The sequence below is a fragment of the Acomys russatus genome, chromosome 2 (genome assembly GCF_903995435.1).
Source record: "Acomys russatus chromosome 2, mAcoRus1.1, whole genome shotgun sequence".
NCBI lineage: Eukaryota > Metazoa > Chordata > Mammalia > Rodentia > Muridae > Acomys > Acomys russatus.
In genome coordinates this window covers 1,608,538-1,852,697 of record NC_067138.1, presented here as the reverse complement: position 1 = coordinate 1,852,697, position 244,160 = coordinate 1,608,538, and the positions used below count along the sequence as shown (strand labels likewise).

Sequence of the window (244,160 nt, the reverse complement as noted above, 5' to 3'; positions counted from 1 at the left end):
CCTCCAAGTGCCCCCCAACCCCATCTCTTTGCTTGGTGTAGCATTAAAAACACAAAATATGTTGAGGTTAATGTGTTGTTGCGGCAACGTGGCTAGAAAAAAATTTTTGCCTTATTCTGTCCTCGGAACATTTCTGGTCACTACGGTTTGGTTTCCCCGCCAGACGATGCCAGCGCTGGTTCTACCTTGGAGGCCGCTGCTTCGGAGCCCACTGGCTTGCCTTTTCCAGCCGTGTACGCACGTGTTCAGTTGTGGATACACTGACCTATGGTTGCAAACAGGGCAGGCGCTCCGAGCCGAAGCTGAACACGGGTTTCTAGAGTTTTAGGCCAGGAAGCAGTGTGCTTTCAGGGATCCCGACACTTCTCTGCGCCTAGACTCCAGGTTTCCTGGCCCTTTGCTCCGTATTTCTGGGGCCGCAGGATCAATTCCGTACCCTCCGAAGCGGTTTAGTTTGTCACCTGCTCCGCAGCGGGGAGCCGCCTCTACGTTCAATGCTGCCGGCAGGGGGTTTAGAGAAGTTGAAAGCAAGCTGACCGGTCGTAAGGAGATATCAAGCCACAGCCGGCCGAGTGGGCAAAGGAACCGCAGCTAGGCCTGGGTACCGCGGAAGGGCATTTTGAATTGCGGTCCCAGCACTAGGACTGCAAGACCCAGCGAGGTTGTGGCTTCCAACGGGCGCCCCCTCAGGAACGCACGTTTGTTCCACGCTGGTCTGAGACTCACAGAGCGCAAGCCGCGTCTGTCCCCGGGTCTGGTATTTTTTGGAGTCTGGCAAATCCGCCATTCGGTGGTGTTTGGCCTAATCCAGGTTCCTAGCTAGACGTAGGCAGGAACGAAATATAGTGGTTGGTGTGTCCTCTCTTAATCCCAAAGCCCCCACAAAATCAAAATATACACACAAAACTCACCAAATCGTCTCAAAATACAAAACTAAAGCCAACACAGGAAAACAAACCCTAACCCCCATCCAAAAGCATATTAAGAAAAATCAAAATAGAAGGAAACAAAATAAACGCATTTACCAATGCAACGTACACAAGACAATCACTGATACAGAATCAGAGCACATCAAAGCAAAGAAGAAAAAGTCTGGCATAGGACACACAAGGAGACAATCTACATGGGCAGAGAACAAAACCCACCCAAAATCAAAACACGCAATACAGTCACAGTCAACAAAACCTACCCAGAGCTAAACTTGCAAAAATAGTTAGTTCTACCGGGGGGGGGGGGGGGCAAAACGAAAGAAACAAAGCAAAAGATTCATAGATAAAGGAAACTCACTGGAAACAAACGGCAAAACAAAACCCTAAATAGGAAGAAAAGCCAGCAACTCCCGACCTAGGCCAGGGTGAACTGTCAATTCCGAAAGGGCTTTTGATCTCCTGGCTTAGGCAGGCCGCTGCTCCTCAGCGCTGCTTCCCGGCGCCCGCAAGGCGGAAGGGCGGGAGGCGGGAGCAGAGGCCCGGGCGCAGACAGGAGTCTAAAGGTCCAGGACCGCCAAAAATCAAACCGCAGATGGGAACTCGGACCCATAAGCTCCATGAAAGAGGTGGCACTGGGGACTGCGCAGACAGACTACTTGGTGGTAGGGGGCCGCCCGAGAAGCCGCAGCCACGTTTCCGATTGTGGCGAAATCTACTCAGTGGATTCGCGATGTCCGGTTCCCATTACCCCCTCCCCCCATCCTCGAACTCTAGGCTCTTCCCCCAGCCTCGTGACCACCCCCTCCAAAAAAAGAAAAAAAATCAAACAAACACTCTCTGAGGACGATTCACTTTCTGAAACTGCCATTGTCCTGCGGGTCAGGAGCGCTCCCCCGCCCTGGAGAACCTTCTACTGCGACCACCCCGCAGCGGGACTCCATAGGCTTCCAGTGGCTAAAGCAAGCAGTTTGGACTCCAGACTTGGGAGGGGGTAGAGTGGAGGAGGCTTAAGCTTGGGCCGCTGCGAGCGAGGTTGGATGCGCCACAACCTTTGCCTAGTCTCTCTCCATCCACTTTTCCCTCTGGAATCAAGTCTGGGGACTGGCAGATGCCACAAAGTCTCCTGGCCCGAGGGCATTGGGATTCCATTTAGGGGCCTGGGTAAGGCGTCGAAAATTTCCGCTCGTTTCCCGACCTATTGAGATGGTTCTGCTTGGCCCGGGTGCTCCAAAGCAGAAGTCCGGGTTTCATCAGTAGCCTTTCTGAGGATACCTCTACACTCTGGGGTAGAAAGGGTCGTACTCCGAAGAGATCTGGGACCTGGAGGCCGAGGGGGACGTGGGGACTGTGGTGATCTGAAGCTGCCCTAGAGGAAGAGCCCAGCAGACCCATGGAGGTTGCAATTGGGTTGGGGGTGGGGTAGTTGGGAAACCCCAAGGGCTGGCGCCGCCCTAGGGGTGAATCCGAGGATATTGGACTGTCCCCCTGTGGCTGACAATTGTGCTAGCACAGGGTTCAAAACCATCTACTTGGCAGAATTATTCTTTCTTAAAAAGAAAATCGGGCCCACTGGCACCCATTAAGTACGGTTTGCATGTAGAGCAAAAGCGCACGGGGCCGGGACTCCCAAACGCTGGCTTGGAAGCAGGTGCGACCAGGTAGCTCAGGTTCAGCTTTGGTCTAGTCCTTCCTCTAGGCGCGCGACCAACTCCGGGGGCAGTCTGAATCCTTCCTTCCCTCCCCCCATCCCCTATAAAAGTCCAAGGCGGCACTTAGGCAGCATTGCTGCTCTCTGGGCCTCTCACAAGCCTTCGTCCCGGCCCAGTCCGCCCCGTCTGGCACTCTGGGCAGGCCGCAGAGCCGACCCCCTTTCCCGGCTCTTGGCCCGTAGCGCAAGGCGGTGCGCCGGGGGGAGCGGCGTGTCTGGGGACATCTTGTGATGTTGGCGAGAACAGGACATGATCTCACATGGCGAGAAGCTCTTTAGTTCCTTAATCATTTCACGGTGCCCTCGGACGCTTTTTTTCCACCTAAAACGTTTAGTTTCAGCTCAGTGATCAGCTACCCCAGCTCGGCGGGGGAGCGGAAGGCTTCAATTATTCCGACTTGTGAGCAGCCCCGGCAAAAAAAAAAAAAAAAAAAAAAAAAAGAAAGAAAGAAAGAAAAGAAAAGAAAAGAAAAAAGAAAAAAGAAAGAAAGAAAAAGAAAAAGAAAAGAAAGAAAGAAAAAGGAAAGAAAGAAAAGGGCACACACAAAAAAGTGGAAACTTTTTTCCCCTGTCCATTTCATCAAGTCCTGAAATATCAAAATGGATTTAGAGAAAAATTACCCAACGCCTCGGAACATCAGGACAGGTAGGACCACTGCGAAAAAACGAGTCATCTATGGGAACTCTGGGACACTACCCAGAGATAATATCCTAGTAAGGAGAAAGGTTGGGGTGTGTGAATCAAGTTTTCTCAGGGAAAGGCCTTTCCTACAGTGCTTTTCTGGGGTTCACTAGTCTGTCCAGGTTTCATCAAGGAGGTCTGTTTTCTTTGGGTTTTGTTTGTTTGTTTCTGATGCTTGTGTTGTGTTAATCTGGAAGTGTGCAAGTTTGGGTCTGTGTGTTTACCTAATGTGTGATGATGAGTTTCTGTGTCCCCAAGTAAGTGTTTTGTTTGAGTTTGGGTACTTGCTTGTATCTTTACAAGCTTGTATCTTGCTTGAGTGTATTAGCATGTGTTTATGAGTTAGTGTTTGTGTGTGTGTCCGTTTCAAGCCTCCAAAACGTATGTCTGTGTAAATGCTGTGTTCTAATTTTGATAACCGTCTTACTCACTGCACATCAACTACTGCTCTGAGAGTCTGTTCATCTCTCATACCCCAAGTGATTTTGGAAGAAAGAAAGAAGTGGTTCTTTAACCCCTCCATATTTGGATGCCAACAGCTGCCCAATAATGTACATACCAATACACACAAAAGTGCTTGTCTCTAGCACAGCCATGGCTCTGGGGCCTACTAGGGGTATAGTGTACAAAACATGTGCTGCCAGGCCTAGATCTTATAATATCTGAGAGACAGAATCAAAAGTGATGTGAATTCAGGGCAACTTAGCTCTCACTGTATACTTTTTCATTATTGGTGTACTATTGAATTTGGCATTTGTGATCAAGGCACAACTTTGGTGGATAAGAATATTCTATGGGCTACTGATGACATTTTGACATTTCAACTCCCCCCCAACACTTGCCTTTAAGCTTTTGCTTAGACTAGCCTCTGACTATGTATGTGTGTGTGTGTGTGTGTGTGTGTGTGTGAGAGAGAGAGAGAGAGAGAGAGAGAGAGAGAGAGAGAGAGAGAGAGAGAGACTGTATGCTCAGGCTTTGTCCTGTGGGTGCTGCTTCGATGGAGGAGAGCACAAGTGGGTGGATATATGTGCCTAGCCTAGTCATTTAGCTGGGGTGCCTGCACATACACAAGCCTTCTTGGCACAGTGCTCCTATGTCTCCCAGAGGCCCAGGCATTGGGTAGCAGGGCGTGTTTATGTCTGAGAAGATGTGGGAGGGCAATAGGCCTCTGCCTACCCTACAGCACAACATAATATTCCACCCTCTTTTGCTCATTAGGCCCTTGTGTCAGTCCACATACAAATACTATGGGCTATGGCAATAAACCCACTTTTCTTATTCTTGGGTCATCTATGAGACCCCAGATCTACTCAAGCCTTTGATAAAAGTCAAAGAGAGGAGAAAACTTAGACCCCAACCCAGAACAACTTCCTGGCTTAGTTATGGGTTCAGAAAAACCACAATAGAAGAGAGCGAGGACAGGAGCCAGAAAAGCATTGCTGCGATCAGAGTGCAGATGCAGAAACCTGGAACTCCATTTCCTTTCCATTCTTAACTCCCTCCTCCAAGTGGTGGGATGACCAAAGGTACCTGTGCCTGGGTTGATTCTTCCCCCCCCCCCGGGTTGATTCTTCTTGGAACTGGGTTGGGTGCACATGTGAATCAAGAGAGGGGGGTCTGAGTGGCTTCCTCTCCCGACAAGCTGTCTACTAGGAAGAATGTAATTCATGGCGGTCGATGGGCTCTTTGATTAGTTCAATCGCCTGAATAATCATTTAATCAATAAAGCATTTCACTCTTCTGTTGCTGTTAGACTGGGTGGGGTTTGTGTAGGGGGAATCCTAAGGGGGTTTGGAGCTTCAAATCCTAAGAGCCACACCCCTCACAAATGGGTTAGGGTAAAAGCCACCTGCTGGGGAAGCAGCAGCAGGAACAGCAGCAGCAGCAGCAGCAGCAGCAGCAGCAGCAGCAGCAGCACAGGCAGTTAGTTGTACCCTTCTGCCTGTCTTCCAAGTCCTGAGGCTCAGTCTAGGGAAGAGGAGGGAAGGGACTGTGGGGCTCTCCAGACACTCAAAAGCCATCTAGGTCTACTTTCTGCTCTCAACTTTTAGGCCTTTCATGGATCCCCAGACTGTTCCTTCCTTCCTTCCTCCAGAATCATATAGCATTCCTTCTTCAAAACACAACTTTCCCATCTCTTAGTGTCTTTATAGCTCAAAGCCTAATCTTAAGCAAGGCCAGCACACAGCAGGTGTGTCTTCTTCATTCTTTGGAAAAGAGGAGATCCAGGGACTCATCACACAGGGCTAGGTCTAGAAGAGGGAGAATAATACTCCCCACAGATGGGGCAACATCTCACAAGATCTGGGAAAGATGTCAGAAGTCATCCCAGACATGAGAAGTTGAGGCCTTAGGAGAAAGGACTGTGCTGTCTCAAGTCTTGGGAGACAGATCGTCCTGGTGCTCCTGTCCTGCAAGGGCAGGCTGGGAGGGATAACTGGCCCTAACACAGGAGGTTTGCAGTCCTTGAAAGACTTGGTTTAATATTCTCCTCCTCCATTCAGTCCTTCAACAGACCCAGGCCAACTAGGGCAGATTCTTGCTCCACTTTCAGGAATCAGACAGGTATTTCTGCCCCATTTGCTGTGCAATCACAGGCCAGTTGCTTTTCCTCTTTGATACTTTTTTTTAAATTAAAGGTTAAAAAGAACCCATCAGGTTAGAACGTTTGTCAGTGCCCAGGCGTGTCTTGGATCCTTCTCGACTGAGCAACCAGTCTGAGTCTTGAAAGGTCTTGTTTTATTGGAAGAAAGAGCAGGTGAATAGGATGGAATTGGACTTTAAGAGTTGGTCTCGGGCCAGAACTCCATGGCAGCACCAGCATTTGGGCTCTTCTATAAGCTGGAGGGATTGTTAGAGAGCTGGTGGGAGTGAGAGAGGAGGAAGCAGAAGTGGGGATAGGGTAGGGGTGATGTGTGACTTCCATCAAGTAAAACCTCCAAGTGCAGAGAGATGCTCTCTCTCCTAAAGGTGTTTCAGCTCCTGAAACAGTCTCGAAATGGTCATTCAACAAGCAAAACTTTCCAAAGCAATTGAATTTAAATACGTTGTAAGTTTTTGTTTGTCTGTTTGTTTTCCCCCTGTAGTTGTTTTGTTTCATTGGTCTATGTCCTCTTTGTAGCTCTCTGCTAGAGCCCTTCCTGGACCCAGGCTGCAGATGAAGGCAGGAGTGAGGCATGGAAGCCTATCTCTGTTGGGGAACAGCTGTGCAATCTTAGATGGTCATCTAACCTCTCTGTTTGGCAGTCTGTCAGGCTGGACTAGGTAGTAATATTAAGGTTGTTCACTTCTTTGGGGATCTGAAGTTCTCAGAGCTCAGGAACTCCTGGGAATGGTAAACAAAACTAACTATTCAGAAGGAAATTTCCTCTGACCCAGGATCATTAAGTAAAGGGAGGGGGCTTCTTCCCTTCCTTGGTTAGGCTGGGTGGCTCAGAAGAGAACACATCCAAAGCTGAAAGACACCTACTGTGTGAAAGGGGGAATCTAGGATGCACCTCTTGAAACAGTATCTGCAGTTTCCCCCTTCCCTCAGAGTGTCCAAGGGATTTTGTGCAAACAATACAGGACAACTGGCCCCTTCAAACATTGCCCAGATGAATTATTTGGTTTGACAGCAGCTCTCCTTCCAGCCTCCAACCTTCCTTTTATCCTATATTTGTTCTAGAATGACCTCACACAAGTTGCATCCAGTCTCCTAACCTCAGGTTCCACACCTATAAATTGGGGGAAACATTGCCTCAGAATCCTTTTAGTTTTAAGATTCTAGATCAGGGATCGTAAGCTCAAGGAGCAGGATTAGGAGCATGAGGCAGCTGATTATCTGGAGCAGCCCCAACTCTTGACCCCCCTAGTGGGAACTAAGATCCCCTACTGGCTTGGGACTGAATTCTTGTGCTCTCTGATCCATTGGGAACTCTATGCCAACCACAGTCCTTTGCCAGTTGTAACTTCCTTGCCTTATGGCAGAGGTGGTTGTGGGACAGCAAAGATCAAGACCAGAAGGGGTTTCAGACAATGGCGAGAGAAAGCTACCATCCCATACCACAGCCTTCTGAGTCCCCAGAGACTGGCCTTGGTGGTTTTCCTGCAGCTGTGGCCCGGTGTGGGTGGGGATGGTGTCAGCCCGGGGAAACTTGCCCACTTGTCAGGGGCAGCTGTGAGGAGACAGCTATAGAGGGAGGATCTAAGCATGACCTAATATAGAGATGTTAGAAATAGAGCAAGGTGGAGAAGAGTAGAAGATGAGGAAAAGTCAGGCAGAAAGCAAATAGAGAAAATGATTGGAGAAAAAGATCCACAGATCATCCTGAGCTCTGTCCTCTCCTTCTCTCTTTCCTGTGCCTGAAGCAGATATCTGAGAGTTCTTGTTTTGGTGTGTTTATGTTCAAAAGCTGAAGATCATCACTTATGATCAAAGGGGTGAGTGTTTTCAGTTTGCTCCCACAACTGCTGGGCCAGGGGAGTGCTCGGTGTATGTGTTAGGCTGGGTCTTAGCACACTAGAGGGCTCAGAACTATAGTTACCTGGGTGAAGGTAATTTTTTCTTTTCTTTCTTTCTTTCTTTTTCCTTCCTTCCTTCTTTCTTTCTTTTTTCTTTTCCAACAGCTTTGATTATGGTCCAAGAGCTTTACACTCCCAAGAAACTGAGACAGGTGTAGGTTAAAGAGCTCCCCTGGATCAGGACAATTCCTCTAGGAGCCTGTGTATTTTTGTCCTAAAATCTACAGGAACTCTGGTGGGGGAAAGTTGGCTTTTTCTGGTAGCTGGGAACTGCAGCGTTTGTAGCCATCCTGATTTCACAGTGCCAGGCTCTTACAAATAGAGGCAACCACACAGCCACTGGCTTCAGGTGCTCTCGTTAGCTCTGGATGCCGATTGCCTTCCGTTTTTTAAGAGGAGGCTCTGCACCAGATGCGGAAATCCTCTTGTTGACAGAGGCTTTGAGTTAAGAGCATCACCGGCTCCCAAGGGACCTATCAGCTCCTAGGCTGAGACAAGGAGCTATGTGCTTGAGCTATGTGCTTGATCTATGTGCTTGAGGCAACCAGGTCCAAATTTTAGAGACTCAATTTCTGGTAACCTTAAACTAATATTCCCCTAACTCTGCCTTTAGTTAATGCAGCACTGGGGCCTCTGTGGATAGAGGAATGAGAAGGGAGGATACAGAGGTGACGAATTCTTGATAAAATTAGGAAATGTTTCCATTGGAAGGAGCCAGCATCAAAGACTCGTCACTAAACTCTGGCCCATTTTACAGAGGAGCAAAGTGAGATCTGAAGGGGCAGATGTACACACAGATATCCGCCACCTAGACTGTGCGGCACGTCTTCCTCCCAACATTTGTTGTTGTTGTTTGTTTGTTTGTTTTTTCTATTTCTTTTTTCCTTCTGGAGACTTCTTTCCCATCCTCGCCCTTCATCCCTGTCTTGGTTGCTCTCAATTTCTAAGCGCATCCCAGAATCTCAACGGCTCGCAGAAAGGTCAGCTCTGTGGGACCAAGAGCCTGGTTCTCCAGACACTGCGTGGGCCTTTTTCTCCCTCCCACCCCCTCCGTTTCCATCCGCGAACCACTAGGCCTTCTCTCCACGCGTTTGTCAATGAACGTGGCGCCGTCGCTTGGGCCCCGCCCCCCATTCTCTCCCATTGCCCAGGTACCGGCTAATCAGGCGGAGCCCGTGGGTTGCTTAGCCAATAGAGCACTATTTCGGGGTAGGGCTGGATGCCCCCGTTCTGATTGGCTTGATGAGATATGATTGGCAAGTGAGCTACCGCCCCGCCCCCGCCCGGAGGGAGGCTGAGCCCCGGGCGGCGCTGTCCACACGCAGCGGGTCCTGAAAGCGGCTTCGGGGCGGCGTGGTGGCGCACTGTGCGCGCCAAGCAGGCGGAGGGCTAGTGCCGGCGGCGGCGGCGGCAGCGCGGGCATTAGAGCCGGCAGGGGCTTCCTCTTCTTAGCATCGACAGCCCCAGCGGCCCCGGCAGTGCCGGCGGCAGGGACCCACATCTTCTCCTGAGCCCCTTCGCTCTACACTAGGCAGACGCGGCGGCTGTCCTGGAAGAGGCAAGCCGGGGACAGTCCATCCAGAGCCCCGAGAGCGGGCAGCGGGGCTCCAAGAGTTGGTAGTGGGAGGCATAGCCAAGCGCCGAGGAGCCGGGAGCCGCGGGGCCCACGGGAACTTTGAAGGCGACGGGTCCCGGGCTTCGAGGGCTGCAGCTCCGGGGCGCTACGGGCTCCCAGCCTCAGCAGCTGCACCGTCTCAGAATCCGCCGCGGCTTCTGCGCGACCAGAGAGGGAGTTCTCTGTAACTTCGTCGGAGACGTCGGAGAGCCCGCAGGAGAGAGGTGGAGGGGCAGGTCCAGCTCCAGAGACACAGAGCAGCGGGAGGCAGAAAGGACCTGGCGGAGGCCGAGGGGTGAACAGACCCTCGAGGCAGCGAAACCAAAGCAGCCTGGCAGCTCCGGAGTGAGACGAAGGGCCGTGTGCTTGCGGCCTCCTGCAGGCTACTGCTCCGGCGCCCCTAGCCGTCCTGGAAGTGGGCCCCTGCGCTATGCCCTCGACGCCGTGGGGGCCTGGGCCGCAGCTTCTAGGGTGCAGGCCTGGAGCCGCTGCTTGAGCCCACCGAAGAGTGAAGCCGGCCGGAGTTGGGCACCCGCTCCCAGACCGACTGGCTGAACACCGTTTCCCGCCTCTCGGCTCAGCTCTCCTGGATCTTCCGCAGGCGGCTCCGAGAGGGACCCCACGGCTGCAAAGGTGTTTTCTGAGCCCAGCACACACGGTGCCTGGCCTGGTGGCGCGGCTCCCTAGGCGCCCTGGGTAGCCCTTTGGCGCCGAGAGGCAGCGGCGTGGGCCGGCCTGCAGCCTGGAGCGCCCCGATGGAAATACACTGTAAGCACGACCCGTTTGCATCCATGCATAGTAAGTAGGCGGCGAGCTCGCTTCTCTCACTCTCCGTCCGCGATCGGGTTGGGGGTGCCGGACTGCGGGGGCAGGTACTAAGTCCTGGAGGACTCGGGACTCTGTAGCAGCGTAGACAACTTTGTAAAGTGCAAGGCTTTCAGGTAGCAGGCGCGGAACGCTTTGGGCCGCCGAGGCCGAAGCGCCGGGTGGGTGAATCCCGCCTCCAGCAACGAGGTAGTGTAGGCAGCGAGCTGCCGCCTTTCGGAAGCTCCAGCAGCTAATTCTCAGAACCCTGGTTCATACTCATAGAAAGCTCAGAACTGGGACAGTTGGAGGGCAAGAAGTTTTAATAGAGGTCAGTGAAAGTCTCAGCGTTCAACGCCCCCGCTCTGTTGGCGCCTTTTTCAGCCACGGGACTAAGACTGATGATTAGAAGGAAAAGTGTCCCCCTCCCCAGTCCCTGAATGCGAAGAAAGAAGTGGGAGTTAAGAAGGAGCACCAGGTCCAGGGTTCCAAATGGGTCCTAGGTCGAGGAGAAGGGATTAAAACAAAAAACAAAACAAAACAAAACAAAAAACCAAAAACAACAACAAGAAACTCAACGAAGTCTGGGTCCCTAAGCAACATTTCAGTTTAAGCGTCGGCCAGTACATACAGAGACCTTTAAAGTCATCTTTGGGTCGTTCTCTGTAGGGTGTCTGCCTTGAGATGGCTTCTCTCCTACTAAGAAAGAAGGAAAGAAAAAGAAATGAATGAATGAATGAATGAATGAATGAAAAAGAAAGAAAGCTAATTAGTCACAGGTAGGCGCCCCCCCGCCTTCTGAAAGCCTGGGAGACCGGCAGGGTCATTTCGGGCACAGGCAGGACCCTGCTGCCTGACCCGCAGGGATTCTGCCAGTTCACCCATTAACACAGCCTCCTGTGAGATGAGTGCTCTTCTCACGGTGAGTTAACGCTGGATTAGATTCGGAGATTTCAAGGAAATTCCAAGTGGAACGAATCGCGTTTCCCTTCTGTTGGCTGTAGAACCGGCCAGGGGAAGGCGCCAGGCTCTGGCAGACTGTACTCGGGTGCCCAGCTCGGGTCTCTGTGGACTACAGATCTCAGAGTAACTCTGTGGGTAGCAGGGGGCTCCAAGCTCGCTTAACCTCAAGCCGCTACTCTAGCCATGGGTCCCCTATTTAACAAAGGCAGTAGAGACCCGGCTAGAGAGAAGGCAAGCTGGGGCAATAATCTTCGTGTCTTCCACTAAGGGCGAAGTGGCCTGGCAGCAAGGGAACGTTTGTTTAGGCAGCCGAAGCAGGCTTCGGGTAGGTCAGCTTCTCTTTGTGTCAATATCCCAGCCGGAGGTAATCCTCCCGAGCGGCTACAAGATGCGGGCAGAGAAGCGCTTGCTCTGGTCCCAGTCTCAACGATTCCTCCCCATTTGGGGACTGGGTTCAAACGGTTTCCAGTCCACCATGGCTCCAGCGTCTTCCACAGCATTTTTCTGCACAGACTGGCTCTGGAGCCGCTCTGCTCTTATTCAGAGAGAATCTTAAAACAAACGAGTTTGGGGGCAACACTTTGAGAGGTGGGCAAGCTTGGGCTCAGCCAAGAAGCAACTGGAAGGCAAGAGGAGTAGGGCTGGCTCCCCTGCTTCTGGCGGAAATCCAAAGGCCCGCACTGACTCTCTCTGTCCAGAGTTCTGTTGCCCAGAAATCATGCCCAAGCCCGTGGGGAGATACCATCAGACTTGGTGGTCTTCTGGTGTGCATCCTTGTAGAGAGGCAGCTCCTTCCAGGCGCAGGTTAACCAACTGCTAACATCGCAGCTTTCCTGCGGGGCCTTCCTCAATCTGCCCCCTCCTCGGGAGATGCTCCCTCCTCCCATTCTCAGTCTCCCTGGCAGCACAGTGGGGGCTGGGCCAGCTTAGCTTCCAGAGCTAGTGGAAGCAGCCCGTGGCTTCTTTGGGAAGACCCTTAGTTCTTGTGCCTAAAGCGACTTACTTGCACAATGTAGTGTGTTTCTAGGTCCTAATTTGCGGGAGATGGGGGCAGAGAAAATAGGCTCTGCAAGGTGTCTTCATTTCATCTTTATTTCTGGCGCTGGTCTGGTTTTCCTTGTCACCTCCCTTCTCCCATCCCCCACAATCAGTTCTACACAGGACAGCTTCTGTTGGGAGGGACGGACATGGCTGCACAGCGGGCTTCTGCGTTCAGAGGTGCCCCATACTCTGCTCTACTTCCATCAAGCACACAGGCCCAATGACCCTCCCTCAGATGTTTCCTTCCCTCAAGCATTTTGCCAGTTAGTTATAAAGTACTTTTGTGGCTGGTTTCACACCCGAGTGTGGCCCAAACCTTTAGTTACCTCTGTTTTATAACACATGATACCTAGGCTAATGGAATAAAATGACTGACAGGAATGTAGCTGGTTCTTGGGGCATACCATTAGGCTTTGGAGGATCCATGGAAGAGAGAAGGACTTGATCCCAGAGAGGGCAGTGGACTATTGGAGGGTACACGCAGGCACAAGGCGCTCTCTCTCTCTCTCTCTCTCTCTCTCTCTCTCTCTCTCTCTCTCTCTCTCTCTCTCTCTCTCTCTCTCTCTGTGTGTGTGTGTCTGTATTCACAACATGACTCTTAATGTGTGTCAGCACCTGGCTGTCCACTCTCTGTGATTCTGTTTGCACACCTCTGTGTGCCCCTTTCTTCTCCTGCTCTGGTGCATTTAGAAAGAATTTCTATGATCCACAGTCTTGTAGTTCAGTCTTCAGCTGAGCAGTGGATATCTTTTCTAATAATCTGTGCCCAACCATAGTTCTGGGGGTGTGGGTAGTGCCCTTTGTGAGCAATATATTCTTAACAAGGTCTAAGGAGCATCTATAGGAGCCAGCTCCTTCCAGTCAGAGACACAAAGGTCCCAGGGGTCATCCACAATTCCATCATTCTGCTCCCCCTTCAAACCCTGTCCACCCATGTGGAGGCTGCTCCTTACTTCTGTCCTATCTGTGTGCTTGTTTCCCAGTTTTTTTTTTTAATCTAATTTGTTTGCGTTGTTTCTGTGCCAGTCTCTGCAAATTCTAGGAATGATAGCTGAGTTCATGTCTTATCCCAGTGCCTTCCTGGCAGATGAGCCCTCACCTAGCTGAAATACACAGTAGAAGTTATGATTTGAGTCTTAAGGAGATGCAAGGCTGGAGCAAGGCCTGGGAGGAGGCAGGGGAATGAAACAGAAGCCCAGTCCTTAGAGACCCTGTCTTCCATTTGTTAGTGTAATTTGACTTTTCCATTCCCTAAAAGCTCCCATGTCCTGTGTCCTATCTCACCCTCCTTCTTTGCCTTCTGCCTTGTTCAGCCCTTTGCACATAACCTTTCTTTCCCTGTCCCACCTTCACTCTCCCTCAGATTCGGCCTTCCCTTCTTACCAATCTCAGATTAGTACCTTTCTTGAGGCCTTAATAATAAAATGCTCTGTTGGGTGGATTTATGAATGAGGCAAGAGGACCAAGAGGAGTTGGGGGCCTGTCCAAAAAGTTAAAAAAAAAAAAATTAGAGTCACCTAGGCTAAGTCTGTGTCAGATGTGGATACTTGCCTTAGATTCTGCAAATTCGTTAGTATTGTAGGCTTGTGGTCACAGGAAGGTAGTTTGGGGGATCTGCTGTGATTTAGAGAGACCCAACTCTAGGAGATTTTTGGTATTGTTTGCGATGATACAAACCCACAAATTCCCTACTGAACTGCTCTTGGCATTGAGGCTCTCTGAAGGTTGCCACTGTGTTTTGGACAGAAGTCTTAATTGTCAATGGTATAGCAAACAATTGCAGGTTGGCTGCAATGCCTGGACTTCTAGATCATATAAAAATGTGCTGGGTCTTTTAGCCACCTTTTCCTGACCTCTGTCCTCCCAATGAGCACACACCAGTTTTGGATGTAGTTTGTTTTATTTATACCTAGTCTGTTCTGAAAAGATCAGTTCAACTCTTACTTTTTTCACTTAGATAATCTCTGCTCCAGAACAAAGCTGTTGATCAAGGTTGCTGTGATCTTTCTGTTTTAGGGAAGCTATTCACTTATGTCCCTAGATTTAAGATCCTGTTCAAGACAAAATTTTCTGTTTTTTTTTTCTTCTCCTGTGTGGAATGTTTTAGAACAACCAAAATTCCTTAAAGGTGCATTTTAAAAATAAGAGGAAAATTCAGCATAGTTTGGAACTAAGTAATATAATTTCCTAAAAAAAAAAAAAAAAAAAAAGTGGTTTTCTTGGACGTATACCTGAACCTGGACATTTTGGGAAATACTTTATGTATTTTTTTAAAAGACTCCTTTTAAGGAAATAGGCTGTGTTATAAGTATTTTATTCCTCGGTTTCAGATGTTTGTGGACCTGGCTAAGTCCTAGACTAGGATGGGTGCTGGCTGCTGAGCTGTGATGGTTATTTTCCGCTTTAAAGTTGGCGTGTGGCTACATGCGTGACCTTGGAGGTGCCTCAACTTCCCTTCTGGTGGAGTCCAGGGTCGGAGGAGGTGACCCCTCATCAGCTTCTGAGCTGCCAGCAGCAGCAGTACATTCTCGTAGGAGGCTCTGGCTCCAACCTCTAGCAATGCCAGTCAGTGGCTGATTCACAACCGTAGGGCCAATGATGTTGCTACACTGGACCAGTCTGTGCTTACTAACTTGGCTCTTCAGTTTGCTCAGGTTCCTGTTTCCCTTCAGAGTGGCCCTGACAGACCAGTGTGTGAGACAGGAGCAGAACAGGCACTTCTTCTGACTCCTCTCCCTTAAAACACATCCCACGGCACATGTGCAATCTGGGATTCGGGAGCTTTCTTCTTTCTTCCTAGCCAACTTAAACCTATTTGTAGATTGTAAAACACGCCCAAAATTCCAGGGGTACACCTTTCTAACAAATGCTGATTCAGTGGAGTGTGCTGTGAGCAGAAGACCCTGTGACCCATTTCTTTTGTGTGCTCTGAGAGGGTACAATGGCCAGGCCTGCATGTCAACATCACAGTCTTAAATAAAAGCTTTACTTCCCCCCCCCCTATTTTTAAATTAAGGCAGCAGTTAGTGTTTGTCTCTGTGATCTGAAAATGCTGGTCATTAAAAAGAAAAGTCTTTAGTTCTTGAATTAGATTGTTGATTTAAAAACACTTTTCCCCCTTGAGAGGTACATATGAGAATAGCCTGTCTTACTTTTGAAGACATTTGTTAAGGGACAATGAGTTCCACTGTTTTTCTTCCTCTTTAAATTTGATTATCTCAAGACATAATTTTCTCCTCAGGCTCTTCCTCAGATTCAGCACTGTGTAGTAAATTGTGCCCCTTTCACATAGATTTTTTTTACACATTCCTTACCCTCTTTCCCCAAATGAAGAGGAAAATGCTAGTAACTAAAAGAAACACAATATGGGGTTGGCGCGGGCTATCAGTGGCTAGCTGACTGCCTGCAGATGGCCAAGAGCTAAGACTGGTGTTAAAAGGCAATCTAGGGTCCTTATGTCATCTGTGTGATTGGACTCCAGGTGCAAGACACCTAGCCTGCCAGCCGTTTGTGACCAGAGAAGGGGCTCTCGGTGCTCACAAGGGCACTTGTGCTGTCTGACGGTTCTAACCACCCTTCCCCTTTGCCTTTTGTTTCTGATCTGTTTCAGGACATGGAGGAGTGAATCAGCTTGGGGGGGTTTTTGTGAATGGACGGCCACTCCCAGATGTAGTCCGCCAAAGGATAGTGGAACTTGCCCATCAAGGTGTCAGGCCCTGCGACATCTCCAGGCAGCTTCGGGTCAGCCATGGTTGTGTCAGCAAAATTCTTGGCAGGTAAAGGCACGGGCTCCAGGCTTCCCTCAAGGTTTTAAAGAAAGATCTAAAAGACAGCCCACAGCTGTCCAAGGTGCCAGTGTCCTCGTGAGACCACGGCAGCACTTTGCGCCAACGGTCAGCACTTGAGAGTTTGTGAAGTCTTTTGAGACCATCCTATTCACAGCAGCCGTGGAAACCTCTCTTTTCAGTGCCTTGTGGAATAGGGGGACTTTGTTAGGAGGGACAACATGTTTCTCAAAAGGCTGGCGAATTATTTTACAGAAGCCAAGAGTGAGAGGTTCTTCGGAATTTCCCCAAGCCTCTTAGATGAGCTTGGAGTCAAGGGACCGGCTGGGAGGAGGAGGGAACCATAGATTCACAGAATTCAACCAGAGTGGAATGTTTCTTTTTCTTCTTATTTTTCATTTTCTCTTTTGGTGCAGGGTTGTGTAACGTGTTAAGTGAATTATTCCACCAGTCCTCTGAGTTTTCTTTTAAGTGTTTTCAAATAGCAAATTCTGAATTTAAAAGCCAGCCATCATCTTCAGTTTTATCACCAGCCTTATCATGTTGGCTACAGTGTTTTCCTTCTGTGTCTTTGTTGCTTTTGTAGTGACAGGCATCCTAAGTACACATTAAGTTAGAAGGAGGGTAACGGAACAGCAACCAACACTAACTCTCAAATCTGACATTTGAAAGCTGCCTCTTGACCTGGCAATTTGCTGCAAGCAAAATACTAACAATGACATCCTCTCAGAGGGCTGTGCAGTCTTTTAGCCTCACATTTATTTTTCCACCAGTCCCATCATGATCCAGCGAAGGTTTTAAGATGAAGAAACAAACCTTTCCTAGGCAAACTGACTGGCCTGGTTATGTCTGGCTAAGTCAGTGCTTGGGCTAGCCTGAGGCCAAATCACTCTGGGACCTGCCTCTCTCCATAACTCCAAAACACACCCACAGGTTGGTTGGTTTGTCTGATGTCCTCTGCGTGTGATTTGTTTTAGGTCTGCTCTGGCAGACAGGAGCACTCTCAGGTAGCTGCTCAGGGCTTTCTCACTATTTCTCTCCCTGGAGCCAGTGGTCCTCTTCTATCCCATAGCTTGTATTATGGGTTAACAACTGATGCCTGAAAGAAAGCCATGCACATTTGGAAGCATTTTCAGAGTTTTCTCAGTGACATCATGACTCTCTGCTCTTCTTGTTCCATCTGCTGGAATTTAAGAATTCTCCCAACAGTGTTGAATAACCGTATAGAAAATCTTGATTAGGACCAAACGAATCTGGCCGTTCCTTTAGGGCCAACATCCCAGATCTGTGTGTTTATTCTCCGTTTTCCTGTCCAGTATGGGTCACATCAGCTGTGGAGGCTGAGGGCTCAACCCACTTCTACTTAACACTCAGCCAGCCAATTGGTCCAGCCTGAGTTCAGGAAGGAGCGGAGGAAATTAGCCTGGTGGCCCTGGTAGATGGTGGTTTAGGGAGAAAGATGAGAGTGAGTGCAACAAAGGGAAGCAGTAGTTAGGGAGACAGAAAGATGAGAGAAAACAAAGGGAAGATTTTTTTTTTTAAGACACAATAGAAAAATGTAGAAGAAAAGAGAGAAGGGAGCTATGTCAGAGGTTATCAGTCTCACTTGTGGAGCTGCATGGTCTCCAATATCTTCTTGTGATGCTTCTTTGTAGCCAGAGTGGAAGGTGAGGGGCGGGGGGGGGGGGCAGCTTCCTTTGTTTTTACTGAGACATCTTTGCTGAGCTGACATTTGGTTCACTGTTTGAAAATTTCAGGATACTGAGAGCCTTTCTCAGACATCCATTCTCATGTTTCAGAGCCCTTATATCTCCGATGAAGACTGAGGTGGACAGGGTTCCTTGTAAAGTCGGGCCAGAAGCCTCCCACGGACCAGAATAGATTTGTCACTGGGCAGAGTGGCACTCGGAAGTTATGCGCCGCTCCGGTGCCTGGCCGTTTAGGTTGTCAACAATAAATTGGAATTTCATAGCTCATTATTTTCATAACTAAGAACCACAGTGGACAAAATGTCACTCTAATTAGAACTGCCTTTTAAGAAACAAGTTCAGCCCTAAAACAGTGTGTCTGGGAATTTCTGAACTTGGCCAGTTTGATTCACAGATTCCTCCCCCACCCCAAGAAGAATTTCATGGGTGCTCACTGGGTGATAGGTCATAGAGTGCTTGGTGTGGTGTGGTAGATGTGGGTTTCAAAGGCTGTGTAGCAAGCCAGGCAGGGGCCTTGGGAGCAGGCAGGGATCCCTGTCCACCCAGGAAGGTGTATGGCCTGTCTGGAGTGTAGACATCCAGTCTAGAACTCCAGGCTGTAGTCAGATTGGGCATCATATGAAGGCCAACACAGATCACCAGAGCAGGGATGTTGTCCCCGTTTGTTGGGAATGCCAGGCCATTTGAAATTTGGTGTCACATCACACAATAAAAATGAAACAGTGGGCATTTAAATTCCCAACTGCTCACACTACTTTATGTAAATTCTCATTTATTTAGCGAAGTCTTTTCGCAGCCACTCTGTGTTCCTGCTATCATAATAGCTTTGCAAAGGAGTTAGAGTAAATATCCACCCCTTACAGAAGCAGAGGAACTGAGGCCTAGGAAGGCTGAGTGAGTTGGTCAAGATCACACAGCCAGTGGGTGTCGGAGCCACTACAGGCATGGCACCTATTGACGCCCAACCTAATGCTCTTTGTCCTCTTTGCACTGAGGGACACTGTGTTGGTGGCTGCCGTTCGTCTTTTGTCTGTAAGCCAAAGGGCTGCACGGCTGTTTTGCTGGGATGAAAGGGTGATTATTAAGTCCGAATCCTCACTTGACACAGTCTGAAGTTGGGGTTTCGGGGGGTGTCTGCGTTGCTTTTTAAGGGTCTGACCCACACGTCAGTCAAATGGAAGACAAGTGTCAAGACTGCAGAGTCCCACAGTTGGCAACGATCAAGTAGGCTGGGCAAAGAGCCCTGGGCTGCCACATACCAGCCACATAAGCATGGGCCTTTATTCTGCTGCCCTGGGAGTCACTATCATCCCATTAGATTCATGTATTTGGAGAACACAGTGTGGTCTGGGTATCTGTAAGTGCTGAGACCGTCCATGCCCTAAGACGGAACAGTGACTGTTGGTTTCTGGAGTGAATGAAGGCTGCTTGAGAGGCAGCAAAGGGTGTAAACAGTAAAGCTCTCTACAATTGTGAGAATCGCAGCTACTAACTCAAAGATGTTATAATCAAAGCAGACACTGACAGTAGTGGAAAGAGCCCTGGCTCCAAAGGCTGTCTCTGTAGCCAGAAGGAGTTGGGCAAGTCCCTTAGTCTTTGGGTCATTTGTTTTCTCTTCTATAAAACCCCATTGGCTTTAAAAGATGAGTGAGGACCAAGGTGGTTTGAAGAACTCCGTAAGCTCCAGAGTGTTGCGCTGAAATAATGAGTTGTTCTGTGATATCAAAAAACTGACTCTCTCTTGAGAAGCTGACAGGACTGTGGAGTCTTCAGGAGTTGCTATGTGCCAGAATTTAGGAGCCTTTCTACTTTCTATTTAAAAAAAAATGTATTTTTGTGGCCTCTACCAAGCCCTTTTGTGATAAAAACTCTCTCTCTCTCTCTCTCTCTCTCTCTCTCTCTCTCTCTCTCTCTCTCTCTCTCTCTCTCTCTCTCTCTCACAAACACACACACACACAAATTGCTTTGATAGGTTGAGCTTTGTTTTATGGTTAAAATTTGTAAATGACTCACTCTTCTCAATGGAAAATAGGACTATTTCTTAATTTCTATAATACTCACTTACTTGGCTTTAAACAGACTTATTCACACTAAGAGTTTTAGCAACCCTATAAATGTTGCACCATTGCTTCTGGCTCACATTTCCACCCATCAGAATCACCTCATTCCCTTCCTTCTCTTCCTCCTCCTCCTCTTCCCTCTCCTCTCTCTATGTATATAGCCAAGTCTCCTGAAAACTTCTGATTCTCCTACCTCTATTTCCCAATTACTGGGATTACAGATGTGTTTTTTATATATATTCTAGGTTTAAAAATTATAATTTCCAAAATGTCTTTTGGTTTAAAAAATTTCAAGCTCAGGATAATCTTCTTTGGAAGGGGAACTCAGAAATTCCTTTGTAAATACTGAGAGAGACATCCAGTGACGGCTGGAATTCAGAAAGAGAACCAAGCCATTTTTCTCCTCCCCTGAAATGATTCTTCATGCCACTGTTCTCTCTGGTCTCGGTTTTGCTGTAAAACCCTGACATCCTATTTGCGTTAACGAGGAAAAGCTGATAGCATGGAAATGTCCTTAGAAACAGCCATTTACCTCAGGGGAGACCTCTGGAAGAGCTGGCGAGAATTGTGGTTGGCTTTTCTGATTGCTCAGGATTTGATTTCTAATACATATTTCCCATTAATGCTGGAGTCCAGCACTCTCTTTAATTTTACATCAGGGTTATTGTTTTTCTCTTTTGGAAAAAAATGTAGTACGTGGGACAGCTTGAGAGAATGCTGGAGACTCTGCTGGGGATGGGCGAGCTGGCAAACTGAAAGTCTACAGTGCCTTTCTGGGGAAATTTTAGTTCAAGAGGCTTGGACAGAGTCTTTGCTGGGTCCCTTAATCCTTTGTGACCCCAAGGAAGACATTTAACCTGTGTAAAGCTGTTTTATATCACAGAAGGGTACAGCAACTAATGGCTCAGCCACTTATTCATTCATGTAAAGCAATTTATGGGCTTTAGAGCTGCTAGCGGACCAAGAGGAAAAACTAAGTTGCATTTTAAAAAATAATCTGTAAAATGGTGAATAAATGAATGTGAAGGCATCTAGCTAATATGTAGCTTGCTGCTAGCATTATCCAATATAATAAACATTTTATGATTATATTATAAAATATAATACAAGCCATGTGAACAATTTGAAATATTTTCCATAGCACATTAAGAAAAGTAAAAAGAAACTAGTATAATTAATTTTAATCATGAATTTTATTTAACCCAATGCATATAGATTATCATTTCAACATATAACAAATATAAAAATTATTAGCAGGCTGGCCAGATGGCTCAGCCGGTGAAGGCACTTGCTGCTAAGGCTGATGACCAGGGTTCAATTCCTGGGACTCCATGGTGGAAGGAGAGAACAGACTCTGAGCTTGACACACACATATATACATGGAGACATGCATGTACACAAAATATATACTTTTAAGAAATAAAAAAATTTAAAATTATTAAGCTATTTAATAGCTTTTCTGTACTATGTGTAAAGATCTGATTTGCCATTTGCATTATCAGTGCATCTTGAGTCACACTTTCCACAGTTTGCAGTCTCCCATGACTAACTAAGGTCCTTTCTTCTCCGGTCCAGGTATTATGAGACAGGAAGCATCAAGCCGGGGGTGATTGGTGGATCCAAACCAAAGGTTGCCACTCCCAAAGTGGTGGAAAAAATCGCTGAGTACAAACGCCAAAATCCTACCATGTTTGCCTGGGAGATCAGGGACCGGCTGCTGGCAGAGCGAGTGTGTGACAACGACACAGTGCCCAGTGTCAGCTCCATCAACAGGTGAGGCTGGGGGTTTGGGTGGGGCTGGTGCACTGAAGGCTCTGTGCGTGCCTTCTGAAGGTCTGATTGCTCTCTTTCAACCCTTGGATGAGCAAAGGAGAGCCTTAATGGCGCCTGCTGGACCGAGCTACCTCTCTCCTCTTTACAAGGGACGGGGTTCTCATCCTGGGGAGAGGACACCAAGCCAAGACCCAGGCCGCTTGAGTTTTCTGAGTCAGGAGTGAATGACATCACTGAGTTCACTATCTACCTGTGTGAGGCGCTTTGTAGAAATCGTCCTGATTTTGCCTTCACAAACACCCCTGCTCCTGCCAGGGGCTCAAGGTCTAAGGTCTGACTCATCTCAGAGGTTCCCTGGCAACAGTCCATCCTCCAGTGTGGACAGAGGTTGGACCACTGTGTGTGGGAAACAAAGTCCCTTTGAGCTGGGGACATGTAACTCTTTGTTCTAGCCCTATAACTATTGAAGCGAGATCTCAGCAGATTTTTTTAAAATTTTATTTTAAATTCTGAGAGCCCAGGGCACTGACATGAGTTTTCTAATGATTCTAATGTGGATCTTCAGGGGACTAAGGAGCTCCAGAGACAGGGAGATGCCTTCTCCCTTGCACCCTCAGATCTCACCCGTGGAGAGAAAAAGCAAAACCAGAAATACACTGTAGTGCTAGGCATAGCCTTTTCCAGGCTTCACAACAGCTTCCGTGCTTTTCTTTCTTAGGCTGGTCCAAAGCATATTGACTGATACTGTCTGAGCCTTAAAAATACATTTCTGACTAGGCATAAATGTGGTAACACAAATATAGAATTCTATCATCCTGGAGGCTGGGAGAACAGGAATTCTGAGACTAGCCTAGGGTACATAGCAAGAGCCCACCTCAAAAATAAATAAAGAAAAATAAAATACTACATAAGATGAAAATTATATTGTGGAAAAATTTTCTTTTCTTCATTTTTTTAAAAAATGAGACAGAGTCTCACTATGTATCTGTAGTTGGCCTGGAACTTGCTATGTGCTTGAAACGCTCCCCCTGTCTCAGCTTCCTGAGTGCAGGGGCTACAGATGTGTACCACTACACATAAAAAGGTATTTTTCTATTATAGATAGTGCAGTCTGTGACCCACTTAAGCCTATGGTCAGGAGCTGGGTGTGTGGGTAGCTCAGTTGTTACAGTGCTTGCCTTGTGTACATGAAGCCGTGAGCTATATCACTAGTACCAACTTGACCTGGTGTAGTAGTACATGCTTGTAATCCCAGTGGGATTACAGTAGAGGCAGAAGGATTGGGAGTTCAAGGTCATCCTTGGGTGACACAGAGAGTTCTCAATGAGAGGCATGAGAACCTTGTTAAGTAAACAAACCCACAGTCAGGGATGAAACGATGAGATGAAAACACACAATTATTCGCTTAGGAAACAATGGGTTCCCATAAGGAAAGAAGCCGGAAGTCTGGGAATTGAACCATTCCGGCTTCTTTAAAGTCACACCCTACTGTGGCTAGCAAGAAAGAGGTGGTCAGACTGGAATGTGTCTGAGATCCCCTCATCCAGATAACAGCACCTTTGGTGATGACTCAGCTGCACAGCATCACCATGTGATGGGTACACATATTTTCTTAAAGTCCCACTAATTCATCAATCCTTGGCCCGTTAGCTTCTCTTGCGAATCCCTGCTGAGGCTCCGCCATCTTGCAAGGTGCTGAAGAAAAGGGAAACTGGGCACACGTTTTTCAGACCTGTCCTAAAACTGAGGAGGGGTGACAATGCCATGGTATGGGGGTGTATGAGGGTGAGGGAAGGGGTGTAGTTTTGAAAGGTTCCAGTAGTGAGTTTCCCATGCCTGAGTCTCCAGGACACAAAACAAACTTGATTTTTATTTTGGGTGTCAAGGTTATTATTTATTTATTTATTGTGGAATGATAGAAATTCTGGCAGGGGAGGAGAGAGTTGGCAGGTCAGAGATCCAAGCCACTTTTCCAATGAAATTTTAGTGAAAGCATGTGAATTTTGCTAACACACAACACTCTCCTATTGTTAGATACAATGTGTGTGCAAGTTGAATTTTTCTAATAAACATTAAGAAAAGTGAAAAGAAATATACATATAATTATTTGTGGTTATATTTACTTAACCCAATTCAGAAAAAAAGTATTTCCATGAACAATCAGTATGAAAATTATCAATGAGCTGTTTAACATTCTCTTTTTGGCATTAATGTTTAATAATGTGATTTACGGCACAATGAGACTCATGCTAGATGCATGCCCATGTCCATCCATGCTGTCATTCCCATGGTAAAGCACCATACTGCTTAGACGGTTTGAGAGGGGTAGCACCCAGTTCGGGGGATCACTGGAGAATGTAGAGGCAGGAACGAAGGCAATATTGGAGAAATTGGTCTGTTCTGTGGGGTAACCTTGGGCAAACACCTGCTTGAGATTTGGGGAGTTCTCAGTTTTTCTTATGTAAGGTACACACATGATGACATGGGCCATAGAATAATCTATGGCAATCACAAACTCTATTGCCTATGTGGGTGGGGCCGAGGAGATGGTTTACTGAGGGAAACAGGCCAGGTGTGAGACTAGAGGCTGTGGGGGCTAAGGGAGACAGCACAGCCCCGGGAGCTGAGTGCTGCTGGAAGTGTGGGCCCAAGTCTTTCCACTCCTCAAGAGAATCTAGACACCAGGACCACCCTGTGGATGTGGATGCACGTGCGTGAAAAGCATCTAGACTTTTAAATGGGGGCATTTAACTTCCAGAATAAGCTCCTGTCTTCGCTCTTCGTGTTTCCTTGAATTAACTTACTTTCAGCTTAAATGTAGCTTTAAATTACATTTGTTTATTTATTCATCACATTTCGTCCTTGCAAAGATAGAAGTGGTTAGAGGCGTAGCAAACGCTGTGGACGGTGACCGTGAAGGAGTGGCCCCGGGACCCTAGGCATGGCTGATTCTGTGTCTAACTAGGGCTGTGCCGCTGGAGGCTCTGGTGATGGTGACTGCAGCCATGGCTAGACTCTGGGGCCTCCTGGCTGTCTTAGTCCGTAGTTGTGGCTGGCTCATTGAAGCTCCACGTGGCCTTTCTGTCCCGCAGGTCTGGCAGGTGTAGAGAAAGGTGATTGTGATGGAGATGAGCATACAGTCGATGGTTAAGTTGAGACCTGGTGTCCCTCCACTAGTGTCCTGTAGGCCTCTGCAAGCAGTCTCTTGTTAAGACGCCAGGAGGAGACCATTCTTTCCCTGTTTCAGAGCATCATGGCTGGCATGCTTTGCTGTTTGCTGATCCCAGGAATCCGGAGCTCTTTCCAGGACTTCTATCCAGGGCTCCTCTTGGGGACTCCTCACTGCACATTCAGTGAGAGCCTCCAAATGTGAAGAATCTCTTCCTATGCACCCCACCCCAATCTCACTGGAAAGCCCATGCCATTATATATTTATTATTTTTGGTTTTTTTTTCCCAGACAGGGTTTCTCTGTGTAGCCTTGGGTGTCTTAGACTCACTTTGTGGACCAGGCTGGCTTTGAACTTATAGCCATCGGCCTGCCTCTGCCTCCCTGAATGCTGGGTGGGAATAAAGATATGCACCACCACGCCCGGCTTGCTTTTATTTTTTTATAGGAAGGCAGAGCCGGTTGCATTGAGAATGCTGCACCTTCAAATAACCAGCCTGCAAGTGTCAAAAGAGAGTTCATCGCTCCTGCCTAGCCAGGCTCCCACCAAGGCAATTTCTCAGTATTCTTCCACTCCGCACAGCTAGTGAGAAGGCGATGTTTGCATGTATACTTACCCTGGTGGCCGCAGGCTTCTCTCTACTGCTCACCCCTAGAGGCATATGCCATCCTGCTGTCCTCAGGAACCAGCTCTGGAGACAATGGTGACGTGGAGCGAAATATCACCGAAGCAATGCTATCACGCTGGTGGGAGACATTTTGGGACTGAAGCCACCTTGCTCATGTTGGACGCTATACTGGAGAGTCCTGGATGCTGGGCAGGGCCTCAGAGCTGACAGAAATGGTGGGTGGAGTGAGGGGAGGGGTCCTTTCTCTTCTCTTCCAGTTCTGTGCCTCTAAATTAGTGGCCATATACTGGGACAAATGGAACTCCCAGGCTAGGGGAGCCAGTTCTACTTACCACCAATTGGTTGGTGTGCATATGAGAATATGGGGCCAACATTATTGGTTCAGGTCAGGTTTCTATGGAAAAGCTCAAGGCTTCCATATACTTGCTATTTATTCAATGAACAGAAAAAAAAAAATCTGTGCCTGGGCTGGAGGCAGCTGGGTGAATGATGGATCGTTAACTACTTTATTTACTTATTTTTGTTTTGTTTTGTTGGAATCTGGCTCACCCTGTGGTCCAGACAGGTCTCCAGCTGCCCGCACACCCACCTCAGTCTCTTGAGCGCTGGATTTGCAGGCGTGCAGCAGTATGCCAGCCTTACGTCTGCTTTTTAGCCTTATCTTTGGCAGCAAGTCTTCTGAGAAGCTTCTCCATTCCTGCTTTCTTCTTCACACAGGCAGCAGGCCCCTATGCGACTATGGGGCCACCCAGCTTAGTGCCAGATTTATGGCTTCTCGGTGTAAATGACAGCTTGCACATCTCTCCGTGCCCATGGCAGCTTCAACAGTGTGGTTATTTCTTGCTCTCCTTTTTTAGTCTTTTTAGTAGTGTATGTGTGTGTGTGTGTGTGTGTGTGTGTGTGTGTGTAGAAGTTGGAACTTAAGGTCAAGTGTCATCCTCAGTCAGTATTCTGTCTAATTGTTGAAGTAGAATCTCCCAGTGAAACCCAAAGCTTGCTGATAATTAGTCTAGACCTCTTACAATGGACATCCTCTTTTTGAGACCGAGTTCCATGTAGCTCAGGCTAGCCTTGAACTTGCTGCATAGTCTAAGATGATCTTAAATTTCTGACCCTCCTCCTACCTTTACCCTGGAGTGCTGGGATCACACTCAATTCAGGTGGTCCTGGAGCCTGATCACAGCACCTTGCGGATGTGTATGCTGGGCGAGCACGATACCAAACAGCTACATTCCCAGCCCCCACCTCTCCTTTCCCAAGGCATCACAGTCAGTGATCCCTTTCAGTATTTAAGGAGGGAATGATGCTGGAATGGAATCCTTAAATGCTTATAGTAGAAGCTCCCTTGGATTTTGAGTCCAAATAGCTTCCATGTCTCATACAGAGGGGACAATTTCTTTTAAATGTAGCTCAAAGCAAAGTGCTCAGGCCTGTGAACTAGGAATCTGACCTAACCTGTGCTGTGTGACCCTGGCTGATGCCCACAGCATGCTTGGCTGCAGTCTCTTCATCCGTATTAAAGCAGAACATGATAACATGCTACCCTGGGCCATGCTTATGCTCAGCAATATAGGATGGGTCTTATTTTTTACTTTAGGTGTGTTCTCACTATGAACCCCAGGCTGACCTTGAACTCAGGATCCCTCTGCCTCAGCCTCCTGAGTGCTGGGATCACAGTTGTTCCAGGCACCTTAAGCAAATGTGAGGTGTCTGAATGCTTTGAAGTTGAAGTTGATCTTTTATCTTTATGGAGACAGCAGTGGGGATGACGGCATGTGACATTTATTGGGCATTTGATATGGATCATCCGCGTCTAAATAGTTTATTAATTCAGCCCTAGTAATAATAATTCTATGAGGGTAGGAATGATTTTTAGTCTCATTTTTCAGATGAGGTAAGGAATCTCCTCCTGTCATGGGACTGGCCAACTGAAGGCTGGCTTTGAACTCTAGTATGTTCTGTGGTCTGTGCATTTACTTCTTGCACTACAGCGGCCCATTAATGATTTATGGCTTTTCATAATGCTTTGTCAATGATATACAGGTATTTGAAAAGAAATGTAAAAAAATACTTTGTTTTGCCTCTAGACAATTTTACTAAAGTTAGGGTTTTGTGTTGGACTTCGGTAGGAAATAGGATATATCTCTAGCTCATCTGTACATCGACTTATCTGTTACATCTTTGTAGAGACATACACAAAAATTAGATGAAGCCTGCCAAGATGGCTCGGCAGCCTCAGCAAGATGCCACTGAGTCTCACAAACTGAGTTTACCCCTTTCATCCACATGGGGGGCGGGGGGAGAAGAAAATCAACTCCGGCAAGCTGTCCTCTGACTCCAGCATGAGTGGGGTGGTGTGTGTATGTCAGGTAGGGCAGAGATGACGCCCCAGTGAGCTTAACAGGAGGGACCCACTGCTTTTGTCTTTCCTGTGCAGAAGCTGGAACAGCCCAAATGGACACTCAGACACAGTGTGTGACATGTGAGGAGTTCCTGGTAGAATGCCATGTGACAAATGCAGGATGTGAAAACTGAGTGCACAGTTTAGTTCTGATTTGTGGGTGGGAAATGGTGTTTTTGAAACAGCAGCAGGAATGTGGGTATAGTATGCGTCCTGAGTGCAGTTTTTTTGTGTTTTGTTTTTTTTGAGATGTGGTCTTGATATACAGTTCAGACTGGCCTCAGAGTTGCCATCCTTGTGTCTCCGCGTCCCAAGTGCTAGGATTACAGGCAAGCAGCACCACACCTGAAAGATACCTTCTTCACACTTACCCATGGCATTCACACAGTCTGTTGTGGACCTGGGGGCATGGCCCAGGGCACAAATGGTGTGCCTTGTGAGATCAGACACCTGCTTTTGATTCCTAAGAATCCACATTCACAAAAGCTGGGTAGAGTTTTGGGAGCCAAGTGATGCTGCTTGCCACCAGCCTGAGGATTTGCACGCACGCGTGCTCGTGCTCACTCACATACGCACGCATGCACATACACGTGAACCAGCTATGGTGGCACACACTTATAAGTCTAGCTCCATTGTAAGATCCGAGCAGATCTCCAGGTTGCTGGCTTGCCAACCTACCCTGAGTTACAAGATTTATTTTTTTATGAACAGTATGGTCTCTACACATATACAATGGCCACGGCCATTCACAGCACTATACAGACACACTCGCATACACAGAAAGGTAAAAAGTAGTCTATGATGAGCCAGGAGCACTCTAATAACGAAGTAAAACTCTACCAAGTGTCCTGTGAAAGAGTAACAGTTTGAGCTGGGAGCCAAACTATGTCTAGAGAAAGCCAACATTTTATTACATTGTGTCTCAGCTATTTCCGAAAAGCGGGGGAGGGAGCTTCCTTGCAGCTCCCACAGGGGCTTTTGGTTTTCTTTGTTCCGTGTTCAAAGATGTGCCATGCCAACGGTGCCCTGGAGGCCTCTGTTTATCCTGAGGGAAGTTTACCATCAAGGCTCATCCTAAAATCCTGCAGGGCATCAGAAGTTGCCAAGCTTTGGGGAAAGGGAAGCAAGTGTGGTCTTATCTCTTAAAAATGCTAGCCTTCCCACAAAACCTTTATGAAAAGTAGTTGATTACCTAAATCAAGGGAGGATCCATGGGAGCTCCCTGCTTGTGCTGAGGCTACAGCAGAACAGTCTGACTCAAAGTTATAATCAGGTTTGTGTTAGACTGCAGCAAAGATTCTGGAAAGGCATGCTGGGACACTCCTGGCTGCCTGGGTCCTTTCTATGAAGTTTGTCGCTTTTAACTTAGTAAAGCTTTAATTTTACAAATGTATAGTCTGTTGAACCTGCTCCCACATCCTTTGTGGGTTTTGATGTAGATAACCTGGCTCCCTGCTTTGAAGTCAGGTTGATGTGTCCTTTGCTAAGGTCTGGTCAGGGAACTGGAAATCTTCAGTTTCTTAGAGGCCACACCGGGAGTGATCAGTTTATAATTGAGAACTGTCTACTGAGTTTGTTAAGCAGGACCAAGTGGCTGAGTTTGGCCTGGAGTTTGCTTTGGATCATCTGCGTTAGCCTTTCTCTGCATTTATTTACTGGTTTTTTTGGCCAACTTTCTGGTGTTTTTTTTTTTTTTAACTTTATGTGCATTGGTGCTTAACCTGTATGTATGTTGTGTGAGGGTGTCAGATCTTGGAGTTACAGACAGTTGCGAGCTGCTGTGTGGATGCTGGGAATTGAACCTGGGTCCTCTGGAAGAGCAGACAGTGCTCTCTTAACTACTGAGCCATCTCTCCAACACAGAGTTTTTCCTTCTTGTCATCCTTGAGCAATATGGTGAAACTTGGGGAGTAGCACTGTGGCTAAGTTCCTTCCCATGGGATGTGTCGAGCTGGCTGCTTAGGGAAGCCACACCAAGCACTTTCTTTGGGCAGCACTTCAACCTTTCCCAGCTTCGGTGGCACACATCCTCTTCCTTGTTCATTTCCATGGTGGGTGCATTAATCTTATTTGTGAAGTCTTTAGGGCAAAGAAACCAACGTGAGAGTGCTGCCAGAGGGCAGACAGGTTGCCTGCTCTTCCATCCCAGAGGTGGGGCTGAGCTCTAGGGAGGGGAAGCAACTCTGAGAAACAGGCCAACCTGGACTAGCTAGCATCACATCAGCTTATTTTTACAGAAAAAGAGGAGCTCAGCCAGGTGTGGTGGTGCACACTTGTAATCCCATCACCTAGTAGAAGAGGCAGGGAGATCAGGAATCTAAGGGATAGCCTTGGGAACATAGGGAGTCTTGGGGGGTGTGACGGAGAGAACACACACACACACACACACACACACACACACACACACACACACACACACACTGAGGTCAGGGACTGTGGGTGAAAGCCACCCAAAGACAATCAGGGAGAAAACTCCTCAGAACTCCTAAGTCCCAGCCTGGGCTCCTGCTCTCCCACCTGACTCTGCCCCTTTCTCTCTTGTCTCTGCATACCTAGCTAAGGTCTCTTCTCCCCCATACCCCATGTTTGTTGCCCTAGGCTTGGACTGGCTAGGGGACACACACACACACACACACACACACACACACACACACACACACACACCACAAAACTTTGAACTTGTGTTGTTTTTTCTTCCTCCTCTCAGATGCTGGGACTATGGGTGTGTACTACCACATGCAGCTTAGTACTTGCTGGGGATGGAACCCAAGGCGTTGCTCATGCTAGGCAAGCTCTCTCTCAAGGGAGGGACACTGCAGCCTCAGCGTCTCTTTCCTTCTCAATGGTAAATAGCCATTTGTTGTTTTTTTTCCCCCCCAACTGCCTACAGGATCATTCGGACAAAAGTACAGCAGCCTCCCAATCAGCCGGTCCCAGCTTCCAGTCACAGCATAGGTAAGAACTTTTAAAAAAAATTTGAAAATCTAATGGGCTCCAAATATTCTAAAGAACTTTTAATCATTCTTATGGACAGATAATTCTGCATAAAACACTTCGCACGCGTCCTAATGCTCCTTCTTTGTCATTCTCCAAGGGCTGAACCTGGCAAATGAATTTTATAAATACTGCTAAAAGGTTTTGAATTTTACTGATTATTATGATAAATAGCTTTCACCATGAGACAGAAAATTGAAATCTAAGCCAAAAAAAAATCCACTAATGGGGGTCTATAGAATGTCAGATAATTAAAGTAATAAATCAAGAAAGGGGTACTTATTCATAACATTTTCTGCATCATTAGTCAGTAAGTAGTTTTGAATGTGTTTTTTTTCTTCTATAACCAGCCGTCTGCAATTCTTTGTGCACTTGCAGTCTTGAGTGAAGATGTAGCAAAACTTCCCAAACTTTTTTTCTCTCTTGCTCTCGCTTCGCTCTCTTGTAGTCTGCGAACTCTTGAGGGCTTCCTGTGGGGTTTCCCAGGTCCACAGGGAAAGTCGAAGCACGACTGTGACTCACTAGGGTGGGGTCCTAATCCACCACACTCAAAAGTTTAGACTTTTTTCTTGCTTCTTCTCCAAAGAGGAGTTGGAGATGACATTTATAATCAAGCCATGTTCCTTTTCCCCCCGAGACAGGGTTTCTCTATGTAGCCTTGGCTGTCCTAGACTCCATTTGTAGACCAGGCTGGCCTTGAACTCACAGCGGTCTGCCTGCCTCTGCCTCCCATGTGCTGGGATTAAAGGGCATGTGCTACCACACCCAGCTCAAGTCATTTCTCCACTTGGGACAAAGGAATACCTCTAGGTTGCTGGGAGAAAGCAGGTGACTATTTATCAAGTTTGGGTGCCATGGACCCCAAGAATTCCCCAAAACTGCATCTCAGATCCTGCCTTATTCTAGTACATTTATCACTGCCAGTTAAATCTCTCTCTCTCTCTCTCTCTCTCTCTCTCTCTCTCTCTCTCTCTCTCTCTGTATGTGTGTGTGCGTGTGCGTGCGCACGCAATGTGTGTGTGCTTACTTGGGTAGGCCAGAAGAGGGCAGTGGATCCCTTGGAGCTGGAGTTATAGGTAATTATGAGCTATTTGATATGGGAACTGAACCCAGGTCCTCTGGAAGATTAGCAAGTGTTCTTAACCAATGAGCCATCTCTCCAACTTCCACTGCCACTCTTTCTTTAAATAAAAACCTGGACTTCTCATGTGATGAGAAAATTGCCAGAGGCCTGGCTTAAAGTTCCAATTCTGTCATCAGCTCACCCAGTCAAGCAGATGACTCTCTCAGCTCTGAGCACCAGTTTCCTTATTGTACGGGGTGGGGGTGTCACACAGGTGTTCCTTGGGGTTTCTGGTCCTCTAAGGATGGCTCTTTGAATGATGGTAAAACAGAGTCCTCCATGCCTAAAGACCATTCTTCATTCAGTACTGCAGTTAGAAATGCTTTGCTACATCCTTGTTCTGCAGGCCCTGGGGTGTAAGACCAATGCCAGACAAAAAGTCCTTTTCTTAAGGGTTTCTAGTCCCATAGGAAAACGTGGAGAGAGAGAGACAGAGAGACAGAGAGAGGGAGAGAGGCAGAGGCAGAGAAACAGAGAGACACATACACAGAGAGAACCAACAACAAAGCAAAACAAAAAACAAAGCAAAACAAAAACCCAACCCCAGGAAACAGGTCTGGGTGAATAGCAGGAGAGTGGTGGACTGAAGAGGTTTTCCTTGATGGGGTGAGGGGGTGTTTGTGGCTGAGATTTCACTTATGGCGTTAACTGTTTCAGTGCACGTAGCATGAAGAAAGTAAAACTGTCTTTCAGCAGTGTTAGAGGAATAACACCCAGGGGAGTGACATGTTTTGCCCTAGCAATGTCTACTAACACTGTATCTCATGTGCGTACAGCTCCATATAGATGGATTCTAGACTCATTGAGCACGGAGGACACTAGAGCCCAGAGGCTGAGTGACTAGTTTAAAGTCATGTGTGAAGTCAGAACCGGAACCTGGGTCCCCTGTGCCCAGTGTGACTGCAGAAGGCAAGTGTCATTGGCTCTGCCAGTGACACGGCCATAACCGTCTTCCATGTGTCTGTTGTTTAAAGTGCCAAATGATCTCTTTATTCCTTTGTACTTTTCACCTCAATACAGAAGAGGGTGTGGGATTTGCATAAATCTATTTTGAGGAACTTTTTCTGGTGAAGGGAAAGAGAAGTTAGCAATTTCTGCTTTGGTGTCTCTTAAGGAAGATCTAAAACCAAGTTCAAGTGTGAGCAGGAAGGCACTGTTCCCTCTAGAGCTGCTAAGTGGGGTGCTGTCTCTGCCCCAAAGAAAGTGACTTATCACTCTCAGCCACGTCCTGCTCTGCACAGTTAAAGGCTCTACTTGCCTCCAGCTACTTGCTCATGGAGAGGTGTGCAGGAGTGGCCTGCTGGCCTTCATGAATGGGGGAAGAACCCCCACATCCCACAAGTGGAAATCCAGCCATCCAGGGTCCCCTGGATTCTAAACTATGAGTCACTGTGAAACTTGCTGAAGTCCCCGCCCATCCTGACTCTTAGGGATTTAGGGGTCCTGACCACAAGAAGTCACTACCTCTGTTTTCACTGCTAGGAAGGGAAAATTTAGACCTGAGGCTAAGTGTGGTGCTGCTTAGCCAGATCACTTTGAAACCTTGTGTGCACCTTGTGTAACTAACTTTCCTCGTTTGACAAACAGAAGCAATCAGTAGTACCCTGGGCTGTTGCAAGGATCAGGGGAGAAACACAGTACCAGTAGGAGACACATTATCGTTCTCCAGTATTCATCAATACTTTTTAATCACACTTTATTTAGTGTGTGTGTGTGTGTGTGTGTGTGTGTGTGTGTGTGTGTGTGTGTGTCTGAGTCTGAATGTATATGTGGCTGAATATAAACAGAGATTGAACATGACTCAGGAATGCATCTAGGTCTCTTCCCCACCCTGTCCTCTGTCTCCTGCACCCTTGGACTAGCTGAGATCTTAGCAAATTCCCTTCATCGTCTGTGCTTGTATCTCTTTCTGATCGGTCAGGGCAGGTAGCCTTGACCTGGCTCTTTCCCTTCTGTGGCAGTTGTACCCAGCCCAGTGTATCTAGTGAGCATCTTTGTGACAGGCTGGCTCCCCTCTCCTTCTACAGTGTCTACAGGCTCCGTGACACAGGTGTCGTCGGTGAGCACAGACTCTGCGGGCTCCTCGTACTCCATCAGTGGCATCCTGGGCATCACGTCCCCCAGTGCCGACACCAACAAGCGCAAGAGGGATGAAGGTAAGAGACAGCTGTGTATCCTTGTTATGGATGGACCAAATAGGGTCTGCGAAGGGCACTCATGGAGGGTACAAACCAAAGTGCCAGGTCAACACCCTGACCTGCAGAGGACCAGAGTTCCCAAGGCCCTGTCCTTTCCTCTCAGATAAGGAAGATGGAGAGCCACCTGACTAGGACTCTTTTGTTGCTGGTCTCTTCCCATCTTCACTCCTTGGGTGAGAAAAGCCATCGTGGCCTTGTGCTTTGCAGCCTATAAGAGAATCCTGAGACCGATGTGGTACCCAGGGCTGCTGTGTGTAGCAGGTCCAAGCTCAGCACCAGTGTCTCCTTTGTGTGTTTTGGAGGCAGGAGAGTGGTTGGGCAGGGCAACTGTTGCTTTGTTCTGCAGTGAGGGGGACACATTGGGAAGACAGGGCAGGCACTGGAAATACTCCTCTGTGGAGAAAGAGATGATGGAGTGTGGAGGGAAAGAAGGGACCATCTCATTTTTGCCCTTGGAACTAAAAGGAAGGAGCACTGGGGCCTCCTGGGGTTACAAAAATGACAACTTTCTCCTGTGCTACCTGAACACTTGGATTGTACTACCTCTGTGTGGGACACATGCTATAGTAACTGCCTGCTCTCCCTGCACTTGGTGAGCACCTGGCACTGGCTGGCATTAGCCAGTGTGAGAGGAGAAATGACCCCCTGGGAGTCTGTAAAACCTTAGTCCAAAAATGTGCATGCATGCATGCATGCATGCATTTGTGGGTTTGTGTGTGCATGTGTGCGAGGGTGTCTGTGTCTGTGTGTAAGCCGTGGAGCTGTGGTTCAGGGCTGGAGAGCAGAGTGATAGAAATTTTAATTTAATTATCTATTTGTTGTCACAGTTCTTCCTCAGCATCATATCAAGGATGTATGTTCTCATGGATACATGCCTAACTACCCAAGATCTATAACCAAAAAATTTACTCAGCCCAGTGGTTGATTGACCTGGAGTCTATGTGCCCTGGGCACCGGAGATGGGCCTGTAGCCTCCCTGTGTGGTGGTAGGCCAAGTTGGCGTGATTCACGGCTCTCAGAGTGTGCCTTGCCTCCTTCCCTGTTCCCATACTTTGGAACAGATGTCAGAAGTCTTTAACTCAGTGGGTTGCTGGGCCATCTTGCTGCAGGAGGCGGTGGGCTCACCATCTCTGTTGGTTTATGGGGTGGGTGGTGTCATCTTTTCTCTCCGTGTCACCTGGACTCTAAGCAGATGTGCTTAAGCTGGTGTCTGGCTGTGTTTGATCACAATGAAGGGATGGGTTATGGATTGTTCCTTTGCAATTAAAAGCTCAGGCAGAGATTTTTGGAGAAAGAAGAAAAAAAAATCTAGTTTAATGTTTATTAACACGGATTCTGGTGAGGGGGGGGCATGGTGCTAGGGAGGCCAGTTGGTTCACTGTCTTGGATCAGAAGAGGCAGTTTGGACACAGTAGATCAGACGGTGCCTGGTGATCCTGAAGGCTCTGTTGATGAGCTCATTTACTGAGCATGGTGGCTGCTCAGTAGTTAATTTAATTTAAAGATATTTATTTATTTATTTATTTATTTATTTATTATTTATGGGTAGAGGTGCACAGATGCCATCATGTACATGCAGAGATCAGAGAACAACTTTCAGGAGTTGGGATGTGGTAGCACACGCCTATAATCCTAGTGCTTGGGAGGCTGAGACAGGAGCACCATGAGCCCAGAGTCAGCCTGGGTTATACGGTGAGGGCCTGTCTCAAAGACAACAAAAACAAAACAAGAATGTTCAGAAGTGGATGCAGGGCTGGATACTCTGCAGTCCTCCTGGCACTGAAACCTTTGGTAGAGTCTTGAACCCTAAGAAGACTTGGGGTGAAATTTCAGTCCATGGTACGGAGGCTAAGATAGAAAGATTAGATCGTCTTGGAGGTTTGATAGGGCTGGGCAGAGTGGGCGGGGAGGGCCTGTGCAGCTGAATGAAGCCGCTCACAGCTGCCCTGCTCATCCTTTCTTCTCCTCCTTCTGTATTCCTATGAATCCTTGCACTGGCCCAAAAGAGAGGCGAAAGGGCAGAGTCAGCACCCTCACTTTATCTGGGAAGGTAACCAAGGTTCCAGAATGCTCTGTGACATGGACAGTCACAAGGGAAGTAAAGGACCTGAAGAGCCCTGAGGTCTCACCCCCTGGCATTATCTGGAGGCTTGTCACTGGCCTAATTCTCCAGAGAGGAGCTGTGTGTGGGGGTGGGGGAGTGGGGAAAGGGGAATCAGCCTGTGGAAGGGTAGAGCCTTTGGTGGGTATGAAAAAGAGTGGCAGGTGACAGAGCATGGCCAGTAGGTTGGATGCTGTTAAGGGTGTGGTGAGGTCAGGCGTGTGAGTGCAGGGAGGGCGGGGGTAGGGAGAGAGAATATGACCCGGTAACCCGGGCAACACAGAGAATGCCTGGGCATGGCAGGACATCACACTGTGGGTATGGAAGGTGCTGGTCTCTAGAATGGTAAGCAGGAAGTCTCAGCAGGAAAAGAGTGTTCAAGGGTCAGGAGGAAGACAACCGTGTTATCTTGCTCCACATCTTCATGATGTAACTGAGGCTTCCCTGTAGGGTCCCTCACCCAGCTCCCGGGTACACCAGCATCTCCAGCTTGGACTTGGGATTTGCTCTGTGGGCATTTCCTGCTCAGACCTCAGGGTCGAGGAGGCAGTGATGGCATACAACCTCATGCAGAGGGCAGGGTAGGAGGTCAAGACTAACAGCCTCGCATCCCTCCAAAGGGTAGTGTGTGAGGTGACACTCTCCCTGGGGGGTAGGGTGAGCAAGGCAGAGAGGGGCCTGTTTTGATCCAAAGGGTTTAGGTATGCTCTTCTCGGGAGATGCATCAGAGGGCTAAGGAGAGAGAACACGCCAGTCAAAGATAAGAGTGTGCCCAGTGTGGGACGCCAGTGAGCACACGCAGAGATGGGGTCAGCCTCAGGACTTGGACAGCAGAGAGGTGGCAAACATGTTGTGGTGGCTCAGTACTGACTGTAGCCCCTGATAGTTTAGTTCGAAAACAGAATGGCTAATTTAGAGACTCAGGAACCGCTTTGCTGAATGTGGATGTGGAAATAATGTGCCCACCAGCTATGCTCAGAAGCAGAACAAAAGCCACGTGTGTGCTTGACCACTTTCTGGAGACCAAAGAGTAGCAAGAAGGACAACAGGGGCTGAGGTCTCCTCTTCTCCTAGCCCTGGAAGGTGGGGCTGAATTCAAGGCCAGACTGGTTACACAGCAAGACTGTCTCAAAAGAGTAAGACCAAAGCTGCAGGGTGGAAACACAGAGGGAGGTCAGCCTCAGACTACATAGTCAACCAACACCACCCCCAAACCAATAATGAGTAAAAAGAGAAAGAAATGAAATTAGGGGCTGAGGAGATAGCTTGCTTGGTAAAGGAGTTGATAGACAAGCGCACATGAGAACACGGGTTCGGACCCCTTGCACCTTAGAGAGCTGTTGAAATATGGTGTATGGTGTGCATTCAACATGCACAACACATCTCAGTTTGGATGCCAAGTATCTGAAGCCTCACATCAAATGCTGTCAATCCTCTTAAAATAATGAAGTTTTGCTAGGAGGGCGATTATTTTGTGTGGCTTCTCTTTTTTAAACAAAATTTTTGCTGTTTATTTTAGGTGGATTAATTATTGCTACTGTTGTTATTTGTGTTCTCTGTGCTAGGTCATGCACATGTCACAGGGTCACATGGTGTTTAAAGGACAACTTTGTGGAGCTTGTTTTCCTCTCCTACTTTTATGTGGGTTTTTGGTAGAATTTATGTCATCAAGCTTGAGCCACAGGTACTTTGTCCCTTTGAGTTGCCTCACCAACCTGGTTGCTTTTTTTTACATTGTGAGTGAATTGAAATGAAATGAAATTTGAAAATTTAGACAAATATGGTTGGTGGGACATGCCTCCAGTCTCAGCACTTGGCGGATTGATGTGGGAGTCTGGAGGCAACCTGGGTTGTACAGTGAGTTCGAGGCCAGCCTAAGATACGCAGTAACACTGTTTCTCAGTTGCACTAGCCATATCTCCAGTGCTTATTCATTGTAGTAGGCTAATGGCTACTGCATTGACCAATATGGAGCACATAGTAAGTGCTTAATAAATGCTTACTGGTAGAATGGGTCACTCACGTGCCTTTAGAGAACGCCTAACTAATGAGGAAAGCAAACGGTGTCTCTGGTATCCTTAGCCATGGGGCTGATGTTTAGCAGGTCGGGGCCTCCACAGAAAACCCTAATTGAGTAAAGAGTCCTGGAGCTACAACAAACAACTTAGCCCAAAGCTCAGGTGAACAGTTCTAGGGCCAAGGCAGCAGCATCGGGTCCTGTGGATTCTGAACACAGAACTGAGGCTGGACCAGATAGCAGGTAGCCTATCATGCAGTTTCCACACACAAGCCAGACTGGACCGTGGATTGGAGTATCGTCTTGGAATGTAGTGAGTTCCCCATCACTAGAGGTATGAGCAAGCTTGGACAAAAGGGTGAGAGAAGGCATCTGTTTTGGTCACTGTGGCATTTGGAGGCTGTGACAGCTGAGGCAGCTGGTGCTTCTGTGACATGCAGAGTGTGAAGCAGTCTTCTATTCATTCCCCCTTTGCTGCCTTGCCTGGCTCTGAATCTGCCTTTCATGTGATGGAACCCCTTGCTCACAGAGATGCCCCAGAGTCCTAGGGAAAGGCCTGGACTGTCAGGTTGGGAGTTGGACCTTGTGGAGAGGCAGCCTGGTCCCTTGGTCTCACCTGTGACCTTTCATGGAGAAAGCTGTGGTCCTGAGACCCTGCTGGGCCTAAGGTTCAGTGCCCCAGGTGTAGCCTCCATCTCCAGAAGCTCAAAGGCTGGCAGGCTGGACTTGGGAGGACCAGGCAGGGCTGTGAATAGCAGCTGCGGGTGAAAGGACAGCCCCTGTGCTGCTTCCTGGAACTTTGATCTCCAGCGAGGCCTTCTGCCTTCTTCCGCTGGTCTCAAGGGCCCCCATTCAGATCCCCCAACCTTCCCTCCCCGCCTCCCCTGAGTTTGAAAGGCCTTGAATATTGGAGGTCAGTCGAGTGAGAACCTTTTCACCAGCTCAGAAAGGCAAACTCCAGCACCTGCGTTGATGCTGGACCAGAAGCTGCTGACAGGCAGCCGGGGCACACTGCAAACAGGCCGCTGCCCAGGAAGGACAGACAGGACCTTGAGGTGCCAGTCTGTTAGAATAATGCCAGGTTCAGTGTGACCCTGTTGTGAGGTCAGGACAGTTGGCTTCGGGCTTCTCTCAGAACTGTCTCTTCCCATTGCTAGGGTGTTTTGCATCTCTGGTGGTGCCTTTTGTTTGGGAGTGCCTTTCATGTTGGCTTCTCCTAGTTCTGTGTGTTTCCTGCTTCCTATTAGTTACCCACCCCACGCACTTTCTTTTCCATTCTGTTTCTCTTTCACACTCTCTTTATTACCAACCCTGACTTCTGTCATTTGGCCAGAGGCCCCCCAGCTCAGCCCTGCCTAGCAAATCCCTATAGGACTGTGCTGTTATACAGAGAACTGGGCTCAGTACTGTAGCCATGGGTTGGTGGGCTCTGGTTTCTCTGTCTTTCTGGACATGTTTCCTGCACTCTGGGCAGAGAATGGAACAGAGTAGGGGAACTAATTGTCAGATTTCCCAGAAGAAATGGGCATGGGCGTAGCTAGGGCTGTTTAATCAGGAGTTAGTGGCAGACCTTGCCCATAAATCTTGCACCAAGCTTTCACAAACCTATGATCTCAGGGGAGCCCTGTCTCCCAGAGATGCTGAGGCTGTGACATGGGTTCTGGCGGCATTCTAGGCCAGGGTTGGAATGGTCTGAGGACTTCGTGTGGTGAGATCTTGGGCAAGTAACCTGGTCTCTGAACCTGTATTTTGTCATTTGGAAAGGACAGGTGGCAAGAGCCTTGTGGATTATCATGAGGTTAAAAGGAAGTGGCTCCCAGAGGGATTTAAATACAAGCTAAATAAATGGCCACTGGGGACTGGGAGGTGAGGCCAGGCTCAGGGTATGGTAGCAGGCTCAGCCACAGCTCAAGCTGTTTGGCAGCTGAAACTCACAGGCCCGCCTGCCACCGATTTCCTGTTTATAACAGTCAGGGCTTGGGGGTTGGGGGGCTACTGAAGGAATGGGAGGAGGACCAGAGGACAAGCTGGGGGAGCCCATGGACATCTGGGCAGAACAACAGTGCCCCCAGGTGTCGGTTGCAAAACCAGAGGCCACTCCATGTCCTTTTTCTTTTCCTTCAGGACCCCAAGTTTCTTACTCTCCATCAGAGGAGGGAAAAAAAAGGTCCCAGCAAGCCTCAGTTTTCCATGGAGAGAGGTGCGGAGTACATACCAGATGGTGTCCCTCCGGCGTAGGGGACAAAAACAGAGTGCCTGGGGCTGGAGGGCTGGGTGTCTTCAGGGGTCTCCAGCTCATGTCATGGAGAGCAGCTAGGAGGTTATGGTATGTCCCCGACCTCCACCCCCACCCCACCCCTAAAGTCATCATGCAGACAAGAAATGAGGCTGGGATGGAAGAAGAGTCCAAGTAGGTCAGATGGGAAAACCTAGAAGATCTGATCCTCAGAAAACTCTTGATATCTATCCTCTGTGGTCCTCACTGTTAAGAGTCATTGTGACCTTACCCATAAGGTACCGGATTGTGGCATTAAGAGCTCCTCCACTGAGTTTCAGGGACACTTCACCATGAGCTCTGACCTCCCAACTGTGGCTTCCTTCCTATTTCCCCTCTCACTGCTTGGCACTTCCAGGCCACTAGTGTTCTCTGCCATCACGCAGCAGCACCCTCCATCTGGCAGGGGCTGCTCAAGAAGTTGCTTAGCCAGCCTGTCCGGATTGTCTATAGCCATCTCACTCCCTTATGTGGCTCAGTGCTGGCCCCTCTGACCTTCACAACTCCCTATGCCCATGGGTGCTTCCAGGGTCAGCATGGAGCCCTGGAAAGCAACAAACTTGGCCTGTAAGGAGGCACCCACCCTCACAGTAGGGGCACGCAGGTTGTTGCTGCCATTTTGTTGTGGTGCCTGTAGAGACTTTCCTGACTCTGTGGGGAGTATCCTGTACCCTCATCTAGATGGCCTCTTCTCTGAATTCTCTTGTTGTCCAGGCAAGAACCATGACAAAAGTCCTCACTTGCTGCTAGGTGGCAGTGGGCTGGTTGGAGGTCATGATTTCATCCAGGGAGAAGTCAGATCTGGGATTCTGGGTGGTAGCTACCCTTTGAGTTTCGGGGTGGCTCCTCCCAGCCTGCTCTAGCACCTCAGTTGTGCTAGTTACTAAACCCCAAGAATCTAGAATCTGAGCCTGGGCCCTAGATATAGGAGTTCTGTCTAGTCCAAGGCCATGGCTGGCAGGTCCCAGGGGCAGCAATGTATGCCTGTATGCAAGCATGTGCACCCTTGTGTTCAGGGGTGTGGACAGTCCAGCACAGGCCAGAAGGGGGTGGTTTGGGAAATCTGAGGGCCAAGGAAGCACGGTGCAGATGCCCAGAACAGTGTGGCCGATGTCACGTGAGTTATACTCCCCAGGGCATGAAGCTCTGGCATCACCCAAGGACATGTAGGAGCCACAGAGATGCTAAGGACCGAATGTCTAGTTCCAAGTCTGTTTGGCTGCTCTTCCTTGTCCAGCTGTTGAAGCCACAAGCACATCAGCTGAGACCTACGCAGCCAACTGCAAGGGGCTCCTGAGTGAGGCGTCCCAGGTGGTCTCCTGTGGGCCTTCATGGGCCTTTCCCCTCAGGCTTGGGTCCTGTCCCATGGGTTGAGGCGGGCAAGTTTCAGTTCCTCCCAGCTTGGGTCCCTTGGTTTCAGTTTGATTCAATGAAGGGGAGCCTGCGTGGGAGCCAGAGCCACCAACCACCCCCAATCCCTCACTGTTTACATGCCTGCTTAGCCGAAGCCTGCTATATTCCCCCAGACTCTAGCTCCCATTCACTGAATTTGTGTTAAGGGGAGCCTAGGGATATGACAAGAAGCTCTCAAATTTTGGGTATTGGGACCGCTTTAGATTTAAAAATTAAGAACTAATTAACTTATTGGGCTAATTAAAGTGGGTAAAATTAAATTATTTATTAATTTATTAAAACAGTAACAAACGAGTAACACATTATTTTGAAATAAGTGCTGTTTTCTAAACTGAAAATTTGGTAGGAGTGGTACTGTTTACACCTGTGCAAGTTTCTCCAGTGTATGGTTTGACAGGCAATCGCTAGAGTCACAAGGATGCCTCTGTACTCACTGTCATAGTGTCACACACCCTAGCCTCTGGAAAACTCCACTGTTTGAGTGAAGGCAAATGGCACTGTGACATTGTAGTGGAAATAGTTCTAACCTCACAGCACCCTGAAGGTCTTGGGAACCCTCTGGGCCTCCAGACTACACCTTGGGGGTTCGTGCACAAGGCTGCTCCCCACTCTGGCTGTGCCTGCTCGTCTCTCATACAGACAGGAAGAGCAGCGATGTGGCTTTATTTAGTGTCTCTCGTTCGTGACTGGGAGTGAGTGGCCGGACACCCGAGGCTTTGGCAATCCTCTCACACAGTGGATGTGTAGTTTTGGACTCTTCTCTCAGGCATTGGCTTCCACAGAGATGTATGGCCACTAAGCTCTTCCAGCAGAATGTTCACAGGGTTTGAGGTCTAACTGCCCTCCAGCTTGCTTCCTTCCGGGCTCCCTCAGAGCTGGGGACCCACCCATTCCCTCTCCCGGTTCAGTTCTGTACTAGCTTGCAGGCTCTACCTTGGGTATATTTTTGGTGGGAGAAAATTCAGCCATGATATTGATTGGGAGTGCACTATAATAAAATAAGAAAGTGCCTTTAGTATTTATCTTGACACCCGGTACTAGACGAAAAGCAGATCTGAAAGGAGATTTTTTTGTTCTGATTACATACGGGCTTCTGGGTATTTCTAGAACGCCGGGGGAGGGGGGGAGTGACTCACGGGCATGTGTGTGCACAACGTGTGCTTGGGCATACGTCTAATTTCACTTAGACACTCCAGTCTTCACTTCGACTGGCATACATATCATTCTCTGGAGAGAAAGGCCTCGTCCTGTGGGAAGCTGAGGTGTGCCATGGAAGGAAGATGCACTAAAAGAAGTTATAAAAGAGATAATGGTGTGAGAGACATTGCTTGTAGTAGAGATCAGGTGAGCTGTGAGCAAACATAGAGAGGTGTGGCCCCTTGGGGAAAGGGATTGAGGAGGGATTGGGAGTTCCCAGCACCAACCACCAGGTGGCACCATTGACCCAGGACAGCTTAGTTGCTGTCTAGGGTACCAAGGCAGTAGGTACTGGCCATTTATGAATTAATAGGCTTGTTCCTGGGCCAGAGTGTCATACTGGGGTAGGCTGGCCACTTATCTGAGGAGTCTCACTTCTCTGCTGGAGGGGCAGCTGTTGGAATAACTCCCATCTTTTTTCTTACCTTGTGGCCCAAATGACATGACACAAACTTAAGAATTCCCAGGTCTACCCTGAGCCTTTACTTGATGCGTGATCTTGGGCAAGTCACTGCTTTCTGAGTCTTAATTCCCTCACATTAAATGAACATCTGGACCTTAAGGCCTGCATATTTGGTGGTGTGTCAGGGACAACACTGGTGTTGGAGTTCTATTCTGGCTCCTTTTTTTTTTTTTTTTTTTTTTTTTTTTTAAGCTGTATGACTGTGGGCATGTCACTTCTCATAGGAAACGTATTTCAGCAAATCTTGTGCTGGTTTTAAAATAAAATGTCTGATTGAAAAAATGCTTTGGGTTGCAGGGGAGAGAGAGGGTATGTCCTTGGGGACTGTCAGGCAGGGGTCTTGCTGTCCTCTCTCCTTAGGCTTGTAAACACAGAAGGCAGCTTTTGGTAGATGTCTGCTTGGAGACACGGTGTCTCTGTCTTAACTTTTCCTCAGCCTCCTTATTTCTCTCCATCGCCACTGCTACTGCACTAGTCCAAACATTCTCTTCCCTCCTTTTGGACTGTTGCTATGGCTCCTCGCTGGTCTCTGCCTCCTGATTTCTCCAAAGGGTCACAGACACGGCATGCCTAGGGTCTCCTCTGCAATGCCGTTCTGATTCCCGGTCCACAGAAGAGTTTTTAACGGTTCACGTTAAAGGGCCCTCCACAGCCCTTGGAACGTCTTAGCAAAGCTGGCTGCCTCCTGAGACTCTTAAGGTCTCCTTGCTCCTCGCTGTCTTTTCGCGCCTGTAGCAGTTCCTCAGAATCACCTGCATTTTTCCGCTGACATTGCTCAGCTGGGTCAGAGTCAGGCAACCTGGTGTTTACTGCTGACTCCGCCCATCACTACTCCTGTGACTTTGGGAGACTTTGGGAGAGCCTCAGTTTCCCCACAAGTAAACAAATGTACCAGCTGTGCCTGCAAGCTGAGCCCAGGGATGGACTGCAGCACGTGAGGTGCTGGGGAGATTCCCAAGGCCCTTTATTACAGTGCTGCGTCCCGTCCCTGCCCCAACATAGGCCAGGTGACATTCCATGACTTCAGGGTCCAGCTTGATTATCACTTGCACAAAGAGGGGTCCCCTCCTACCTGTTCCTTCTAGCTGTGTTAATAAAAAACGAAACATCTGTCACTTGCCCATCCTCCCTCAGTTCCCAAAGCCTGTGCTCTCCATGGGGGTGGGAAGCACGTCTGCAGCCATCACCATGTCCCCTTAGTGCCCGGCTCAGGGCCTGGTGCATGGTAGCAAACACATCCTGATGTCTGAGGAGCCGTGGGTTTGGCTGGTTAGTAAGGGCAGGCTGTTGAATGGAGCCCAGAGCCTCACCCATTAGACTCCTGTCTCCTGTCCAACCCAAAGCCTCCAGCAAGGCTGCCAAGCCCCATAGAAAGGAGCTGGAAAAACCATTCTTCAGGGGATGAGCGCCCTCTGTCCTAAGGCACATGTACACACGTGTGTGCCCAATGCATAGGCATGTGCTCCTAGTGTGGATGGATTGTCGCCCTGACCAGGAGCTGCAATAAGAACAGTACAGTCACCAGCACTGACAAGTTTTGATGACAGGCATTTAAATGACTAATGCAGTTAATACAATCAGTTTACCAAGCGGGTACTCTCATCACAGTCTATTTTACAGAGATTCAGAGAGGTCAAGGAAGTTGTCCAAGGTCACACAGCTCAGCCCAGAGTGTGGCAATGTAACTTTGGGGCTCATGCCTGGGCAGTTAGCTCCAGTGTACCCTTGCCTGCCCCTCTGGTCTGCCTCTCAGTGTCACAATACGATAGTGCCAGTATAGGGCTGAGTGTCCCCATAGGCATGTCTTCAGCTATCTCCAGTATGGGCCTTCAAGGCCACTTTTGTGTTGTCAGTTCTACTCTGAGGCTGCAGTTAGGCTCCATCCTGTTTTACCTCTGAGGTCTCCATTTCTGAGATTTCTCTGGCAACCTCTGCACACCTCCCTGTCAGCATTGGCTGGTCACATACATGGGTAACGCCATGGATGGATGGGGTCCCTACCCGGCCTTTTTAACTGCTGGCTGCGTATGCTTTCAGCTGAGTATTTTCCTTGATCACTTTTAAAAATAAACCTATTGAAAGGAAGCTTTTCATGTCTTTCTTGGTAACTCAAAATGTTACCTATGATATGTGATTAGCACTGGCCGGAGGAAATGATTTTTATTGTTTTTCTAATATCAGAGCAGAGCAGTTTTATTCTGAGTCTAAGATTCCCTGACAACATCTTGAGGAAACATTTCTATATCTCCTGTTCTCTTGCCCAGTCCTCTGTTATTTTTCTCTCAAGGTCTCACTATATAGCCATGCTGGCCTCCAACTCACAGTGATCCTCCAGACTCAGTCTTCCAAGTGCTAGGACTGCAAGCATGTACCACCATGTCTGGCTTTTTCTCTTGTTTAAAAATGGTATATCAGCTTAATAGGATTATTCTGGCTAGGTTCAGAAGAAAATGCTAGAAGGACCAATCAGAAATTATTCACTGATTGAGATAGACAGGGTCTGGTGTAGCTCATGCTGACCTTGATCTTGCTTTGTAGCCCCAGGGTCATCTTGAGCTTTAGATTTTCCTACCAGGGTTACCTGGATTACAGGTGTGCCACACACCCAGTTTATATAATGCACCTAGACCTTTCCCAGTGCTAGGGAAAGTTCATGCTTGGCAAGCACTGTGCCAGTTGAGCCATACCTCCAGCCCCAATTTTAGCCCCATGCTTTAGAAACCCAACTGATCAGGCTGTGCGGGGGAGAGGGGGCTTTTGTAGGTTGTGCACTCACACACGGGTGGAGAAGCCGGGTTTCCTGGTTTGGTTTCAGCACCACCTTGCTGTGTGATTTAGTTGTGGTCCTGCCCTAAATGACTCCCCCCCCACCCCCCCCACCCCCGTTTGGATGCAGGAAGCCTGACACGCCTTCTAGCTCCTGGTCCCCTCTTCTCTCTCCCACATGCCCTCCCTCCCTCTCCATCTTCTCTTTTCATTTCCTTTCTCTCTGAGACACAGACTCTATCCAGCACTTCTGAATGGCACTTTTGTTCAGTGAACATCTCTCCTCTTCAAAGGACGACTGGTCAGGGTTGTATCTTTTAAATGCTGGACATTCGATCAGTTAAGAACCCTTGTAGCGCTCTCTCAAGAGGCAACCTTAGGGAGGCAGACAGAAGAGGTCGAGGGGGAGGTGTGTTGGACAGGCAAACAGCAAAACTTCTCTTCTCGGGCCTAAGGCATCACCCCTCTAGCAAATGGCTCTTTTCTGGACATCCTTTCCAGTTCTTCCCTGTGGCCCAGAGAATCTTCCAGATCGACTTTACATGTCTTCCTCTTGGCTCCCTCAGGAAGGGAGAGGGGTGAGAGCCAAGCCCACGCCTGAGTTGTCCTTGTGCAGGGCCTCTTTGAGGTAGAGCTGGGGGTACCGGACTCCAGGGGGCCCTTTTGCCTCGGCACCCCCTTGCTGCTGAGTTTGAGCAACCCTTTCTTCTCCCTCCTTTGGGTGTGTCACTGAGGCGTGTATATGGCATATGTGTCTGTATGTGGTACAAGTATGTGAGTGCCCAGGTGCCCACACCCACACATACTCACTGGGAGGCCCTGGGAGGACATTAGGAGTTTTCCTCTATTGCTCTCCATATTATTGCCTCGAGACTGTCCTTTCACCAAACAGGAAGCTCACTGTTTTTGCCTAGACTTACAGGTAATTGAGCTCTGAGGGTCACATGTCTCCACTACCTGATGCTAAGGTTAAGTCACACATAGCCATGTTCTAGTTTTTTCCGCAAAGGTGCTGGGGAATTCAAATTCAGAACCTTTTATTTGAAGAACAAGCAATCTTACCCACCGAGCCATCTCCACAGTCCCTCCCCCAAGGCCTTGTCATGTAGACTAGGCTGGCCTTGAACTCCCAATCCTCCCACCTGGACCTCTCAAGGGCTGAGATTTCAGGCATGTGCTACCACACCCAGCTCCATTTTCTTACCAACAAAGAGAGAGTGATTGCCCCAAAGCCTTGGCAAGTTTCGCGTGCCCCAGTGCACAAGACAGCGCTCTGCAAAAGATAGTGCTCTATGCACCCACGCTACTGTAACGCGGCTTGCTTAGGTTTCTGCTTTGTGATCTTGCCCACGGATGAGTTTTGCCATTTGTCAAGTGGGAGCAAACAACAGTGAAGCCAAGTTTTTGGAAGAGCTCAGGCCTGACTGGTCACTTGTCCTCTGGGAACTCTGGGACAATGTTCTTGCCTTGTGCTCCGGAGGTCACTCTCTTGGAGATGGGAGTGGTGATGCCAGATGTGTCGTTTTCAGGAGTGGTCCTTTTTTCAGAGGTGGTGTTCAATTCCAGTAGGGGAAGGGTGGAGGCAGGGGGACCACCAACTCCAGGCCTGCATAGAGCACGCCTGTCACCAAACAAAACAGACCCGAACGACAACAAAAATAGTGCCTCCTTTGTCTTAGGTCCACGGAGCCCCTTTCACCCCCAGAACCACACAAAAAAGGTAGATGTGGCGCACATCTGTAATCCCTGCTCTCAGAGGGTGGAGGTAGGAAAATCAGAAGTTCCAGATTACATATGTGGTCCAGGCCAGCTGGCACAAAGCAAGCAAGCAAGCAAGCAAACAAACAAACAGAATCTGCTTCAGAAGGTCGTGGGTGTGGGGGCGTGGAGGGGGTGGGGGTGGAGGAGACGGGGGCGTGCTTTACAGGACTTGGCACACTAAAACCCCGGGTTTAGGCTGCAGGATTCCAAGCTTTCAGGTCTTCCTGGGCTTTGGTGGGTGCGGAAAACAAGGCAAAAGGAGCAAGAAGGGTTTTGGGTTTTTTTGTTTTTGTTTTTTTTTTAAAGGCCACGCCAAAAGTTCCACCCCAAGACCCAGCCCTGTCACCTAGCAAAGATCTGTACCGGCAAGCTTGTTTGGCGACCCGCGGTCCTGCCTCCATCTCCTAGGCCTGGCCGGTGGGTTCCTGGGCCCGGATGGCTCGGCCTTGCGGCGCGCAGTGTGGAAAGAGAAATCAGACCCACTGCGGCAGCACCGGGAGCCCTCGGGAAGGGGCAGCTCTCCATCGCGCCCGGCGCTGGGCCTCCGCTGAACATTTGCAATTTAATTGACATTTGGCGGCAGGAAGCCAATCAGGACAAGTCAATTGACGTTCCGAGATAAAACTAATCGGTGTTCGGGAGCTGTTCCCGCCGGCGCCGCTGCTGCTGGGCCTCGGGGCGCAGCGTGGCGGCCGCTGCGCCGCGGGCTGGCCCCGGCAGGTAACGGCGCTGGCGCGTGTCTCGGCCCGCGAGGGGGCAGCCCGCGGCCCGCTGATTGCGGCACAGCCCACTGTGGCCGGGAGAAGCCGGTAATGAATGACTTTATTTGCCGGGGCCCTGCTGAGAACAATTGAGTTTGTTATGGTAACAACGGATGCCAGCTTTCCGCCGCCCCGGGGGGCGCGGGCGCTGGCGCGGTGGCCGCAGGAGCTGGGCAGCGGAGCAGATGATGTGCGAACTGAGCAGAGGGGCGCCAGGGACAGAGCAAGTGTTACCTCGGAGCCTGGCTGATCAGGAGAGCAGCTCCGAGGCGCCTTGGACCAAGATGCCGGGATGGATAAGGGGAACACAGTGCAGAACCGGATAGGAATCTATCGAGTTACCTTCTTTGTTGGACGGCCAGTCTTCCTGGTTATATCTGTGCCGGTTCCCCCATGACCCCGAGTTCCAGTCTCTTTTTGTGGTGGCGGTTGTTGTTTCAAAAGAGACAAAAGGCATCCCTTCCTCAGTACTGTGGCTTGGGGAGTTGAGGGACCTTATTTTTAGACCCAGTGAGCTCTGTGCGAGGAGATGGGTTGCCTCCCACGGGGTTCCCTGTCTGCATCCCTGTGCTTTCTGACGTGACACCTGCCACAGAAAGCTTTCTTTGCCCCCACACAGAAGGGTGCCTTTGAGCGAGCTCTTTCAGCCTTCTGCGGCCTCCTCTGTCAGACTGTGAGTTCTGAGGACAGAGGGTTGGAGGTGCATCTCAGAAGCCTTCCAAGCTTGGCTTGGAGCTGTGAGCTAGTCGGCTTCTGTTCTGGTAATCTTAGTTTCTCTGTGGTTCTAGACACCAGGCTGTTTCCTTCTCCCCCCTCCCTCTCTCCGTCCTTCACCCCGCCTCCTCTTTTACATGTGCAGAGAGAGTCTGAGAAAAGCAGGGTAAACTCCAGAAGGAGTCTGGACTGAGAAAGGAGCACAGGTTTGCTGTGTGAACCTTGATCTCATTCTGTTTTCTTCCCAGGCTTCAGTTTCACTATATATAAAAAAAAAAAAAAAAAAAAAAAAAAAACGAGGGAGTTGACCCAGACTCTCAGAGCCTGCTGAACGAGAGAGGTATCATCAGGGAATTTGGGGCTACGATCAGGTCTCTGTTTCTACTTCAGAGCCCTCTGGTGTTGCACTGTGACCACTAGAAACAAACCGTTTGCCTTCTTCGGCTTTCTGAGGCGGACAGTGAGATTGACATGCTCTCTCTATGACAGATGTGCTTACAGCAGCTCCCAGAAGTGTAAGGACTGTTACCATCTTCGTTCCTGTAGATGGGAACTTGGAGCAGCTAAATCAACAGTCTAAGGCCACAGTAAAGTGAAGGCTGGACACAAACCAAGCAGTTGGCATAGATAGCACACAGCCCCTTCAACCCCTTGGTTGCTCTTTCTCTCCTTAGTTCTCCCCCTGTTGCTCTTGTAACCCCACAATCACTGTTCACGATTGCAGGACAGTGGGTGAGCTGATGTTTCCAGTCATCGGTTCTGTTCTAGAGACAGGGTCTCATGGAAGTCTGTGCTGTCTTGAACTCACTCCTGATCCTCCTGCCTCAGCCCTCTCAGCAGGGATTACAGGGATGTGTCACCATGCTCCGTTATTCAGTGTCATTTTCTCCTCTGGCTTTGCCCTCTGAACTTGGCTCTGGAAAGCTGACAGGGAGGAACAGCTCAGGGAGAACCCAAGGCCTTCTTAGCTTAGTCTAACAGGATTTTTGGATTTAAGAAATCATTTTCTTTTCTTCCTTTCTTTTTTTTTTCTTTTCACCAGATCTCATGTAGTTGAGGATGACCTTGAACTCTTACCCTTCCTGTCTCTCTCCCTCCTGCGTGCTGGGGTTACAGGCATGTACCACCAAACCAGCTTTGGAAATGGCGTTCTGAAAAGGAAAGCGGAGGATCCGCGCCTTCCCTGCCTTTTAGGAGCAGGCAGGCTCCCATTCTTCCTTATCCTACTGTTTGCTGTTTTAGAACTGTTTCTGGCACCTGTCTTTTTCTTCTTCTTCTTTTTTTTATCTTTGTATCTTTTTTATTTTTTTAAATTTTGTATTAATTTATTCTTGTTACATCTCAATGGTTATCCCATCCCTTGTACCCTCCCATTCTTCCCTCCCTCCCATTTTCCCCTTATGCCGCTTCCCTATGACTGATCCTGAGGAGGATTTCCTCCCCCTGTATATGCTCATAGAGTATCAAGTCTCTTCTTGGTAACCTGCTATCCTTCCTCTGAGTGCCACCAGGTCTCCCCCTCCAGGGGGCATGGTCAAATATGAGGCACCAGAGTTCGTGTGAAAGTCATATCCCACTCTCCACTCAACTGTGGAGAATGTTCTGTCCATTGGCTAGATCTGGGTAGGGGTTTAAAGTTTACCGCCTGTATTGTCCTTGGTTGGCTGGCACCTGTCTTTTGTCCCTAAAACAGCTTCTGGAGAATTTGTGTCCCTGAGATAGCCCTTTCTCTGTTGGATAGATGGCGAAAATTGCCCACAGTAGGGGATAGTTCCAAACGGCAAGACCGGAAAGGACTGGGAAATCATTCATCCCAATCCACATTACATCCCCTCAGCCCAGCACCTCCTCGTGGTGCTGAAAGTGGTGCAGTGCTTTCTTTCTTTTTCCTTTTAAAAGATTTATTTATCTATGAATACAGTGTTCTGTCTGCAAGTATACCTGCAGGCCAGAAGAGGACACCAGATCTTATGATAGATGGTTGTGAGCCACCATGTGGTTGCTGGGAATTGAACTCAGGACCTCTGGAAGAGCAGCCAGTGCTCTTAATCTCTGAGCCATCTCTCCAGCCTGCAATGCAGTACTTTCTTTGCTGCCCTAAAGTGAAATTCAGATGAAAGAGAACCTACCAACACACATCATCTTAAAAAGTAATACAGTGTCCCCACTGTAACAAGAAGGGGTGTAAATCGTGAATTGTGTACTTCATTAAGTAAGTTCTCAGGTATGGCTGCGCCAGGAGACAGGAGGAGGTGGTGAGCACTACTCTTAGTGTGAATCCAGCAGCCTCAAGGGCAGACAGCTGGGGTTTTGGCAATATCATTGCCTCTGGCAGTGCCACCATCACTAAACTGATTTTCTGAAACTGTGAACATGTCCTGATAAAACTCTAGCCAGTGCAAGGCACCATCTTTTCTCTATTTATATGGTGGTTGTATTCTTGGGAGTCAGTAGATATTAAAACACCACGGTTTTGTGGGTCTGAGTAAAACAGAGGTAGGCTCTTGGCCAGATATTTACACACACTTTCCATCAACCCAACGGCTTAATATGTCATTTTAAAGATACACGAGGTTCAGGACAAATTTTTTTGAGACATGTAGGCTACCCCAGCTTCTAGCTTAATGCACAGCTGTGGGTGACCTTGACCTTCCTCCCTCCCTCATCCCATCCTAGTGCTGGGTTGCAAGACTCATCAAGCCTGGCAGTACAGGGCAGGCATTCCTGAATCACACTGCTTTGTGGCACCTCTGGTCCCTGTCACTCACTGTCTTAACGTCTTCTCCAAAGTGACAGTGATCCACAGACCTCCCAAACCTTTCATTTCGTTACTCTTATTAAAAAGCCACTTGCACAGGGCTGGAGAGACAGCTGTCACTAAAGCACTTGCCATGTAAGCACAAAGACTTGAATTCACATCCCCAGCACCGACCTAAGAACCCACAGGAAGCCTGTCATTTCAGTGTGGGGAGGTGGAGACAGGAGGACCCCTAGAGCTTGCTGGCCAGTAACTCAGCTAAATCCCTGAACTCCAGGTTTAGTGAGAGGTCAAGGTCGTCTCAAATGGTAAGGTAGAGGACAATAGGAGACAGTCAACATTTTCCTTTGACCGCCGCCATATGTGAGCATATACATGCAAATACCAGACACCATACATAAACACCGAAGACCATTGCAACAAAAGGTCTCTCTTTGATATTTTCCTATGGGAAATCCTGCAAGTTCTTTTCTTTACTTTTTAAAAGCAAAATAGAACAGTTGGGGATGTATCTTAGTTTGTAGGTACTGCTTAGCATGCAGTAGGGTTTAGTTCAATTCCCGGAACCACCTAACCCAGATGTGGTGGCACGCACCTGGAGTCTCAGCACTCGTGGGTCAGAAGTTCAAGGTTATCCTTGGCTAAGCAAGACTGTGTCTCCCCCCCCCCCAGCCCCCCACCCCTCACGCATACACAAAAACTTCATATACTGGGTACATACTGTGTCAGGTCTGTACTGTGGAGACAAAAAAGCATGTCACTTGAGTTATATATGGGTGGTGAAAGTTCTGGACTCCCAGGGCATCTCAGTCAGTGAGCATCGCCCTGCTCATGTCTATTCTACACACATCTAATCTCCAGGATCCCCTCAGCCTCCTTGCTCATGCTTCCAAATCCAACGCTGGTTGGAGTATTATCACCTTCCTTCAAGAAGCCTTCCCTGACTCCAGAAGCCAACAAAGGCTTGAACCACAGGATTCAGTCTAGCCTCCTCTGTGTATCTTGTCATTTTATTTGTTCATTTATTTAGAGACAGAGTCTCATGTAGCCCCCAAGTTGGTTTTGAACTTACTAGATAGCCCAGGAGGATGACCTTGAACCCTTGGCCCTCTTGCCTCTACTTCCTAAGGGCTAACATTACGGGCATGGCCCACCACACCCAACTTTCTAATTTTAATTAATTAAAGTAATTAATTACTTTTTGAGACAGGGTGTCACTTGGTAGCCCAGGTTCACCTTAACTTTCAGTCCTTCATCATCCTTCAGAGTGGGGGATTATAGGTGGAGGGCACCAGGCTCATCCCCCTCTCCCATGGTCTGGACATCAGTTTTCTTTTTCCTGTTCTCACTGAATGACCCCAGAGTCCTTGCTGTGCTTCCTTGTTTAGGGTCTGCTTGTGCTTTATTGGCCCCAGCGCACAGATGAGGCAAGGCACATAAAAGGTCACACAGCGAGAGCTTGCACCCAAAAGCTAGATCTTTGTCAGTTTAACATTTGCAAGGCCAAGCCTCCTAAGGAGAGAGCCACGCATTGGCAGGCTCCTTGTGTAGTGCTGGTGTTGTGGTCTCAGCAGTGGGCAAGGCCTGGCAATCCTCTTCCCTTTAGAAGTTCCACCAGTGGAACCTTGAGCTGGGTATGAAAGCCTGAGGCCTCTAGGAAGGGAGTGGCCATATCCCAGCAGGAGGCCACCAGGAAGCAGCTGTGTTGTTTGGTTCCACGTTTGTTTATTCACTGTACAAGTGTGTATTGTGTGCCTGCTCTGAACTGGCCTTGTCCTAGGTCTAAGTGACAGGGACACAGTAAAGGGTGAGGCAGGCAGAAGTACTTGCACACAAGAGTGGCAATCTACTGAACAGGACAGCAAAACTAGGAAGGAGTTAATGAGTGCATTGTGGGTGGGGACTTGCTGTCTTTTTTGTTAGGGAGAGGTTGAGACAGGGTTTCTCTGTGTAGCCTTGTTCTGTAGACCACACTTGCCTCTGTCTCCAGAGTGCTGGGATTAAAGGTGTGCATGCCTCGTGGGGACTTGCTGTCTTATGGGAGCTGATCTGAATACAGAGATGACATTTGAGCAGAAGCTAAAAAACAAAAACAAAAACAAGAATGAGCCAAACAGGTATGTGAGAAAGTTCTAGGACAGTAAGTACAAAGGCAGGGTATACTTGACATAGCTGAGGAGCACTGAGGAGGCCAACGTGACTGAAACAGAAGAGTGAGGGGAGAGTGCTGGGCAGAGGAGATGGTGCAATGGTTAAAGCACTTGCTGTGCAAGCCAATGGACAGGAATTTGGACTCACAGAACCCATGTAAATAGTGAATGGCTGTGGCGGTTCGCTGGCCATTCCAACCACAGTAGACAGAGAGACAGAGCAAGCTATTAGCCAGACAGGCAAACTCTAGGTGTGATTGAGGGACCCCACCTCAAAGAATAAAAGTATTAGACCAATCAAGGAAAATTCCCCATATCAACCTTGGGCATGCATGTGCTTTACCACATACTTGCAAACATGCATACATATGTTTACATATAACACACACACACACACACACACACACACACACACACACACATGAAAATAAGGATTCAAGAAAAAGTAAAGAAATGCAGAGCTGAAGTTGGAGCAGTCAGGCCCAGGAAGGGCACATCAGTTGTGAGCAATTGTGGATCTTGCTGAGAGAGCCAGGGTCTCTGACAGGGACCACTGGAGGCCTTCCTGTTGCCTCCTCCTCGACAGCCACCACTTCTAGAGGAGGACAGTCCTTCCTAACACTGGTACCTGCCACTTCTGTGGGTAGCCATCCTTCTGTCTCCCCCGCCCCCCTCTGAATATGATGTTCCTGCTTGCCTGGGCAGATGTCTTGGCTCCAGCCTCCAGCAGGGTCTCCACACTGTGGCCATATCAGACCATAAAGGACCAGGCATCTGAGACAAGCTGTGAATGTATTGATAAGATCAGATAAGGGATTGGCTTCCCTGGGACAGAGACTGGGGAGTCAGGATGTGATGACTTCGGTGGCTGGAAGATGGGCTGTCATTTTTGTGTGGTGTAGAGTCCTGAAGCTCTTTGTCCCACCTCCAAGCCTCAGCCCTGGGCCAGCTACAGCAATGGCTTCCCTCAGAGATGCCAGCTTTATTTATGCTTCTTCCCCCATTCCCCCTGAGTGCGGACAGTGCCTCTGACCAGACCCCAGCCCTATTGGCAAACTGGCATTGCCCTGGCCTCTTTGGAGCCCCCTTTGCTGCTGCAAGAGCCTTGTCTCCAGGCAGCTAGCCCACCAGTGGCATTCCCCTGAGTTCCCAAAACGTAGCCTTGGCTTGTGTTAGGAAAGTAAAATTAAACGCCACAGGGAAACTGTAACAACGTATTGGGCCTTGTTGGAAATGGACAGTGAAGTTCTTGCTGTGGATGAGACAGGCACTTTGGCATAAGTTAGGTAACATTCTAGAGAAAGAAAGGAAGTCCCATGTGGAGGGCGCAGGGTGGTGGCCTTAGTTCCTGTGAGGCCACTGGGTATCTATCTGGGTGGCTCTGGGTGACTCTGAGCTTGACTTGTCCACCAAGTTTATGGGTTGCAGACAGACTTAAAATCCGCTCTAGGTTCAAAAGTTATCAGAATGAAAGTGCAAGGATCCAGGTAGTCAGGAACAAAGTGGCTTGCCTGAAATGGCTTGGCAATGTTGAAATTGCCTATAAGGTGGTTTCTGTGGGTCAGAGGCACCAAAGAATGGGTATACTGGGGCTCTTGTCTCGTCTGGCCTGCTAACACTGTGATCTTAGGCAAGCTACCTCTGCCTCGAGGAGCCTGCTTCCTCTTCATCTGCACACTGGGAGCCATGATCTGCTGCTGGTATGTGAGGTCGTGGTTAGAACCAGCTAAACAGGTAAACGTCACACTCAGCACAAACATGACTCCGGTGTGGAGACTTATTTTTATCACGTTCTGATGGTCCTTTCCTCTAGGCATACCGCCTGGCTGGCTGATACAGAAATATGTTCCCTCTCAGTATGGAGCCCAAACAAGTCAACTTGCTCCCGTAGTGAGGGAAGACTAGGGCTTCCTCGCAGAGAGAAGAGCCCTCTCGGCACCAGGGATTGCCATCCTCCATAAACCCATCCTGGTTATGCGTGTGCTTGGTGGGAAAACTCGTTTCAGATGCACACAAAACCCTCTGGAGCTCTCTTCAGCTAGGACAGGAGATGACACACGTTGGCAGGCAGGGGCTGATCTCTGTGTATCCAAGAGAAGTCGCGCCAGTCTGAGTGTATCTAACAGGTCAAGCTCTGAAATGAAGAAGCAATAAGCCAGTGAAATGGTACTATCACCGAAACATGATTGATCAATTGAATTCTATCAGAGACAGTGGACAGTGAGATTAACTCAGGCCTGATAGGTTCAATGAGTTAAAGCATGATGTTCATTTCAGCTTCATTTCACCAGTCTTTGCTTGTGAAATTGGTCAATCAATAGAGGTTGAAGATCATATATATATAGATATATATAGATATATCTCGGGACCATCTTATGGAGAATATCATCTTGGCTGTTGGCTCCTGGCTGGGGCTGCCCAGGCAGGTAATGGAGACAGAACAAGGATTCCATCAGCCCCATCAAAATGGCCTGGTATATTCTCCAAATGAAAAGTATTTTTGGATCTCTGATGACTTATCTTTTTTTCCCCCTCTCACTTTGATCTATGACTAAACCCATACCTATCTTGGAGGAATATAGTGATTTCTCTTGAAAACATTTGTGCAGTGACAGACAGATACACTCCAACATATGAACCTTCTCTCTCGTTATAGCATCCTCGGAGGGGAAAAAATAAAGACAGTAATTTAAAAACTCAAATAGGGGTAATGCGAAGATTGCAGAGTGTATATGATTTTAAACTATTTCTTTCCAGCAGGGGGACGGGAGGCAGACTGCTGTGTGCTGGGGTCTGGAGTGGGATGGGTCTGAAAAGGGAGGGACACAGGAGTCCTTGCAGATATAATGAAAACAAAGCCTTCACCATCTTTTGCTCTCTCGAAGCAAACTACCCTTCACACCCAGTGATGTTCACCCACTCTGGAACATTTTCACTGGCATGGTTACCATCCCACTAATTAGTCTGCATAGCTCTCTGCGAGGTGGAGTGATTTGGTACTACGCGGGTAGGTAATGAACTCAGACAGCGGACTAGAGAGAACAGACTGTTCCCTTCCTTCTGTTCTCTGAGGTCATCGTGACGTTTTGATGCACAGAAGTGGCATCCGTCTCTTCACACCAGCACCGTGACAGTTTTAAACTTGCACTGTTCAGATGTCAAGAGTGGGTTAGGTTCTGGATAAGGAGCCTTGAAGCTGAGGCTTGTGGACTTTGTATAGCAACTCCCGGTCTGCAGATAAGTACCAGGCTGTCCTGCATCCTGCTGGGAAGGCGCTTTCTCTTCCCCACCTCTTTCTTTGGCTAACCTGTCCATCTTACCTTAAGACTCAAGCTGAATTGTTTCCAAGGAGCCCTTCTGGACTATTATGTCCCAGTCTGGATAATGTGGAGTGGGTCAGACTGGGTTCAGAACACACACTGGAACATCCTACTTGCACTTGGTTCCCTAGGTTTTCTACATTTTAGCTGTGGATCTCGAGCAAGGGATTTAGCTTGCCTGTGCCTCGTTCTCCACATCTGTGAAGCAAAAGCAGTCTTGGGGGTTTGTGAGGGCCTAGCGAGTCAGGTGCAGGCTCCCAGTGCTGCTCTCAGCACAGCCTGGAGTGCCCATTGTCTGTACTCTCCACCCCAGGGTGGGAGTTAAGACTCAAACCCTCTAAGCTCTGCAGCAAGGGCTTTGCCAGACACCTACCTGGTGCTCTTGCGTGATGAATTGAGAGGCTGGGTGAAGCATCAGGGGCCACGTAACCTGGGCTGGCAGCTCGATCTTGGCCTGCTATCTGGCTCTAGATAGCCCTTTGCCTTCTGGCCTCACTGTTGCCACGCCAAGGGATTGATCTCTGGTCACTGGGGTCCTTTCTGTCACGGACGCCTCTGACTCATTGGCTAACGCACAGTGCACTCAGATTCCTAAGAGTCAAGCCTGAACGCGTTTGCCAATTTTACAATTTCGTGTTTTCCTTCCCAGAGAAGAAAGATTGAGTGAAACTAATGGCTGAATTGTGGCCGTTCCAATGTTGTTTTCCCCTGTGCCACTTCAGATTTTCTCAGTCTGTGGCCCTAGTTTAGGGAGACCTGTATAAATGTAAAATCAGCTGGGACCTTGGTTAGGTTCTGGGCTGCCACGGGACATTTCTTGCCCTGTCATGCTTGTCCTAGGAAGAAGCCTGGTTCTCCCATAGATGCCCTAAAAATGGTAGCCAACTGGCTCTGGTTGTTCCTGCCTGGATTCCCTTGGCCTTGCTTAGCTTGGCACCTTGTACCTGTTCGCGCATCCTGACCTCATGTAGCCCCTCCTTAGAACCCCTTTAGGCTGTTAGGTTGTCTCTGAGCCACCCCAAGATACTCCAACAGGACTAGACACAGAATGGAACCCTGAATTAGTGGAAGTAGAAAAAAAACCCCACATTTGTTGTTAAACAGAGCAATAGGCAACCGGCTTCCTTTGCCTTTTGGTGTGAACTCTAGGAAGCCAGGGGCTCAGTTCAGTCTGTGTAGTTTGTCTTCATCTCTGGGTCAACATTTTATGAACTGCTTCAAATCTTAAGTAGAAACAAGCCTGCAGCCGCTGCTCTCCCTCCTTCCAGAATCACCGATACCATGGACACTTTTCTGACCTTGTAGTGGAGGCTAGCCATTGTGGCGTTTCCCTGATATGTGCAGCCCTGTGGCCTTTTACGTCTCCCTAGGTCACTCATCCAGTCAGCAAGCACGGCCAGAAGACCAGCGTCTCCTGTGTTTGAGATAACCACATGGTGCCTCTGCCTCAGGCAGCTCATATGTTAGCAAGGAAAACAAACTGGTGATATCTTCAAAACAGCACCTACTACGCATAGATGCTGTGCTCAGTGCTTTACAAGGACTCTTATTCAGGCCTTTGAGCACCCCTAAGTGTCATGAGCACCCCATTTTACAGATGAGAAAATTAAGAATTAGGTTAAAAACCATGCCCAGGAAGGACCTCGTGGCACAGGTCTGGCAGCTCAGCTACCCTGGAGGCTGAGGCAGAAGGATGGTAAGTTCAAAGCCTGCCTGCAGAGAGAGCTCAAGGCCGTCCTTGTGACTTAGTGAGACCCTGTCTTAAAATAGCAGGTTAAAAAGGTTCAATGGGCTCTCTCATACCTCTCTCTCCCTTTCACCTCTCTAGCCTCTCCCTCCTCCCCTCTCTTCCCCTCTGTCTCTGTCTCTCTGTTTCTCTCTGGGGTGCCCCTCCCCCCTTTCCTTCTCTCCCCATGGTCATTTAATAATGTTCTCCATCAAAGAAAAACAAGTTTCAATGGTAGAGGACTTAGAAAGCACGCTCTAGGCTCTCACCTCGATTTGAGTAACACACACACTCTCATAAGCATGTTTTCTCTCTCTCTCTGTCTCTGTTTCTGTCTCTCTGTGTCCCTGTCTCTCTCTCTGACTCTCTCTCTGATTCTCGGTCTGTCTGTCTGTCTGTCTGTCTGTCTGTCTCTCTCTCTCTCTCTCTCTCTCTCACACACACACACACACACACACACACACACACACACACACACACACACACTTTCACACTGGGAAAGGTTGCTTAGGTATCATGGATTTTAAGCGTGCAGTGGCCAGGCTTCCCTGGTATCCTGAAACACCTCCTACATAGTAAGGGGCCTGGAAGTGCTCTGCTGTGTATTTACTGTGCGATCTACAGCAGCCCACTTAATCTCTCAAGCTCCCTTGACTGTAAATGAAGATCCCCTCCCTGAGACCAGGATCACAGCGGGGATAGTAAGAAGTCAACTGCAGGCCTGTAACCTGTGAAAAACCCTCAAACGGAGACCCAGAAGACAGGGTGGCTAGTTCCGCCTTTGGGCTTTCAGGCAGGCTTTGAAAGGAGGTGGCTCTCAAGCTGAGCTGGGCTGGGCAGGATGAAGGGTTTGCCGATCTGGGGGTCAGAGGGAATGAATGGAGCGTTCGGGAGTGGTAGGGAAGAGGTATCAGAGAGGAAGCCTGATGGTGACAGCATTTCCTTGATAAGCATGTCCTGATTGTTATCTCATTTGGTCATTACAAAGGCCCCAGGGATAGCTGGGTATGGTGGCGCACACCTGTGATCCCAGCACTCTGGAAAGCAGAGCCAGACAGATCGCTGTGAGTTCGAGGCCAGCCTGGTCTACAAAGCGAGTCCAGGACGGCCAAGGCTACACAGAGAAACTATTGTCTTGAAAAGCCAAAAACCAACCAACCAACCAACCAACCAAAGAAACGCCCCAGAGTTTGTCCCACCTGCAACTGCTCCCAGTTAGCAGGTAAGGAAACCAAGGGCTTTAGTTGTGTGGCTTGCAGAGGATAGGAAAGTGGAGCGGCCACTGCAGGAGAAGACCTAGGGACTAAATCTGTTTCTGATCTGAGCAACCACAGCCAGGCACACACCCTCGAGTACTGTTCTGTTCTCATCTACAGAGAGAGATGAGGAGACATCAGTGGCCTTGAGCCCTTCCTAATGAAATTCCATGGTTGATTCTGCCAATGAAAGGGTCTTATGAATTCCGCCCAGAATACTCTAAGATACAGACTAACATGATTGTTCTGTTTTATATATATATTGCTTTTATTTATTTGTTTATTTTTGAGACAGGGTCTCATGTATCCCAGGCTGGCTTCAAAGCTGCCAAGTAGCAGAGTCTGGCCTTGAACGCCTGATCCTCCTGTCTCCACCTCCCAAGTACTGAGAATGTGGGTATGGGCCACCATGGCAGATCATTACCTGTTGACTTGGAAAGGTCAACTCCAAATTCCTTGAGCTCACTTGACACAAGTGGAAATGCCCCAGGTGATATTCAGGGTCCGTCAGGCTGGCTTAAGACTCCAGGGCAAATGACTGGTCTGGACTTGGCTTTCTCTATTCTTTTCACTGTGTGTTGATATGGGGACAATCCAGGAGCACAGTGGGACCACAGCTGTAGAAGGAAATGACAACCCAGCTGACCTGGGGAAGTTCAAGGCCAGAGTAAGGACAGGGAGCCTATACTCACAGTGGTGGGGCCTGGGCAATATTGCCAGATTGCAAGAGGCTTCAGTGAATGTGTTCCAGGCCAGAGTGGCTCGTGGATAGAGCATACATTAGTCTTCCTAAGGTCTTGGGTTCCATTCGTTGACAAAGACAATTAAATATTGGTTGGCTTAAGCAATCACTTAGGGGCACAGTGGGCATTAGTAGTGGCAAGGGCAAGATTGTCTACAAATACACTACAGAGAGGACAGTGATCATTTGATATTACTTAGCAGACAAAATCTAAGTCAGTTTTGAAGGAGAAAGAGGTTAGAAGTGACTTTATACTTTATTTTTTTTAAAGATAGGATCTCATGTTGTCACTCGGGCTGGACTTAGACTCACTATGGAGCCCAAGCTGGACTCAAACCCCTGATCCTCCTGCCTCAGCTGCCCAGGAGCTGGGGTTACAGGTGTGTACCTCCATAATCTATTAATAGAACTCACTCAGCCTTCTTAGTTTACTAATTGGAACTCTGGACCCAGAGACAGAGAGACACTTACCCAAGCACACACAGCTAGACCCCAGGTAGGCTACCTCTTAATGCTTTTCCCACTGGGCCTGGCTCCTCTGCTGGGGAGAAGCTGGGAAGATGAAGGAGGCTTGTGTGGGGCTGGGGCTGGTCCCAGCTCTGTGGAGGAGCAGAACTCTGAGAAAGGCTGGAGGCTGATCCCAAGGCTCCAGCCTGGTTCCTCAGGGCTCCTCAGAGCCCAGCTGAGGCTGACTCCCAGAGGCCAGGAAGGATTTTGCCGGTTCCTGTTTCTTTTTATCTTTTTCTTCCCAGCAAGCATCTTCAGACATAAAATGTGTGATGATTTTCAAAGAAACAAATCAGAACCCTGCAAGAAAAATGCAAACTCCCAGAATCTGCTGTGCTTTGAAGAGAATGCAACGGCTTTACCATCTCTTAAGACACACAAGAGATAGCATCCCCCTCCCCGCCACAGATGGGGATGGCAGGCCACCTTGCTTCTTCCTGCTTTGCGTGACCAGACCCGATAGTATAAAGCTTTTAGCTTCAAAGCCGGGTTCTGAATAACATTGGCTTAACCTGAAATTTGAAGCCAGTATTTCTTTGCTTCCCAAGAAGGGGTTTCCTGCCCCTTGCTCCCCTGAAGCTAGCTTCCAGAGCTTCCAGAATGTTAATTCTACGAGCCATGGTTGACTAAACCCAGCACTGTGTCTATTACATATTATTTGATTTGGAGAAGAAAAAAAAAAAGATATAAAGATACCGCGCCCCTCTGTACCTTTGCACTTTTGCCTGTGTCTGTCCATATATTTAAGCATACTATTCACAGTGTGAGTTTGGAGTTTCTTCCTGAATAAAATGGGTTTGAGGTTTTTCTGTAACCTGCCTCCAAGACCACAGCCTCCAATTAAGTCAGCGCCTCTGAAGCGCCACAGACAGTCACATTGCCTGCTGGAGCTTATGTCGTGCCCTCGTGCTGGGGATGGTTTTTTTTTTTTTTTTTCATTTCTGTAGCCATCTTCAAGCACATAATCTCTTTGTGTGGCTCATACCCACAGCGCACCCACTGTGTGCAGCACCCAGAGGCAGGCTGGCACACCCTTTACCTTCTTGGAACCAGGTGTCTTTTGACTTGAGCACTTATCTTGGTTGATACTTGCACCTGGCCTGGCCTGATCAGTTTTTAGTTAGCGTTTGTCTCTTCCACCGATGGGACTCTGGGAAGAAAGGACTGTGTTAGCTTTTTGTCTACGGCTGCATTGCCTGCATCAACACTTGCTGGGCTTCGGTGAGGGAGGAGTGAATGGGTGAAGGAGGACAGGTGGAGGGATCCTGGCGTGTACAGTCCAGACTTGCAGACAGAGATGTTGGCCGTAAATTCCTTGTGTAGGTACTTCCTCTGACAGCAACAGGGATGAAGAGTGGATAGTCCAGTGTGAGCAGGGACGGGAGCTTGCTGCACAGCTGAGGAGTGGGTAGGGCCCTAAGAACAGGCCCTGAAGCCCTGGCGCAGCATGGAAGGCATCCTGCAGAGGAAGGTGTGGCACCAGCCAATGAGAAGCGTGATCTGTTAGTTGCTCCCGGCCCCTGCCCCCCCCCCCCCCCCCCCCGCTGATTGGATGATCTATGGCTAATAGGCTGATGGCTTATGCATGCCCTGTCTTGAAGACAGAAGGCCAAAGATGAGGTTAGAAGCAGAGTTTAGGAAACAGGGCCCAGGACTGAGAAATGAAGAGTGTGATTGTTTCCCCAGCTGCTGAAGTTGGCCCAGGGGCTCCTTCAGCAACACTCAAATTTTCTGTGGCTCTCTAAAGTCTCCAGGGGTTCCCCCCAACCCCTGTTCCTTGGGCCTATCCTCTACTTGTGATCCAAATACAGCTTCTCCTTGGACGCTCTCCCCAACTCCCGCCAGGGCCAGTGCATCCCCTCCAGCTTTCCATAGCTACAGGGCATGTTTCTGTGCGTTGTTTTATACATTTTGTCAGTTTGTAATCACACATTTACCTGATTACCTCGCTGAAGTGGGCATGTCCTATTTAAAGTACATCCCTTGCCACTGTGTCCTCTCTTCTTGTTTGCTTTTTAGAAATTTACTTTAGATGGCTCAGTGGTTAAGAGTATGTATTGTTCTTGTGGAGGACCCAGGCTCAGTTCCCAACACCCGTATCCACTGGCTTACCACCACCTGTAAATGCAGCCCCAGGGAATCCAAGGCCTGAGGCCTCTGTGGGCACCCATATTTATGTGCACATACCCCCCCCCCACAGACAGACACACAGAGTTAAACCATCTTACTTTTTAAATATCATCTAGTACAGAGTAACACTTTAAATATTTATTCAATTGAATATATACTTCTGTGTTTAGAATTGTTCTAAGTCTCTTTGTTATTGTTTGCTAGGTTTTTGATAGAGGATCTTGCAGGGCACCCCAGGCTGGCATGGAACTCTTGATCCTGCTGCCTCCGCCTCCCACGTTCTAGAATTACAGGCATGTGCCACCACACCTAGAGATCTCGGGACTTCTCAAGGAATTTCCACTTAACTTCTTTCCCCAACTCAAGCTTGTACGTGGATGGGGGTGATTGCTGGGGATGAGAACAGAGAAAGAGTGATTTGTATCATGGCTGATGCACACATGGGCCAGTTCTTAGCAGTTCACAGGCCCAGCTGAAAGCATCAGCGTCACCGTGGCAGCCTGAGTTCCCTTGAGTTCAGCCCATTGGGGCCAATACTGACTTAGAGAAAGTCACAGCTCCCTGAGAGGCCAGTCCTTTTCCTAAAAGACTCTGCAGAGGTACCTTCAGGTCCCAGCCTGTTTGCGCCTGCAGTGTCCATTATACATAACTTGAGTTGGCTCGGTGCCCTGAGGCCTCACCTCACTCTGTGCTGGGTCCTTCTAGGTGGCCAATGGCCTTGCCTACCTGCAGGGATGCAGACTCAGGCCACCCTCTCTGGGCTTCCTCCGTGGAGATGAAGCTCTACCTTTCCAGGGCTCTCAGCTGAGAGGGGCTGGTGGGCTGGGAAGCCTCCTGGCAGGGCAGAGTTGGTCTGTCTCTAAAGGAAGAGCGGAGACCTTGGTGGGAGTTGGGAAGCTGGTTTCGTTGGAGTTTGCTGGCTGGCTGGGAGGCAGGGCGCAAGCTGGGGAGTTTAGCTGAAGTAGGTAGGCAGAAAGCAACCTCTTAAAAACTCGATATGCTCTCCGTTGCGACAAGAAGCTTGCTGGTGCTCTGGAGTGCAAGGTCACTGTGGCAGAAGTGGCTGGGACAGGATGATTGGGCAGAGCGGGCACTGAGTAGGAGCAAGCTGAACATTTACGTTGGACCACTGATAGATAATCAGGTCCTCTGGTGAATATTGACCAGCACAAGTATAATATTGGGCAATAAGCTGGGCGGTGGTGGCGCATGCCTTTAATCCCAGCACTTGGGAGGCAGAGGCTGGTGGATCACTGTGAGTTCGAGACCAGCCTGGTCTAAAAAGCAAGTCCAGGACAGCTAAGGCTACACAGAGAAACCCTGTCTCAAAAAAAAGGGGGGGGGCAATAAACTCCTACATCTGCTATTTGGGGGACCTTATAGAAATGATTACCCAGGGGTGGGCTGTGATGAAAGAAGGGACACTAGGGATGACATCTGATGGGCAAGAGCAGGGACCCGGCTTGTGGAGGGCCAGTGTCTCTGCCAAAAGAGGGACACAGGCTTTATGCTGGGGACATTGTTCAGAGAGACCAACTTCCCCTTTCGGCCACACTTCTCAGGCCATTCAGGCTGTGGCCCAGCTTGCTTTGAAGCGGATGCAGGACCTGTTTTCTCAGGCAGCTAGTAAGCCACCCCTAAAGGCCCTTCCTGTAGAACATGTGGGTGCTCTGCGCCTGCCAGCCTCCTTGCAGACCCTGAGAGGCCAGCACTCAGGTGAACCCCCAAAGCTGGCTCTGCAGACAGAGCGGCTGGAGTGCTATCTTTTGCCTGAGGCCCAGGGATACAATATCTCACCCCTTGGGGCTCTTTGGTTTGGCCACATTCCTCACATGGGTGGAGCTTTGATGTGACAGTGAAATCTAGGGCAGTGTGTGCCTCTTGGGGTAGAGACTGGGTAAGGCCTGGGGTGTGTGGCTCCTCTCAGTAAGAGATGACCCTTCATGGTGCTCTCATGGATTCCAACGGTACAAGCAGAAGCCCTGCTGGGCCTGGTTCCCACAGCCTCTCATCAACCTGCAGGGACAACTGTCCCAGAGAGCCCTGGGCAGCAATGAGCCTCTGAGGCCATTTCCTCACAGGAGCCCTCTGCTCTCCTGCTTGCTTTCATCTTGAACAGGGCAAACCCTGGACCCACAAAAGACTGGTCACCCCACTTTTCAAATTAATAATTCATTGTGTTTTCTTTGAAATGTAAACACCATGCCCAGAGACAGACATGATGAGTAGGTGACTCTGCAGAATGCTTTCTTAACTTACACTTCTGAATAGGCCTTCAAGTTCTGAAACAGAACACAGGGGTTTCACCCGTACCGTCCACACCGTGTTTATTATGTGCAGCATTCCTACTATATTTTATGTGATAGGAAATAAGATGTCGCACGATATAAATATACCTGGACATCTGTAAGAACACATCAAGCCATCTTTTCTTCTCTTACACGCAACACCATGAACTATTGTCAGTTTCCGGCGCCTCGCTTACTCTTCACAGCGGATGGTGATGGTCTTTGCGTCTTGGTTCACTTCCTTTTCCCTGCCGCATGGTTTCCCCACTGCTCAAGAAATGCCACCGTCTGTTTAGCCAGTTCTCTATGGATGAACTTGAGTGGTTTCCAATCTTTTGTTCCAAGAGCCTTCTGCACCTATAACTTTCCATATACACAAGCCAGCTATAAAATATTCTCTCAGAAATGCTGTCACTCAGGGACCATGCACTGGCGATTTTGATAGGTCTTTGTCAAGTCATCCGGCACAGGTGTGTGACTACCTTCCTGGAACACCGTGTTACAGACTGGACATGGCGGTGGTGACAAATGTGTATGGTGAGGACATCAACAAGGGAGGTACAGGAGGGGGCGATAGCACCCTGACTGAGCCCCCGAGTCATCCCGAGCACAAATCCTCGGGCAAAGAAAGGGTTTCACTTCTCCAGGGCTGGAATTCTCACCTGTGAGATAAGGAAAATTGTAATATCCAGAGTTAGTTCTTAGTTCCTTTTTTGGTTTTGGTAACTTTATAAAGAAGCGTATCCACCTCATGATCCTGGAAGCTCAAACATGTGGTGCTGGCTCAGCCGTGGGGGAGACTTGTGTAAGTGTGCACACGCTTGTGTGAAAGAAAGAAAGGAACAGAGAGGAGGAGGAAACAGGAGGAATAGGCACCACCCGACAGGAAGCCAGAGAGAAGGAAGAAATAGTCTTGTGGCCTCCTCCATTAAGTCTGCTTTTAAAGGTCTTACCACCTTTAAACAATCATTGACTATCAAACTCTAGCACGTAAACACTAGGGGCACAAATACAACCCACAGCACATATATGAAAAGTAAACGAGATAACCAAAAGGCTGTGCGCAGTGCCTGGTGTACGGTTGTGGGAGGCTGGCTCCTCAGTTACCAGCAGGCGACCCCATCCAGGAAGCCCCTTATCCAAATCCTTGTGAGGGGCAGGGAGCCTCGCTGGAGAGTCTGTCATGTCCCCCTTCTCAGTCTTGGCCTTTCCTCCTTTCGTGGCTGCCTCCACTTACCCTTTCTCTCTCATCAAAGGTATCCAGGAGTCTCCAGTGCCAAACGGCCACTCACTTCCAGGCAGAGACTTCCTCCGGAAGCAGATGCGGGGAGATCTGTTTACACAGCAGCAGCTGGAGGTGCTGGACCGCGTGTTTGAGAGACAGCACTACTCAGACATCTTCACCACCACGGAGCCCATCAAACCAGAGCAGGTATGCTGCCCATGAGTCCCGTCCACCACACCCGCTGCCACAGTGCAGGCCTGGGTTCCTGTAAGCAGAGGCATACGGCATGGGGAGGGCGAGGTCCTTTGCAGAGTGGATTTTTCATTGTTTTTGGCCAAGCTTGTCTGGTTAGTTACAACTTCCCACAAGGCTAGGAGGACTAGCTAGGGGACTCTGAGGCTTCTTGCCCTGGGAGCTCTGCCTCTGGCCAGCCACAGGGCCGTGTGACTCCTCTGGTTGCTCTGCCACTAATGAATGGTGTGCTTTCCAAGGACTTTTTCGTTAGGGGTGTATGTGATGACCTTATGGGTCACTTCGGGTGGTTTTGTCATCGATGTCACTCAGGAACATGGTCTAAATATATAGAACCCCTCCGTGGTCTGTGGCACAGTGCTATGGAGTATAGGACAGTATCTCATTATGTGTGGCCTATGCTTGGCATCATGGGATTGCTTCAGGTGTGGCTAGCCCAGGCATGGGGCCAGCTGTCAGAGGGCCCTGCTCTGATAGGTAAGACTGACAATAGCTGGCCCCAGCATCTGAGGGCCTAGAGGCTCTTGATACCTGGAGTGTGACCCCAAGGAGCCTTTCTGTCACAGTTCTCTCTGAGCTGATCCTGTGGGAACTTTTACAGATCATTTGGCCAGATCGGTTTTAGATAGGGAAACTGAGGCCTGTAGAGACAAAGCAACTTGCCCAAGGCTGTTGAACAAGTACTCACTTAATAGGACTTCATCGGCCGTTGTCTACTATGGGCAAGGCACAGAACCAGACAAACTTGGCCTTGCTCTGGAAGCCTATAGGTTTGTAGCAGAATCACAGCTGGATGCTGGAGAGGTGTCAAGGAGGGCCTCTGGGAACCTGAGAAACAGAGGCTGAGCCAGTTTGGAAGGGATGTGAGTGTGGAGGAATATGCCTGACAGAGTGATCAGCAAGCGCAAAGGCCTTGAGGGGGGGGGGAGGGAGAGAGAGAGAGAGAGAGAGAGAGAGAGAGAGAGAGAGAGAGAGAGAGAGAGAGAGAGAGCGCGGGGGGGGGGGGGGGGCGCAGGAGAGCGCACACAGGAGTGGAACACGCCAGTGTGGCTGGGATCCAGGGCGCTGGGTGGGAGGTGATGTTGGAGAGATGAGCCTGGTCTCAGGGACTGGGGGAAGGATGTTGCTTACTCTCCTACAAGTTAAGTGACATCTCTTCTGCAAGTGACATGGCACAGACACTGGGCACTGGTTGTGTTCCAGAGCCTGGGTTTTGAGGAGAAGAGTTGACTTCCATCACAAGCAGCTGAGTCTTTCTGAGAAATGGTAAAAGTCACATTTCATCTGAGATGTGTGAGGTGGTCCAGAAAATGAGTGACCAAGGAAAGGTGAGGGTGCAGGGGCTCTGTGCATGGCCTGGCTTTCCCACACAAGGTTGTCAGCATCTTCATTAAGCCAGTATGAATGAAACATAGACACAGGGTGTCAGCAAGTCCCTCTGTGCTTCATGGGAGTCTCTCAAGCTGTGTGCCACTTTATCCACTTAAATGCCTGGGAAGATGGCCCAAGGCCCGGTGTTCACTGAGAGGCACCCCAGAGCTGTCCAAGTACCTCCTCACTTACTCAGTTGCTCGCTTGTCCAATGCATCTTCTGCACATGGGCAGTGTGTCCAGCACAGAGGCACGAACCAGGTAACACCTCTGTCAGTACTTTCACAAAATGGTGTGACGTGAACTCAGGAGCCACGGACAAATGAGAAAGTTCTCTGGGTGATGTGGAGTGCTGAACAGGAGAGGGAGGCATTGAGAGCAGCGATGTTGAGGAGGGACAGTTGCAAGGGTTCCCAAGGACAAGGCCATATGAGCTCAGGTGGGGATGAGGCCTAACAAGGGGAAAGCTTTGGCTGCAGGCTCTGGGAACATATGTTTCTATGGTGTCCTTCAGGCCTGTCTGTGAGTCCTGAGGCAGGTCCAGCAAGGCAGGATAATGACCGAGTCAGTGTTTTCTGGTTAATCAGCTTCGCCTCTCTGTGGCATTCTGTAATGAGGAGAGATGGAAGGTGAGGCTATGAGGCCGCCCTGCACACATGCAGGCACTGGACTATGAATGACATACCCTCGTGCCCTGTTCCCAATCACTAGGGACAAATGATGGCTTGAGCAAGAGGGCTGCTCCTGGGGAAAGCATGTGCATCAAGGGTGTGCTCACTGTCCCCTCCTGAGTCCCCTCCTGCTCACTGTCTCCTGACTGACTGCCCATGGGTCTTGCCTGTGATTCCCCAGAGTCCTATGATAGTGATGCTAAGAAGTGGGCCTCTGGCTGCTGTAGAGACTGGCCACCTCATCCATTCGTCAGCAAGTCAAGCTGCTCAGGGCTTGCTGTCACTTTCACTGAATGAGCTCATGGGGGAAATAAAGAGCATCTACTGACGGAGAAGCTGGGGACCCCTGATTTGAGCCCTGCCTCTGCTCTGGTGAACACCTCACTTTTTTCTGGACCTCATTTCCTCATTTGTGTAATCATGATGGACAGTGGCAGCAACTGCAACCATCTAACAACAACAGCAGAGGTGTCCTCACCTACACATGACAGCGTTCAGTTCTCCAAGGACTTAATGTAGTCTACATTGGACCTTCCCTTTAAATGTGCTCTAAGCAGGCTGGGTCATACATGTGAGCCCATGTAGGCAAATCTGAGCTTTAAAACAGACTATATACCCATTTTCAGGCTCAGGATTGTTGAGGCCACAGAAGTGGAGTCTGACCCCAGGCTCTCCTCTGTCCTCGTATTGTGCGAGATGGTGTCATAAGGCTTTGTGTTTCTGGCTTCTGAGGTCAGACTTTGGGCTGGCTAGTGTTCTGCCTGCCCTTCCTCAGACAGTCCCCAGGCGTACATGGGCTTGGACAGGTCACCCACCCGATTCCTAGGAAAAACACAGCCAACGTAGAGTCAGGCTGGTCCTGAGGTCACGTCTGTGAGCCTGTCCTGCTAAGCTCTGCTCTGAGGGTGGCTGGCTCTGACTCAGGCTTTCATGGAGAAACACAGAAAAACCCCTTTGCCATGGTGGAGGGGGTTATCAAGAGCCTCTCTGGGGTCACAAAACACTTCCTTCTTAAAATGATTATTGAAAAAGCAATTCTGTTTTCCATGCATGGGGAGTGAGTAAAAATCACCTCGGAGGAGCAGAAGAGGGAGAAAAAAGAAATCACTGACATGAGTGTGTGCATGTGTCTGTGTCCGTGTGTATACATACATGTGCACATGTGCGCATTTGCACATGCACGTGCGTGTCCAGCAGTGGAATCTGTTTCAGTAAAGCTAAAGTTGATGCTGGCTGTCGCCGCGGTGGGCCCCAGCTCTGGCAGAGTGGGTCCCTCCTCCAGCCACAGAGAGGACGCAGCCTATTGCAGCCTGCCGTATTTACCCTCAGAAGACTATTAACCAACACCAGGCTATTAATCTGGCTTTTGAGCCTTCACTAAAGCCCATAAAAGCTCACAGTTGTCAAATGGAGTTCATTTTAATTTCCTTTCAATCACAGTAAATTATTCAGGTGATAAATCAGCTGGAGCAGCCTCCTGGCTGTAATAGAAACCCTAATTCCTGGCTAATTATCCAGCCCACTGCTGCCAACAGATCAATACGGGTGCAAAATGGACCGGGCCCAGGGCCCTCCCTCCCATTGGGCTAGAGACAGAGAGACAGCTGGGGAAGGGAGACGTGCTGCTGACCTCCTGGGAAGTTCAAAGGTCATGGGGGGTTAAATCGGGATATGGCCTGTTCCTTGTCTAACAGAAAGCCACCAGAAGCGCCTCCTGCTCTCAGCAGCTGCTTTGCCCACCGCACAGTGGCTCTTCTCCAGGCCAGCAAGTGGACTAGTTTCTAACTTTGCCTGTGGCTCTTCTCCAGGCCAGCAAGTGGACTAGTTTCTAACTTTGCCTGATCCTGTGAGCATCCTGTCCCTGGGAAGGGGGCTCGTTTGTTGGCATCACCCAATAAGACTGATCTTGTTCTTCAGGGACCAGGTTAAGGTCTGGGTGGGTACTATGGGGGGAAGTGAGGCTGTGGCTTCAGGGCCCTCATTTTCCTCCCTGGTGGATGCGCGGCCTATCACGAGGAGGTAGAGACTGGTGAGGAGGGATAGGAGGACAGGTGTGTCAGGCCAGAAGAGCAGAAAGGTTCCCGGAGGAGATGCCCTCAGGGATATCTGAAGAGCTGGGCAGACCTGGGCCTGTCGTTAGTGTTGGCTGGAGAGGGTCTTCTGGGCAGCTGGCACAGCATGAGTGAAGGTCTAAAGGAATGCCAGCATGGAGCTGGAATATTATCTGTGTGACAGGCAGTCAGGGGCTCAAATCCCAGAAGGATACAGAGGTGAGGACATTCGACGTTGCTTTGGGATCACAAATTTCAAAGAGCCTGGGCGCTGTGGCCTGGGCAATGCTCCTTCCTAGGTATCCATCTTCATTAGGGCATCTTGCGTCTTGCCTCGCGCCTTCTGTGACCATTGGATCTTTCTTCTTGCAGGCCCTCATCCTACCCACCCCATGCAGGAACTGCTTGTGGCTTTTCTCCCTAATCCCTGGTCTTTTACAGGACCTTTCCCTGTCCCATGTCCCTTTGCCTGCTCATAAGAAGCTCTTGCTCTGTCCTGGCCTCACCCCATAGTACTGCAAGGGCGGGACTGCTTCTGTGTCAAGAGGGTTGCTAGCCATGTCTTGTAGGCTGGCATGTGCCTGTGTGTGAGTATACACATGTATGTGGACAACAGGAACAGCTTGGGAAGTGCTTGGTGACAGAAACTATAATTACTGCTACTTTCTTAGTGTTGCTCACACTCTAAGCTGCTGGTTATCAGTTCCCTGCATGGACCATCAGCCTGCACCTGAATACATCCCTGTTCCCCTGGACTAGACCAAGCAAAAGTCCTGCCCACTCTTGTAAGTCAGCAGCTGTGGCCCCATAAACGCACACGCTCTTGTCTCCTGTTTGAACTCAGAGCTCAAAGAGCGGTAACTATTACTGTAGTGTCAAGGCCAGTGTGTGCTCACTCTCACCATGTGCCCTGCCAGGTTTAGCATCGAGCCATACTTGACACATCTTCCTACCAGGCCATGAGAACCCCATCGCCTCTCTCTGTGAAGGCCTGGCGAGACTGGTACAGTGTCTTAGCTAAGGGAGCACAGCAAGCCAGGAGTCAGGATCAGAAGTGAACACTCACTCCTTGCCAGGGAGTGGTAGAGGGAATGCCTATGGCAGGATAGAATTGAGCAGAGGCCTCATTCTCCAGCATGAGGAAATGGGAATACAGGACCTGCCCTCCATCACATACACACCACACCACACACACACACACACACACACACACACCACACACATATACACTCCACACACATACACCCCCACCCCCACACATATACACACACATATGCACCTCACACAACACATACATACATAAACACACTCATACACACTACACACACACACACACACACACACACACACACACACACACACACACACAGAGTTTCATTTGAATGCCTTCTTGTCTTTGGAATGAGATGGTGACAGAGTATTGAGTAACTCTTGCTTTCTAGCTCCCTAGAGGTACCCTAGATCACCCCTTCTCTTACCATTCTAGGAGTCTCATCTCTAAGGGACACAAGTGTGAAAGCAGCCTGGGCTCGGGGACTCAGCTTTCTTGGCACTGATGTCTAGAGACCATCTTGAAAATATCCATTTGTTCCTTGGGAGTGTTGAAAATAGTTTCTAAGCCCCTGGTCATCGTTTATGTTCCTGTGGACCAAAGACAAGGGTGGATTCCCCCAAACCATTGTGTCTGTTTCGTGAAGCAAGGAAATTCTTGGGGGATGACCAAATGAGGTGGTATGGTACAAAAGCATGGGGGTCCCAGCCGCCTCCAGTGATGGGTTTGGGCTGGCCTTTCAGCATTTGTGGTGCTGAATTGGACTAGGTAATCCTCGAGACTTATTTAAGCTCTAGCATCCCATAATCAGAACCCATCTCTTATTTTTATTTTGACATGTTCACATTTCCCCCTCCTGTCTATTCTACTCTTTTTGATGACAGGCAAATTCCGTGTCTTTGGGGTTTAAGATTACAAGCAAATTGTCACAGAGCTGCCTGCACTCTACTGGGTGGTTCTCTCATTCGTTTATTCATTCATTCATCCAGGAAATTTTACAGACATGCCATGTCAGTGACACTGGCCACCTGTGCCGTGGTGTGCGGCATAAAGAAATAATGGCTGACACAGCCTGAGGTACTGTGTGAGACTGACTTGGGTAGACATGTTTCCCCTCAAACTCTGCTGACCAGTATTTGCAATTTAAAAAAGGAGAAAAGGTCTGGGGATGTAGCTCAGCTGGTAGAGTGCTTGCCTGGCATGCACAAAGCCCTTGATTCAGTCCCTGAACCACATGAGCTAGGTGTGGTGGTGCCTAGCATCCTAGCACTCTGGAGGTAAGGTAGGGGGACCAGAAGTTGGGGAACCCTTGGCCCATGGTGAGTCTGAGCCATCCTGGGCCCTGTGTGACCCCAGCTCAAGGAATAAAATACAAATTAAAGAGGACAAAGGAACCAGTTATTCTTGTCCAACAGCTTGCTTAACTTTGAAAGTTTGGCTTAAGACATTTAGGATTCCAAAAGCTCTTCAAAACTATAAAATCAAGCCTTTCCTGGCTTGCAAGTTATTATTATTATTATTATTATTATTATTATTATTATTATTATTATTATTATTATTATTTAATGCAAAGGTCTGATAGTTAAGGAAGTTGGGTCCACTTTGGGTTCCCTCCCCATCTCAAATGACGGGAAAGCTGCACCAAGAGCAACAGTAAAATGCTTTTTGCTGTGAGGTTGGGAGACAGGTAAATCCTCACAGGCTGAAGCTAAGAAGGGCCTCAGAGTCAGAGCTCCTAGAGTGAGTGCTAATGCCCTGATGGCCCAGGGTGCCCATTCTGGGTTATTTCTAGTGGTAAGGAGTTAGAGTTTGCTTCAGATTTTGGCAGGGGCATGGTCTATGTGATGTGGGTATTGGAACCAATAAGCTGGCAAACTGCCCAACAGCTGGAAGGCCCACACTGTCTTCAAAAAGAGCCACGGGCCAGGCTCACACTTATCTTGACAGAAGCTCACTGCATGAGACTCAGAGTAGAATAAAAATTTCCAATAAGAAGTTGAAACCTCAAACCTGTGCTATATCTAGGTGTGGTTCTTGTGCCATAGTTTGCATAAGAAACCCAAATAGAAATTTATACTAACTGAATTATGTCAGCGACGTCCCAGAGCTGCCTCAGAGAAGCATGAAAATACTCCTGTCTTGACCCTTCTACAACCCAGTGTGCACCCCATGCCTACAACCCAGTGTGCACCCCATGCCTACAACCCAGTGTGCACCCCATGCCTACAACCCAGTGTGCAACCCATGCCTCCAGAATAAGCTGCAGCTACTCAAAATGACCTCGCATTTTAAAAGATACAAACCTTGCAAGAAAAGAATAGAGTCAGGGGATAGCCCGAGAATCCAACTCCAAGAACCTAAAATAACAGACACATTGAAAGAAAGTATAAAGTGACTGAGGTGATGACAGAATTGGAGAGCATTATAAAAGACCAGAGCATCAAAATAAATAAATAAATAAATAAATAAGGAAGGAAGGAAGGAAGGAAGGAAGAAGAGTAGAATAACACAACTAGCAATATAAGTGATTGGTACCATTAGAATTAAAAGTTCAGTGACAGGGTATACGCCTGTTAAGAAACACCTGAATAGAAAATTAATGGTCTGGGAGACAAGAGTTGATGAGCTAGAAACCCAGCAGAGAAAGTAAAGAGTGGGGAAATCATATCATAAGTTGCTAAATGTATCCCACGCACCCGCCTACAAGTGTGCAGGGCTGAGGGTGTAGGTCAGTGGTGCAGTGTTTGCCAACGATCTTAGGATTCAGTCATCAGCACAATACGCAAACATGTCTTGAAACGTGCAGTGGTGTGTACATGTAATCCCAGTGCTGGGGAGGGGAAGGCAGACAGACCTCTGGGGCTCACTGGCCATCCAGGTCAGATCAATTTGGGGAGCCCTAAGGACCAGTGAAAGACTCTGTCTCCATAAAGTGTGTGGAGGAATGGCATCTGAAGTTTGTTTCTGGCCTCCACATCCACATGTGCACACATATGTACTTGCACATGTGGCCATGCACACATACCCACACACATGCACACACATGTACCTGCACATGTGGCCATGCACGCATACCCGCACTTACCCCAAGCCCCCGAGAGACAGTCACCCTTGGCTTATAACTGAATAAACTAAATAAACTGTGGCTCTGGTGAGACAGTAGAGACTTCCAATTTCATCTCTTGGAGATGGAGTTCTGGACTTGTTACTCCTATCCTCATAGCAAAAATTAAGTGGACAATGTGGACAGTAAACAGACTTTCTTGACACATCAGAGGGCTGAAGTTATAGGGCAAACGGTTGCAGAAACATCTGAAGAAGCCTGAGAAAGCAGAGCTAGAGCTTGGCCATGTAAACACTGGCCTCACAGTTCAGCGCCATTCCGACCACTTGATGCATCGCATGAACACATCAGGACCTTCTTCTGTGGGACACTGAACCCTAGGACCTTGGGGACAAAACACTGTCCACTGCTCTGAGCAATAACACCAACCCCTCATGTGCACATTTCAACAACAACGACAACAACACATCAGGCAAGAGAAAACAAAGCAAGAGGAGGCAGCAGCCACCACAAGGAGAACTCACACAAAACAGAATGTGGACACATGAGAGAGCTTAAAATAAGTGTAATCAATATGTTAGCTGCACGAGTGGAAAAAGTAGGCAGCATGCAAAAACATGTGGGTAGCAGCAGATGATGGGAAGACTCAAAAGGAAACGCTAGAAATAAAAAGAGGAACAGAAATCAAGAATACCTCTGCTGGGCCCATCAATAGGCTGGATGCAGTTTGGCAAAGAACAATCAAGCTTGAAGATACAGCAACAGGAAGCTCCCAAACAGAAGCACGCGCGCGCATACACACACACACACACACACACACACACACACACACACACACACAGAGAGAGAGAGAGAGAGAGAGAGAGAGAGAGAGAGAGAGAGAGAGAGAGAGAGAAGACAAAAAAATACTCTGAAACTGTGGGGACATTTAAGAAGGAGCCACATTGTGTGATGGGAATGTAAGAAGAGAAAATGAATAAATATTTAAAATAGTTATGGCCACGGCTTTCCAACGTGAGTGACAGGAGACTAACCCACAGATGCAGGAATCTCAGAGAGCCCCAAACCAGGACAAAAACTGAGATAGCTATGTGGATGCGCATCACAGTCAAATATCAGAAGATCAAAGACAAAAAAAAAAAATCACAAAAGAAAACAGAAGCCCACATATCTCCAGGCATGGTGGTGCATGCCTTTAATCACAGCACGCCGATCTGTACGAGTTTGAGGCCAGATCTGAGCTGTACAGTGAGACCCTGTCTCAAACCAACCAACAAACAAAATATAAATGTACCCACCATGTTATTAGAGGAAGAAAGTGAAGAATTACAGTGACTTCTGGCTGGAAACTATTTAAACAGAGGGTGGGGCTTAATACTTAATGTGCTAACAGCTCAAGGCTGTGCCTCCTGATAAGCCAGCCGCACTACAGTGGATGGCGCCACCCAGGAGCGGAACTGCGTAGGCAGCACAGAACAAAACAGAAGGACATGAAGTCGAGTGGGTTGGAAAAAGAGAGTAGACCTGGGAGGAGCTATGGGGAGGAGTGGGGCTTAATATGATCAAAATACATTATATGAAATTCCCAAAGAATTAATAAAAACATTATTGAAGGGGCTGGAGAGATGGCTTGTAGATTAAGATCCCTTGTTATTCTTGTACCCACATGGTGGCTCACAACCATCTGTAACTTTAGTTCCAGGGAGTTCTGGCATCCACTTATGACCTCCATAGGTACTGCCCACACGATGCACATAATGTAGGCAGAACACTCATACACATCAAATAAAGTCAATACATCTAAGACTGTTTGAGTATTTAAGGGAGAGCAGGTAGGTGAAGTAAAGCCTATGGTTTTTATTATTCTTAACTGGTCTAAAACTGCTAGTATAAATGGACAATAGTAACATTAGATGAGGTGACTAGTAGAAATAGATACAGGAAATGAACTGCAACTATGTCCTGGGGCCATGAGGGAGGAAGTGGGAAGTGTACTAACAATGAAGAGGAATGACGTCATTGTGGAGGTAGACTTGGTATTATAAATATGTATTACAGATTCCAAGGAGAGTACTGTCATTTATAAAACTGCATAAAAAGTAGAAATCAAGTGATAACAGAAGAAGCAAAATGGGATCATGGGAAAAAGAATATAGTGAGGGGAGAATGAAGCAAAGAACAATCCACAACACAGAAAGCTATAAAGAATAGATATTAATCTAGTTCTGCTAAGAGAGTGTACGTATCACGGGACAGCATAGGACAGCGTGAGTAAGGAAAGCCAGGGGACTCAACTATACTGCCTACAGGAAGGGCACAAAACACAGAAGGAGAGACTAGGTTTCAAGAAGTCACAGTAACCAGTCCATTGACAATTTAAGGCTAATCTAAAAAGGATCATTCAACAAGTTATATTGACTGCCAAAATCATGGCTAGTTTTTGGGGGAATTTATAAACAAGAGGAAAAGATATAATGGCAGGCAACAATGACAAGAAATGACTTAAGTTACAGTATTCCAAGACCCCAGACTGCCCAAGTAGAGGGAAGACACCTGGGGAGTTGTAGGATGCAATGAGGAGTAAATTCAGGGTTCCCACTAATACACGTTATTAGGTGTGACAGAATGCATGGTTTCCAAATCAGCAGATACAAAGACAGATATAGGGAATTCTCAGTAAGTTCAGTGGAAGGCAGGGGAGGAGAAAGGAAAACGTAGGACAAAATAAAAGTTGGAGATCACAAAAGATAGAACTGTATGGAAATATTCAAAATAAAAACATGTAGATGTGAGAAAAAACCCAAACAGCTCCTAGGAAGACATTAGAGCGATCTTAATTTCTACATTCAGCCTCAGAGTCTCAAATACCAGAAGCAAAGGAGTGAGCAATCCCATGATGTCTTGCGAAACAACCAACTCAAAGAAAAGCTGGTGCTGACAAATGCTGGCAGGGATGTTGCAGTGAACGCTTCGGAGAGCAGCTCCTACCCAGACAAAGTAGCAGAACCACAGGCTCCTGAGACACACGGGGAGGCTGCACAGCAAGACAGAACTTCCAAACGGCACTCCAGGGACAGAACTTCCAGGACTGGGCACTCCAGAGACAGAACTTCCAGGACTGGGCACTCCAGAGACAGAACTTCCAGGACTGGGCACTCCAGGGACAGAACTTCCAAACGGCACTCCAGAGACAGAACTTCCAGGACTGGGCACCTGTGTTCCTGATCACAGTACAGCAAAATTAAAAATTCGCGGTCCAAAGAAAATATATTTGAAGATTCAAAACAAGTTCCAGTGACAGGGCTCAGTGGGTAAAGACGCTTAAAACTTGATGTCCTGAATTTGACCCTGGGTACACATGGTGGAAAAAGAGAACTAATTTCTACAAGTTTCTCTATGATTTCCATCTGTGTGTCATGACACTCAATACTCACACGTGCATGTGCACACACACACTATAATTACCTTTTTGTAATTCCCTCCTTGGAGTCCCTCCTACATATGAGGGTCCTATCTCAGTTTTTAAAAAAATAAATCTACATTTGATTTGCTTAAAACAACAACTAAAACAAACTCAGAAACACCCCAAGATAAACTTCCTGGGGGGACAATAAACAATATTCATGTGACAAAAATTTAAATCCTGGTTTAAAAAAAAAAGCCACAAAATATGAGAGCATCCAGCTGTGTACCTGCTCCACAGCTGAGCTGTGAAACCAAAGAATCTCCTGGAAGGGACTGTGACCTTGAAAACATTTCTAAAATCCACACTGACCTGCATGTATGTGTTTGCACCATGTATGTATATACCCTCAGAGACTAACAGAGGGCGTCATGTCCCCTGGAACTGGGGGTACAGTCTAATGATTAAATACGGAACCCAGAAAATTAGAAAAAGGCAAAGCAGAAGGAACACGATGCATCACAAAAAACAAACAAACAAAAAGTCAATAATAAACAAAACTAAAGGGCTGTCTTCCTCCTCTTCGACTAACCTGCCTCCCCACAATGCCTCCCCACAACTCCATCACTCAACTTCCCTGCCTCCAAACTTGTCTTTCAAGGAACTGGAGCTGTCTGGCTTGGAGAAAGGAAGACCCAGTGGCTTCTAAGGGTGTTGGCTGACTCAGGAGGGGCAGAGCCAAGGCCTCAGGAGAAGTCAGGGAGGAGCAGCTCCTGTCTTGGGGGAAAGATGGATTGGTCAGTCATTCCTGTGTTCTGAGCTGAGGACCATCTCCTGCTGCAGCCTGGTGTTTGTGCATTTGAGATGAACCTGGAAGTCCCGGGGTCAGTGAGGAGACTGGCCAAGCATCATCATTTTAGGCTCACGGGAGGCCAAGGCAGTGGTCTCTGGGCTCCCAGCAGAGAGGGGTCTCAGGATAAGAGTGGGAAAGGAAGGTAAGGAGGCAGGGTGTCCACAAAAGAGCTCCGGATTTGAGAGATTAGAGGTGGGTCAGGTCTGCATGGCAGAATGAAGTCCTGCCTGTGGCTAGGAGGCTGGGGTATGTGGCTCTGGAGTAGTTCCTCAGGGAAGTTAAGGGCAGGGGAAGCTGTAGTGGGAGGTCTGGAGAAAGCTGGGGGCGTCAAGTGTGTGAGCAGTGTGGAAGACTGACATGGCAGGCGAGTGGAGACCTAAGGACATGCTACAGCAGATAGTGACGTGTAGTCGCAACGGCTTGGATGAGGCACTGAAGAGCAGAGAGCCTGCAGACCCCGGCCTTGTTTGGGTAGTCCCAGAGAAGTAGAGGGGACATGCCTCCCATTAGAGAGGGTCTCAGGGGCCCGACAACCAATGCTTTTGCCCCAATTTCCTCATATCTGACACAGGGACGATACTAGCACCTTTGATGCAGCAAGTACCTTTGTCACAGGTGCTGCATTGATTAAGTGAGATGAGCATTAACAAGGCTTAGCAGGGTCACTCTAGGTCCTAGAGTCTGGGAAAGGGCACCAGAAATCCCAGCACGTAGGGCAGGGTGGGGGGCAGGATCAGGAGATCAGAGTGCCTAGGACTGGGGTGGAGTAGAGGGCTGGTCAGAGGTGCTGGCTGTGGCTGTGGCTGGGCTTTGTGCTGTTGAGTCGCTGGAACTTTCCCCTCCCCAGGCTTTCTCTGCTTTTACTGGCTACAGATTACACAGGCAAGTGAGCTCAGGCTTCTAGGAAATCCCGTTAAAGCAATCAAAATAACAATTTGTATCACTTTTAGGACTCCTGCCGGAGGCGCTAAAAAAACCTTTGTAGTAAATTATTAACTCTGGTTGGACACAAGGAGCTCGGCAAACAAGCACATTCCTGCTTTCTTTTTGGAGAAACAGGGGACATGACAGTATTTTCCTCAAAGGGAGGCATTACAAACTCAGACAAGGGATTCTGAGGCAGCAGCCAGCAAGGCTTGGGATATCCCTCCTGGAGCAGGAAGGGAGGGAGCGCGTTCTCTAAGACACTTGTCACTGTCACTCATGCTCAGGGTGTACTGCTTTGCCTACATGGCAGGGCCCTGAGGAAAAGCTCCGGATCAGCCTGCTGTTGGACTCCAACCCTGTACTCAGGAGACACGCCGTGGTACTGATCCGTATTTTGACACCCTCAGAGAATGTCTGAGCGATGCAGACAGAGCTCCTGCCTGCCCCAGCCTACCATCTGGGGGACTGCACTTAAAGTGCTGGGGAGGACACTGAGTCAGGGGACGTCACATGGGAAGGAAAGGGAAAGAGGATGAATGGCAAAAATTGCATAGAAATGCATGTGCCGTGTCTAGAAAAGAGGTGTTCCAGTAAGGGGTGCGGAGGGTGTAGGCAATGGTTCTGGAAAACATAATTTATGTACACATGTTCAATATACTGTATTTGATTTACCCATATGTATACACACGAATACACATAATTAAATGTTGTGTGTGTATGTGTGTGTAATCTGGACAATGCACACAGTTAATTACTTTGCATCATCTAATTTAATTTTGTAACAAGTTCCTTCAGGAAAATAGTCTCATCTCTTAGCTTCAGCACTCTTTGCTTATGGATATTGAGTGTAGCTTGGTGGCTCCTGAGGCCACGTCTGGATCTGCTGTGGCTTCACTATGGGACGTTCTTTTAGGAACAGGCATATTCATTTTTATGGATGCGTTTGTGATGGAATCTGAGTACCAAATTACAGAATATGGGGCGTCTGAAGAAAACCTTGATTGTTATCTGTGTCTTTCGCAGTATGGGCAAATCTCTGGTTAGGATGTGGGGAGGCACTTTTGACTCTTTTAAAGAACTGTGGTGCTTGCCTGTAGCCCCAGCACTCAGGGAGGCAGAGGCAGGAGGAACAAAGTGAGTTGGAGGCCAGACTAGTTACAAAGTAAGTCCAGGACAACCAAGGCCACACAGAGAAATCCCCGTTGGAAAAAAAAAAAAAAACCCAAACAAACAAAAGCAACAGAGAGCAGCTCAGTGATGGGGCATGTGCTTGGTCTGTATAAAGCACCAAAATGAAATAAAATAAACAAAAAAGAAAGACCAGCAGGGATCTTGAGGAGTTGGGGAAAGTGCCTACCTGCCCTGCTTGCCCTGGCTGACCCAGCACTGTATTTTGCTCTGAGGGCTAAATGCAGAAGTGGGCCACCGGCTCTCATGGTCTGCTGCAGACCTTGCTTCAAGTGTCTCCGGGGTGTGTCCCAGCTACCAGAAAATTCCAGATAACCTAATTTAATTTTTAACCCCAAGAGGTCCTTGGGACAGTGCCCAGCTTTCTCTCCTGCCCCCCAACAGTCAGAGCATTGTGCCTGTACTCTGGGGACAAACATGACCTTGGCAGATGATCCCACAATTGTCCTGGGCGGGTTAGCTAGATCATATGGGGGAAGCCAGCATTGCTCCTTAGCTCCTCTGCTGGGGTGGATTTGTGGTGATTATTTGTAGAGGTTTCAACCTAGTGTGTCTGGAACAGGCCCTGGTTTGCTGTGGGGAAGCATGTTTTCCTAGAACTACAGTAGACAGATTTCTCTAGAGTCCTGCGGTGCTCCAGGAACTGTTCCTTGGCTTAAAAAATCCAGATAGCCTATCTGTGCCCCTTGGAAACACATGCAGGAATGCATTAAGAAGTGATGCCTGCCTTATGGTGGAGTTCTTGAAGCTCTTTGCAGCCACACAATGACACCCAGGAGCCTCAGGGCTGGGGGAGTCACTTCCTGGTTCTCTCAGCATCCTCTCTTTGATGGCGTGTATGTGTGCTTTCTCCTGTGGTGCTGTGCGTGCGAACATACCTATCCTGTAGGGTGAGGGGTATGTGTGTATCTCGGCGTGGCATACTCAAAGTTAAATGCTCTCTAGGACCGAACCATGATGCTTTGTAATAACAGCAGTCACAGTGCCAAGCATTGGTCTTAGCACTCCACATACATGAACTTACGTGATACCTTCAACAGTCCTCTGGGGTGGGGAGACGTTTGTCACCTTAATTTTACCAGACAGAAAATATTCTATATCCTGGACGGAATAGCTGAGTAAGTTTCTAGTGGTCAAGAAGCTAGGAGGTCGAGGCGCCAAGATTTGAAAACTAGATGTGTGTGTGTGTTTTTTTTTTATTCCACTGGTGTCTGAGAGTATTGGACCAGTGGATGGAATTCTCTAGAAAGGACAGATGTGACTTTAGTTTCCTAAAATAAAAGTTACTATTTTCTGTTTGAGCTGGCCTATAAATAGAAATTCCCTCTGACCAGCTACTTGATTTGTTTATCTTGACATCAATTCCACATTGGAAAATACTAGAAGCTGTACTGGTCAAAGCCAGCTATCCAATGGGAGTTTTATTTCCTCTGTGTTTTTTTTTTTTTTAAATCTTTATTGTTTTATGGCAGAGACAGAAGCATGGTTACATGTGTCCCAAGTGTCTTCCAGATCACCGTCTTCTGACAGTGCCAAGTGGGAACAGAGCCTAAGGTCTTGTCTGTCGCTCTGTGATGGAGAGGTTCCAGGACACCCTCCTACCCTCTGGTCGTTGTCTGTGTGTGGCTTCAGGCCACTTGGCTTTTCCAAGTCCTCACCTCTCCTAGCCAGGTCTTCATATACCGAGAATTGCTGGGGAGTGCACAACCTCTGTGTCCTCCACTTATTCTAAGATCTTTCAGCTGGGTGATGGGACCTGAGTGGTGCCCTTGGCGCTACCATCATCGAGTTGCACTTTGAGGTGACCCCTGACCCCATCTATATAAGGTTACCTCTGGGAAACACCATGTAGAATGCGCCTAGCAGTGTCTCCGTTGATTCTTAGGAGGCCTGAGAGAAGTAATGGCTGGACTGAGAGTAAGCGAGCGACTGCTATGTGATACACAGGTCGCCTCTCGTGGACTCTGTGAAGCCGCTCGTCGGTTTCTCTTCTCCAGGCGGTAGTGAGGAGGACCAAGTGCGTCTCCTCCTGCAGCAACTTCATAAGCCTTCCATCTTCACCTTGGGGTGTGGGGGGCGGGATCTTTGAGAGTGTGGGCCCTATCCCAGCTCCAACAATCACCAGCTCTGGGACCTTGGACATGTTAGGTACCCTGGCTAAGTCTCAGTGTCTTTGTCTACAAAATGGACAGAGTGGGAGAGCCAGTTTCCTTGAGGTGTGTGAGGTTTATCCAAGGATCTGTATGGAGTAGAGGGATTATGTCCACCACACCGTGTGCATTCATGGCTAGCTACAGTTATTACTGATGTCACTTTAAAATTACACTGCATTTATCTTGTCTGTGTGCACATATGGGGGTTAGAGGACCACTGGCAGGAGCCTGTTCTTTCTTTCTACTGTGTGAGTCCTGGCTGTCAAACTCAGGTCATCAGGCTTGGCGGCAGGTTCCTCGACCTACTGAATCACCTCACTCGCTCCTTAATTCCATTTTAGGCTCTGCGTTGGCCTTTCCTTTGCCCCCTCTGTGCCTCCCTGTATTCTTTTTCATTATGTGAGCCCCTTCAGCCTTTCTTGGAGAGTGGGAAATGAGTGATGGAGGAGACAGAGTTAATGAACTTGACAGTGTCGGATAGACGCTAGGACTTGTTGTCCCCTTCCAAGAGTTCTCTGTCTTTTATGGTACAGCGACTTTTATGATGAAAATCCTCTTCAGATAGTGTCCCTGCCCCCCCCCCCCACTCCTTGGACAGTGATCTTAACTCTTCCCTTTTTTTCTTTCCTATTAAGTCATCTGCGAAGATGTGCCTTGTATGTGTGTGCGTGCGTATGTGTGCGTGCGTGCGTGCATGCGTGTGTGTGCGTGCGTGCGTGCGTGCGTGCGTGCGTGCGTGCGTGTGTGTGTGTGTGTGTGTGTGTGTGTATGCGCTCAGAGCAACTCCCAAACTTTGCTACGTCTCCAGGAACATTGAAGGCAGCAAATGCAATTGCCTCCACTGTCAGGCCAAGTTCTGGCTTTCAAAAGTAGCTCTAGGTGTATAGCCCTCCAGGCTCATACCCTAGAGGCCAGCAGTGGCCATTTGAAGTGAGGAATGGGAGACGGGACTGGAGCCACTGCCTGTGGGTTACCATGAGGCAGTCGGGTGGGCACACCTTTGACCTGCACCCACCTCAAGGCCGCGTCTCTGCGGATGTGTGCTTAGTTGTCCTGTAGAGTCCCTACAAGGCCACATGATCCTGGTCATGTGACAGGGAGTGCAGAGAAGAGCATGAATCCGTGGAGTTGGGGCAGGAAGAACTGAGATAAAGAATAAAGGAACCAGAAGGCCTGGGGCATCCGAACTGGAACAGACCCTGCCCGGGGGAGTCAGAAAGCCCTGAGTGGGACAACAGGAGGCTCAGTGTGTCGGGGGGGGGGGGGGGGGGGGGGGTGGGGAGGGCTCCCATCCAGCTGCTGAGAGCTCTGCCTCCAGCACGGGCATGCATAGCATCACCATCCAGGATGAAACTGCTGTGTGGTCACTGTGCTCTATGCTGTTTCTGCCTCTGGAAGTGAGGGAGAGGGACAATGCCCAAGACAAAAGAGCGGGAGCTGCTGCTCCTATTTGGCTGATGAAGCAAGTGAGAACCAGAGAGGCCCAGAAGCATCTCTGGGTGCCCCTCATTGGCATGTGTTGCTTTTCTTAAAACCGGGGTTCTGATTTGAGACCACCTGTCACCATACAGTGTCCCTGGAAAAAACATTCCTCTTTAGTGTTCACCTGAAACTTAGGGAGGTGAGAGTGACACCCCCAAATCCCTTCCAGCTCAGACACTATCTGGAGCAGCACATCAGATCCATGAGAGAGCCTTGGCTCTTCCCTTGGCCTCCGAGGCACACAGATTCACATACCAGGTGCCCACTGCTGGACACATTGTCCTGTAGACCCATGCCCGCGAGATTAGGTGAATCGGGGCATCAAGACAGAGGGGGCGGTCCTAGGGGACCAGTGGCCACACTTATGGCTCAGTGCTAGTTCAGATGACACTTGCTCATTGCCACTTACCTGTGTAACCCTGTTATTTTTAGTTGGTGTGCTAATGCCCTTCTGAACCCTGGGAGGCAGGAAGATTGCAAGTTCAAGACTTGCTTGGGCTATAGTAAGACCCTGTGCCAATCCCCTCCCCACCCCCAACTATAAAAACAAAACAGGGGACATGTTTTTTGCCAAAAAATGTCAAAAGTTTCAAATAACACAAAATGTATACAACAAAAAATAAGTCTCACCGTGCGGTGATGGTGCTGTGTTTCTTTAATCCCAGCACTCGGGAGGCAGATGTAGAGACGGTTCTCTGTGAGTTCAAGGCCAGCCTGGTCTACAAAGGGAGTCCAGGTCAGCCAAGGCTACACAGAGAAACCCTGTCTCAAAAACAAACAAACAAACAAACAAAGAAAACTAAGTGAAAAGGGGTAGTTATTGATAGACTTAAACACATATTTGCATATATACTTTGCCCTCATTAAAGTATGGGATTTATATACCACTCAACTTTTAATGAGAATGTGTCCCCAAAACTCCATGTGGTAGAAGAAGGTAACTGGCTCTTGCCATGTCCTCTGACCTCCACATATATGCCATGCTGTGGCACTGATACACACCCACACAGACACACACACCCACACAGACACACACGTACACACACTGTTAAAAAATGCTGTTGCTTTTCTATTCCTTGCTTCCTTCCTTTCTTGCTTTCTTTTTAAATTTTGAAACAGGGTCTCATATAGTCCATGCTGGCCTTGAACTCGCTATGTAGACAAACTGGTCTTGAAGTCCTGATCCTCCTGCATTGACTCCCCCTCAGTGTGTACGAAAACATCCATGTTTGTTTTCTTCTCTTTAATGACTGTAGAAACATCCTACTGTGTGAGGTCTCACTGCTCACTTATGGGCTATGCTGTTGGTTGCTTGTAATAGTTTTCTTTTTAAAAAGTCTGTAATGGGCATTCTTTCCCATAGTTATTTATGTCTATGAAAGGCTATCCTGGCAGGTTATGTTCTCAGGGGTGGAAGGGCTATGTGTGTATTTTGAGGTCCCCCCCCCCTTATTTTAATGTTCTTATTTATTTTGGGAGCTGTAATTTACTCACAACAGTTATCTTTTCCCTTTCCTCCCTCCAGGCCCTCCCACACACCCCCCTCCCTGTTCCAAATCCATGACCTCTTTTTTCCACTAATTGTTGTTACACGCATATATGTATATGCTTGTACATATATTTCTAAATATAACTTGTTGAGTCCACATGACGTCACTTGGGTGTGTGGTTTCAGAGCTAACCGTTCGGCACCGCACAACCAGTGACTGTGCTCGCCCCTGGGAGGATCATGGCTCCACTCCCAGTGTTGCGTTTCTTTGTGTAGGGTCTGGGCCTCGGAGCTTTCCCCTACCCAGTTTGCCATGTTTGCTGGTGTTGTCTTTGTTCCTCTCATATTTGGGGGGTCACATCAGTGAAACTTTCTGGGTGTAGCTTTGGATGTTCCTAGGAGACACAGTCTCATAGCAAACTTCCCAATCCCCCTGCTTACAGTCTTTCTGCCCCCTCGTTCGTCCGTGGTGTTCCCCGGATCTTAGGTGCAGGCATGCTTTGCAGATGAACCCTTTGGGACTGGGTTCAACAACCCTGCATTTGAATTGATTGTGGTTTTCTGTTGTGATCTCCTTCTGTTGCAGTGAAGAAGTTACCTTTGATGGGGGGAGAGAACTTCTCTTCTCTGTGGGTATAAGGCAAGTGTTTAATAGGTTGCTGTTAGGGACTGTGCTGGTTTAGTAAGTTGGAGGTTGTAGATCCTTCTCCCATAACCTTGCTCTTATTAGCATTGAGTGGCTAGCCAGGTTTGCAGTCCCAGGCATGGCCTCCCTCTTGTTGAGCAGGTCTTAAGTCCAATTAGAGAGCAGTTAGTTACCACCAAGGTATGAGTGTCACTACTGTGCCCGAGGCTTACCATGCTATGTTGGTTACTGCTGCGATTCACAGGTGTCATAGCTGGTAGGACTGTTGGTTGCCTCCTTCCTTTGGTGTCTTCTGATACCTTACAATCCTCGGGGAGGAGGCTGTCAGGTCAGGTCCAGCTCAGAGGTCCCTGGGCCCTGTGTCTGAAGTGCATGCTGTCTTCGGCAGTAGGGACTTGCCTTCCATCTTTGACAGAGGGCTAACCAAGGGCAACAGCAGTAAGCTCTGTGGTCTGGGACTCTCTTAGAAAGCCCGGCCAATAAATCAAAAGAGGGCTTCTCATGTCTGGGATTGAGGTTTTGTTAGGATTTGTTGGCTCTTAGAGGGAGAGTTATCAGCCCAGATGAGAAAAATTCATTAAAACTGTATATGTATATTCATTAAAACTGAACTGTACGCATTATATATTTTTTAAGGTAAGCAGTTAGGAGTATAATTCCTTGTAGCTCCTTCAGACTTCCATACTGTGATTTTACCCACCTCCATCCTTCTCCTGTATTTACCTCCCTCCCCCTCCCCTAAGGAGCCTCTCTTTTCATTTCCCCTATCAGAACAGTATGAATTTTTAAACATAGAGTCAAATTGCTCTCCTAAGAGGTTCATGCCCCTGTGTGAGAAAGGCCTGACTCTACGCACCACGGTTTCAGCCTTTTGAGTCTGAAAGATGAGAAATGAAACGCTGTAGTTTTAATTCATTCTCTTGCTGTTAGTGAAGTCTGCCTCATCCTGTACACTTTAATTTTTGAAAATGACAGAACGCTTTCAGAAAAGTGGTAAAGGTAGGTCAGCGGGTTCCTATATCCCTCGCACTCAGTTTCCCTTAATGTTAACATCTGACCTAACCACAGCTCAGTTGTCAAAACTAAGAAACCAATGTTGACACAAGCTCCACGCTTTCACTTTTGAGCAAAAGTATGCATAATTCGGTGAAAGCAAGGTTCATATATAAAGCTGAAGATGGGGTTGCACTTACTGCAGCCCCTCTCTTTCCTGAGCTCACAGGAAATCCTCCCCTCCACACCCTCCCGAGCCCTGGCGCACCCAAGCCTCCAAGGCCTGAAAGGGTGGACTCTGCGGAGCAACAGTTACTGTCTCTTTTCCTTATTTGGGGAAACAAGTGCAGCATCTGCTGTTAAGTGTGTGGAGTGTCTTCTAGTTGCTGTTCCCAGGAAGTGCCAAGGCATGGACGTAGGCGGCTTCCTCTGTTAAAGTCTTGATGAAACAAGGAGGGCTATGTAATAGCTCGTCTCTGCTTGTACACCGCACACAGGACAGATGGGGGTGGACGAGCCATTCCATTCTTCTCTGGTCCAGAGACAGCCTGAGGTTTGGTTTGTCACGCATCCCACTAGAACTTTCTCAGGAAAGCATGAGTTTCCCAGGGTGTTGTCAGAGGGTGAGAGTGGCTGGAGAGGACACTGGGGCAGCCCTAGAGAAGCTCCTTTCTCCAAACTGATGCTAACGTTCGCCCTCCCACAGACAGCTTCACCACACAGCTGCGCTTGTCTCTCAGTAGTACCTGGAGGCAGGTGGGGACCTACTCATCATGTCCTTCTCAGGCAAGAGGAAGCTGAGGTGTGCTTGGTCCAAAGCTGAGCTGATGCTTTAACTGGCTTCTGGCCTCCTGATGAGCTCTGGGTGGTCAGTCTGCGCTTTATGGCTCAGGATTGCTTTGCATATGCACTGGGTTAGCTGTGTTCCACAGATGAGGAAGCTGAAGCCTGGAGAGATGAGGCCGTGGGTCTGACAGGAGGGAGTGGAGTTCCCAGGCAGCCTCAGCCTTCAATATCCTCCTGGCCACTGTCTCACTCAGCTGTGTGACCCCCCCCCCCCCTCCCTGCCCCCCCCCCCCACCCCACCCCCCCCCCGCATAGCCACTGCCTCACCCAGCTGTGTGACCCCTCCTGCCCCGCCCCCCCCACTGCCTCACCCAGCTGTGTGCTTTTACTAGGGCATGTCCACTGCCTCACCAGGCTGTATGCTTTTCCCCAGGCACAGTTGCCTGCAGCAGGACAGCATCTCCTGGGCATTTTTGAGTTGCTGCCACCACATTGGGGATTCCAGCTCCTCTGTGTTAGCCCAGTGTTGACTCCTCTTTAGGCATGTGACTCTGCCTTTTTTCTTTTCGTTTTTTTTTTTTTTTTTTTTTTTTTAATTTTTGAGTTTTTTTTTTTTTAGATTTTTATTTATTAATTTATTCATGTTACATCTCAATGGTTATCCCATCCCTTGTATCCTCCCATTCCTCCCTCCCTCCCATTTTCCCCTTACTCCCCTCCCCTATGACTGTGCCTTCATATTTGACCATGTCCCCTGGAGGGGGAGACCTGGTAGCACTCAGAGGAAGGATAGCAGGCTATCAAGCAGACTTGATACCCTATGAGCATATAAAGGGGCAGAGGAAGTCCCCCTCTGCCTGTCTTTTTAGCTTGTTTTCTGGGCTGCTCTCGTCTTCCCGCCACCCAGCCACAAGATCCCCTTCTCTCATTACATATCCTCAGGATATTTCCAGAGCCTGGACTCCAGAAACCGTACCAAGTGCAGAGGAGATGAGAAGGAACATGCCAGACAAAAGTGGCTGCCCTGGGGGAGCTTCCATTCTCCTGGAACAAAGATGGCTTCCGACCCAGAGGCCTTGAAAATCCTGTGGATCGGAGTCCTAGCCTCCCTCATGCCTCTTTCCTGGGGCTGTGGCACGTTCTAGTGCCTGTTCTAGAGGCTCAGGATGTTTCCCCTGGAGGCCTGGTATTCTGCGGTGCCCACTATGTCACTGTGGGCTGAGAGCAGGTCCCCAGGCTGTTCTTGGGGCTCATGTGCGAATGCACGTGATTTACCGTGCCTAGCAGCACCACATGTCTTTAAAATTACAGTGCCCATTTCCTGCTGAAATAATTTCCACAAAGAGTGGCTCCTATTACCACAAGAGGCGTGCAGACGTCATGATTTATTATTATTTATGGTCCCAAGGCCTTGTTTATGCAAGACGGGTTAGGTGCGTGCGATAGAAATGCCATTATGCAAATGACATTGAATGTCCTTACTGCGCCTAAATAATTTTTGTGTTGGACGATTAAACCTCATCTGTTATTGATATGGGCTGCAGTCGGGCTATTACAGAGTCCCAACAGTACTTACTCCCAGTAATGGGAAAATTGAGAGAGAGAGACCGACACAATTGCCTCAAGTGGGCTGTGATGGTCTGGAAGGAGCGAACACCTCTGAGGCCTGAGCAGAGAGAGAGAGAGCCATGGGCTCCTCAGGATAAATAAGGCAGGCAGTGCAGGCAATAAATTAAGTCCGGGTTGGAGTGGGCGTCTTGGAGGATTTGCAGCCCCTCGGTCTTGTGATTTAGCTATTTGATTTAACCAGGGGACCAGAGCTGAGGCTGAGGGAGATGCCAGGGTGGAGGGGAGGGGACCAAGGGTGGCCCCGATGATGCTGGGCACCCAATCTGCCCAATCTGCTTTGCCCACACTGCTTCTGCGCTCTCCTTCACTCACACTCCCACCCCTCCTTTTTTTTTTTTTGACACAGCTGTGAAGTCCCATTTTGATCAGTGTTGATAGCTTATGAATTCCAAAATTGACAAAATTTACAGAAAAATGAGGATAATCCGTCTTCCTTAGCAGCCTGTCAGGAGCTGGCCATAGTTCATAATCTCCAATTACAGATGCTATTTTCCGACATTTACATGCAGATATTAGAACCAAATGAAAATGAGAAACAAAGAGAGAATGGAAATGCAGCTATTTATATGTAAAAAGACAAACAGGTAAATTCAAACCGTTTAGATTGGATTTGGGGGTCCCTCTAGGAGGCTGGAAGGAGACAGCTGGAAGCACGTGCAGTTTGAGAACAAAACCAAAGGACACGTGGCCTGGGTTCTAGCACGTTGGGCTCAAAAACTGAGAACGTTTGTCTGGGAGCAAAGGAGCACACACAGAGTCTCCTTCCAGGGCCTGTTACACAGACTTCCTAAGGGACAAGCTTAAAATAATCCGCATTTATTGGGGGGAGGGGATAGGAACCTGCCATTAGGCTTGGCTTTTTCTCCCAGGTGAATAAAAAAAAAAAAAAAGAAGTCGGTCCTTTCTGATGACAAATGCACTAACTCCCCTTGACAAGGGGACCCAGGAAGTTGCCACTGTCCATTGCCAGAAGGACTCTGGCCAGGTGCGAAGGGGGTTGCCCATAACTTTTTGAACGAGACGTAAATAATAAAATTAATGGGGAGTGCAGGAGTTCTGAAAGCTGGCTCGCCCCTGCTTCCTTCTCGAGGCTAATCTGGCAAAGAGAGGAGGGCATGGGAGGCAGCTCTGTGATGAGAACACGCTCTTCCCACAAAACTGAAGGGGAACAGCCATGTTGCCCTCGCAGCTGCATGTGGCACCGGCTTCTGGAAAGCCGGGATATTAATTAGCACTGCTTTGGATTAAACTCTCCCAACCATGTCGGAGGGTACAATTTCTCTCTCTGTGAGCTTGACACAGGGCGACGAGGAGAAGCTTGCTTGGGTTTCTCAGCCTCCTATTACACCAGACTTGTCTCTCATTTGAGGATCAGATCTCCTCCTAGTCTGGAAATGAAAATGAGCTATGTGTAGGTTTTGCTGGGCAGTTGGGCTCAAAGCCGGTTTTGTTGCATGGATGCCAGGATTGAAGGTGGGTCTCAGTCGCTTTGAGCTTGATAGCTTTTGTTGGTTTGTGCAAAGCTTGTTTCTATCCGGCGTGTTTGTGTTATCTAAGCCTTGATTTGTAGGAAAGAGGCGGATGAAATAAATCAGGGAGCCAAATGAATGTATCACTGGAAAGAGAATGAGACGTGCTTCTAGCCAACTCCAACTGAGCCCGTAGGAGATGTGTGTTTGTTTACATATACGGTCTCAAGGCAAACGGCTTGCTTGTTTAAATAAATTATAGGCATTAGCCCCGAAAATAATTATTATGCTTTGTTTCCTGTTCTGAGGTGCAAGCTTCACGAAATTAACACGTGACTGCAAAGTGCAAACAGTGTGTAATGAAAATCAGAGGCTCTTAAGTAAACTTAACCTTGACAAAAAGGCACGTAAGCAGAAAACACCATTGTCACTGAGGCCACTTTTCTCTACTATTAACTCATCTAAAATGTAGGCTTCTCCAGAATTGCTAAAACCCAAGGCCAGCCAGCCTCTCCTTCCATCAGCTTCTAGTAAAAGTCAGCGTGTCACCTTTAGTGAAAGACACAGCGGCCAGGAGCAGCCTCAGCGACCTAGCAACCTAGAGTTCTCCCCTTCTTTCTCTGTCATTTCCCATGAGTGTTAAGATTAATTGTTAGTGTTGACATCCAATCTGAGTGTGGCCATTCTTTGAATTTATCCCACCGGAGCTTCCTGAGGTCTGGGACTATAGCTCAGTGGCAGAAGGCTTGCCTAGCATACACGCAGCCTTGGGTTCAGCCCTAAGCACTCACTACAAACAAATCATATACAAGCTTTCCATAGTAATAGGGAGCATATGGCGGAACTAAAGAGACAGCTCAGTGGTTCAGAGCGCTTGCTGCTCTAGCAAAGGACCTGGGTTTGGTCCCAACACCCACGCGATAATTTCAGTTCCAGGGGATCTAATGCCCTCTTCTGCCCTCAGAAGGCACTGCATGTACCTGGTGTGCATAAACTTGCATAGGCAAACACACATGCACAGAAGTTAAGGGGGAAAAAAAAAAGGATAAATGGTAAGATTAGCAACATCTTTGCCTGGGCCACTAGGAGAGTATTTTATTGTTAAAATATTTTAAAAGTTTATAATTTGTTATGGGCATGTGTGTGTGTGTGTGTGTGTGTGTGTGTGTGTGTGTGTGTGTGTGTGTGTGTTATGGGTACATGTATGGGTGTGGGGGGCATTTGTATGGAAGCGTGCATTTGACTGCATTGCCCATGGAGGCCAGAAGAGGGCGTCAGAGTTCCAGAAGCTTGGTTTATAGGTGGTTTGCGCCACCTCCCTGCTGTAGTTGTATTTTCCAGAAGAGCTCACGGTTGAGCCAGAATCTGAGGGGCAGAGCGACAAGGCGTGGGCAGAGGAGGGGGTGTGTACCGAGGGTTGAGATTTAGTTAGCAATAAGTTGAAGATGCTGTAGAAACAGTGAGTGGGTCGTGACCCCCATGGGGCTCACATATCAGATATCCTGTACGTCAGATATTTACATTATGACTCATAAGAGTAGCAAAATTACAGTATGGACTAGCAACAAAATAATTCTATGGTTGCAGTCACCATAACATGAGGAATCCGATGAAAGGGTCGCACGCAGCATTGGAAGGTTGAGAACCACTGCTGTAGTCTGTGAAGAGCCATGCCTGGCCTTGCAGCCGGCACTCCTTCCTGCTCTGGGCTGCAGGCCTTTACCATGAGGCCACCGAGAAACAGAGTAGTGAGCACAGACTTGGGAGTGAGAACGCGCATTTGCCCCTGCTCTGCGCGCTCCTCAGCCTCAGCGTTCTCATTCGCGATACAACATGGCTAAGGATGCAGTGGAGCTCATTGTCTTGGACTTTGGAGACGTGCTGCTGTGCTGGAGGCGGTGGCTTCCACAGACTCACGGCACTTGCCACCTGCACCTCATTTTTACCATCTGTAAGGGGGTTAGTAACACCCTGCGGGGTTGTTAGGAGGATTAACTGAATCAATACCTTCTTCTAACCTGCAACAGTCCTCTGTGTGTAGGAAGCAGGCTGAACACACAAGCTGTTTCCGGGTTTTAAGGTGTGTTAGGATTTCTTTGAGATCTAGCAGAGTCCTCTCAACAGTAGACCACGGATCTGTGGTCATGGCTTTCTTAGTCTTTACCTGGAAGTTTCATCACAGTTTCTGTTCGGCCTAGGGGATCTTTGGTGGCAAAAGAAGGCATTCCCTTCAAGGCTCCCCGTGCTTGCCTTTGCAGAGAATCGCCTGACAGGAAACAGAAGGAGCAGAGAAGTAGCCATTTGGCTTAGGGAGGGAGGGAGGGAGGAAGGGAGGGAAGGAAGCAGAAAATAGGCATGGTTCTAGTTTGCTTTGCAGCGGCATGGCTGGTAGAAGGAGTCAGGAGAATGGCCTGGCCCTACTCTGCCACTTCTCTCATAGAAGGAGGTGTTCCATCATTGGTTCCTCATGGCCCCAGGCTAGCCTCCCTCTCCTCCTCACAGATGGAATGTATTGAAGAGGGTGAACTGTAGGCATCTTGGGATGGCTCCTCTCCTCCCATGTCAGGTACCTGAGGATGGGGTCCCTCTTTTTCATCCCCTACTCAGGCCTCTTGGTAGATAAGAGTCCCATGTTTCCTTACTCTCTCTGATTATTGCTGGCCTTTTAGCGGGATGAGATAGCCAGACTTTGCATTGGGGAAAGCTGTGGAATTAGCCTACCTGAAGATGGAGGTTTGTTTCTGGAACTTTCTACACATAAGAGCCTAGAGCAAACCCAAGCCCCCAGGTGCTGACTGAGCACTGTTCCCAAGGCTGGCTCCGTGGCAGTAGATTGCCCCTCAGGAAGTAGCAAACCGCTTTTCACCAGGACACACACTTGAGCTCTGAGCACCAGATAGAGATCAGCACCTTACTTTTGGGCCCTGAGCTTAGGGACCCACCTAAAGCCTATCAGAGGCCAGCAGGAAAGAAGGAAGTCTCCATTACTCTTTCTTGAAAGTTTCCCTGGGACAGAAGGCATGCTGGCTGAGTCCGCTGTCCTCTTTGAGATAACCCCTGCTTTTTCCCATGCCGCCCGGAAGCCTTTTGGGGTGTGCTGGGGTTGCAGGGAGCAGACACAGAGGAGAACTTCATTATCCACCTTGGAAGCCCTTTGCTCTGCTGAGAATCATTTTGACCCACATATGGCCACAGCCCTAGAAGGCCAGGCAGACAGAGTCCCTGCCAGCCCGCCCCTTACTGTGTCCTCCTGTTAGTGAGTTGACAGAACTTTGATGTCACATATGCTCCCTCTGACGCTGATGGCAGAGCTAAGCCATGGCATCTGCCCCAGTCCATTTGGTTCCAGGCTTTTGTGTCGCCTCTGTTTTGAGCTGGGTCAGGAGCTGCTTCCACAAAGATAAGGGGACTCAGGCCCCCCTTTTGAAGCTGATACTCTAGCTGGAAGATGCGGACCCCAAGTAGTTAAAAACATAATGGTGAGTGACGTGGGCTGGTAGAGATCTGCACTATGTTTTAGGAACATAGCAGAGAGAAATCAGGGAGGACTTCCTGGAGGAGGGAGACCTTTCAAGATTCCCGACAATTCCTGCCTCTGGATAACACTAACAGTAGTTCCTTGTAGACGATGGATGCCATTACTAGTGTCATTCATGGTCTACATTTAGCAAACAGCTTATTTCCAAATTCTAACTCATTTTTATTCGGTTAGTAGAGACAGCATACCAAAGCCTGTTGGTTTGGGGTTGTTACCTTTGAAAACAAATTTAACCTTTTATTTTGAGATCATTGTAGATACACATAGACTAATGCAGAGGGATCTCATGCAGCTTTTGTCTGCTTTCCCACAATGACCTCACAGCTGGGCATGGTGGCTGGCAGCTGTAGCCAAGACACTTATGCAATCAACTTGGTGTGTGTGCCTCCACTTCTTTCTTTCTTTCTTCCTTTCTTTCTTTCAGCAGTTTCATTGAAGTATTTTTCACTGTAACATTTTTACTGCTGTCCTGTTCAACAGGTGTGTTTAAAGTTTCTTGCTGCTCTTGTTTGTCTGTTTGTTTGTTTTGTTTTTTGTGTGTGTGGTTGTTGTTGTTTTGTTTTGTTTTGAGACAGGGTTTCTGTATGTAGCCCTGGATGTCCTGGAACTTACTTTGTAGACCAGGCTGGCCGCAAACTCACAGAGATCCTTTTAAAAATGCTTGGCCATGTTGGAGAGAGAGAGAGAAAGAAAGAGAGAGAGAGAGAGAGAGAGAGAGAGAGAGAGAGAGAGAGAGAGAGAGAGAGAGAAGAGAAGAGAATAGATCTGCCCTCCAAAACTTGAGTCCTTATTCCGCCTCCTTTCTACATTTTCATGGCCTTCCAAAATTGGTCATACATTCCCAAATTCCAGATAAGGAAAGGAGCTAAGAACAGGAAGTGTGTGGCCACGACACTCTCACTGACATGAACTTAGTTGATGCTGGGGCAAGATCTGTGTGATGCCTTCTCCTGTTTCAACTCTGCCTCTGACCTAATGTGAGAGCACCTGGGCCCCTTCCTGGCCTTCTTTCCCACATCTGTTCACACCCAGAATCTTAAGGACATGATGGGCCTGTGGGATGTGGCAGGGAGTGTACCAGGCAGGAGAAAGGTCTTCTTTCTCCAGAAGGGTTTGGAGTTCACGGTTCCTGAAGGTGGCAGCTGGGCTCGGGGTGTGGCAGCCTGGAGGAGCAGGACAGACACAGGGGAGAGGAGTCAGAAAACAAATTCCTGGCTGTCCTTGGGCTCTCGGACGCTCTCATAATGCCACAGGTGCTTGGGGACCACTTACTTCTTCCTTGCTGGGACCAGATACCTGTAAGCAGCCAGTTAAGGAGGAATGGGGTTCATTTTGTCTGAGCTGGGAGGGATGCAGTCTGTCCTGGCAGCCAAGGCACTGAGGGTGAGGAGGCTGGCAGCCCAGCATCTCTAGTCAGGATGAGGAGACACAAATGTGGCACTCAGTGACACGGTCTCACTTCACTACTACTAACGTTTGAGACAAAACTTTCAAGGGATTCTTTTAAAGACACTAAGCAGAGTGTAAGCACACCATTTATCACAGCTGAAAAGTGAGCAGATTCCTGAATCAGGGTGCAGAGTGAATTGACTGACATGACTCCAAGTCCCCTCTAGCCTAGTGACCCCTCGCCTCTCTCGTCTCATCTTGGCATTCATCTCATGAAGATGGAAACGGTATTTTTGTCTTGTGGGCCAGTCATAGTTATAAAGAGTTATCAAAATTAGCACGAAATCAGAGATTATGAAAGCACCCAGATGGAGATCTCTGAAAGCCATGGGGTGTTCTTGGGAAAGAACCCTTACTTCCCCGGTCTGTCTTTAGGGCCCCAGGGCTCTCCTCTCCCACCCCAGCCTCCTCTGAGCAGGGGTGGAAGTGAGCAGGCATCTGGTCCTTCAGGATGGGAGTAGGTGTCCTGGCCTGGGCCATCTGAGACCCAGAGGACCCCAGCAGGTAGCAGGGAAGTCCCCTGGCCAGAGCTGGCTGTCACAGCCCCTACCTCTCGTCCTCATGCTGCAGCCCCCCTCCCCACTTCCCAGTGCCCCCCTTCTCACGTGTCTGTTTCTTCTTTCCTCCATGCTATGGCAGTGGTGCCCGGTGCTGATGAGACAATACTTGGTGCAGCCCCAGGCAGCCCTTTTCCAGGTAATTTCATAGGGACCCGAATGACAGCGGTGCACACTTTCTTGGGGCACGAGCCTCAGTCTGTGGCTAGAAACCCCCTAACCTCTCAGTACCTGGTCTCCAAGTTGCTTTCTCTCTCCCACCCACCAGCTTCTTGTGAGCTTCCTACAGGCAGGCAGAAAGGGTTTAGAAGGCAAACACCATTTCACTCCTTCTCACTTGCATGGCCTTTCCCTGTAGAACTAGCCCAGGAGAGACCTCGCTGGGACAAGGGTCCCAGGTGGCCAACCCTAGCTCTGTTTCTACCATTGGGCCAAGACTTCAAATGACAGATAAAAATGAAGCACACTGATCTCTGTCCCTCAGAATTCTCACATCAGACAAGGTGGCTCTTTGTATCTTTGTAACTCTGGCGTTCGAGAAAGCGAGGCCAACCGCGAACTGGAAGGCCACTGTCAAGGAGGGTGCACAGTCCTGAGCTGGTGGTCATGACCTTTGGGGGCTTAGGGGAGTCTGTGGCTGCAGGCAGAGGGAGTTTTGTCCCCAGCTGTTTGTGTGGGACTGGGCAGCCCGTGAACTGCTGGCCTCGGTTACTGTTTCTTTCCGGGTCATGAGCGAGGACAGAAGCAGGGGCTCTCAAGGGAGGAAGCAGGAGCCTGACATGACAGCTTCAGACAGACTCTGAAGGGCTCAGAGAAGGAGAAAATGGGGCACACAGCTGGGGTCCGTGACTGTTGGTGGCTGGGGGTGGCTGACATGGAGGGTAATGTGCCCAGGGCTGTAGGTACATCAACACACACTGTGTGACTGTGCACCATCCACACCCCATTGACTAGCCCTTGGCTTCCCAAGTAACAGTGAGAAATGGAAGAAGGCAGACATTGCTCCAAGGAAGCAAGAGGCCCCAGGAGCGTTCTCTCTTCTCTCACTCATCTTTACTGTCCCATCTTCCTTTTTACAGGAGCCTGTCTCTCTCAGGCCCTTGTTTTTCTGAACAAAGGGCTTGACTGAGGTGGTCTGCAAAGCAAGCGATTGTGCATATCCAATCCAGTCTGCAGTGTAGAGAGAAGGGAAGATGTGTGCCAGGGCCCAGCAGGGTTGTAGCTGTGCTGGGTGAGCCTGAGTTTCACTGAGCTTCCTGGCAGCCAAGGCAAAAAGGGATATACCATAGTTTCTAATGTTCCAGTTGTTCAAACAGAGACAAGCTGACAACTCATCATGGGAAATAACCTTTCTTCCCCAGTGAATTATGAGAGGAATGGGTAAGGAATTTGAATATTCTAATGGACAGTGTCTCTAGGGGTTAAAAAAACTTTTGTATGACTCTTTTCTTTTATCTCTTTTAATAAACGTACTTTCCCAGGGGCTTTAACTAACATTGGTCACGGACCTAGCTTTCTTCTCACCTGGCTCGATGAGGATATAGGTGGTAGGAGGAGGCAGGACCTGTTTCTGTATCACTTGGAACTACTGTTTAAAAACTTTTAGTTAATTCTTTTGTTTTTAATGCTCCTGAGGATAGGATCTCCTTGTGTAGCCCAGGCTGGCCTAGAACTCTGTATGCCCCTGCCTCAGGCCCCTGTGTGCTAGGATTAGAGGCATGGGCTGCTGTTTCTAGCCTCCAGTAAATTCTTGAGATCTGTAGTTCATATCAAGCTGCTGGACCGTTCACTGGTGTATTTATTATTCATTCATTCAATAAACATTTGGGGGTGTGTAGGGAAGCCCTGTGTCCAGAAAGGAGAGAGACAAATAGCTCTTATATATGGAGGTACTGTGACAGAGTCGGCTATAGAAAGCCTCATAGTGAGGAGGCCCAAGAGGAGTAACAGTTTCTTTGGTGGGGTATAGAGCCGAGGATGGCTTCACCAAAGAGCCATTTTTGAGCTGGGTTTCAGGAACAGCGTAGGAGCTCTTTCTGTACTGAGATGGCCAGAGACAGGATGGAGCCTGAAGTATTGAAGGCACAGCCAGCGCAGCCACGTTTGTGGATGCACAGGAGATCAGAGAGAACATGGTAGCCCTTACAACACCGTAGACATCGCAGAGGATAGACTAAAGGAACAACTGAACAACCACATAAAAGCAAGTGGCCCTGTAGGATGGAGTGTGGAGCCCCACCACCAAGAGAGGCCAGGCTTCTGCTGCGTAGTGACAAAGCCTGGGGACCATGGCCAGCAAGCCTGGGCTCTTCTGTGAGGCCTTCCCCAGATGTTGAAAATACCTCATCTTGCAAACCTGACAGTTGAAGTGACTCTACGCACTTTGTCTGACATGGAACAAAAGCAAATATTGGTTGCCACCTGGAAATTTAAATACATGAAGAGGCAGGAAATCCCCCATCAGCCATACTTTCTGAGATTGGCTGTCTCCTAGAGGGGAACTTAAGCTTTTCCTCATGGACTCAGCTGCCAGTCATGTCTGCAAATGGAGTCCCGGAGGCTGGGGCTTTCTGAATCTTGGCTGGAGCTCATTGTTTATCTTTGTATCCATAGAAGAGGTCCATCTGGTCTACCTCCCTGCCTGCTCCCTCAGCCAGCACCCTGCCCTGGTCTGGGCCCCTCCTTCCCTTCATCTCTCAGCTTTCCTCAGCAGTGTCAGCTTGCTCAGCTGACCCTCAGATACTCTTCTTGTTGGATGGGGCTATACATCTCTCTCTGGGAGCTTGGAGAGGGTCTCTTTGGTCTCACACACCTGCATGCATTCAGCAGGGCTAGGCATGGGTAAAATATGTCCATTTACTGTGCTCAGGCTTCCACAAGTGGAACTAGGAACCCCACCCCACCCCACCCATGTCCGGGCACCCAGGAATTCTAGAAGGTACCACTTCAAAAGAGACCCTTCCAGAGCTTGGCAGCGCACTGGAGGAGGTAGCTGCCTCGCATCTGCCTTTGATCTTAGATGCATTCTTAGAAAGCTAGAAGCTTGGGTGTGATCAGCTCTGCTCTACAGGGAGGAAATCTAGACAGTGACCTTTCCCAACAGCTCCCTGCTGCTGTTTCTAACTCCCAGCCAGAAATGTATTTCCTCTCTACCAGCTGATATAAATGTGTGTGAACCCATGACTTAGAAGACAGGGCTTAACTTTTCTAGGTGTGAAAGCCTGGGTCTCTGTTCTGTTCCTTCTAATTCCATTACAGTTGGCTGGGGATGTAGCTCAGCTGGTAGCATGCCTGCCTGGCATGTGTGAAGCTTTGAGTTCAGTCTCCAGCACTGCAGAAAATTATGATCTGTACTTGTTATCTCACCCTGGGGAGGTGAACATAGGAGGAACAGAAGTTCAAGGCCCTTTTCAGCTACATAGTATGGTTTAAGGCTAGCCCAGCTACATAGTAAGTTTAAGGCTAGCCCAGCTACATAGTAAGTTTAAGGCTAGCCCAGGCTATAAAAAACCCTGCCTCAAAACAATCCTAAGATAGCAACAAGAGCCAATTAACAGAAAAAAAAAAAAAAACCCTCAACTTTAAATAGTTGGAACCAAGTGTTTGGTTTCATCTCGTTTATGGGCTGGGCCTCACAGTTGAATGCAGGGGTGAGAGGGACCCATATTTGACTCCTGGCTGAGGTGCTGAGGTGCTGTGTGGCTTTAAGCATATCAGGTTCCTTCCAGGAATGGAAGTTTCAAGCTTTTGTATTGAGAAATGACAATAACTCAGCCCCCATCATGGACAGAGCTTGCTCTCTGAAAACCAGGAAGTACTTCCGAGGCAGTCTCATGGCCAGCTGAGACAGAGGGCAGCAAGGGGAGCCAAGAGGGACTGCAGGCCCAGGTGTCCTGAGGGAGCGCTCACTAAGGACAGCTCCACCAGACTCCCTGGCCTTATCAATCATCTTCCAGAAGAGGTGGATTCCAAAACGTGTATCAGAGAATCCCTGGGGCCATAGCAGGCCAAGGGGATTCCAAGGGAGAAAGAAGGCAGGCTGGGGCCAGGTCTACCTGCACCAGAGACCGCTAGAAGGCTGCAGTAATTAACATGGTGTGCTATTGGCACAGGGACAGATAAATAGACCAATGAAACAGAATCCGGGCTGGAAAGCCATCCCTGCACATATGGAACCTTGATATATGGTTAAGGAGATGCACAAATCAGCAGGGAGAGATGGGCTCTTAATAACCGGCAAGGGGGCAACTGGTTATCCATTCAGAAGTGGGGAGAAGGAAGAAATTAGATCTTTACACCAGACACAAAAATCAATCTCAGGGGCATTAGAGGCCTAAATGCAAAGGCAAAGGCACCTAACACGGTCAGCTCCAGGTCCTGCCCAAACTCCCGGAGCACAAGCGTGGCCTTATGGGAGAGAGAGTGAGGCCTCGGGTTGGCCGACAGCGATGCTTATGCATCACAGCGCACACAGGATCAGGCCTAAGTCATCTTCCCGCTCCACCTCAGTGCCTCCTCCTCCTCCTCCTCTTCCTCCTCCAGAAAGTCTTTCCTGGTGACCATCCCCAGGAGGCAATGTGTTCCGACCCACGTGCTGGCTCTGCCAAGTGGTGCCTCAGAAATAACAACCACCGTTTTCCCAAGTCACAGGCTCTCTGCTGACCCATCTGCCTCCTCATCCTGCCTCTCAAGTATATCATCTTGGACAGACAGGGATGTGACCTCCTTTGCCAGGCTCCTGAGACGCTCCCACCAAAACTTGGCACACATAGATGAATTCTTTAGCTGTAGTGTTTTTTTTTTTTTTTCAGTAGGGGTTGGGAGGGAGACTGAGATATGCTGTTCATGCTGGAAGGTCCAGGCTGGTATCTTCTCTGCCTTCCCTGGAGGCCAGTCTGCAATGGCCTCAAAGTCAAGGAGGAAGTGACTTGTCGAGGGTTTGGGTTTCATGAGTGGCTTAAAGAAAGGGACATGACTCATTGTCCGGCACATGCAGTTGTCGTGGGTTTGATCAGTTTGACATCTGTACCTGGAATATTCAGCACACAGGTGTTCACATGCTTCCAGAATCCAAAAAATCACTCATCACACTGTGACTTACTCTGCTCCACATGCTAAGTCAGGACTGGGGGTCTGTGGTCACCCAGCCCCAGGACTGGGTTTCTGCCTGGTCTACTGTGGGTAGAACCCTCCTCCTCTTGGACCCCAGTTTGTCCCTGTGAAATGAGTCTGGATTGAGTGATCCCCTAAATTCCCTTTTAACACTTGTTTCTGGCCCCCAAGCCAGAAACCATGCTGCCTCTCTCTGCTCTGGGCAAGTAGACTCCCATTTCTGCCTTGCTTGGTTGCTACCCTCCTGGGCCTCTGGGGCTGAGCCCGGGGATCTGCAGGTTATATTTGACCTCTTGTGATGCCGTGTGCACTCCTGCCCATCTTTACCTGGGAGCAGTGGTCGGTTCTGGACACGTGTGCTGCTCCGTTGAGCTGTATCTGCCCTTTCAGCCTGGGTTTCCCAGAATCTCTACAGACAGATCACGGCCTTGCATCTGATCAGGGTGCCTCTGGGCTCCATGCTGAGATGTGTGCTTCCTCTTTCAGACTACAGAGTATTCGGCCATGGCCTCACTGGCTGGAGGTCTGGACGACATGAAAGCCAACTTGACAAGCCCCACCCCTGCTGACATTGGGAGCAGCGTTCCAGGCCCACAGTCCTACCCCATTGTCACAGGTAAGCATACCTGGATGGGGATCTGGGGGAGGGGAGAGAGAGAGATTGAGAGAGAGAGAGAGAGAGAGAGAGAGAGAGAGAGAGAGAGAGAGAGAGAGAGATTGAGAGAGAGAGAGAGAGAGAGATTGAGAGAGAGAGAGAATGGGAAATAGTTCTTGGTGCTTTGGGACACAACCGGCCTCTGGTTTAATGGGAGCTCAGGTCAGGTGGCTGACTGCTGGGGTCACAGGCTGTGGCTAAGGTATGACATGGCTGCATGCCATTCCAATAAAACTAGAGGAGAATAAGTGCTGAGAGAGGGGTGCTAAGCGGTCTGGGATTTTCTGTTTGTCATGAGTCAGGAAAATCTGTTGGTCGGCATCAAGTTCTGGGAGTAGAGGAACTCTTTGTAAGTCAGCCTCGGCATTTCAGATTTCCAAGCAGAGGCCGAGGTCAGAAGGGCTAGGAGGTGCTGGGTGTATGCCAAGCAGCTGTCTTTCCTGGCAGCCTCCATTATAACCATCAGTACGAAGATTAAGAGTACAGGCCCCCAGGCTGGCAGCATAGCTCAGCAGCAGAGTGCTGCCCAGTGCATGCTGGGCCTGACTTCTATCCCAGCAGGCTTCCAACCTGTTGTGTGTCAGCCATCTCGATGAGTTGTATCCGAATTCTAGCTGTGGTACTCTGATCTGCTTGCTGGGGACAGTGATGATGGCTATGGCACAGGGCTCTCGTAAGAATAACCAGGTTCCCACACATGAGGAGCTTGGACTCTTGCCTAGCACAAAGTAAGCACCCAGCAAAGACGTCTGTTGTGACTCTTCGGAGCCCCCTCGCGCTGGTCACTGTAAGACTCGTTGCTGCGGGGGGGGGGGGCAGGGCGGGGGGGAGGATCTCCTTCTTCAACCCAGCACTGTGGCGTCATGGAGCAGGCCCTGCAGCCAGTTCTGGGAAGGTGTCTCACCCAGGAGGCAGGAGGGTGTCCAGAATATGGAATGTACAGGCAGTGGGGGTTCCTGGGCTATCCTCAGCCTGGAGCTTGGGAATCCTGGAGATGACAAGATGTCCCTGTCAGCTGATGGAGATAGCCTGAAAGTAGCCAGGAAATCATCCTGTAGAATTTGAAGATGAGGCAAGATCTGAGGCCCCCAGGGGTCCGTTACTGACTGGACTGGAGGCCTGTTTCTGAGACCTAACAGCTAAGTCAGCACTGGGGCTCGGGCTAAACGCTGCTCAACCCTGTTTGCAGTTCTGGGTAGCACATGAGGACAGACAGAGCAAGAGTGACTTGGTGAATCTAAGATGGGGCAGAGCCAACAGCCCTCTGAGTCTCACGGAGGAGGCGTGAGGAAAGGGTACCAGCCAATGAGCTCCAGCCATCAAGGTGTTTCCTGAGGTGCCCTGCTGGGGTTCACTGGGGACTTTAGTGACAAGCCCAGACGTGCCACTGTGTGGAGCTGAGTTAGAGCCACTGTTAGTCTCCTAGAACCGTTGTCCTTGGTCTCAGGGAACCACAGACACCTAGGGAGGTATAGGGAGGGAAGGGGTTCCAGCCTGGGCCAGCTCAGACTCACAACCTCTGTCCCTTCACTGAGGCTTGAGGCCCTCTGCTGGAGAGCTCAGGGCAACACTGAGAGATGGCTAGAGTTAGTTATTTGTTGCATAAGTGAAGAAACAGCCTTGTGTTACTTAAGCACACATGCCGCCTGAGGTCACAGCCAGTGAGTGGCAGTGCCACACCCAGACAGGGCCTGTGTGCTGTCCTGTACTATGAAGACTGCCAGGGGGCCCAATCAGGATGGACGCGTCCTTGCTGTCCGCTTTTGGGTGTTCTTTTGAGTCCAGTTTTTCATCTATGAAGTGTCCCTGATCTCTCAAGGTCCTTGTGATACTTGAGGATGAGATCTGGAGGGGACTGCACTGTAAAGGGAAGGTTTGAGGCGAGGTTTAGGAAATGGGTTTGGGCACACGCTTATCTAGGTGGCTAATCATCCAGTGGGCACTGAGAGTAAATCTTGTCTGTGGAAATAAGAAGCAGGCTCGCTAGCCAAGGCTAATCCAGCCTTCGGATAAATATAACTGGGTCTCATGAGGCTTTTAGAAAATTTGAGTCAAGACTTAAAACAACAACAGCAAACAACTTAGCTTTCTGACTTCTTATAAAACCTTAGAAGAGCTGGTCCTATTGAACCCTATTCCCACAGGTCATGGCAGATTGGGGCATAGAGGAAGCGGTCCCTCAAAACAGGCTACCATGGTCCCCAGCAAAGGCCACTTCGTTCACGTTAGAAGCCATGCATGGAGAGGAGTGTGCGTTGCACCCGGGTCCACAGAGTTGTAGCTGAAAAGGCCATCTGGGTGCTGGGAGCTCACAGATCTGCAGAAGGCTGTGGGGCATCCAGGAGTGAGATACACAGATTGGTTTTCAGATAGACCCTGGACTAGAGATCCGCTTGTATTTGTCTGGATCTTTCCATTTGAAAATCACACTGTAGCACAGGGAAGAGGCTAAACATCCCTGGCCGAAGTCAGGGCTGTGCTTAGGTCTGAAATGCCAGGGCGTTGTACATGGCAGCGCACATTGTCATCCCAGCACTCAGGAGGCTGAGCTGGAGGGTTGGGAGTTCGAGGGCAGCCTGAGCTACACTGTAAGACCCGGTTTTGAAACACAAATATAAACATACAAAAAGTAAGGCACATTCTAATTGTCAGCCTAATCATTAGCCTTCTTATAAATAAACAGCAATTAGTATAATAGAAGACTGAGACCTTCATCAGCAATATACACGATGCCAGCGAATACATTTAGCTTTAGAGCTACAGTAAGCGACACAGAAGAATAACAAAGAGAAGTGTTTATTTCCAGACTGACTGTCAGAAAGATGTCCACTCCCCAGATAGCCTCTTGCCTTAAACCAATCCCAAGTAAAGCACCAAAGCTTTAAGGGAAATCATCAAAATGGTACTAAATGCTGGGCAAATAAACACTCTATAGGATAGCTAGAGACATTCTGAAGTAACAAAATAAGGAGAGCTTCTAGGACATTCCAAAGTGTATGACAAGGGACCAGCAGATTGCTCAGTGGGTACAGCACTTGCTTGCTGTCAAGCCTGCTGACTACAACACACACACACACACACACACACACACACACACACACACAGTAATAAAATTTTAAATAAAATAAAAGCGTGTGGTAATTCTATAGTAACTAAAACTATTGTAGAAGCTGAGGTTTCAGACACACGGGGCAGGATGCACAGTGTAGAAACAGATGTAAGTGACCATACCCTTGCTTCATTGTTGCTATTGTAACATAGGTTGTGAGGTGACAGATATACCAAACATCCAGATTTAGTCATGACACATTGTAATTTATAGCAAAATATCACAATGTAACCCATAAATATGTATAGTTATATATCATTTAAGACAAACTTACCAAAAAAAGCCATAATAAAGTAGGACAAAAAAAAAAAAAAAAAAAAAAAAACTAGAGAAAATTAAACTTTTAGGTTAGAAAAGGCCTTTAAAATGGTTCAAATACAAAAGGCTGAAAATGTTAAAATGTAAATCTTTTTATATGTAATAACATCCAAAGACAAAAAGCAAAACTAGGGTGGGGGTGTAATACAGATAGTAAACGTTAAATTGTTTAATATATAAAGAGCTTTGGTGTACACACAAAGCATCACTAGGCACTATTTTACATGTATGTGTGTGCCTGCTTATCTGTTTTGCCCCTTATGTGTGCAGGGGCCTGAAGAGGCCAGAAGGGGGCATCAGACCTCCTGGAAACGAAGTTGCAGGTTATTGTGAGCTGCCTGATACAGGTTCCAGGAACCAAGTCTGGGTCCTCTGCAAAAGCAACAATTGCCTTTAACTGTTGAGCCATCTCTCCAGCCTCTATATAATGGGCTTTTAAAAACAAACAACAGGCTGGAGAGATGACTCAGCAGTTAAGAGCATATTCTGGTCCTGCAGAGGAACTGAGTTCGGTTCCCAGCACCTGCTATATAGCAGGTGGCTCACAACCATCTGTGACCCCAACTCCAGATCTGACGCCTCTGACCTCTGCAGGCACTTTACTTATGTACGCATACCCTACAAAAACACACATGCGCGCACACACAAGTAAAGATAATAAAGATATATACTTTTTAAAGTAGTAAGAAAATAATCTGTAGAAAAAGTAGGCAATAAATGAGTAGTTTATTGGCAAAAACGCAGTGCCTCGAGTGTATGGGGGATGTGCCTGGCTTCATTGTCACAAAGCTGCAAGTGAAAGCAGCCATGAGATGCTTGAACCGATACCATCAGATCTGTATTAAGGCTTGGTGTTGGGAAAGGCACAGGAAAACATACTTTCATATATTGCTATTGGAGTATACATTGATGTAATTCCTTTTGGAGGAAAACTTGGCCGTGTCTTTCAAGGTTTTAAATATATTTCAGTGTACCCACTGCTTCAGAGGTTCTATATACACTTTAAGAGGCTTAGCCTACTGCCCTGCAATTATGGTTTTGCCTGTTGTTTGTAATAGCAAACAAACAGAACCAAAGCAGACCCTACAGTGGAAACTGGCTAAGTAAACTATAATCCTTTCACAGAAGACAATATTATGCTACCATGAAAAGTAAGTCAAAAGGCTGGAGAGATGATGGCTCAGTGGTTAAGAGCACTTGCTGCCGCTGCAGAGGGCTCAGGTTTGATTCCCAGCACCCGTATCAGATGGCTCCCAACTGCCTGTATCACCAGTGCCCTCTTCTGGCCTGCGCAGGCAAGACAAGCAGGCACACACGCATGCCCAGGTGATGATTATTTTTTTTAAAAGAACAGCTAGCTGTACTGACATGAATGTCTAAGACATACATTTGATTAAGAAACAAATTGTAGAAGAATAAAGTATGATCTCATTTATAAAATGTAGTACAATAACATTAAAAATATAAAACATAATAGTTAGAAAATTGCTCCGTGTAGTGGCGCACGCCTTTAATCCCAGCACTCGGGAGGCAGAGACAGGAGGATCGCTGTGAGTTTGAGGCCAGCCTGGTCTACAAAACAAGTCTAGGACAACCAAGGCTAACACAGAGAAACCCTGTCTCAAAAAACCAAAAACAACATTAAAAAAAAAAAAAAAGAAAGAAAGAAAAGAAAAAGAAAGAAAGAAAAGAAAATTGTATTGCCATTAGTGGAACCGTTGAATTAGCTCCATAGACAGTCACACCCTGTGTCGCCAATGATTGTGTATGAATGTTCAGTAGGAAGCCTTTGCACCCCTTCCTTGGTCTTACTGGGTGTTGGATCCCTGTGCTATCACAGTGGGGTCTTCGCTTTGTCTCCACCAGAGTCTCTTTGGGTTATCAAATGTTTGCAGACACACCCACCTATGTTCTTGGTATCTAAGTTTACAAAGAACGTAGCCTGTTGCCTTGGTTACCTTTCTATTGCTGTGATAAGGTGCCATAACCAAGGCAACTTATAAAAGAAAGCATTCAGTGGGGCTCATGGTTCCAGAAGGTTCACGTTCATGGCCATCGTGGTGGGTGCCTGGTAGCAGGCAGGCAGGTGTGGCACTGAGGCAGAGAGACAGGCATTGCCGGCTTTTGAAACCTCAGCATCGTCCCCAGTGACACACACCTTCCAACAAGTCCACACCTCCTAATCCTCTCCAAATAGTTCCACCAAGCATTCAAGTATATGAGCCTATGGACCATTATCACGCAAACCACCATACTTGTTTTCACATCTACTTCAAATAAAATCGAAACAATGCCTGGACAGACGCCAAGGAGAAAACAAACAATGCGCACTTGCTAGGTTCATATTTGGGACATCAGTGTCTATGATGCAGGACCTAACGGGGTGGCCCAGGGCTTTCTCCATGCCCAGAACACAAGTACGGAGGGCTGTGGACTGGGGCCTCATGTGGGGTCCTCCTGGCATCATGGTGTACCGGCCGACCGAGGAGCTCTGAGCATAGCTCCGAGTCAAGCATGGTGGCTAGGGTCCTAGGAGATGTGAAATGGGTGACGACTGTGAAGCTCAGATCCAGGTGATTGTAAAAAGGTTTCGCCCACTTGATTGTTTGGTGGGACAGGGCAATAGTGAAAGAAAAAAGAAACTGGGTCTGCTTGTCTGTCAGTCAGCATTGAAAACCCCACAAATGTTCCCAGCCTTTAAGGAGATGCTGGGGAGCTGTTGGGCCCCCAAGTCCCTTCATTTACCTGTATTAGTGGCTGGCTGGAGAAGTTAAGAATGCTTTTGGGGAAGTTGATCCTCCAGCCTACCTTGGTAGGTCCCTCTTTCCTGGCCACAAAGAGAATGGGGGGAGTCCCCCGAACTACCCCATCCTTGCTTTCACATGCTAGGCAGCCCAAGGAAGGTCTCATTAGAGAAGATGTCAGTCTCTGCCATTTATATGCCGCATTAAATATTAAGCTAAACCCTGCTCTGCCAGCCAGGGCCACGCTTCAGAAACTGCTCACCACATGGCCAGCTGGTTCCTGCACTGTCAGCAGTTTGGACCGGTCCTGATTGGGACTAATTATCTGCAGGTGTGTCCTTGGGCCACAGGCCTGCTGATGGGGCAGCTACTGGGTTTACCTACGAGAGAGGATGGCAAGTGGGGCTCCTAGCTTCTGCCTGCTCCCCCACTGGTGAACGAGCTGATGGTCTTGCCCTCAGCTGGGCCCATCTGACCTTTTGCTTTTGAGAACAAAGGAGTTAGGCCAACACATGCCCTGTGCTCTCTTCCCTGGGGACAATATCTTTGCATCAGCAGATTGGAGTGACAGAACACTAAGGAAGGTCTCCTTTGGCCCAGCAAGTATAAGGGACTCTTTCTGGCAGTAGCCTGGTCCCTGGCCTCTGAGGCTTCCCTGGCACTACTCCCTTCAATGCACAGAGACCGTTCTAGAGCACAGTGGGTGAGAGCCACTAAGGCAGCGAGAGTAGCTGCCGCGTCCCTGAGTCTCCGGCTTTGCCTGCTACATTCAGTGTTTGGAGGCTCAGTACATGGCCTCCCAAGAAGCCACACTCCTGCCCTTTTGATCTGAGCATATGCTGAGGGCTACAGGGATGAGTGCTGGAACAGGAGTCAGAGGGGTGGGACTGAATCTGGACTTTGTCACTTAAGCGCTCTTATTTTGGGGGTAAAGTCTGTGTCTTCTCTGAGCCTCAGTTTTTCTAGTTACGAAATGGGGGAATGGTCGTTTCTGCCGCCTGCCTCCCATGGTTGGGAGTTTGTCTGGTTTTGGATTTCTGGTTTTTTAATACTGGTGATCCCAGCAAGTCCCACTGTGCGTTGGGCAAGTGCTCTGGGTTGGGGTGGCATCTGTATTGGTGTTTGGGATTTTGTACGGATCAAGGGAGTGGCCCTTGAATAGTGTAATGCATGTTGCTCACCATGTACCTTAATGTACATCTTGGTTCTTGTATAAATGAGTTATTTACCTCCATCCTTGTTGCATAACACAAAGACCCTCTCCCAGTGCCAGTTTTCTATGGGGGAGGGGAGGGAGGCAAACTCTTGGGGCAGGGGCTCTCAAAGGGTCCTTGTCCTGCCTGTGTAAGTCTACAGGAAGAGGTTCAGGGTATCTGCTATCATCTGACACCTGAGGGGCAGAGAGACAGATGCCTGAGTGCAGTCAGGGATGTCTCCTTATTTTCTTGTATGTGTGTCTTGCAATTCTCTGCGTGTCCTTGAGTGCATATATTCATGTGGGCATGCATGCCTGTGCGTTCTGACATGTGTGTTCACAAATGTGCAGATCGGTATTGGGTGTCTTTCTTGATCCTTTCCAGCCTTACTTTAGAACTAGAACTTTTCAGTGTGCCTGGAGCTCACCCACTCAGCTGTGCTGGGACCGGCCTGGTTCACCTCCCCAGCACAGGGATTACAGAGGAACATTCCCCACCTTCTAAATTAGGGGGGGCGGAGCTTCATGCTTGTGAAGCAAGCAGTGGTCACCTGAGCCACCTCCCAAGTTTCAGAGAAACACTAGAAACCGCTACATTGCTTTTGGGTTGTGAACTGAGGGACTTTGGGCCCGTGGGGGCAGTCTGTCTCCAGGCCCCTGGTGGGGGACCTCCTCATCCTGAGGGGCTCTGTAGCTTTTCTAAGGAGGCTTCCTGCTCAGATGCACTCTACTGGAGCTTCCTCCGGCCAGCCGCCAGGCAGCTCTCAACAGTCAATTGTTCATCTTTCCGTGGGGAACACCTCCTTTGACCCACTTTTTATGAGGCTTTTGGAAGCTCATCAGACACAGCTAAATACCTCTTCCCTCAGAGTGGAATCATAATGGATAATGAAAGCAAGACTCTGAGAAATGTCTGTGTACCCAGGCAGCTAAAAGGCGCTGGGGGGAAATTACAAGAAAAGCTATGATACATTATGAGAGCCGGGGACCAAGAGCTGGCTGGGACACCAGCTTCCTGTGGAAGACGCTGGACTGTGGAAGCTGCTTCATGTATTTGGAAAGAAGGGTAATATCAGTGGAACCCCTGGGGGGCAGTCTCCCTGGGTGGGCCCGCATGCTACCGTGTGTGTGTGTGTGTGTGTGTGTGTGTGTGTGTGTGTGTGTGTGTGTGTGAAGTTTACAGTCCATGCACCATGAGCACACTGTGGTTTTATAATGTCACGCTCTGGAGAAAAATATGAAGGGGAAGAGCACTGAAAAACTGAGTAGGGAGTGAGAGCAAGGGTCGGGTGGGGCAGAGCCTTCCCAGAATGCTAGCATTTGGTCTGAGATTTACATTAGGAGAAGTCTGGGGGATTATCTGGGGAAAAGAGATCTCTAGCAGAAGACACAGCCCCAGAAAGTGTCTTATAAATGTATACATGAGAGAATGAGGTGGTTGTGGGTTGGGGCTATTTCTCAGTTCCCTCTGAGTTGCCAGTTGGGCCTAGGCTATGATTCAGGGTAACTCAACTCTTCACATAGCTCTGGACAATTCCTTACCCAAACTTGGTCACCTCTGCTGCCAGTGATCTTACCTCGCAAAGGCAAAGACTCTTCATGTGGTGTGTGCTGAAAGCTGCCTTCAGTCGCTATGAGCTCACAGACCCAAGCGTTGTCCCACATGCTCCCCAGCTTGGCATGTGCCCTGAAAGTCCATCCCAAAGAGTCTTTTGATCTGCATAACATGCATTGAACATTTTAAAAATATCATTTATCATTTTGAAGGTCAGAGAGGAACCAAATGTCCACAGTGGAGCAGCAGGCAGCTGTGGAGAGAGGGAGGGGGCTCACAGCGGCCTGAGAGGGAGGGGGCTTTGGGGTTATTGGTATTATCTCTTACTTGTGAGGCAGAGCAGGTGTAGCCATGCACTCAGGCACAGTAAATTCATATTTATGCACTTCACAAACACCCTAGAAGGAGCGTTGGGGACGCCTGACCATATTTAAGCACAGGATGGGAGAAGAACATGTTTCATGGAAGCATTTATATCCAGAAAGCTTCTAGTGTGGTGTGTGTGTATGTGCAAGGTGTGTGTGTGCAAGGTTCGTGTGCAAGGTGTGTGTGGGGGAAATGTGTGTGAGCAAGGTGTGTATGTTGTGTTGTGCGTGGTATGTGCATGTTGGTGCATACGTGTGCACACATGTGACACAGCACTCACGTGAAGGTGAGAGGACAATCTGTGGAGTGGGCCCAAAGGCCCCAGGGATTGAATTCAGGTTACCAGGCTCGCATGCCAAGAGCCTTTACCCACGGAAATGTCTCCAAGCCTCCATCTTCGTCTTTAAGCTTTTGAATGCTGGCCTCTTAGCAACTACCAAAACAACTTAAAAGTGGCCTTTAAAAAATCAGAGGGTTGACTTAAAGATTAAAACGCCTCTCTTGAAAGCTTGGTGGACTTGCTCCTCTTGGGTCAACATGGGGACTGGGTAGCACCTGCCTCAGCCTCTAGCTACGGAAGCCTGCTGGCACCCCCGGTCGATTGGCTTTCCAGCCCTGCCTGCTTCCACTACCCCACTCTTCCAATCTCCTTTGCTAACTGTCAAAACACCCTCCAACTGTCATGACAGCAGTGGACTCTTTCTGGAAACCACCAGCCAGAAAAGGCCGAGACAAGGTTGCTGCACACAAAAATTCAACACCCAAGATTGAAAATGCTCCTCTCTCCCTGAGGTACAAGGCAGCTTACCTTCCAGAATGATTTGGGGCAAATTCAATTGGATTTAAAATATGTGTTTCCACCGTAGTAAGGATGTCCATGGTGGTCGATCTTTGAATCTTAGCATCCCAGCATTAGGAAATCTTAGTATTTGTAAAACTGCTCTGAGGTTCAGAGAAGCCAGAGGTCTGATCATTTGAAAGCCCAAGTGAAAAGTACACACATCTCCATAGTTAACATGCGCATTGAAGAAGCGATGCCTTGCTTTCAGGCTAGCCCAGTGTTCCCAAGAACTATTTGTTGAATAAATGAATTAATATTTGCGTAAAGTGTGGTGTCAATTAAAAAAAATAATTTCATCTGAAAGTGCTCTACTTGTTTCTGACCTTGTATTCTGTAGGATAAAAATAAACGAAGCTGGATGGCCCTCCTGGTAATGCACACATAGATTTTTTTTTTACACTTGCAGGCAGCTTGGAAGCCGACCTTTCCAAATAGCCTTCCGTTGGGTCTCTGGGCCTCCAGTTTCCAGGCCACCCTGCTGTGATCCATCCTCCTAAAATAGTGACTTCATTAGCCAGCTCTTCTGGTGAGAGAGCTCCCAGGCCTTCTCATTGTCTGGAGGGGAAAACAAGCTCCTGGCTGATGTGTGGAGGTGCTGCCCTGGGTTGTCCATTCTTGCATGTGTTCATTCCTCTTTTAGTTAAGATGAGGCTCTTCTTGCGTGTGGGCCTGTGTTGGGCCTGAGGGTCCGGGGATTCCTTCTTTGTCAGTAAACTTACTCTGACGAAGGGAAACAAACATGGAAACCTGTACAGGGCAAAACAAAGCAAAGTAAAGTGTCAGAGTCCTGGGAGACAGTAGGCACATATGAGTGAGTGGTGAGGGTGGGGTGGGGGTGCGATGGGGGTGGAGTGGCTTCTCTTCAGCCAGGAATTTGAGGGAAGGCCCTGTGGAGAGGCGATGTGTAAGGGAAGCCATGCCTTTTGCTTTCAAGGGTGGTTTCATCTTTCATTATCTCTGTCTGTCTGTAAGCAGGTTCTTCTCATATAGCCCTGAGTAGTCTAGGGCTTACTATATAGATCAGGATGGCCCTAAATTAGAGAGAGTGGGCAATCCTTCTGCCTCTGCCTCTGAGTGCTGGAATTCCACGCAGTGCCACCACAACCTACTTACCATCCTTCTTTCTTAAAAGTTCAGGGTGTTTGTTTGTTTCTTTGTTTAAGGCAGGTTTTCTCTGTGTAGTCCTGGCTGTCCTGGAACTCCCTCTGTAGAGCAGGCTGGCCTTGAACTCAGGGATCTACCTGCCTCTGCTTACTAAGTGCTAGGATTAAAGATTTGAGCCACCAGAGTCAACTAAAAGTTTGTTTTTTTAAAGCCAGGCGTAGTGGCATAGACCTGCGATCCCAGCACTTAGGAAGCAGAGGCTGGCAGATCTCTGTGAGTCTGAGGCCAGCCTAGTCTACATATCAAGCTCCAGGACAGCCGGAGTAGCATAGAGAGACCCTGTACCAAGAACCAGTTCCTTTTTAACCAAAAATAATACAAGCTCTTTCTAAAGGAATTCCAAGGGCACAGACATGCCTAAGGCAGCCTATGACCACGTTCTGACACATCATTCCTGGCCCATTCTCGAGTGCAGGTGTTAGCAGAGTTTATGGTGTGGCATGTGTCTTTCTGGAGCCTTATCTATGCATAATAAGGTTAAATGTATATGGCTGATTACCTATAATTGCCTTTATAGTCTGTATAATATTAGCTTTAAAAGTTTTCACTTCATATTTTTATGGCTGCCCTAACCCATCAGTGAGTAAAGAACTGTCCTTTCTAATGATATGGACCAAGCACTGTGGATTTTTCTCAGAAAGACCTTGGCTGTGGCCTATATCTTCAGGGACATTGGATAGATGGCTCTCAGTCATTGAGGCAAGAGTGGGGAGTCTTGTTGTCCTCAGCTGGCACAGGGATGTGGCACAGGGACAGCCGCTGGGGTATGGCTCCTGCCTCCCTATGCTCAGTGCCACAGAGTGAGGATGTGAACCTGTCAGAAGCATGGGACGCCACAGTGGAGCCTGCTTTAGATTGGCCCCTAGGAGAACAACCACATGCCAGCCTGGTGCCCACAGAGGCCAGTAGGGGGCACCTGATACTCTGGAACCAGAGTTATAATAGTTGTGAGCCAACATATGGGTGCTGAGAATTGAACCTGCATCCTCTGGGAAAGCAGCCAGTGTTCTTAAGCACTTGGCTATCTATATCTCTAGCCCCCAGGAGCTTAACACTGAGTCCTTTGAAAACTAAACAGGCCGCCTCTGGAGCTCACCACCTTTTACCCTTTGAAGCATAGGCATTATTTTTGCCTGATTAACAGTTCAAGAGTGTGCCTGGATTCCCTCCATCTGCCCCTGGCCCCTGCTGCCCTGCTTTTGATAGCACTGAGTTCTGTTTCATCCGAGGACTCTGAGCAGAGCCGTCTGTGTCCTGAAACACAGCCAGGCTGGCACCCAGGGCCGTGAAACAGAGCCTTGCTTGATGCCCATATAGCCCACCTGGCTTTGACTTGCAGCTCAGTAACTTAGGATTGGGCGACCTTTGCTTCCCAGCTGTTTGTGGGTGAGCATCGCTTCCCCTAGACATGAGGGTAGAGCCTTGCTATGTGACCAGAACACCTGAGAGGACACGGAAGGGAGGAAGAATTGTCTCCACCCATGTTTTCACAGGCGTTGCTCCATCATATGGAGAGGGAAGAACAGGTGATACCATAGCAACCAGGAGGTCAAGGAAAGCAATACAGGGTGAAGAGAGGGCAGGACATGCCAAGGACACGCCATCTGTGAAGAATGGATGCTTTAGGCCTGCTGTGACTCCCGTACCCTCTGAGAATGCCCCTCCCCTCTGAGCACCACTTTTCCACTTCTTTGAGATAAGAGTCACAACCCCAGCACATCCCCTCATCTTAGGACTGTAGTGCGGTGCGGGGGGAGTGAGGGTGGGGAGGTGGGGGGTGTCCTTGGGAGATTAGGCAAATGTCCCATAAGCCGTAAGGACTGTGCATTTTCCTAGGAACCCACAGAGAGCCTGCCACCCCACCAGCACCAGATGCTCCAGGCCTCACCCCTAGAAGGAATGTGAAAGCTGACCCAGAGCTTTGCCTGTAAAATACAGCACAGATCTCCTGGGAGCAGTCCCCATGTGTTACTTTTTTCCAGGAAGCCTCTTCCCCTGAAACTATCCAAATCAGAAGTGATGCCCTTCGTCTGGACCCTGAACCAGGCCACCATTATGATGTTATCCTATTGACCCTCGATTCATAATTCTTCAAGCCTGTTTAACTTTCTGCCTCCTCTAGCCCAGCCTGATGCCGGGCCAGGGATACAGTGGGGACTCAAAGACAAACGGGCAGATGAGCTATTATGATTGGCTGTTCCTAATCACCCCTCTCTCCACCCTTCTAGGTCATTGTCAAGGTTATTGATATGATTCACACACTCACATATCTTCTGTGAGCAAAGAGGCACATTTGATTTTGCGATATTATCATAATTATTAATTCTTCCCAAATCCATTGGCTCCTACTATCTGCCACCTCCAACCCCCACCCTGCTGCCAACGTTCCAAGCCCAGGGAAAGAAAAAAAAGACCTCTCTAATTTATCTCTATTAGCTTTTATTTTCATTATCTGAGGCTGTAGGACTTCTACACTCTGAGAATGTCTATGAATGCCTGGGAAGGCTGCCGTCAGCCTGAGTCCTAGGGGTGCCCTCTGTTTGCTAGATGGGCCTGACCAGGGAATGTCGCTTTTCCCACGAATCTCTTTGTATCCCTCTGTTGTGCCACATCCGGGATGGTGTCACTTGCCCACCTGGAGGACTCTAGAGCAAGGCCCCGCCCCAGAGTTTTGAACAGCCAGAGGCATGCCCAAGCTAGGAGCCAGTCAACCTAAAGTCCCCCGTAGGAGGGAAGACCACGCTTGTCTCCAACCCGTTTTGTGCCAGGCAGTCTTTTGGTTTCTGGTAACTTGTCCAAGTCTGCGTAATGACTCTAGAAGGGAGCTGCTCTCATCGTCTCCGTTTTCACTGTGTGATGACAGGCACAGGGGGAGGTGCAGAGCAACTTGCTGAATGTCATCATTCAGTCCGGAGCCAAACGCAGGCCGTCAGGCTGCAGAGGCCACACACTTGACCATGGGGCCTCTCACCAGGCCTGCTGTGCTTGTGACAGACAGGAAGTGTGGCAGAGGAGAGCTCAGTGGGGCCGACTGTGATCCAGGGGGCACCGAGTACACACAAAGCTGAGGGCAGCTGCCTGGTGTCCCTCCTATCTCATCCTTGTGACATAGTGCCTGAGCAGAGTAACTGAAGGGAGGGTAGGCTTCCATTGGCTCACAATTTCAGGACGGTTGGTTTCAGCCTGTCACCGTGGGGAAAGCATAGCGGGTTGTATGGCTGGTGGGAGGAGGGCATGGTGCGTGGGCGGACCCTCCTGAGATTCACTCCTAGTGAACTATTCCCACCAGCCAAGCCGTACCTCATATGGCCACAAGTTGGACCGGGGTATTCATAGCACAAATTTGTGGGGGAACACTTCACACTCAAGCCATAACAGAAATTTGGGTCCCCTCCATTCTAGTACTTTTTGTTTTGTTTTATTGTTTTTCAATACAGGTTTTTTTTCTGTGTAACCTTGGCTGTTGTGGAAGACCAGGCTGGCCTTGACCTTATAGAGATCTGCCTGCCTCCTGAGTGCTGGGATTAAAGATATGAACCACCCCTGCTCTGGCTTCTAGCACATTCTTACCTAGGCCAGGCCATCTGGAGATGTCCAATAATCTCAGGGTGCTTACGAAGAGTTTCCCCACCCTATAGGCTGCCACCCTGTATGGGGAGCCCAGGCCAACCTGCAACTCCTACCTAAAACAAAACGTCTTTAATTTTTTTTGTTTGTTTGTTTTAGGGGGGTGGAGCAAGAGAGAAATAAGTGTCACTATTTATCTTCTGTCGACTTTCTGGCCAAGCTGGGGAGGGGGCCATGGCTTCAGGTCAGGTTCTCTTCAGCTGAGTCCTCAGCGCTTCACCTCTGAGCTGAGAGAGCTTCCCGCTCTCTTTTCCTGTATTGCCCTGCTGGTTGGGAGGATTAACGAGGAAGTGTGAGAGCAGACTGTGAGGGGTAGAGAACTCCAGCTGGGTACCCTGAGACACATGACAGGAGGATGGGGAGGTGGGATAGGAAGGACGGACAGCCTCCATGTCTTTGCATGATCAAAATGACTGGATTTGGGGGTGGAGTGGGGCCACAAGGCCAAGAGAGGAACAGGAGTAGCTAAGGGTATGCTCAGGCCTCCGGGCAGTGGTTCCACCAGCTGCATGGACTAGAAACACCTTAGCTTTCTTTCCTAGCAGAAAGTCCCACCCTTGGCACTGCTGAGAGGAGCAGCATTGACATAGGTAGTGGATAGCCAGTGTGGGGCTCGGTCATGAAAAGGTTCGGGTGAGTTCATCAGTTCAAAGTCTCTCTGGATAGAGTAAAGAGGTTCCCATAGGAATCATCCCCCCAAGGTTCTGGGTTCCACATGCGTGTCTCTGTTCCCCAGAACTCCCCGTTTTGGTCTTGGGACCCTTTTTCAACTGCTCTCACCCCATGTTCCTCTAAACTGCCCAGGGCACATCCCAGTGACAAGCCTCTCTGTGACTGGAGCTCACCATGGCCAGCCATGGTGCCCTCTCGGGTGAATCCCTCCTTTGACCTTTGTAATTATCCCTGTTCAATCTCCCCTCGTGTTTTCCCCTCCCGGCTTTGAGGTGCTCAACTCCTGCACCCTCTCCAGGGTATTAAGGATGTGAGTGAAATTGATGACCAGGATGTCTCGGGTCTTTATGATGATGAATGACTTTCACTGCCAAAGCTTTTATTGTCTGTGATTTGGGGAGAAGGAGAACTGATATATCAAGGCTGCCTGTCACACCATTTAATACAGTTATAAATCCTGACGTCACTAACTGGTGGCCAGGAACTGGAGAATTCCGCTGGCCTCCACTTTGCAGGGACTTTATAGATCCCCTCCCCTCACCCCCCCCCTCTTTGCTTGACTGTCACAATTGTGTTTGGTGGGGAGGGGGGATGGGCACAGCGAGATGGTGAGTTGAAATATTCCAGGGACACTCTGGTCTAGGGAGGAAATAGGAGTCCTTCGCTCACCTTCCGTCTCAGAGAAGCCAATGAAAAGCCTTCTGTTCTAAGAGCAAGAAAGTCCTCACCGGGACAGTTCCTAAAGTTTACTCCTTTCTCTCACCTATACAGCCCGTCACAGCCCACCTAGTGACACAGTGACTTGCTATCTGCCAGTGCTCCTCCCATCCTAGGGAGGCTAACAAGGAAAGAGCTGACTCTAGCTTTACAGAAGGGGAAACTGAGGCTAAATAAAGTGAAGCGTTGGCTGTGGTGGGCCATGCTGAGTGAATGCCAATGATCTCCTCCAAGGTGGAGGCACAGAGCGTTTCCATCAAGAGGTTGGGTGTCTGCTTACCTGCCAGTCCTGAGGAGAGTCCTGGACCCCTACCATCAAGATCCTGAGAAGGATTTTGAAGTTTTCTGGCTCCCACATCTAGAAACAAGAAGAGCTCTCGTCTCAGAGACAATGAGAAGGGTCAGATGGGGTCATGCACATACCCTTCCTAACAAGGCTCCTGGACAGCAGGAGTTTAAAGTTTAAAGTTATAGTGAGAAAGACACAGGAGCACACGGAGGACCACCGCTACCTCCCTGCGGTTGTGTGGAGAGTGACCAGGGGGAGCTTCCTGTAGAAAGCTACATAGGAACCAGCCAGGGTGAAAGAGAGAAGAGCAAACTTCTGAGCAGAGGGAGTAGTGTGGTAACGAATGGTGAGGGAACATTCCAGAAAAGAGATAAACACATGGAGAACAGGAGGCACAGGCCTCCGGGTCCCCCGAGGAGCTATATCCTAACAGGATCAGAAGCTACGAAGCCTTCAAGGCCTCTAAGGAGTGAGTGGCATCCTATAGGAATCTCTTGGGGTCAGAGGTCTTGGGGTCAGGGGTCTTGGCAGAAGATTATGTAACTAGGATGAGACTCAGCAAGAAGCTCCCCTGAGCTGATGAAGGTTACAAACCCTCAAGAGAGAAAGAGTAAGGACCTGGGCAAGACTGCAGCCATGTGTGTGTGTGTCGGGGGTGGGGGGGGTGGGGTGAGGATAGAGCTGGCTGCAGTTCGATGCAGAGGAAGAAGGGAGGCTGAAGTGAGGATAGCTCCCTGGTTGGAGTCAGGAGACTAGGCGGATAATGAAGCACAAAACAAAAGTCTCCTACCATATGGGCACAAAGTCCTTAGCACTTCACCCAGGCTAGCCCAGTGGAGTGGCTAGGCTAACGGGCATGCAGTCTAAACTTGTGCCTAGCGTGGTGCATGCATTCCCAGGGAGCAGATGAATAGGTTCCAGATGACTGCTGGAGGCAGTCAGGCTTGCATCTTCTGGTAAACAGCTGTCCCATCAGTCTCACAAGTGCTAGGGTGTGGATGTGTGTGCAGGGCTCCCAGTATGCTCAAGAAGGGATGTGGCAGTGTGAGGGGCAGGGCTGTATGGGGAGGGGTCTGTCCAGGTGGAGGTGGTGAGGGCATCGCAGAGTTTCCTGAGGCATGAAGATGAAGTGGGGAAGGGCAGGCTGTCTGTGGCGTGGAGCAAATACACAGCTTCAATCAAAAAAGGCTGGGAAATGGGCAGCAGATGCGTGAAGTAGAGGCAGTGGAGAGCCACAGAGAAGGCTGGAGCCAGGTGGGGGCACTTTTCAGGGTGGGCAGCAACAGGAGCCTATGTTGTGGCTGGAACTGGCTATGAGGACATTCCCTAGTTCCTGCCTGGAGGGTACTGAAAGAGAAATGGGTTGACCTGTGCCAAAGTGCCCAGGCTGCCAAGTACCTTCTTGTCTAGGGATGCCACCAGAGCCTGCTGGGTACCCTCATTACGCCTCTCATGTGTCGGGAGAGGCCGGAACAGCGAGTATTGCCGGCTGCCTCCTGCTGGTGTGTGGAGCGCCCGGCAAACCACATGAGATCCCATCTTGAGCAGAATGTGCAACCGAGGACAAAATTAGATTGAGAAGTAAATGGAGCCGAAAATTTCCAAAGCATTTCCCGTCAAGAAGCTGTGTGATTGCATGTTTTAATTCTCCACATTTTGGTGGGGATGGCTGGAGAGAAAGGGGTTTGGGTGGGCGGCCACTTCTGCGTTCCTGAGGCCTGAAGGCCAGAGGGGAGAAGAATGCCTTTTGTGCCTATGAATTGAGACTCCCGTGTAGTTCCTTTTTGACTCGCAAAAATTTATGAAGTACTGTTTGCTCCATTTTGGAGGGGAAAAAAGAAATCTGGGAGTAGACGCTAAGTTGCCTGGGGCCACATAAACAGTGTGCAGACGTCAGTCAGTCCAGGCGTGGTGAGCTTTCAAACTTAAGGTAAGTGCTGCACTCAATGGCACACACCTATAACCCGAGCCTTTGGGAGACTGAGGAAGACGGATCTTGAGTTTGAGGTCATTGTAGACCACATAGCGAGTTCCAGGGCAGCCTGGACTACATAGCAAGGCTCTGTCTCAAATGCCTAAGCCCTTATCAGAGCAAAACCAACCTCATGCTGACACTCAGCTGGGGAGCCCTCTCCCCCCCTTCCCCCCCCCCACACCTGCTTCTTCCTCCTCTAATTCCATAGCTGAAAAATCCCAGGAGGCAGAGCAAGGACCTCCTTACATTTGTGGGGATACAGCGAGGCTTAGAGGGCTAAGGAAACAGCTTGGTCAGTCAAATGCTTGCCATGCAACTGTGAGGACCTGAGTTCTATGTCTGGAATAGGCATAAAAAGGCAGGTGCTTGTGATCCCAGCGACAGGGAGGAAGAGACAAGTCCACCTCTGATGCTCACGGGCACGTAAGTCCCAGACCCCAGAGAGAGGAAGGTTTTGTTTTAAAAGGAAGAAAAAAAAAGGTGAAGCCAATGAGACAGTGAGAGATGGCTCAGCCAGTAAAGGCGCTTGTCAGCCAACCTGACACCCCGAGTTCAATCTCTGAGCCCCACACGATGGAAATAAAGACCCAGCTCCTGCAAGTTGTCCTCTGACCTCCACAATGCTCCGTAGAGCATAAAAGCATGAATGAAAAAAGGTGGGCAGGATCTCCCGAGGAGAGCACCGCTAGAGCTTGGGCTCTGGCTTACACACATGTGCACACACTAAAGATCACATATACATGCTCTCAGAAATACACAAACACGAAACAAACAAACAAACAAATACTAAAGCATGCGAGGCTCAGTGAAGCACTGTTGTTTGTTGGTAGCACAGAGGCACAGGTCAGTGGCAGATTTTCTGTCATCAGGTTTCTCTGTGTTACCTTATCTCTTCTTGCCTGGCAGCTTCCAGAAGGCTCCAGAGACCCTGCTTACTTGACCATGCCTGCAGAGGCCAAGAAGATACTAATATTCTTAGGGTTGCTACCAAATAACAAACCAAAACAAACAAGCAAAGGCAGACACACCCTTTCTGCTCACCTCACCTGGAACCCCAGGCCCCAGACTAGTGAAAAACTAAAGGTCAGTTTCCCGAGTTTGAGGAATGATTTCTCTGTGAGGAGAAGGAGGAAGCAGGAGCTGAGGAGAGCAAAGGCAGACCATGGGGAGCAGCAGACGGCAGGGTGGGTCCAGGGCCCAGGCCTGCCTGTGCTGGGTCTCTGCACATGGCTGGACCTGCACTGTGTCCTCACTACTTGCAGAACAGGAGGCTTAATCGTTTCCAGTGTTGGCTGAAGCTTTTAAGAATTTTTGTGGGTGGGCTTTGTTTTTGAAACGGGGTCTTTCTGTGTTGTCTAGGTTGGTCTTGGATTCCTGGGCTCAAGAGAGCTCCTTGAGGCCTGTAGGGTCAAAGGCATTTTTTTTTTTTTTTTTACCTTTTCTTTTCTTCCTTCCTTCCTTCATTGCTTTTTTTCTTTTTAAACCAAGAAAACTTGGCTCATCTGGACTCTTCCTAGGGAGTCTTGGAGAATCCATGTGATGCTCACTGGTGGAAAGCAGGTGTCTAAGGCCTTGAGATTCCCTTGGAGGCTCAGAAAAGCAAACTGAACCCTGGCCTTGACTCTCCGTGTCCTTTGGGCTCCAGCACCCCACTGGTTCTGCAAAGGCAGCCCAGGCTATGTGCATGTGTGCTGTGCTCTCAGCCCGTTGCTCTGCTAAGCCTTCACATCTCACACTCAGCTACTTCACCTCCGCTCTGCTGCTGTCCCAGCCTCAGCTATAAGATCGCGGGATCACCCCACAGCGCATGAGATCCCCTCACACCCCGTGGGATCCCCTCACTCTGAATTTACCTCAGCCAGACTCAGTCACTGAACAGTGAAAGGCAGCATATCAGACCTCATAGGAGCCCACCTCCATGCCTCTCTAACCAAGACCCTCTCCTGCCCTTCTGAAGGGGGCTGGCCATCAAGGCTGCCCGGCGTCTCCTTTTCCAGGACTGCTCAAGCTCCCCTCTCCCTCTGTCTCCGTCTGTCTGCCTCTCCTTCTCTGTCTGTCTCTGTCTCGCTGCCCCCACTTTGTTTATATAGACCAGGCTATAAAGCTAAGGTTGGCTTGGAACTCCTAAACTTTCTGATTCTGCATCCCAAGTGCTGGGATTACAAATATGTGCCATTTTGTCCAGCTGCTTCTATTCTTGGTTATATGTGAGACCTGGGGCTTAGCCTTTGCCTCTGCCTCCCTGACTGAGCCTAGTTCTTTGCTGTGGCATTAAGTTAATGAGTAGAAAACAAACTGAATCCAGGCCCTCTGACTCTCATGTTCCTTCCGCCATGATGTTCCCCATATGGTAAGAGTTTTCACCCCTGCACTGCAGCACAAGCCACCATCTCTTCTGTGATCTCATTTGTGCCTCCTGATGACCCATAATGGAGGCAGTGCAGAACAGGGCAGGGCAGAACAGGGCAGGGCAGGGGTGGTTAGCTACATTTCAGAAGAGAAATCAAGACCCGAAATGGCAGGGACTTACAAGCAAGAGTCTGAGCAATATTGGGACTCTGAGAGCAAGCCAAATTGTTGTGACAGTCAACCCCCATGCCTGCTTCTCTGGGAGGGGAGGGGCAGGGCTCCGGCAGCCTGCAGTGCCCACCCAGCAGTACGATTTAATGGGTGCTCTCTGCAGCACATTCATTTGCTGCGCACCCTGGGAGGTGCCTCAGCAGGCCAGGCTTGGTCTTCTTTGGCAAGCAGCACACCTGCCCAGGCCTCCTCTTGCTCTTGGTGATTGGATACCAATATTGATTGGTCTTACTAATTAGATTGGGGAAAGAGTTGAAGGTGAGAGTGGGTATTGCCAGATATCAGCCTTGCCCAGTGTGACCTCCAGGCAGAGCTCTGTGACACTGACAAGGACAGGCTCCAGTGCTGGTTCAGGATGTAATGAGCTCCAGCCCCTTGCAAGAGATCAGTGTATATAAGTGGTGTGGCCATTTACCTACTGGCTTTTTCTTAAGCGTTTCTGTAGCATGGCTTGATCGCCTAGACAAGCCGACCAGGGCTCCAGGTTCCAAGGGAGTATGTTCCAAGAGGGGTGGGAACATGCCTGAAGGATAGTAGGGAAATGATGGGCTTTGCACTTGATCCTCCAGCCCTGACCTCACTCCTTAACTTGAAGGGCAAGTAGACCCTTCCAGCCATGCTTGGGTCTGTGCTAGACTGGAGCAAAGGCCTTGCTGTGCTAGATGGCTAAAAGCATAGGCAGCTGGGGTTCTAAATCCAATCCTCACCACTCCTCACCTGGCCCATTTTCTGCCTATGAAACCTTAGGCAAATAATTCAATCTATCTCAGCATCACTTGGTGCCTTCATTCATACATGATGTATTAAAACCACCTAACTTATAGAGGCTTTATGTGTATGAAGTCTTGGATCCTTTTAGGCAGTCTAAGTTTGTAGATGAGGGAACGGAGACATGCTCAAGGCTTTCAATGGCTGGAGCTTGTTCTCATAACGTCTAGGCTCAGCACGTCAATAAACAACAGCACTGGTTATTCTATTTCATAGGGCTGTGGGGATGGCTGAATGAGTTAGTGCACTTAGTAAGAGTGTCTAGCAGATGTGGGAGCTCCATGTTGCCTCCACTGCGCTCAGTGTGTGCCCAGTAAAGCTTTCCAACCACAGTGCATGCATATCATAGGCTCTCCAGCCACAGTGCATGCTCAGCACAGGCTCTCCAGACACAGTGCATGCACAGCAAGGCTCTCCAGCCACAGTGCATGCTCAGCACAGGCTCTACAGACACAGTGCATGCACATCATAGGCTCTCCAGCCACAGTGCATGCTCAGCACAGGCTCTCCAGACACAGGGCATGCTCAGCACAGGCTCTCCAGACACAGTGTGTGCTCACCAAGGCTCACCAGACACAGTGCATGCACATCACAGGCTCACCAGACACAGTGCATGCACAGCACAGGCTCTCCAGACACAGTGCATGCTCAGCACAGGCTCTCCAGACACAGTGCATGCACAGCACAGGCTCTCCAGACACAGGGCATGCACAGCACAGGCTCTCCAGACACAGTGCATGCACAGCACAGGCTCTCCAGACACAGTGCATGCACAGCACAGGCTCTCCAGACACAGTGCATGCTCAGCACAGGCTCTCCAGACACAGTGCATGCTCAGCACAGGCTCTCCAGACACAGGGCATGCACAGCACAGGCTCTCCAGACACAGGGCATGCACAGCACAGGCTCTCCAGACACAGGGCATGCACAGCACAGGCTCACCAGACACAGTGCATGCACATCACAGGCTCACCAGACACAGTGCATGCACAGCACAGGCTCTCCAGACACAGTGCATGCACAGCACAGGCTCTCCAGACACAGTGCATGCACAGCACAGGCTCTCCAGACACAGTGCATGCACATCACAGGCTCTCCAGACACAGTGTGTGCTCACCAAGGCTCTCCAGACACAGTGCATGCACATCACAAGCTCTCCAGACACAGTGCATGCACAGCACAGGCTCTCCAGACACAGTGCATGCACAGCAAGGCTCTCCAGACACAGTGCATGCACAGCACAGGCTCTCCAGACACAGGCCATGCACATCACAAGCTCTCCAGACACAGTGCATGCACGGCAAGGCTCTCCAGACACAGTGCATGCACAGCAAGGCTCTCCAGACACAGTGCATGCACAGCAAGGCTCTCCAGACACAGTGCATGCACAGCAAGGATCTCCAGACACAGTGCATGCACATCATAGGCTCTCCAGCCACAGTGCATGCACATCACAAGCTCTCCAGACACAGTGCATGCACAGCACAGGCTCTCCAGACACAGTGCATGCTCAGCACAGGCTCTCCAGACACAGTGCATGCACAGCACAGGCTCTCTAGACACAGTGCATGCACAGCACAGGTGGGCGAGTGGCTCCCGAAGGAGGGAATCCCTCTCTGTTCACTGGCCTTCAGTTCTACTATCACCTAATAAACACAGGTCCCAACTTGGTGGAAGCATAGCACAAAGGAGTTATGTGTCAGGAAGGGCTGGGAGTGTGGAAAGTGGGCAGTGAGAGAGGCTCCAGGCCAGGTACTGTCCACATGTGTCCACAGCTGTCTCCATCAGGCCTCTTGTTTAAGCAATGAGGTGCAGTAGTCTCCTTTTCCCCCAACTCCTTGGCAGTAAGGACAAAAGGCAATTACCTTTTCACAGCCTACTAAGTGGCAGAGCTGGCGTTTGGGGCCCAGGAGGTGGAGTCTCTAATTCAGTGGTTCTCAACCTTCCTAATGCTATAACCCTTGACTCCTAACCATATAATTATTTCATGACTACTTAATAACTGTTATTTTGCTATTGTTATGAATCATAATGTAAATATCTGTGCTTTCTGCTGATCTTGAGCAACTTCATATGAAAGGATTGTTTGACCCCTGGAAGGGTTGTGACCCACAGATTGAGAACCGCTGCTATAGACCACTCTTTTAACTAAGCATGCACTTTGCCATGTAAGCAGTTAGGGCGAATGGAAGGTTTCTGAGAGTGACCTGTCATGAACTGAACAGCACTTCTGAGACCAACATGCACAGACTGAGGGTGGCTGTGGGGCCAGGGAGCCACCGGTGACAACAGTGGTATTATGAGTGGACATGCTAAGTTGGGTCCAGTGCTGTATGCACAGGGTTAGATCCATGCAACAATGCTGTGTGGCAGACAAGGTGTTTTTCATTTCATAAATTTGGAGCTGGGGTGTAGAGATGCAGCTTGTTCAGGACCACATGGCTAGCAGACTTGGAGGCAGGAGCCTTTGTCCCACAGTCCCAGGCCTTTGTCCCAAACCACTATGCCAAACCACCTACTTTATAAAGGTAGAATGTCTGCACACCTAGGCTCCTTCAGAAGAGCTCGTGCTCTGGCACATCCATTTTTTTCCATTTAGCAATGAGGTATCAGATATGGACACAATCTCCCAGGAAGGCAGGCTGTCTCACACTTTAGGGCTGGGGAGCATTTTCTGCAGTAGCAGCAGCTACCAGGAGTGGGCAGAGGGATACAGGGGAAACAGGTGACAGCAATACTGGCAGCCCTGGGTAGGAGGCCACTCAGCAACCTTCGTATTTCAGCCTAGGCTAGCCACTGTGTGGTTCTGAAACATCAAAAGATAAAAATGAGTCAAGCACAGTGGCCCACACTGCTATCCCAGCATGGGGCTGGGGATCAGGAGTTCAAGGCTACCCTCAGCAGCAGCATGAGTTTGAGGCCAAACAAAAAGAAGCAAAGATGTACTTTTGTTCTCCAGTGGCTTGGAGATGGCTTGATCTGGACAGGAACATGCAGGGGAAGGGGTGTGGTTGGCACCCACCAACAGTTAAACTTCATAGAGGTTTGTTCTGTTGCCCTATCTGCTAATTACAACTACGGGTCTTGCCGGACACTTCCTTGTCTATACATGTCTTGGTGAGAGGTGCACAGTCAGGCTGGAGGGCAAAACATCCCTCCCTGCTTCTGAAGATATCCTCCAGGCTTCTCCTGTGAATGGGCATAACTGACCCCCCTGGTACAGCAGCGATGCCTCAGGAGTCTGTGGGCAGACACTGGTACTGCCACAAATCATCTGGACCACTGAGGCCTGGGCTCAGTAGCTGCTCATATTGGTTTCCTGTCTCCATACGTGATGGCTAGTACTCATCGCCAACTCAGCTGGCCCCAGAATCACCTAGGAGACAAACCTCTGCACATGCCTATGAGTGATTTCCTCCTTGGTGGGATTACCTGAGGTGGGATGACCCACGGAAGTGTGGCCCAGTGCCATCCCATCTCACACTCTGGAGTCCGAGACTGAATAAAAGCAGAACTGAGCTGAGCATCAGCATTGGTCCATCTCTCTCAGCTTCTTGACTATGGAAGCAATGTGACAGGCAGTTTTATGCTCCTGCCTCAGGGACTCCCCTGACACGATGGACAGTCTCAAACTGTCTTCAGGTTGTTTTTGCCACTCAACACGTCATCATGGCTGTTCACCTGTCACTTTTCCTAATGGTGGTGTGAGCTGGTCAAAGGTCTCCTTCTCCACTTTTTACTGTGCTGTTTTTAAAACACTCATGAGATTTGGGGGAACGAAGCCACCAAGTCTGTTGCAACGATGTGCCTCTGAAGATTAGGTTTTTCAGAGTTGGAGGCAGGAAGGACACGGAGTCTTTGCTTTCTGTTTGGCTGTTCACAGTGTCCTAGAAATAGGCTCACATTGTTGAGCAGGGTTTTTGAGGCAGGAAGGACAGGCCACCACTGAGTGTTGGGTACTGGGGAGGCCTGGTGGATTTTGGATAAGTATTTGCTATTTGTGTAAGTGACATGGCCAAGATATACCTGGCACCATGAGACCTGCCATGATGCCCTGGAAATGAAGGACTTTCACTATGGCAGCTCTGTTCCAGAGCAAGAGTCAGGAGGGGGCCTGGGCAGTCAGGAGGGGGCCTGGGCGGTCAGGAGGGGGCCTGGGCGGTCAGGAGGGGGCCTGGGCAGTCAGGAGGGGGCCTGGGAGGTCAGGAGGGGGCCTGGGAGGTCAGGAGGGGGCCTGGGCGGTCAGGAGGGGGCCTGGGCGGTCAGGAGGGGGCCTGGGCGGTCAGGAGGGGGCCTGGGAGGTCAGGAGGGGGCCTGGGCAGTCAGGAGGGGGCCTGGGAGGTCAGGAGGGGGCCTGGGAGGTCAGGAGGGGGCCTGGGCGGTCAGGAGGGGGCCTGGGAGGTCAGGAGGGGGCCTGGGAGGTCAGGAGGGGGCCTGGGCGGTCAGGAGGGGGCCTGGGCAGTCAGGAGGGGGCCTGGGCAGTCAGGAGGGGGCCTGGGCAGTCAGGAGGGGGCCTGGGAGGTCAGGAGGGGGCCTGGGCAGTCAGGAGGGGGCCTGGGCGGTCAGGAGGGGGCCTGGGCGGTCAGGAGGGGGCCTGGGCGGTCAGGAGGGGGCCTGGGCGGTCAGGAGGGGCCTGGGAGGTCAGGAGGGGGCCTGGGCGGTCAGGAGGGGGCCTGGGAGGTCAGGAGGGGCCTGGGAGGTCAGGAGGGGACCTGGGCAGTCAGGAGGGGGCCTGGGCAGTCAGGAGGGGGCCTGGGTGTCAGGAGGGGGCCTGGGCGGTCAGGAGGGGGCCTGGGCAGTCATCAGGGGGCCTGGGAGGTCAGGAGGGGGCCTGGGCGGTCAGGAGGGGGCCTGGGCGGTCAGGAGGGGGCCTGGGCGGTCAGGAGGGGGCCTGGGCGGTCAGGAGGGGGCCTGGGAGGTCAGGAGGGGGCCTGGGCGGTCAGGAGGGGGCCTGGGCGGTCAGGAGGGGCCTGGGCGGTCAGGAGGGGGCCTGGGCAGTCAGGAGGGGGCCTGGGAGGTCAGGAGGGGGCCTGGGAGGTCAGGAGGGGGCCTGGGCGGTCAGGAGGGGGCCTGGGAGGTCAGGAGGGGGCCTGGGCAGTCAGGAGGGGGCCTGGGCAGTCAGGAGGGGGCCTGGGCGGTCAGGAGGGGGCCTGGGCGGTCAGGAGGGGGCCTGGGCGGTCAGGAGGGGGCCTGGGCGGTCAGGAGGGGGCCTGGGTGTCAGGAGGGGGCCTGGGCGGTCAGGAGGGGGCCTGGGTGTCAGGAGGGGGCCTGGGAGGTCAGGAGGGGGCCTGGGCGGTCAGGAGGGGGCCTGGGCGGTCAGGAGGGGGCCTGGGCGTCAGGAGGGGGCCTGGGAGGTCAGGAGGGGGCCTGGGCGTCATGCATCTTAAATATCATCTTTCCTCCTAGATTGTCGTGAACCCCTTGGGATATAGGCACTGTCTGGCTCTTAAGAAAAAAATTTAATTTTAAATCAAAATGTTAATTTTGAATAGAAGGTAACACATTCATGTGGACAAATATCCAAACTGTACAGAAAAAAAATCTAGAACAAAAAATAAGCCACTTCCCCACCAATCTCTGTTCTCCTGTTCACTTTTGTGTAAACACGTTACTTTCAGTAACATTTATCTCTTAGCACATGGATCTTATCCATTTTTTTACTAGCAGAGACAAAACTATATAATACAGAATTCTCTTCTGCATTTTGTTTCATACATTTAATAATATACGTTGGGGATCTTTTCATAATCCCCACATTCAAGTTCCTCCCTTCCTCTTTTCCTTCTTCCTTCCCTTCCCCCACTCCTTCTAATTAAATGAAAGTCTTGGTGTTTCTCTGTGTATCTCCACAGTAAAATCTTAGAATTAGACTTGCTAGTTAAAGGGACAGTGCATTTTGTATTTTGTGGTTCATCGGTTGAAAAAGAATACATAGGATGCGTGGTGGCACACGCCTTTAATCCCAGCACTCGGGAGGCAGAGGCAGGCGGATCGCTGTGAGTTCGAGGCCAGCCTGGTCTACAAAGAGAGTCCAAGACCGCCAACATAACATAGAGAAACCCTGTCTCCAGAAAACAAAAAACAGAACAAAACAAAAAAGAATACATAGGATGGATAACGTGGATGGGGGAGTTCAGGCTCCGAAGTAGCCTTATTTCAAATTAGGGATCTCAAAGCTTTCCATCTCCCAGAGTGGCTGTGATGCTCAAATGAAGTGTACACACAGAGCCACTGTGCTTGGAACTCAGTAAGAGCTACATACATGATGTTGTGGTTGTTACAAGGACCGTTCTCACGTCGGGGTCCTCTAGAGTGCTCAGGCGCATCGCTTAGTAGATGTCAAATAATGCATGAACAAGCAACTGGACCAATCTACAGTCGCCCTGTTGCACCTCCTGCTGAGAACACAGCTCCCTCCTCACCCTGAACCAGGGCATGGCTTGGCAGAAAGGCCCAGAGTCACTGGTGTGGTGGGGCTGCTAAGTGGGGCTCCGCCTTCTGCCTTTCGTTGTGTTGGGTCAACAGTTGCCAGTGAATCGAGAGTACTTGTTCTAAAACTCCAGGCAGATGAAATTCACGCTCTCAGAACCAAACCCCAAGGGCTCAGTGGTACAGCTTGCCTGGCACATACAAGTTCTGGCTTTACTCCCCAGTACCCGCCATCGCACACACTAACCAACCAGGCGTAGTAGCACCCACCTACAATCCCAGCACTCGAGAAGTAGACGCGGGAAGGACGAGGAGTTCAAGACCAGCTTCAGCCACTTAGTGACTTTAGTCCTGAGCTACAGAAGACTATGTCAAAAACCAAGTCAAAACCAATAAGCAAAACCAAAAAAAAAAAAAAAAAAAATCCCCCAAGACACAGGACGTGGGAGATGGCACAGCTCCCGGAGACTGGAGAGAAGTAGATGGGGTCTGCCCATCTGGGGGCAGACTGGGAGGGGTGGAGATGGAAGAGCAAAGGGCACCCAATCACTTATCGAGTCCAGGTTTCTCTTCCTGGCTCTACTTTTAGCCTGGATAGTAAGTGAGAGACGCTAGTCAGAATTAGTTACATGTGAGGAACCAGCAATTTGGGAAAAAGAAATGCAGGCTTATTGTTTCTAGAGAAACAGCACTCTCTAAACTAAAGGCTGCCATTAGGAGCCTGCCAGGTCTGCTGTGATGGCTGGCTGCCCCTCATCTCAATTAGCTGGCCACTGTCTGTAGGCTGAGGTGGACTGCTACAGCAGGACACCCCCACCCCAACACACACACCACATCAAACAGTGCCTGTGATCCACATACTCTTTGATGGCAGGTGGAAAAGAAGAGGAACTTTGGGCCGATCTGTTGGTACATCCTAGCTGCCAGTGGGGCTGTGAGCCAGTGCTATGTACACTGTGTGTGCACAAGAGAGGCCTCCTCTCCACATCCTTGGCATTGCTCTTTTATGTCCCCCAAAGTGGCAGCTGTCCATCTTATTAAAATCTTCAGCTCATGTCATGGCTTTAGGCATGGGTTCTACAACAGGTGTCAAGCACACTTTTGAACAGTTAAAACCCTAATTGTTCTAGTCATAATAGCAATAATAAGATACTAGGGATAATTGACTTACGGAGAGATGAGTACTCGGTTCACAGTACTGGAGTTTCCAGCCCAGGCTCCAGTGGACCTGCGGCTTTGTGCCTTTGGGGGGGCAGTGCTGAATCATGGTGATCTGGAGTGTATGTGGAGGACACTTTACCTACTGACCAGGAAGTAAAAACTAAAAAGGCCAGGATCCCATAATCCCCTTGTAAGACATGCCCCAAATGGCCTAAGGACTTCCCACGAGGTCCTACTTGCCTATGGTACCACCAGTTCTCCGACAGTGCCATTCTGGGGACAAAGCCTTTTAGCACAGGAAGGAACCTTTGACAGACACTGACCCAAGCCATAGCACAAATATTACACCAGTACAAAACTGACAATGTAGCCAGGTTCAGTGGCACACACCTTTAATCCCAGCACTCAGGAGGCAGAGGCAGGCAGATCGCTGTAAGTTCAAGGCCAGCCTGGTCTACAAAGTGAGTCTAGGACAGCTGAGACTACACAGAGAAACGCTGTCTCGAAAAAACTAAAACCAACCAAACCAAAACCAAAACAAAAAACAACAACAACAAAAAACTGACAATGTATGAAGACTTGAATCTATTTGTAACTAATTGGGAAATTTGTTGGTCCCAAGACTACTTGAGAAGTAGGGGTTTATACTCTCTATGAGGAAAAGCCTTTTAAAATGTTTTTTGTGGGCTGGGGAAATGGCTTAAAGTCTGATGACCCCAAGTCCACATGGTGGAAGAAAAAAAAAATCATTTCCACAAACTGTCCTCTGACTACCACACACATGCTGTGGTATGCATGCACACACAAGCATGCACACACATGTAATTATTTTGGTTTGTATGTGTGTGTGTTGCCTGCATGTTTGTCAGTATACCATGTATGTGCCTGTGCCTAAAGACGCCAAAGGAGGACACTGGATTCCTTGGAACAGAAGTTACAGATTGTTGTCAGCCTCCATAGCTACACAGGCACTGAGAATCAAACCCGGGGCCTCTGGAAGAGTAGCCAGTGCTCTTAACTACTGAGCCATCTCTTCAGCCCTCTAAAAAATAAGTTGAATAAAAAAATATATCCAGACATGGTAGCACATGCTGTTAATCCCAGTACTCTGGAGGCAGAGGCAGGTGAATCTCTGAGTTCTGAAACATCTTGGTCTTTAGAGCAAGTTCCATAACAGCCTGAGTTACACAAAGAGACCCTGATTTTAAAAAACAGACTAAATAAATAATTTTGTGGGTGGGCAGTGCCAGCGGTTGAATCCAGAGACTGTGTGTGCTAGGCAAGCATTCATAAAGGCAGGCAGTGTTCAGGGCCTCTCTGTGTCACTGGGCACTCCTCAGTGGCAGCCCAAGGGCATGTCTCCGAGGCAGAGGACCTAGGTCTGTGGAGTTAGGTGAAGGCTGAGCTCTGACTCAGGGAAGGCACAGGCTAACATGCAGACCTCCGCTGGGTAACAGAGATGACGTCCTAGGTTTGTCAGGTTTCATAAGCCATCAACCAAGGTTTTTTTTAAAAAAAAATCTAGCTCTTATGCTAATGTTTTTAAAGTCCTTTTCCTTTAGGACCTGTTGTTTAAATTGTGAGGGATGGTCCCTGGATCTCTGATGGTTCTCTGGCTGTGAGAAAAGGGCTTCTGGGAGGACACCATGAACAGTCATGAGGGAGGGGGAAGCATGTGCAGCCATGGTGACATGATAAAGCAGGCGTGCTGCCTTTGTGTAGACTCTGGAGTAGGGTGGGGTGGGGAGGCCTTGGAGCAGTAGCAAGAATGGTGGGATGAAAGGAGAAACCATGTCAAGTGGTCCAGGATAAGTCAAGCCATGGGCAGGTGGAGAGAGTCAGCAGGCCTTAGAGACTGACTGGGTGCAAAGAAGGTTCTCATTTTCATAAGAAACTTTCTCACTTGGGAACCAGAGTGACCAGGAAGCTAGGAGCATCATGCACAGGAATGAAGAGACAGGGTAGCCCCGGGGAGCTGACTGAACTCCCATCCCTGTCTTCCTGACTGCTGTCACTCTGTTCTGTGTTTGGGCTCCTCCGCCATCAGCGGCTTTCCTCTCTGGCAGGTACCTGGGCACCAGGTACCTGATTTTAGCCAGGTCTGGCAGTGGGTGGGGCTGCTGCTGGTGAGGCAGGTCAGATGGGACTCCTGTGGGAGGAGGGGGGAAGCGGGGTGGGGGTAGGTGGGGGGTGGGGGGAAGGGGTAGGGTGGATGGGCATGGGACCTTCAGGATTCAGAATAGTGGAAAACTGACAGTCGAGAGGCTAAACATGACCTTTGGACATATTTTCTTTGTTCTTTGGGATATATATTTTATTTTTAAAAATCTGAAATAAATATTACAAAAGCTTGCAAAAATATTTTTGAATTTTTAAAATCACGTTAGTTATTAGCATTAACGTAAGTCAAATGATTCAAATGAAATAAACTAGGTGAAAAATCAGGGCTCCTGCTCCTCTTAGCTAGCCGAACAGGTACTGCACACCCCATGTGTGTATTTATTGAGGAGACCTGCAGCAAAGGCATGCAGGCCAGAACCCCAACTCCTTCAAGAGGTTTATTTCCTGGACACATGGCAATAAGACTGATCTTTAACCTCTTTTCACTGGGTACAGCTCAGCGGATCTTGGGAAGTGGGGGGCAGAGGCTGTGTAAAAGTATCGGGCAGACAGCCATGAGTTTATCTTAGCAGCAGCCAGAACCAGCCTTTCTTTCTGTGCCCAGGTCAGTAATAAGGCCACCAATTCATAGCGTATCAGTGAAGTAGGTTTTCCAACCAGTTCCACCATAGTCCTTTATAGTTGGATAAAGAGAGTCTGCATGCAGAGACCTCCTTTAGGTCTACACAAAGAGTACAAAGTCCACTAGAGACAGTCAGGACCACGGACAGCGGCTTCCTTGTTGGCCAAGGAGCCACCACTGTTTCCTGCCCACCTACCTCACCCCAAAGTCACCTGCAGTTAATGACTGGCCTCTCCAGTAGTGAGAGTGAAGTGGTGTGTCCATTCTTTCTCTCCCTCCCACTCACCATCAGGTAGACGGTGGGGGAGTTGAGTCTGTGCCGCATGGCATCCAAAGTGAAGGCTTTGCACACTGTCAGAGTAATGAATTCTGCAAGGGCTTGAAGCAAGGGCCGGAGGAGGATTTTTGTGTCATGTGTCTAGGAGTGACAACCCCCAGTGGTTAATTACTGCCACGCGATGAGAACCAGGCTGGTAGCAAAATGAGATAAGTTCATTATGAGCTAAATTTGAAGTTAATTGGATTCACACACACACCCCACCCCGCCCCCCATTAGTATACATGCAGACTACCTAGGAAGGGGCTGTGTGGAACAGAAAAAGTTGCAACCAAGCAGAAACTGATCAACTAGGCCTGGTCATTTTGTGGAGGTGGTGAGGAGGAGCTGTGGTAAGAGGGCATAGCTCCTCCAGCCGAGTAGAGCTGTATTGTTGGGTTAAGGTCATCTTGGGAGATGATGTGACCACTTATTGCATACCAGGCCAGGGCAGGGAAGGCAGGGGACAACAGTAGCTATTGCTCTTCAAAGAGCTCCAGCCCAGAGGCAGGAGGAAGACAAGAGTCAGGGGCCAGGGGGACATGAAGGGATCCGGTGTCGGAATGCTGGAGTATGGACACGGCTCCATTTCTTACCAACTGTGAACTTGGGCAAGTGCCTAAACAATCTCTGAATATTTATGTCCACATCTGTAAATGGGCTGGTAATGGGGCTTGTCTTACCAGGTGTCAGGGGTTAAATGAAGGAGTATCTACAAACCACAAATATACTTAGGACATGGTCCATGCTAGAAACATGGCTGGCACTGAAGACTAGGGATGAGAAGTTGGCCCCAAGTGTGGCTCATAGGAACCCCCAAGGAAGCTGTGGCTCTCTTGATGGGCCAGTGTCCAGGGCTGCCCAGCGTTAAGGTGTAGGGAGATAAACACCACCTCTGCATGAGAAGGGTGACAAAGAATGCCCAGATTCACTTGAAAACAGTCATTAAGAGTGCCATTGTGTCTCTCCAAGCACCGTTTGTCCAGTTGGGCGATTTTCCCACCACACAGGTAGGAAGTAGTGGAGGTAAGATTTGCACTTGGGCCCATGTGTCTCCCAGACTTGACCCCTCCCTACCACATTCTGAGGTCTAGATTTGGCTTTAGAGATACCTGGGGAGGCTGTGTGAAAGGGAGAGTGGCTATGGGGGCTCCTGGCTCCTGAGGTCTGACCCTCACAGAGCTAACCCAGCATCTCCTCTCTGGAGGAGGAGGCTGCCCTCTGGTGGCCATGCTTCTCTGGTCAGACGTGGCTTACCTTTGCCCAACCCTACCCACTTCCCTAGATGGACCCCAAAATCTTTGTTTCATCTTCCCTTCATTTGTTCTTCCCAATGCACATACATCCCATTGACCCTCTAAGACTTACTTCATCCATCCGCGGAGCGGTACATGAGTCGTCTGTGCTTTCTGGCTATCCCAAATGGTGCTACTGTGGACGCTCGCTCACGTATAGGTTTTTCCAGGGACAGTTGGACCCATTTCTCTGGGTTGTACAACTCAAAAAAAATGCTGGGTCACATGGGAGCTCTCTGCTCAGCCTTCTGAGGAACCACCAGACTTTCCAAAGTACGAGCACCATTTTACATCCCCTCCAGCAGGAGATGAGAGTTCCGGCGCTCAGTTTACAGAGATGGTTATAATCTGTCTCTTTAATGCAACTGTCCTGGTAGGGGAGAAGCTCTGTGTCACTGCGGCTTTGATTTGCATTTCCCTAATGGCCAATGGCACTGAGCAGCTTAATCTGGGCTTATATTTGCTCCTTTTTATCCATGTGCCTGTGAAAGTCCTTTGCTCATTTTTAATTTGTTTGTTTCTTTTTTTATTAATTTCTGATTTCTTAATATACTATACATGAAGCCTTGAGATCCTGATTTGCAAATTTTTTCTCCCATGCTGTGCCTCATCTTCATTTCTTTTCTTTTTAAATTTTTTAAATTAAAAAAAAAAAAAAAAGGGTTTTTTTTTTTAGACAGGTCTCACTATGTAGACCTGGATGACCTGGATCTCACTATGAAGATTAGGCTGGCTTTGCCTTGCAAGTGCTGGGATTTAAGGCATGTGTCACTGCCTGCTCATCTTCATCTTCATCTTCTTATTGTTGATGTCCTTTAAAACAAAAAAATAATTTTGACCTCATTTTTGTTTGTTTTATTTGCGTGATTTTTAAAGAAATCCTGTCCTAATCCAAGGTCACAGATATTCTTCTTTTTTTTTTTTTTTTTTTTTTTTTTTCCTGTTGAGCATCCCTTAGTTTCAGTGTTCACACTTAGGTCTTTGGTCCATTCTGAGACGTGTTGCGGTGGCATGTATGCACACATCTGGTTTTGAGTCCTTGTTTGTAGCCTTTCTGCACATCAAGCCTGAAGCTGCTTTCCCAGCTCAGGCATAGCTTTTTGTTTGCCTTAGGCCTGTGGAGTCTGTTCTCCTGAGTGCTGTGAAAAGTCTGCTCACTCAGTCTTTCTTTCTGAAATGGTCTGTAGGTTATCCAACACCACATATAAGGTTCCTGTGTGCCCAGTGAGCTGGGGCCCTTTCCTCACCCCAAGTTGGAGCTGTGCGCACACAGTGGTTTATTTCTCATCTTCCTACCCATCCCATTGGTTTCCTAGTCATGAACAGGTGTCATGCATTTAATTATAAAGACTTCCATGAAAGTTTTAAAATCTGGGAGCCAGTTTTCTTGTAGGAGACACTGAATAATCCAGCAAGAGTTGAGTTCCATTAGACATCAGGTCCCTTGAGGTGAAGTCCTCAACTGCCACTACCTCTGAGACTTTGACCAATGAGGCTTCTGGGTTTCAGTCTTCTCAGTGGTGCATTGAGGGGTGAGTGCCAACTCTTCCCCTTCCTCTTAGGATTGAAAAGAGCAAGGTTCTGCCTTGAGTGTCAAAGTCCCTAGAATTCCTTGCTCTTAATAGGCAAGGCTAGGACTTGGTTATTCTCTCTAAGAGAAGGCTACCCAAGTCGGACAAGATGCATTCACCCATAGGAGTTCTGTGTGTCAGAAGCCCAAGCAGCCAATTCTTTCATCTCAGTTATCTGTAAATGTACATCAGTTCTGTAACCACACTGCAAATGATGTGAGTCATCCCCGCCTTGGTGAGAAGGGACATCAACACAAGCTTCTATGCCATGCTGTCTTTGGAGATATTGATTCGATTTGGCCTCCCAGCCCAGAGACCTGAGACGGCTAAGCAAGAGCACCAGCATCTCACTAGGTGCTTTTTAATGACTGAGGCAAGTGATCAAGAGGGGAACCAGCAAGGGAAACACCCCCATTGCTCTCAGGGTCACCAGACCCACAGCTCCAGGCCAAGGAAGTCATCAGAGGCCAATACAGCAAATCTGAGCCTTGAATTTTTACTCTTTCCTACCAAGGATGTATATGGCTTCTTCTTGGATTCAGACTGGTGTCCTTAGAGGCTCCAGGCAGGATGATGATGGTGATGATGATGATGATAAAATATTGATGGTGATGATAATAATATGAATAAAACAGAACAGGTATAAAGTCTTGCATCAATTATCCATGGCTTATAAGATCACACTGTGATGCAGGGCCAGCAATCACTTGTCTAGCTCTTGCCTTTGGGGGTCAGCTGGAAACTGGCTGACCTAGGGGAGGACAAGTCCTTCTCAGCTCCCAACTTCCTGCTTCATGGATGGGAGACCAGGTGGGACATGTTCTCATGGTGACTGCAGATGTGCACAGGGCCACATCCAGATACACCCCCGTGCTGCTCATACCCTGTTGTCCAAGGCGAGGCACATGGCTGTGGCCCCACAAAGGCGGAAAAGCCCTCTCGGTTCACAGAGAGCATTCCTTTCTACTCGTTTAGTTTTTACAAGTGGTTACATCCTTGCCACAGTTTTGGAGCCAGGTCATTGTTTCTTTTACAGGATGGTGGAAGTAAAGGTTAATGGTTGCTTTTTGTAGATGAGGCTCAGAGTGGAGCAGGGTCTCTCACATGGTCATTCAGGGGCTGGTGGTAAGGCAGGGCTAGCAGCCCAGGAGTTGACTCTCTTCGCTCTGCTGTTTTAAACTGGAGCCAGTCCCCTGCCCTGGTGTGTATAGAATTGTGTCAGTGATGAAGATAAAATGGTAAGGTCCATCAACAACCTCCATCCTCACTGGCTCCCAGTGGAAGTGCACAAAGTTGAGATGACAGAAAAAGCTGTCAGCGTGACTTCCTCCACTTGACCAGCAACAGGCTATATGTTCCACAAAGAGTACAGATAGCCACAAAATGAAGCCCTTGTTTCTGGGGTATTCTCTGAGTAAAGGAGCCCCTAGGGACTGAGAGATTCAGTGGCAGGGTTCCATGGGAACACACACCACCATTTGCCAGCTTTTCATAGGGTGCGTTGTTGGGAAGGGAGGGATTGAGCCCTGTACAGTGGCAAAGGCCAGACAAGGCTAGGGCTGGCACTGAGCCCCATGGAGGCTGTACTTGGGAATAAGCTCTTGCCAGCAGCCCAGGGCACACCTATAGCCCTCTAGGCAGTGCCACACACCTGCAGGAGATTAAGGCTTCGTGCGCACTCACAGCTTCGTCACGTGTGCACACACTTGGACCAGTAAGAGCTTCAGGGGCTCTGAGAGGCTGATGAGGAAAGAAGGCATTCTAAAGTTGGGGAAACTGAGCCTGGAGAGGGAGGTAATCTGACTGACTTGACCAGGGTCCCACAGAAGTTCAGAAGCAGAGGTGGGACCGGGACATAGGGTCCTGGATGATCTCCGTGTGTTTTCCTTTCAGAATGTTAATGAGTATTGTATGTTTAGTATCACACAGCCCTGGCCTGGGGATTTCAGTTTCTTCTCTGGGTCTGACAGCTGGCAGTCATCTCGGTTGTGACTTTCCCCGTGCCACCGCCTCCTCCTCTACCCACCTCCTTCCCTCCCTCCCTCCCTCTGTCTCTCTGTCTCTCTCCCTCCCTCTCCCTCTCTCTCTGTCTCTGTCCGTCCATCTCTCTCTCTCTCTCTCTCTCTCTCTCTCTCTCTCTCTCTCTCTCTCTCTCTCTCTCTCTCCCTCTCTCTCTCTCTCCTCTCTCTCTCTCTCTCTCTCTCTCTCTCTCTCTCTCTCTCTCTCTCTCTCGTCTCATGATCATCTGGCCTTGTTGCTCACCTTACCACCCTCCCATTTGCCATTCCCCCCACGCCTCACACACTGCTCCCCACAGTCTCAGCACCTCTCACTATCAGCAGAGGCTCAGGCTGGGACCCAGAGCCCTGGGCTCAATGACCAGCTGTTTCCTGCTGCATGTGCTACTGTGGACAGGGTGCTCATTTGCTCTTTCCTTCTGCTTCCTCCTTCATGGAGCATTAGGACACTATACTGTGAATGTCTCCAGGCAAAGCAAAGACTGTCATTAAATTTTCATCACCTCAGCTTGTCCATTCCCCTCCGGGGTATTTCCGTTGTTGCTCTTGGACAGGGCACAGGGAAACCTTTGGAGAAGCAGACATCAGAAGGACTAGAAAGGCTGTGCAGAGGAGCAGCCTCCTGCAGGTGACATGGGGGTTGTCCTGAGTGTCAAAGGATAGGACAGGAAGAAGGCTGCTTGTGAGGGGAGCAGCCTGAGCAAAGGCTTGAGGGTACAAGCAGTTGGGGACTGAGAGGAGTTAATGAAATTGGGGAAGCACAGATTGGAGAGACCACAGAAAATTAAGCCAAAGACTCTTCTTAACTTACAAGATGGTGGGAGCTACTCAGTCCTTACAAGCGGATACTTAAGGGCATCTATCCATTTCTTGGCTGTCTCACCAATTCTTTCACTGGTTTTAGCAGCTGAGCTGTTTTCCCCGGAATTTCCAGGTCTAAGACAAATTGACTAACTGTAGTTCTGGCTCCTGTTTTCCCACATGCCACATTTACCCTTCTTGTCTTATTGTACTGAACTGAGACTTTCAGAATAATTTTGGTGATAATATTGATAATAAATTTCCTTGTCACATTCTTGTCTTTGATAGAAAAATTTCCAAGAGTTTCCACAATGAAGTATAATGTAATATTGGCTAGAGTGTACTTAGATTCTTATTTACTAATGTGTAAGGAATGAATCTCGAACGGTAGTCAGTGTCTTCTCCGTCTCTCTCACACAGGCAGTTTTTCCTTCCTTGTTATGGTGATGGGAGGTTCTAGAAAAATATTTTGATATTGAACCATCCTTACATGCCTGGAATAAAATTCATTCAGCCATAGCCTATCATTGCCCCCCCAGCATCACTCAATCAGTGTGATAGTGGACATCTGCTACCGTTGTTAATAGTAGCAAGAAGGAAATAACTTGATACCATATGAACAAATCATGACACTAACCCCCTTTAATTCTTAATTTTTTTTAATGTTTTTTTTTTTCTTCTGAAACAGGGTTTCTCTGTCCTGGACTCCCTTTGTAGACCAGGCTAGCCTCAAACTTACAGAGATCTGCCTGCCTCTACCTCCCAAGTTCTGGGATTATAGGTGTGCGCCAGCACTGCCCAACTTAATTCTTAGTTTTTTGGTCTTGTGTCTGTTAGGTGCTTGCATCACAATTATACCTGGTTGGCAGAATGAGTTAGGAAGACCCTCTTGGCTTATAGGCTGGACATTTAATACCAGAAGAATGTATAGTTTGAAGATTTAAAGCAGATTGCTCAAACAAGAACAAATAAAAACTTGCTCATGAAGCTAAGCAGACAAGGCTCTTATTTTTTGAGAAAGACATTTGTTCTACTTCTCCCAAGATTATCAGGCTATGGGTATTTTTCTAGCTGCCCTTGTGTTAGTTCGGGTAATTTATGTTTTCCTGGAAAACTGGGCCTTTTCTTGAGAATTTCCTCTTTATAAGCACGCAGTGTATATTCTTCTTTATAAATATTATTTCTCCTGTGATTTTAGTTATACCTTCCCTCATTCTTTATCTTGATAATTCTGTGGGGTTTGTTTTCAATCCTGACTTAGGTCTGTCTTTCTTATTGGCCTTTTCAAGCGAGACCTGGCAGGTTCAGAGTGGTCTGGCCATAGACTTTCCTGGTCTTTTCAAATAACGAGTCTCGTTTGTACTTACTGTTGAGTCTGCCTTCTTGTTTCCCCTTTCACTTATCAGTTCCTCCTCCCCCTTCCCTTAAGTTGCTTTTATTGCTTTTTCATCTGGCCATTCGAGTTGAGCACCGTGCCAGCATTCTGATTTTCTGAGCCTTTGCTTGAGAGATCAAGGTTTTAAAGTGTGTGCAGCCAGCAGCAAAAACTGTTGACCGAACGTGACCCAAAGGGCAGACACTTGTTGAAGTGGATCCCAGGAGACTTCCGTGGACTTCGCCACAGCACCCTCCATCTTCCAGGAGACAAGTTTGGCACCCCCTCTTTTTTATTAAACCCCAGAAAAACATGTTTGCTCTAAAATCTATGTGGTCAAATTTCCTCTTGAAAGATGGAGCCAATAAGTAACGGTGACAGTGTCCCGGCTGCGAGATAGCACTTCAGAAATCATGGCTGAAAGTACAGTCAGTCCCATAGCAAGGTGGTGGAGTGGACAGATTGGTCACCATGCAAACTTTGATACTGGCTCTCCTGGGACATCTCATTTTCCTGGAAGAAAGGAATCCTATCAGTACCTTACCTCCCAAGGTTGTTGAAGGCTAGAAGAGTTAAGCTTTTCAAAATCCTTGGCAAGAAGCCATGTGTTTGCAAGTGTCCATTGCTTGTAGTCATTATCAATAGGTGGGAAGCTGGGATCAGAGACAGGGTTGGAGATGCTCCCTGGACTGGTGGAAGTGCTTCCTTGGTTGATAGAGACACCCCCTGTTGGGTGGAGAAGCTCCCACGATTTCTGAGAAAGCCCTTCACCAAAGCAGCCCCTGACTTTGGCCATCTCACAGACTGGCTAATCTTACTGACATCTCATCACTGTGCTCAAAAATTGGCACCTGAGATGTCTTCACAGCTCTCCCCAGTTCCCCCTGACTCACTGACTCTGTAAGACTGAGGAAGAGAAGGCACTAGGCTGGTGTAGGCTCTGAGCTGAGGCGTCTGCTCCACCACAGTCCCAGTGGGCCCCAAGCCGGTTGCTCCTTCTCCTCCACCAGATCTGAGCTTTCTATCTGCAGAATGGCAAGAGACTCTGGAGCACCCTCTTGAATCTCATTTTGAACAGTGAAAGGGACTGCACTGGACTCTCAAGACCCTTGCTTCTCCCCCAGAGTGGCTTCTTTCGCTAAAATCGCACCTCCCCCCGCCCCGCTCTCTCTCTTTTATTCTCTGTGCCCTTCTGACCTTACAAAGACTTGACTCAGAGCTTCGACTTTGCCAGGAGACACAAGAAGCCTAACCGGGGCAAACCTTGGGTTTCCTATTTCATCTTGGCCCTCCATGCAATCCATGCAGAGGATGAGGGGCTCCCCGAGTTAGTCCTAGGGTATTTGCTTAACTCTAACACCTCATGTAAAGATACATGAGCCAGGGTGCCCAGCCCAAAGCCAAGGAGGCAGTGAGCAGGGGCAGGGAGGGGGTACTATCTGGGATCCAGGGAAGTTGTCGGGTGGGGTAGCTCCCGTTGGCCGCTGAATGACAGTACTAGAAGAGTTGTAGACTCGCTCAGGACACACTAGTGTTCTCATGCTGGCTCACTATGGCTCAGCTTCTTCTTCGGTGGGACACTGGTCAGTGATGGCCCTTCCTCTGTGGCCACCTGCTAGTAGGGCTGGGCCCAGAGCCTCTATTTGTGTGCTGCTGGGCTGGAGGAGAAACTGACAAGTGCGCTGGAGCTCATCTTGCCTCTTCAGGCTCAGCAGTCACTCATCATGGTACCCACAGACCTCTTCTGGCTCCCCCATGTCCTACATATGCTCAGTGCTCGCTCTCTAGTCCCAAATCTACATTTCCCATCGCTGCCCAATGTAGCAGACAGTGGCCATGCCCCTTCCTTGTAGGACAAGCTGTCAATTCTTTCCCCCAAGGACAGAGTCTTCTCTCAGGGTCCAGTAACCACAGAACATGGTGCTCTCCCAAGATCTGGCTCCTAGGTCTTATCAGTGGCCTCCTTGTCATGCCTAACCTGCAGGAGGGTTTGAAGGACCATGGGCCCTTCTCCTTCCTGAAGGGACACAAAGGTTCTTTCCTTGCTTATGGGGTTCTGCTACCTTGAAATTTCATTCCATGCATCCTGAAAACAAGCCTCTTGGCTGTTTAGTTACCCCGGGGACTTACTCGTAAAATGCCTACTATGAGCCAAAAAAGTACCAGCTCTGCTACGGGTCACCGTGAGACCTGAGCCACTTACTCCCCTTCTTCCAATTAAGGTCTGTTTCGTCATCTCCAAAATGTCAACCTGAGCTGGCCAAGGAGAGTCCTCAGCACTCTTCTTGCATTGATTCTAGAACAGCGTGAAGGACTCTTAATGGATTCCCACTTCTCTAACAATGCCATGGTGAGGGGTATGAGGCCATCCTGCCCGCAGGGAGCCGGGAGCCTGCATTCTCTCCACTTCAAGGTCAGGGCCTTCACCTGCATGTGCAAGCAGCAGGGCAGTGTTGGTGTTGGGGAGCAGCACCCTGCATGTCCATTGAATAAAGGAACATCTCTGGGTCTTGGGAGGCAAAATGCCATCAATACAAGGTCAGATACGGAGCAGGGATGGCGCTCTCATCACAGGCCATTGGGAATAGAGGACGGAGATGTGTAAGCTTGTCTCTAAAAAGCAATGGTAGGAGGCTGTGTTTGACTGGAGGAGGGTGGACTGTATGCTGAGAACCAATCAGAAGCAACAGGGTGAAGAGGGAACAATTGAGGTCACACTTGTGGTGTACACAGCCCTGTATGTGGCACTGCCATTGTCCCACCTCCCTGAGGGGCTGTGATTTCTCAGAGAGAGAGACCTCAGTTCTAGCTTGAACCTTGAGAAGTAGAGCCAGGATGGCTGGTGTGGAGTGTGTGTGTGTGTGTGTGTGTGTGTGTGTGTGTGTGTGTAAATTACATGGGGAATACGGCATGCTGGTGTTCAGTGTCCAGAAGTAACAAATGTGCAGGATGTGCGGGAGCTGTGGCCCAGTGGCAGTCTGCAAAGATGCTCACCCTGTGTTTTGCTGCTTCGGTTTTTCAGGCCGTGACTTGGCGAGCACAACCCTTCCCGGGTACCCTCCACACGTGCCCCCCGCTGGACAGGGCAGCTACTCTGCACCAACGCTGACAGGGATGGTGCCTGGTGAGTTTGCACTGTTGGCATCTCCACAGCAGGAAGCAGATGGGGCTGCTGTGAGAGGGCACATCCCGCCCCCCGCCCCCTCCTCCAGGCCCCCTGCCCCAAAGCAACCCAGGTGACCTCCATGCTTCTGAGAAATTGGCCTGAATAAGTCAGCAGAGGTTGACCCAGCCTCTTCTGCAGCTGGGTCTGCAGTGGGGCCAGGAGAGCAGTGCCTGCACTGGGTAGGCCCATGTCTGACACTTACCAAGTCCCTTGTCAGTCACACTGGGTGCTAGAACCCAAAGGTATGCATGGACACAGGGGTGGGGGCGGGACAGCCAGTGGAGAGTTCCCCTAACCTTCCTTCCCTCCCACAACTTCTCCTTTACTCCCCAATCTGTATACCATGAACCACATAGAAGGCCCCAAGGTCCTCCCGGTGCCCTTATCCCTTGAGCTGGAGCACAGGATGTTTTCAAGACAGATGGACCATTGACTGCTGAGCTTGTCATGTGATGCTAAGGGGAACACAGTTAAAACCTGTGCCCCCACCGGTGATGTGTCAGTTCCAACACCATGAACAGAGAGCACCATCCCTTAAAGGAATCCCCTCCAATTCTCCCTCCTATTCAACCTGTGGACCAGAGTGAGTCTGCAGGACGAAGGGGCTCAGTGCTCCCCCCTGGAGGCCCACCCAGACAGAGCTGAGCTCTTCAGGCTCTTCCTCTGGGCTCTCCTTTTGAAGGTGCCTTAATGCCACTTTATGAACCCTTGAGGGTGAGCTCTTGGTGGGGACTTGAATAGCTTGAGTGTAAGGCATGTGTGGGGGGGGGCCTCACATGGCAACAAGTGGAGCAGGTGAGGGCACAAGTGAGTGGGGTTTCCCACATTGCACACCCTGGCATAGAATGCCAAGGAGCCCCAGAATTCAAAATTCCATCCTGGCCTGGTTGTGTGCACGGTGTATTTAACAAGGTAGGAGGATGGAGCATATTTCATTTAACGGTTTGTTAGCTTGATTTATGCTTTTTAAATATGAGACATATGGGAAATGGCCTTCGTGGACACTCTTGTCCTGGGCCTTGCCAACACCGGGGAGGCCTGCCAGGTTGCCCTGCAAAAGCTTTGCCTTTTCCACAGCAAGGATGGCCCCGTGGCCGATGCCAGAGAACTGCAAGGCACAGGCTGAGGTGGTGGGGCACCACTTCCCCCACACTCTTGGGCTCCTCATTTCCCAGCCTTTAGCATTTGGGGGTCACAGACTGTGGTGTGACCCCATCAAGAATGGCCCCTAACATTCATGTAGCTCTTTGTAACAAGCAAACTCCTTTCTCTGTGCTTAGAGAGAACAACCCCATCAGATGGGCTAGCTTGTGGGTGTAGCCCCCATTTCTCTAAATGGCTGGGACACAGAGAAGTTAGTGAACTGCACAAAGCTGCTAACAAGCTTGGCCCTAGCAAGGGATGCTGTGCGGCCCATGGCCTCTCTAAGTGCTCAACTTTGGCTTTTCAGAAGGGGATTTCTGTAGTAGCTCACCAGTAGAGCTGGTAAAGGTGAGACCACCTTGGTGGCCCTCCCAGAAATCTTCCCCTTACCCCAGAAACCAACTTGAACTTTTTCTAGCTTATCCAAACAGCAGCCCCCGCCCCACACACACACACACAAATGGCTATGAGCCTGTCAGAGGCCCCAGCAGGATGTTGGTAGCTTCTCATCCAGTAGGGATGGCCTCAGGAATCACAGGACCACGCAAGGGCATAGTCCCCCCCAAGCCTCCCACAGTGAGAACAGAGGACTTCCGGGATTCTGTCCTCTGCCACAAGATTGAGGGAAGATGAAGATTGTGGCTGGGGAGCCTGATGACCAAGGGTTCTGAATTCTTCCTTCTCCGAATCTCTCCCCTTTTTCCTGTCCCTTCTCCTCTTCCTCCTCCTCCTCCTCCTCCTCCCTGACTCTGAGCTTTCTCTTTTCCCATACCCACAGCACCTACTATTCCAGGTCAAGACGGTTTAGTTCTTGTTCCTTAGTGTCTTTTCTACTGTCATATCCTTTTTTTAAAACGCTGTCTCCAAACCTGTTTCTTGGATGGCCTGTGTCCTAGGCACAGAGGGTCTTGCTTTTCAGCAGAGCAGTGGTCTGGCCTGCCCCCATGCATTGCCCTAGCTTGCTTTGTGTGTTCCTTTCCCAGCCCTCCCTGTCTGCAATCAGTCTCTCTTACCTACCAGTGATCTTCTTCCTTCTAGACCCTGGACTGGACCTCTTCCCTCCTTGGTCTGTCCAGCATCACTCTTCAGGTGTGAGCACAAACGTCAGTGCCTCGGGAGCCTTCCAGGATGGCCCCACCTGGGGCAAGTGTTTTGTGGCCTATCAGCAGCATGGTGCGCACTGTTCTCAGCGGAACCTTCTCAGCCTTGGGTGCCATCATGGTACCAAGCAGGTTCTAGGTACTCTCTGAGTACTTGTTTTAATTTCCTGAGACAAACAGAAGAAAACTCCAGATGCAGCGCTCAGAGTAAACAGGAGCATTCTCTCCCACTTCCGTGACAAGTCTAAGATCAGTATCCCTGAGCCACAGTGCTAGTGCTGGCCCAGTCACACTCCCAGGGAAGCCCTGGAAAGTGGCTGTCTCTCTCCTCGGCCAGCTTTGTCCTTGCTGGAGCTCCAAGACTACATCACCCTTCTCTCACACAAGGGCCCTCCAGCACTTGGGGCCCGTGTGGGTAACCAAGAGGCCGATTTAATCACATCTGCCAACTTGTCTTAGCATCACAGGTTCTGTCCCCATCAGGAGCCTTGCATGCCAGGTTCCAGGGACCAGGCCGTGACTACCCTGTGGTCAGTGTGAGGGAGAGCTTTGAGCTCACATTTGTTCAGATTTCTGCTGCTTAACCTCTCAGGTTTCTAAGCCCACGAGGTTTTTACTTGACGGAATCAGTTATCTCAGCCATGGAGGGCCTTGTTTGTGTGTTCTGAGAAAGCAGTTGACAAGACTCGGGCAGGGGTGGGGTAGGGTGGGGGGTGGAGGGTGGTAGGGGGAGGCTGGGGGAGGGGCTGTTATCTGCTTTCTGAGCTCTGAGATGGCCACCCTGAGATGGATGGTTTTGCTGTGTGAATCAGTCTCCCGTACTTGCTGGGAGCCTGCAGTGCAATCTGCAGGGAAACCAGAAACCCCATAGCTTTTTGCCTCCACGGGCCTTAGGAAATGCTTGGCTGTCACTGTTTTCCCACATCTAAATGGGAAACATTTGCTTTCAGGGAGCACAGAGGAGGGCCTGCCTCCAGGGTACACTCCAGCTGTTGAACTTTGGGGTGTGGAAAAAATGCCTGATGTGTTCTGTATGGAGTGGCAGCTTGTTGGCATGTCCTGCTTCCTGGCCTTGGTGGTGGTGAGATGCTATCTGCCCTTCCTGCTCCAGGATGTCTGCAGAGCATGGTGCCCAGTTCCTCCAACGTGCTTGCAGATCCCCTTTCTTCATCCCTTTGCAGATCAGTTATATTGGAGAAAGCAAAGCCTGCAGATTATATCAGCCTAGGGTGGAGACAGTTTTCAGTTTTTATTTTCATCAAGTCTCAGCAAATGCCAAAAGTTTTGCACCAAAGATTCCGCGGTACCAGATGCCTGCCTGAAGATATTTGTGCAACCTAACAGATATTGCCGTGGCATTTGGAACTCTTAAACACCCTGGATTGCAGGGAAGGGAGTCCGTTGCCCTTTGGCTTCAGTGAGTGTGGAAACAGGGAAAACATCTTTGATAATCACCTAAGGGATCAAGGACTCCCTCCCCAGCCCCTCACTTAGCTCCTGCTTTGGAGCTTTAGGCAAAAGTACTAGCAGGAGTGACAGTGCCCTCATCTTCCCTGGGCTGCTGCAGATGCAGAAGCTGATAGGAGAGAGGCCAGTCAGAGCAATATGCACAAAGAAGCATGGCCCTTCTCTATGGTTCCAAAAGCCCCTATGGCCCCTAAAGCCCCTGCAGTGCAATCTGCAGGGAAATCAGAAACCCCATGGCTCTTTGCCTCCATGGGCCTTAGGAAATGCTTGGCTGTCATTGTTTTCCCACATCTAAATGGGAAACATTTGCTTTCAGGGAGCCTATGGTCCCAATGGCCCCTATGGTCCCTATGACCCCTATGGTCCCTATAGCCCCCATGGCCCTATTGTCCCTATGACCCCTATGGCTCCTATGGCCCCCGTGGTCTCTCTGGCCCCTATGGTCCTTATGGTCCCTATGGCCCCTATGGTCCTAGGCACTCTAGTAGTCACTAGTAATCAAGGATTGGGAGACTTTACTTCTAAAAGCCTTACAATTAAAGTGCCCAGTGAAATGATAGTTTTCAGTCTCTTGATGAGATGGCAGGTAAGGACGAGGGGCAGAAGAAGCATCTGGAAGCAGAAGGGAAGTCTGAAGCAAGCTGCAAGGGTGGGGCAGGAGCAGATTGTGCTTTGCCCCATTGATGAGGGACCTGCTCCTTAGACTTCAGCCCCCTTCTCAGCTCCTCTCTGCCAGCCTGCCTGGCTCCCTCACATCCTTCTCTTTCCCTACATAGACGTGTCTTCTCAAATAGCCTAAGTGTATTAACTTCCTGTTGCAGCCATAACAAGTTACCATAACATTTTAACTTCCAGTTCTTGATGTCAGAAGCCCAAAACAGTCTACCTGGGCTAAAGTCAGGGTGTTGGCAGTATTGCACTCCTCTGGACACTTGAGGCAGGAGCTTTTTTCTCTCCTTTGCTAGCTTGTGGATGCTGTGAGCATCCCTTGGCATGTGGTCCCACTATTTTGTTTTTAAAGTTGGCAGCATTGCACCAAGTCACATGGTGCTGCCGTCTTTCCCTCCTTGTCTTCCTCTCCTGTTAGAAGGATTCCAGAACTTACCTTGGGCTTATCACTCAACCCAGGCTCTGTCTTCAGGGCAGTTCATGAACAACCTTGATTCTCTGCTTCTTAAGCCTTCATTCCCCTCTGCTGTGGAATCTTACTTATTCACAGGCTTTAGGGATTAGGATGTCGGGAGAGGAAGGATTTTTTTCTCTGTGTACAGTGAGACAATCCCTGACTCTGAGTTCTGCTAGCTAGGCCTAAGGGGTGGGGCTAGAACTGGGCAGGGTGTGGTCAAGTTTAGCCAGGTACTCTTGTGTGGTCTGTTACTTGTGGAGGCAAAATACACTGTGCACAGGTGATACAGGTGGGACGTTTTATTCTCACCCTGTGTGAGACCCTTCCCGCAATTAGACCAGAACCTAGTGAACTGAACAAGCTTGGAAAAGGCCCACAGAAGACATCGAGGACTTGGTGGAGAGGTTGAACCTGCTGGGAGGTTGAACCATGGACCCACAGGGGCGTGCCTCTAGAGAATGAATGGTTTTTGCTCCTCGCTCTGTGTCTCCTGCATGCCATCTGTGTCCCACCCCACCCCCACCACACCTGCTTTCTCTTTGGGCCTTCTAAGGGAACTCTGGCTTGGCCTGGGCCTGGGTCCCAGAACATACACCTGTTGCTGGTTTCTGACTCTTTGCTGCCCTCTTGTGGCCTCCAGCCATTCTGCCATGCTAGGAATGGAGGACGGAACCCAGATTGGAACAGGATGAAGCCACAGGTGGTCCATTCACTTGTTCAATGTCAAGCGTTTCCTAAGAAACACTGAGTGCTGGCTCTGGGTCCAGCATGGCATTTCAGACCCAGTTGTCACCCTCAGGCAGCTCACGGTCTAGTTTGGGAGATAGATTAAAAAATATATATCATCCCATGTTTTGTGTTAAAAGTCATGGCATTGAGATGACTCATCAATAAAATACTGTCGTACAAACATGAGGACCTGAGTCCAAGCCTCTGATCACACTTTTTTTTAAAAAAAAAATCCAGGCATAGTGGCACACATATTTGTCACGCCAGCTCTGGAATGGCAAAGCCAGAGGGTCCCTGGGGCCTGCTGGCCGGCTTGTTTATTTGAGTGAGCTCCAGAGCAGTAAGAGTGTGAAGACGACAAGGCAGACAGTGTCTCCTGGGGAATGACCCCTGAGGCCGTCCTATGTCTTCTGTGTGCACCCACATGAGAGTGCACTCAGATGGCTAGGTAGATGATAGACGGATGAACAGACAGACGGACAGACACAGGATAAGCTCTAAGAATGTATACAGTGCCCAAGAAGTCATGGGAAGGGACTGTTGGGTTGATCGAGGCACTGAAGTGATGTGGAGGCAGTGGGGGAGGTGACTCAGGGGTCGTTTGAGCTGGAGCTTGAAGACTGGATTTGCCAATCAGAAATGTCCTTTACTGGGTAAGGGACCAGTATTGTCATGTATGAGCCCCAGAGGGACCCAAGTGTGAGAGAACCTGGAGGGAGTTGAGTCTGAAGCTTTGAAGGTTAGAAGAGATGAGCAGGACAGGCCGGACAGGCCTGATGGCGATGGCCTCTGCCGGCACCACCCTCACCCCCCTTGAACATTAGGGCATGAGGTAACCTCTTCTGGAGGTGTCTAGAATGATCTCAAGACCTGAGGCTTCCATGTCCTCCCACAGTGGTCCCAAGGGTGCCGAGCAGCTCCATCTTATGTGAGTGAATCCACTGAGGTGTCTCTGGGCAAGGTGCTACAAAAGCAGAGATTCGGAGTCGGAAAGCTGTGTGTGTGTGTGTGTGTGTGTGTGTGTCTGAGGGCCCTGCCTGAGCCGAGGAGCCCTGGGTTCTATACCAGCTCTCCAACCATCAGACACTAACAGGAGGGCAGTGGGTGGAGAGAAAACAGGACTGGATGCACCGTAGGGAGTTTCCTGCCACTCCAAGGCTTGTGTCCACACTGATGTCATCTAGCCAGGCTACGGAGCTCTGGAATCCCACTGTCTCTAAGTGGGCAGTAAATGCTTCCAGGCTCTCTTCATATCTGAGGCTATAAAGCCTCTCTGGGCTGTACATGGGACTTGGTGGAGGACCTCCAGGTGCCACTGAGGATTACAGATCTTACCACACTTTCCCTGGAAAGATCCCCCAAACTTGCAGGCCAGGACTAGCTCTCAGGACCACCACGCCTTAAATGAGCACCCCAGAACTTGAGAATGTGGAAAACTTGGGCACTCTAATAGCCTCTGCTCCATCGCTATAAACTAAGTCCCTTTCCGAAGCATAAAGGCCCCAGCAGATGCTGAGAATCTGCTCACACAGGGCAATCAGAAATCATTCCTAGCTTAGAAAGATTACTCAGCCCAAAGCCAGGAACCCTTGCCCTGCCAGGAGGCTGCCACACTACAGGAACCTGGGGCTGATAGATGAATCCTTCTCTGGGCCATAGCCAGTGCCTCCCAGGTCTCTGGCTCCTCTGATGGTCGTGGTTTGCCCAAGGCTTCAGTCGTGGCATGTGAGGCTGTGTTGGGATCCTGGCCAAATTACACCCAAGGCCCCTGTTTCCTTTACTTTTCTGTTGCCATGACGATACAACATGACCAGCGCAGCTTATAAAAACAAGCATTTCATTGAGAGCTTGCTTACTGTTTCAGTGGGTTATGTTTGTTGTCATCATGGCAGGAAATATGGTGTCAGCAGGGAGAAAAGTAGCTGAGAGCTTACCTCTGATGCACAAGTTTCAGGCAAAGGGGTTGGGGGAGACTGGGCCTGCCATTGGCTTTCAAAACCTTAAAGCCTGCCCACCCCCCCCCACCCCCATGGCATACATCCTCCAACATGTCCACCCCCTCCAGCAAGACCATGCCTTCTGATCCTTCCTGAACAGTTCCACTGAGTTGGGGGACCAAGCAGTCAAATATAAGAGCCTATGGGAGCCATTCTGCTTTAAACCACCATAGACACTCTATTGGTGGTATTCCTTGAAAACAGTAAAGGTTGTAATGGCCTTGTAGATGAAAGGGCTACAGTCAAGATTTGCTTTAGATGGAATGAAAGCCTTTGTAGGAGTCCTGCACACTGGACACATAAGGAGCAGGTTGAGGCTAAGGCCTTTAACGCCCTCTCCTGCTAAGAGGTTGGAGTGCTTGGTTGGTGCAGAGAGAAACATAGGAGGCCTGTGGAGTTCTAAGGAGAATGGATGGTCTTGTTGGGCCTTGGGCCTTCAGGTCCTAGGTCCTGATGATCAAGCCATTTAGACCTGAGTCCAATACTGAGGAAGGGCCACCATTTCTAGCCCTCAGCCCCACAGGCAGTGCCCAAGCAGCTGACTCCAGGCCTAAGACTTAAGTCAGTCCTTTTGTGAATGTCTCCCAGTACCACTGCCAAAAAAAAAAAGCCAGCCAATGGGGCCCATGACAGTTTCCTCTGGTTACTTAACTGAGTCTCGTCTGGGGACAAATGAAGAAGAGCACACACAGGCCTGGCTTCCCAGAGGATGGGGTGGGTGGAAGAGGCTGCAGTCATAGGAGTCAGGCCAGGCAGCACCCCCACCTCCCTCCTGCCCTTGCCCACGGAGGCTGTTAATGCTGGAGAGCCCAGGGCTCACGCCAGCCTTGGTCCACTGGACATCAGTGGTCTGCCCACCTAAAGCTGAGGACCCCACTCCTGTCCAACTTTACTTCTGCCCCTACCCTACTGGAGAGCCTGCAGGCAGCCCGCCCTGGGACGTCTCACAAGACTGTAAACAGGAGTGCAGGATCCCACATAGACCCTGTGCCAAAGGGCCTTTCAGGGCTTTACAACAGTCTGACCCCTGAAGGGATCAGAGTACTTTGCCTCTGAAATTCAAAAAAGAAACTGGCAGGCTAGCACTAATAAACGTTATGTGAAATGTCTGCACATTGCAACATTAACTTTTATTAACTATTACATTTAAAGCTCATAAAAATTTCATCGCACTTGAAAACAATTTTAGGTTAGATTGCCTCTCTTTGTAAAAGTTCCCAGGCCCACACTGAGATTGCTAAGAAATCACAGCTAATCATTGCTCACGTCACTCATGGTCAGGAATCTAGAGAGAGGCTTTTTGTAATATTAGAGCAGAAATTAATAATGTGCTGTGATTATTGCGCTGTAAAGTGGAAGGGGCATGCTGGGACTTGGATGTCCTGGCGGGGGCTGGGAGGCTGGGAAAGACCTGATTTTCTGTTAAACCCCACTGGCCATGATGAATAGGGGTGAGGCTTTCAGAAGACGAGGTGTCAGCAACTCCCAGTCCGCTCCTTCACGTTACTGAAGTCATTAGAGCCTAGAGGGGAACGAGTGTGGTGTCACATAAGCCCAGGGACCCTCAGAACAAAGATTGAGCCTGGCCAGAGGAAGCAAGGCATGAAGGAGGGTGACAGGTGCTTGTACAGAGGGTTGTAAAATGGGTGACGCACCAGTGTCGTGTTCAAAGGTGGGAAAGTGAGAAGCCAGTGAAAGCACTCAGAGGCACCTGCCACTGTCCCTGTGCGTGGGAGGAACCTAGCAAGACATCAGTGAGGAGTGTTGGGGTTAGCAAAAGAGGGGCCAGGACACAGGGTACACAGAAAGGTCGTGAGCCATGCGCTGCCCTGTCTGCACTCAGGCCCTTGAACCAGCTCTGGTCTATGTTTTGCCCCCTTGACTTGCTGGAATCCACAGCCCCCTGTTTCCAAGACCTTGTCAGCTGTTGGCCCTCAGCTGGAGCAGCCATCACCTCTGGCTCACTACACCTGAGACACTTCTCTCCAGAGCCCAGAGCCTATAGGAACAGTGGGAGTCAGTAAGGCTTGGCTCTTGCCCTCCAGGGGAAGTGTCCTCAAATGAAGCCGAACCTCCATGTTTCTACCACCCACCCATTGACCTTCATGGTGTTGACCATCTAGAGAGGTGACACACACTTGGTACCCAAGTTGTCCCTGGAAGCATCTTGTGGGAGTGGAATGTTCACCCTAGTTCAGAAGCAAGTTAGCTGCTCGGGTGGTGGGGGATAGGATTTGTTTGGACCCACTCCACCGGCAATCTGGGAGCATCCAGGCTGAACCAGGTCAGAACTCCTATGTCCCCTGGAGACTAAGAGGGCATGGAGTCTATCTGATAGGCCTATGAGAAGAACAGTGCTTCCCCAGGGCTTCCCTGAGGCTCTAGACAGCCTACCTGACCCACACTTCCTTCCTGACCCAGGGAAAGCCCATCCTCCTGGCATGCTAGGGAACTGCACTTCAGATTTTGGAATAGTCCTCTCTCCCTCCCTATCTGTCTGTCAGTGTTGAGACTGCCTTAAGCTAATGCTTACTCCTTAGGGGGGTTACCTATTTGTCATTAAGGGCCTCAATTCCCCCTGCATGCATCCCAGGGCTTTACCTATAGCCAAGCTCAACCTCAGGCCACCAGCCATGCTCTGCCTGCTTGCAGCTGTTGGACTGTGGTGGACTGTGTCTCCTGATTGCTTCTGGGGTCAGACCCAGCCTGGAGCTCCTCTTGGAAGAGGGACTGTGGCCAGCCCCAACACACGGCAGATGCTTGAGGGATGTAGGCAGACCTTACTTGAATCCTGCACTCACTCTTCCCCATTTATCTAGCCAGAGTGGTGTCCAGGCACAGGGTCCAGGGTGTATTTAAACAGGGTTTTTGCTCCGTTTAATCGCTGCCCTGGCCCTTCTACTGTTCATTCTGGTGGCTCCCTGGAAGATACTGAAACAATACCCTTGTTACCCCCTGTTTGAGCTATTTCTTTTTTTTTTTTTTTTTTTTTTTTTTTCACTTTTCCTTCCTTCCCCTCCCTTGGGACTCGCCTCTCGCCCTCATCCCTCATGTTTTCCCTTTCACTTGACTGTCACTCTCATTGTCCTCCTGGGGCCTGCAAGGCAGGGTGACAGGCAAGAGGAGCCCAGCCAGGCTGGGGAGGCTAGAAATATAGTCATTAATGGGAGCCGGGAAGCCCAGATGTCCTCCCTGAATGCGGGTAATTTGTTTTTAATGAAAAACCACGCGGTGACCCTGAACAAATGAATTTTCTTTATAAGGAGTCTATGTGCAGAGGCACAAATAAAGGGCTTACAGGAAGACTTAAAGCCAGGCGTGAAAAGAAGGAAGAGAGAAGCAAGGAGCCAAAAAAAAAAAAAAAAAAAAAAAAAAAAAAGAGCATGAGAGAGAAATGAAAGATCTTAAAATGACAACTGTCTCCTCATAGTCTTTTGTCTAAAGAATACCCCAGCTCAGAAATGCTTTGGGAACTGTCCTGCCAGACCAGAGTGCAGGGCAGCTGGGACCATCTTGAGACTTGTTTCACCCAAGTGCAAAGAGCACAGCCTCTGATTTGCACAGAGTCTTATAGTTTCCAAACCTCCCAGCGTGGCTGCTGGCCCCCATTTACAGAGATGAAAACTGAGGCCCAGGAGAAAGGGTCACGTCAGAGTCACACAGCAAGTGGGCATTCTAGATGACAAAGAGAGGGCTTTGCCCACGTGGCGTTTGACTCTCAGCCACGCTGTGTGCATGTCTGGAAGGGGCTTTTTCAGTGAGGCAGTGGAAAAAGAGGGTGACCTGAGCTGACCTGGGAGAAGCAAAAATGTTATGTCTGTACTGAGGGCCTGGACCGAGCCAAATATGACGGAACTTGGGGAATGCCCTGCTTTTCCAAAAACACATACAGAGAGAACACCCAGGAATAAGCAATGGGGGGGGGGGTGTCGCAAAACAACAACAAAACCTGCTTAACACAAAGAATCCCCTATTTTCCTTTCACAGCTGAAGAGGCCAGCCACATAGCAAGTCTCTACCTCCCAGGCTCTTTTATGAGGGTCTAGGACAGGTCAGTTTGGGAGAGGCAGCCGCATGGGCACTGTCTCAAGAGAGGCTGCAGCTAGGGCCCCTGCCCCTGGCGGCCAGTTCTCCCTGTTGGAGAAGAATTCCTGGTGGCTGAGGCGGGCCTGGCTTGGGAAGTGTAGGTGGGCTCCATTCTAACACACATCTCAGGTGCCAAAGAGGCCTTCACGCCATCCACAGCAACTTACCCTCCATTGTGGCTAGAGAGGCCTGTGATACCAAGCCAAGGACAAGGCACAGGGCAGGTTAAAGGAACAGCCAGCCTGTTTTCACATCCCCATCACCTCAGTCCTTCCCTGAAGCATCTTGTCCCCCCTCCCCGACACACCTCCCCATACAGACGGCATTTCCAGGATGGTCCCAGGCACCACAGCTCATAACAAGTGTTGAGAAATCCCATCCCTTCCCACTTGTCCTCCACTATGGTCCTACTAGGGCCCACTGGCCTAGCGAGCTCTGAAAGCCCTTCCTGTGGGGCTGAGAGCCCTTCCTGACCCAGTGGAGGTAGAGAGTGACCTCCCCCAGCCAACAGAGTGGAGCCTGGAACTTGAGGCATTGTGGGGTTCCTGCTCCCTTTGGCTCTGCTCTTCACCCTGGGTCAGGTTGCTGAACAAAATGCAATAGTTGTATTCTTTCTCTGGGTCCAGTACCCTCTGGAAACAGTAACCCAACCAGAAAATCAGACAGAGAGAAAACAGACCACAAACTCATGGCCCGAAGTCACTAAGTCTCCAGCCTGGGTTAGGCCTTTGCCTCCCAGGCACTAACTGTGTCCTCTATTCCCCGGTCACCAGAAGCAGACCTCCCTCCCAGCAGCCTTCCTGTCACTGAGGGCTTTATTCTTTGCCAGCGTCCAAGGTGGGTTTGAGCTACCTCAATCAGGCTGGCCTGAAATCCCACCCAGAGAATAGGAGGGCTACCAACATCCCTTGTAATGCTGGACACATGGCCACCCTGCCCTAGTGAGGACCTCGGTGGCCAGCCCTGCTCTTGGAGTGGCCACGCCCCTTCCCCCACTGCAGCTGGGAACTGAGAGCCCGAGGAAAACTGTGCCTCTCTGGATGCATCCCAGAGACACTTCCAACCAAATGGTCACTAGAAACATGAGCAAGTTGCTGTTTCTACAGTGGACAGTCACAAACACCAGGCAAGGCTGCCAGTTGGCAAGTAAACCGGAAATGGCTTGGCTTCATGACACTGCCACTGAGGCAGCCAGCCGGGTGGGGTCCTCATCTGTGAGTAGGCTCTGCTGTCTTCCTTCACGCACATTCTCGTTCATTCGTTCATTCATTCACCAGGTAATCACAGGCTCTTGTGTGTTGCTGAGAATCAGCTCCCAGTGCGGACGCAGGCATGACCAAGTGACTAAAGCTCTAAGACCTTCCATGAGAAGTGTCTGTGTGTCAGAACGGAGGAAAGGCAACTTGAACATGGTGTTTGGTGGTGGTTTTGCTGGCATGATAGGCCCAGGAGGCAAAGAGGACACAAAGAGGGCAAGGTTTGAGGGACACAGCAGCTGGAGGCTTGCGTGCCCACAGGGATATATGCCTAACTGGTCACCAGCTCTGGTCCCATTCATGCCAGACCTCCCTGGAAGGGCTCCCAGAGAAGCCTGGCCCCTGGAAATCTTAGTCCCGAAGCCGGGCTAACCGGTGTGTACAAACAGGGGTTTGATATTTAGGAGCAGGGAGGTACCCTGAATGGCTGCCTGCTTTGGAAATTTCTATGCATTTGTAATAACAAAATTACCATAATTTGCTCGTTAACGCAGCTAGCTCAGTCAAGCATTGTTCCTTCGCGGGCGGGCTGGGAGGTGTGCGCCTCTGTACACTCCACACACCCCAGCCAGCCTGCCAGCCCGTTGGAGCGCTGGAAATTAGCATGCAAATGGTCCTAATTCGGTGGGCGAGCTGTCAGGCAGGCCTCTCCGGCCTCCCTCGTCTCTGTGAAGGCCCTGACAGCCCAGCTCCAGAGCTGGCCCACCCTCCTTGCTCCAGCCAGGAGGAGCTCTAAGGGGCACCTCCAGACTGACAGCTTGGCGGCCTCCCTCCCTCCGTTTGCGCCATCAGGCCTGGCGGCAGACTCCCCAGGGAGCAAGCAGGGCCTGCCACCATGCTTGCCAGGGAGGCAGGCTAGCGGGTGGGCTGCGGGGGTGGGGGGGAGAGGCTGGTCCATGCTCAGGCCCACCAGCCTTGGCTTGGGGATATGGGACAGTGTGAGAATGGGGAGATGTTCCCTGACTCAGGGTCCAGTCCTAGCTGATGAGCTCCAAGGGACCCCATGGGACTTTGGGCTCCCGTCTGTCTCTATCTGCACACCTGCAGGAGGGTAGTTCAGCTCTGGACTCCAGGATTATCAGGTTCTGAAGAGCTCTGCTTCCACCCCGCCTTGCCATTGACATCTCCTCAGTGGTGGCGCCATCTTTTTGTTCTCCTTGCCAGGGAGTTAAGGCCTTGCTTTGTAGAGGCAGTGAAATTGACTGAACCACCCATGCACTGACCCTGTGCTAATTCCTCCTACCCCTAAGCCCCTGGCCGTTCACTGTCCATCTGGAGGTCGGGTGGGAGGCCCTACTCCCTCTCCTGAGCAGACAGAACCTCTTGTCAGGACTGAGTTTGGTGAGTGGAAAGCAGGCTAGATCTTAGTCTCCAGGGACCCTGACAGTTGTCATCTGGCCATCCTTGTCCAGTAAGCAACGCGGGCATCCCTAGGCTAGAAGATGTGTCAGGTCCCCTGGAACTGGAGTTACAAACAGTTGTGAGGGGCCTTGTGGGTACTGGTCACTGAACCTGGTCCTCTGGAAGAGCAGCCAGTGCTCTTAATGACTGAGCCACCTCTCTGGTCCTTACCAGAGCCCGGCTAACCTTTAGATAAATAAGGAGGATAGAGAGACTCTAAGAAACCCAAAGCCTCTCCTGGCTCTCCGTGGGACAGGAGGCAGGACACGAGCCCGAACTCTGGCTGCATCACAAGGCTCCATTCTCAGCATAGAGCCTGGCACAAGTCACATGCTTGTGGAACATTTAGCCCACCTTAAATAACCTGTAGATCTATCCAGGAGGCGTGCAGATAGGGCTTGGCCACCAGTATGCCTCCTTTGGTGCCTAGGGAGCATTTTTGTCTTCACAGTTTTCTTTTCCCACATATTCTGCTTGGGTTTGGAGGGTCATGGGAAGAAAGTAGTCAAACCTTGGGCTCTATAATTCCACCTCTCATATCACACCAACCACAGGACCCCTAGAACTATGACAGCATCTCAGAGATGTATCTGTTTCTACCCTGAGGGCCACTGGAAACTTCTGAAGTTCCTTGCGTGAGTTGGGTCAGAGGCTCACCAACCTAATTTCTGTTGGAGAAAGGATTGCAGGGCTCCCCCTAGTGGACAAGTGAGATGCCTTGCTCCCTACACTAGTGTGGGGTGGGATAACACACACGTACACGCGCACACACATGCACACGTACACGCATGCACACACACACACACACACACACACACACACACCTTGGTTTACTCAGTATCTTCATCTATTCTCTGCCAGAATCCTTACCACAACATTGAAGCCACATCTTGCGCTGCTCCTGTCATAGGCTCAATGAGATGGCAGGAATAGCTTTGCACAGCCAGGACTAGCCGGCAGCCCAGCACCACACACTTGGTCTTAGATTTGGCCAGTGACCATCTGCTTGTATGACACGTACCCTGACTCTTCCCAGCCTTGTGGCATAAGGCCCTAGTAGCCAGAGGTTTCTACCTTATGAAAAGGTCGGTCTTCCAGGGACTGTTTGTGGTGGCTTCCCATGTCTCCTCCCAGCCAACCTTATTCTGCCAGACTTTTATTTTATTTTATTTTATTTTATTTTATTTTATTTTATTTTATTAAGACATGGTGTGGTGGTTTGAATGAAAATGGCCCCCATAGGCTCATGGGGAGTGGTACTATTTGAAAGGATTAGGGTGTGTGTCTTTGTTGGCAGAAGTGTGTCATTGGGAGTGAGTGGGCTTCGAGGTCTCCAGGCGGGCATCTATCATGTTTCCCCAGCACTTTTCGGGGGGGGCTTCTCCACCTGCTTTGCTTTTTCTCCCCTAGGACACATCTTTATTCTTCTCCTCTTGGCCACCAAAAGATCTCTCCTTTCCCTTTTCCCTCCTTGGCTTTCCACCCACAAAACTGCCTCGGGCAAGTCACAGGGTGGTCACAGAGGACACAGAGGAAAATGTCAGTAGCATTTAAGAAAGAAAAGGTTAGAAAGAAAGAAAGAAAGAAAGAAAGAAAGAAAGAAAGAAAGATAGACAGGAAAGGTCTCAACCAAGCAAAATGCCTCAGAGGGTCAAGGCCCTGCTGCCAAGTCTGATGGCTTGAATTTAACCCCTGGAACCCACATGGCAGAAGGAGAAAATCATCTCCCAGAAGTTGTCCTCCGACTTCAACACGTGCACAAATGCTTGCATGCATACATACGCACATACATACATACATACATACATACATACATACGCACATGCATACATACATACATGCGCACATACATACATGCGCACATACATACATGCGCACATACATATATACATACGCACATACATACATACATGCGCACATACATACATACATGCGCACATACATACATACATACGCACATACATATATACACACATGCATACATACATACACACGCACATACACACATACATGCACACATACATACATACATATGCACATACGCACATACGCACATACATACATACACACGCACATACGCACATACGCACATACATACATACATACGCACATACGCACATACAGACATACGCACATGCATACACATACACATACACACATACATGCACACATACACACGCACATACACACATACATGCACACATACACATGCACATACACACATACATGCACACATACACACGCACATACACACATACATGCACACATACATACATACATACGCACATACACATACATAATCAATGCTCTTAAAAGTATTTAAAGGAGCCAGGCGTGGTGGTGCATGCCTTTAATCCCAGCACTCGGGAGGCAGAGGCAGGTGGATGGCTGTGAGTTCGAGGCCAGCCTGGTCTACAAAGTGAGTCTAGGATAGCCAAGGCTACACAGAGAAACCCTGTCTCGAAAGTAAACAAAAACAAAAACCACCACTACCACCACCACCAACAAAAAACAACAAAAGTATTTAAAGGAAGAAACGTTTCCATTGAAACAGCCAACTTCAAGGTGGGCCTTTTCACCGTGTTCCTGGGAAAACTGAGGCACATGCTGGGGAAGGGCTTTGGTTTGATGAGGTTAGGGTAGAGACAGCACCGTGCTAGGTGCCCGCGTATGTTCTAGCCAGGGCTGGTGCAAATCCAGATGCCTTCACTGTGCCTGCACCTCACCAAACACCCTGGAGAACAGTGGCCCCGAAGTCTGACTAGAGGCTTCCTACACAGCAAGCCCACCTTGGTGGTCAGCCTGTAGGCCCTCTTAGCAATTGGCCTCTGAAGAGCCCACTTCCAAGGCCTAGATGCTTAGGTCCCAGAGGATTCTGGGTAACTCTACAGTGAGGACCAGCGTACCTCCAACTCCACTGTACATAGTCAAAGCGACACCTCCTGAGCAGAAGGTGGCCAACTGTGCAGCTTGCTAATACAGGAATGTATGTGTGTCTCTAATTGCTCTCTGCCGGAGGCCAGCCTTGCCCCTCTAAGAACCAGTTCTCACTCACTAGTTCTCAAACTCAATCCAGGCTCTACTCAGGTTCAAATAAGCTAGACTGTTGGGTTGTTGTTGTTTTACTTTTGCTTGGCTGTTGTTGTTTTGAGACAGTGTTTTATTATGTAGCTCTGGCTGGCCTCGAACTCGGAGAGAACCACCTGCCTCTGCCTCCTGAGTGCTGAGATTAAAGACCTCAGATAACCCAGTCTACGGTGTGTACTGTAGTCGGAAGTTTCAGAGCTCTGTGGTTGACTGTGCAGCCTGTGTCTAGCTGCCTCCACCAGCTTCCCATGTCTTATCCCCGGCTCCCCCTCCCCAAACCCCACCTCTGCCCCTGTCCTGTCTCACTGAATGTTGCTCCTGCCCTGGGGCAGCTCTATGCAGAGAGTCTGGGTATCACATTCTGAGAATGGAATTGTTCACACAGAGGAAGGGTAAGCAGCAAGAAGCGTGGGTACCACTCCCTTTGAGAAAGGAAACCCCTAAAAGATTGTGCTGGGATGTGGCCCTGTAAAAGAGGAGGGACTCCAGCAAGGAATGGATGGGGAGTCCTGGGGAGCCCCTTCTTACAAGGAAGGAACCAGGAGACCACAGCAGCCGAGGGGATCTGAAGGGCTCTGATCTCTGGCTTCTTTTTTAATCCTGACTCTGAGGGAGGAAATAAGCCTCCTTTAGACTGCTCCCCCAACATCCCCCCGCCTTCCCCCCGCCCCCCGCCGCCAGCCCTAGCTTGTCTCTAGTACCTGTCTCAGCATGATGGTCCCCAGCCACCTCAGAAGAAGGTAATTTATGTGTGTACATCCCCCTCCCGCAGACTGTGGGCTCTCCGTGGGCAGGAACCATATCTGATTCATCTCTACCTCCTAGTCCTACCCCTGCGTGCTGGGGGCAGGAAAGGCGTGCAAAATCGAGTGTGTTCCTCGGTGGGGCTCTGGGTTTCGGAGTTCCCAGCCCACGGGGAAACCGCACATTGCAGTAGTAATTGCAGAGGTAAATCTTGTCTTGTCTCCTCGCAAACACTTGGGGAGGCATTCCATAAATATGTCAGCAGCAGCATTAAAATTTGATGGCAGGCAGTGCAGGTCGGGACTAGCGCTGTGACTTCCCAGCAAGGTGTGACACCTTCACCTCCATCTCATTAGTCAGCCTAGGATGCTCAAACCTCGGGGAAAGCCACCCTCACCAGCAGAGGGACAGGCCAGGTCAAGGCCACAATAAGGTACATTTGCTTTGGGCTGGAACTGGGCTGGCACCAGGCTGAAAGGAATCCCTCCAGCCCCTGAGAATGAGCTGGGACATTGGAGGGTCTTTATTTTTTTAAAATATTTATTATTTGTGTAGTATTCTGCCCATATATGTGCCTGCACTTCAGAAGAGGACACCAGATCCCATTATAGATGGTTATGAGCCACCATGTGGTTGCTGGGAATTGAACTCAGGACCTTTGGAAGAACAGACAGTGCTCTTAACCTCTGAGCCATCTCTCCAGCCCCCACTGGAGGGTCTTTAACTTGAAGTAGACTGGGACAATTTTTTGAGACTGGGAGCTGGTGATAGGGACCAGGGACAAGGACTTTACAGTTAGCCTGGAGGAAATGGTTTGTTTTCAACAAACCAACAAATTGGAGCAGGGTGAGGGGGTGGCGTGAACACACTGAAGGGCTTGGAATTGGAGTCATCACTCAGCAAGCAAAGAGTCTGGGTCCAGGAACTACTCCAGGGCAGGAAGCCCAGACCCCAGTCTCACCCTGCTGCTACCTTACTGTTTGTTGCCCACTGTGGGAACCTGAAGCTAAGGCCATCTGAAAGGGACAAACTGAGGAAGCCACATCATCAGGAGCCCCACTTCCTAGTTGGAAGCTCTCCTTACAATCAAGGATTTTAGACACTTGTTGAAACGTGAGGAAAAACACCTGAAATAGATTTTAGTATTATATTTTGCTAATTCTTTGAAAATTCCGTACTCATATACAGAGTTTTTTATCCTATTTATCCCTTCCCTCCCAGACCCACCCTTCATGTCTTCTTTTTGTTTTTAATAACCCGCCAAGTCCAATTCGTTTATTCCACGTGCAAGTTAGACACACCAGGGGCCACACCCTGAAGGAAAACCATCTCTCTTTCTCCCAGAAGCCATCAGCTATCTACAGTTCCCTAGTAGGGGTGGGGGCTCCTAAGCTTCTCCCCACTTTATGCTAGACCACTGACTGGCTTAATCTTGTGCAGGTCTGGTGCAGGCAGCCATAGCCACCATGACTTCATGGGTGCCGTGGTCCCGCCCTCCTTGACCTCTGGCTCTCACTGTCTTTCTGCCCCCTCTTCTGAGACGGTCGCGGAGCCTTGGAGGGAGGGAGGATGGCATCGATGTTTCATGTGTGGCTCCACAGACACTCATTTTCCATTCTTTGCTCAGTCAGAAGTGTTTTGTGTTAAACATCTAAAATACAGTTTTAAACACAAAGAATTTTTTTAAATCCCCAACACGTTCATTTTTCAATCAATCATACAAAGCACTGAGTTTAATATCGAATAGCCTCTCACATTTGTGTCACACTTTTTAATTCACAAAGGACCTTCAAGTGTGTCAATATTGTTTGGCCCCATGAGTGCAGGAATAGCAACACTACAGGTGAGCCCTTCAGGTTCCGAGTGACAGTGACTTTTCCAAGGCCGTGCAAGTCCGTGCCAGTGGGCTTCAGCCAGGTCTGGTGGCAGCCTCCCAACTATTAGCTCAGAGAGGCAGCAGCTGTGCTCCGAGACTGTGCAGAAAACTAGACCTGCCTTTCCATCAGCTCTACACCCATGCTGCAGCTCGGAGCCACCCCTGTTCCCAGCTCTGCCAGGCAGGGTCCAGTGCCAGCAGCTGCTGTAGTATATGATGTTGAGAGAAGAGCAAAGGTGCAGCCCACTGTTTGTCATGTGTACACCCCACCCAGAATTCCCTACGGAAAATAAGCAAATGGCTGTGAGCCATTTAGAAAAGAGGGGCTTGTTCAAGTTCACTAGTTATAGAGATTTGGCTTCCAAATCAGACAGGCTCCCTGGTGTGGGCCTGTGGCAAGGATGGCACACATGTTGCATAGTCACATCATGAAGAAAGGAGCAGAAGGAGGGACCAGCCACCCACCTACAGAGAGCTAAAGGCCTCCCACTAGCCCACCCCTGAATGACCCAGAGCCCCTCTCAGGATGAGTACCGCCCTGAGTGCAGAGCCTTTAACACATGGGCCTTTAAGGGGAGGCATCCACCATCCTGCTGAGCTGGCCTCTTGACTGGAGGAGATGGGGCTCTCTGTCCATGCTCTCTGATGGTTCAGAACGTGGCCTGGGCTGGCAGGTGCACAGGGGTGGGTTTTGGAAGCCGTGAATGGTGAAGTACATTCCAGTTCCTCCTGAGGCCCAGACAACAGCCACTCCTTCCTGCCTTTCGGCTTCCACACTGCTTCCGTGCTCTCCGCTGACATCCGTGCACCTTTGATGTAGAAGTTCTCATGGGGCTGGGACTGGAACTCCTTCTCCCGAGGATATTGACCCCTAGGAGAAAGGCCATGATGGCTGCTGAATGGAATGGGTCTGCAGAAATTAAGCCCGTCATCAATCTGTAGGCCTGACAATAAAAGATGCAGCCCCTGAATCTGAGATGCAAGGTGTGTCTTCCTAAGTTCATGTCTGAGGTGTAAGAGGAGTCTTGGGACTTTAAGGGTCAGAAGAATCATTTTAACCATTCTTTCCAACTCCTAATCTGCCCTGAGCATGTCCTCACAGCGAGCACAGATAAGTCCATGTGGACCATGTATGACCTTCACGAATATGCTGGTGGGTTTTCCCAGGAATCACTATAGTTTAGATCAGAAAGGATCCCCAAGGCCATGTATCAAATGCTTAGTCCTCAGTCTGGTGTTATTGGCAGGTGGTAAAACCTTTAGGAGGTAGGGCCTATGGGAGTTCTTTAAGTCACTGGGGGGACTCTAGGCACAGGTGTCCCCTCTTTCTCTTTTTCACTTCCTGGATGTGAGGTAAGCAGCCTCACTCTGCCATGTCTTCCGCCGTGATCTGCTGCCTCAAACTCCAAACCAATGCTTTTGAAACCTTAAAACTCTGAGCCAAACTAAATGTGTCTCCTTTTCGAGTTAGTTCTTTCAGGCCTTTGAGTGACAGGTCACACCTCGGTGTCATTCCATCTAAGAGGTGGGAGCTGGGGCCTGAAAGGATAAAGCCAGGGCATGGGAGGGGCCTCCTGGAAGTATTCTGTGACCACTGCAGGCCACATTTAGTGGCAGACAGTACTGATGATATGGGCAGGGCCCTGTGTTAGGGCTGCAAAGGTCTGTTGGTTGCTTGAGTCAGCAGACTCAGGGGCAGGGAAGACAGTGATGGACCCAGGCCTGGGGACTTGGGAGACAGAGGCAGAGTTCTCTCAATAGGGAGGAGTGTCCAGAAGGGCTTCCTGGAGGAGACGGCATCTGACCTGGATCTTGATGAGTTAGGGATCGGACATAAGGAGGAAGAGGAAGTCAGAGCCTGGGCTGTGGAAAATGGCACATTCAGATGGAGGTGCATGGGAAATAACATGTGGCAAGGGACAGAGAAGGTCCTTCGTAAGCAGACCCTGAAGGGCCTTGACTAGCCTACCTGGGCCAACTTGAGAGTCCATCCACATAAACCGGAAGCCTGTGGACACATCCTGCTGAGGCATTGTGGGACTCCCGGCTCCCTTACCCCACATACATACCCATAAAAACCCATTTAAAAAATTGTCACCATGGGGAGTAGAAGGAAAGCATGTGTATTGTCTTTCCCACTGTTTGCTTACATTGGAGCATAAAGGATCACAATTTTGGAATGAGACCACAACAGGAAAGCAGATTAACACTGACCAGAAGTGTTCAAAATGAGCTACGGCAGCATAGCCAATGATCTCAAACGGAAATGCCTATGGGGACAAGCATGTCAAAGAAAGAGAGAAATCGGCCTTTGGGGAACAAGGCAACAGACCTGCATTGTTTGGTCTATGGCTAACGCACATTTATGGCTTTAATAGAGTCACGCCTCAATCCAGGGCAATGTCAATAGGACTGTGCAGCGCAAGGCTCCATTCTTGCACCTGATGGACCATCACTGGGTGTGCTGTGGCTGAGGGTGGAGGTGCCATAATGCAGTGATGTATCCCTGAAGAATCTGCACTTTTTTTAGGTGTAGACATAAGATGCAGAGCACAAAGCAGGGTCAGGAAGGCTGGCCAATAGCAGAATCAGCGCTCAGGCCAGCCTTAGACTGCCCCATCTCCTCAGCCCTCCAGGCCTGCCATGGGCATCCAGCCACAGAAGAAAGCCACATTCTGCATTCCCTCCTCACAGCCACCCTCTCTCTTGGTTTTTCTCTTCCCTCGGCATTTCTGAAGGAAAGCCAGAGCTGGGAAGGGAAGAGGTTTTTCCCAGCAGTGGATCGATGCGCACCATGCAGGGCTGTCTGGGTTGACAGGCTGACCTTCCCTGAGCTCAGGTTTTTGCCTCCCTATTGGGAGCCCAGGAAGATCTTCCTGTGGAGAGGGAGAGCAAGCATCTCTTGGCCTGTGAGAGGCCAGACTGGAGGCTGGATGCAAGGAAGATGGAAAAGAGAAGCCTCCTGGAGGTCAGTTGCCGCCTTCACGGATGAGAACACTGAGGCTCAGTCAAAAAAAAAAAAGTTGTTCATTTGGTCAGTCAGAGACTTTGGCAGAACCCTGTGAAATATACACACATGCAAACATACTTACCTGAGTATACTGTTTATATTGCTGTGTACTCAGACAGGTGTGTGCATGTGTGTTGACGTCATGCCTATGTGTAATATGTATATTAAATAACATAAAATACATAGGCTGGCCATGTCTGTGCCATGTCCTCACTTAGGTCACTGTGGTCACAGACAGTTCCTTCGGCACAGCAACAGCTCAAGTGCCTGCTGATGCCCGGATCCACCACCTGTCATGTGGCTCTACAAGACCACTGGGAGGTTCCCTTTCAGATCTCTTCTCCGCCACCTCTTCCTCCACAAAGATTTTTCCCTCCCAGCCCAGTTTGACTCCTTCAGAAACAGAAGTTGTCTGTGAAGTCACTTTGAAAGACTTTCCATATGTTAATTGCAGCGGCCAAGGTCTGGAGCAGAGGTGGAGCTCACCATCTGTAGACAGGTCGGCCCCCAGCCAGCTCGCAAATCCCTGTCATCTGGCAGGTGTCGTTTTGGGTTAATTAAGAGCTATGCGGAGCCTGTTTGCCTGTCACTTCTAGAGTTTTAGGAAACTTTGACTTTCTTGCCATCTCTGGGTTTTGAGCGGAGGAGAAAATGCAGACGACACCTATGAGGTTGGAGCCTCAGGTTTCCCAGGTAGCTGCATCAAGAACGCTTTAACCCAGTCCCCTCTATACTTAAGTGTAGTGAGAGTTTCACTGGCGGGTCTTTTGTATTTGATGCGTCTGTATTTGTGACGTCTGAGGGAACCCCACATCTACCTTAAATGTTTGTTTTGTTCCAGTTGTTCTTGAGTTTTTGTTGTTGGAGTTGCTGCTGTTGTTTGCTTGCTTGGCAGTACCAGAATCAAATCTAGCGCTGCACATGCCAGGCAAACACTCCTAGCCCTTCCACCCCAGCCCTGTCCTTACTTTCTGTTTTGAGTCCTGCTCTCCCAGTGACACAGACCCTGTGCTTGCAGTGCTCTTGTTTCTCAGCCTCCTCGGTGCCTGGGCTGACAGGCCCCAACTTCAGCTTTGAAAGGAAGAGCCCTCCCCCCAACTTAGTCTACTGAATGACCTCACAGGGGCTGCTGATAGCCACCAGGAGCCTCCTTTGGTGATCTGAGCCCTGGTCAGTGCTAATGTGGGAGCATGTGATGTTCTATGCGCAGGGCTGGGTTCTCAACATTCTCTGTAGGGTGATGCTGACACTCCAGAACTGGCCAGACATGAGTTTGGGCACATGGTGTCGTGTCTTCGTCAAATGAAAGCATTGGTACACTTATATTTACTGGCTTCGCTACAGGTAAACTTTGTGTCCAAATAGAAAAATGTGTTCGTGAAACCAGTTATGAGCTCTATCTCATGATGTGCACGCTAGTGTACTCAAGAGAAAGTGTACTGATGTTGGCCACTTGCTTAAAAATGCAAAAATGATAAGGTAATGATGGGCTAGAGGGATGGAGAGATGCTGACAGGCAAGCCTGAGACAGCTGGTGATGGAGAAGATGATGGCCAGAGTGGTGTCCTCTGAAGCTCTACAGACTGCTGTGCTAGGGAAGTGGGCCTGCCGCGGGAGCCCCGCTCCCGTCTAGTGTTTTCTCCACCAGTCATGAACAGAAGGCTGAAATCCATCCCCACCCCCTCAAACTCATGTCTGCAAAGGTTGTTTATGATGTCACTTGACCTTCGCCACAAGCTCAGAAGTTGAGAACTCCTTTCCCTCCTAGTTAGAGAGGAAGAAACTGAGCCTCAAGGAAGGTTCCTTATGCCCACGGCCTCACAGCCTGCTAGTGACACACTCTGGTCTGCAGCCTGGGACCATGTCACAGGTCACCTTCAATTTTGGAGACTGGTTTGTTGTTGTTTTAGGTGTGGTTTGGTTTTGTTGTTGTTGTTTTGTTTTGTTTTTCGAGGCAGTTTCTCTGTGTAGCCCTGGCTGTCCTGGAACTCACTGTACAGACCAGGCTGGCCTCGAACTCACAGAGATCTGCCTGCTTCTGCCTCCTCGGTGCTGGAATTAAAGGTGTGCATCACCACACTTTGCTCAAAATTTTTTTAAAAGAAAAAAGGAAAGAAATTTGGCAGTGGTGGCACATGCCTTTAACCCCAGCACTCAGGAGGCAGAGGCAGGCAGAGCTCTGTGAGTTCAAGGCCAGCCTGGTCTATAGAGTGAGTTCCAGGACAATAAGCACTGTTTAGTTTTAATTTATGCGTATGTCTGTATAGCTGCACATGCCGCCTGTGTGTGGTACCCTCAGAGGCTAGAAGAGGGCTCTGACTCCACAGGAGCTGGAGTTAAAGGCAGTTGTGAGCTGCCAGACGTAGGTGCCAGGAACTGAACTCTGGTCCTCTGGAAGACGGACTGAGCTATCTTTTCAGCCCACTAAAGGCTATTTTTCTACCTTCTTCTCCATAGTAGGCAGCTCCAGGCAAGAGCATGCTGGAGCCTGCCCAGGACATGGTCCAGGGTTGTCTGGAGGTATTCAAGCTTTCTGCTCTGTGACCTGTTGAGTCCCACCCTGGGTCACCGCTGACCACTCCTCCCTGCCTTTGCACAGGTGGTGTCTCTTGGGCCAAACCATTCCTTTCTGGCTGCTCTCCCTTAGCAGCACAACTAAAAGCAAGATGGAATCACACACACCCTAGCTTGCCACCTCACAGAAAACTATGGTGTTCTCCTTCGTGGTTTTCCAATGTTTCCAGGCTTCTTTCTCACACTGGCCTGTGACTCTATGATCTACACTGACCTTTGGCCACATGCCTTCATCATAAGTCCACTGGCCACACAGACTGGCACCCAGGCTTCTCTTCTAACATTCATGTCTGGGGAAAACACCAACCCCAATCTTGGGATGTTGTCTTAGTATGTTTTCTGTTGCTGTAACAGATGGGTAATTGGTAAGGCAGAGATGTTCATCCTGACTCACTGTTCTGGAGGATACAGAGCGTAAGGGTGGGTGCAGCAGTGGCATCTAGCCAGAAGAGATAATGTGTGGGCAAGTTCAAGAGTACAAGCACATGTGAGAGACAAGCAAGACAGTTGGGTTTACTTTATTTTTGCTTGTTTGTTTTGTTTTGTTTTGTTTTTCGAGACAGGATTTCTCTGTGTAGCCTTGGGTTTATTTTCTACAGCTTATTCTCCTGGGAACCGGACTTCCTCTTAATGACATCAGCCCCTCCTAAAGGCCACGCTCAAAATAGTCACACAACATTCAAATCTCTCCGTGAATTTTGGAGGGGACATCCATATGCAAGCTACAGCAGTGAATGATACGCTCTATGAATGCATGGGAGATGGACGGGGATGAGTTTCATTTCTTACAAGACACCTTAAAACCGAAGCTGGGATTCCCACTCCCCAAGTGTTCACCGACACACACATCACACATTCCATGTGAGCAGCACATGTGTCTTCAAGTCCCTCCGTTCAGGTCCTTCCATTTTCTTATGCACAGCCCCTCCCTTCACCCAGATCTTTCCTTTGAGTACCTGAGAATTCAGTGAAAGCTGTGAAATCCTCTGAGAGCTGGGTCCCCGTTTGCTGGGGGGGGGGCTCTTTTCCATGTCCCTTTCTCTCCACCTTCTCCAGTTTCTGGCTTTGCCCCCCCAGGAGCGCTGCACTGTGGTGTGGGCTTCTCTCCCGCCCTGTGGTGTGGGCTTGCTCACCTTCGTCCATTTTCTGCTGCTATAACCGAATGCCATAGCCTGTGCTGTGTATAGAGAGCGAGGCTTGACTCCGCTCACAGCTCTGCAGACTGGGGAAGTTCAGTCACACAGCCGCCTCTGGTGCAGCTCTTCTTGCTAGTGAGGACCCTGCTGAGTCCAGAAGGGGCTCAGGACCTCACAGGACCACAGAACACAGTTCAGGTCTCTTTGCTTGTTGTGTTAATGCCCCTCCCCCATGGCCTCTGGTACCTTTAGTTACTTTCCCAAAGCCCCACCTCCAAACATAATAGTCTGATCAAGCTTCCACCCTCTTCTCCCTCTCCCACCCCACCCCCCATTTTTCAAGACAGGGTTTCTCTGTGTAGCCCTGGCTATCCTGGAACTCACTCTGTAGACCAGGCTAGCCTCAAACTCAGAGATCCACCTGCCTCTGCTTCACAAGTGCTGGGATTAGAGGTGTGTGGCACCACTGCTACCTGGTTCTTAATGCTTCTTAACGAAGACGAATGTACATCAACTTAACTTTTTGTGGGGGAACATTCAAACTGTAAACAATGATTTCTTTAGTCCATATTGAAGACGAGGAGACTGCTAAGAGCAGTTCTGTCACTTGTCTAAGGCCACACAGCCTTTGAGGAGAAAGTGCTGATGGTTGAGCCAGCTGTCAGCCATCAGCGGACCTCAGGTACTGCTGCCTGAGTTCTCCCTTGAGCTCCCATGGCACTATGTGGGACCCAGCTCGTATGCTACCTACAGGCCTTCGTCCACACAGTTTCCCTCCTTGGGACCACTCCACTGACCAGAATAAGGAAGACTATCACACTGGCTTGCAGTTGGAGAGTTTTTAGGTGTTTCCATTTGTTCAATTCTAGGCAGCACCCAGACCTGCCCTGAAGGAGAACCAGTGTGCTCTGTGCCTCTTGGACAAAGGTTTTACTGCCTACTGAGGCACAGCTATCTGGACACAAACTGGCCACCCCTGCCCTCACTGGCGTCTTACAGAATGTTTCTTGTTAATAAGAAATAGAAGCTATGATCCAAATGGTTTACAGTTTTGAGAGGTGCCCGAGTACAAATCAGTAGAGAGAGGCAAGGAGCCCCATTGCGGAGTAGAGTCTTTTTTGCTGGGCAAACTCACAAGGGAAGGGGTTTTATTGTGTGACTTTTTATCTTGGGCCTGTTGGCTTCATCTCTGGAAGTCCCCCAAAAAGCTAGAACCATGGCCACTAATCCTAGCATTTGGGAGGCAGAGGCAGGTGGATCATTGTAAGATCGAGGCCAGCCTGGTCTACAAAGTGATTCCAGGACAGCCAAGGCTACACAGAGAAACGCTGTCTTAAAAAAAAAAAAAAAAAGCTAGAACCAAGCACTTTGGTTTCCTGTACCTGTGGATGGCAGCAGCCAACAGTAAGCTCTCCCTGGCCTCACCCCTTCCCTCTACCTGCAGCCTCTACCAGTCCTAGTGCCAACTAATGAAAACCCTTCCATCCTGACCATTACATACCCTGCTCTGCAGCTGCTTCTGCTGGGTCTTCTCAGAGGCCTCAGCATCACAGGTCACACACTGACTGGTCCCAACCTCCATCCCCAGCTTTCAGCTTGGCCCAGAGTCCCTGCTTCCCTCTGGTCCTTGCATTGCGTTCTAGCTATCCTTAAGGCTGGGAGCACTGTCTCATCCTTAAGGCTGGGAGCACTGTCTCTTCAGTGGACCCAGGAGGTGGTCCAGGACTCTAACTTAAACACACCTTGCTTTTCGAAGCTTCTTTTGTGAGGTTCCAGCAAAAAATAAGGTACCTACCCATCAGTATGATAATGGTGTTGAGGAGATTAAAGGCCCAGGCCTACCCCAGAGAAGATGTTAGATGGCTCTCAACCTGTGGCTTGCAACCTCACAGGAGTCACATATCAGATATTTACATTATGATTAAAACTTACAGTAATGAAGTAGCAACCAAATAATTTTATGATTGGGGGTCACCACAACATGGGGAGCTGTATTAAAGGGCCACAGCTTTAGGAAGGTTGCGAACCACTGGGCTACGGCATTTGGTCGGCTCTGTCCTTTGACAGGTGAGGAAATAGGCCCATGATAGGAAAACAATGTCTTAAAGACAAGCGAGTCCAGGGCCAGGAGACCGGAACTTGGCCTTGGCGTCATGTACTGGCCTGAATGAGGACACTTAACAACTGAAATGCAGGCTTATTAATCTTGTTAGCATCACGAGGAAGCTGGGAGGTTCAGTTTGACTCTGGATGCTGAGGAGGACTTGGTGACTGATAGATTAGCAGTCACGATGGCAGACATGTGTGGACCCTTCTCTGAACACTCTACAAGTACCACATGAGCTTTGTGATTGCCCCAACTTGACAAAAAAAGGAAACCGAGGCACAGAGGAGTAGAACAACCCATCGCGAGTTCCAGAACTTCGAAGAGGCAGGCTCAGGATTTGAACCCACGAAGCCTGGCCCCATATCCTTGCCCGTGTACCAAACTGATCGAGGACTGTGGCATATACTTGGTCAGTGTGCTGTTCCCCACCCAGGACCAGCTCTGCAGATAGCCTCCTTGGCAATGAAATCCTGGCTTCTCCACACCATACACAACGCTAGCTTACTGTATAGCACTGCAGATAATCAGGTGCCACTGGACAGCCTCTAGGTCAGCCTCATGTCCCTGAGATGGCCAAGATCCCCATACTAAGAGTGCACTATTCTAACAGGGCATGCCATAGGATGAGGACTCAGGTGGCCACCTCACCATGACTCTGAACGCACCACGTGGGGTTCTGGTAGGTTTGTTTCCTCCTGCACACAGGATGTTGTAGTGGACATGAATTAGAGACTGCTTTAAAATCTCAGCCCAGAGCAGATGCCACAGCATATCCCTGGCAGTGGGAGCTCATAATGGACGTAGTGGTGACTGTTATCCAAGCTAGAGGTCCGTTCAGTAATGGTCCCTGGCTGACCCAGGACGTTCACTCACTCACTCACTCGCTCGCTTGCTCGCTCACACACTCACTCACTCACTCACGCACTCACTCACGCACTCACTCACCAATTAGTCATCCGTGCATACTAGATGGATGCCGAGCCTGGTGCTGAAGATTGGGATCGAGACAGAAACAGACAAAACTCTGTCCCCCAAGGAGTTTTCAGCCTTGTAGAATAGACAGATAATCAACAAGATGAGCATGCTGAACAAGGCGGGCTGGAAAGGGATAAGCTCTGCGGAATCATCCGTGGCAGGACAGGAGGAGGAGCTGGCCAGGGGTAGCATCCCAGGCAGGGGCTAGGAGAGAGCCTCGGGGACTCTGTGGCATGGGGATACCAATGACCAACAGACCTGCGGGGTGGGGGGCACTCCACCCAAGGCAAGACCATTGAGATGGGAGAAGAAGACACAGGAGACTCTGTGTGCCACAAGAGGGGCTGCAAAGGGCGCCTTCTGGACACCACGCAGGTGGAAGAGCCAAGCGGTGATCACTTAGGCTCCCCTTCTAGTCCCTAGAATCTAGAGGGTTTGGAAGTTGCTTCTGAGCACTCGCAGGCCTCCAGGGATCTGTGCCAACTCACTCTAGCTGAGTGGCCCTGAGGTGTGCCCAGATCTCAGGGGGAGCTGAGAGAGGCTTCCTGAAAGCGGTGGCCTGGTAGTAGGAACAATGGGGCTAATCAGAGATAGGCTAGGCACGGCAATCATCAGAATGTGCCTCTGAGAGCCTTGGCGAGAGTGCTGTCGCCCTACTCCAGGTTGCTCAACCTCCACGTTACTCCCCCCTCGCGCCCCCCCTCACTTCGCAAAGAGGAGAAGAAGAAACAGGGAGGTGGGAGGAGGCCATAGCTAGCACTGATGGATATGCTGAGGCTGGGCTGTGCAGCCCAGCACTGTCACCATTCCCTCCCTCTGTAAGCCGGAACCTGACACCCTGACCACTGAGGCATAAAAAACAGAGAATTGGAAGGCTCAGCCTGTCAGGCTGGGAGTGGCCCCCAGAGAGGCCTGAGCAGCAGTGTGTGTGTGTGTGTGTGTGTGTGTGTGTGTACGCATGCGCGCACGTGTGCGCACATGCAGGAACATGCTTGTACATATTCTGCCTATGCTTGCCTGTGAGGTGGGAGGAAGACTGGTCTCTCCCAAAGCCTCTTGCCCTTTAGCCTTTGTACATTCCCTTCAGGGGGATCATGGAGTCATGCTTGGCCACAGGTAGTTCTCTCAGGACTCTCAGGACCGTGTAACTCCTGTCATTTCCAGCAGGGCAGAGCCTTACCTGGGGGCTTAAGAAACCCGTTCAGTGCTCCACTGGCTTTCCATGCATGCCCTGCTCCAAAGCCTCTGCTAGACACTCAATGTGGAGGATCGAGAACCCAGTCTGCCCTCTGGGGCCCGGCAGTAGAGAGAAGGGAAAAAGAAATGGGCAGCGTCTGCTAGTACAAGCATGTGGAGACAGGATTTGAAGCTGGCTTAGCTGGCAGGAAAGACTCCCTTGGGGCTACTGCAAACCCAGGGAACAGCCGAGGGGAGGTGGAGTGATCAGCTCTTCAGTCTGTGCATCTGAGTGAATTGTCCTCTGGGCCTCTTACCTTCACCCCCCCTTGCCCTCCCCCTTGCCCTCCCCCTTACCCTCCCCATTACCCTCCCCCTTAACCTCCCATGCACACCTTCCGTGTGCCTGCCTTAGGTGCCTGCCTAAGTGCACCCATGGCATGCCTGCCTAGAAGACTCCAGCCTACTTCCTCCTTTGTTTCACAAGTATTTAGCCTGTTCCTTCACATCAGCAGGGTGCTGTCCCTGTTCTCCAGACACATGGGTAGCCCTGGGTCTCGTGTCCCTTTCCAGCCTGCTGCTCTTGGCACAGTCACTCTGAATTCACAGCACAGAGGGTCCACACTAGAGCTGAGGTCACAGGGAATGGCTCCCCCACCCCCCAGAATCTCTTAGGAACCTCAGCCGGTGCCAGCCACAGCAGGCTAGGGTTGGACTTAGGCAGGTGCGCCAAATGAGAGCCCCCGCTCCGGACCCTGCAACTCCTGCACATGATAGCTCTGTGGCATCCATTCCTGTTGATACAAAGTGCTTTGGGGTGAGATAGGCAGCTCACTGTGTACAACCCCGATATGCTGCTATTGGTTAGGAAAAGAACCGGAGGGTCATGGAGGAGACAGGTGCCACCAACGTACAGTATTTAAACTAGCTTGGACCCACAGCCTTCTCTGAACCTGGTTTAATGTTTGTCTTCTGCTTCTCTCTCTGCCCGCCCCCTGCAGGGAGTGAGTTTTCTGGGAGTCCCTACAGCCACCCTCAGTATTCCTCCTACAATGATTCCTGGAGGTTCCCCAACCCAGGGCTGCTTGGTGAGTACTGACCTTTGGAGTCTGTGGGTCCTTGGCTGTCCTACTTGGCCTCCTTATTGGGCCACGGTCTCTCTTGAGATCTGGCCATCTTTGCCCATGCGTGTGGGATACAGGACTTGTTATGATGGTCTTAATGCAGCTAATGTCCCTGCAGCTCATGGGGTCCAGAATGGGGTGGCGGGGGAGGGGCGGGGAGAAAAGAAGGTCTTGCCCGCAAGTAACTCATATTCCTTAGGAAACATGAAATATAGTGAAAATTCCCTAAATAAGAGGCACTGGAAATACAAACTTGCATTGATTGGTGCTGGCTGCCAGGAAAACTGTCTTACTAAGGGCTCTGAAGCCCACTGATTGATTAATGATGTCTGCTATGGGCATCATTGGTGCCAATTCCATTAGGAACCAGCTGCCCTGTGGCTTGCCAAGGCATGCTGTGTAGGGATCAGCTGGTGCCTAACCTCCATCCAAGGCTCAGATTGCTTGAATGTCCATGGCTGGAGCCAGCCAGGTCTGTGAATATGTGAATGTCATCACACACACACACACACACACACACACACACACACACACACACACACACAGCATATCTAACTGCCTCCCAAGGTTCAGGAAGAGTCCTTTGTTTTGATGTCCTAAGTTACCTGCATGAAGCCCACCAAAGCTGAAGTAACTTGAAACAGGGGCCCTGGATGCAGATGTCACCACTGTAGCATGGAGAACCAGCCAATCAGCTTGCAGGTTACAATACTGGCCTCACCCCTACAGTCAGCCAAGGATGTTTCTAGAGCAGTGAAAGGGGCGTGGGGGAGCCCTTGAGATGTCTCTGGCCTATCTGTCCACACTAACAAAGCCTCCTTCAGCGAGAGCCCGCTAATCCCTCAAATCCTTAATTATTTTAGGACCGAGAATCATATACTTTGTCAGAAGAGCAGCAACCTGATGTCCACACATTCACGTTGCCAGACGCTAGTCCTTGATTCCTTCCCCAATCTGGTTTGATTGAGACAGACATGTGGTATGGATCACGCAGCTCTCACTACCACTGGAGCTGCACGCGTGGGATATGCTCTTGGGATGCTGGGCTGCCCCCAAGCAGTCTGGTGTGGCGTGGGCAACTGTGGAGAAATAAGGAATACTGCCAGCTGGTGTTCCATGTCTCTGTGTGAGGGAGAGTCCCAGCCAGTCTTACAGAAGACTCTGAAATGCTCATTAGCTCTGGTTTCCCAGAGGCCTTAAGCCTGTGGGTTGGTGCCTTTTCTTTTGATTGGTTAAAAACCATTCTAAGCATTGAGCAAACATCTTGGCTGCTGTCTCCCCTTGCATGGACTCTGAGTTAGCCTAGCTGTCCATCTCAGGCAGGAAGACATGAGAGCAGCCATGTTTTCCTATGGGTGTAGCAGAGGGGCCACAGGTTTGAGGCCCAAGCCCAGGAGTCCCTCCTGAAAATCTCCCTCCAACTAAGCTCTGGTCCCAGTACTGCAGGGTGACCCACAAGGAATGTGTCTCAAAGAAGATCTCGGACCTGTGGGAATGCCTCCTTTTGAGGCACACTGACCCATAGCTTCTACACATGACTTCATGGCCTAGGCAGCCAAGAAGGGCAGAAATCCAGCCCATGGGTGGCACAAAGCCTTGCCAAGAGGAGTTGGTCGACATATGTGCTTTTCACAGACCATCCCAGAAATTAGCGGTGACACTCACTTCTGGGGATTAAGGGGTGCTGCAGTGGGGATGAAACTGCCCAGAGGTGGCAGTGTAAGAGTTGGGGTGGTTGTGGAAAATGTGTGTATGAGGGACTTTGCCAGGTGGAGAATTTTGGAACTGATGAGGGCAGTGGCATGTCCACTGGGGACCTGAGGCTTTTCCACTCAAGTGTGAGAACCATCCAGTTCACAGCCCATAATGTCAGGCTTTGTTCTGTGATCTCACTGGCTGGCGGTGAGGGAGCCTCAAGTAGGAATACCTGTGCTAGGTGCTGAGGGCATTCAGGGGGACCAGGGAAAGGTAGGGAGGAGGAAACAGGATCAAAACTGGTGATCTGAGTGAGCATTTACTAACTGTACTAGGCACGGGGCAAACGCTTTGCATGGACCATTTTATCCTGTCCTAAGCCCTACAGGATCCATTGTAGTATCTCAGAGCTGCAGAGAAGTGAGGCTTAGAAGGGCAGACTTGTCCTCCCCAGGTCACACACGGGCAAGTGTCAGACAAGCTGTCACCTTGACTCCAGAGTCTGGGTCTTCAGGTGGTATGTCATGGGGTTCTCTCAAGCTCTGTAACTAAGTCAGTCTGAACAGCCACAGCTGGGAGGGGACCTTGTGCCTCTGGAGGAACAGGTGAGAGCCCTCTGCACTCAAGCCTTACATGTGGCGAGGGCAGCAGGATGGTTTTGAAAACCGGGTTAATGACTGGTAATCTTAAACAACAGAGTACAGTTTACCTAATTTAAGCAGGAACTTATTTAGTAAAGGACATCAGGGCTTCCAAGAATCTCCAGGTGGCTCAGTAGATGGGCATGGGACACAGAGCGAGAAACACACCCAGTGGCCCTCAGGGCTGCTCAGCTGAGAGAATCCCCTGTGCTGGCAGCTGGCACCCACCACTTAGGCCATGATGCCGCTCTTCCTAGGTGCTTGGCAGCATGGGAAGATGTCCCCGGCCACTATTCAGACATGGAGGGAGGCCTTTGACACCTGTTCTGAGTGAATGGAGTCCTCCAGCCCTTCCTCCAGCCTATACCTGTGTTGGTTCAGGGATAAAATGGGGATGGTTACCATGGTAGCCTCTTATGTGGGCACTAAACATGAAGCTCTTGAGACAAGGGTCCTGAATCCATAAGGGTCCCACTTGCATGTTGGTGAAGACTTGTGGCCCACCTGACCATAGCCTTGCAAATAGTTCGGGCCTGCTCCCATCCTATGGGCTCTGCCGCAGACTTCTCAGTGGTTTGGCCAAACAAATCCCACATGTTTGGTCTAGAAAGACCCAGTCTGAGCCAGGCATGGTGGTGCACGCCTTTAATCCCAGCACTCAGGAGACAGAAGCAAGCAGATCTCTGTAAGTTCGAGGCCAGTCTGGTCTACAAAGAGAGTCCAGGACAGCCAAGGCTATACAGAGAAACCCTGTCTCAAAGGAAAAAAAAAAAAAGACCCAAGACCCAATCTGATAATTTTTCTGATTTGGGGTGAGGAATGTCAGTAATATGGTGACCTAACCTGCATTTCCTCAGGCCCGGGTGAACCTCTGAAGACACATACCCACCAAAGCTTAGGTTTCCCACTCAGACACAGCCTTGTGCAGGCCCCTCAGGAACCTTTGCTGACCTGGCTGAAGTCAGAATGAGGACCAACAGTGCCATCTTTAGCACCCCATCCCATGTGGTCCTCAAGGCTTGTGGGGGGCAGGGCAGCAGAGCTGGCAGGGCTGGCAGCAGGAAGGCAGACCATGGTCAATTAGGATTAGAATAAGGGTGCCTGCGGCTGCTGTGAAGGGACTGGAGAGGGAACCAGCCCCGAGCCAGCCTGGGATGACTGTGTCAAGAGGTACATTGATGATAATGTGAATTGGAGAGGAAACATGACAGAAGAAAGGGCAAGTTTATTCTAGATGGAGGTCTCATGGGCACCAGGAAGACAGAGTGCCTTGTGGGGTGGTGTTTTCATTTTCTGTGGTAAATCAAACCCTCAGCCAAGGCCGCCACCCAGGCCAGCTAAGCCCTGAGGGGTGAGGAGAGCTGTGCGAGGGAGCTAGAAACCTCACCACAGGGGGGCGGGTTTGGCGGGGGTGGGGGTGGTGGCTTCTGCAGCCTCCAGACCTGCGGGGAATGAACCCCACTCCCACCCCCACCCCATTGCTGTTCCTATCCCACAGAGGAAACCGACAGAGTCTCAAGTCAGGGTTGGAATGGGGAGATGACCTTAAAAGCAATGGGAGACCATCTTTGGGAATTCTTGAGTGTGGAATGTTTGCATGGGCCCTCTGGGAACACCAAGGAGAGGCACCACAGCATCACTGCCTGAGGCTACACCACCTTCCTGCGTCAGGGGCAAGAGTAGATGAGCCAGTGAGACCAAGTGTAGAAGGGAGTCTGGAAGCCAAAGTGTCCTCCTACCCTATTACATACTAGACATGGATTTGGCCAAGCACCCTCATCCATAAAACAGGGACAGTAACAGTTCCTACCTGATTGGACCTCATGGATGTAAGTTCTTAGATGAAAGCGAGCATTTCCATAGTGCCCTCACATTTGCCCTCTTTTCAAGACAAAAACAACCGAGGCTCAGGGGAGCTAAGTCACTTGCTTTTCACCACATGATTGGGCAATGTGAAGAAAACCCCACAGCTCAGCCCATAGTTATGGTATCCAGGAGAACCATCAGGGTTGGTTTGGATTTGAGTGAGCTTTTAAAACAAACCCAAGCCGATCCATGCGGGAATTAAGCTCACCAGGCCTACTCCAACAAGACTGGCTGATAGGGCCCCAACTTCCGTCTGCTGCAACCAGCCTGTCCGTCCAGTATCAGCTTTGAACTTGTTGTGGTGGGTGAACCCCCTCACCAAGGGCGCACAGCTTGGGTTCAGGGCCAGGCTCTGGCATTGAGGGGCTTTGCTATGTGAACAGGTTTTTATTTTTGCTCAACACCTGTTCCCCTCACTGTGAAAGATCTGAAGCTGTAACCTCTGTGATTCTGAGACTCTAGCCAGGTCCCTTGGGCCCCCAGCTCCCCAAGTCCCCAGAGAAGAGTTTTAGTATAGACAGGAGTTCCGGTAGCTACTGCAGAGAACGTGCCCAAAAAAGCAGAAAATGGTCCAGAGGCATGAGACCACCCAGGGACCACCCTGTCCTGGGGTCACAGGAAGGGGCCTTACCCCCCACACACAGCCGCCACTGCTCCATGTCCAGCCCAGACCAATCCCACTTTCTGTCAGTGGTCACCAGAGCTTTTCTGAAAGCCCAGCTTCTCAGAGCACAAACTCCTTTTAATTTTTTCCCCCAAGACAGGGTCTCATTATGTAGACTGGCCTCCAACTCTTGGCAATCTTTTTGCCTCAGTCTCCCAAGGCTTGGATTGTACATACATGTGAGTTAACATGCCTGGGTCTGATTCCCCTTAGCTGGAAACTGGAGGCAGATGACAAGGAAGCCAGGGCCCGGTCCCCGCATATTTAGGATTCTCTGCCTGGGACAGGGGAAAAGCACCAAGGAGAGAGAGGTAGCTCAACCTGTGAAGGAAAGTAAGCTCATAGGAGAGTTCCCAGAGGAGGATAGCAGCACCCTGGGACTCAAAGGAGGTCTAGACAGGAAATAGAGTATAAGCACAGGCCAGAAACTCCAGGCAGGAGTCCCAAGTCTGATAAATGGGGTCACCGGCCATGCCCCCGACATTTGAATGAGACAACCCATGTAAAGATGATAGTGTCAGGCACACACTTAGGGCACGGTGTGGAGTAAGGCTGGCAGTGATGACCAGTAAGGCCCAGGGGCCCAGAGACGCGGGCCAAAGCTTGACCAGAGTACTCGTCAATCAGACGAAAACCTAACCGCTTTATTCGGTGTAGGTAAGGCCTCAAATGGTTGTGCACAAGACCAGATACTGCATACATTAGGCTTTGAGATCCATAGGAGGCAACTACTCAGTTCTTCTCGGTCACACGGAAGCAGACAGAAGCCACACAAATGGAAGAGGAGATGCCGAGCCAGCACAGAGCCCAGGGGCTTCCGTCCGCGTGCAACTCTACGTGGCCCTGATAAGACAGGGAAAAGATGAGGACAGTGCCTGAGAGGACAAGGGGACAACGAGGTGGGGGAGCGGTGGGCAGGGCACCCCAGGCTTGATCTCAGTGCCTTCTCGTCTCTTCCAGGCTCCCCATACTACTATAGCGCTGCAGCCCGAGGAGCCGCCCCACCTGCCGCAGCCACCGCCTATGACCGGCACTGACCCTCAGAGCCACATGAGCGCCAAGCACTTACAACGCATCATCATTGAAGGAGACAGCCTCCCAACCCCCAAGACAGACAGAGGGGCCCAACAACTTCGTCTCCCACCCCCCCATCCCACCCACACTCGAAGCACCCTCCCTCCCTTTATTCCTGCCTGGGATCCAGGTAGGGCTGTTGGACTTCTCCATCCTCGTCCATTTCAAGAGTCAATTGATGTGCTTCTCCCATGGTGACAGGGTCTCTGCTGTTTGGGAGACCACTGTAGCCATGCCCAGCCTGCCAATCCCCCTGATCACCTGTGTGTTTTGGCCACAGCAGGCCTGGAAAGGAGAGCTATTGCTTCACACCACCCATGTAAATACTTTCTTGTTTCTCTGTGGGCCTGAGGGTCTAACGGAGCCGATTAGCCAACCCACAGTGCGTCACAGGACATCTTCCACCTGTGCACAGAACATCCCCTCTGCCCTGGTGCCCTGTCAGGTATCTCAAAGTTGTCTTTGAAACTGACGGTGCCCGCCTGGAGGACACCTGGCCTCTAGCTTACCCTACATGTCTGATGTCTAGAAGGCTCACCGGTGGTCATGGTGCAATTTTCCCCTGAGGTTCCCCCCCAAGAGGAGTATGCTTCTGAGAGATGCCCTGGCTTCTTGCTTCCATTTCCATGGAGCCACTGCAGTCAACAGTTCTTTTTTTGATCAAGGATCTTCAAGAGACTGCCCAGGCCGTTCCTCCGCTGCTGCTATAAAGAGGCTATCCAAGGGCTGATGGCATTGTGACTCTGAATGGCTAAGTCAAAAGATCATCTGGCCCAGGCCTGGGACAGACCTGAGGCTCCCCAGCTCCTCCTGTTCCCGGGAGCCACCAAACTGAATATGTTTTCTTAGGCGTGTTTCCCAGGCTCAAGTCACTTTGGACATCAGCCATGGACACTTCACCCAACAACTGTCCTTTGGGACGCCAACAACTGGATTCTGGGCAAGCCTGTCCCAGCCACAGAGACAGTGACTAACAGAAGGGACTTAGCCCTTTGTGGAGGACCAGCACATCCTGCAGGCATCAGCTAGGACCCAGGCTTCCTCTCACACAGCCCTGCCCATCCTTGGGGGGAGCACAGTGTGTGGCTGGATGTGAGGCACTGGGGATGGTAACAGGTGTCTGACTTACACTGCTTCATGGGATCAGGATGGAACTCTCTGTGGGAAAGGCAGAGGAATATGTGGGAGACAGAGGAAGGTCTAGGGGCCAGGGCGGGGCAAGCTATGAGGAACCAGTGAGTGAGTTGGGGGTGGGTTTGAGTCTGGGGTGCATGGTGACACATTCTCTTCATCTGGAACCTCTAATCGCTGCGTGGTCCCTCTTGCTAACTCAGAGCAGCAGAGAAGAACCCGTGTCTAAACTGACGCTGCAGTATAGCAAGGACAGAGAACTTGACCGTTCCACATAACAGGGCCCCTAAGGCCTGCTGTAGCTGTGCTGTGTGGCTTCAGAGCCTTTACCTCTCTGATCCTCTGCTGGGCTGACAAGCTTTCTCCTCTCTCCCTTCCTCCCTCCTCCCTTCCTCCAAGGAAGCAGTGGCAGTGACAGTGAGTGTCACCTGGGTCAGGGTCTCACTTTTGAACAAGTATATGGGGTCTTGCTAATGTCCCCATCAAGTGCACAACAGCAATGGGAAATAAAAAAAAACCTGGTGTGATCCCCTAAGGGGAATGGAGGCCCAGCTTATGGAAGCCAAGAACCTGACAGGGAGACCAAACCAATCTTCTGTGCCTCAATACCCCCACAGGGTAGTGGGACAAAAGAAGAAATTAAAGCTCAGTAAAGTAGAGTCCCCAGGCATTGACTGGCAGAGGTTTGGCTGGGACTAGGGCCCCTGACTTCTAACATGTGGTGATCCCTGTCACCTCTACCTTCCTGGGAGAGAAGGTGACCAGGAAGACAGCACTGCTTGTCCCAGTACTCCAGATCAGGCTCCTGAACAACTAGAAAGCCAAGGATCCCCATCACCAGGCCAGAGGCAGAGCACGTGAGCTCAAAGCAGACTCAGTGTAACTTGTGAGGCAGAGGGAGATAGCTAGAGCCCCAGCCCACCTCCAGGAGCTGAGTGACCTGCCTCCAGCCTCTGTGTGTCAGCTACGGTAGGAGAGGGCTCAGTCCTTGTCCCTTTTTCTCTGTCTCCTGCCATTGTTCTCTTAGAGTAAGGGTCACCCGGTGCTCTGTGCAGTTTCAAACTGTTGGCAAGAAGGCAGCCTCCCTGAACCAGCACCTTCCTTCCTCAGCGAAGTCCACTCTGCCCCACAGCAGCTCCCTCCTCAGCCACCTGATCTTGCCCCTGTAAGGAATTCCATCTTTCCTCATTCTCACCTGGGGTGCTGCTGGTCCCCAGACTGGAGTCTGTATTTATTAGACAACCCCATGGCCTCTGGGATGCCAGGTAGCAGCACAAGAGCACAGAGACTCGCCGATTGTTCAGGCACACCCTGCTCTGGCCAGCTGGGGAGGCGCAGATGGATGTGGATGGTCTCACATCAGCGCACCTGCTCACCAGCGAGCACTCTCACACTGCAGATGCACAATGGCCAGAGAGCTCAGAACAGAGTGTGGGCCTTCACCAGCACCGAGGAAGGAGGCCTGGGCATTGCTCCGTGGGCCTTCACTCCCGTAGTCCTGTTTGAACTTTGTGAAAAAGGATGTTTTTCATACCATTTTACCTAGCTCCAGACTGAGAACTTGTGATGATAGAGCAGGCCCACCATCCCTTGGCTGAAGCCCCTGCTCAGAGATCATGCCTTCCTAACCAGCCATGTCCAGGGCTTTGTAATACTCCACCGTTCTATGAGACAAAGACCCTGACATTTGGGGCTCACTGTCTTTGGTGCAGATGGAATGAGTCCTCAGATCTCTGAGCCACATCCTTTGTCCAGAGTTGAGCTTCCATCATAGAGCAAACAGCTTGAAGACACCCACCCCTCAGTCCTCCAGAAATCCCCAGACGTAAACAGTGAAAGAAAGAACAGAGCCCAGTAACAGGAAGGGTCTGGGGACTGGTGGCCTTGCTGGTTCCCTTAACACTGAAACTTTCGGTCTTTACCTAAATTCACATGAACACCTCATGTTTGTGTGGAACCTTTCCCTGATGTACCCCAAGGCTCACAGGATAGTGTGTCCAAGCCTGTGCCTCAGTCCCTGGCAGGGTCTAGACATGAACCCACCTTTCAGAGTAGAAGGCAACAGTCCTATGGAGCCATCCATTTCCTTTTCTGTCTCCTCTGCCCTTTCGACTTTGGAATAAACAATGACAGTGTGCAGGAGTGCCGGGCCTAGAGCCTGAGCTATCCATAGGCCCGGAAAACATAGACTGTAATGTCTGAGGCCAGCCGGGTGGTTCAAACCCACCCTCTAGGCAACAGGGCGTGGCCCCAGATATCTAGAGCACAAGTGGCCCATGGAATGGCATCTCAGTAGTGAAAACTTGTAAACCACTCTGTTGGCCTGCGGGCCGAATTGGCTCCATTAGCCACTGTCTTGCCAACCACAGCCAAAAACCTTTCACTTTCTCTCCTCATCCCTTCATGAACACTTGGAGAAGGGAGGGAAGTGAGAGGTGTGCAAACTGTTTGGACATGGAATGTGGCACTGGGGTGAAACAACATGCATAGTGGGTATGAAGGGAGCTGCTGGTTTTCTATGTATAGGGCCCCAGATGTAGCCACAGGGCATTGAGGGATGAAATCCCTTTATGGAGTATCAGGCTCCAGAGTGGCTGCCCTGCCTTTGGCTGCCTTAGCTTCATCCGCCCCCTTGTAGGTGACATTTCAGCTAGAATTTAACTCCAAGCCATGGGGAGCAAATCTCAAAGACAAACCAAGCACTCCCAAACAAATCCCAGGAACAAGTGATGTCTGACCTACAGTCTCTCGGGAGCCCTCTGCACAGGCCAGGCCAGGCTAGAGTAGGTTGACCCCGTAGGTCTTAGAGCTAGACCAGCTCCATGGTGGCTCTGGCCTTGTCACCCATCTGGACTCTGCCTGTGATGGTTTCCAGGCACATACCGGTGCACCTGGGTAAATTTATTCCTTCAGTGCTTTAACCTCCAAGATGTCCAAGGCACCCGCATTTCTTTAAAGGAAATAGAATCCATGATTGGAGACTTGGACAGTCGGGCCATGACTCCTTGATGCAGTCTGCCCTACCTCCCAGTGGCCCCTTCAGCCCCTTGGCCCCTGTTGTCCCTGGACCTCAAGATTCCTTTTTGAATATTCATGAGAGAGCCACAGAGTTGATCCACACTTCCCCACTGTCAGCTCAGGCTGTCTCTGCAGCGGTGGCCAGGTCCCCAAGGGCCAGCTGCAGATCACATAGTGAGTCCCTTGCCCGGGTGCTGTCCTGGTGCACACGCAGCATCTGTAGAGAGAGCTTCATGCTGGGAGCAGCAGGCACCCATCTTTCTTTCTGCCTTTGGTAATTCCTCAGCTCCTGGACACTCCCGGGACCGATCACTGCCACTCATGGGATTCAATCTGGAGGTTCCTCTTAGCAGGGTCTCCAGACGAGGTTGAACATAGCCACGTGGTACATGGACAGACTTCTGCCCACACCTTTGACTCCTGAGCAGCAGCAAGTTGCTGTTTCTGTCCTCACTGTGGGAATGTCATGGCATGTTGGTAGCATCTTGGTAGGATTAGGCTCAGCATGGGCAGGCTTGAGCATGGAGCAGGAAGGCAGAGAGGAAAACAACAGGAAGTAGTGGGGACTTGGCAGTTTTGCGCCTCCTGTTGACTCTAAGGCCTGACTCTAGGAACCAACCTATAGCCTCACCTGCTCCGACCTTGGGCTCACTTCCGCTGAGGCTGCGGTAGTACGTGGGGGTTTAGTCCCTCAAACCTCCGTGCAGATGGCACACCCTTCGTCTTCTCTAGAAGCACCATTAAGGACATGTGATGGTAGGGTTTTGATTTACGACGGTGCGTTTACCTTAGAGCAGGACAGGAAGGAACCCCTTTAATGATCCCCTTGCTTCCAAGCACAAATACATTTTAATGAAACTATTTTATTGTATTTGAGGCACTGGAGAGTTGAACATTTGCAACTAATCAATAGCCAGTCAGTTGCTATAAAGTTAAAAAAGAAAATACATTCCAAGTCTGTTTTAAACATCCTGTCAAGCTCAGAGCCTGAGTCAGGCCTTCCTCTCCATGCCGTGTGCACAGGTGCATGGACAGGGAGCACACACGCACACACACACACAGAGACACACACACATACTCACACACATTCACATATCCACACACTCTTACACACATAGTCACACACTCTCACACATTCACACTCACCTACACAGTCACATACTCCCACACACTTATGTACACACTCACACACGCTCTAATACTAGGACATGAAACTCAGAACTACTGAGTCTCTCAATGCCAGTTCTTGTGGCTCTCCTTGCCGTTGGTCACAAAAGGTGAGCAGACCCAGCAGCAGCCTGTCCTAGGGCTCAGAAGGGCAGGGTCAGTCCCCTGCCCCAAGCCGCCAGCACACGTGGGTAGTGGGCAGTGGGGGCCTGATGTCGTAACATGATTCTTCTCTACATGGCTGCAGGGTCACCCCCACAGTGGACAGAAGGTGGAATTTTGACTGCACTGTGGCCCTGGCTCCTGCTGGACAATGCTGCCCTGATTTGTCACCCTCTAGTGGCCTTCAGACATTGAGTATTTGTAGAGACGCAGAGTACATTCCAATGGAACTCAGGCAGGAAGGCACGTGGGTTTTGCTTTTCATTCTTAGAGATGGTTAACTTTGTCCTAGGGACTGACCTTTCCAGCATCAAAGAAATACATATCTACTGTATCCGCCAAAGTTTGTGATGCCTGCATAGACGCTTGTTAAAAAAAATAAACAAAAAACCAACAAAAAATAAAGAAAACCACACAATTGAATTGCCTTTGAAGTGGGAGACGGTCTGTCTCCAGCAGATTGAGAAACAAAAAGCTTCTTAAAAGTGTGTATGTTTTATATTCTTTTTTTTTCCTAGTAGAACTGACTTGAAATATTGGTGGGTTTTTTTCCCTTAGTGATGTGTGTTGCTTTTGTGTGTGATAATATTTGAATGTAATTACAGCAGTGCCAATTTGCCAAAGATGTTGGACATATTTTTTTTTCGTTGGGGGAAGGGAAGGGGCTGAGGGTGGGACATGGGAGGAAACTGGGATGGGATACTGGTTTAATTTTTTTTTTAACTTTTTTTCTTGTCAAACCTGGGATTTGTGGATTTAAGTTAAATGGTTGATTGCAACACCTTTATTTTACCTTAGCTGCAGAAACATGCAATAAGATTGGCGTAGTTTCAATATCTGTGTCTTTTCATGAGTGACTGTTCCTTGTGAAGAATTGATTTTATGTAACCTTTATGTGAGATAATTATTTGTAAATATTTGCCATAATTTTATTGGTTCCTAAAATAAAAGTAATTTTTTAAGTTCAGAAAAAATATTCGATCTTATTTGTTTTTACTAATTCATACATGCTCTTTGACAAGTTTGACTAAGTCACCTGGCATGGTGGACAACTTAATGGCTCTTGGCTAAATTGGGGTCAGAAACAAATTTAGACACCTGGTGTATAGGCCTGTATATGTGACAGAAGGGGCAGATTCTGCCTTTGAGGGAACTCCAGGCCAGTTAGCTGGGTGGATAATGGGTGATAGCCCCCAACACACACACATACACACACACACACACACACACATACACACACACACAGAGGGGGAGGGGATGGGGGAGGGAGAGGAAGAGAGAAGGAGAAAAAGACTGTCCCTCAGCATGGGAACCTTCACTAAGCTCTTTAACCTCAACTTCTACTAGAAATAACCAGGACCACCCACATCATTCGTTCTATTTGTTCATTCATTTATTCAACGACTGACTGAACATCTATTCTATCCCCACCACATCAGTGGACAGAGCACTCAAGAACCCAGCTCATATCAGACTCATAAGCTAGTAGTTTGGGGACACTGAGTTATCACAGGCAAATCACTGAGTGAGTGGCGTATGCCCACACCTATGCTTTTAACCTACACCCAGACTGAGTTATCTCAAATCTAAAGTGTACGGGTTCTGACAGACCAGAAGCTGCTCACACCAGTACACCTTGCCCCTAGTCTGCCTGACCTGAACTCGGTGACCACATGCCACAAACCTGAGAGGAAAACCCTGTCTCCGAGCCTTTAGAACTGAGTAGCTGGGCTGCATGGGAGCCAGAGGTGGCTTTCTTTTTCATCAGGGGGCAGGGCAGCTGTAGACTTGAGCCATGCCCCTGCTGGGCTATGTCAGTCTGCAAGGGCTGGTGGGACTGCTGTGCCCCATGGCACAGTGTGTTCAACTCAGTAATTGCCAGAGATGGAGTGGGCGAGTGACCACGTGGGGGCTATGGACTGCGACTCATTCATATTTAATAAAGCTGGCTGCGCGGCCTCCATTCATTTTTGCAATGGATGGTGACGAGGAAGATGATTCCTCGGGGAGGGAGGGGGTGGTGAGCATGGAAGAGCCTAGTTCTTCTTCCTTCCCAAAGCTCTGGCTTAGAGCACAAACTCTGGAGAGACGCTCTCATGTTTTTTTTTGACAGGTGGCAGAGGGGCAGAAGCCTGCTCCTGCTGTCTGCCCCAGAAATAGGGCAGCGGTGTCACTGATAGCCAGGGAAGGTGCAGCCCCATGTGACAACTGAATGGACGTGAGGGACAAAGGCTCCGGAGAGGAAGGTGACTACAGGTTGGATTGGAAATGTCTCCCACAGGCTCATGGGAATATTTCATACAAGTTTCGAATGTTTGGTCCCCAGTTATGCACCGCTTTTCATGGGTCTGGAGTCTTTGGGAGGTGGAGCCCAGCTGGAGGAAATGGGTAGGTCCTTGGGAGCATGTTATTACTGGCCATTTCTCCTTCGGCTTTCTGTGAGCATCATGGGCCACCATACGGATCGACGACCTGTTCTACCACATCTACTACCATGATGCCTTGCCCAAGCACATGGGACTAAATATGTGCTGTCCCTTCTGAAACTGTGGGCCCATATAAATCTTCCTTTTTATAAGTACTTTCTGTTAGGTGTTTTGTCACAGGCCAAGAAAAGTAACGCATTAAGGGTGCCAACTCAGCCAGCCTGCAGCAGCCTTCTCTGCTTGGCAACAACCTCAGAGGGAGGGGGGATGCCTGAGGCCCAAAGTGCAGGGTGGAGTCCCAGGCCCATTCATTCCTCCCTCCAAGAGAGGTCCTGGTAAGCCTGGGCATCCAGGGTTGCCCTGAGTGGGGAAGGAAGCCTCTAAGAGACAAGACACGGTCTCTTTAAGGGGTTTGACAGGGAGACATTTTGCTGGCGTACCCTGACCTTCATTTTTTCACCTGTATAATGAGTGCACACCTTGTCCCATTTACCTCAGGGTTGTGAGGGGTGAGTGTTGTGTAGTGCATGTTTTCCTATGCGGCGAATGTGACATTTGCTAAGATGTCTTCTCTGTTGTAAGGAAGTCACAGTATGGGTTAGGGAGGTGGAGTTGCAGTCAAAAAGTGCCTTATGCCCAAGCATGAGAGCCTGAAGTCAGATCCTCCAAGACTCACCTGAGAGCCAGGCATGATGGTGTGTGCCTAAGCAGGGGGGAAGTGCTGGGGGAAAGGAAGGCACAGAGACCAGGGCTGGGGAGACAGCCAACTCAGGCTGAGCACAGGCTGCGATCCTGTGTCTCAAAAGAATAAAATGGAGAGAGATAGAAGAAACCTAAGTAGACCTCTCTAGCCTCCACAGTTACGCGGTCACATATGTGCACACGTGAGCATACGCACATACACAGACACACATGAGAGAGAGAGAGAGAGAGAGAGAGAGAGAGAGAGACAGAGAGAGAGAGACAGAAAGAGAGAGACAGAGAGAGAGAGAGAATGTGTGTTAGGGAACAGGTGCTTTTTGAGCCAAGCCAGGAAGAATACACATGATTTGAGAGAGACAGCAAGGAGAGGCCTCCCAGGCAAAGGTAACCATGTACACAGAGAGGTGTGTTGGGCAGAGATCCCAGACTGCTTACTCTTGAGCACTATGGCCCTCCCCCTGTATGTCAAACTAAGAGATAACCAGGATAAGAACAAAAAGAGATGGTTAGCCCTGGCCCATGTCATTTCCCAGCAGGCAGGCTTGCCCAAGGAGTAGAGGGCGGTGGCTAGTGCAGGCAGGACCTGAAGTTTCTCCTCAGCAGGCTGCAGACAGGGGAGAGCCGAGGATATCCCGCCATAAGGCTATGTGGGGAGGGCCACCTCCAGGCCTGCCAACTACAGGAGGAAAGGGTGACCAGCACCCAGAAGGAAGGCTTCTCACAGCAAGCACGGCCATTGTGGCTTTAGACTTCTGGAGAAATTAACACCCCAAGGGATTTTATTTTGTATTTATTTCTTTTTGATTTGCTTATTGTTATATTCTAGTTTTTTTTTTCCTTCAGGGAGTATGCCTTGTACAAAATCTTTAAATAATTTTATTAAATCAACAAAGCTATTCTTGGCTTCGCCTTCCCCAGGATCTGGTGATAGGAGCCAGTCAAGCCTGGCTTCAGGCCAACCCTGAGGGTGTTTAGTAAATAAAGCACTTTCCTGTGTTTGTTTTCAAGGCTGAGTAACTCAGTACCACACACAGGGTAGCTTACACAGCACTAATTTGTTTTCTCTCCGTTCTGGAGGCTCCAGGTCCAAGATCAAGGCATGCACAGGGCTGAAGCCCTCTGAGGCCCCTCCTCATCCTACTGACAGATGTCATGTGTGGAGGGCACTAGCCCTCCTGGATTAGGGCCCACTCTAATGACCACTTTCCCCTTAGTCACCCCTCCAAGGCCTTGTCTCAACACAGGCACATTCTGCAGTTCTGAGGGGTAGGACTTCAGCGTGTGAATTTAGGGATCCGTCCACAACGCCACCGAAGACTACAGAGACTCACAGATCCAAGCCCAGCCTGGGTTGACTCTTCGCATGTCTCCTACCATCTCTACCAAGCAGTCTGTGTCCCGTCTCTGCCAGAGACATCCGCCCAGCACCCACATCCATTCCTTAGCAATTCAGTATGGCCCCCAGAAAGATCTGTCCTCACACCTCACATTTGATTTCATTCCTGCCGGACTAAGTAAGGAGTCATTTTATAATTTTTCATAAAACTAGTGGGGTTATAAGTACTTCATGGAGTATGACTTTGTAGCTCAAAAAGAGATATGAAGTCTCACAAGAAGAGTGTCATGTTTGGCTAAATATGTTATATAATATAGATAAAATTTTATGCGTGATTAAAAAATTTTTTATAAAGTGCAAAGGCGAATAACTCAGTAAAATAAATCTAAGAGATGTGAAAAGACACAGTGCCCTTAACTTACAGAACTTTCATATGAGAAATGTGAAGATAGTCTCTTCCTCAGCAGAAAAATGGGTCAAAGACATACACGGCTCATTCACAAAAAGACATGTATTACTTCTCAGTACAAGCTCAGCCCATGATTAAAGAGCATAATTCAAGTTTATGGCAATATTTATTGTTTCATTGTTTAAAATGAGGCCCAGGCTGACCTTGAACTCATGCGGATTTTCCTGCAGGCATTATGGGTGAGCCACCTCACCCAGCACAAATGCAGTGCTGGAGAGGGTACAGAGAAATGGACCCTGCCGTCCTGCCTCTGAGCTGTCTGAACATGGGGGCTAAAGCTGTCAGTCCGTTTCTCGGCCTGGTGCTGCTGGTCCCTCAGTTGCCTGGCGCAGGGGGACTTGAGAAAAGAGGCAAAGTAGAAATCCTGAGCCTAGGCTTGACCACCCCAGGTATGCGACTTTGCCGAGAGGCTGCAGCCTGCAGTCCCAGATGACAAGTAAGGCCAGGTTGGGAGGGAGCTGTGGCTTTTCTGGCCCACCGCAGTCATCTGGAAGGGCACTCGGCAGCCAAGGTTCTCCCATCATTCGCAAAACATGTGTAAATATCGCCACGGCGCTAATGTAACCAAGAAAATCACTTCCTGTTGTTTCCCCTTCAGTGATATTTTCTGCTTGGCTGGGTTTGCTTAGAGCGCTGGAAAGGCCAACTCATCAGTTCTTGTTGTTAATCAAGAGCAGTAATTGTCCGAGTGCAGAGCCTCCTGACTTGGACTCTGCTGAATAGGATAACAAGTTCCAAAAATGCTAAGTAGTGGTTTCTATAAATGGGCCTCTTTTAATAGGGAAGGCCCCCACAGAGGATTCATAAAGAAAGCCCTTCTGCGAGATGGAATTAAAACATTGTATGTATTTTACAGAGCATGGCAGGTAAGTTGAAAACTTCCAGAAATTCTTAAACCATCGACTCCATAGATGCTCTCTCATTTTCCCCCTCACTGGTAAACTTGCACCCTGGTTAAGGCAATGCCAGTCTACATAATAAGATAAGCACAGTCTATAACATCAATGTCAACCAATAAAAAGCTGTTTGGGGCTCACATAGCTGGCATTCCTGGAAGGCAGGCAGCTTTCCACAAGAAGACCCACAAGGAGGCTCTTTTCTTCTTTTGGCTTTGCCATATTTAAGTTTGCCGAATCTGAGAGCAAAATTTAAAAGTGTGTGTGTGTGTGTGTGTGTGTGTGTGTGTGTGTGTGTGTGTAAATGAACGAAGCCAGGGATCACACCATGAGATATCTCCATCAGCTGGGCTGAGAGGGTGTGCGTGTGTGCCCACTCACAGTCAGTTAGCCAGAATCTAGCCCTGTGGCCACACACCATTTCAAGGGAGATGGGAAGGCAGTGTAGCCGTGTGAAGGGAGGACCAGTCATGCCATCCAAACACACAGGGATGCTGAGAATTGCAACCTTGGCCCTGCTCTGCCCAGCTCCAGGCCTTACCCCTACCCTAACCCTCAGCTGAAGCCACGCTGACACCAAGCTTGGAGGCTTAGCACACCTCCATCCTGGGAGGACTGAAGGAGTTTCGTGGTCCATCCTCTGCAGACCCACTCCTGACCCACTCTGATCCCCTACCCTGTGTCTTAAAAGAGTTCTGGGTTATGCTGTGAATAGAAAGCCGGTTAACATTTACTGACTACTAACCATTTACCAGGCATTGCTGATACTTAGTGGAATCTTTCTTGTTGCGCCAGAATTACAGACCCATAACTGAAGCCAAATGTTCAAGTCACTTGTGCTGCATAGACCAGACCTGACACTCAGTAACAGCCTCCACTCAGCACCCATGACCACAGTCATTGACCACAGACCCAAGAAGTTTGAGACAGCGAGGGGAACACACACAGGTCCATCAGGAAAGCCAGATCCTCCCTCTCAGGGAGGAGGATGGCTGACTCCTCTTCAAGCTGAGTTGCCAATGGCTAAGAGGTAACCTCAAGATGAGGAGACTGGAATTTCAACTTCCTGCTTGAACATCTCTACTAGCCAAGATCCTGACCAACCCTCTGCTTACCAGAGAAAGAGAAGGCGGATGCTGAAGATGTGGCAGGACCCTGTGGGCAGCGGGAACACCACCTGTGACCGCCACAGTTACATTGCCCTGCTGGAACTCCAAAGAGCCTCTCCCCGGCAAAGGGCCATGCAGATGCTGCTGTCTGGTGGGATGGAAAGCCTGTTGAGGGCGCGGGGAGGAAATAAACTACATCTCCCAACATCTATGAACTGGCCGCACGTGTGTGGTGGGAGGAACATAGGACTGACACCACACACCGATGATGTAATGCAGGTCCCTGATGCGTTGACTTTAAATTACTTGAAAATGAGTATCCTAGCTGGGCCTGACTTAAGTAGACCTTCTTCATAAGAAGGTCTAGGGGTCAGAGTGGCAGGAATCTGCCATGTGTTGGGCAGGGTTATGTATGTTACAGGAAAAGGCCAGGATCCACCAGGAGCTGAGAATAGCAGCTCTGGAGCTGTAGGGACTTGGTTCACTGTCCTGAGTGAGTCTAGTTCTCTTAGCAGCTCAGGGAAGAAAAGAGCCTGGAGCTTTAAAAGGCAGAAGGCCTCTCTGGAACCTTCAGCACAGCCTTGGCAGCTAAGGAGTGGCCAAACTCTGGCCCACGGTAACAGTGAGATACTGAATCCAAGTTATCTGCAGGCAGTGTCTGGTTTGCAGCGACTGAAGGTAGACATGGCGTCTCTTCAAACCACAGGAAAGGGAAAGAACACCAGCTTTGAATTATATTTAAGGTGAAAGTTTCCAAAAGAGCAGAGCTAGTGACAAAACAAAATTGTTTTAATAACTGGAAACTGCTAGAGAGTTCTAGAGTCTGGCCAAGGATGACAAAATCCCACTGCCCTCCCTGAAATGGGAAGACATTTTACACAGTAGAACTGTGTCTCATTTCATGTTTACACCTCAAAGGATGATGCCTCTTAAACAAACGTATCCCACACATGTGTCATCTCATTTAACCAGTACAATAACAACGTGAGTGTAATTACCGGCCTCACAGATGAGCCTGGAGAGAGATTTCACCATTATGCAGGTGGCAGCCAATGTGGCCAAGACTTGAAGCCAAGTGGTATGGCCCCAAAACGGAAGTCACCGAGAGTCACTGAACTCCAACTGAGCACGTAACTTAATCGAACCTAGCACCCCAACCAGCTCTGCAGGAGCTAGCCAAGTTGTCCTCTCACCCTTCCCTAGAGTGAATGTGAGTGTGTGTGTGTGTGTGTGTGTGTGTGTGTGTGTGTGTGTGTGTGTGTGTGTCCCCTCCCTCTGCCCCGGGAGTATGCGCACGCACCCTTCTCATGCTCGCCTGCCTCCAAGCTGAATTAAAATGCCAGTGAAGTCATGAGTCAGCTGGGGCAATGGACGGCTGCATTTGTTATTGTTGTCATTGTTTCCTTGCACTCTCCCCCTTTTTTGTTGTTAATTGTTCATTTGATTGATCGATTGATTGATTGATTGATTGATTGATTTTCAGACCATATGGAGCCTCTCAAGTGTTAGGTTGGCAGGCATGTGCCACCACACCTGGCTAGATCTACACTGTAAACATATTGCCAGTTTCCTTGCTCCTCATGCCAGCATAAATTCCTTGATCTCCACACGATGGCAGGGTCTCTGTTGGGCACAGGGGCTGCAGGACAGAGGTGAAGCAAGCCTGGTCCCTGCTTTGGGAAAATACCGCTTCTGGTGAGCAGGGAGGCAACTAGGTGAAGGTTCAATGGTTTGAGGTGCTTGGGAGTGCAAGACTAAGTGGAACAGGTGTCCTCCTGGAGTCAGTACTGTCGCCAAACAGCAAGGATGGGGTACACCTGCTGAACACTCTCACTTTCTGTATGTCCTCCAGGTGAAGAAACCAGTTGGCCTTTATCTCATCTGGGGACAAGGTGAGTGCTCTGCCATTGCACACCAAGTAGAAGCTGGGTGGTCACTGGGCAACACTGACTGGGCAGGGCCTTTGAAGGCATAAACTGAGCTTCCTTCTGTTTCTCCCTCTTGTGCCTTTAAAAAGATGACACAGGCCAGCAAAATGGATCAGTGGCTAAAGGTCCTTGCCACTAAGATGGAAGCCCTGAGTTCGGTTCCCAGGATCCACTTGGTGGAAGGAAGGGACGACCTCCCTCAGATTGTCTCTGAGCTATGCATACACAAACACACAACAAATACGTGAGCATGACAACATTTAACAAATAATGTGATTCAACTGGTAAATGTGACTGCCACACAAGCCTGGCAACCTGAGCGGCATCTGTGGTGCCCATGTGAAGGGTGAGAGGAAAGAGCCAACTCCACAAAGTTGTCCTCTGCCTCCTGTGCGTGTGATATGGCACTCATGTGTGTGCGCACACACACGCACACACACACACACACACACACACACTGAACACAATAATAAGTAAATAAATGTGTTTTGAGATTAACACACATGGGCTGGAGAGATGGCTCAGAGGATAAGAGCACTGACTGCTCTTCCAGAGCTCCTGAGTTCAGTTCCCAGCAACCACATAGTAGCTCACAACCATCTGTAATGTGATCTGATGCCTTCTTCCGGCCTGCAGGTGTACATGCAGGTAGAGCACTGTATACATAACAATAAATAAATAAATCTTTTTTTAAAAAAAGATTAACAGATATGTGGTGGGGAAAAAACAGACTCAAGGGACTGGAGAAATGACGCTGGTGAAGAGCGCTTTCTGTCCTTGTAGGAGACTGGCATCTGGTTCTTAGAACCCGCATCATGTGACTCACAATTGCCTATGACCCGAGCTCTAGGGAATTCATTCTCCTCCACAGGCTCTCACAAACCCATGGGCACATACACACACAGGCATAGGCACATAAATAAAAACCAAGGCCAGGGCCAGCCGTCCAACTCAGTGGGTGAACAGACCTGCTGCTAAGCCTGATGGCCTGAGTTCGATCTCTGGGACTTCACACAGTGGGAGGAAGCAACCAGCTCCTGAAACTCCCTTTGACCTCCACATGTTTGTCACAGCGTATGTGCAAACACACACATGAACACACAAACAGACAACACTCAATCAAACAATTAAATAAACATTAAAAAGTCTTTTAAATTGAAATAAATGCAAAAAGAATTTTTTTAAGTAGGCAAGTGGGTCTCACTTCCTCCCCACCACAGACTCTTGGGTCCTTGCCTCTGGCCACCCCTGTGTCTAGTCTCCAAGAGACACTTGCCCTAATGAGCACTAGTAGGAATGTAATCACTTTATTTAAAAATACTCTCAGCCACAGTCTAGTTTCTTAGGAGCATCTCGTTGTGAAAAAGTGCGATGTTTTTCTAGGCAAAGCTAAAAGAGCAGACTCTTTTTCACACCCTTGTTAAATATTTATTCTACAGCTGGTAATAGATCCGCTATGAATGACGGACAAATTCAGAATAACAGTGGCTTAAACAGGATAGATCATCTGCTCTCACAGATGGAGTCCGGAGGTCAGTGATCCATGGCTGATATGGCAGCTTGGCCAAGGAGCCCCACAGGGAACATACTCAGTCAACCTTGGCCCTCCCAAGGCTGCATCTCCTCAGCCACTTGGCCCAAGATGGAACATGGGGATTCCAGGATTCAGAACAGAGGACACAAAGAGGAAACTGTCCCCCCAGCAAGGTCCTAGCAAAGTACTCCTCACCCAGCACATCTACCTTACCCTTCTGTTGGAACTGAATCATGGGGTGACACAGGACTGTGACTCCTGTGCTGAAAATCTGTTTGTCCATCTGCTTATTCTATTGAAATTACTGACATGAACTGAAGAAGTACGGCCGTCGGACCCTCTGGACCCCACTGCCTACTTGGCTTAGTTTAGAGACACATTCCTTCAGTGGAGTGGAGTTGAAAGGTAGTGGGAGGTAGGGCAGCCTTATGCAGAAATGTCAGAGGACCTGAACTCTTCAGAAGCTCACGCAGGTCCAGATGAGACCAGACCCCAGAGAATTATCATCTCCTTACCATTTCCACCCCCCATCAAGGTTAGAAGGTCCTGGGCTTGGATTCAATCCCTCTGTCTGTACAATCCTACAGACAGCACTCAGGGAGGTAGAGGCAAGTGGATCTCTGTGAGTTCGAGGCCAGCCTGGTCTACAAAGTGAGTCTAGAACAGCCAAGACTACACAGAGAAACTCTGTCTTGAGAAATAAAACAAAGAGTGAGCCTTGCAGTCTCTGGTCTTTTCACTTCAGACATCTAGTGGGTCTATGGTCCCATGCTGGCCACAGCCAATTGACCAAGCATCACCATGAGAACTCAGAGGAAAAGATGAGTCAGAGATCTTAGAGTCACTTGCATCTGGACTCCCCTGTGGTGACCCTGGTAGCTCAGAAGTCCTCTGAAGCCCCAAGTGTTGTGCTGCTGAGCTAGTGATCTGGATGCCAGTGAATACCACTACCCGTGTGATAGTTCATACTGCCATCTTGACCAGATCTGGAACCACCTAGGAAACATACTGCTATGACAAAGTCACTAGATTGGGTTATCAGAAGTGGAAAGACCAACCCTGAATGTGGGTGGCACTATTCCAAGGTCTGGAGTCCTAGGCTGGATGAAAAAGAGAATGAGCACCAGCATTCGTCTTTTTCTACTTCTTGATCACAGGTAAGTGGTCAAGTGTGTGACTAGCTGCCTCACACTCCTGCTGCATTGACTCCTGGATTGTACTCTCAAATCATCAGTCCAAACCCACCTCCTTTAAGCTGTATTTGTCAGGCATTTTGCCAATAATTAATATACCCCTCAGAATGAAATTACAGAAGCCTGGCCACAATGAGGCATGTGTCATTGAAAATAACTCCCCAGCTAAAAAAAGTACCAAGCTTCTAGAAACTGCTACTCATTTCCAAGGGGAACCATCAAAAATAATGATTTAGGGGTCCACAAAGGCCAAACTCTGTATAGTACTTTTCTATTGCTTTGCTAAAACAACAACAACAATTAGAAGGAAGGGTTTGTTGGGGCCTATGGTTCCAGCAGGATAAAAGTTCACTATGTCAGGGAAGCATGGCAGTAGGCAACAGACGTGGTGGAAGAAAGAGCCAAACAGCAATCAGGAAGCAAAGAGAGCAAGCTAGGACAGGTGTGAGGTTTGAAGCCTTTTCCTTACTAAGCCTCCCCAAACAGCGCCACCAAGTGGGGGCCTAGTATGTAAATATCAGAGCCTATGCAGGATATTTTCATTCAAACCCCGACAACAAGGAACTCTGTTCTGCAAAGAAGTTTATCTGACTTGTGAGGTCCTTGAGGAAGAATGGTATATAGATGAGAGTGAGCCAAAGTTGTTGATGTTGTTCAGTCTTCAGGCAGCTTTTAAAACACTTTACAGAATCCCAGTAACAACACTACAGTCCTCATGGGGTACTGGGACCCTTCCTTATGACTAGAAAACTGACTTATGGGAAGACAGACCCAGTGTGCTGTTAAACACATATTTCTTTGAATGGAGTAGAGCAACGTTTTCAAATTCTCTAGAACCTGGGATTAACTGATGTTTATTCATCTTAATAGCTACTAGGGGAATTTTATGCTAAGGGAGGTAGTAAGTCAGGTCTTGGAAAAGTTCCCAGGCTACATGGAGGTTTGAAATGAATCACAAGTGAGCTTCTGTAGGGGGAAGAATTAGTCATGGATTTGGAGGAGCAGAAGATGCTGTTCAGGAGGTGAGTGAAAACTAGCACTCTTTGAGGACTGCAGCCAACGCAAACCTATGCTTAATTTTTTTTGTATGTGTATGTGTCTGTTTATGTGTATGTGACATGTGTGCATGTGCCTAAGGAGGCCAGAAGAGGGCACCAGATCCCCTGGAGCTGGAGTTGCATGTAGTTGTGAGCAGCCAGATGAGGGTGCTGAGAAAAACAGCAAGAATTCTTAACCACTGATTCATCTCTCCAGTCCATAGTTTAAAATATTTAAGATGAGAAGTATGCCTGTGCCATTTTTAGACAGCCATAAGCCCTGGGTATGTGTGCAGTCAAAGTGTCACAAGAGAAATTCAGAAGAAATCCCCCAGCACCCTAGCCGGTGAATAGCTGCTGTCCGTGGTGCTGAAACATCTTTAGGTCCTAGCCCAGCCAACAGATGTTCCTCCTTCTGCCCGAACATTAGGGTTTCTATCCAACTTCCCCAGTAACTCTGTACCTGGTGAAGGTCTTAATTTTCTATCTTGGTGAAAAATGTGTGGTTTATACACTGTCACAGGACAAATAGAATTAGGATTTATTTTCACAACTTACATGGTGTGTTTGGGGTTTTTTTCCATATGTCTTTGGCAGTCCTATCACATTTCTGACAGTTACAATATTTTTTCCTTTCTGGGAAGTTGGGAAGATGCAGAGAACATGATTCCGTGCATTCTTCACTAAGTCTTGAGAGTACTTTGGACAACATAGCTCTATGCATATGTGTCTAACACGTGTGCATAGTTATGTTTGTGTGTGGTGTGTTAGGCTGCAGTATGTGTGCATGTACACATCAAGTATAGCCCTGAGCATTTGCATGTGAATTTGTAATTAGGTGGTGGTGGTGGCATGCAAATGTACCTACAATAAAAAATTAGCCAATTAGATGATATTCCAATTCAGATATTATTAATAACAAACCTTTCTCCTCTCAATGTCATGCATTGATGTGTGTTGTGCTTGCCAGCAGTTGGAAAGGGTCAAATTGTTCTCCATGCAAATTCCATGTGTTTTCAATTAATCTCACATCTGTGTTTGTAAGTGTGCCGCTTTAATTACATAGGTGAAGAAAATGTCTCACTCCCCATTATTAATGGCGGAACATTCCTTCACCACGTGCCGCAGAGTCTTCATCCGTAAGACCCGTTAAACATGACATCAGTCCCAATCCTTTGACTAATTCCTTTTTCATTATTAGAGCAGATTTACAACTTTGGAGCCAGGGTGTTGAGCTTTTTCTCCCACTAGAAAATTCATCTGTATCCTAGAATCAGCTTGTAGCTCAATGTAAATTCGGTGTAGAACTCAGTCAGTTATTAAGTGGATTTAAGTGGCTGAACCCTGGTGTAATCTGACCAGCAATGCATGAAGGAAGGAGTCGGAGGTGTAAAAAATGTCAAATAGCTTTCTCAGATGCATTAAACTATTAATAAAGATAAAACGATCTTTATGTTTGGGGTTTGGAACATCTCTTTTATGATAGCAAGAAGCCACTTTGATTCACGACTCGTTGCTTCCAGGGTCTTGTGTCATTATTCAGAAGGTGTCAGGAAGAAAGCGAGACACGCTCCTCACACGGGGAGAGCCAAGGAACAAAGCTGAGAGCTTAAGAGGGCTCTGGGTCAGCCCGCTAGGCAAGGCGATATGACAGTGAGAGGATGAAAATCAAAGTGTCCACTCATGGAGTGCCCTCTCTAGAGGACCCTCCATTTGGCTCTGAGATATCTTTTTCTGTGGCCTTTCTGGGGGCAGCTGTGGCCCAAGGTGGCCTGCCTGAGGCACATCATAGTGATGCTGTGCTGGATGCAGTCCATTGCTCCCATCCACACTGGTCCCCATCTTCTTGCTCTGTATCCAAGGTTGGTCTCTGGATCACACCACCATGACTTCCCAGCTCTCTGACTTCTGACTGCATATAAGGTGCCAACAGGAGGCACCAGTAGGGAGCTGGAGGGAGGGAGGGAGGGCAGAGAAGCCAGAAAGTTTGGTCCCTGTTTCTTCCTGGCCTCCTTCCAATGGCTGCTTTCTGAAGTTCTCTGCTCCTCTTTAAGGCTTCCTCTACTGCTGGCTACCACCTTCCCTGCCTCTTGCCCTTGAGCCTCAGGTGCTGTGCTCCCCACCACTGCTGCCCCATCTCTTATTGTATCCTGAGGCCTGCTCCCACCTCTGCCTGTACAACTCATCACTCTGGCTCCTCGCAGCTAAACTGTTTAATGGGCAGCCATTTCTTCTGTGGAACCTCCTTGATTCAGAAGAGGCCTCCCCTGGCAACCCTGAGGCTTCACATACAAGTGGGGGACAAGCAGGATGAGGCACAGGGGAGCCGGGGGGGAGGAAGTCTTGGCACAATGCATTTGTTACCAGAGGATCAGTGGTGCATGGCTGCCTCTCGAAGCTTCCCAGGCACACCACTGGACATGCTGGCTGGGCAGCTTCCGGGAACCAAGGATCAGGGTAGGCAGGCCCTGCCCTCAGAGAGTTCATAACAGCAGGCCAACCCTGTGTGTTAGACTATTATGGACTAGCTCAGACTCTGAAGAACACTTAAGAGGTACATGGGGGCGGGAGAGCAAGGTTTCCTGGAGGAAGAAACATCCAAATTATGAACTTAGAGAATGAGAAATGTCTGAGACAGGATTTTGGGGGAAGGACAAGGGGACAGTGTTTTTGGCAGAGGGACTCCAGAGACAAGGGGGAGCTGGGGTGTTTGACAGCTGCAGAGGCCAGAGAACTGACATGCATGAACAGAAGAGAGGCATTGGAGAAAGCTCTGCAGGGTGGGCAGTGCTAGGTCTGCAGCCTCCTCCTGGCCCCTGCTCCTCCCCCAAGCCCGTCAGGACTTTAAGGTCCTAAGGGCTCGTGGATACAACCTGATTTATACGCTCACAAGAGCCCATCGTCTACAGTGTGCAGCATAGAAACAGACCAGAGCCAAGTGGCCTCACAGGCACTGGGGTGAGACGGGTCCTGGCAGTAGAGTGAATCCTACATTTTCCATATTGGGGCATGAGGTCTGGAGAGAGTCGTCTCTTACTCATGCAGGCCATAAAAAAAAAAATCAGTCCAAAGGCTACTAAGATCAGGGTGGGAGGGAAAAGTCATGGTCTGCCTGGAAACCCGTCATTCTGGGAGGAACAGGCATGGAGAGGTGCTGTGGAGGCAGGCTCTAAGGTGCCCCCACGCCCGTCCTTGTAACCTTAGGGAGCCTGGCCCTTCACCTGGATGCACCCTGGGTAACCCTGCCCAGAGCCTCGCTTGCTCAGCACAGGTGACTGGAGTGTCCCATTGAAATCATGTGAATATTAAAACTAATCAAAGCCTTGCTTGAGAAGGGACAGGGACAGGGAGGCGGCCCTAACGAGCTGCGTGTGTCACTCCCTCCACCCTGCACTTGCGTCTTGTGCTGTGCCATTTGTCTGGCTGTAATCTACATTTCAAATGATTACATGGGAAGCTGAAGTGGTAGTGACAAGGATAAACGAAGCTTGTTAAACTAATAGCTGCACTAATGCCCAAATATGTGAACTTCCCGACGCAGGCCGCATCCCAGCCTGGCGGAGCTGTCAGCCCAGCTCCCCCGGGCTCCGCCGCCAGCCGCGGCCACATGATGAATGGCCCTGTCGACCAAACTCATCCGGGGCCCAATTAAACAGGCAGAAATGAACTAGAGCCGTCAGGCAGCCGGGGAGGGGGGAAGTCGGATGGGGGAGGCCAAACCAGACACACAGAGAGGCTGGGGGAAGGAGGGAGTCAAAGCAGATAGCGGGAGGAGGGAGGGAGAGAGAGAGGTACAGTGGGCCAGGGAGGGGGCACTGTAGGAGAGACAGCAGCTTGGGAGCAGGAAGGCAGAGAGCCAGAAAGAGATGGAGTGGGAGTGGGAAGAGAGAGGGGCAGACACCAGAGATAGTCTGAGAGAGATACCAACAGGGCAGAAACCAGCATCCACCGAGACACACAGGTACCCAGAGTGGGAGAGAGGCAGTCAGAGACACCCAGAGAAATAGCTGACAGGACAGGCACCTGAGACCCTTAGCCCAGCAAAGAGAGCTGTGTCTGGGATGGAGGGGGCGGGGACTGGCAGGAAGAAAGACTAGTCCCCTGGCAAGTCATTGCATCTCACCGCAGCGGGGAAGTCGTTCTGTCAGAAAATGGTCATTTAATGGTTTGCCGAGCCTGCGACAGATATGTCATGTGAGGCGGCTGGGTGGCAATCCCGGGGCATTTCATTTATTAATTACCAGTTTCCAGCAGCTCCCTCACACTCATCATCAGCCCAGCCCCTTGACTGGAGCAGCCCCACCCCCCTTGACACCATGCCAGGCCCATTTTCCAGAGGAGGAAGACAGAGGCAAGGCCAGAGAGGGGCAGGTAGGATCAAAATGCTACTGACAGAATAAGCTTCCTTTTCTGGCAGACCCAGGTCAACAGTGGACCATGTCCAGGACAGAGAGTGGAAACCCAGTCCCTCCCTAACCCCAGGCTAAAGGAAGACTGAAGCCTTGCCTTACCTTTCTTTCTTTCTTTTTTTTTTTTTTTTTTTTTTTTTTTTTTTAATGAGACAGGGTTTTCTCTGTGTAGCCTTGGCTGTCCTGGACTTGCTTTGTAGACCAGGCTGGCCTTGAACTCACAGCAATCAGCCTGCCTCTGCCTCCTGAGTGCTGGGATTAAAGGCGTGTGCCACCACGCCCAGCTTAAAGAATTTTTTAAAACGATTTATTTATTTATTATTATGTATACAGTGCTCTGCTTGCATGTACTCCCACAAGCCAGAAGAGGACGCCATATCACATTACAGATGGTTGTGAGCCACCATGTGGTTGCTGGGAATTGAACTCAGTACCTTTAGGAAGAGCAAGTGGCACTCTTAACCACTGAGCCATCTCTCCAGTCCACCTTAGCTTTCTTTAAAACACACATCACATGTTCTTTTTCAGTTTTGGTCTTGGTTTTTGAGACAAGATCTTTCTATGAAGCCCAAGCCAGTCGGGAACTCTATTCTCTCTGGCCTCTCAAATGCTAGGATGACAAGTACCACCACAGTATCTGGGTATGCATGCCACTCTGTAAGCCACAGGTATGATCTAGGACCCTCTTATGCAACTCAATTTTACTGTGCTCTAGCCCATCCCTTCTCCTCTCAGAGGTCCTTAAGCCTTTTCATTCAGAGTCAAGTAGTTGGAAGGCTAGTCCTTTCCTGTGGCCCTCACCCATAAGAAATGCAACATCTGAGTATTATTGAGGGGGGCTGGAGAGACGGCTTGCTTTTCCAGAGGATTCAGGTTCGCTTCCCGTCACCCACATGGCAGCTCACAACCATCTGTTAACTCCAATTCCAAGGGATCCGATGTTCTACTTTGGCCTCCACTGGCACCAGGCATGTAGCACAGACACACATGCAAGAAAGGCACTCATACACTTAAAATTAAATAAAGAACGTATAGTGATGCAGAAACACACGCCCTCAGATGCAGCCCTGGCAGGTCCTACCACAGGGCAGTCTGCAAGGGAGAGCTGACACCTCTCTCTCTTTCTGTCTCTCTGTCCCTCCCTCCCTCCCTCCCTCCCTCCCTCCTTCCCTCCCCCTTCAGGGTGACCTGAAGTGTCACTGGGAAACGGGACTTCAGGGGTATCTCTGTCCTTACAGGGTTGGTGGATTGCCAGCTGACCTGTTCCACAGCCCTCACTAACCCTCTTCCCAGAGAAAGTTCAAGAAAGAAAGGGGTCTTTGTTTTGTGCAGAATGCTGTTCAGAAATGGGTGCTGCCTCCCTCTCCTCCCCCCCCCCCCAGATAGGTGGAGCTAGTTCTTCCCAGAGGTTCAGGGAAGACACTGCCTAGGTCACTGAGGGGGCAGATGTGAAGTGGGGTGATTGGACCGAAGTGCCACCTGTCCAACGGTCCCTAAAGTCTCCAGGTAGCTAAACACACGTGCTACTTGATCCTATACCCAGGGGAGCTCGACTCCTCCCTAGAGCCTCATCCAGATGTGCTGCCTGGCTCTGACGGCCTACACTTAAAGAACCACCACACCTTCAGCCTCCTCACCTGCCTCCTGACAACTCTCTGCTGGGAAGACCTGCCATCAACTTTGGGCGGGCACACCACTCTCAGAGCTGGACTCCCAGGGTCGGTTGAGTTCCACAGTCTTCCATATCATAGCCAGGGAACATCTCCAAAGGCCAAGAGTCTCTCTTTCCTGGCTTCCTTCAGAGGGACGGAATTCTCTCTCATGGTGTTTGTGGTTCCAACTTCTCTTCCCTGCTCTTGCCTTTTGTCAGCGTTCTATCCACACTGTTCCCTGTGTCCCTGCCTCTTCTCTCTGGCTCTGCCTCTCTGCCTACCCTTCTGCCAACCCTGTTGCTCTTTTCCTGTCATCTCAGGGCTTGTGTAAACAGGCTGTCTTCTCTGGTGTGCGCCACTCTTTTCCTGGCCTACCTGGAGATGTCCTAGCAATAGGATGGTAGAGGAGTCAAATAGTGGAAGGTAGCCCATGCTTGCCCTAAATGGTTGTTGGGTATGGCAGGAGGAAAAGCCAGCATTCTCCTGGCTGGCGAGGAGCCTCTGCATAGGATGACACACTCCATCCAGACCTCAGAGCCCTCTGGCCCAGGGTCCCTGTTACTCTTGGTGTCTGTGTTTGAACAGTCGTGGCGGTAAAGGTCCTCCTCTTTGTGGGCTACTGTTAGCAGGCCCAGGACTAGACGCTTTGGAAACTCATTTCCTGTATCAGCAGAATTCCTATGTTCCAGATCCTCAGTCCTCAGAGGGAAAGGTAGTGGGGCCAGCAGTGTCGGTGGGCATCTTGGTCTCCCCTGCAAGGTGACTTAACCAAGAGAAAGCCAGTACTTCCCGAGCAAGCCAGGGCCCCATGAGATCCACTAGCAGAGAATAAACCCTCAGATGTGAAGATGGGTAAACTTTGAACCACAGAGAGAAAATAAGCAGTGTGCTCAAGCTCACAGAGGGAGCCCGTGGGGAGGAAGTAGTTTTTGTCAGCTCTGATTTACTTCCACTGGAGCTCTGCTCTCCATTTGAAAATTTACCGGCTGACAGTCAGTTTAGGGACAGGCTTGGCCAACCATGGTAACTTTGCCTCTGCCAGGAGCAAAGTGTAGTCATGTGATCCCGCAGCACCAATAGGAGCATTTCTCCAGCATCTCCCTACAGAGGCTCCCCTCTTTCTATTGCTTGTAAGACTAGACCTTTCAACAGTATTTTTCTTTCTTTCTTTCTTTCTTTCTTTCTTTCTTTTCCTTCTTTCCTTTTTTTTCCGTTTTGTTTTTTGGGAAGGTATGCTTTTGTGTTTTGAGATAGGGTTTCTCTGTGTAGCCCCAGCTGCCCTGGAACTTGCTCTGTAGACCAGATTGACCTCCAACTCAGAGAGCTACCTATCTCTGCATTCCAAGTACTGGGATTTAAAGGTGTGCACTACCACCTGCATTGAGGCAGCTCCATTATGGTGGAAAATGATGAGGCCAGTATACAAAATAAGTGAACCCCAAGAAACTGGGGAGAAAGAGAATCCCAAAGGCTTGGTTAAGCCTTGATTCAGCCAGGCTGAAGCCAGGGTGTCTCCTGGAGCTGGCCATTGCTTTGACCCAGTTATCACTCTGCTCTTTGTGACAGAAATCCTTTCCCTTGCACCTAGTTTTGTTTTGGTTTTGGTTTTTTGAGACAGGGTTTCTCTATGTAGCCTTGGCTGTCCTGGACTCTCTTTGTCCTATGCTCAGATGCCTGTTTCCTTGTCACTAGAGAATGCTCGGTTCCAGGACACTGCATCCTTGGGACAAGGGAAAGCTGAGCACTGTCCCCATTCTCTGAGATCAAAGGTGGCTAAAGGTCTTGAGAGCTACAGGAACACTCACTGACTAACTGAAAGGTTGTGTGTGCCTGTTCACGTGTGTGAGGTTTCTCACTTTACCTGCTGCTCACCAGCTCAGCTAGGCTGGCTGTCCCACGAGGCCCAGGGATCTGTTTGCCTCTGCTCCACAGTGTTGGGATTATGGGTGGACACTGGGAATCCGAACCCAGGACTTCATGCTTGTGCAGTGAGCACTTTACCAACTGAGGCACGTCCCTGGCTTCTTCGGGCATTTTGTACAAGGCTGTCTCTAGAAAGGAAGAAGGGAGAATTCGCAGCCAAGGACTTCAGTTACACCACACTCCAGTCTCAAAGCCTTTGGTGACCCCTCATTGCGAAGAAGGAAGGAGCTTCATGTAAAAAATGAGCCACGGCCTGTCACAGCTGCCTTGTTCCCTCCTTCCTGCCTTGGGGTTCCCACTTGTGCAGTTCCTCCCCATCCTCCTGCTCAAGCACCCAGAAAGTTCTGCTTAGGCCTAGGCCAAGCACTATTCTTGTGGTCAGCCTTCCTTTACCCCTCAAGCCCCAGAAACAAAGCAACTCAGCTGGGCCACCCGGGAAAGCACCTGCCCCTCTCCGCGGTGGCTTATCCCCCCAGTCTGCCTCCTGTTAGCTGTTAGCTACTCGGGTTTTCTTCCCGGCCTTGTTCTCCTCCCCCAGCGGCATCCTGTTCCGAGTCCAGGCAGCTCTGGACTCATCCTTTAGGCACTCACTCAGGGGTCAGTTGCCCCCAAGAAGTTTTCCTTTGCTTGCTTTCCCTGGCACAATCTGTTCTCTTCGTTTCCTTATCTCATGCTCTCAGGATTTTAAATTACTCTTCAGTGGTGCGTAGTGCATTTTATAATTAAATATTTATTGTCATGAATATTTGATTGATGTTTCTATCATTTGACCAGAACATATGCTTCTAAAGGATTGAGATTTGTGTGTGTGTGTGTGTGTGTGTGTGTGTGTGTGTGTGTGTGTGAGTGCGCGCGCGCACGTGCATGTGCATGTGTATGTGTGTGTGTGTATGAGAGAGAGACAGAGACAGAGAGACAGAGAGAGATGTGGGTGGTAGGTGGGTGCCGGACATGGATGGTAGGTGTCTTCCCCAATTGCTCTTCGCCTTTGTTTTTGTGGCGAGGCTCTTGCTGAACCTGGAGCTCAAGCCCCAGACAGCCTCCTGTCTCTGGTTCCCTAGCTGGCTTTACGAGGAGGTGCCTCTGCGCCTGGATTCTATGTGGATGCTGGAGTTGAATTCAGGTTCTCATACTCAGGCAGCAAACACTCTGCTGGCTGAGCCACCTTCCTGGGCTGGAAGGTGCAGCTGGAGCAATGCTGCTCACGGAAGTGGTGACTATGAAGGTGTGCACATAAATGAATAAGGGAATAAGCCAATCTCTCTCCTAGCCACTTACTAGCTGAGCACCTGCTAGGACCAGAGAGACTCTGTGCCCCTCTGGCATAGAGTCGCCGTGAGTAGTCAGGGAACGCGATTTTAACTATCAGCAAGTGCGCGGCCTACAGGCATCCCTGGATTCTACTGATGAGCCTCTCAGGAACTGGGAAGCTGGAACACCAATTCAAGCTAGGCCAAGAACTGGGACATTTTAATAGCTATAGAGAGCACTTCCTAGTTCAGGCACACTGGGGCTACAGAGATGCTGAACAAGCCCCCTGCCCTTACAGGATGCATGGACATTTTTCCTGAGTCATTCGGACCAATCACCTCCGCAGCAGGCTATGACATCACTCTCAAATGTCATCACTACAAGATGGGTGTCCTCAACTCCTCTGTAAACAGCACCACACAGGCCCCACGCACACGCACGCAAATCCAGGGTGGATATTAACCCCAGGCGTGGTGGAGTGTTTGATGGAATGACCACAGGAAATCAAGCCAGGAGCCAGCTTTAAAAACAATATTTACTTATTACAATTGGCAGAGCAATGGAGAAAATTGCCACTTAGATAGGACTTTACATTTGTGGAGCGTTTTGTAATCAGCACAATTTCTCCCAACAGTTTTTGAGGACAAGTTCTTTTTTGTTGTTTTTCCCACTTGCAGGCAGGGAGGAACTGGGGAAAGGGAGAGGCCATACTTTCAATCATGCAGAGCACACGCTAGCAGAACTCTGGCTTGCTGAAATGGAAGCATCTTTTTCTCTTGTTCACTAAGTCTGAGTTCTTGTTTACATACAAGGCTTAATTAGAGTCTGGGCTCCGATTCACGGCTGTTTCTTTGGGACTACATTTCCTTCGCTCCCCTCAGAGAAGAAAACAACATGTGGTCATACAGCATTTCCTGTTATCACTTTCCTTGGACATCTGTCTTTTGAAACATCATGCAAGTTATATTAGTGAGGTTGGGCTAGGTAATGCTGCTGTAACAAATAATGTCAGGTTTTAGTGCCTTCAAAAGACAAACCTTTATTTCTTTTTCAAGCTGTATGTACACAGTACGTGGGCTTTGCTAATTGTAGGTGCTCAGAGACCAAGGCATATGGACTAGCTTCCATCTTATCTAGTCAACTCTCTGGCGAAGAAGTGACAAATATCATATAAGGGACGACTTTGGAATAGTCACACAGCACCCAACACATGTAATACCTCTGCCTGAAGGGACAGAGGACTGGAAATAATTGGCAACTCACATTAATAACTGTGGAGGACATAGTTATTCATCTCATCCTATGCCAGAAAGGAAAATGTGCTAGAGTTTTTTTTCCTAAGTCTAGAAAAATGCCAATTCAGTGAATTAGAAAGATGTTTTATAGCTGATTGCACATTTTAGGAAGGTGAAGAACGGAAGAGGGGAGGGATGGAAGAAGAAAGGAAGGAGAAAAAGACAGAAAAACTAAGACCTTTGAAAAGACTGATTTTTTACCAAAATTAAGACATGTTAAGGGGGGAAAGCCTAGATAATGCAATATGGCAAGAAAAACAAAAGTATACAGATTGAAAAAAAAAAAACAACACTTGCACGAATGCCTGCAAATAATAAAATAAGTAAAAAAAAAAAAATTAAGTAACACCAAGAAAAAATAAGTAAACCATAAAATGAGAAGAAATACTCATAGCATAAACATCTAATGGAAGTCCTAAACAATGCAATAATAAAGAAAGACAGCACAGTCGGGCTGGGAATGTAGCGCAGTGGTAGAAGGCCTGCTTAGGATGATGCACTGTCCTGGGGTCAACTTCAAACACCAGACAACAACAAACATGATTTCCAATGAAAAGGGTAAAAGTCGTGAACAGATACTTTACAAAGAAGATCTGTTTACAGCTGGCTAAGACATACCCAAAAGTCACTTGGCATTAGTCGTCATAAAGATGCACATCAAATCCACAGTGAGCCATCACTGTGTGTCATCTAGAATGGCTCAAACGATGAATTCCAACAGCAGCAGATGTTGGGAATAATACAGGTAACTGGGACTCATGCACTTTGCCATTTGCGGTGTCATATGGTACAACCACTTTTGAAAACTGTTTCACAGTTTCTCGAAAAGTTAGGCAACTTTGTTTCTAGATATTTATCCAAGAAAAATTAAAATGTGTTCACAAAAAGGCTGGTTAAAAACAACCGTCATAGGGTTTTATCCACAACAGTTAAAAGGCAGAAAACAATTGAGACATCTCTCTGCAGAGTAAGCCACACACAGGCTAGTCATCCAAAGGAATAGCACTAAGCAATATGGGCCACAGAAGATGAATCTCAAAACAGTGTGATGAAAGGAAGAAGTCAGACACTGAAAGTGTACGGTCTGTAGTGCCACCTATTCTAGAACAGGCAAATGGCTGTGCGGAAAAGTTCTGTCTTGATGTGCACTCGTGGCACTGATTGGAAAAGCACTTATCATGTGATCAGTCTGTCGTACACAGATTGTACCTCCTGGGCAGAACCCCACCTGCAGGGAGGCTAGACAGCAATGTCCCTGCGATGTCCCCACACTCTCCGGTGCTGTGTGTGCTTGCTCTCAGAGCATCGTCAAGCCCTTATTCATTTTATCCCCCTGACAGGGACTGTGAATGTCATTGCTGTATGTATGAAGGGTCTCTCTGACAGAGAGTCTTGAGACTCAGCCCCATGGCATGCAGACTTGCTGAAGGAGTGGAAACTGTTGAGCTTTAGAAGGCAAGAAAACCCCAGAATTGGTTACAAATCCTTGTAGTTCTCAAGGCAAGGTCCCTCCAGGGTGACCTGTGTGTGGGTTCCTGGATCCAAGAGACGGGGAAATGTCATCCTGAATACAGCCTCTCCTTCCTCAGAGACCTCCAAGAGCCCAGTGATGAATACTAGTGTCCGCATCCCACAGAGACTGACACCAGGAAACGTCACGTGACTTGTCATACAGTCATAGGGGCCAGGCAATGGGAGAGCTTCCCCATTTAAATGGCAATGGGGAGGCAGTGTGGCTCAGTGAGTATGGATACTCTAGAACACATGCCTCCGCTAACAGCTAGGGAACTTTGGCATAGAGAACAATCCTGGGTTTCCGTTTCCCTTCGGTAAAATGGGAGGGACAGTATAATGGCAGCTAGCTCACCCTCCAGAGGACAGTGAGGAATAACAGGTGATTCAGGTGAGAGAGCTGGGCCCCAGGGACATAGTCAGTGCTGTGGAAGTGGTGCTTGGTTTGTGTTTGGCCTGGAGATTCACTCGGTGGCATAGCACCCAGTACCAATAACCTTGACACTGCCATAAGCTCACATCCTACACGAGCAAAAACATCTGGATCGGGGGAGGGGGGTGTTTGCCACCCCAAGGAGGGCTGGGGGCCTAATTAAAACTGCTACTCCGTTTGCATTATCAGCTGTCAGGATTTTTTTTTTTTTTGTCATCTTCCCACAGAGAAAGATTTTCTTATCAAAAATTTATCTGCTGAAATGCTAATGATCGCCAGTGATTAGAAAATGCTGCTCAAATCTTGAAAGTTCCCAGTGGGCCTCTCAGACATGGCTTATAACTCATCAGCTGAAGAGACGTTCTCAACAAATCAAAGTTTGCTGTATATGATGAGAGAGAGAGGAGAGAGAGAGAGAGAGGGAGAGAGAGAGAGAGAGAGGGAGAGAGAAGAGAGACAGACAGACAGACAGAGAGAAGAGAGAGAGAGGGAGGGAGAGAGAGAGGGAGAGAGAGAGAGAGAGAGAGAGAGAGAGAGAGAGAGATTGATTTCATTTCCTTAATGCTTCACTGTGTGGGTCCAGGAGGGACTTTCCAGTTAAGTGACAGAGATCACCTTATTAGTTGAGGAGTCGTTTCTAATAGAATTCTCCCAGGGCAGGTTATTCTCAGACAGACCCCAAAGCACCCACCAAAGCCCGTGCAGGTTATCTTGACTTCAGTGAGCATTCTGCTCGGCCAAATGGATGGATGTGCAGCCCAGTTTTCTTAGCTTACTTCAGCCTTTCCTTTTCATCTTCTTCTCGCTCTGCCTTCCTCTCTGGGAGGAAAGACCTTCAGGACTGTGTCCTTCTGTGTCCCTATGATCTCTTATGGTCCCTATGGTCAGATCTCAGGACCTATGGCCTCCTGGTTTAGGTCCATAGAAGCCTAGTAGGGGCTGGTGAGACACTCACCTGGTAAAGGCCTTTGCTACCAAGCCTGACCATCTGAGTTCAGTCTCTTGGAACCCATATGGTGGACAGAAAAAGCTGACTCCTACAAGTTGTCCTCCATCACACAGAGACAGACAGACATATACATACATACATACATACATACATACATACATACATACTGTGATGGCGCCCCAACAGGTCTAGATAGGACAGTGATGTGGTCAGCTCATTTTTATAGAGGAATTTTAATCCAGCAACCTGGCTGCTCTGATCACATCCAAAGACCTTCTAGGTCTGTGTGATCTGACTGGAACACAGACAGGCCCTTAGTTCACAACTTTAATCCCAAACAATGAAGGTAAAGTTAGTTTCTGGAAGGAAGCTCCCATGCTTGAAAGTGGTGTCTAATTGAGGGGCAGACAAAGTGACAAATCAGTGAAAGGTTTGACAGAGACAGGACGCACCCAACTCTCACGAGAAGAGACAGGAAAGAGAAGCCACGTGAGAAAGCAGCACAGAGAGAAGAGGAGGCAGTTTAACCAGGTTTACAGAGAGAGGTTGAAGAGACAACAAGCCGGACATGGGTTGTGAAGACAGAACGAGCCAGATTAGAACAGATGTTAGGTTAGTTCAAGAGCTAGATCGTGCACAGGCTAGAAGCTTCCAGGACCAGGCCTAGCTTAGCAGACGGAGGCAGTAGGCATCCGAGGTGACAATTGCATCAGGTAAATAGAAGTTACGTTTACACATCCTGTATCCCTGGCTCCCTGCCACACACTGGCACTGTCAGAAGCAGTCGACAAACCTCATACACTGCTCACTTGTCCTCTCTGGACTTCTGGGGCTACCAGGATGTACAGGGCTGAACTGTGCAGAACAGTCACACAGGGCACAGATGTTTCCTGTTCACTTATCTAGTGACAACAAGCCAGTGCGGCTGGAAGGTGTAAAGTCAGAGGCACACGGTGCTCAGTGGTGTTCACAGCAACTGCTCAGAAGACAGGATGGGGCTTTCCCCACTCATCAAGAAGTGTAACGGAGCCTCTGTCGCATGCCATGAACTGTGTTGGCAGCCGTGATCCAGAGGTGAACAGATGTTCTCCTTGCCATCCAGGGCCCCACAAGCTTTCTGCCTGGTGCATGTGGCAACAACCAATGAAGTAAACAAGTCAATTACGCAACTACAAACTCAGATTAGTGTCTTAAGAGAAACAAGCGGTGGTAGAAGCAATGAATGTTAAAGTCTGGTCCCTGAGCCAAGTGTTTCAGTGGTTCCTGGGAAGGTATCCAAAGTGCTAATTCCTGGGTCCCAACTCAGAAATTCTGGAGTGGGGCCCAGTAACTCACACTTTACCAAGGCCTTGGGAGGCCTAGGCATATGGTTAAGTTTGAGGCCCCAGTGGGGGCATGTTGGCGGTGGAAAGACACTATGCCCAAGGCATAGGCGCTGGGGAAGCAGTTGAGGGCTTACATCCTGATCTGCAGGCAGAGAGAGAGAGAGAGAGAGAGAGAGGCGTGAGAGAGAGCGAGCGGAGGAGAGAGAGAGAGAGAGAGAGAGAGAGAGAGAGAGAGAGAGAGAGCGCAGGAGGGAGGGCGAGAGGAAGGGAGAATATGAATATTCTGTGCCTAGTATATGTTTTGAAACATCAAAGCCCATCCCCAGTGACACACTTCCTCCAAAAAGGCCACACCTCCTAAACCTTTTCAAATAGTGCCACTTACCTGGTTACTGAGTATTCAAATGTGTGAGCCTATGGGGGCTGTGCTTATTCAAACCATCACAGGCAGTAAGGAGCCCTGTTAAGAAACAGTGTGCTTGCAGTGAGGCTGCGGGAATGAGGAGGAGGCCTGAGAAAAACAGCCTCGGCTGTAGGGATTCTAGCCTCAGTCTCCTCAGCTGCGGACCTCAGTTCTCCCACAGTATAGGGCAGGGATGACTGCCCCCTGGTGGAAGGGCTTAGCACAGGCTCCACTCAAGTGTGAGCTCTCTGGGGATGATTGCCCTAGCCAAGAGCATAGTGGGTATCTGTAGCCTCAGCACAGGGAAGGCTGAGACAGGAAGATTGCCAGAGCTCCCTGGACAGCCAGTAAGTGAGCTCCAGGTTTCATGAGAGGCCCTGTCTCAAAAAAAAAAAAAAAAAAAAAAAAAAAAAAAAAAAAGATGGACAGAAGTAGAGGAAAATACTGGACCTTAACCTCAGACTGACACATGCATGCACACATGTATGCAAAACTCTCCTCTCCAAAAGTTTTGTTTTTGATTAGTGTGGTCATTTAGAGCATGATGCCATGGAGGTCCCGAGTTCCAGAGTCCCTAAGACTAAGACGGTACCAAGAAAGCTTCTGGGAGAAGGCCATGCCGACACCGAGGGTCTATATTGTAATGCCCATGGAGGCCAGACCATAGCAATGACACATCCAGGGTTCATTCAATGGCAGAATGGAGCCAGTTCTAATTGTTTATCATTTATTCTATATCCAAAGACACTCAAAGCCCCAGAGCTGTTATGTAGTTCTTTTTAAATGAGTTTTTAATATATTTTATTAATTTATTCATATTACATTTCAATAGTTATCCCATCCCTTGTATCCTCCCATTCCTCCCTCCCTCCCATTTTCCCCTTACTCCCCTCCCCTATGACTGTGACTGAGGGGGACCTCCTCCCCCTGTATATGCTCATAGGGTATCAAGTCTCTTCTTAGTAGCCTGCCTTCCTTCCTCTGAGTGCCACCAGGTCTCCCCATCCAGGGGATATGGTCAAATATGGGGCAACAGAGTTTGTGTGAAAGTCAGTCCTCATTCTCCACTCAACTGTGCAGAATGTCCTGTCCATTGTCTAGATCTGGGTAGGGGTTCGATGCTTCCTGCATGTATTGTCCTTGGCTGGTGCCATAGTTTGAGCAGGACCCCTGGGCCCAGATCTGCCTGTCATAATGTTCTTCTTGTAGGTTTCTAGGACCCTCTGGATCCTTCTATTTCCCCAATCTCCCTTGCTTCTCTCACCTAGAGTCCCAATAGGAAGTCTTCCCCTCTGTCCCACTTTCCTGGTAAGTGAAGACTTTCATGGGACATGCCCCTTGGGCTAGTGTCCAGATATAAGTGAGTATATATCATTTGACTCTTTCTGCTTCTGGGTTAACTCACTCATTATGATCATTTCTAGTTCAATCCATTTGTCCACAAATTTCAGGAATTCCTTGTTTTTAATAGCTGAGTAGTATTCCATAGTATAAATGGGACCTCATGAGGCTGAGAAGCTTCTGTAAGGCAGGAGACACTGTCAAGAGAACAAAGCGACAGCCTACAGACTGGGAAAAAATCTTCACCAACCCTACATCTGACAAAGGTCTAATATCCAAAATATATAAAGAACTCAAGAAATTAAACACTACCAAACCGAATAACCCAATTGAGAAATGGGGCTTGGAACTAAACAGAGAATTCTCAACAGAGGAGTATCAAATGGCTGAGAAACACTTAAAGAAATGCTCAACCTCCTTAGTCATCAGGGAAATGCAAATCAAAACAACTCTGAGATTCCATCTTACACCCATCAGAATGGCTAAGATCAAAAATTCAAGTGACACCACATGCTGGCGAGGATGTGGGGAGAGAGGAACACTCCTTCATTGCTGGTGGGAACGCAAACTAGTACAGCCACTTTGGAAATCTATCTGGTGCTATCTCAGAAAACTGGGAATAGGGCTTCCTCAAGACCCAGCTATTCCACTCCTTGGAATATACCCAGAAGATGCTCCAGCACACAACAAGAACATTTGCTCAACCATGTTCATAGCAGCCTTATTCATAATAGCCAGAACATGGAAACAGCCTAAGCGTCCATCAGTAGAAGAATGGATAAATGAGTTTTAAATCTATCTTATTTTTTGGAGAGGGCATCACCATGCAACTCAGACTGCCCTTGAATTTGTTATTTCCCCACTCTGGATTTGAACTCATAATCCCACTGTTCCAGTCTCCCAGGAGTTCAGGGAGCATAGGCGTATGAGATCATGCCTGGACCTTTATGCAATTTTAAAACAACACAGGTTCTGGTACCTCAAGATGACAGGAGACATTTTCATCTTTAGCAAAGAGGTTTCCTCTCTCCAACTAGCCAACAGGCACACCACGAGTCCTTTGCAGGAGGGAGTGCACAGTCACTGACCTCAGGGGGCTGTGACCTGATGGTGGGGTAAAAGACACAGAACCAGCTACTCAGTAATGCTGCAAGAGACCTGCCAGGTATTCAATGGGTGGGGACAATTGATTCCTGCTGCCTCCCCCCCCCACCCCCCCGCAGGGGAGGCTGGCCTGGATCTACCTTCCCTTGGGGACATTCATCATTGCTTTCAGGAGCTCCCAAGTCTGAAGAGCTTATTAATCTCTCCTGACCAGATTGCTCTTGGAACTGTAAATCAAAACTTCTTCCAGCTTATAGAAATCCTTAGTTCTTGAGCAGAAGGAAAAGGCACTCTAGGTCGGATCACCCTCTAGGACAGCCCTTTAGGAGGTGCCTCTGTGTCGCAGAATAAGGGACTCCTTAGGAACTTTACAGAGCAGGTTGGCCCCAGCAGGATGAAGCACTGCAGCCAGCAACAGGAGGGACACATTGGAGAGGCTCTGTTGTGTCAGGAACTCTGCTTGTGGACCAGCATTGACCATCCTGCCAGAGGCTCCTGGGTCTCCAAAGCACTCGGGGGTGGGGGGGTTGGGGGTGAGGGGGCTGAGGGGTTGGATTTTTGGTGTTTTGTTTGTTTGTTTGCTGTTGATTATTACCATCAGTTTTGGATTCCTGCACGAAGAATCTGAGCCACCTACCAAAAACTGCCTCCAAAGGAGCAAAGAAAATCCCAGAATCTCCTGAAGTATCCTTCCTGTTCACCGTGTTTTGTCGCATCTTTTTGTTTTATTTTGTTGTTGTTGTTGCTGTTTTTGTTGTTTTTTTTGGGGGGGGCGGGTCTCATACAGTCCAGGCTAGCCTAGAACTCACTATGTGGTAGAGGATGGCCTTGAACGTCTGACTCTCTTGCCCCCACAGTGCTGGGATTACAGGCGTGCACCGTCGTACCTGGTTTATGCCGTAAAACACAGGGCTTTGTGCAGTCTAGGTGCACATCTACCAATGGAGAACTACTCTCACATGCGTTCCCTGCTGAGTCTTCCTCCCGTGTGGCTCCAGCTCATCACAAAGGTTCCTAGCTCAGGCCCGACTCCTGATAATTCAGATCCCTCCTCCTGAGGCTGCCCCAAGAAGGACAAAACTCTAAGTAGCACTGGGGAAACTGCCACATTTAACACCCAGTAAAAGTTAGGCAAATTCATGAAGCTAATGGAAAAACAACAAAGTGGCAGGCTTGGCTAATGAAATTACACTGCTTAGAATCAATTAAGTGAGCTAAGGTTAGTCGATCACCCAGGTGAAGCCTTTATTTACATCATTATCGTGTGTCAGACCAGCTCGGAGATGAGCTGAAGTCTAGGATGCCTCTGAGCTCCTGTTTAGGCCTCTAAGTTGCAGCGTAGCATTGCCACCCACTCCCAATTATCGGTAGGGGAAGGATACATCAGTGTAAAAAACCGTTTTTCTAAGGCCGTGAAGATGCTTCTGCATGTAAAGGTGCCTGCCACCAAGCCTAGTGACCTGAGTGTGATGCTCAGAACAGCCAGGATAGAAGGAGAGTGCCACTGTCTTCCACACACGCATATATGACGCAAAGAAAGAAAGAAAGAAAGAAAGAAAGAAAGAAAGAAAGAAAGAAAAAGAAATGTAAACAATAAAAACTTGCCACGGTCAGTTGTCAGGACCTGCATTGTGCCTGGGAAATTCTCAAGTTAAAGAACAACAGAGTTGAAAGTGGTGGCGGCACGCCTTTAATCCCAGCATTCTCACGAGGCAGAGGCAGGCAAATGTCTTGTGAGTTCAAAGCCAGTGTGGTCTACATAGCAAGTTCCAGGCCAGCCAGGGCTACACACTGAGACACCCTCAAAAAAGAGAGAAAGAGAGAGGGAGGGAAGGAAGGAGTGAGGGAAAGAGGGAGGGACAATAACAGAGACCACCTGCCTCAAGGGCAAGCTAGGACAGAATCTCACCCCCTTCTGTAGCCGTGGCCACTCAGCCTCTGGTTGAAGACTTCACCGTAAATCCCACCGTCAACATTAACCCTGACCCTAGAGCTGTGGTTCTCGCCTAGATGGGAGTCTGCCTTTGCGGCTCACACGTCGCTTCTGCTTTCGTTTAACTAGAAGGTTGAGGAAAAGAAGTCCTGTGGCAGTAGTTCCAGCCACAGACCCTCCGGTACTGTAAGGGCCTGTTGCCTGGGGAATGGGAATCTGCTTCCGCAACCCTTCTTACCAATTAACTAGTGAAGATTCGGGACTCTACCCCTACCCTTCCAGGTCAACAGCCACCACTCCGCCCGATCACCGGAAAGACCACAGCTTCCACTTGTGTGAAGAACTGCCTGCTTTCCTTGGCCTCCCAGACCAGATATTCTGCCTGTTCACGCCCCTCCCCTTAAAGACTGCTTAAGCCTCCTTCCTGTGTTTCAGATACAAGGCACACTAAAGTCTTGTTCTGAAAACGGAGAGTTATCTCACACAAAAGGCTGGGTGAAGTTGCTGGGCCTGTGTTGAGTGTCAGCAAAGACGGTTCGGGTTGCTTCTGTAATTGTTCTAGAAGGGGGATCAGAAACTGATGACAGACATGTGTCAAACCGAACTGACTTTTGAATAACTCGGATGTGAACCTAAGTGTAATGTCTTAAATAAAGATTAGGCACGTGTCCCGAACACTGTTCTAATTACGCAGCTGGCACAGGCACCCTCCCTTCTTTGGAGACGTGCGGAACCTCAGCTCCCATTTCCCCCCAGGTATTGCGCTTCACGGTGATGAACGAGAACAGATTCTCAGAATAAAAATGCGATTTCCATGGGGCTGAGGCAGCGGCCGTGGGAACGCCATTAGCTGCTGCTTGCAACGCACTCTCCTGGCAAGGAGACCCGCCACTGCCGCCGAGAACACCCTCCAGCTCAGCCCTAAGACTCTCGGAGGACCCTAAAGCTTTTCGCTGGCAGGAGTTTCAGGAGCGCGGGGGACTGCTCCTGGGTCGCATGCAAAGCTGCAGCTCCCACTACAGCTGTTCCAGGCACGGCAGCGTCTCCTTGGCCAGTCAACCATGGCATCTAGGAAACCCCTCAAAAGCAGCGAATGCTTCTCTTTCCTCCTCGGGTTGCCCATGCCTTTTCTGGTTTGGGGCTGTGGTTGTTTGAGTGTGACTATGTTCCACAGAGGCTGTTGCAAGTGTTGTCTCGCTGGATTCCTGGTGCCTGCCTGGGCTTGGCAACTTTATCCTCGCTGTACATAGAAAGCAGTTGAGATTTGGGGTCTCAGTTACGTTGTTCACAATTACTTCGGCTCTTGCTTCCCTACAGAGAAAAGGTGGCTGAATTAGTTTCACCAATAAAATGGGAGTAGGAGGTGGGTCACTTTCAGAGGCAGGAAGTGTCATCCTTCCCTGTCTACACTGTTCTAGTCACCAGAGAGGCAATAAGAAGAAGCCGCTTTCACAAACCTAGTCCCAATTTACCCCTATGAATAACAGTAAATAAAGAACGCTTAACACGCTGTCATTTTCAGCCACTTAGACTTCAGAGCTATCTGCTACTGCGGCATAACCTGTTCTATTCTGACTGATACAATAACAGTCAAAATACTGCCCCAAAAAAATGTATGGCTGGAATTTGAAGCCAGATTTGCCTGGTTTTAAAGTTTATGCCTCAGGCACTTATCACGTTGTTTCACTTCCTCCTCATTCCCTGGGTCTCTGTCCCAGCCTGCTGATTGGATAAAAAAAAACACTCCCAGAGCTCCACTTTACGTAGCTGGAAATGCTCCTGGGTTCCACGGAAGCAGCTGTGCCGTGGGAGGAAAGAAATGGGATGACCTCTGTTCTCTTGTGCCTTTCGCCCTCCCTCCTGTCTGCAGAGACTCTGCCCCGAGGCTCGAATCTTACTAGATTCCTCACTCTATTAGAACTACTCTGTGGCTGGGCGTGGTGGTGTAGGTGTTATCCCAGCTGCCTAGGAGACTCAAACAAGGTGACTGTGAGTTCAAGGACTGACTGGAATACAATGTGAGTTCAAGACCAGCCCTGGGCAACTTAACAAGACTCTGTCTCAAAAGCAATAAATAAATAAATAAATAAATAAATAAATAAATAAATAAATAAATGTAGTTCGATGGTAGAGCACCGGCCTGGTATATATATGCAAGGCCCTGGGTTAGATTATCAGTGTTTCAAACAAAACAAAGCACTCTCTGTCTCCTGGGTGCATTCAGAGTACTGGTGCTCTTACCCACTGGAAACAGGTTTCTGATTCCTGTCTAGTTGATTCTTATTGGGCTGTGACATGTAAGAACATTTAGAGCTGACAAAATGGTTTAGTGAGCAAAGTGCTTGCCACAAAGCCTGGCAGCCTGAGTTCAATGCCCAGACCCTACAAGGTGGAAGGTGACCCTCCCTCTGATCTCTACATTTATGTGCACACACGAGCGTGCACACACACAAAATAATCATGATTTAAAAAAAAAAAAATAAAGAAACAAAAATTCAATTTCCCAAACCTCACAGACACAGGTATGTAGTTAGTGACCTCTCTCTAATTCTTCCATCTTCTTTGGTAGGCACACACATTCATGTTCAAGCACACACACGGGAGAACTCACACGTACACCAGGTGTCACCTCCCTTCACTGCCCAGATTATGTCTTCCTCCATCACAGCAAGTGTCACTCTGTACCATGCTGCCTCCTACCACAAACCAAAGACCTAGGACAAGGACCACACCAGACCCCTCAAAGCCTGAGCCAGAGGGGGAGATTCTGACATTTCAAAATACCAGCCACCCCAAACCTGAGCTTCAACAGAGGACAAAATGACGTGTGTGTGTGTGTGTGTGTGTGTGTGTGTGTGTGTATGTGTGTATCTATATGTGTGTTTCGTGTGTATCTATGTGTATCTCTGTGTTTGTGTGTATCTATGTGTGTGTTTCTGTGTATCTGTGTTGTGTGTGTATCTCTGTGTATCTCTGTGTGTGTCTATGTGTGTGTTTCTGTGTTTGTGTGTTTTTTTGTGTAACTATGTGTATCTCTGTGTTTGTGTGTGTATATCTATGTGTGTGTTTGTGTGTTACATTTTTCAGCTTCCCTCCACTTGAAGAAGATCAGCTGAAACAAAGCAAAACAAACAAAACGTGTTCTGTTCTCTGAGCCCCAGGCTGGTTTTCCCTGAGCGCTGCCATATTTTCAAACATCATCTGCTTTTCCACTCCAAGGTCTATCTATCATCTTTGCCAGAATCTGTCCCTGGAGGGCTGCGGCGGCACGAGAATCGTCCACATTTAACACAATCAGAGCCGGTTGAGTTCCGGGAGGGCAGGCTGGCAGGCTGAGAACAGCTCGTCTTCTCCAAGGAGCAGGAACTCCAGACAGCGTTCTCTCCTGAGGCCTCCTATTCCTTCCCCCTTTCTAGTTCCTTTTACCAGAAAGATAAGGCAGGACAGATGCAGAAAAAAGAGAGACAGACAGAAAGAAAACAAAACACTGGCCCCTTCAGGCACTCGCCTGTTCTGCTTTAGCACCTCCGCTCTGGAAGCCCTACTTGACGTGTTCTCACCACCTTCCACCATATGGTACTTGTGTCCAGGGCCTGTGAGGACAGGTCATCTGAACATCCTCGTGCCTTCAGTAGCAGCCGCTGTGCCTGGAAGTCAGGTTCATGGCAACCCCATCATGGTGGGAGATCTCAGCCTACAGAATCCCAGTGGGATCTCTGACAGGACGAGGAAGGAGATGGGATGGAGCCAGACAGGTAAAGGTCTTGTCAGTGGCATCCCAGGACACCACCATGCTCAGGGTCTACTTCCTATCTTCCTCTGGTTTCAACACTTACACTTCTAGGCCGGGCAGGAAGATGGAGGTGGGTATAGGAGACTATTTCACAATGATGTCTCTGTGCAAAGAAAAATGATTTTGATGCTTGACCCTTGGCCAGAGACATGCTCGGGAACAAACAGGGCTGAGTGTCATAAAACAGAGATCAAAGGAAAGGTCAAGAGACATGGGAGCTGCCTGCTGGAATTCCCTTCCATCCGTGCTTTCTGGTAGAGAAGGCCAAGACTTTGATCCACGACTGGAGAAGAAGCTGCAGCACGCCCTCATCAGTCACCACCAGACATCCCTCCAGTATGATGCTGAGGGGCCTCAGCTCTGGGAAGACAGAAAGAAGACAACGGAAGCTGCACGCACTAGCCCAATGCTCTGCAAAACCAGCCAACTTCCTGTGGCTCTGCTTCTGGCCGTACTGAGCCTTGAGCCTCTGAGAAAGGGTGGCTCTCCCCAAACCACCAGGAATGGGCTGACGGTGGATCTGCGTTCATTTTTCCTCATGAGTAGAGAGACAAAATGGATGGAATTCATGTGGTGTCCACAAGTGAGGTTACTCTGCTTTCCAAGGCCTCGTTCAGAGACACTGGTGTGTGCCGTGTAGTTTTAGAGCAAATAATCTTTGGTTTGACGCTCCACAGCTATACTAGATCAGTTGCCACGGACCAGGTGGCTACAGAGTGAGTCCGCCCCTCATCTTTCACCCACCTCCTTTATTTGCTCTGCATACTCCCTCACTGTCCACCATTTTGTCAGGCTCCTGAATTTCCCACCATACTCCTTGACTTCCCAGACTCCAGAGCCATGAACCTTGCTAGATAAGCATCCCTCCCTTATAAATTACCAAGCCTTATGTATAATCCTTATAGCAACAGAAAATGGAAAGGATAGCCAGGACACTGTGACTGTGAAGCTGATGTGATCTGAGGAGGTCACATGTAACTATAGCCATAGCCACACTCTTGACAGCTCCTCACAGGGCCTTAAGGTGGCACATGAAGAAGGAGTTTTCATTTGAGCAAAAGGACAACTGGGACTCAATGAGAAAATGGAGGCCACGGCACTGGAGCCAGGCTTTCTGGTATTCAGCCTTGTGCTCAGACTTCAACTGCCCAAATCATGCATTCCTCCTTTCCCTAGACCCGGGCTCACAAGTGGCTTTTGTTTTGAGTTAATGGGAAGGGATGTGTGATTGATTAGTAATGTCTGCCATGAGTGAAGGCCAGAGTGACACCCGAGGTGAAGTATATTTATGGACCCTTCTCTAAGCCCTAAGCAATATACCTTTTCTTCCTCTTCAAAATAAAACAGTTTTGAAATTACTTCCTCCTTCCTGTCTCCAGCTCAATAAAATTTTCTGACCGAATGGCCAGAAGGTAGGAAATTTCAGTGTAATGCTACCTGGGAAGGAAGGGTTTGATAAACAATTTAACATTGACTTCAAGATTGCAAGGGGAGTGTTTAATTTGCTCAAGAGACCCACTGTCCTCAAGGACTCCAGTCCATTAACTTTTGTCCAACTAATGACAAGTGAGTTTTCTATATTCATTAGAGCAGACTTGGGATTTGGCTCCAGGGGCAGTGAACTGGAGAGGAAATCACACCAGGCTCAAGAGGAATGTTCTTGATTGCTTGTTGTACGTCTGGAAAAGAATAAAATGGTGTTTTCTAGAATCCTCGTAAGTCAGACATCTCTCTGATGTGGATGGGGTTGGTTTCCAATAGGAACCAGGACCCATCCTAGAAGAAGTTTTCAGGTCAAGTCAAGCGGGCAGAACCTAGCTCAGGCGATCTCACCAGCAGGGCTCCCCAGTCCTTCCGCCAGGCCTTGCTGGCAGAGATGGGTGAGACTGGACCTGGTGCTGGAAAACTCACAGTTTAACTGAGAGACTGAGGCTGCATCCACATCCTGGAGGTAGGAGCAGTGAGACACGCCCCCGACCCGCATCATTCCTTCAATCCCAAGCCCTGCATATCCAACCCTGGGTTATGGCATTCAGCTACTGTCAGGACACAGAGGTCCCAGAAAGGCACAAGCCCTCCAAGGCCTGGCCAAGGTGTGCATCTTTGCTTCAGTTGCCCAGTGAGTGTCGGCATCTGAGCTGTTCTCCGACCCCTCCCCTCAAATTTCTCCCAAATGCTTATACAACAAGGCCAGGGGCTATTGAGGCCACTGCTTGTCTGACCGGTATCTTTGTGTAAATCAAGTCCGTAGATTAGCAGTGTCAGGCAGGAGGGAGATGTCTAACCCAGAATCAAGAAAATAGGGAATGGAGATGATTCACACAGGTGTGGCACGGTGAGGAAAGATGGACGATCAGCCTGGTGTGGTTATGTGTACCTGTAACCCCAACATTCAGCAGGACTGTAAGCTCAAAGCCAGCCTGGCCTAAGTAAGCTGACTTTGTGTCAAAACAAAACAAACCCCACATGGGCTCGGGAGATCTCAGTCAATAGAGTGCCTCTTTACAGCCTGAGGACCTGAGATCAAGGCCCAGAAAACACTTAAATAGCCAGGAGTGTCAGGGTGGAAGAGACAGCTCAGTGGTCAAGAGCACTGGCTGCCCATCCAGAGGACCTGGGTTCAATTCCCACACCAGGTGGCTCACAGCAGCCTGTAACTCCAGTTGCGGGAATCTGATGCCCTCTTTGGCTTCCAAGTGGTACCATGCATACATGGTACACGTACATACACTCAGGCACATATACACATACACATAAGATAAATAAGTAAGTATATATGTTGAAAAGACTGGAGTGATGTACACACTTGTACCTTTAGTGTTGGGAAGGGAGGGGCGATAGGAACCCTGAGGCTCACTGAGCAGCCAATCAGCGATCTCCAGGCCAGTGACAGACCCTCGGTTCTGAGAATGATGCCCTAGATTTCCTCCTGGCTTCTCCGTGGCTCGCACATGTGAATTCCTAAAGACAGAAAACAGCAGCAAAGGCTGGTTAAACGGGAACAACATGGCTACTGTCAAGTGCCCAGGAAAGGAGCTAGGGCCTAAGTACCTCACCTGTCATTATCATCCCTGCCTCCTGCTGCTGCCTTCCTGAAAGCTAGGGGCTGGACAGGTCCCAGCACTCCTTCCTCCCGACAGTGGCTGCTTCCTGCAGCGTGTTCAGCTCAGCATTCACTTCCTCACCACCCCCACTGTGCACGGGGAGCAGGGGCGGCATTGGTCTGTACTGCCAATGGACGTGACGCTTGCATCATTAAGGCTGATGCCAGTCTCACGTTTGCACAGGCCACCTCCTAGCACCTTCGAACATCATGAGCCAAAGTCCTTATTGTCCTATCTATCTGTGAAAAGCCAACCAGAAAATCCTTCTGGGGGCAAACATCACCTTCTCCTTGAAGTCTGTCTGAGTCCCCCAGGTGGAAGTTGAAACTGTCATTGCTCACAAGGGGTGTAATGAATATTTTCTGTCTGTCTGTCTGTCTGTCTATCTGTCTCTCTCTCTCTACCTCTCTCTCTCTCTCTCTCTCTCTCTCTCTCTCTCTCTCTCACACACACACACACACACACACACACACACACACACACACACACACCTGGCTCCTTTACGGGAAAAGAAAGTGGCACTTGCTCATTCTAGAATTGATCCTAAGTACCTTGAAACAGCCAAGACCCCACCCCTGAGGAGAGTATCCAAAAGACCATTCACTGTTACAAGTGGCACTCAGTGACATCCTGCATGTGCCATCCAGTGACAGATTCGTTTCTTTAAGGGCAAGGGATCCCCCATGGCCATCCTGGAAGCTGGGGCTCACAGAGGGGCTGCTACACAGGGGACCTAGTCCACAAAGACTAGTGAGTCCCCACACCACTGCTCCTGTGTAGCCCCATCCAAAGCAAATAGAAGCAGCAACATCGTGTCTGGCACATCCACACACAGAGCTCCCAGGACACCTATCCTGCTCAAGAGCACAATCCAGGAGGCCATGAATGGCCCAGATACAGCTGCAGGTGATGTGGTTGCTTTCCTGTGCACTCGACATTTCCAGTTCACCCCTGGGCACCTAAAAAGACCACACCCACCTATCCACTAGGAGTGGCTGTGACTTGCTTTGGCCAAAGAAGTGTGATGGTAGCGCTGTCTGTCACTTCTAAGAGGAAGCTTTAGAAGTCCACACACGCTCTGCCACCCTTTCTCTCTCTCCCTCTGTTCCAGTGAGCAGCAGTGTTCCATATAATGGTTGTCCTGTCAGTCAGGGCCTGGCTGACAACGACAAAAGCATGGACCAGTGCCCTTGGCTCATTCCTATGAAATGTGATGTAGGCCACTGAGACCTGGGAGGTGCTCGTTACCACAGCACAGACTAGCTGACCCTAACTAACACCCATGGGACCGGTTACTTTCTCCATTTCACAGCAAGGAACTAGTATCGATTGTATGGGCGTGTCTGAATATTAGCTGGTTTGATCCATGTAAACTGGAATGCAATTAGCTCTTAATAAACATTAGCTATGTGCACATCCTCGCTCTGTGTAGCCACAGAGCATATATAGATCCAGATGTAGATATGAAAGGACCATGAAATGACATTAGGCCAGCTCCTTTTCCTAAGGCATTGTCTCAGGGAAGTCAGAGGCCCTCAGCCTGGGAGGAAGGGCAAGATCTCCACAGGCCCCCCACATGGCTTCTACTGGGCACTAATTTTTTTTTCTGCCTCACCAGAAGCCAAAGCTTGAGAATCAGCAAGCCTCAGCAAATGCCAGCCCTTCCTTGGTTCTTCCCATCTGTCTAGCCATTGACCTTGACTCGCGAGCAATTGCTGCTGACTGTGTGTGAACTGGCAGCCATGGATTTTCTTTCCTTCTGGGTTAAATGTCTGGCCATCAGTGAGGGAGTGTCCATTACCTGCAGTTCCCTGGCTCTGGAAGCGCTGGAAGACTAAAGGATGAGAGGCTGTGACAGCCACAGGGACAGGTACCCAGGAGGCCCAGCCCAGGGTCATCTTCTCCCCTGCAAGCTCTGATCATCAGAATGTCTTAATAGTCTTGATGGACCAGTACATTTTAGCATGCACCACCCAGATTTACTATTTAACATTCTCCTCTTTAAAAACAAACATATTAAATACTTAGTGGGCACAAGGCACCATAGTAAGCTAAGGCTTCTTCCCCCATCATCTTTCAGTTTGCATAATAGCAGCAGCAATTGCAATGGCTAACGGTTTGAGTGTTGTATCGTGCCAGGCATTGCCTCCCAATAAGAGATAGGCCAGACACTGTGCCCATTTCAAAGATGAAAAAGCTGAGGCACGGAGAGGTTATGACAGAACCAATAATGGTTAGAAAATGGTGGAGTCAGGATCTCAGCCCAGGTGGATCAGACTACTGAATCCCGTACCCTGAAGAGTTACGAGAGAAGGGAGCTGGCCTCTGAGACAGTGCTCGTGACAGCCATGTGGGTCTTGCTATTTTCATGTTTCAGATTGAGTTATTGGGACTGGAGCTATGAGAGATTCATGCTGTCACACAGCAAGCGGGTGACAGAACAGGACTCGTCCCAAGGGCATGCAGAGAAAACCTCTTCCATGCAGGAAGTGCCCTGCTGTGAAAAGTGGAGATGTGCTGTAAAGCAGAAGGGAGCTGTGTCAGACAGGGTTCTGCAGGGGACAGAACCAAAAGAATATTTACATATACACATATATGCACATATATGTGTGTGTACATGTATGTATATGAAATTCATAGCCAGGCATGGTGGTGCACACCTGTAATCCCAGCACTTGGGGAGGCAGAGGCAGGCAGGTCTCTGTTTGAGGACAGCCAGAGCTACAAAGTGAGTCCAGGACAGCCAGGGCTACACAGAGAAACCCTGTCTCAAAAAAAAAAAAAAAAAAAAAAAAAACCAACAACCCAAAAAACAAAAAAGAAAAGGAAAGGGAGGAAGGAAGGAAGGAAGGAAGGAAGGAAGGAGGGAAGGGAGGAAGGAAAAGAAGTTTATGGGACTTAGGCTGTGCACAAGGGGCTGGGAGTTCCAGCGCGGCCATCTGCATGCTGCAGAGACTGAGAACCTGCCAGCTGCTTGCTTTGCTAAGCTGGACACCTTGGCAGGCCCAGCCAAGCCGTGAAAACCTGGAAGTTCCCCAGAGGCTCTCTGTTTTTGAGTCCATGTTGGAAGGCCAAAGAAGGCAGACTCATCCGGAAAGAAGTGATGACGCACATGCTGCCTTTGCCTCAGACATATCGTCCACTCCTCAGAAAGTACCACCCACTTCAACTGTTGGTTTCCCCTTCACTTCAGTCAGTTGTCTCTGTCGTCTCTGTTGTCACCTCCACCTGCTAGGAGCTGAGCCTCCTAAATGATTCTTTTTCTTTTTCTCTCTCTTTTTTTTTTTTTTTTTTTTTTTTTTTTTTTTTTTGGTTTGTTGTTGTTGTTGTTTTCGAGACAGGGTTTCTCTGTGTAGCCTTGGCCATCCTGGACTCACTTTGTAGACCAGGCTGGCCTCGAACTCACAGCAATCCGCCTGCCTCTGCCTCCCAAGTGCTGGGATTAAAGGCGTGCGCCACCACCTTCGGCTCATCCTCTCCTAAAGTTGACAAGCAGCCACACAGACACTGAGAACCAATAACACATTTAATCGGGACATAAGCAGAGTGTGAGGGAGCAACAGGGAGTAACTATGGAAGGAGTGCTTCCGAGCACAGACAGCATTTGAGGAGAGAGTCCTGAAAGAAGAGCAGGCAAGCTGTACTGTCCCAGCAGGGAGAGGCACAGTAACTGGGACCACGGCAGCCTGGGCTGATGACCCCACTGCCTCCGTCTCTCCTTCCCTTCAGTCCACATGCAGCCAACTCTGCGGAAATAGCAGATTTCAGATACTCTGATCCCCATTCTCAGTGCAGCTGGGGGCTGGCCAAGCTGGGGGCATGGGTGGTCTGTGAGACCCCAAGCACACACAGAGAGACCTGGACCAGTTCTTCAGCCACATCTAATTCCCCTGCTGCATTAACATCTCATCTTCATGGGTCTGTGATTCATTTGTTTTCTACCTGCCTGTCCCCACCCTGGAAAGAAATTGTACAAGAGAAAGGGGGGCAGGGATAAGATAATAGGGACTTTGGAGTCTGGAGCAATCATTAAATACTCTCCTCCCATCCGGCAGTATTAATGGAGAGAGCCTTGTGTGGGCAGAGGGATTGTTAAAGCTGCCTTGCTGTGGCAGCAGGAGACAGACATAATAGACTTGGAGAGTGTTTCCCAGATTGTGCTGAAGTGATGGAAAACAATGAGTCCCTGAATGGAAGCGATGCTCACAGACCTCTTACCAGATCCGGATCCGGTAGGCAGTGGCAGAAACACTCTCCTTGCTCCTTTACGGGCAGGGATGAATTAATTCAGGGACTATGCGGGCCTTGTACTCCCTTTTCGATTAGAGACAGACCTAGTTTTTGCAGAACTCATTAACTAGTAGGTCTATAGGGACCTGGGCTTCCAAGCCTTACTGGACAGGTCTCAAGAGCGGGCTTCTGAGGAATCCAGATGCCTGGCACTGGGCAGGGCCTGAGAGAATGATCTGGGCCTGGGGGCTGCTCTGGCTGATCATGTGCATCCAAAGAAGGTCAGTGTGTAGAGGCGGCAGGAAGGGCCTGAACAGGCCGTTTCTCCTCTTCTCAGCACTCCAGGCGATGGCCACTCAGTGTCTCACACTGCATAACCTCAGCCATCCATTTCCTGTAAGTGACATCCTTCCTCTCACACTTCTATTGATGACCCTGTCTCAAGGCATGTGACACTCATAGTATGCAGTGGGCGTGTCGATCTATATCTCAACTCTTGCTGACTCATCAGTCCCCGAGGACCACCCCTCTGAGGCTTTGTCATCCCAGCCTCAGTGTGTGGTGTGTTCCATGTTTGCTGTTGAGTGCCTCGGCAGATAAATAAATGCAAAGGAGTGACTTTGGGGAAAGAATAGGTAAAAGATTAGACTATTTCACATAAAACTTCCCAAAGGCTTCGTGCTATCGACAGTGGCTGGTACATTTAAATATAAACTCCATGCCCTTAGGTATGCTCATCAGAGTTAAACAGCATTTTAAAAACTCAATTTCTATATTGAACGACCCACCCTTCAAGTAATCAGTAGCCATGTGGGCCAGTGGTGACTGAGCTAGATTAAGGACCGTTTCTATCACTGAAAATCCTTCCATTGGGCAGCACTGTTCTACATTTCTGTAGATAATCCCTGTAAAAGTGTTTGCAGGTAGGGGGCTGCGGTGGTCCAGTGGTTAAAGTGCTTGCCACATGAATGTGAGGTCCAGAGTTCAGTTCCTCAGAATCTACCTAAAATACCAAGTGGGTGTGCTCATCCACCTGTAACTCCAGCCTAGCAAGGCAGAGACAAGAAAAACCCAGACCAGGCTGGTGAGTGAGACTAGCCATATTGTCAAGCTTTGGGTTTGCTTGAGGCCCTGCCTTGAGTAAAGTGGAAGAGGCATTCAAAAAGAGCCCTGATACCAACCTTAGGCCTCCACATGTACATACATGTATGTGCACATGAACCCACACAAGTATGTTTCCACATCCATGCTAACACACACACACAAAGATGGTGGGAAGAGAAGACCTATAAAAGGCCTCTGGAGTTTCATTAAACTATCTGACTAGCATCTCTCACGTAATTCAAGCTGCTTTTCCTTAACTGTCAATATTCAGAAGAAACAGCACCAACTCCCTTGGGGCCTCTGTGGGTGTAAACTTGTGTTCCCATCACCAGCTCACAGCTACACTGCTCTCCCCTTTAACTTTGCCCCTGAACATGATCTTGAACACAGCCCTTACACTCCTAGCCTGAGGGAGAAAAAAATGGGTACAGAGGTGGCTAACCGTTCCCTTTTAGCTCTCTAAGAAAAGTTTGGCTTCTAGAAATGTCTTTTCCAGCGAGGTTTTTCTTAAAGGGCCATTGGGAGCCACAGAAGATTTATTACTACGGAGCTTTGCAGGGCGACCTGGTAGCTGAGTGACCACTCACTATTGATTTCCACAGGAACCAGCTACTCTGAAGTCTGCACACTGCCTAAGTCTCAGCGAGGCAGTCAGGACTTAGAGTCAGTGCCTTAACCACAGGCACCTGGGGACACCCAGGAGCAGCACTGTTAAGGGCTTGCTGGCAAGAATGAAGAAGGAAATAAAGCCTCCATTGTCCCTGCATCCAACACAGACATATAGGTTTGGTTTTTTTTTTAAGTTACCTGATTGGCTCTAGAAGGATGGCGCAAGGTGGGCATGGTAGACTGTTGTCCGCTCCTGTCTGGTGTGACAGCACTCTGACAATGTCAGGAACAGGCTCAGGAAGATGTACCCTTCCCCTGAGAGAGATGAAGTCCTTAAAAACCAGATGCAGGAGGGACCAAACTGCATGTGACAGCTCAGAGGACAGATATTACTCCTGTTGGGCATGCCTGCCACAGCTCCTCTACCTCTTCTTCGAAAAACAGCTTAGAAAGGGGCCACCCTGCCATGCTCCCATCTCCCTGAAGCTGGCCCGGCCACAACTCCCCCACCCCACCCAGCCCCCTGCCACCCGCAGAACAGACTGGAGCAGGAGACCTTACAGACTTGATGGTGAAAGTGCCCTGCAGGAGCTGGAGAGATGGCTCAGTGGTTAAGAGCACCGTCTGCTCTTCCAGAGGTCCTGAGTTCAATTCCCAGAAACCACATGGTGACTCTCAACCATCTATCATGAGGTCTGGCTCCCTCTTACGGTGTGTGGGTGTACATGCAGGCAGAATACTATATATGTAATAAATAAATAAATCTTTGAAACAGAGAGAGAGAGAGAGAGAGAGAGAGAGAGAACCCTGCAGAGGAGGACTTGATGGGTCATGCATGAGCAGATGAGCAAGCAAGAAAACCAGTGTGACAGCAAACAGGATGCAAGAACCCTCAAAACCTCTGAAATGGAGGTTGTGAAGGTGGAGAGCGGAAGTGGCTGAGGCCTTTCCTTCCTGGTCCCTCTGGGTAAAGGACAGTGGTGTGGGTTTGGAGAACGTACAAGACAGAGAAGAGAAGCAAGGGGAAGCCTTGGTGCTTGGTCTCCACAGAGAGTGCCTGAGCCTGGGTCAGGGGCCATTTTCCCAATTTGACTGACGCCACTGATGTGATGACTGGGCGTTGCCACCTCCATGTTTAGGGATGCAATCTTGGAAGTTCAGACATTTCTCTATACGTAGTTTCTCATGGTGCAGAGCAGCTAAGGGACAGTTCAACATGACCTCCAAGAGGTGAGAGCTTCTGCCAGACCCTTGTGTGTGCTGTTCTAACTAAACACTATACACAGTAACCCCCACTAATCAATCACCATGAAAAAGCTATTATGACAGGTGTCAGACTAATTTCTGCCCCTTGTGACATGATTAGCATGCAAATTAAATGGCTATCATATTTTCAAACTTTTAAATATTTATTTTATATGTATATTGTGTGCCTGAGAGTATGTGTGTCCACAGGGGCCAGAAGAGGAGCATGGGACACCTTGGAACTGACGTTATAGATGGTTGTGAGCCGCTATGTGGGTGCTGGGATTTGAGCTCAGTCCTCTGCAAAAGCAGCCAGTGCTCTTAGCCACTGAGACATTTCTGCAGTCCCAATTCTGATAGTATTAAACATACTCACTCCAGTTAAATTTTGATTGTCTCTTTAAGATCAATGGATCAGGGTTTGAATGTATAATGCCCATCTCCCACCCCATCCCTGCCAAAGGCTCATGATTGAAATGCATAGTCCCTGGATGGTGGCACTTAGGATGTAGGGAGGAACCAGAAGAAATGGGTCACTGAAAAAAAATTGGTTTTAGAGGCCTATTATCCTTGGCTGCTTCCTGCCTCATTCTCTGCTTACTGGGTGGCTCTCCTCTGTTACACACTCCACCATCAACACGTAGAGTGACAAGCTCTACCATGCTCCCCACCATGATGAATCGATCCCTCTGAAACCAGGAGGCAATATAAATCCGTCCTCTTTTCAGTTGTTTCATCGGGTGTTGATACAAAGCTAACGGCTACAGCATGTTTCACCTAACTCACCAGTGGAAGCTGCTTGGTGCGTTTGTTGAGGATTCTGAGGATCAGAGTGAGGGTTGATGGGTGGCTTAGGTTTTACACAGTGAAAATTGGGACATTAAGGATGGTGACTCCAGTACAGGTAAAGAGGTCCCACCAAATACTCTGTCCACAGGAACATCCCTACTCAGAACGCTGGGGACACTTGGCATCTGAGCCAACAGAGACCAGGAGCCTGGGTTTGGCATGGAGGCCAATGAGCTGCAGCTGGACACTTGGAGTCAGAGGATTTGAATGTGAGAGCACACTTGGAGGGCAACAGCTGCCCCAAGGCTCCTGTCAACTGTGATGGCAGGGAACTCTGCGGAGAGCCAGCTGCAATCTACGGTACTGCAAGGTCACTCTGTCCCCTCCTGCCAGTGGCTCCCTCAACTTATCCAGGGGGGACATTCGTACCTGCTTCATCAAGAAACTCAGTGTTCATTAAAGCTGTGATTCCTGGCCTGGCAGACATGCTGATGTGAGAGTCCCCAAAGCCCCTCACGGGTCTGTTTATGTGTCTCAGAGACTGCCTAGGTCCCCAAACCAAAGGAAGCTCGGGGTCCCACAATGCAGCCCAGATCCCAGTGGGGTCGCACAACAGGCCTGCACCTCATTTCTGAACTCCTGTAGCATTCTCTCTCAAGACTCCCTCTCCTACAAGGCCTTCAAGTTTTGAATGAAATAAAAAGTGACAGTGTACAGCAATGTTTAGGTCTAAGCTACAAAGGAGTCATGCAATTATCTTTGTCAGAATTCATTTTGTCACCATCCCTCTACTCTTTAGGTTACAGCTACTAAGATCTTTGAGGAGTTTGAGGGAACTGAGGATAAAGTGAAGACTAGGCTGATCTCTAGAAGAATATGGCTTCAGAATGGAAAAATGAGGTCCAAGAGCAAGGTGTGAGCAAGGTGTGAGCAAGATGGAATGAAGAGACGGGACACCAGAACCCCAACAGGAAAGAGATCTTAGAAGCAAGTCATCTGACTCTTGCCCCAGTTCTGACCCCTTCTCACTCCCCAGTTCACAGACAGGGTTCTGTTAGAGTTCAGACCCTTAGCACTTGGGCACGGGGGACTCCTACAGTGCCCCCTCAGAGTTTGGCCTAAAAGACTCCCTGCAGAGACACCCCTCTGATCAAAAGAGCTCAGTCCAAACCGAGAGCAACACAGAAAAGGACAGACACAGACAGGCTTTTTCACCACTCCACAATAGCTTCACACACGTATGCTCTGCTTGAGTCCCAGAATCACTGAGCTGCAGGGACCTCAGAGGTCACCCAGCCCAGGTGTCCAAATTCCAGTCTGGGAAATCAATTTACTGAACCGAGAGTGATTTTAAAATGAAATAGAGGAGAAGGGATAATGTCAGAATATATTGTTTTCAGTGAAAGAAATTGCTTTGTGAAACTTTTGTTTCAGGAGTGTGTGTGTGTGTGTGTGTGTGTGTGTGTGTGTGTGTGTTTTCAAATTGCAAATCTGTTTCTGTGGGTCACAGTAGCAAATGTTTAGCCCACACCCACTGGTGGTGGACTGCCTTTACGACACTTTCAATAAATCATATGTCATTTCTTGTTGACCACCCATAGCTCCACTGGAGCCCCAAGACACCCCACAAGGCCAGGGTTCCAAGGTTCCTTTCACTGTCCACTGCTCCGTGCCCAGGAAATCCTTGCTCCCATGGAGCTCAGATGTGCCTCCAGTTCCCCTCCCCATTGGTTTTCTCGTGCTTTCTGACCATCCTAACTAAACCCCAGTTTCAACGCCAGCCTTGAGTAGAGAACAGCACTACAGACCTCACTGTCATGCTCTTTGGGGGCTCCATGGCTCAACCTTTTCTCTTGCCTTCCTGGTACCCCTTATGAAAGCAAGACTTCAGCCTTCACTCTGAGCTACCATCTCTGCCTAGCTCGCAGTCTGTGATTTGAGTAAGACTGGCCACATCCCTGGTTCCAGAAATGGCCAGTGTGAACATCCCAAGGACTGAATCCAGAGTGGGAACCTGATTCAAGCTAATCCAACCAGGAGCAACCAAGAACTTCAGCTAACTTTCTTACAAAAGGTATTAAGAAATTCAGATGGTAGACACGAAGTCTCGGACTACTACAGTGTCCATCTCTGCCAAAGCCTGGGGAAAAGATCTGCTGTTTAATACACAGATGAGAGAATGAGAGATGGAAACAGAACGGGAGAAGGAAGAGAGACTAATAGGTATCTCTTATCCCTAACTAAGCCAAGTCCTCCTTACCTGAATACCTAACACCCTCAGTCCTTCGAAAGAGTCGTTATGGAAATCAGCAAGTCAGAACTGAGCTGATTGGAGTGGGGCCTTAAGCCATCATGACTAGCATTCCTATAAAAAGGGTAATCCCAACAGAAAAAAGACAGTGTGAAAACCCATAAGGGAAATGGAAGGGACAGTGTGAAGACCCATATGGGAAATGAGAGGGGATAGTGTGAAGACCTATGAGAGAAACAAAAGAGAGAGAATAGTATAAAAGCTCATTAGGGAAATGATAGATATAATGTGAAGACCCACAGGGGAAATGACAGAGGACAGTGTGAAGACCCATAAGGGAAATAGAGGGGATGGTGTGAAGACCCATGGGAGAATGGGAAGAAGATGGTGTGAAGCTCCAGAAAGCAAACAGGGCATCTAAGGGGATTACAGGGTCCCTAAAGTCACCTTGATTTAAGACTTGAGTTAGGAGCTAATATATTTCTGTTTTATGGATTGGCAAAATGGCTTAGCATGTAAAGTCACTTGCCACACAAGCCTGACCATCTGAGTTTGATCTCCAAAACCCATACAGAGATAGGAGAGAACTGACTTCACAACATTGTCCTCTGACCTCCATATGTGCACCATGGCACATCACACACACACACACACACACACACACACACACACACACACACAAACCAACAACAACAAGCACAGCTGTCTACTCCAGAAGTCTTCCTATGTCCATGATAAGAACACCCAAATATTCGCAGAAGCCCTAAAAGCAAATGAGGGAACTGAGGCACACAGATATCATGTGACTTGCCCAAGGCCACACAGCTCATGGGATGAGCAGTATACAAACCCAGGCCATGCTTACTGCAGACAAAGCCTTTTCCAGAGACAAAGCATCCTAGTGATCACAGGCCCGCTGGGAACCAAGAAGTGTCCATGATCCTGTGTTAACTCCTTTTCTTGGGTATCTATCAATGACCTGCCATGTCCTGGGTATCTCAGCTCTGTGAAACCTTGAACATGGCTCCCAGGGCCCCTGTCTCCTTACCATTTCTGTCTCTTGCATGAATAAGTTTCTACTTAAGGACGTCCCTTCAAATGTCTTGCTTTATATCAAAGGTATTTCTAATGCCGAGTGGATTCCTTGGATTGTTCTCATAAAGCAAAAGAGACCACACTTTTTTCTAATATATTTTATTAATTTATTCATATTACATCTCAGTGGTTATCCCATCCCTTGTATCCTCCCATTCCTCCCTCCCTCCCATTTTCCCCTTACTCCCCTCCCCTATGACTGTGACTGAGGAGGACCTCCTCCCCCTGTATATGCTCATAGGGTATCAAGTCTCTTCTTGGTAGCCTGCCATCCTTCCTCTGAGTGCCACCAGGCCTCCCCATCCAGGGGACATGGTCAAATATGGGGCACCAGAGTTCATGTGAAAGTCAGACCCCACTCTCCACTCAACTGTGAAGAGCGTCCTAGCCATTGGCTAGATCTGGGTAGGGATTCGAAGTTTACTGCACATATTGTCCTTGGCTGGTGCCATAGTTTGTGCCAGACACCTGGGCCCAGATCTGCCCATCCTAATGTTCTTCTTGTAGGTTCCTAGGACCATCTGGATCCTTCTATTTCCCCATTCTCCCTTCTCTCACCTAGAGACCCAATAGGATGTCCTCCCCTCTGACCCACTTTCCTGGTGAGTGAATACTTTCATGGGACATGCCCCTTGGGCTAGTGTCCAGATATAAGTGAGTATATATCATTTCACTCTTTTTGCTTCTGGGTTAACTCATTCATTATGATCATTTCTAGTTCAATCCATTTGTCCACAATTTTCAGGAATTCCTTGTTTTTAATAGCTGAGTAGTATTCCATAGTGTAAATCTACCACAGTTTCTTTATCCATTCTTCTACTGATGGACACTTAGGCTGTTTCCCATGTTCTGGCTATTATGAATAAGGCTGCTATGAACATGGTTGAGCAAATGTTCTTGTCGTGTGCTGGAGCATCTTCTGGGTATATTCCAAGGAGTGGAATAGCTGGGTCTTGAGGAAGCCCTATTCCCAGTTTTCTGAGATAGCACCAGATAGATTTCCAAAGTGGCTGTACTAGTTTGCATTCCCACCAGCAATGAGGGAGTGTTCAAAGAGGATATTCTTAACAGAGAGCACGGGAACCATCTAGAGAGTCTGTGTGTCATTTTTAAGAAACTCAGACGCTCTAAGGAAAGACATTAAGAAGGACTTCCTAAACTAGTAACAGGACTTGAAGGGATACTAAAGAATCCACAGGAAATTCTCCCTCCCAAGTTCAGAGCAGGTATCAAGGAAAAAGCACAATCCCACACAAAGTTCAGGTGGGACTTCAGGACGTTGACTTAGAGTCAGGATGAAGAGGAGAAGGAGAACAAATAGGAGAAGCAAAGGGAGAAAGAGGAAGAGGAAGGAGAGTAGAGAAGGGGGAAGGAAGAGAAAGAGGAGGTGAATAAGGAGGAGGAGCCATGAGCCCTGTCTTAAATCCCCTGGGGCCAGCACTCAGGGGACAACCCACAGTATGTTCAAAATGGAGTTTCATGGAGAGAAAGATGGTATGAATAAAAAGTGAGTGATGAGTTTTACTGGTCCAGGACCCCATGCTGACACCTGGGAACTCGTTGGAGAAGATTTGGGAGGTCCCATGGAGATGGTTTGATAACCCTTAATGGCCTTAGTGTTGATAACAAAGTGCATGGCAGGAAGCCGGAAGGAGAAGAGACGAACAACAGAAAGACACAAGAGACCAAAGAAGGCATGAAAGGCTTGAGGGGACATAAGTTAGCTGGAAGGATGCCTGCTTGGTATGCATGAGGTCCTGGGTTCAACCTCCTCCCCCAAATAATAAAAATGGGAACATGGTGACATACTGCCATCATTTACAAGGTAGAGAGGCCCATATAAGAGAAGGCCTATCCCACAGCACACTGGGGCTCACAGAGAGAGGCTGGCCTACCAGGAAAGAGGGTGAGGGTGGTAAGATAACAGATCGATGGCACTAACAGTGTCTCGGTCGATGACCTTGATTAGACAGAACACCACAAGTGGCTTAATTTGAATTTCCAACATTTGAGAGACTTTAAGCCAGAACATTATTCCTCATAAAAGGACAAATATTTGGTTTCCTGGGCTCCCAAGGAAAGAATGACCTTCCAACAGGGTTGTTAGGGTTAAAATAAATTTAAATGCCAAGTAAATGCAGACTCCCCTCATTCTAATGTCCTTTTTTTTGTAAGGAGAGCATAGTGGGAATTAATCTGGCTCACTGCGTCCTCCTCAGGCTGTCTGAACTCTATGGCCCCATGTGGCTCTCGAAGGTCTCCTGGTCCAGTTGTCGGAGTGCTTAGCAAAGGTTGGGAAGGGACAGGCTCACTTTCCCAGCCAGACAAGAAGCTGACCAGGAGCATTCCTGTGTGATTCTGTCCCAGGTGCCCAGGGCAGGCAGGCATCAGTTGTCTGCAGATTCTTGCTCCTGAGGGCTCCTCCTGATGGACACAATGTATCCATGCTGTCCTCATGTGTTTCTGTGTTCCAGCGTGAGTACATATGTGCTCACATGTGTGTGCAAGCCAGAAGTCAACCCTGAGTGGTATTCCTCACCAACCTTCCACCTTGGTTTTTGAGACAGGGTATCTCTTTGGCCTGGAGCTCACAGAGTACGAAAGGCTAGCTGGGATCCTCCTGTCTCCACCTCCTTGGACCACCACACCCTGATTTTTCACACATATTCTGGGGCCTGAATTCAGGACCTATGCTTACTTAGCAAATACTTTACCAACTAAACCCTGCCGTCACAAATCGAAATGAGGGAATAGCTCTGGGCAAGAGAGGATTTAACAAAAGTCCTCAACTTTCTTCTACTCCTCAGGGTGCCATTTTTTTTTTCAATCCAACCTCCAGCTAAAGTCAGAAGGAAGATAAGGAAAAGGTGAAGGTGAGGAAAGGGAAGAGGGAAGAGTGGGGAAGATGTGTGCTGTGGGTGTGTGACAAAAGGACCCAGCATGGAAATAAAGTACCTTCCCCTCTGGGCCAAGAGCTTTCTGTGTTCCAGCTCTGTCCTTGCTAGGACC

At 49.3% G+C, this 244,160-nt stretch overlaps 1 protein-coding gene across 1 annotated transcript; it reads left to right on the top strand.

Annotated features, from left to right (window-relative positions):
- The first annotated feature begins 3,121 nt into the window (after positions 1 to 3,121).
- Pax5 (paired box 5) lies at positions 3,122 to 179,328 on the top strand. Its single transcript, XM_051165094.1, has 9 exons — positions 3,122 to 3,283; positions 15,856 to 16,021; positions 21,375 to 21,572; positions 30,661 to 30,725; positions 33,915 to 34,043; positions 67,687 to 67,862; positions 104,276 to 104,405; positions 147,096 to 147,197; positions 179,231 to 179,328. Exons 1-9 carry the CDS (start codon positions 3,238 to 3,240, stop codon positions 179,326 to 179,328), a joined length of 1,110 nt encoding a protein of 369 aa, XP_051021051.1. The 5' UTR covers positions 3,122 to 3,237.
- Positions 179,329 to 244,160: the final 64,832 nt, after the last annotated feature.

What these genes read in the sequence shown, in the direction of transcription:
- Pax5 (XM_051165094.1), top strand. Translation starts at nt 3,238, where the DNA reads ATGGATTTAGAGAAAAATTACCCAACGCCTCGGAACATCAGGACAG. An exon ending in AGTGTCAGCTCCATCAACAG is followed by an intron (nt 21,573 to 30,660) that starts GTGAGGCTGGGG and finishes AACTGCCTACAG; the next exon opens with GATCATTCGGACAAAAGTAC. An exon ending in CAAGCGCAAGAGGGATGAAG is followed by an intron (nt 34,044 to 67,686) that starts GTAAGAGACAGC and finishes CTCTCATCAAAG; the next exon opens with GTATCCAGGAGTCTCCAGTG.